Here is a 288,358-nt window from a genome sequence, read left to right as displayed (position 1 = left end):
TGCAGGAATTGTGACATCAATATTCATTCCACAGAACTGTAAATTACTTTTTTTAGAAAAAATGACTGAAAACTGAAGAATTTTGACAGGTTAGAAATCACCCTGGTCATAGACACCTCTTAAAGTCTCACCCTTATATTTCAGGAAACAGAGGGGGAGCATTAGGCCAGGTTAATACTTTCCTTCTTAAACGGAAAGAGAAGTAACATTTAAGAACCTATCATCGCGAAGCATGGTACTAGGCACTTTGTACTCGATGCTTCATATATTCTCTTTTACAACTCAGTGTGTCTGTGTTAACGTACTTTCCAGGTAATGAAATTAAACCTGAGCTGAAAAGGAACACAGCAGCCCAGTAGTGGAGGCGGGGTTTGAACCCCCATTCTTTCTCTTTATTTATTTATTTATTTTATTATCATTATTTTTTTAAGGGAGGTCCTCAGGATTGAACTTGGTCTCTCACATGCTAAGCACACACTCTACCAGTGAGCTATACCCTCCCCTCGAACTCCCAGTTCTTTCTTATGGTGGAGCCCACCTACTTATGCCAGCATGTTTTCTCCCTGATTCCTCCACAAATGTCACATTGGCTATCACTAGGCAGGTTAAATAACTTCTTCCCAGCATCGTATTCTTTGCCTTCAGATCCAGCTTCAAAATCCAACTTAGACTAGAAATCACTCAGAGCTATTATGACCGTCTTCCTTAAATTCTTGGGAGAAATCAGTTTGTCATTACCTGAGAACATAAAAGGTACACATACCACATGACAAGTAGCACCACTTTTGAGTGTATACTCTAAAGAAATGCATGCAAATGTTCACTAAGCTCCCTGTTTAAGAATGTTGATAACACCGCTGTTTGTCATAGCCCCACGCTGGAGATAACCCAAAAGTCTATCAATACTAGGATAGAGGAAATAAATCATAGTAATTCATACAATTCTGTTCATACAAAGCATATGTGCAAAAATAAAAATAAATTGATGACACACAGCATGAATTCATCTTTCAAACAATCTGTTTGAACCAAAGAAAAGAATTCTTACAGTAAGATTCATATGATACAAAGTTCAAAAATATGCAAAACCAAATTATATGATTTAGGAATGCTTGCATATATGGTAAGACAAACTTTTAAAAAACCACAAGAGGTTAAGTAGCATAAAATTAATGATGGGAGACACTCTGAAGGGAGAGGAAGTAGTGTGTTGGAGCAAGGCCTCACAGAGGTCTCTGAGTGTTGTAAATGGCTTATTTCTTCACTTGGGTTGTGTTTGCAAAGTATTCACTCTATAATTATTATGCATTTTTTTATTTCAAAAATTGTAAAATGTTTACAAAACTAAACATTAAAAAAAAAAAAAAACCCAGGGAGGTTATCTCATTTTATTCTACAATAAATTATGGCTTCTAAATTCCTCAACTTAATTTCTCATTTTAATTTTCAGGTGTCAAGAAGGTTGGAGTTGCAGACAAGAATAAGAAAGAAATGAGGAAAACCAACTGAAGCAGTTCCTGAAATTATTCAAAGAAAAAAATATAAATATTTATTTATAATAGTATGAAAGATTATTTACAATTTATTATATTTATTAAAATTGGTATAATTATTTATAATAATAGAAATATCTGTTCATTTATAGCTATTTGTAGATTGGACAGCAGAATTCACATTTATTCAGTGTCAACTATGTGCTAAGACACAAACACACACATATACACACAAACTTAGAACTAATGCAAGCTAACTATCAACCTTCTTTATATACACAGATCAAAATCAGTATTAAGGTGACTATATGTACGGATGTTTATATATAGACCTCCAAGAGGTAGGTTTTCATCTGAATTTTGAAGAAAGTGACATATATGGTTTACCAATAAAAAAATAAAAGAATATTTCAACATGGGGGGATATGTGACACATACGTCGCAGAAGTTAGCAAATGTTAGCCAACAGTGGTTAAATATAGAAGATTGACTAGGCTGCATAATAAGTGTCACTATAGTATAAAAAAGCATCAAATGAGAGGAATACATATATATGTGTGTATATATATATATAAAGAATTGTTGAAAAATCAATAAGAAAAAGAGACATCCTCAATTTAAAAATACACAAAAGATTTGAATAGATAATTCACAAGAGCAGATATCAAAATAGCCAATAAACATATGAAAAAGTGCTCACCTTAATTAGCAAAAAAAATACAAAATAAACCAAAATTAACTACCACATACACATGGAATTAACTAAAATGAAAAGATCAACAATGTCAAAATACTGTCAAGGGGATGGAACAATGGAACTTTCTTACCTTACTGGTAGGCATCTAAATTGGGACGAATTTGGAGAATGTCTGGTAACATTTACCCAAGCTAAACGTAAGTGTGCCCTATTCCCCAGCAGTGCCACTCCTGGATAGACACCCAACAGAAATGAGTGCTATATCCATCAAAACTAGTATTAGAATGTTAATAGAAGTTTTATTTCTAACAGCCCAAAACTGAAAATGACCCAGACAGATGTCCATCCACTGTACAATGAATAAAATTGTGGAATGGTCATACAATGACATTGTAGCGAAAAAGAGAAAGCTACTGATATAGGTAACCATATAGCTGAATCTCACAGACAAAATATTAAATGGAAGAGTTCAGATGCTAAAGATTACAATTTATATAATTCTACTTATTTGACATTAAAAAACTGGCAAATACTTGTCTATGATAGTAGAAGTCAGAATAGTGGTTAGACTCGGTGGGAAGAAAACCACCCAGGAAGGAGCAAAATTTATCCTTCTGGGACCCTGGACATGTTCTGTGATTTGATCTAGGTAGTGGTTACATGGGTTTATACATATGAAGAAATTCATTAATTTGTACAGTTAATATATGTATGCTGACTGTGGTTATATCTCAAGAAAATAATAAAGTAAAAACTGTAGGGACCAAAAATTAAAATAATCTAGGAAGGTAAAGAAGCACAGGTCTAACAAAAAGAGGGTAAATTATTTATTTTCCCATGAAGGATTAATGTCCCCAGGCCCAATTTTATGTTGGTCATAAGATTGTTAAAATTTAATTTAAAAAATTTTAAAGACAGAAATGTCACATATCTCTATTGATAACCTAACCTTAAAACATGAGCTGTTTTCATTTAGTCATATTTCCTTGTATATCCTTTTTTCATAGCTTTATATGCACTGTTACAAAAGGAGTCATTCTGGACACAGATCCTACACAGAAAGAAGTCAGGATTTAGAATCAGGGAATCTAATTTGAATCCTCGGTGGGCTACTTATTAGCTGTGTGAGTTTCGCCAAGTTACCTAATCTCCCTAAATCTTTGTCCACTTTTTAAAAGGGCACAAAAATGTTATCTTCCTCATAAAGTTTGTTATGAGAATTAAATTAGGAAATATGCATGTGTAAGCACTGCTCAAATCCTTGATAATTTACATTAATATAGGTGATCACAGTGTAGATACAATTCTTCACTCTGCTATTCTCATTTCCTTTATAATTAGCATTTCTACAGTTGAACTTTAATCTTCATAGTGGCCTGCCTGATTTCCATCCCCCTTCATTTCACCAGCAGAAACATTTTTTTTAAATGGAGGTACTGGGGATTGAACCCAGGACCTCATGCGTGTTAAGTATGTGCTCTGCCACTAAACTATACGCACCAATTTTGAGGTTGGCAAGGTAACCAGCCTAGCAATAAATCATGATTGATCTAAACCCGTCAAGACAAACCTACTTTCCCAGCCTTCCTCGCAACAGAGGGTGTGTTCATGAGACTAAGTTCTGGCAGTGAAACCGAAAGGAAAAGCCCTGGGGGAGGAAGGGGTGCTTTTGGGAAGGCATTCATTTTCTAGACAAAAGCAAGTAGACTCTGTTGGTCCTCCCCATCCCTCCTTTTCCTGCCTTGAATCCAGATGTGCTGCTGAGAACTTTGGAAGTCATTTTGTGCATGTGAGGAAAGGTCTAGGAATTTCAGAGATCAGCCATGAGATCACCAAGCCCTGTAATGATCCTGCCACCTCTGGACTTCTTGCGATAGAAAAAAAAATAAAATAAATTCAAGTTTCCAGAAGCCGTTAATAGTTGGAGTTTCTCTTATTGCAGTTAAAATGTACATCCCAAACTAATATGATCGTTTTAATGCCTTTGGAAAAATTCATCAAAATGATGTATGGCTGATCGAAGAACAGCACAAGTTGGAACTGTGCAGGTTCACCCCATGCGGATTTTTTCCAACAGTTGATTGAATCATCAGACTTAGAACCAAAGATACAGAGGAACCTCAGTGCAGAGGGGGCTGAGAAGTTACACACAGATTTTTGATTATGCAGAAGGTTGGCTCCCCTAAACCCTGTGTTGTTCATGAGTCAACTCTAATCAAATTAGTCATTTTTCTTTGCCAGAAATTTGGATTGTTTAGACCACGTTTGCCAATGGTCTCAGTTCTGTGTTGTTGAATAAATTAGATACATTCCTTCCAAGCTGAAAAATATTGTGCGTATATTTTTCTTTGAAATTATTTCCATAAAAAATAATTCTCTCTCTCTCCTTCTGCCTCTCCCTTCCTCCTTCTCTCACCCAAGGTGCCCCCACTGACCTTCTTTCAGTTCCCAGAACATATGAAGCTCATCCCAACTTAGTAAATCTGGAACAGCGGTGGTTCCTTCTGCCGTGTCTCTTAGTCTCACCTAAGTGCCACTTCCTTAGAGTGGTCTTTCACTGCAACCACACTAAAGTACTTACCCATTGTATCATAGCATCCTCCTCTAGTTCTCGGCAGAGAACTTACCACAATGCCATAGTTTTCTTGCTTATGATTTTCTTTCTCCCTTCCTCCCTCCCTCCCTCCCTCCCTCTCTTTCTTTCTTTCTTTCTTTCTTTCTTTCTTTCTTTCTTTCTTTCTTTCTTTCTTTCTTTCTTTCTTTCTTTCTTTCTTTCTTTCTTTCTTTCTTTTCTTTCTCTCTCTCTCTCTTTCTCTCTCTCTTTCTTTCTTTCTTTCTTCCTTCCTTCCTTTCTTCCTTTCTTCCTTTCTTCCTTTCTTCCTTTCTTTCTTTCGTCTGCTCTCCTACCCCTACCCTCATGCCAAAATGCAAGCTCCATATAAGATCCTCACTGGTTTTTGATGAATTCTGATCTAGCACGCAGTACCTAGAACGCAGTTTAGCAAATGACAGTCGGCAACCAAACCCAGCCAGCTGCCTGTTTTGTAAATAAAGTTTTATTAGAACACAGACTCCTGCATTTGTTTACAGATTGTGTCTGGTTTTTGTGTTACAAGGATGGGAGGGAGTAGTTTCAAAAGAGACCAGCTGGCCCACAAAGCCTAAAACACTTGCTCTCTGCCCTTAACAGAAAAAGTTTGCTGACCTCTAATGTAGAAGAATGCCTGGCACAGAGTCAGCATTTAACCAGCCCCCAAGAGGTATTAAAATTTTATCTCAAAGACTATTAAGAAACCTTATTGATTTTTCTCATTCTATAGACACAGTTCTTCCTAATGATATATTAGTCCTGTATCGACAGGATTACTCTTTATAAAACTACTTCATAGATGGTAATTCCACAAAAACTTTCCAGAAGGAACAACTCACCTTGGAAGAGAGGATTAAAGTTTGGCTCAACATACTCCAAATCATGGGGGCATCTCAAAGGCAGAATCTAATGTCTTTACCAGGTTAGCTGAATAAATCAAGTTGTACCTATATTTTTTCACAGAAGCAATCTAGATCTGCATTTGTCAAACTAAATTACACTAATGACCAGTGAATATCTAAAATTTGTATCACAACTGCCAGTTAAACTTGTGTTTCATATGTAATGTCTACATCAAGGTTTTCCAAAATACAGAGTACTTTTTAATTCAAATCTTTATCATGCATTTCTTTATCATTGAAATAAAACTGCTTTGAGCCTAAATTAGGGTACCTACTCTTATATCCATTAAGAGTCTTTTTTTGTTTCTTAAGAATATAGCTTTTAATAAGCTTTGACATTAAGTAATAAAAGCTTAATATCCAAAAGATTGATTTAGGCAATGCATTTCCCATATTTCTCTTTGCTACTGAGACCACAGTGTATTCCATCAAGTGTATCCAGGGCAGTTCCAGCCAAGTCTTATCTTTGTCAGGACAGAGGGGTAGACAGAGTTAGGAAAAAGTTGTATGCAGAGAAGTTGGGGTGTGAGCCCACTAACTGCTCCTCTTCAACCCCCACAAGACCTCTAAAAATTCCTTGGAATTATATCTCAGGGTCTCCTCCCACTGGGATCTATCATTTATATCCCAAGACAAACCCACCTGTTCTGCATTTCTTTTCACAGAAATTTGCCTTTTTAGCATCTACTTGACTTTTGCCTCCACTATATCCCTTCAGACTAAGATTTTGTTTGGTCTCTAAGCTTCATTACTAGACATTGTCACTGGGTCCATTTTAATTCCATGATCTGTGACCCACAAGTTTGACTCACTCCATCCCCACATTCAGCCAGGTTTCCAAATTCCCAGTCTATAGGATTTGGTAAGGAAATTTTAACAGGCAAACAAATACAAATATGTCGCATGTTGCTCTAGTCTCAAAGAACAATTTATTGCAGAAGTCCATTGTCCCATGTGGTAGTAGTCATAGACTCATTCTGCTATTTCCAGAGGTGTGAAGAAAGCCAATGGAGAAAAATAACCAGTGATTCACTTCAACCTTTATACCCACCTTAGCCATGTACGACTCCTGACTGCAGAAGGTGACATGCTCCAGGTACTTAGTGTCACTTAAAACAATCACCAAGGAACTTCGTTTCTCACTTCGTTTCTGATTATATTTCTCTTAAACAATTCATTCTTTACCAGATTCAGATCCTTAACCTGTCTCCCACTTACAGTTCTATTTCTGCCTTTTGGAACTAATGACTTTGGGGTTTCCAGAACCCAGCCCTCAGGATGCTCAGAACCATGGTTTTGATCCATTTCTTTGGTTCTTACTCTTCCTGATCATCTTAAGCAGCTTTACTACAAAGGCTTTGGCCTTCAGGACCAGAAAAACAGGCACTGTCTGTTTCACTGATACTCTGGATAAAGCCACCACTGACCCTGCCAAGGCAAAAATCAGAAGTTTGAAATGTGGAAAGTGCCAAAGGATGCTTCATGGAAGTATTGAAGCAGAGGCTTGGGTTTCTGGGGAGTTCCGTAGGAGAGATGCTTGCTGGATCACTGCCAAGTTATACCAAATGACTTCTAGGACTCTGTTGAATCTTAAGATGTTCAAAATAAAATTATTTAATAAGCTCTAGCTAGGATATGTCCCTGTATTGGAGCTATACTCTGGAGGTAAACAGTAACATCCCAGCTGTTCTGGAGCTACTATGTACATATATATATTCTTAAGAAAGGATAACAGTGAGGAAGGAATGAAAAAAGAAAAATGTTGGGAAAAGAATGGAAAAGGAAGAGGAATAAGAAAAAAAGAAGGAAAGGGAAAAAAGAAGGATGAAGAGAAAGGACGATAGAAGAGTCAAAAGATGAAAGCTCAGATATTTTCTTAGTTGCCAAGTATGGATCATCCAGTGAATTCACCTTGCCAATATTGTCTAAACAAATCCAGTATGGGTTCAGTCAGTGTCCTAATGACCAGAAAGTTCTATCCTTTGAAACACACACATTTGCCTGTACAATGATAATGATGCCCATGGTTATGACCCTGAAGCACTGAAAGATCAGCTGAGCTAAAAGGACTATCAAAAAAAAAAAAAAAAAAAAGACTAAATCATATTGAATGATCTGGGAGTAAAATTCATTTTACTGAAAATGAGTGCTCAATTAGAAGGTCACATATTCTCATCACACCCAATGACAACAGTTTCTACTTCCAGAATATCTGAATCACCAGAACCAGTGTTCACTGAGTTTTACCTGAAAGGAAACCAGTTAAACAGTCTTTTGTAGATGAATCTGTTATAATTATTGTACTCATCAAAATCAAAATGTAACAAATAAACTATGGGTTAAATCTTAATAAAATATTCTCAGTATAAAAAGATTTTCTGATTGACCACAGAAGTCCCTAGTTTTCTTTAACTTCACTGAATGTACTTAAAATTGTACTCAACCAGAATACAGATCACCAGGAGCATTCTAAATGCATAAAGTCAGGAAAAAATTCAAAAGGACAAGCTTCAAAATAATGGAATCTCTTGAAACTTCCTTTTAGCCCAGAATGAGCTGTATTTCAAGAAATGTCATGTTGAACTTCAAGCTCTCAAAATGTAACTAAATCAATTAGTTGGAAAGAGTATTGTCTCAAAAAGACTCTCCTTTTTTTCCTGAACTGATGCTGCATAAATGTGTAAGTTTTGAAACTATGAAATTGATGACGATTCTACTCCATATCATTGCTATGCAGTATGTCCAAGTGTTTGTGTGTTTCCTTTGTATTTTCTACAGATATTTCAGATAAACACTTATTTCAAATCCCTAGACCGAGTCATTTGGGAATAAGTTATCACTTGACAAAATCTTAGAACATGTGACATTTCCCAATATAGATTGTTGCATGGCTCACTAACCCTGTGAGATGCTCTAAATCTAAGATAGGAATCCTGCTATCAAATATATTTAGGAAATGCTGAATTCTGTATTACTCTCTTCATCAATACTTGTGAAGTTCAACAGCAAAGCCATCTGTTTGGCTGCCATTTCCCAAATATATTTATCTACAAATTTTATTTTAACAGTTTATTAACATTCCACAAATCACACGTTGGGATTGATGGTCTATTTCATCTGTGTGCTTTCAGTGTCCAGGTGCATAAAGTAAATGTGTGAAGCAGGCTGGTATCAGACAATAGGGAGGGATGTGGGCTATGGAACAAGATTCTTGCTCTCCTAAAAGCATTCAAGTTCAAAGTACTAAAGACAAATGATAGACTGACAGAGAGAAACAGAGACAGAGACGGAGACAGAGAGACAGAGGTTTGTTGATCAAACAAAGCACATTTGGGAGAAATTGTCAGCCTTTGGGCCACCAGTTTTCAATTCCTGACCTCAGCCACCCTGAAAGTCATTAACAAATAAGAGCAAGAGTCTCAGATGCCCGCTCCACCCTCGGACAGCAGATACTTTCTGATTTTAAACTGGGTATGATTTGAGGATTCATTTTGAGGTGGGAAGCCCCATGAAAAGACTGGCAGGACCCCCAGGCAGGGCCACTACATTCCCACCAGTGCCATCTGGTTCCCTGGCCCGGTGGTATTATCTCGCTTTTGTGCTTCTGTAAAACAGCTTGCTTCTAGAACTGTGGAACTTACCCCTAAAATTCTATTGGTTCCCAAAGCTCACTCCTGATTGGTCCATTTCTATCACTCCTGATTGGTCCGTTTCCAACACCTACTCTGCATATGATGTTGCAAAATGTTGCAAAGTCTTGACTGGTAGCCTATAAAAGCCTGTGTAAACCTGCAGACAGGGTCCAGAGCTTGGACCTTAACTCCTCTAGGCCTGCCATCATAATAAACCTGAGTTCTCCAACCCTCCGAGTGTCACCTGGTCTCTTGCCCAGATCCAAGTTTCTGTCACAACTGAGCCATAACACTGAGCTGTAACACACTTTGCTGTAACAACGTCTTTGAATGACATGTTATAATACATGCCGTACCTGTTATACACCAGCCATTTTGTTAGGCACTTTTCATAATCTTTAAAAAAGAAAAATCTCCACAAGCAGTCTTATTAGCTCCTATTTTATAGATAAGAAAACTGACAGAAGATTCTTTGACCTGCCCAAAGCATGAGTAACAGAGCTGGGCTTCTTCTCAGATGTCTCTGCTCTGACCTGTGCCCTTCTCACTAGGGCAAGCTTCCAGCCTGGCAGGAGGACTGGGCTGTGGCACCTCATGTGACAAGAGTAACCCACATAGGCAAGTAACAAAATCTTCAGCTGTTGTGTTAAACCTGAACAGAGTTATATAACCAGGTATTTTCCAAAAGAAATCAATTCACACTTTAAAAAAAAACAAAAAAACAAAAAAAAACTAGCCCTTGTAAAAATGGCAGAACTACCATTGCTAAATACTACTAACTAAGGTCTTCTATTTTATTCTTACATACTGTCTCTACAACAACCCAAGTACGTTTTTTAGATTAAAAATAGAATTGAGCCTGAAAAAGTTTGGTACATTTTTTGAATTCTTTTTTTTTTTTTTTTTAACCTTTTAATAGCTAGGATCTGATTGCCCTGATCTTTCTTGCACCAGGTTGCCTCTCATGTTTTAAACCTGTGGTTTTGGAATAGAAAAGTAATTCTTTAATCCCTTCATTAGGACATGTTAATATTAAAAACCATCCCTTCCATTCAAATAATCTCTGATAGTTTAAATATTGCTTTAAAATACATAATCTCATTTAATCCTACTAATGACTCTGTGAGTAGAGAAGGCAGGTTTTAAATCCCTCACATTAGAGATGAAAGATGTGTGACTCAGGGAGTTCGAGACTCGTGTGAAGCAGAGCCTAGACACAAAGCCAGGTTGTCTAATTTTTATGATTTTTTCATGATTTCCAAAACACTGCAAAGAAGGAAGTAGAAGTATGTTACTTCATCTCCCATTTTGCATATAGACAGAGGACCAGAGAAATCATAAGTCACGGGAAAAAAAAAAAAAAAAAACAGAGGCAGCTCTACCTTTGGCTATTATGGCTAAGAAGAGTCACTCAGTTCCTTCAAACATGTCATGTGTAATAATTATCCCTCAGAATCCAATGCAAAATCCCTTTAGCACTTAGCCACCATTACACTTTCTTTGGCTTCCCTAAAAAGATCTCTGTTTAAATTGTTGCCAAGAATTTATAGGAACAGAATAAACTTTTATGGACTTTTGAAATCCCCTGATTATTGATACACAAGACAATTTAGATAAATTTCAAGGGCATTATATCGAGTGGGAAGAAAACCATTTCTAAAGGTTACATACTGTATGATCCTGTTATATGACATTCTCAAAATGTCAACATTATAGATATGGAAAACAGATTAGTGTTTTCTAAGGGTTAGGAATGGAGGGTGGGGGATAGACTGGGATTTCAAAATTGTAGAATAGATAAAGATTACACTGTATAGCACAGGGAAATATACACAAAATGTTATGATAACTCACAGAGAAAAAAATGTGACAATGAGTGTGTATACGCCCATGAATGACTGAAAAATTGTGCTGAACACTGGAATTTGACACAACATTGTAAAATGATTATAAATCAATAAAAAATGTTAAAAATAAGTAAATAAATAAATAAATAAAAATAAAAATAAAGACTGTATGGTTATAAAAAAAGGAATGGAGGGTGGGGAGTGGTGGAGAGGGAGGGTGGGGAGTGGTGGAGAGGCAGGGTAGCAATGGGTGTGACTGTAAAGGAGGATCATGAAGTTTTGAGATGATGGAGCAGTTTTGTATCATGGTTGTGGTGACGGTAACAGAATCTACATGTGATGAAACTGCACAGAGCTGCATACACAAAACCATGCACACGAACTGACAAGCTCTGAATAAGCTCCATGGATTGTACCAATGCCCATTTTCTGAGTTTGATCATTGTACCATATAGTTCACAAGATGTTACTATTCAGCGCATGGGGTGAAAAGTACACAGAACATCTTTGCATGATTTTCACAATTCTATAAATCTATAATTATTTCAAAAAATGATTTAAAAAACAAGTTAAATCTCCTGATCTTATTGGGGACTGTTGAAAAAAAATCAACAAACAATCAATAATAAGAATAGTAAAGAGTTTTATCTGAGCCAAACTGAGAACTATAGCCCAGAAGCCAGCTTCCCAGATTACTCTGAGAAACTGCCCTGGAGAAGCATGGTTTTTGGTGCAGTTTTATATCTTGTCAGAACAAAGAACATTAAGCAAGTCAGGGATACATTGCTTCAAGGTTTCAAAAAAAAAAAAAAATCAGAGAGCACATACAGTGAGCCAGCATGGCCTTGGGACCTGGGAATGGAATCTTATCATCAAAGGAGTACCAGTATTGGCATTCCAGGAAGGGAGGCATTTAATCTTTATTTTTAACATGGAGACTCTTTATTTCTGATCATACTTTTCTTTACCTGTATCCCAAATCCTATCAGGTTGCTTCTCTTTTTAAAACACGTTCATAGAACAAAGTTCAAATTCCTCATTTAGCCTGACAAACAAGCTCCCTGTGGTTTGAATCCTGCTTTCTTTACTTTTCCAACTCTTCTGTCTCCCCCAAAATAAAGGCTTTCTTGCTTGTGGTTCTGATTATGCTCTTCCTTCTTTCTGGAATGACTTTCTTCAGTCATTCCAGAGGGACTCAGTCCTCAGCAGCCCAGCAGTCCTGCAGGCAGCTGGCAGTGGGAGTGTCTCAGGAGATCTCTTACCTCCCCCTACAGACTCACAGCATTTTTTGAGACAGCCCAGCTCTGCTCCCAGCAGGCCTTGCAGCTACGGAGCAGCATATGGCAGGTCAAAGCTGGACTCATCAACAGACCCAGTGAAGAGACCTCTCACAGCCTCTTTCCAGCCAGGATTCTCAAACATTTGCCTTTGCCGACTACTAAATCCATTCCCCCATATGTTATAGCTAACCTTCTGTGATCCAGAAGCAAAGCCTAGCCTAAGTTACCCCAGAAGGGAGGCATGTTGATTTTCTCTCCCACCACTGCAGGTGTTTGCTACCCACCAAGGTTTCAGGATTGACGCTAAAGCCTGGCAGTGACAAAAGGTAGAACTAAGACTAGACATTGAAATGATAAATCTGCTAGACTTTGCCTGTACAGGTTACCTCTGAGAGGCTGAGAACAAACAGCTTAATTTGCATCACACAACCCCAAGGTTTCATGGGCATCCGTTTTAGAGAAGAAAATAATACAGTAGAGCTGCACCTTAGCCCATGACTTCCGAGCCAAGCCAGTCGCATTCATTTGTTTATCCTGAGGATTTTGGACCACCTTTGGTTCTCTCTGTTCCTACCTTTGTATCCCTGGTGGCTAATCCATTGACAATCAGTAGCACCTGAAGGAGACGCAGTTCAAACAAAGTTATTTTGTGAGATGATTGAAGAGGAGTGGGACTATATCCGTGAGTTCGATTCTCATCCCACAGAGTACACATTTTTATCTAGCCCTGAGCTGGTTTTTAACAAAGAGGGACATTCTCATTAACCTTATCTTTAAAATCTCTTCTCATCATAACTGCACCAAGTTTGCTGGATCACCAAGCAATACATATGGATAAGATAAAGCACTGTCGATCCTCTTAAATAATTCAGCAGCATATTAATCTCTATGAACTTTGGGGGACTCTGTTAATGTCAGCTTTGTATTAGTTATTTGGGACCACAGAGTATTCAGGGCACGTTTCTCGCCTCAGCTAAAGAACTACAGAGGTTCCCATTCAGGATGGTGATGTAGATGATCCTGAACTTACCTCCCCCAGCAGACACGTCAAATCTATGGCTATGTGTGGAACAATTTCTCCTGAAAAACACCCCAAACTAGCTGAGTGATGACTACACATCAGGCAAATGAAGGAAACACAACAACCAAACGTGTAGCAGAGGCTGAGACACAATCCCATAAGCCCTACCACCAGCAGATGACTCAGAATTGGAGGGAACCCAGAACCTTGCTTGAGAAACAAAGAGTTTGAACCTCGCATTGGGCACCCCAGCTTTTAAGATTTGCACCTGAAAGACAAGCCCTCAAAACATCTAGCTTTGAAAGTCAACAGGGCTGGTGTCCATGAGACCCACAAGACTCTAATGAACTGAGAAACAGCTTCAAGAGCTTGTGGGCTCAGACTCACCTGCCTGTGTCCAGCACAGAGGTACCCAGTTGCAAAGTGCCCAGACTTCCTGTAAGAAGATGTTTATTTGCAGAAATACTCTCCTGGCCGGGGACTGGCAGCACCATGTTCCCGCTCCTCTCTGCCTCACTCCAGCTCACTATGTCTCCAGGAAGGAGCTTATACCTTTCTCTGATGCCCTGATTTTTATGGCTGCCACCGAGGACCACCTCTAGAGCATGTGGCTTTGGTGGGCATCAGGGCCCCCACTCAAGTGTCCCACAGGACTAATCTGAAGCATTTGGAACTGGACACATGTGAGCATTCTGTGAGTAGGGCCCCATTCTGAAGAACAAGGACTGATTCTCCATTTCTTCCCAACCACTCTTCCTTCCAGGGAGGTAATAACCTCAGAGCTTTACCCATAACACCTAATAGAAAAGGAGAAGATATGGAGGTTGAAGTAGAGGGTTTAGCCCAGTGGATAGAATGGCTCCTTCCTTCCAGTCACCCAGAACTATTTCAGCCAGTCTCAGACACTGAAGGCTACTCAGAGAGACATCAAAGCAATGCAGATGCCTAGAGGTTATCGAGCCAATTTGATGATCCAGGTTAATGTGTGCATTAATATAGTCTGTCTACACAGATCAAAATACCAAATATGGCAGAATCTGCTTAGAAACACAAAAGCATAGAGCACTTAGTGATTTCTAGTTCAAAAAAAATTACAAATATTTTTGAGTCCTAAATGGCCTACCTTTATAATCTTATAAGGTCAAAGGCATGTATGTAGAATTCAACCTCTACCTAATTGTGAAGTGCTAAATCCATTCATTATTGAGTATCTGATTAACCACTTTAAATTAAAGAATATTCCTAAAGAAAGTATTTTCAAATCCTTGCAAAACAATATCTAATTAATGGCTCAGGTATATGTCCCTTGGGAATGGATTCAACATACAATAAACCATAATTTTTACAAGAGCAGCCCTCTACTCATTGCCTTCATGAAAAATTGTCAGACCTTAGGTTCAACTGGTACACCACTGAATATTTGTACCCTCAAATTTTACCTGATGGAGAATGCTAATCAGAACTAACGACTTTCCAGAAGTAGGAATTGATTTATGTACAACTGTGTTCAAACACCCTCCTCATGAGGTAGGGTTGATCCACCCCAAGAGCAAAGACTCAGTGCTAGGGGGATTCCAAAAACCTTAAACTAGAGGGTAGCAACCAATCTAAGGCAGTATGAAAAGAAGCAGAAACCTGCACACAAGCCAAAAATCTACTGCGATGGCTGAAAGTAAGATGTCAAAGAAGCAATTAAAAAAAAAAAAAAAAAAAAGCAGGGGTTGAAGGGTCCAGAAATACCAGAAATAGATTTGAGGGAGGGAATCAAAAGTTTGAGGTCAGAGGGGGTTAGATCAGACAAAGATTACATCAGGAACAAGCAAGGAAGATCCAACATGCTAACTAAAAAGACCATTCAAGGGTCTGTGGCGTGCTTTTACAGCTGGGCGGCAAGGAAGGACATAACCAGCTGGGTTAACACATCAGAATTAGATCACACAGAAAGCTTTGATCACACAGATGGGAACAGTGTCTGGGTCAGTCATCTCAAAATAGGTCATGGACTCTAAATGATTCTTCCAAGGCTTTGTCAAATCACCCTTGTGAAAAATAGATCACACAGGAATGGGCTGTAGGCACTGCCAACTCAGAATTTAACCAATAGTTTGAATTTTTTAAAAGGCTGTGTTCTAAACCCTCTACTTTAAAATTTATACTGAGGGTAGAAATTCAAGTCAGGTTCCTTAGCTTCCCTGTCAAAATGTTAGCTCTTTTACTTGTGCATTTTTGACTAAGGGATATGTTACTTCAGTCAGTAACACAGAATATTTGTACTTAAGAAGGAGACACTGATCTTCATAACATATTCTATCCATCTAACCTACAAACTCTCCCTGAGACAACTGATATTCTACAGAGATAAGCTAAGAGACTTACTAAATATTCATTTCCCTCCATCCTCGAAGCTCTATTTCTGAATTAAATCAAGTAGCCAGAAAAGCTACATGCAAGGATTATTCTATTAGTTCCCTGTAGAAATGCCTTTCCAGACCAGTTTAGCATTACATCTTCTTATTGGAAGGACCAAAAACTTATCATCTCTTGCAAAATTGCTATTGAAAACCTAGTATATTGTGTGATGCCTTCTATATCAAACATATCAACAGCAAAGTCACAAATGAATTTATTTATAAAACAGAAACAGACTCACAGACATAGAAAGCAAACCTATGGTTACCAGGGGGAAAGGAGGTGGGGAGGGATAAATTGGAGACTTAAGATTTGCAGATACTAACTACTATATGTAAAATAGATAAACAACAAGGTCCTATTATATAGCACAGGGAAGTTCAAGCTTGGGAACACACCCTTTCTCATTGTTACTGCCATGACAGATACAAGGCTCCACCTTCTTCCTCTGGGACCCCATCCTGCTTTTCTTGGGATCTTGCAAGATGGGGGAAGGTAGAAGTTTTTCCAAACAGGATACATTGGACTGGGACAAAGCAGTCTCCAAGCACAAAAAGCATCTTCCTGCTGGGTGATCAGTAGACCATGTGCTAATAGCGGGTAAGGAGGAGATCTCGCTAGACATGAGGGGAACTAGCAGAGGCCCTGGGCATGGGTGATGCACCGTGGTCACTGGTGGGGAGAGACTGGGTGATCATCCACACCACTGATGAGCTCTGGTCACCGGGGGCAAACAGTACTTGCTCAAGTTCAGTCTGCAAAGTGTGAGGACACTGACTCACCAAGAAATAATCCCTTCAGATGGGCTCCCTTGACTTCAGCCCTAGCAAACATTTCCTCTTCTCTCTTCCCCTCTCTCCCTTTTCCCCCCACCCCAAGACCTGGAGAATTTTTTCTATACTGAGGAAAAGGATGACACTTGCCATACTTTTTCCCTAACAGTCTGAATATGATGCTTAGAACCTTAAACTTCAGAAACTCAAAAGCCGTGAAGATGCACATTTTCTCCCTATGCTCTCTGCTAATACACCCCTGCCTTGATAAAAAGAAAGCACAGAAAAGACCTGGGTGGTCAGCTGGTTTTATATCAGAAAGCTCAGCTGTCCATAGGCAATAATCACAAGCACTTCTGTATTCATATTTTAATCAACACTTGAAGTTTGGCTAATTAGCACAGGAAGTAGCAGAAATGGGTTTTTATGGCTGAAATGTGCAGCATGTTAAATAACGTAATGAGTGCTAGATATAAAATGCTCTTTGGGAAAATCTAAAGGACTTAAGATATGTGGATTGGCTAAAATATTTTAGAGAAATGCCTCACTCTTTCAAGACCTGGGTATAAGTATCTGAACAGGCTTCCATCTTTTTCCCTTAGGGGTGATCTTGCCACCTCTCTGAGATTCTATTCTGGAAGTAGTACACAGTCTTCAGACATTTCTGCCATTTTTTAGTGCTCTCCCCTGCTTAAATTATCCCAGAGGGTAAGCCAAGGCGGGGACACCCTCCCACCCCTGCTTTTTAAGGGATCTATAATATCTAAGCCCATATTGCATTATTTCTCCTCAAGCTTGTTTCCATCTCCCAGTCTATGGAGTCCTTATCTGGTCTCCTGGCCTGATCCCTGGCTCTGACTCATCTATATTTTTCCAACTCTACTGTTCCTTTGTAAAAAAATTCAAGATTTTCTTGGCTTTCTTTTTCACTCCCCGTAACTTGAGGCAGTCCAAATGGGGAATGGGAAATACAAAACAAAAACCAAAAAAAAACCTTTTTGGTAACTATTCCAAAAATATCATGAAGCCATAACTGTCACCCTAGCTGATTGCCCTTTTGTTTGATAGGAATTTTATTCATTCATTAAGAGGTGATATTCAACAGACACCCTCAGTTTGGAGACAGTAAATTTCTTCATCTGGCTCTTTTATTTCAGGAGCTGTAACAATATTTACCTAAGTAGATATCCCCATAATTTCATAGATCCTTCTTTTTTCATCTAGGAAGTGACCAGCACATCATTTCTGTCTTTCAGTGAGAAGAGTTAACCTTGCTACTTTCTGGATTTACCGTTGGAGGCCTCAGTGTCTGTCCCCTATGTTTCCAGATTTGCAAATGAGACAGAGCTGTGCACGCATTATCTCACAACTCATGCAAATTAGATGCCAGGAAGGCTATTGAAGAGGAAAGATGGTATCATCTGTCTTGCAAGGACATTGCTTCAGATTGACAGCCCCACATTTAACCTCCTCTTTTCCTTCCCGTGAATTAATAGCTCAGCTCGCCCTCCCTAAGAAGTCATCTGCTTTATTGAAATTAAATTCCAGCTCCAATGGCAAGAGTCACTAGGCAAAATCCATCACATTTCTTTTGTTCTCCTAGGCTGGAAAGGTCCCTACCCTGAAGAACAGAGTGTGTTGAAGAATGTTTATGCAAGGCTTTTGATATAAGTGATGAGGGTGGGGGGCGTGCAGGGATAGTAAACACTTTTCCCTGATTTCCAGATTTCTGGGCTTTAGTCAATGGCATCCCTGCTGGGCCCTGCCATCAGTCCTGCATTTCCTCTGATGTCCAAAATATGATGCTGCTCGACTTGCTCATCAATACACAGCCTAATACGGTGAATTAAGACTGCCTGGGCTTAAGATTAAATTTTCCATGAAAATATAAGCACCCAAGCAATGGCAGGCGTCATTTGTTTGGACATATTCAGATGAACCAGTAATTAGGATCAAACTCCACAATCAAGAGGCACACGTATACGTCTATGACTGGAATATAGTTAGGAAACATGCCCAGGTAACTAGTTATTCACTGAACAAACATTTATTAAACAACTACTATGTCCCAAAAACTATTCTAGCTGTTTAGGATACAGTAGCAAACTGGCCACACAAGCTCACTACCCTCTGAAGTTTATCATTGTATCAGGAAGCCAGAAAGAACATACCACAAAATCAAGTAAGCAAACTCACTGATTTCAGATTGAGGTAAAAGTCATGATGGAAATAAAACAGGGTGAGGTGAGAGCAGCCAGCACTGGGGTGGACACACTGTAGTCAGGGAAGGCCTCTCTGAACAGGTGACAGATGAGATGAGACATGAATGATGAGAAAGAGACAGGTGTAAAACAAACTGGGGTTCAAAACCCTAAGGTACATACAAGCTTGGGATGGTCCAAGAATTGAGAGGCAAGCATGGCTGGAGTTTTGTGACCGAGTCAGAGGGATAGGAGGACCCAGGGCCCACTGGAGCTGGTGGCCAGACTCAAGAGTTTTCAGCTAGAGTTGGCATTACCTAAGTTTTAAAAATACTGCTCTGATATTTTTATATCAAATCAGGTGAAAATTGGGTAGTGGTGGGACAAGAGTGAGGCAAAGACACTGGTTAGGTGGCAGTAGTGTAATCTAGGTGAGTAATGGCAGGGACACAGACTAGGGTGTTTGGGAAAAATCAACCACATTGGTTTTGAATCAAAAACAGCATTATCAATTCTTTATTCTAAAACTAATGGATGCTGGAAAAAAATAGAGATTGAACTACTTTCTCCCCACCCAGGAAATTTTGGAGATAACATATATGTTTAGGAAAAAAAAGAAAGGAAGCAAAAAGTGGAGGAAAAGTACATCGATGATGTTATTTGCAACATAAACAAGGAAAAGAAACATGCGTTTTAGGAATCAACACCATTTCAATAGTTTATGACTCCACCCACTTTTTTCAAGAAGGGATCAAACGTTACAACGCAAGTGCTTAAAGGCGAACTCAGAAAAAAAGAATTTGACAATAAAACTTGTCCTTTTAAGAGATGAAAGAAAATCTCAAATGAAGAAATCTCCCTCCTGGGACAGGGAGGAAAACAATTAAATGAAGTCTCATTAGGACCCACCTTCAGCTGGAATGGGTGGATAGTCAAAACTTCTGTTTTATTTCAGTTTCTTATCAGATCGGAGTAAAGCTTTTCATGAACAGCATCCCATCTGTGAAAACAAAATTTCCACAGCGCTTCCCTTCAGTGCAAATTCTTTGTTTCAGGTGTCCCCTTTTCAATCAAGTTGGACAAAAGGAAACAATTTTTATCACAGCTTGAAATCCACAGGGGTGAGCAGCGGTGAGATGAAGGAGGTAGATTCAGAACACATATACAAGGGATGAGATGAGACGAATAAGATTTTGCTACTGGATTAGATAGACAGGGTAAAGAAATGGGAGGAATCAAGATAAATTCCTCAACTTGGGGCTCAAGTAGTAACGTAGAACTTTAACAAAGTAAGAGGCTTTCAGAGCCTTAGAAACTCAGCACTAAACGTCTTAGAAACTACGGAGGCTTAAGAGTTGGTTCTTACTGGTTTAAGAAAGATTCCAAGCTTCTTGAGTCCAGAAGTCATCTTATATATACTTGCATATGTCCAGCAACCAAAGTACTGAGCATAGCTGAAGATTTATAGGTTACTACAGAGTCATGCTTGAAAAGAAAATTATATTAATGAGGGTGTGGGGTCAGTAAATCAAAGAGCTTTGAACAGACTACCCAGCATGGCTGGAAAGCCAATTCTTGTTAAGACTGAATAATTATTATTACAATCACTAGCATTTAATTACCTGGTATTAATTTTAGGGTACCTTATATGTATTGTTTCAGCTAATCTTCACAGAACTCTATGGAGTAGACCATGCTATTAGAGTCATTTTACAGATGATGAAATTAGGATAAAGGTGTCCAAACCTGTCCAGAGTCACATGGTTAAAAGTGGTGGAGCCAAAATTGGAACACACCCTTAACCGTCAAGCCTTGGCTCAGAACCAATGGTGAATGATGTTCCTGGCATTTTTGACCTTCACCACAAGTGAATCAAGAAATTCTGTGGATACTGTATGTCTTTCATAAAAGAAAGCAGAATTTCAAGGAAGGTGGATGACTCCATTTGAAGCTAAAGACCTGGAGAGCCCTTTGCAGAGCAACAGGTATATTCTGACTGCCATATTGTCCCCAGAACGGCCCAGGGTGTAGGATCATGGCCTCTAGAGTGACATTTGCTGCAGACCTATCCACTTATGGAAACAGCTCTCTCCTTTTTGGGATAGTCTGTGGTTGGAACCTTCAGCTCAAGAGAACATTTGTATGGTTTTCTTTTCCTCTCCGTATAACATTTCTGCAGAGAACCAATAAGTTTTGTATGTGTGTGTGTGTGTGCGTGCGTGTGTGCGTGCGTGTGTGTGTGATTTATTCTAAGGAATTGATTCCTGCAGTTATGGAAGCAGGTCCAAAATATGCAAAGTGGATTGGCAAGCTGGAGACCCAGCAAGAACTGATGTTGCATTTCAAATCCAAAGGCCATCCGTTGGCAGAATTTCTTACTGCTTGGGGCAGCTCAGTTTTCTGTTCTATTCGGGCCTTCACCTGATTGGATGAGATCCAAGAACATCTGCATTACTCAGAGTTCACCAACTTCAATGTTAATCTCCTCTAGAAACACCCTCCCAGAAGCACGACCAAATACCAGGGCACCGCAGCCCAGCCAAGTTGACACATAAAACTAACCATTAATAAAAAAGATTATACATCATGACCAAGTGGGGTTCATCCCAGGGACACAAGGCTGGTTCAACATACGCAAATCAATCAGTGTAATACATCACATCAGCAAGAGAAAGGGCAAAAACCACATGATCATCTCAATCGATGCAGAAAAAGCATTCGATAAAATTCAACACCCATTTATGATAAAAACTCTCACCAAAGTGGGTATAGAGGGAACATATCTCAACATAATAAAAGCTATATATGACAAACCTACAGCCAGCATAGTACTCAATGGTGAAAAACTCAAAAGCTTCCCACTAAAATCTGGGACAAGACAAGGATGCCCACTATCACCACTCCTATTCAACATAGTCCTGGAAGTCCTAGCCACAGCAGTCAGGCAAGAGAAAGAAATAAAAGGGATCCAAATTGGAAAAGAAGAGGTAAAAGTGTCATTATATGCTGATGACATGTTACTATATATAGAAAACCCTAAAAGGTCCACACAAAAGCTACTAGAGCTGATTGAAGAATTCAGCAAGGTAGCAGGTTACAAAATTAACGTTCAAAAATCAGTTGCATTTCTTTACACTAACGATAAATCAACAGAAGAAGAAAGTAAAGAAACAATCCCCTTTAAAATAGCACCCAAAGTAATAAAATATCTGGGAATAAATCTAACCAAGGAGGTGAAAGAATTATACACAGAAAACTATAAACCACTGATGAAGGAAATTAAAGAAGACTTTAAAAAATGGAAAGATATTCCATGCTCTTGGATTGGAAGAATCAATATTGTTAAAATGGTCACACTGCCCAAGGCAATCTACAGATTTAATGCAATCCCTATCCAATTACCCAGGACATATTTCACAGAACTAGAAAAAATCATAATAAAATTCATATGGAACCATCAAAGACCTAGAATTGCCAAAGAATTACTGAAGAGAAAGAAAGAGGCTGGAGGAATAACTCTCCCAGACTTCAGACAATACTATAGAGCTACAGTCATCAAGACAGCATGGTATTGGTACCAAAACAGACATATAGACCAATGGAACAGAATAGAGAGCCCAGAAATGAACCCACAAACTTTTGGTCAACTCATCTTCTTCAAAGGAGGCAAGAATATACATTGGAATAAAGACAGTCTCTTCAGCAAATGGTGTTGGGAAAACTGGACAGCAGCATGTAAAACAATGAAGCTAGAACACTCCCTTACACCATATACAAAAATCAACTCAAAATGGATTAAAGACTTAAACATAAGACAAGATACAATAAACCTCCTAGAGGAAAACATAGGCAAAACATTATTTGACATACATTTCAAAAATTTTCTCCTAGAAGAAATAAAAGCAAGAATAAACAAATGGGACCTAATGAAACTTACAAGCTTCTGCACAGCAAAGGAAACCAGAAATAAAACAAGAAGAAAACCTACGGAATGGGAGAACATTTTTGCAAGTGAAACCGACAAAGGCTTGATCTCCAGAATATATAAGCAGCTCATACGACTCAATAAGAAAAAAATAAACAACCCAATCCAAAAATGGGCAGAAGACCTAAACAAGCAATTCTCCAAGGAAGACATACAAATGATCAAAAAGCACATGAAAAAATGCTCAATATCACTAATTATCAGAGAAATGCAAATCAAAACTACAATGAGGTATCACCTCACACCAGTCAGAATGGCCGTCATTCAAAAATCCACAAATGACAAATGCTGGAGAGGCTGTGGAGAAAGGGGAACCCTCCTACACTGCTGGTGGGAATGTAGTTTGGTGCAGCCACTATGGAAAACAGTGTGGAGATTCCTCAAAAGACTAGGAATAGACTTACCATATGACCCAGGAATCCCACTCCTGGGCTTGTATCCAGAAGGAAATCTACTTCAGGATGACACCTGCACCCCAATGTTCATAGCAGCACTATTTACAATAGCCAAAACATGGAAACAGCCTAAATGTCCATCAACAGGTGACTGGATAAAGAAGAGGTGGTATATTTATACAATGGAATACTACTCAGCCATAAAAACCGACAACATAATGCCATTTGCAGCAACATGGATGCTCCTGGAGAATGTCATTCTAAGTGAAGTAAGCCAGAAAGAGAAAGAAAAATACCATATGAGATCGCTCATATGTGGAATCTAAAAACCAAGAACAAAAACAAACAAACAAACAAAAACAAAGTGTAAATAAAGGACAGAAATAGACTCACAGACAGAGAATACAGACTTGTGGTTACCAGGGGGGTGGAGGGTGGGAAGGGTTAGACTGGGATTTCAAAATTGTAGAATAGACTACACTGTATAGCACAGGGAAATATACACAAAATGTTATAACTCACAGAGAAAAAAATGTGACAATGAGTGTGTATATGTCCATGAATAACTGAAAAATTGTGCTGAACACTGGAATTTGACACAACATTGTAAAATGATTATAAATCAATAAAAAATGTTAAAAAAAAAAGTAGATCCTATACATTTACAATAAACTAGATTATATTTAAAAAAAAAAAAAAACTAGCCATGAAACTCACGTAAGCAAAAGAAGGAAATATCAGTGGCCCCTACACTTTTTCATGTTCTCCTTCCCTACGACAGTCCCAATCTTTGTGGGGAGGCAGCACAATACACAACTAAGGGCCAAATGCACAGGTTTCACATCAGACCTGATTTTGAGACCTGGCTCTGCTACTTAACTGTCTTCGAGACTACTGGAAGGTTACAGTCACTTTCTACCCTAAGTTTTCTCATTTGTGAACTAGAGATGATAATGGTCAATTCCCAGAGTCCCAGCGAAATGATGGAGACAGAACACGTGGCATGCTGTGTGGTGGGTCTCCACCACTGGCAGCGGAGAAGCCATCTAACCTTGCCCAAGTGTCGGTGACGGTGACAGTGAGACAGGAAGGAAGGGGCAGGGCACAGCCATTCAAGGAGTAACATGGCAATTAACACCGGGATGGTGAAGGATTCAACCCCCAGTAGGCCCTGAGGCTCAAGATGGTGGGAGATTTGACTTCTAGTAGACCTTGAGCTTCATTATACGCCCATTGTAATACATTAACATGCCGAATAACATGCCCACAGAAGCCACGACAGTCTCAAGACTAGCCACAAAAGGTCAAAGTGGGAAATGGCCAACTTCCTGGAAATTCCAGCCCCTTTCCCCAGGGCAGTTAGACTGGTCCTCCCACTTATTAGCATATGAAGCTACAAAGCCCAATAAAAACTAGCAACACTGTCCTTCACTGCCTTTTTGCTCCCTCCTCTTTGAAGATGGCCTGCACTCTGTGGAGTGTGTACCTACTTTTACTCTAATCTGAGCACCCAACTCCCACATGTGGCCTTTCTCTCGCCTTCTGAAACAGCCTGCACTCTATGCAGTATGTATCTCTCTGAATAAATCTACCTTTACTCAACTGTGGCCCGCTCTTGAATTCTTTCCTGCATGAAGCCAAGGACCCACACTTGGTGGGGCACGTCCCAGTGACTCAACGGAGACCTGGGACACAGCCCTCCTCACGCCCCACATCCATTTTTCCTGCATCAACGGAAACTATTTTCACTATGTGAAACAAAAAATAAAGGCAACATAAAGAATCCACATCCTAAAATATTCCTTAATTCTCCAAACTAGACTCATACTAGGATCTTTCCCTACCTCTTCAGACCCACAATGACGTCTCTTTCTTTGCACTACTTTGCACATAATTGTAGTTTAATGTAGTTTAACTCTTACTTCTATTCTTTAAATCAGTGTATTCCTGGGAAGCTCAGGATGTCAATCAGTGTTATCCACACACAAACGTCTCCTGGTCACATGAGCTCTGAAACGTACACAGGCTTCTTTATCACAAGATCTCTCAGAGCATTGAGGGTGCATAAGTACATTGAAATCTCTGAAGGAGGATATAATATGGGATATTTCAAATTTAATTGACCACAGAACCCTTTCTGATGTGGCTCTCCCACAATTAGCATTCCGCAGCACACCCTTTGGCTAACAATGTCTAATTGTTTCAGGTCTGCCAGACTTGTCTTTCAGGTTAAACAATAAAGTCCCCAAGAGTAGAGAAATAATTGTCTCTTTCATAGCCCCAATATTATTAGCACAGTGCAGAAAATAGGAAATTTCAATAAATAAAATTTACTTATTCTTGTCATTTGATAAAATTATTTTAATTCCTTAATCAGCATTATCTTCTACGTCAGAGTAACTACTGCACGCTATTATCCTAGGCACTAAGAAAACCAAAATTAATTCAATACAACCCCTGCCTTCAAGAAACATACAGTCCAGTAAAGAAGGAAAACAGGTATATAAGCACTTGCAAATTACTATGCCATGTTTAAAAGGTCTTGGGGTGATGCCAAGAGGAAAATAATAGCTTGATGGCAGGAGGCAAGGAATAGAGGGGGAGGGCTGAGAAGGCAACAACTGAACCAAAACTTGAGCATTGAGAAGGAATTCTCCAGACAGGCAAGGAGTTCAAGGGCATTCCAGGAAAAAGCAAGAGGTATGTCCAAAAGCACAGACATAAAAATAGCACGACTTGTTTACTGAGTCACAAGCATTCTGGGTGGCTTGTGCATAAAAATGCCCCTGAGGCAGCAGTAGGGGCCGGACAAGGGGAAGTGGGGGAGGCAGGGCATGGAATGCCTGGTAACCTGATGCCAGAATGATACGTTTTAGCTGTTCTAGAGGTAATGGGGAGCCAGGGATGGATTTGGGGGTCCTCAAAAGTGCTGAGAAAGTTATCAGAAGGAAAGAAAGGACAGAACCCACAAACTACATACTCCCAGCTTGAGAACACTGCTGATAATGACATAGCATGGTGTCTGCGTTTCTTCCTGTTTGAGGCAAATCCTTGTCATCTTAGTATCATATCAGTCTGATGAACATTTTCTCATTCCAGGTAGCCCCTGCTGGAATAATAGTGTCCATCCAGTATGAGAAATGACAAAGAATGAATATTTGACGATTTCAAAAAAGAACAAGTGAAAGCTTTGGGAAGCTGTGAATGTTGCCAGAGGTAAGCTCATGTGTGCACAGTGAGACTGAACAAATTGAAATGTCAGAGTTTGGAACAGGGAAGGGTTTATTGCAGGGCCCAGCCAGGAGAATGGGTGGCTTGTGCTCTACAAAACCCCAAACTCCCCAAGGGGTTTCAACAAAGCATATTTAAAGGCAAGGGGAGGGAGGGCCTCCCAGGATGTATGATCAGCTGAGCACAATTCTCTGACTGGTTGACGTTGAGGTAACAGGGCGGTCAACATTATCAATCCTGAGGTACCAGGAAGTCTGAGGACTCATGATCATCAGGGACTTAATTCCTTCCATCTGGTGGTGGTCTTGAGCATCTGAGAAACTCAAGAAATACACATGAGATACTGCGATCTGGGTACTTCAGAGAGGGGCTACAGCAGAGGGTATGAGGGCGGAGTCTGTGCCCGAAAGGCCCACAGGGTCCTGCTCGGTTACATGAATGATAACAATGTCATGAACAGAGCTCATTTAGAAACCCCAGGATATCTGAAGAGAATGATGTCAGCAGCATCCTCAGAGATATTTCTGGTTTATTATCTTTAAAAATTATTCCTTAATATGAGAGTATATACGGACGATACTTTGGTTGAAGCATGCTCTGTAATCTAAGAAAAATATTACGATTCTAGCTTGTTGTAACAACAGCAATTAATGAAATTGCTCTTTGGGGGAAACTCAACATATACTTTTAAACGTGTTAAAATTTTTACACAATCCTTTAAGGAGTCTTCTAGAATAAACCTTAGCGTTAAGCTGCTAACTAGAAATCATGTCTTGAAATAAGCCTCTGGGCTTTGAGATGCTGCTGCTAACTTCTTCCCTCTCTCCCTGAAGCCTGGGATAATTAGCCCTCCCTGCAATGAACCACTTCATGACCACATGTGCCATGAGTAACCGAAATCCACTGGACAAGTTATCAGAGTAACGTGATTCCACAGAGAACTTTCAATTCCCTGCATAATAGAATAGGAAATAAAGAAAGTCATCCCATGCCAGTTTCCGAGAGGCTGTGACCCTTTCTCTGTATTTGGTGGTGCTGGGACAGCAGCTGTCTGTCACGGGTGTCGTACAAGGAGAAAGGAGACCCACTCCTAGGAATGACAGGAGGAGATGAAGGAGGCATTAACTCCAGGAAATCCTCCTAAATGAAATAACTACACCAAACAGGAAAACAATAAAACTCAAAATGACTTGGTTACTCCCAAAGAAGATAACTGAATAAAGGACAAAGCCCCTGGTAATCCTTGGGGCTCTGGCTTGCAAACACAGTCAGGGACAACCCACAAGCAAGCAGGGGAGGCTGCTCACCTGGAAAAATACAAAGGCCGCCCGGTGTTAGGAGTCAGCTCCTCCCCAGGGCTCCAGAGGGTGGCGGTGGGACAGGGGGATCTGGGGTCTTCTTCTCAGTTCCGCAGTAAGAGCGCTCATCTTCATCAACCCTAGGTGATCAGGTTCAGAGGTTCCAGCACTCCATAACCATTTCAAGAAGTAGATTAAGAAATCAACATGTCATTTGCCTGTGGTTTTAGGGCAAATGATTGGAGACTTCGGGAACTGTAACCTGATAGCAATGACAGTCATTGGAACCACAGGAGATGAGGAGAGCCCAGACAGGCAGTTCAGCCGGGAACTAAGATACCCTCCACCTCAAAAATGGAAACGCTACTTGTAGGGCTAAGACAACATAGACGGAACTAGACAGAAGGAAGCAGCTCCAGGGAGGAACGCTCCGGTGCAAATGCTCGGGGCTCATTCTTCTCGTGGGGCTGAAAAGGCTTCTGTCTGTGCCTCAGACACCTGAATGCCTTTTTATTTCTTACTAAAGGTTATCAGTCTTCTACTATCCTGGTTCATTTTGCCTGGGAAAAACATCACCTCTGAACCAACATACTGTCCACGCCATGTGATGTCATTCCCTCACTTACCGGTCACACTGGCTAATTCGCATTATAGAAACTTGTATTGTAGGAGGGAAATTACCTGCCTTTCTGCTCTATGTCTCTCCTCTAGACCAGTGTAGCCCTGAGTGAATCAGGGAACGGAGATCTGGGCATAGCCACCAGCCACAGGACACAGAGACCCTAAAATGCATGGCCATCTCTTTCTGTGTGGCCGATAACGAGGTGCAGCCAGAGTTTGTGGGGAACAAGCCTGCAGGTGGCCGTGGGCAGATGTAGGCACAGCTGCATGAGGGGTTTATAACGCTAGAATGTCTCCCTTAGTCCAGCAGGCTTTTCTAGACCTCCATGAGGATGCAGGCTGGCACAGGGGCAGTCAGGTAAGAAGAAATGAGAACAGAGATCATGGAAACCAGCACGGAAAGATGTTGCAAGAAGAGAGATGCCAACGGTGTATCATCACTTCAAAGATCCAGTAGCAGGAAGTCCCTGGATCTGACCACATGGAAAATATGGTTTTGCTTGACAAGAGCAGTCACCGTAGAAGGATGGACAGGAGCATGATGAGAGTGAATGCGAGGAGAATGTGTTGTGAGGAAAGGCAGAAACTCTAGCCAGGGGTCTGCAAAAGGCCAGATGGTAAGTATTCCAGACTTGGTGGTCTTTACAGTCTCTGACGAGCTTCTCGGCTTTGCCCCTGGAGGGTGAAAGCAGCCCCAGATAATACACAAGCAAGTGTGCACGGCTGTGTTCCAAAAAAACTTCGTCTATGGACAATGAAAATTGAATGTCACGTAACTTTCACATATCACAAAACATTTTTCTTCTTTTGATTTTCCCCCAACCGTTGACAAGTGTGAAACCCATTCTTGGCTCTTAAGCTGTGCAAAGATGGTTGTCAGCCCTTGATTTGGACCACAGGCCACAGTGTGCAATAAACTGCTCTTGGGAGGTTTTCTGTGAATGGTGTTGCGTAGATGGCAAGGAATCTACAGATCAAAAGGGAATGCAAGCTCCATGCAAGGGGTACTTTTTTCCTCTTGTATTCCAGTCTATCCTCAGCTTCTGACACAGGGCTTAGCCCATAATAAGTGCTTAATAAAACTGTGCTAAATAAATGAATTAATTTTAACCTACATCTGACCCCCACTAAGTCCATCGACTGTCTGCTCTATCCCACTGCCATACAGGCACGTGGATGGCTTGAATTAGAGCCTATAAAATTCCCACCAGATAATAAAATAATAACCAGTCTGCATGCTCTGTGCTGTGACCCCTTCACTCCTTCTGTCCACCTGACCTGTCTGCCAAACTGGCTGCCTGCTTCCTTGGCCTTTCTTGGAACCCCTGACACAGACATCTGCTTATGTGCTCAGACCCTGACCCTGCAAATTCATCTGAGACTACATAGACTATTTTTGGAAAACAGCCCTGGTTGAGTCAGGAAATTCCCCACCTGAATCCTAATGTCAGTTTTCTTTTAGTGAAGAATCCCTTTCCTTCCTAGGTATCCCTTCCTTTTAAGGAAGAATTCTTAAAAGAGATGCCTAGCTAATGCGAAGGCCGGCCAAGAAGAAGAGATGGTAGGTGGGTAGGCAGATAGGTAGGTAGATAGATAGATGGATAGATGGATGGATGGATAGATAGATAGATAGATAGATAGATAGATAGATAGATAGACAGATGGATGGATGGATGGATGGATGGATGGATGGATGGATACATAGACACATAGATACACAGATAGAAAGAAAGAAATATATTTATATGCATATATGCACACATATATACACATATGTATATATACACTCATACATATACTTTAAAAATTTTTATTGTCATTTCCCTCTTTCTCTTTGGTGGTCTGCTATCTTGTCTCTCTCACAAACAGCCTCTGAGCTGCTTTGCTTGATAAGCCCATGAACAGGTACGCCTCTTCAGACTCCTCCAGCGTCTCTGGCAGCTCCACTGGTGAGGGAGCAGATAACCCTGGGTTTGAGGAATGACAGAATTTTCCTTGATCCACTAGCTGACTTGCTAAGTTCTCTGCTGCACACAGATCCAGGATCTGTGTTTTCAAAGATCACTCAGGGAGACAGAGCCAGGGAGAGGCACTGTCAGCACAGTTTCCATTACAAAAATGACTCAAGGAGCAAATGCTCACATTGCTTTTCCTTCCTCTGAACTCACATCACTTACAGTGTAAGCCACTTGGAAGGTAATCACACACTGGCTTGGGTTTTTAGCACCTCCAGCCACGTTTTTAGCCTTATCATTCCTTGCACACTCTTTTTGATCCCCCGCATCCTATATTTGAGTCACACTGAATTTTCTGAACAGCCCATTTTCCTTCACTTTATTTATTCACTCATTTTGAAGCCTACAACTTCCCCCTCCACTACCCCTTCCTTGCCCTCATCTCTTTTTCTCAAAGTCCTACCTGTCCTTCAAGCCTTTACTACAATTCTCTCTCTTTCAGGAAGTTTTCCCAGATGCCCACGTTGGCATTCATGCCTCTGGGTCCTGCCATCATTTCAGTTTATTTCCCCCTCTGTTACAACATCTGTGGCATACAGAGGATTTCAGCAGAGGGAACACGTGTCCAGTAAGACAGACGAGGTTCAAATCTTACCTCTGCCAATTCCTCACAAAGGGATCTTAAGCAAAATCAGTTAAGCTCTCTGACCTTCTGTCTCCTCATTGATAAAATCCCTAAATATTTCTGAGTTTGCTTAAGTAGCAAACAAGATACTGAATGGAAAGTGCCTGGCATAGACCATTAATGCTAGACTGGTTTGCTTTTTCATCCCATTCATTCTGTAAAGAATGACTTTTATCTACACAACTTCCATATTTCCTCCTGCCCGACTATTTTTCATAGGGGATTTTGTCTGTTGTGTTAAGAGGAAAGTGTTTAAACCCAAATGCCTATAACTCACATCTCAAGTTAAATAAATGTAGAATCAAAGAGTTACGGAAATCCTAAGAATCTGGTACCATTAGCTATCTTAAGACAAATCACTGTCTGTCACTTGATAGTCATGGGTGTTCACACATGGACCCAACCTAAAGAAATCATTGGCCATTTCTGGTGCTGCACTGCAGGCCCTCAAAACTACTTTACTAAAAGACCTTTCTCACTAGCTTACATCCCTTCAATATGCTGACTATTCCTAGAATCATGGCGACACTGCCTAGGTTTGTAAATAAAAAGGAATTCTTGAAAGATACAATTAAAAATGCATTTACCTTCAATGGCTGTCCTTACATTATTACATTACCAAATCTTTGATATTTCTGATCCCATCTTAATTCTCACACCTTTACACACCTCATTTCAAAGGGATGATGATATTGAAACAAGTGTAGCTTCTTCCATTTTACAAAATGGAAAAATTAGAGCCACAATGGTGAGGGCCATGTGGCAATGTTGCCACTGATCTGTCTACCATAGCCAAGATATCAAGCAGCCCCATCAGTGGGGTCCCTGGTCAAAAGGGACTCAAGCTTTGGCTTGGCCTGTGGTCATCATCCTTCGGGCATGTCTGGCCTCCACCAGGATGAGCTGGAATGACACTAGAAATGAAGTCCTTAAAGTCGGATAGTTTCCATTTGTAGTGAAAGAAAAACAAGGGCAGGAGTAGCAAGACAGGAGTTGAAAAAGTGTTGACAGACCCATGAGTAAAAAAAAAAAAAAAAAAAAAAAAAAAAAAACCAAAGCTTTCAAAAATGGAGGTTTACCCAAGAAGATGATCAGTTTGAAAAATCAAATCTCCTCAGGCAAAGCAAGCTGTGTGCTGGTAAAAGTCAGGTATTCCTCCTACATCAGAGTTGTTGCAACCAACTATTTGTGTTTAAAGTAAGTTCCTTCGTGTTTGTGTTTGCAGATCCTGGTCTCTGTCATGTAGGGAGCCTACTAAAGGAAAAAAAAATAGGACAAACATCATTTCCTATGATCTGTGCCTGGGAATATTAAATGGTGCCTGACTGTTTAAATATGCTGTTTATACTGAATTAAAAGTCCATTATCCTATATCTTAGTTGATGCTGAAACTCAGCCAAATGCTTAATGGCCAGAATAACTATGTTGGGGCTTAACAGCTGAGGTTTAAAAATAGGTAAAGTAGAATGTTTTCACTACCTCTTGAAAGTTAACTCTTGGTCATCCAGCACAATGTAAATACAGTCATCCCTTGATATCCATAGAGGATTGGTTCCAGGACCCCTCAGGGATACCAAAATCTGCAAATGCTCAAGTCTCTTATATAAAATTGGGTAGGATTTTTTGCAAAACCTATGCACACCCTTCTGGATACTTTAAATTACCTCTAGATTATGTATAATACCTAATAAATGTAAATGCTATATGAATAGTTGCCAGCATACAGCAAATTAAAGTTTTGCTCTTTGGAACTTTCTGGAATTTTTTTCAAATTTTTTTTATCCATGGTTGGTTGAATCCATAGATGTGGAACCCAGGGATATGCAGGCCTAAAAGGCTTAATGTCTAAGCCATAAAATATCCATGAACTGCAGAGGAATCATTGAGCAGTAGAGAGGAAAAACTAGGAATCTGCTTAAGTGGTATCCTGAAGGGAGTTTAGACCTTTTAATAATATTAACAAAAGGCTAAGAGACTAAGCATTCTGCAGCCAATTACACTGTGGAGTTGGAGAAGGGGTTTCCTCACATGAGCAAGCAATACTCTGACACCAAGTGAATGTCCTACACAATTCAACTCAACTCTGGGACCACCTACCTGGATTGAGTGTCAGATCCCACAGGTTAAGGGCTCAGTTCTCCAAGATTGCTTCCCCTGCCAACTAGAGATGTGAGTCACACAGCCAGGTTATCACCTGTGCTTCTGATCAACCAGCTATAGATCAGAGGTCCCAACACCCTTCTCCCTGAGTTTGATTAATTTGCCAGAGCGGCTCACGAGACTCACACAAACATTTTACTTACTAGATCACTGGATATACTCATCACTTTACTTACTAGATCACAGGGCAAGTTACAGGGAAAGGGCACAGAGCTTCCATGCCCTCTCCAGGCCCATCACTTTCCCTGTATCTCCATGTGTTCACCAACCTGGAAGCTTTCTTAACTCAGTCTTTTTGGGATTTTATGGAGGTTCCATTATAAGGCGCAATTGATTAAATTACTGGCCATTGGCAATTGCTTCAACCTTCAGCGAGGTTGAAGTGAGGGGGATTGAAAATTCCAACCCTCTGGCAACTGAATTGAAAGTTCTTGACATACCATGCTTAGGTGGGATCCAAAAGTCACCTGATCATTAACATAACAGAAGACATCTTTAAAGTGCTCATCACTTAGGAAATACCAAGGCTTTTAGGAGCTCTGTGCCAGAAACAGGGATGAAGAACAAATATGAATTTTTTATAAATCACAATAGGACAGGGGCAAACCAAAAGTTGGGGTGACTAAGACAACTAAAGGGCACTCCATGGTGGAACCTCTTAAATGCCAAATGATTCCAGGCTTGGAGAGTGCCAGGATGCTGCACTGGGAAACTGCCGGGGATGACCCTTCCTAAAAAGAAGCCAAAAAATTAATGGTCTCCTACAGGATACAAACCCACGTCAGGAGCTGTCATATTCTTGGTAAGAAGCCAGATGAATTACTGTAGCAAATTATTCACCATATCAGACCTTGAAATAGGGGTTTTATATACCACATACCTTTAGTCCTCATAACACTTCTGCATGATAGGAATTGTTTTTTTCTATTTTGTAGACAAAGGGGTTGCAGCCCCAAGGGGTGGATGAATTTGACTGAGGTAACAGAGATTGTTAAGTGGTAGAGGTGGGATTTGAACTCTGTACGTATGGTGCCTAAGCCTAAGTACTTACTACCAAATAGCCCAGACCCCCACAAGGTCAGAGACAGGGGAATTAAAGACATAAGAGGGGTCGTTGAAGCCAAAGTCAAGAGTAGAAGGAACGCATTGCCAGTTGAACTTTGAATATTCCATGCAAGGGCAGGAAGGTAAAAGGTGGGAGCTGACGATCTGCTCTGGATTGCCAATGCATTTAACTTTCACATGCTTCTTTCTTGCTCCCTTTAACTTCATCCCTATTCCCTGGTTTTCAGTATAAGTTTCTGTCTCTCTTTATTGGTCCACAGACCTTTCTATAGTCCCTTCTCTAAATGTTCATCTCCATCCTGCAAAGTCTTTTAGTCTCAGGGTACCTGGCAGTTTCTATAAGATATAACCACTCATCCAACCCTCACTGGAAACTTTACACAGTGATCAGCCCCTGACTCCTCTGATTTCCTTTTACTTGCTGCCTCTTAGCTCCATCCCTCCCATCCCACCATTGGGGTGGGGTTAACACCAAAGCAGGAGGTCACAGTGTCCTGGAAAGAGCAGTAAAGCTATGGGCTAAGCAAAACTTCCAGTTCTAAGGAGACATTCTAATTAGGCCAAGAGGGCAGGGGGCAAGGCACAGCCATTGAAAGAATGACACAGCCATTGAGGATAGGACAGATACTGGTTAGAACCGACTCGGCCCACGATGGCAGAAGGTTCGACTTCCAGTAGACCTTGAGCCCCATTGTATGCTCATTGTGCTACATTAGCATGCTAAAGGGCACCCCCACAGGTGCCATGACAGTTCTGACTGTCAAAGGTCGAAAAGTGGGCACAGGCTCAATTTCTGAAAATCTCTGCCCCTTCCCCAAAACAGTTGGAATAATCTTCCCACTTGTTAGCATATTAAATTACCCAGCCCATAAAAACAAACTAATCCCACACCCTGGAGCTCCTTTCACTTTCCTAGACACCCCCACCTCCCATGGCCTCTTGCCCTCTGAGGCAGCCCACACTCTGTCTGTGGAGTGTGTATCTCCCTGAATAAATCTACTTTTACTTTACTATGGCCCACTCTTGAATTCTTTCCTGTGCAAAGCCAAGTACCCTCACTTGGCGGGGTGCATCTCAGGGACTTGCCCAAGATCTGGGACAACCATCCCCTCTACCCCATTTTCCTGCAATGCAATGATGGTGAGTTCAAAAACCCTCATCCCTTTTTCTTTGGTTCCAAAAAAAAACGGCTGTAAATCAGTTTTGTCAAATACCCATACAGATTCTATCTGTTAAGTGGCAGATTTAAAAAAAAGCAAGGGCCCTTTCCAGATATTCAGGCTTGAGTGGAAATGTACGCTGCTGCCCTCCCGGCCATCACTGAGAAAGCACTTTCTGTCTTCCAGAAAACACTGGCGACACCTTCTTCTCGGGGTCTGTGTGTTGATTCAGTGGGTGCACCAATACTTTCCTTCTCAGGACCAGCCTGTCAGCTACCTAGCTCCTTCTGGTTTTCCCTGAATTCCACATTTTTCTCAGGAAGTACTTAATTGTGCTTTAATACCAGCTCAGTTCTTCCTCCATTAGTCCTGAACTCTGACAGCCCCCTCGCATTTCTCCCCTTTAATGTTTAATGCTATGATGACTGTTACTGATTAGGACTAAATTTTACCCCAGGATGCCCAGGGAATAAATGTTTTTATTAAGCATACAAGAGAGGGAAAGCCATTCTGAAAAACAGAAAAGATTCCTGTGATTTCCCTCTTGAGACTCATTGAGCAGAGAGCAGAGCCAGCTTGTGGTTATTATTTGATCAGCCAGAGCTAATCTGTGTTGATGCCTCCTGCCAAGTCCTGCCATTTGTGCATGATTTCTTGTCTACTGATACATAATGTGTGGATCTGGATATAGACAGATCAATTATCCTGCTTCAGGGAAGCAAAGCCAAACTAATGGAAACATTAGCCTAAGACTTCAGGAAAATTGGAGAACTGAAGACCCAGGTGTGTGTGTTTTCTAAGTGTGCAGGGGAGTTTTCAAAGGGGCGGGAGAGGCAGCGCAAAAAGGAGGGGAAATAAGGGGCAAACTTTAATCACTGGAGGCCAAAACAACCTGGCCGTTCTGTGTAGAGGATATCTGACGGCAACAACAAAGATTCGTATAAAACGAAACCCAGATGATTCCAGGAATCATGGTTTTCTTGTGTTAAATTATCAGATGCAACAAGATATGTATTTAGTTCTATTGAGCCAAGCTAAGAATCGGCATGAACACACACCGGAGAAATTACAAGTAACAGGCTGTTCTAGGGAAGACTGTCTCTGCCATGCTTGAATTCTTCAGTTCACAAGAAATCTGAAAATGGATGGCACAGACACAATGTCTTGATATCCGTGGGGGGTTAGAGGATATGAAATTGGAAGGGGTTGGGCGTATTCTGGAAGGCTGGCTGAATTTAACTACTCTGTGCTTGTGAAACTAGTTTAAATCCATCCCTCTCCAGGGATTAATTTTGTAAACTTTTGAAACATACACCTTTCAGTTATTTACATGCAAAAATGTTATTGGATATGTTCTTATTTTTCAGAAATACAGCTTTTCTGGGTGAATTTTATCCTGAATTTTATGATTTAAGACACTTGAAAAAAGAAATTTTGTATACCCCTAAAAATTCCCAAGACTGTGTTCAGTACCTAGCATGTAGTAGGGACCTAAGAAATGTTTAAATGGAAAAACAGATGAGTGAGTGAATGAATAAAAGGTATCACACGCATTCAGCTAGAGAATCCTACATACACGTGGATGTAGGCAGATAATAACTTGAATATTTTTAAATTATAAGAATATTTTTACAAACATTTTAGATGTTTCTGGACTGCTTTTCAGTATTTGGTAGTGAGTTCACCCTCTCTGAATTTGAATCTCAGAAATCAAATGAGACCCCTATATTTGTGAGTAGAATAAAGAAAAGATAGGCACCCACTATGTGAGCTTGTCAGTTAGTAAGTCATAATCCTTAGATTTGACATGAGACTCCAGCTGTAACATACCATTAAGAAAATCCAAGCTGAGTAAGACCAGTTAGGAGAGAGAACACTGCAGTCACTCAAGCTGGAAGTGATGGGCTAATGCGTTAGGGTCTAAGATACTGAGGGTGGAATTCCAGACAAGTGGGGGAAATTCTGGATGGTTCAGAGGCTACAAAAAGCCAAATTTACCCTAAAAAATTTTTTTCATAAGTTGCTGGTGGCCTGTAAAACTCAATATCTTAAATTACTATAAGACAGAATATCGTGATGGTCTGAACAAAGACATACAAACACATTTTGATGCTACCGTTATTAGCAACTGCCATGTACTGAATAGCCTTTGCTATACACTTTATACTACTCATTTCATTTAACTCTTAAAATGCCTGAAGCTGAGGGTTATTATCTCTATTTTATAAAAGAGAAAATTGATGTACACAGGTAAAGAATCCTTCCAAGGTGGCACAGTCAGGATGTAACAGAGCCGGAACTTAAACTCAAGTCTAACTGACTCCGAAAGCCAGCTTTTGATCTCCAAGAACCCCTGCATTCTGTTTTCAGACAAATGAATACAAAAAATTAATATTTTGTTAGTGTGCACTAATCTAGACATTAATTTAATACTCTTGTGCTTATGTGAAGGTCCTATGCTGGGTACTGGGGATGTGATGGTGAATAAAGCATAGTCCTTGCCCTCAAGGAACTTCTATCTAGCATGCGAAATGGACACAAACTGAAGAAATCAAAGTGAATGGAATTTTTTGTTTGTTTTGTTTTGTTTTGTCCAAGAACTGTGAATATTCTTAACTGGCATTATCAACAATAACATTAAGGTATGAGATGAGGACAACATGTTATGGCCAATGAATAAGTTTCTAATTCAACATTTGTGATTTGTTTTGGTGAAGAGCTCTATGTGAAATAAACATACCATGTAGAAAATGAAGCTGTAGGAAAAGACTCCTTGCAAAACTGAAGCAGAAAAGCAAGAATACATTCAATGACACAATAATAATGGTTACAGACAACGAAATTTCACCCTTTTACTTAACTAAGTCAGTGCTTCAGAAGGAACAACACACAGCATTCTCTGTGGTGGAGTTGATTCTGCCTTTGTACAAAGTAAAAAAAGAAAATGGCTGTGCTTTTCAATATGTCATTAAACCACAGGCTAATGTATTTACAGGTGAGTAATAAAAAAAAAAGCAGCATAAGTCAAAGAACATCAAGTAACTTATTGCAACAGACCAAAGAACCCTTAAGATACCCTAGTACCTAATGATGACTCATATGCACAGTAATAAAAATGTCTAAAGGTGGCTGTACCAACATAGATAAATTCTCATGAGGAAGAAGAGCTCTGTGAACTACAACAATTCAGTTAGAAAGATTTATTTTGTGTAAAAGAGAGACTCATTTTTAAGACATTTGCACAGATGTAAATTTTAGGAAAACTTTTGAAGAGATGGAAAACGTATCTCCAGGTTTTGTAAAGGACTGTTCTCCTTAGCAAATAAGGTTTGGTAAAGATTTCTTAGATAGGCACAAAAAGCATGCTGTCAAGGAAGAACCTGATAAACTGAAAATCTGATTTCATCCAAGTTAAAACTTCTCTTTGAAGAGCATGGCTAAGAAAATGAAAAGCAAAGTCACAAACTGAGAGAAAATATTTCCAAAACACATACCAGATAAAGGACAGACATCCAGAATATATAAAGAACTCTTACAACTCAACAATGAAAAACAAACAACACAATTAAAAACAGAAAAGATCTGAATAGACACTTTATCGAAGAAGATAATACAGATGGCCTATAAGTGCTTGAAAAAATGTTCAATATCTTGTGATTTGTTGAGTTACCAAAGCATAGTGGGGGGAATACTGACTACAAAGAGACAAGAAGGAAGTTTTGGCGCAAGAGTGATGGAAATACTATATATCTTGACACAGATGGTGGTTATATAACTGTATAGATCTGTCAAAATTCATAGAACTGTATGCCAAAACTGGATCAATTTTGCTTTATATGTTATACCTCAATCAACCTGACTTTAATAAAAGAATATATATGAAATACTTATTTCATTTACTTTTTTATTGAAGTACATTTACAATCTGCCAGTTTCTGGTGTTCAGCACAACATCCCAGTCATGCATATACATACATACATTCATTTTCATATTCTTTTTCATTAAAGGTTACTACAAGATATTGAATATAGTTCCCTGTGTTATACAGAAGAAACTTGGTTTTTTTAAATCTATTTTGATATATAGTAGCTAACATTTGCAAATCTCAAACACCCAAATTTATCCCTTCCTATCGTCTTTCCCAGGTAACCATAAGATTGTTTACTATGTTTGCAAGTCTATTTCTGTTTTGTAGATGAATTCATAGTGTCTTTTTTTTTTTTTTTTTGGATTCCAGCATATGAGTGATATCATATGGTATTTTTCTTTCTCTTTCTGGCTCACTTCACTTAAAATGATGATCTCCAGGTCCATCCATGTTGCTGCAAATGGCATTATTTTATTCTTTTTTAATGGCTGAGTAGTATTCCATTGTACAAATATACAACAACTTCTTTATCCAGTCATCTGTCACTGGACATTTAGGTTGCCTCCATGACTATTATAAATAGTGCAGCTGTGAACATTGGGGGGCATGTATCTTTTCGAATTAGAGTTCCCTCCAGGTATATACCCAAGTGGGATTGCTGGATCATATGGTAAGTCTATTTTTAGTTTTTTGAGGAATCTCCATACTGTTTTCCATAAGTTTAGTAATAGAAAAGTATTTTATACAACCTGGATTCGAAATAGAATTGTCACATGCAAGAAATCATAAACTATCCTTGATTCAACAGTAAAAACAAAATTGTTCCCGGAATTTACTAATGAATGTTTTTATATTTTTTTAACAAAATAATCAACTATGAACTACTGAACCTCAAAAACTCCTCACCTGTAAAAGAATGTATATTAAACCAACTGTAGGATTTTCTATTACTCACTTTGGAGTTAATCATTCTCAGCCAATCTTCTGTCATCTTCAAAAATCCCCAAGTTACAGACTTATCTTAAGGATTCTAAAATAGGTATCTGAACCAAATGGACTTCACTGTTTACGCATCTGTTTTCTCATAATGAACGAAATATAGCTATTAATAGGAGCACCCATTATGTAAGTTTAATTTTAAGGATTATTTCAACCTGAATGCATGACATGTTCCCTCTGGTGTGCAGCATACTCTCTAATGAGTAGCCTTGGAAGAAGAATCACGCTTTCAAGGTGAACTTGCTCAATGCCTGCTGCAAATGCAGGCTCATGAAGGCTGCCCTCCACAAGGTGATTTCAGCTCCCTGTGTGCAATCTGAAACCAGCAATTGCCCCTGACCGAGAAAGAGTGTAACTTCACATTATTGTTTCTAAGCTCTCTGAAACAGGATATTTGGCCTGGCATGTGATAGATAGACTTCTCTCTCAGTTTGTTTTCATCTCATTGTATGGGATACTTCCCATAGAAATCTCATGAGGGGGAAATGCAGAAAGCTGCTCCAGGCGCTGGTGGAATGGCCTGATCATTTAATTTTTCGCACAGAGCTTAAGGAAGGACTCCTATCAAGGGAAGAACTGCAGCTGCCTTCCAGAGCAGCTGGTGCTTAGCATGGCACTAGGGTGACACATCCATACATCTTAATAAAGCACCGTGCATTAATCTATTAGGAGCAACTCAAGGAAATACTCCAGTGGCCAGAGCAGAGTGGCTGTGTGGTGAAGACTAACAAAATGGATGAGAGAAAAGCATTACAAAGAGACTTGATGATAAGGTTTTCTCCCCCACTGCAAAATTGAGAAGAATGCTTCACAGCAAAGGAATTGCTGTTGGAAGAATCGGCTGGGTATGGTGGGAATCGAAGGACAGGCTCAAGCAAGCCAGATAGATATATTGAGGTTATTTGTCCCCACTGATACACAGGAATCAGTAGAAGCAGCAAGCAACTGCCAGCTCCCAGGATGTCATCAACAGGAAAAAAAAAAAAAAAAGAAACAATGGAAAGGCAATGACAAGAAATGTTACTTAACTTTAAAAAACAGAAAAGCATTACGCAAGCCAAAGTTTAGGGGAGGAAAATAGCAGCCAGTTGACTAGCTTCTTGGAGGTCGAGAGTCCAACCTGGTTGTTGCACGCAATGCCTGTGGTCAAGGTAAAAGCAAGCAATACAGTGGCAGGAACACTGGACTTAGATTTACATTTGACTCTCCATTCTTTCACTGGCTACCAAGGTGACCCTTAGCAAGTTACTAAACTTCTCTGGAATTAAGTGAAATAATGAATATGGAAGTACCTGGCACTAGCTAGCAGACACCGAGTAGAATTTTGCTTGATCTGTTTATCTATTGTAGAGACTTCAATACATGCAATTCAGCCTCATGTGACAAACATTTCTTTTTAAATGTTTTATTGTAAACAATTTGTTGGCATAGGACTCACCACTTAAGGATGTCAATATCTCTCTTGAGTAGGTCTACACAAGTGGGGTCACTCTCTCAGTTGACCCACCTAAATGCTTAATATACACAGCCTGCATTTGGGTGTACTTGCTGGTAAATTACTTTGTAAGCATTCTTATGTCTGTTCATGTGTGCATGCCCTGTCTACTCAATTAGGATTACTGACTTATTGAACCATAAGTTATTTTAGAGAAGAGTTTAGGATGAACTCTTCATTGTACAGGTGGGAATACAAAGGCCCAGGAACTCTGGGGACTTGTCTCAAAACATATATCGACTGGTGACAGAATTGGTATTAGGACCAAGTTCTCTTCACTCCCTGGCTTCTTTTTCCATATTCTCATCACAAACTATTCAAAAAATAAGCATCTGAAGACAAGAGCCAGTTTTACTTCTGCTGTCGTTTATCCCTGAAATTCGGTACTCATTCATATACAAAGAGTAATCAAAATGGAAAATGAATGCACAGTTAGGCAATTAAGGTAAAAGCCAGTGTGTGATAAATCTAGAGCAAAGATACAAAGTGCTCTGGGATCAAAGTGAAAAAAAGGGATTGATTTTTGCCTGAACTGTTGCTAACCTTCAAGAAAAACAGAGGATTGGGACTGGTTTGCTGAAGGATAGAAAAGGACTTCTAATATAGAGGGGCAAGTTTGCTAGAGACTAAGGGAACAGTAAGTGAAGCAGTAAAAATAGATACATTTAGCTCCAATTACATCCCAGAGAATAATTAATATCATGTAATATTTTACTTTTTAAGTATCTTTCTATTTTTGTTCTCAGCATTTACGCAAAATAGAAGAACTGGAAATCTAAGAGGAAGGAAATATACTTTTGAACATCTATTAAACTATTAATGTGCCAACCTTTGTCGTGATACTTTCACACCCACTGTCTCATCAGATCTTTGGCCAGCCTTCCTTGGCCACCTTTATTTCAGGGCTAACTGGGACACATTTAATTTTTGTATGATCCTTTTATGAATATGAACTAATCATAGATTATGTTCCTTCCATAGTTATTAATTAGGCAACAATTATCTGCAAGAATCTTAACTGGGGGGAAAAAAGAATATTTTTTTTTATCTGAAGGATTTATAAACATTGAGAGGCTATCAAAGGTAATCTCGTACAGTGGTTTCCAAACCCAGCTGTACTTCTGAATCCTGGGTGAAGTGTTTTGAAGAGGTAGATTCCCAGGTGTCACCCCGTCCACCCCTGCCACCCTGAGATTCTGATCCTGTTGCTCTGATGTTCAGGTTAAGAAGCTGCAGTGTGTAAAATACATCCTGGGGATTTTCATGTGGTGAGTGCAATGGATACAGGTAGTTCTCTTACACGTTGTGTTTTCATAACATAATTTGGCTCTAAGATTGAAAAGTTAGGGAACACTATTTGCATTGCAAGGACAAGTATCGGTTATAAAGGGCTAGCCAGGAACTTACAATGCCAGTAGGAATAAAAAAATCTGTCATCCATCTGATATCATAAAGCTGCTTGCACTGACCTATTGCAGCTACCTATTGTTTGAGAGACTCTGAGCTTTATTTTGCAATAACAATGGATACAACAAGTCAAAGAGGAAGGTAAAAGAAGTGCTCTACTAGCACTATTTACAACAGCCAAGATATGAAAACAGCCTAAATGTCCATCGACAGATGACTGGATAAAGAAGAAGTGATATATTTATACAATGGAATACTATTCAGCCATAAAAAATAACAACATACTGCCATTTGTAGCAACATGGATGTCCCTGGAGAATGTCATTCTAAGTGAATTAAGTCAGAAAAGAGAAAGAAAATACCATGTGAGATTGCTCATATGTGGAATCTAAAAAAAAAAGAAAAAAAAAGAACATAAATACAAAATCGAAGCAGATTCACAGACATAGAATACAAACTTGTGGGTGCCAGTGGGGAGGGGGGTGGGAAGGGACAGCCTGGGAGTTCAAAATTTGTAGATACTGACAGGCACATGTAGAATAGATAAACAAGATTATACTGTATAGCACAGGGAAATATATATAAGATCTTGTGGTAGCTCACAGCAAAAAAAAAATGCAACAATGAATACATGTATGTTCATGTATAACTGAAAAATTGTGCTCTACACTGGAATTTGACACAACATTGTAAACTGACTATAATTCAGTTTTAAAAAATGGGGTATTAACCTCAAAAAAAAAAAAAAAAGAAATGCTCTGCTAATGAGGATACTGGTGGTTAAAGGGAAAGAAGTCATTTCACTTGAGAAAACTGAATGCTGGATCTGCTCTGTGATCTTTGGGTTTATAATTACATACTTTTCCTACAGAAACAGCCTCATTATTGAAATTTTTCAGGAAACATAATCTGTTTTATACCATTTTAACAGTTGTTTTGGTAACAGTTTTTTAAAATAATACCACATTTCTTTAATTAATGCAGCTAATATTTAATAGCAGAATAAAGTACATTCTCTGCTCATGAATAGGTATAATAATACATATGCAAATATGCAAGTATCTGCTAGAAGCAAGCATAAGGGACACTTACTTCTGCCCAGGATTTGGGGGGGGGGTTGGAATCTTGAAAGACTGGTAAGAATTATGTTGAAAAAGTAGGGGGCATGTTAGAAAAACTGCTTACTGCATTTTTTATCTTTGCCTTTTAGAAGTTAAAGAGGTTTTTGGGTATCTTTGTTTATTCTACAATCTCACCACTCTACTAATAAGAAAGTTCTTCTTGAATGCTCTTAAATCCCTTGCTATGCAATTCCAATTCATTCCCAAGAGGATGCTTTTGTTGACAGAAATCCTGCCTTTATGGACCTAGCACTTGGATGGTTTGATTTCCTTATAGAGACAAGTATTGATCTCCATCTGCAGGCTCCTCCTCCACCCTCGTTCTGCCCCTTCCCAAGGATGAGGCAGGGTAAGGGGGAAGACACTTCAGTCTTTGGGGGCAGGGGCACGGATCGGGATGACATAGCTGAACTGAGGGCTGTGCTTTTATGGGCAGAGTTTTAAGAAGTGTTAAAATGTCACTTATTAGTCATCTTTCTCCACTTTCCATAGACCTCCCTCAGGTACTTGGCACAGCAAAGGCTGCTTTGGAATGGGAAGATGCTGACCAGGTAGTCACACCTAATGTCCCCTTTTCCTAGGGCCAGACCGGGCAAAGCCAGGGGAATGAACATTCTTGCAGCAGGGCAAAGGGGCTTTTTTGCACTCTCTCTTGGCATGGCTTTTTCTCTCGGCAATGGGACAGAGTTCCGAAATTGGAAGTGGACTTTGGTGAAAAAAAATTTGGCCATTTTCCAAGCTTTGTTTCTAGGCATTTAACTAAGGTGAAAAGGGAACTCTCCATAGTTTAGCTCTCTCTAGAGAGTTTTGTATTGAGGTTGGAGGACAGACGCTGCTAAAAAATCAAGTGTTTACTCTCCTTTGCCTCCATTGTGTTTCTGTCTTCCCAAGGGACTACAGGAGCCTTTCTGGGTGACCCAATCCAATACCATCCCCATTCCTTTTCTTTATAGCACTCCCAACTCATCCACCCCACGCCAAAAGAAAGCCCAAATCCAACCTGGGGTCTTTGTTTTCAGCCTCAATTTCTTCCCTTCTAAAAATGTTGCTCTGGGTAACTGAAGATGTTCCTGGTTGTGCTTCCTACTTCCAAGTAGCAACTTGTCTGTGAGTCAATTGCTGAAGAGTCTTCAGGATCTTCTACCGAGCACCTGCGTATTAATTTGCTATGACCAACCTACAAACATCTGTCAACTCTTCCCATGAATTAATAGGTCTGTAATTAAAGTCCAACAGAGAGCTCAAAAATTAATCAGGACAGGAAACAGCTCTGTGAGTAGCACACAACATGACTTTCTATAAAGAAAAGACCAGATTCATGTAAAACAAGGGTATACCACAGGTCTCTGTCCATCTCTGCACCAGCTGGTCCCTGAACTGCCTGTTTCTAACCTGTAACCTCATTGTCAGGGTGCCCATTGGAAGGCTGCCACACTGTGGTATCAATACATCGCACTAACTGTCTGACTTGTTACTTAAAACACAACCCAGAGGAGTCTGTTTCTGCTGCTTACAGAACAAAGAAAATTTAGAGGAATCAAATATCTGGTTGTTCACATCTGTGTTTTCTTCTTCAGATTTCCACACCCATGGAGAACTCTACGCTTTTTTGGAGCCTGTGCTCACGGGCATAATGCTGTGGCGACAGGATGGTATGTATGATGGTTACACTGGAATCAAATGTATCTGCTACGTAACTGTGAGACCCTGGTAAGTTACCAGTACTCTGTGCCTCGGAGTCTAGTACACGGCAAGTCTGCCAACCTTAGGCAAGTTATTAATGCAGTTTGGTCGCTAACAAAATGACGATCGTCGTGAAGTCTCTTTTCACCTGCTTTCAAGAGAGAATCTAAGGGGTTCATATTAATAACTTCAGTATGCTCCCAGATCTATAAGAAACAGGTTCCAAAAGCAAGCTACCATGTTTTATGCAATGTTTGCCAATTGGATGAAGTTTTTCAAATAATAAAAATGAATCAGAGAAATGAAGTATCCTTCAGCCGAGCTGTGAAAGGAGATTTATTAACAAGTCTAAAAACTCAGTCTTTCAAAAATGAAGTATCTTTCTACCCTGAATAGCTGAAAAATTGTGCTTCCTTTCCCATACTGGGAAGAAAAGGACAAAAATTTCTTCCAAAATCTGTTATTTTAAGATGGGCAGTCAGAGGAGGGGACCATAAACCACTGTTGGAAATGACAAGGCTTCAATTATATTCCAGGGACTGTTCAGAGTAATGTGAAGGACTCCTCTCTGGCCAGGGATAACTGGACATAAAAGTATCTTGATTAATAATGTCACCTTCCTTTAACTCTGTTCCCAGACTGCCCCAAACCCTTTGTCGCACTCAAGTGAGAAATATGAAAAGGTTTCCCCGAGATCCTTAGTAGCAGCCACAACTGGAATAAACTAGACTTGTCATAGAACAGTGTTCACCATATGGAGCCCTCATGCCTCACTGAGCAGCCCCGAAGGGCCCGAAGGGGATGCACAATCATGCTGGTTCTTCGTCAAGTGCCCCAGAGAAAATGTCTGTGCCTTTTCAAGGGAAGCTTTACTTAGATGCACCCAATCCATTCAAAGACTAGACACAAAGTATAAGGCGAATGATTAACAAAGAAATCTCCTAACATAGCCAATATTCGGTGATGAATATTTCATGGACAACTCTGGTTTCCAACTTACAGGCAGAGGAGAGTGTTAGGCTCTTTGGAATTATCAGAAATAGAGATTCTTTGAGGTTACCTCTAGCAACTGGCAGAATTATCAGACATAGAGATTCTCTGAAGTTACCTCTAGCAACAGGAAATCAGCTATGATGTTACATGTGGAATTAAGAACACTGGAAAATCTCCCAGGAACCCAGGGATGGCTGGACTGAAGCTAGAATACAGTTTAAAAACTGTAAGATTATTTTTTTTGGACATTAGATTTCTTTTAGGACATGTAGGACATACATGGTTTTTTAGGATATAGGCATCAAAAGATGGACAACCCTCACCAACGTTAATCCTCTCAGATTCTCTGCTGCTGACATTAACCAACTACCTCAGTCTCTGTTTGTATCTATCTAACCAGAGACGCTAATTGATACAAAATCTCATACCAGGTCCCTTCTAAGGCTGTTGACCACCTTGAGACTAGCTAATAGATCTGCTACCCTTACTCTAGGCACTCTCTCCTGCTCTAATCAACTAAAATGATGGAGTCCAATGATTTAAAACAGGGATCTTCAAAGCACAGCCCACAGCCCCGACCTGGCCTGCCAGCCATTTCTGTACTTTGATTCATTTGTGTTTTGTCTGTGGCTGCTGTTGCACCACAAGGGCAGGCAGAGTTGAGTAGCTGCCCACAAAGCCTGAAATACTTACTATCTGGCCTTTTATAGAAAGTGTTGGCTGATCCCTGATTTAGAACACAGCCAAGCGTTCAGAGCAAGGAAGTGCTCTGAAAAGGGAGCTGTCAGCGAGTTTTCTTAGGAAGGGCTCAGGAGTACAGCAGGTATGCTGAGGCTAAAAGCCTCAGGAGAAAGCTGCAGAGTTGTCTTGAGAAGTCCTTGGATCTGTATGCACATTACAGACTGAATACATAGAGATGCAAACTTTCAAAAATACATATAGATGATTTTGCTATGGGTAAAGTATAAATTAATTCACTTGACAGTGATATTGATCACATGCTACCTCTTTAATAACTCTCTTTTTTTCTCAGTGAATTGAAATGGATTTCCAATCATGTTGAGAACCCGTAATACAGAAATATCAAAACAGTACATGATCTGAGAAGCAATTCTATTTAACTCTGGAATGCAATTTGATGTCGTTTTGTAATATTTTTGTAAGGAACACGGTAGGACATTCACCGTATAAAACGGGGCTGAGACTACTATGAAATACTGTAATTCCTACCATTGTGGAGTTCATCGGATCCTTTTAGGCTAAGAAGCTAGTGAGGAAAAACTGTCATCACCAGATTCAAGGACTTGATGAAAAGCTAATTTTCTATCCAGTTGCACAAAGAAATTAACTTTGCCCGCTAAGCTATGAGTTCTTCCTTACTCGACTGTGAGCACTTGGGGTGCAGAGACTGGATTTTAATCTCCTTCATATACTGCTGACTCCTAGCAGAGTGACTGGCATATTTGGGTGCCCTAATATGTGTCTGTAGAATAAACGAGGGAATGTTCCCATGCGTTCTCATGGCTCAGTTGGCAAAGCTGACAGAGAGAGCCCTCTGAGTGTGAAGGAAACTGGCTACACCTTGGTACCAGCCAGCACCCCTACAGAGATGGAAAAGCACAAGTTCGCCCTGGAAAGGAGCCAGGAGCAGAGTTTCTGAGATCCAGACTTCACTAGAGCTTCCTCCCCACCCTGGTCACTGCAGTGTTTGTGCTCAGGCCCACACTAACAGGCCCGGCTCTAACCCCATGCTGCCTAGACCCTGAATCCACACCAGCACCCAATTTCCCTCGTTCCCACTAAGTGCTCAGCACTTAGACTGGATTGTGATTCTTTTTTACTAGACAGCTTCTCTCGATAGCCTGGAAGTTCACTGTATGATAAAATTCAATAATGAATGAGACACTGATCTAATAAGGATGTAAAGTACACAGTTGTATCCTCTCATCTTCCTGGCCAATGCCAGTTGATTAAGACATACATCCTTTGCTAGACCCATGTTCAACCTCACATCTTTCTTAACGGTGTAGCCCCTCCAGGCAGCCTCTGACTGCATTTCCCAGTTTGCACAACTGTAGGTGTATATTTGCCACCCAGAGGTTCAAATCCCACGCATGGCTTTTATTAAACCATCTCTTCCTGCAGCCACCTAATCCTAATACATGTCAGTCCTCAACCAGCCACCTCCCCAAGACCTCCTCCTCTGCCTGCTAACTAAAGAATACCAGATTTTACTAGTTTACCAGCGTTTACTACCAATGTGAGACCCTAGGTAGGAAAAGCAGTGAAGAGCATCCCTGTGTCTCCCTGTAGAACAGCGAGCCTTCAGCAGTAAAACACCCTGGAAAACACAGCTGCCGGCTGCCCGCCCCCCACCCCAACCCTTCTCCTGCTCCAAGGAATCATCCTGCCAGAACGTGGCTGCCTAGCAAGGCCTTTGGGAGAATTTGATAAGTTAGACAAGGCTGCCCTCTTGTGGTTAAGAAAATCATCTGTCTAAAATAAAATACTTCCTAGTCTTCATTTGCAGCAACAGGGATGGTACTGGAGAATGTCACTCTAATTGAAGTGAGCCAGAAAGAGAAACAAAACTACCATACGATATCACTCTTATGTGGTATCTTAAAAAAAAAAAAGACAAATGAACTTATATATAAAACAGAAACAGACTCACAGACATAGAATACAGACTTGTGGTTGCCAGGGGGTTGGGGGGGTGGGGAGAGATAAACTGGGAGTTCGAGATTTGCAGATACTGACAGGTATATATAAAATAGATAAACAAGTTTATACTGTATAGCACAGGGAACTACAGTCAATACCTTGTAGTAGCTCACAGCAAAAAAGAATATGAAAATGAATATATGTATATTCACATATGACTGAAGCATTGGGCTGTACACCAGAAATTGACACAACACTGTAAACTGACTATAACTCAATAATAAATAAATAAATAAATAAATAGGGCTGAGACTACCATGAAATATGGTAATTCCTACCATTGTGGAGTTCATCGGATCCTTTTAGGCTAAGAAGCTAGTGAGGAAAAACTGTCATCACCAGATTCAAGGACTTGATGAAAAGCTAATTTTCTATCCAGTTGCACAAAGAAATTAACTTTGCCCGCTAAGCTATGAGTTCTTCCTTACTCGACTGTGAGCACTTGGGGTGCAGAGACTGGATTTTAATCTCCTTCATATACTGCTGACTCCTAGCAGAGTGACTGGCATATTTGGGTGCCCTAACATGTGTCTGTAGAATAAACGAGGGAATGTTCCCATACGTTCTCATGGCTCAGTTGGCAAAGCTGACAGAGAGAGCCCTCTGAGTGTGAAGGAAACTGGCCACACCTTGGTACCAGCCAGCACCCCTACAGAGATGGAAAAGCACAAGTTCGCCCTGGAAAGGAGCCAGGAGCAGAGTTTCTGAGATCCAGACTTCACTAGAGCTTCCTCCCCGCCCTGGTCACTGCAGTGTTTGTGCTCAGGCTCACACTAACAGGATACCAGATTTTACTAGTTTACCAGCGTTTACAGGCTATGTGAGACCCTAGGAAGGAAAAGCAGTGAAGAGCATCCCTGTGTCTCCCCGTAGAGCAGCGAGACTTCAGCAGTAAAACACCCTAGAAAACACAGCTGCCGGCTGCCCCCCACTTCCCCAACCAGCCCTCCTCCCGCTCCAGGGAACCATTCTGCCAGAATGTGGCTGCCTAGCAAGGCCTTTTGAGAGAATTTGATAAGTTAAACAAGGCTTCCCTCTTGTGGTAAGAAAAAATCACCTGTCTAAAATAAAATGCTTTCTATTCTCAATAACAAAAACAAAGAACCCTATTGAACCTGTGAGCAATACTTATATCTTTTTAATAGCAGATAATTTAAAGTACACTGAAGTCAGCTTCTAGGACAAAATAAGTGATAAGTAAAATTGTAAGCAAAAAAGTAAATTATCAATTGAAAAGCCTGCTCTAGATTGAATTATAATCATCAAGAATTCATTACTGGTTTTAGAATTTAAAGGCTGATGAAATAATTCCTTAAAACATGGTATTTCTTTCATGGATGATATATTTTAGACTTTAGTTGCCTTACACAGCAGTAACACTGGTTTCTATTCATACATTTATTCACTGAGTAAATATCTGTGAAGCACCAGGGGATACCAACGATCCTAAGATATTCTTTTTTTCATGTTTTATCATTTACGATGCATTTGCCAATCCATGGAGTATTATAACTTGTTGCCAGGCGGCAGCAGAGATGTGGAGGGCATTGTCATTGCCGGGGAGTGTACAATCTGCTTGCTGTTGCTAGTGGCCCAGGAGACAACAGTAACCACTCGATGCTTCAGTCATCCCTCCCCAAGTCTATTTTAAAAACCATTTGGGAGGGAAAACCAGTCCTGCTTTGTTGCCTGAAAAACCTTTCATTGACACTTTCTGGCAAAATTAAGAAAGTACCACCACTAAAACTTGCAAGGTGGGTGTCAACAGCTAGACAGTATTGAGAGCAAACAGGGGAACAGTCTAAGGAATGCTGCATCACCAATGCGCTTGATGGCATAAAGGGTGACATGGTGTGGAAAAGCACAGACACCTCTGAGTCAAAAGTGAGTCAGGAGAGTTGGATTATGTATGGGGCAAAAAATCTTTGTTAATTTCTTTTGTTTCCATTTTCCTTCACATATACCTATAGGAGTAATATTAAAAACAAAACAAAACAAAACAAAAAAACCTAGGACTAAGATGTCTCAAAGGGTTTCTTAAACAAATATAAAATAAAAATTCTAGGTGATCGGGAAGCAGTATGCCACAGTTTTAATTGGAAACTTTTTATCTTCATGGTCCCTAAAATAATAGTGCATCTTACAACGGAAGGAATCAGAGTCAATGAACCTTGGAATGTACTAGCCGTGTCACGGTCACTGAATAATGTGATAAACAGAAAGACTTTCTCTGCCCTCACAGAGCCAAATGAGGGGGAGATAATTACAAACTCGCAAACAAATAAAGAAATGAGACCATTGCAAATAACGGTAAGTGCTATAAAGACAATAAAACAGTTAATACGGTAAAGACAAGGGCAAGAGAGAGGCTTAGATCAGCACTGCAGAGAGATGGAGAAGTCCAGGAGAGCTTACCATCCCATCCCAAGACGTGAGAGAAGACATGTGTTGAAGAAGCAGGCAGAGGTCAACTGGGACAAACGGTGTTAGGAAAGTAAGATGAGCTGAGGGACCTGTCCTTAGTATGGGCAAGGCCATATCTTCTAAAAGGGACCTTACAGCTGGACTAAAGTGAAGATGTTGAGGAGCAATCTCTTTGGGTATGCATCTCTTTGGGTAGATCTCTTTCAGGGGTTGTGGGAAACTGCAGGGTGGGTCTTCCCTGCAGGGCAATGTGGAATAACAAGAAAGTATGTTTTGCAATTTGAGGGGGACAATATTAACTTTTGTAAATAGACAACAAGTAAACAAGTAATTCCATAAAAGAATTTCAGATTAGAATCAGCATTGTAAAGGGCATAAAACAAGGTGATGTGGTAGAAAGAAGGGAATAGAAGCCTGCTTTAGGCTTCGGGCTTTAACAGTTTTGAGCACCAGTGATATGACAAGGCCTGTGTTAAAAGTGTTCAAATGTTGTGTTATTTAAATCTTGAGACACATTGGTTGAGAAATGTGGAATTAGCGCCATCATTATAAATAAGGAAACAGGTTCTGAAAGGATAATTTGCCTGTTGAAGGTCACAGTTAATGAATAGTAGCACTGTCATTTGAACCAAGTTTAGCATCTAAATTGAATGTCCTGTTTCCCTCTGCTGCCCACCCCTTCTTTCAAGGCTCTCCTGGTGAACAAACCTGCCCGGAGCATCCCTCTGGGCTGCCCTTCCCCTCCTCCAGCCTGATGTCTCAGTTCTGAGTCTCTTGGGTTTTTTGAACCCCATTCCCACAAGAACTTTTTTTCAAGTAAATTGATCAACAAATCACACATGATTCATAAGAGGCTAATAAAAACTAAATGTGTGACTGGTATAATGCCAGTAGGTGCTAATAGGACCTTCTTTTCCCAAACAGGTGACACCTGTATATTTAAATAGGGGCTTTCAGAGAGATCTTGTCAAACCTCAGAAGCTGTTTCCTAATAATAGGAATTTTAGGCCACCTGGTAGGTTAATAAACCAATTAGTATTTACTGGGCTTTATTATATCCTGAGCACGATTCTACATGCTAACCATACATCATCTCATTTTTCAACACAACCCTATGAAGTGGGAATTAGTGTTTATCACCGGTGAGCTGGGATTTGAAATCGGATCATCTGACTTGCAAATCTGAATTAGGTTTCCAAAAGAACACACAGGAGTTAAATTACAGACTCCAAACGAGTCAAGTGTGAATGGGTGAGGTCACGAAACCCACCAAAAGCTAGTTGGCTTAGATTATGATAAAGCTTTGATTTAAAACATCACCGGAATCCTTTGAGATGAGAAGTTCAGCCAACAATTTCCCTCTAGTATCAGATGTCAGTGGCACTCCTTAATTGTAAGTATGATGAGGGAAGCTAATGAAAGCATTTGCATTGTTTAAAGTTGACTATTGGCAGAAGGGTCAATGTTTAAATCATTTTATTGGCACTACCGACGAAGAGTGCTGGACTAGAGGCTGCAGTTGTTACCAAACCGAGCTTGGGTCCACTCACCCGACGTACAGCAAAGCCAATCTACTGACACTGGGTTGCAGTCAAGGAAAAGAATGGTGTTTATTGCAGGGCCCTAAGCAAGGAGAATGGGCAGTTCATGCTCAAAAGACCTGAACTCCTCCATGGCTTTCAGGGAAGGGCTTTTAAAGGCAACATTTGGGGATGAGGATGCATGATCAGCTGTGGTGGTGGGGTAACAGGGTGATGTTTTAGGAATCTTAATCATCGACCTTCTGGTTCCAATCATTCTGGGGTCTACATGCTTGTGGTCAGCTTTCTCTATCTGAGTGAGATAGAGGTGGGATGGGCATGGGATTTAGTTTCTGCAGAACAGCTTAAAGATATGGGTCAGATTGTTGTGTATGTCCTTTGAGGATGTTGACTGAAATAAATGCACAACCTAAAAGTTGAGAGTTATGTTTTACTCGGTGGACATTTCTGAAGACTCAAGCCCAAGATGACAGCCTCTCAGACCGCTCTGAGGGACTGCTCCAAAGAGGTAGGGGAGGAGCCAGGATATATAGGAGCTTTACAACAAAGACCAGGTAGTTGGAACATTAAAAGATTACTTATTAACTAAAGAAAGCCAGTCATCTGAAGTTAAAGAATTTAGTGCTTTTCTATGTTATGGGAGGGAGCAAATATTTGGGCTCATTGAATTCATTCCTTTGATGAACACCTAGCTATCTAGGGCCAGTATCCTGTCCTTTCTTCTTGTGAATCCCCTCAGAGTGCACCATTGTGAGTGGCTGCAGAGGCTGGGCTGCAGGCTTGTCTTCACTGGGGGGTGGCAGCAGCCACTGATGACTTGATGGCTTCAGCGTTCTTTGTCTACTGATACAGCTTGCAGTATTTTTCATTCACAAGAAGGAATTGTTGCCGATAGATGCAACCGGTGTTCCAGGTTCTTGTCCCGTCCCAGAAAGAATTCATAGACAAGACTTAGAGGTTAAAAAAGGTAAAGTGAGGACTTATTAAAGGATGGATAGTACACTCTCAGGGGAGAGCGGGCAGGCTCAGGTGAGCAGCTGCCCTGAGTTTCTTTGGCAAGTTAGTACATAGGGTGTAAAAATGAATGGGCGGAATATTCACTGGGGAGGGAAGGGTTTGGGGTCATACTCCCTGATTATCATCCCAACTCCACCTTCCCAAGGGGAGGAGGGATTTTTGTCCTTATTTAGTCTGGATTGGAAGTGTCATGGCATTGGTGCATGATGGGTACTTCTGATCTGCCAGGCTAATTTTATTGAAATGAGGGCATAATGAGCAAAAGATTACATTCGGACACTGGAGATTCCTGCCTTTTCCCGCCATTCTTTGTTCTTCTCCAGGCCACTTGTCATCCCAAAAGGCATGATCCCTTATCAGCCCCAAGGTTCCTGCTTTTCTTTCTCTGCCTAAGGATCCCTGCTGCTTACATGATGTGTGGTTTCCTGCATTTGGCCTGTGCCCCTCGTTTCTGCCTAATTCCTGCCATTTGGTCTGTGTCCCCCTTTCTCTGCTCATATCTAGCTATCTGCCTGCTCTAACAGAACTAGGGCTCTGTTATATTGCTGAGCTGTTGTTTAAGCTATCATTACTTCTCTTGATTGACTGCTTCTCCTTTGTTTCTGCACTCCCTCACTTCTCTAGTTGCTCACTTCTTGTGCCTGCTCTTTTGAACTCAAGGAAGACCTAGGAGACTAAAGCATTTTCTAAAAACAAGAAACGAGGGACACAGAGAGGCTTTTGTATCTGGGAAGGCTCCGTGGGGTCTTGCTGGGTTTCACAGGTACTCCCTGGGACCAATGAAAGGATCCTGGCCCCACGTGCAGGGTGATGAAATGGAAAGGGCTGGAGCTCTGGAACGAGACAAACCCAAATTCATCTCCTGATTCTGAGTGACTTTAGGCAAGTCATTTAGTAAAATGGGAATAATGACTCTTAGTTTATAAGATTATTATTGTCATTATCATTATTGTTATTATGAGAGATACCAAAGCATTTTGTAGAGAGGCTGGCACAGTAGGAAGTCAACCAGGGTTTGTTTCCATCACTCTCCTGTGCCTGTCCCCTCTCATCTTGGGTCTCTGAGTTCAGACGAAAGAGAAAGAAGAGAGAAAAGGCTGAGCTTTGAAGTTAATTTCCAGAACTGCGAGTTGCCAGAATCTAGTACGTTAAAAAACTGGGGAAATAAGGTCAACATATATTTTTGTACACATGGTTTTCAAAATTAATGGGCAAGAATTATTGTGTAAAACTCATTTTTAAAGATAATTAATACTAATATGTCTTTATATCCACAGGGACTTGGTTACATTTGAGAGAACACAAGTTTCAGTCCAATTTCATCCCTAAAGAGTATTGAGGCTTATAACATTTAAGAACTGCTAGACTGAGCAGTGTTCATAGAGAAAAAAAGAAAAAAGGTAAAGAGACAAACAAAGAACACAAGGGGATCTGGAACTGATTAAAAGGAAAGAGTCAGGGAGAACTTTAAGATTTTTCATTTGGGAAATTATGAAACAGTTGACTGAAATAAATGCACAGCCTAAAAGTTGAGAATTACATTTTATTCGGCAGACATTGCTGAGGACTCAAACCCCTTCAAGCCCAAGATGACAGCCTCCCAGATTGCTCTGCAGGACTGTTCAGAAGAGGTAGGGGAGGACTCAGGATATATAGGAGTTTTACAACAAAGACCAGGTAGTCGGAACATTAAAAGATCACTTGTTAAGTGAAGAAAACCAGGAATCTCTCATTAAAGAATTTAGCACCCTTCTATGTATGAGAGGGAGCAAACGTTTGGGCTCATTGAATTCATTCCTTTGACAAGTACCTAGCTATCTAGGTCCGGTATCCTGTCCTTCTTTATTCTGAGTCCCCTCAGGGTGCACCTCTGTGGGTGGCTGCAGAGGCCGGGCTGCAGGCTTGTCTTCAATGGGGGTCAGTGACAGCCACTGATGACCTGATGGCTTCAGCATCTTTTGTTTACTGATATGGTTCGCAGTATTTTTCATTCACAGTATCATTGCCTAATCTGGGACCTTTAAACAATTTTGATGCCTTTGCTGTATTCCAGGTTCGTTAAAAACGCAATCTCTGTGGGTGGGACCCAGGCATCTGTACATTTTACAGTGGCCCAGGTGATTCTGGTACACTGATAACTGCTTCCATCACAGCAGGAAGTCAAGTAGCATACTGAAATGATGGAGGAAGGGGGTGAGTATAGTTTCAGTTATATCGTGGTCAGAGTCCATCAAGGCATCCAGGAGGGAATTAAAGACTGGATCTCAGGAAGGATAGAGCAGCTCAAGATTTTAAAGAGCCATTCATGCATTCAATAAACCTTCCTTAAGGGCCTGTTAAGTGCCTGGATACGGAGTCCAACAAACAGGATCCTCTTCCCATGAGGAGCTTCTGTGGAGGGCAGAGGTGGGGGGCACATATTTCTAAACCGGGAAGCAGTATAGAGTGTTGTGAGCTCTAAGACAGAAATCTGTACACAGGACAGGAAAGGAGGACTCAGTTCTCTTGGGAGTGGTCAGAAAAGGCTTCATAGAGAAGGGACAAGAAGGCACCCCGAGGGAAATGGAGAAAGAGGAAAAGGCAGACTCCTGTGGGGAGGCTCACTGAAGTGTAGCAGGTAGGGAAGAAGACTGAGGAGTGGGGATCATGAAAAGTAGCAGCCAGAAAAAGGAACGCAGGATAGGGAAGTGCCCGGAAAGGTGGCGGGGCCAGGGGAGGGAGGGAGAAGGATAGCTGACGGGATGGCATCATGTAGTACAGAGAGGACAAGGAGGATGAAGCTGAGAAGTGGCTGTTAGATGTGATGATCAAATCACCATGGAAATTCGTTTCTACAGTAGGACAGCTAGGGAAGAGAGAGGAGGAGGTGTTTGGAACTGGACCTATTGGAAACGGAGAAGGCTAAAGAGAGGGCTTGAGAAAATACTAGGGGGAGGGCTGGGAGAACAGTTTAAAATATTAAAATAGAGGAGAGGTGACTGTAGTGGGAAGAATTTGGGACTCAGGGTTAAGCTATTGTGTGCATTCTCCTAGCTGGGGCTGCACAGCCTTGGGCCAGTCATCTCCCTTCTCTGGTTGTCAATTTTCTCATCACTGATAATGAGGATAGAGATTATGGGATTTCTATAGCTATGTCCAGATCTGACAATCTAACAAATTTAGTGGTAAGAACAGAATCAAATGAGAAAGTGAAAAAGACTCTTAGCTGCATCAAGCCTGATGATTGGGCAACTTTGTTTCCAGATGCGTATTTGCCACGTTCATTCACTTCATTCTCTAGGTACCATCCCCTAGAACCCACTTTTTAAAAAGCGTGAACTAGTAAAGAGTACCACCCACCATCTAGGTCCCTACCCATGAGAGCATGTAGGTTGCAGTCACAGCTTCTGGAATCTGTCCTTCACCAGCAAGGTGACTGTGTGACAAATTATTTGCTTTGGCTTTTCTCATTTGTAAAACAGGGTAATATAACAGCACTGGTTTCATAGAGTGATTACAAGATTCCACGAGAGGATGCATGTGATGTTTCACAGCATACCTAGCACTCAGCTCTAGTACGGGAAGTATTAGCAATGCTGAACAGTCATAGGAGGAACAGCGGGCCCTGTGCCAGCAAAGCACGTGAAGGCCCCCATTCCTATCTTCTTCAGGAAGCCTCCCTTTGAACCAAACAGATGCTTTGGAAAAAAACAAACAAACAAACAAACAAAAAACGAGGAGACATCGTGCTCAATGAGCAGATTCACCTAGTGGCAAAAATACAGGCTTTGGAATTGGGCAGCTATGATTCAAACTCTCACCAAGCTATTTATTAGCTTTATTTTTCTTAATCTCAGATTACATATTTGTAAAAATGAGGTGCATTCTACCTGCCTCCAGATGTAGGAAGCTCACATTAAGATAGATTTCCAGTTCCAGGCACTCAAGTGTATTTAAAATAAAGATTATTTTCTTTGCTTCTACCTAGCACTATGACTTATGTATAAATAAATAAATAAATTAATAAATAAATAAATAAATAAATAAGCAAGCTTAGTGAGTGTTCCTAGAATTGAAATTGTGAGATTTTGCTCCTGGTACCCAGAAATTTTACTCTTTCTTTCTTTCTTTCTTCCTTTCTTCTTTCTTTCTTCCTTTCTTTCTTTCCTTTCCTTCCTTCCTTCTTTTCTTTTTTCTTTTCTTTTTTTTTTTATGGGATTCTGCCCCTATTCTGACCCTTACAAAACTGAATTCTAACCTACTCCCAAACCATACTAACATTTACTGGGTTGATTTTCACCCCTGGAGAGCAGGGGGATCATGGAGAAAGCAGAGGAACACAGAGAGAGGAGGCTGCACCCACCACAACACCCTCGCGGCCACACAGGTATTTTTTTTCAGCCTGGTTCCGATTACCCAGCCATAACGTCCTGCACACGCACCCTGTGCATTCCTCCTGTTCTCAGTGCCTCAATCCTGTAACACAAGAAAATAAAAAATGAAAGCTCTCACATAAGAAGTAGCAGAGTTATGTTAAAATTCTATCTGGATGGCTGGTTTCTTCCTAATTCTCATTCCCTGGTGGAAGGCCACTGACACCAACAGCAGCCTAAGCTAAAGCTGACTTTCTCTTTAAGGTTGTTTGATTGTGGGGTCCAGAGAGTGCGATATTTTACTAGAGCCTATAATGAAATGGAGATTAGGTTGGTGATGTCACAAGAGGTTTCCAACAGTGTCAGCAGAGGCTGTGGTGATGACTAAGGAAGTTGATAAATGGCACCATCTGAAGTGGCATCCTGGGTAAGCCTGGTTGGAGAATATTAGTTACAGGTGGGAGAAATATTATTACAACAAAAAATGTTTCAATCTAGATTTCTGAATTCCAGGTATTAGTTCACATAGGTCAAGAAAAATTCGAAATAACAGAAATAGAGCAAAAGAGAAAAAAAAAAAAAAAAGCCCCTTGGCAGCATACTGCAATTGGTTTTGACTTCTATTTTCAAAACTATGATTAAGGACACACATCAACCTTGTCCCCTTTCATCTCTTGTCACCGTTTCTAGGGACAAAGAATGGTTTGTAGGACTGGGCCTATTGAGGGTGAGAGGTTCTTGTCTTGTCGCAGAAAGAATTCAGAGACAAGAAGCGGAGGTTATGAAAGCAAAGCAAGGATTTATTAAGGAATAGGTAGTAGGCTCTCAAGGAAAGAGCGGGCAGACCCAGATGGGTGGCTGCCCCGAGTTTCCTTGGCAGGATCCTTACGTGAGTGTTAAAATAAATGGACAGAATATTCATTGGTGGGGGGGGGGTTGGGGTCATTTTACCTGAACTTCCTCTCAGCTCCACCTTCCCAGGAGGGAAGGAGGAACTTTTCATCCTTATTTAGTCTTGATCGGGAAGTTGGATGAGGTCATAATGAACAAAAGGTTACATTCAGATGGGGGTATCATAAGCAAAAGGTTATATTTGGAAGGAGGTCATAATGATCGAAAAGTTACATTTGGATAGTGGGAATTCCTGTCCTGTCCCACCCTTCTGCCTTCAGGACACTTATCAACCCAGAAGATACAGTTTTTTGACAGTCTAGAGGATCCTGTTTTTCTTGGTCTGTCCCAGGACCCCTGCTGTTCACAAGATGTATGGTTTTCTGCCATTTGCCCATGTCCCCCTTTCTCTGCTCATATCTAGCTACCTGCCTGCTCTAACAGGCCCAAGTTGACCACAGGAAGCAAGATCTGGAGGCACAGGGAGGCTCTTATGCTAAGTGCCATCACCTGGGAGACATCCCACTCCTCCACAAGCTCCGGTATCCAGGGATATAATTACTAATGCTAATGAGACGTTAGTTAATCAGATAACACAAGAAAAGGAAATACATTCCTCTTCAGAAAGGGCGGCTGGAAAGAGGTTGAACTGCTCCAGCTCGGATTTACATTCCGAAGCGGGCAAGGCCAAACACTCCCTGCTGGAGCAGAAGGAAAGCCCCTCTCCCCTTCTCAGTTTAGCTGGAAGGCACAGCTCCCAGGAGGAACGGAGAGCTCGCTCGGCCAAGCCCTGTGGTCCCTCAGGAAATAGGGGTGAGACAAAGGACACCAGCTACTGCGAGGCCCCTAAGGTCAAAGCCAGGCTCTCCTCCTGCCCATCACCTGCGGCTTTAAAGGGCAAGGGACACAACTCCCCTCCTGGATCTCTGGGGCGGGGAAATAAGTGGGGGTGGGGTAAGTATTTCTAGCTACTGGATTCACTCAGTGGTTATTTATTTCGTGGGTACCAGGCACTGACCTAAGCGGTTCACGTGGGCAATGCTCACAGTAACCTGAGACAGGCGTTTAACCTCAGATTTCCTTCTCCACAAAGGGCAGCAGGAGGCGCAGAGAAGAACCCAGGGAGCTGCAGCACCCGCGCCCGGGTCGCTGGGCTCCAGGCTGTGGTCCCAGGGCCGCCTGGCGGGACCCCCGGGGGCACGCGTCCCCCTGGACCTCACCCAGGGCCCCACCCTGTGGGACTCCGCCCCCCTCTCCGGAGCCCACGCCACGTGGGTTCCCACCTGGTGTCTCCGCGCCCCCGGGACCCCGCCCCCGGGACCCCGCCCCCTGGCTCCCCTCTCCCCGGACCCCGCCCGGAGCCCAGCGCCCCGCAGCGGCGGGGGGAAACGCGGCCGTGAGGGAGGAGCCAGGGCCCAGGCGGGTGGAGTCGGGAGCGGCGACGGCGGAGGCGGAGGCTCGGCTGGTTCCCTGAGCTACCATGGCGTTCGGGAAGAGTCACCGGGACCCGTACGCGACCGCCGTGGGCCACCTCATAGGTAAGGGGTCCCTTTCCCGCTGACTCCCTTCTCGGGCGCGGAGGACCGCGTGGGTCCAAGTTGGAGGAAATCCTCCCCCACCGCCCGCCCCCGCAACTTTCCCAGCGCCCGGCGCGCCGCGCGGCCCCTGGAGGTACCTGTCCACCGCCGATGCCCCTAGAACCCCGCCTCCTCACTCCCTCCTTCCGGTGCCTGGGAGGGAGGGAGAGGGGAGCAGGGGGAGGGAACAGGTGGGCCCGCAGGAGACAGGTGCGGCGTGGGTGGGCCTCTACGGGAGCGCGTCAACTTCTGGGCAGCGGCAAGCTCTTCAGAAAGTGCGTCCCCCAGAGGGCCCAGGGTTGTCGTGGCCGCTTACAGGGAGAAGGTTCCTGGAGGATAAGTGCGATGACCTCGCTGTGACAGGTCTCGTCAAATCAGTTCTCTCTAGCTCCAGGCCCGTACAACCTAAGTTACTTTTTCGGGGTAAACGTTGAGAATGAACATGCTCAGCCCTGGAGTGGAGGAAGGGGGAGCCTGGCGCGCTCGGGGGTGTGGGGGTCACAAGAAGCCCCTCCAGGCCACTAGGGGCCACGCAGGTGCCTGCCTGTGACTCCCTTCCCTCCAGGCTGCGCTCTCATCCACGTACGCGGAAGCGGGAGCCAGGGCCTGGACTCTCACCAACACCGGCCCCCTTCTCCCTCTTCTCCCTGTGCCTCCCTTGGGAACCAGGTGTGGCGCCAGTGCGTGTAGATGCCAGGCAAAGCATGGTCATGTGGAACTTAGTGGGGTTGGGAAATCCTGAGAACCTGGAAGTTATAATAAGGAGGCTCAGATTTGGACAGTTTTGCCTACGGCTTCATTAACTGCTGTGTGACAGTAACACAGCACCCAACCTGAAGCTGAGTTCCCACACCTTTATAGGATGGTGGGTGTAGCTATCATGCAAGAGGAAATGCCTTCCCAGTACCTGTTGCTGGCTGAATCCCTTTGGGTACCAAAGTGAACCCTGAACAGAAATGGATGCAGACTGCATCTTCATAGGCTGATTTATTCCTTAATGCTGTAAGCATTTACTGATACTGCCAGCTATCTATCTGGACCTGGATGAGGCAAGACCTGGTCTCAACCATCAGGGAATTCACAGTCTTGTAGGAAAGACACACACAGTTTTGTAGTATCTGTAGTACAGTACCTTTGCAATAGAGAAATGTAAAACATTTAAAACGTATGGAAAAGGGAGAACTTAATTCTGCCATGGCTTTTGAAGGGTGAATAGGAGTTTTCTAGGAAAATGGAAAGGTGGGAGGAAGAGCAGGAAACGGGGAGCAAGGAATTTGGCAGGAAGAACAATGGTACGTGCCTGAACAACACAAGGTTGGTAAGCTTTGCACATTGAATGCCAAGTTCAAAAAAAGTGCTTCTTCTAGATGGGAAGCAGGCTAAGGTCTGGGGTTTCCCCAACCAATCCTTTATCCTCTTCTTTATCCTTTTACATTTTCTCTTCATTCCCTCTAGGACCTTGTGTTTTCGTGCTGAGGGATATTCTCCTTTGTTGTAGGAAAGGTCATTCAGGTTGAGTGTCCTATTATCCTTTCCAGGTGTCATTTCATATTCTTAAGGAGGATGTGGAGAAGGAAATGATATCTGATTGTTTACTGGTGGGGTTCCAGGTACAGGGACTTTAGGTCTGCCTGGTGTAGCTCTGGTTAGTGCAGGTGCTGGGAGTGACCTTGCTCTACGGCTAAAGGACATAGACAGTTTCAGTAGTTCCATTTTATTTCTCAACACCACCTCCCCAAGGATGGAATAAAAAGATTTTTAAAAAGCAAAAAAAAAAAAAAAAAAAAAAAAAATCTCGTATCAGACAACCTAGGTTTGAATGCTGGTTCTACCTTGTACTGGCTGTGTAGCCTTGGGTTATTTCCTTAACTTCTCTGAACTTTTATTTCTTCGTGTATAATAGTGGATTAAATGAAATTGCATAAGATGAAAGACTTAGCACTGTGCACTTCACCTTATAGGTGGCTGTCCTTCTCTGAAAGACAGGCAGGCAGATGGAGATTTAGCTGAGCTGGCCTGCAGTCTTTATTAATAGGTCACTCATTACTGTTGAAACAGCAGCACTCTGAACTTGAGTTTTGACTGATTCCTGAATTACTGGGAATAGCTCAGAGAAAAAAAAAATCTCTTTGCCCTTTGGTAATATAAACTTAATGGTACTTGCAACTCCAGGCAGATTATTTGAGGAAAACCAGACATTTTTTATTCAGTTGTAGCATCGGCTCAACATAACAGCTTTTTCTTTGCAGAAAAGGCTACATTTGCTGGAGCTCAGACTGAAGACTGGGGCCAGTTCATGCACATCTGTGACATAATTAACACTACCCAGGATGGGTGAGTACAGTATGTGGTTCATGCATTTGCCTCTGATAAGAAACATCATATAACTGAAAAATTGTGCTCTACACTGGAATTTGACACAACATTGCAAAATGACTCTTACTCAATAAAAAAAGTTAAGAAAAAACAAAAAGAAACATCAGAACTAACAGTACATTTTGTCCTGCAGTCTTTGGCTTTCTCGTTGAGTGTTTCCATCACCCTTTAAGCGACCACTGCCTTTTGAAGACATGTCAGGTTGAAATACTAGGACAGCTGCTTGTTTCAGCATGTGGAATATCTGAGAACCCATTATCATTTTTCTCCTCTTTGCGTTTTCCTTAATGGTTTCAAGTTTTATCTCTGTGAGGTTCAAATTCCTTGTTCTTGAGAGAGAGAGAGAGATTGTTTGTTCTTTAGGAATTCCCCCTCCGCTGATTGCCAGTATTTCATGTAACTGTAACTGAAAAATATTTTCAAGAAGCTAGTGGACTCCTGATGGTGACCTATCTCTGGGCTGTTTTCATTATCAGTCAGGAAGTAATGTAGCAGCTTTTTACTCTGCTTGTCACAAGACATTTTTTTTTTCCTTCCAAATGCCAACTCACTCATGTTCATGCTAAGCTCTTAAAAGCTGTTCTATCTTTTGTTACACTTTTTAAACTTTAGAGAATTGAAGTTTAAAAAACAAAATTGTTAAGAAGGCCAACTATTTTCAGACTTAGTCTAAATTACAAAGTCATTATAAGGAATACAATTCTCTGAATTTTCCTGTGCATATTAAAGTAATAATGAACAGCAAAAGAGATTGTCTTAGTTTTTGTTGATGGAGAAAACATTCCAGTTAATTATTGACTATATCAATGGAAAGTGCTTATGGTTAGTAATATAAAACATTTATGGTGTTTTCCCTATAATCTTATTTACTGTATTTGGTTCCTCTGAACCTTTTCTTCACTGGCAATACGAATTTCTTCATTGCTAATACAAAATGCAAATTTACAATCAGCATAAATTTTTTTTCTTTTAAAACAGTGTCTTTATTTCTTTAAACTTTTCCAAGGGTTTAATCCTAGATTTTATATAGGATTTTTAAGAAATATATCTCTATATACATCTATATATCATTATCTATATCTATATATATAGATTTTATAATATTTACAGTTCTATGTTGGTATATGTAATATCATGTAGTTACATTATCATATAATAGAAATTCTGCTCATGCAAACATAAACAAAATTGGAAGGTAATATGTAAACAGGATTTGTTTTGTTTTTTAAGTTGTGAGATATAATTGGCAAACAGCACTGTATAAATTTAAAGTGTATAGCGTAATGACTTAACTTACCTGTACTGGGAAACAACTTTCACAGTAAGTTTAGTTACAATCTATCACCTCATACAATTACAATAATTTTTTTTTTTGCCTTCTGATGGAAACTTTTAGGATCTACTCTCTTAAGAACTTTGAAATACACCATTCAGGGGGTATTAACTGTAGTCATTGTGTTGTACTTACGTATTACTTACCCATTACTTACGTATAACTGGAAGTCTGTACCTTTTGAACCTCTCAGAGTAAATTCGGACCCTCTACTTACACACAGTTCTTCCTTTTGTAACATAAAATTGTAGCCTATCAGAAGCTGACCTAGTTAGTCCTAGCACCTCCTATGTCCCACTGCCTACAGGATGCTTAGGAAATACTGGTAATCAAAATAGTAATATGTTTTGAAATTACATTTCCTGCAAACTGGTTCTGTGCATTGATGGAGGACTCTGGGTATGAGTACATTCCGCGTGTAGTGCTTTGTGGGTAATAGTCGTATAAATATTTTATTTGATTCTCACAAGGCGGTAGATGGTATTGTCTGCCTGGATGTATGAGGAAACGGGTGTGAAAAGGTAAGTGATCTGCCCAGGGTCACACAGCAGGCGGGACCAAGGCTTGCATATTGCATATGCACACTGTATATTGCTTTTCAGAGACTGCTTACTTTGAGCAGTGCCTACATTGATGATTTTACTGTATTTCTTGCTGTAGGCCAAAAGATGCAGTGAAAGCTTTGAAGAAAAGGATTTCCAAAAACTACAATCATAAAGAAATCCAACTCACCTTGTCAGTAAGTACTTTAACATTAATAATTAAGACTCTAGGATTTTCCAAGCTATGGTCACATTTCCAGTTTTGGGTAAAAAGGATACAAATATTCTGAGATAATTAATAGGTTAGCAAAAAGATATTTACAGTATGAATTAAAACTCTTCGTTCATTGAAAATTGCAGAATCCAGGGAGTTTCATTGATTGTAATAGCATTTAATTTTGTGGAGAGCGCATATTCCTGGAAAATCAGTTTTTTTCTGGTCAGAAGATGAGAACTGGTATTGCAAAGCTTGTAGGTACTGAGTGGATTGAGAAGTTTGTGTGTGCGTTACACATGGGGAGAGTTGGCGCTTGAAAAGCGCCTCGCCTCTCCGTCCACTTTCTCCCTCCTTTGAGCACCTCTGTGGAATCCTGAGGTGCTGGCAGCCAAGTTCCACTGCTTAGTATAGTTTGGAGAATGTTCTCTGTTGATTTAAACAATTCCCCTGCGTGTCTTGTTGTCTTGATTTGGGTGTTGACGTTGATTTGATGTGTTCCTGTTTCCCCCTCAACCTTGGCCGTGTGATTTCTTCATTGCTTGGTGAGTTGCCCGTTTTACTTCAGTGTGCTTTGCAAGCCCTGCCTGCTGCCTGAGAGTGAGCTGTGTGGCTTTCTAACTTCTTCTGAGTGCCTTTGCTGACCTCACCCCAGCCCCAGGCCATGCAGGGTCCTGGCACTCATCCTGCAGCACTGCCCTTAGGGGGTTCGGGAGTGTTGAAGAGAGCTGTGGGGCACAGGTGAGCACAGATCCCTGTTTCCACCCTCATGGGGAGAACTTCCCACATCTTGTTTTCTTGGGCAGTAGTTGAAAGAGAAGAAATGAATTCAACCGTCTTAATGAAACTGTCACTGCAGAAACCCTTCAAGTAGGGATCTGAATGTAGCTTCAGAAGGGACTTTCCTTCCTTCTGCCTTTTTTTTCCTACCTCTCACCTGTCTTTACCAAAGCAGCCTCCTCAGGGAGCTCACAGAATGGAGGGAACTAGAGAGAGGGGGGAGAGGCAACTCAGCAGACATAGCAGAATGCTGGGTTGATGACGGAAATAAACCTTTGCCTGGTACCTGGTTGATGCTCTCAGCAACCCTGTGAAGAAGTTGTCCTGTTGACTCCGTTTCACAGATGAAGAGACAGAGTTAGTGAGATTAAGTGATTTTTTTTTTTCCTCCAAGATTTAAGTAGCATGGGCAAGATTTCAACCCAGTTCTCAGACTCTAAATTCCATGTCCTGGCTGTGGACCACCTTGCTTTTCAGAATGAATTGGGCCCCTTGCAAGAATGGGCCACTGTATTTCATTTGTGTCTTCAACTCCTTTGTACGGAGTGCAGAACTAGCACATCGGTGTATCCGATGTTGGCTGATTCATGACTGAGTGTCTTTCAGCCCCTATCCCACTCCCCTAGTATGCAGGAAGACTCAGGGTGAATGGAATGTACTGTAGAATTGGGGTAGAAAGATACATAGATGTGCTCTAAAATGAAGTGGCTCTAGGGTATCTCAAGGTTGCTGATGATATGGAAAATTGACTGAGGAACCTAAGGGCAGAAGATGAATTTATGCCACTTTCTGTATTTCCACGTGTGGTGTTTCACCTTCTTAGAGTGGTTCATTCTGTATAATGGGTTTGTCTCTTTCTCTTTTGTAGCTAGCCCACCTGATGTTTCCATGGTTGCTTCTTATCCCTGTCTCCATATCTTCCTTCATCGTGGTTCCTTCCTTCTGGGGATGAACCAGGAATCTTCCCCAAGGAAGCTGGATTATTCCAGAGTGTCATCTTTCTCAGCCCTCCCTTTCCCCTTAGGTTCCCAGTCTTTCCTTTGAGTATTCTGACCTCTCGAGCCTCACTCCCAGCTAGCTGCCTGTTCCCTTTACCTGGTCCACCTCAGATAACTGCATGCTCCACCTCGTGATTTCCACAGCAGTACGTGAGAGCAAGAGAGTCTAAAACCTGTGCCAGAATAAGGGTGAGTCACAGGCTGGGGTCCGACTAGCCCTTCATAGTTAGGGGCACAGTTCAAGAAGGTGCCTGCTTCTTGGATTTTCTTTAAATTGGCCTTTGGCTCTTGATAGCTTCATGCAGATCTCCCCATGTTGTGTCTTTAATGGCCCAGTCAGCTCCCCGCAAGACTACTCACTGCATTGTAGTGGTGTGTTTAAGGCTTCAGAGCTGACTTTCATATTAACTTAAGCCAAACTTAATTCTGAGGGAAATTAGTCACAGAAAGAATCATCCAGTGTCTGTCAAAAGCAATTATATGTTTACCAATAAACTCTTTAAGAATGAATCCTCACATATTACATTTCCGTTTCATTACTGTGAGGTGATGAGAGCCTGTCAAGGTCAATTATAAGTGTCGTTTATATAATCTGTCCTTTGGATTCTCCACGGACTTGTTAGCTTTGATTAGGTCTTTGATGGGATCTGACTACACTGTGATTTCCTACCTCAGTTGGTGGTGCAGATCTGTCAAGAACCAGCAGTTTTGTTTTGTTTTTAAAAGCATTTTGTTAACAGGCTTTGTCTTCGCCAGAGGCTGGCTTTTCTTGAATCAGTCGATTGTGATAAGTCTCAGCAAGATACTATTATTGTGAAAAGGAAAGTGGTTGAACAGGTTCCTGGGACTCAGTTAATTAATAGGAGCCACCCCCAAGGTGATGAGCCATGGGGGCTTCAGAATTAGTGTGAGATGCGTTTATTCCTGCAGGAACCTATAAAATGAGTTCACCCCCTACTTTGGCCAGGGCTTCAGCTCTGGGTGGCCCCAAAGCCTAGTCTGCTGTGCTTGGTGTAGTGATTTACTGTGAGAAATTAAACTACCAAATAGCTCTTTTTTTTTCCCCCAAGCCTTTCTGAAAGGAATACTTACATCAGCTAATCAGTACATCCTCTCCTGATGAGACATTATCCATGGAATGATGGGTGATCACAGTGCTTACATTCCTTCAGGTTCTGCTACGGGTCAGCTCTTCACATACATTATATTTCACTTTAAGGTGTGCAGCAGGTCTCTGGAGGAAGGCGTGATGACCATTTTGCAGATGAGGACACTGAGGCTTAGTCAGGACAAGTGACTTGCCCAGCCAGGTGCTAAAGGAGATCTGTGAAGCCTGATGTTGGCATCCTCTTTTCATCTCTCAGTTCCTTGGCTCCCAGGTTGTCTACCCTGCCTCAGGATTATGGTATCTAGGTTGTCCTGTTTGCAAAAACAGGGTATGCAAACACACAAATTACACCAAGGCCCAATTTCAAAATGTGTAGAAACAAGGTATTTAATTTCTCCAATTTGCCACCTGTGGGTTCTGGCCGGCAGAAGCCCCACCGAGTCGGAATGCATTACTCGAGACTCTGTGGAAAAAGTCAAAAGAGAGCTAGAGGGAGTCAACTCCAGGAGCCTCTCAAATGCTCCCACATTTATTGTGTATAATCAAAGGAAAAATCATTAACAGTTGCGTGATGGTATGCAGGAATTTAGGGAAAGACAGGATGGGATGGAGATTGTAGAAGTCACAATGAGTGCAAAGGCTTTGTTTATCTTCAGGGATGTCACAGGGAGAGGGGAACAAGATACATTCTTACAGATTTGTTAAAGCAAAGCTCCAGACCAGCCAGTTCCTTGTTTTGGGGGATAACATACTATCTACCAGCAGGCACACCCAGCGTTTATAGCTGAGGGCCTGGGTCGCTGCTTTGCAAAGAGCAGAGTGCTATGTAAAACCTCAATTGTGCAAGCAAGGCTTTGTCTCTGCTTTTTAGTGCAAGGAGACCGGAGCGCGGATGCACAGGCTCCTGCTTGCAAAGCAGTTACTAAGCACATTTGTTCTTCTTAAAGAAGACAAGCGGCTGGGGTCTGTTACAATTTGTTAAACCAGTCATGGGCTCCCACAGCCACAAAAAGTTTTTATTGCTTAGCTCAGTGGGCTGGGGTGGGAAGGAGGTTCTGGTGACATAATGGCAGTGGTGATAGGGTTGGAGTAATTAGTCCTGACATTCTAGATTCCAGTGGGAAAATACAGAGGGCGTGATTGGTGATCTCCGGATGTTAATATTCTCTGCATTTCATGTTTGATTTTGTGTTGGTAACGTCCTGGGAATGTTGCCCATTATCATAAAATCTTGGTCCTCCAAACATAGAAAGTGGTTTGTGGAATATTTAGCATTCATTTCATCATTAGGGAAAATGAGACTTGGAGGCAAAGTATCTTGCCTAAGACTGCATAGCCGGTCCAATGAAATATTTCTATAAATCCCCATTGAACTAAAGGCACTTTTCCCATCAGCATTTCACCTAATAAAAGCTCGTCATAATCATGTGTCAAGCAAGAAAGGCATGTATTACTCAGCTTTTCAACTTGTCTGTCTCTAAACAACTTGCATTAAAATAGATTAATCTCAATATGTTTTGGATTCTTTTTTTATTTCCCTTTGCTGTAAAGGTTCTCCTTGTGTTTCTCAAAGCTGCGTGTACTCTACTTCTGTGTTTTACGGTTGTTTTCTTAGCACCATTGCCCTAAAAAGTACAGCTTTCATACCTTCTTTTCTATTGTCATTAAAGTGACACAACACGGAGCATGGTGTAGAGTCAATTTTCAGGGCTTCTTTTCTGCAGAGATGAGTCTGTCTATCTTGCTCATGTTACGATTTTTGTGACCTTTCCAGCCCGAGGTGGTAGTGAGCATGGGAACTAGAGATTAAATTTTGTTTTCAGATCACCTTTAGAAATCTGCTTTCTGCATGAAGTTCTTCAATACCAACTCCTTCTCTCCTCGCCTGACTTCTTCTCATGTTGACTTATTGAACATCTTTTATTCGAGGTGACTGATGACCCCCACTCTCTCAGTCCATTTTCTTAACTGTTTGACACTCCATCCTCCTGGAAACTCTGCCCTCTTGGGACTTTGCCAAATTACGTTCTCTTTCATTTTGTGCATCGGTTTCTGTTGGGTGCTCTTCAGTTGCCTTTGAGTGCCCGTCTGGTCTAACAGGTGAGCCCACTGTTCTAGCCCCTTCCTCTTCTCTGCTCATCCGAGGCAGCCTCGAGTCCTCCCTTTTGGCCTGACTCTCTCCTGAGCTGTAGCTGGGCATGCACAGCTCTCAGCTAAAAAACTCCACTTGAATGTCTCACCATCCATTTTTGTCTTTGTCATCTTGGGCTGCTGTAACAAAAAATGCCATATTAAACAACAGGCATTTATTTTTCACAGTCCTGGAGGTTATGAAGTCCAGGATCAAGGTGCTGTCAGGTCCATCGTGTGATGAGGGCCCACCCTCTGGCTTGTAGATGGCCACTTTCTCATGTATCCTCACATGGCTGAAAGAGAGGTCATCTCTCTTACCCCTTTTTATAAGGGCACTAATCACATAAACGAGAACTATACCCTCATGACCTAATTTGCTCCCAAAGGTCCCACCTCCAAGTACCGTCACATTAGGTATTGGGAACTTCAGCATGTAATCTGGGAGGGACACAAACATTCAGTTCATAGTACTTGGAAACTCAAAATATCTAAATTTCAACCCATCCTTTTGACCTTACACCAGTCAGACTACCCCATCCACTTCCAAGTTTCCATCCAGGGTGCCAACGATCTCGTGCAGAATAACAATCGCTTAATTTTTAGCCATCCTCTTTCAACGAACACCCAGTTGTTGAAAGTTCTCCCTTCCTAATTCTCATGTCTTTCCTTCCTTGCACCCAGATCATCCTTGTTCAGGCCGTTGTGTGCAGGCTGCCCTGGTGGGTCGCTACTGGGTCTCTCCATTGCCGGTTCTGTAGCCCTCCCGTTCCCTTTGTAGAGTGCTGCTGGAAAACCCTGTCAGAGTACTTTGCACACACTCACCTTTCTCTCAAGTTCAGGACAGAGATGTGATGGAGACAAACTAATAAGAGCCCTTCAGTAACTTCTCAGTGCCTTCAGGACAATGCCCACATTCTTTATATGGCCACGCGAATTTCTCTGCAGTCGGGATGAAACCCCTCCAGACTTCATCCACCCAGCTGTCCCTAGTTGGCCTATGTAAAGGAACCTGGACAAATGGGAGGACTTGTTTTCCTCCTCGCAGCTCATGACGCTTGTCACCTGTATGTGTATTTTTAATAGCGTTTCCCTGCCTAGAATATTGCTCTATCCTCATTTGTACTTTTCTTACTATTTCTCACAGCTCAGCTTAGGACCTCCCCCCCCACCTTTTCCAAAAGTCCTGAGACCACCTGGCCCTTAATTGTCACATCTGCCTGCAAAGGTCTGTAGCTAGGGTAACCATGTCATTTATCATTCAGACAAGGACTTTTTTGAGAAGGAGGGGAGATATTGCCATTAATAAAGCCAGGACAGCAGGCATTCAGCAGGACTTTCCTGGGAGCACTAGGACAGATGTCACCTTGTCCATCGTCCATGTGCTTTGTTTGCACCTCCCATTTGGCCCTTGGCATTTGCTACCTCGAATTGTTATCGGTTCTCGTACATGTGTGTCCTGACGCCCCTGCAGCATATCCGCTCAGCAGTCACACTGCGCCTCATACTTCCTCACATTCCCAGAACCTAAGGTTTTGAATGTATTTTCGTAGATACCAAATTATGCTTGTTGCAGAAAAGCGTGTTACAACTCAGTGTTACAGCTCAGTTGTGCCAGCAACCTGGGTGAGAGACCAAGCAGCACTTGGAGAGTTGGAGAACTCAGGTTTATTACGCTGGCAGGCCCAGAGGAGTAAACACTCCAAGCTCTGGGCCCTGTCTGTAGGTTTACACAGCCTTTTATAGGCTACACTTAGCAACATTTTGCAACATCATATGCAAATAAATCTAGACTTTGCAATATTTTGCAACATAAGGTACAACAAAGGTGACTAATTAGGAACAAGGTTTGTAGAAATGGACCCATCAGGAATGAGGGAAATGGGCCAATCAGGAATAGGGGAAATGAACCAATCCGGAGTGAGAGAAATGGACCAATCAGGAGTTAGCTCAGGGACCCAATAGAATCTTAGGGGTAAATTCCGCTAGCCGTTTCAGAGTTTAAAAAGTGAGATAATGCCTCTGGACCAAGGAACCTAATGGTTCTGGCAGGAGGGTAATGGCCCTGCCTGGGGGTCCTGCCATCTTTTTCATGGGGCTTCCCACCTCATGCTTAGTAGTTAGAATGCTGGTGGAAATTGTGGCTTAGCAATTTTTACCTTACACGTAGGTGGTGTTTTTGCCAAAGAGATAAAATGCTTAATTTTTCTCCTTAGCTTATTGACATGTGCGTGGAGAACTGTGGTCCGAGTTTCCAGTCTCTGATTGTGAAGAAGGAATTTGTTAAAGATAGTCTAGTTAAGCTGCTGAATCCCAGATACACCTTGCCAGTAGATATTCAGAATAGAATTTTGAATTTTATTAAGGTAAGTCTATTATATACCTTGTGGGATGGTAAACGTCTAAGATTAGAGATTTAACTACCTAACTCCCAGTTGGTTCAGTGATCCTTTCCAAACAAACCTGGGATTGAACCCCAAAGCATCTTTTACTATGTTATTTCCCATGTAATAATAATTTCTTGGCATTGGATTGTGGCCTTTTTCTTTTTTGGGGGGCGGGGGATTTTTTTTTTTTTTTATTGAATTATAGTCAGTTTACAATGTTGTGTCAATTGTGGCCTTTTTCTGAAGAATTTATAGTCTTGTCCGAACTTGGCTCTCATTTTTTGTTTTATCCATGTTAGGTAGGAAAGTTAATGATGTTTAGGGAACAGGGGGAAACTGTGTTCTGGATTAGATATTTTCAGAGTTATTTAGCAAAAAGTTGATGGTATTTTAGAATGTATTAATTCTGGGTTTAATATAGTAAAAACAATCAACAGTACCTGTTCCAGAGTGTCATTAAATTGTAGAGGCATGGGAATCTGATTAAAAATACTGTATATTACTCTGATCTCTAAAAGTGTGCGTTTTGTGTATGGCATTCAAAAGTAGGTTTTTCAAATTAACTATATACCTCAGTTAAAAAAAAGTAGTTTCTCTTTCTAAGGTACATAATTGTCAATCTTTCATTTTCTGTCACAAGCTTAAGAATTGTGTTTTTTTTTTTTTTTTTTTTTTGCTGCTGTTTTAACTCTGGAACGTTCCATCTCTTGAATTCAGACTTGGTCGCAGGGCTTCCCAGGAGGCGTGGATGTAAGTGAGGCGAAAGAAGTGTACCTGGATCTTCTTAAGAAAGGTGTTCAGTTTCCTCCATCAGATGCAGAGGCTGAAGCGGCCAGAGAAGAGGTACGAGGCATTTTTTTTGACCTGTGTAGAGTAAGACAGCGTAGTACATGGGTCTTTTCTCATCGAAAGGGGCAACCCTAGCTCCCCCTAGCCTAAGCTGAAAAATTCATTTATGAGAAGGAAACCGTGGTAGCCCACCAAGCCACAAGAAGGTTGTTAGCTGGATCTTTGGAATCACAGAGAACCAGGCCTTCCGATGCCTTGCTACTTGTCCATTTCCCATTGATCATCAGCTTCATTCCTCTCTGTCATTGCAGACTAGCTTTTTCCACATGGTAGACAACATAGCTCCCAGATTTTCATGTTACAGCGTTAGCTTTTTCAGAATCCAAGGTCAAAAACCTGGAGAAGGGACCCATTGAACCAACCTGGGTCAGTTTTCCATTTCTGCACAAATTTGAGGTTATAGAAGAACATGGTGGCTCCACATGGAAATCACTTGGGTAGAGCAGAGGAGGGGCAGTTTTCAAAAGAAAGGTTGGTGCTAGGCAGGTTAGGTAGTCATCTGATAAATTTATTTAATAATACTGTGCCCATGGAAGAGTTTCTCAAGTTTGCAGATAATCAAGGTTTTGAACTTAAAATACTTTGAGTGACTGATTACAGCTCAGTTTGTGACTTCCTGTAATTTCCATCATGCAGAAACAGTAGTTCTTTCCTTCTGTGGGTTGGTGAATCCCGCCTTGGTAGAAAAAGCAATTCAGGTGTATCCCAAAAGCCTGATCTTGGTGGAGGGTTTGTCCTGAGGGCTAACTCTCCCTAGTGATTGAGTTATATAAATGGAAAACCCGGGCTTGGGAGGCGGGGTGATCAAATTAATTCAAATAACAATATTCCTGTATTTCATATTGATAGACTGCTCAGATCTCACCAAATCCGTCAGCATCTGTTCCTACTGCACCGGCTCTTTATTCTATGGTTCCCAAGAGCTCCACTGTTACACTGGTCCCAGAACAGGTAACAGCGACAACTGTGTTTACTGATGACCAGGTTCTGAGCACTTTAAATATAGTTTGTTGATTCTTCATAACAGTGCGACGAGGCAGATGTCCATTCTAGCCTCATTTTACAGAGGAGGGGACTGAGACTTAGTGATATGTGCACGTTATCATGGTTCAGTTGTAAATGGAATTAATCCCATGGCTTCTGTCTGATTCTGAAGCCTGAGCTTTTAACGGTAGTGCTGTCTAGTAGCTTTAGCGGCTGTGTGGAGGTTTGTCTGTGGAATGGATCTAGTGGCAACCGTCTGATTCCTGTTGCTCCTGTTAGGACTGTCCATATGCCATCTCAGCGAGCTCACGAAGTGGTAGTCTTATTACTAACGTTAACTGTGTCGGCTGATGAATTACATTTACCTCTTTGTATGTATCTATTTACCAGAGGTTTAGATAAGCAATTATTGAGTGAAGCTCATGTCTGCCCTGCTACAAGGAACTATCATTTGAGACTTTGTATCATTATTATTCAGTATTATATTAAAAAATCCATGTGAATAGTCCCTCTTAGAATTTAATCCAGGAGAAAAAAAAGAAGTGTTTCTCTCTTGACTCTTCCTTTTCTAACACAATGGGACTATAGAACACTCATTTTTTTCTCCCCTACTGGTTTCCAGGAAACCCAGACTAACTTTGCCATTTTGTCCAGGTTCCTGATAATGGTCACCTTCTTCCTTCTCCGTATTGGTTCTAATCTGACTTTTCCGCCTTCATTCACTCTCCTAGAGCATATTTTAAAATTCATTACAAGAGATTTCAAGACCTTTTAGAAGGTGACAGGTTGTGCATTTGTAATTACAATGTACAGTATACAATTACAGTGTAATTTAATTATGTTGATATAAGATTGAAAATATTAAATTTTATCAAAATGTTTTCTCCTCCAGTGAATGTCCCCTGGGAGGAGGAAACTAGCTAGCCATTCTTGGTGTCACACTTACTGGTGATTGTGTTGCTCTCTGCAGATTGGAAAACTGCACAGCGAATTGGATATGGTGAAAATGAATGTGAGAGTGATGTCTGCCATACTGATGGAGAATATTCCTGGGTCTGAAAACTGGGAAGACATGGAGCTTCTGCAGGTGTAGTATGATTTCAGGGACAATCAGTCACAGTGCCTCTAACGTTATTCTCTAAGCTTAGAGCCTTGGCGATGGAGGACAGACACCTTAGCATTGTCTAGTCCATCCTCCTACAACTTTAGTTGACTCTTAAACTTAACAAGAAGATGCAAGGCTGACTTTGTCAGAGATGCGATGGGAACTTAGACATGGCATTTACCCCCCCCCCCCGCAATACGTAATTTAATCACGTATAGCCTTAGCCATATTCAATCTCTGTGTCTCTCACTATTTTAAATGTGTTAAAGTTGCCTCTGTATCCATCCATTCAACAAACATGATGAGTAACTGCGATGTGGTAAAGGATATGGAAATGAGGAAGCTGTCCTAATCCTTAAGGAACTTAGGTCCAGTGAGCAAGATGGTTTTGTAAACAACAAGTTTAAGAAAGTATCGTAGATGCCATGGTAGAAACGTATGTATCATACTGTGGGATCAGGGGGAGGGGCAAGAGTAAAGGTAAGGGCTTGGGGGAGGGTTTGGATGGAGGTAGTACCGAGGCTGTGGAGGAACAAGTGGACCTGTGTGAGCTCGTGAGGGACCATGAGCAGTTCGTTACGACGGGAGTATTGGCCCTTCGGGGACCGTTTTCCGTAACTGTACATCCATCGCATGCACTTTCCTTTTTCCCTCCAATGGTTTGTTCTAATTTCAATTTTAAATTTTATCTCACACTTTAACACATTAATTTTAGAAGCACTTAGAGGAAAAAAAGTCAATTTCTAAATCTTTTTCTTCCCGAACAAGTTAAGAACTTTACCATATTTTTACTTTTCTCTGATTCCCACTCCCCACTTCTCATGTTGATGTTGTCTTTCCTTCAACTTCTTAGATTGTTAGTAAATAACATTTGTCTTGATTATTGCCTATTTGGGAAACAATAGGTGGTAAAAATGTCCTTTTTTAACGTCACTGCTTGCATATTACTGCCACATTACTACCTGTATATTACTGCTGTCTCCTTAAATTTTTACGAGGGGTAAACTTTGAGTGTTTACATGTCCAGAGATGTCTTTTGGCTGCCATGTTAAAGGGCTAGCAGTTTGGCAGATACGGAATTCTAGGTGCAAAATTCTTTTCCTTACGTCCTTCGAAGATTCTGCTCTTCTGTTCTTGCACCCAGTGGTGCTAGTGAGAAGTACGATATTGTGGATTGTTGTATCTTTGTTTTATAATGTTTCTCTGCTTGTGCTTGTGATTTCTCTTTGCCTTAATATGTCTGAACGTTCACTGTACTGTGTCTAGGGCTATGTGTGCACGTGTGTGCATGGTGTATTCCCCTTGCTTACCCTGCTTGTACTCGAAAGGCCTCTTGCCGTGTCAGTTTATGTGTATTTTAGTTCTGGGAAATTCTCAGCTCCTACTGCAAATACTTCTTTTCTACTCTTCTTTCTTCTATTCTCTTTGTGTGGAACATTTTTTAGGTGATGAAACTTCCAGTTATATGTTTTTTAATCTCTTACCTTTTTTAAGTTTTCATTTCTTCATTCTTTTATGCTGTCGTTCTAGCAAAGCTGCTCCATTTCCCGTGTTATTTCTCTGAAACATGAACATTAGGCTCTCTCTTCAGCCCTCCTAATGAATGTTTTATTTCAGCAATTTTTTATTCTAAAAATGCATTTGGATTTTTGTAATAGTTATTTCATAGACATGCTTTCCCCTTTTATCTTTCTAAGGACAGTAATTATTTTTGAAGGTGCTTTTCCACTTGCTCTATGGATTCTCCTTCCTTGGGTGCTAGTTCTTTTGTTCCTCACCTTTTTCATTTGCGTTCCTCAAATAGAGGATAGGTTGGTGATCGTGAGCTCATTTTTGTGTGAGATGCCCTGACATCTGGTCTGCATTCTCGGTGACCCGGCTTGCCCATGCTGAGGGGAAGACACCGTGGTTGCATAGGATTGGCAGAGGCTGATGCTGGGGCGGTGTATTGGTAGCTGGTCCTCTGAGTTATATGCTTCCTGTCTTTCCTGGCTGCTGCCAGCAGTGGGAAGCATGTCTGTGTCTCTGTCCCAGGCGTTGCTCCCCCCCTGGAAACAGATGCTCTTGTCTCAGCCCTGGTCTCATGTGGGGAGAGAGGCACGAGCAGGGGCTGTCTTGCCCGGTGGTCTCACTGCCGTACCTCAGCTGCTAGTGAGCTGCCCCTCACGTGTCCTCTTCTGGCCTCCACGGCTCTCGTCATGCAGCAGCCTTCAGTTTCCTCCCGTGTCCCGTGGCCGTACTCACTGTGGGCAGTCTGGAGTGCCCTGGACGGTGCCTTCCTCTAACCCAGTGGGGCACAGCGTACTGTGGCCAGCTGGTCTGTTTTTGTGCTGTCTGTGAATTCAGAATGGGTTTTACATTTTTAAAAGGTTTTCAGAAAAAGCAGGTCATTTCTCAGGCTATATCTGTAGAAGCCTACCTCCAGAGACCACTAGGGAGTCAGATACACCCCTTAAGGAGCCCTTCACCGACCCCCTACCCACTCTCAGTTAACTTGAGTTTCTGGTATTTCTCAGATACACAGAGAGTTTAAAAGCGCAGCTTGGGAGCATCAAGGTTGTTGAGGACCTGACATGCCTTGTGCCTCAGTAGGCTTAATTAACCCAGATGGCAGAAGGGAGCCCTTAAAGGGTTGAAACTGAAGGACTGCATAACCAGGAGCAATTTTAGAAAGATTCCTCTGGTGAACATTGAGATGATAAATTCTGGGGGAAGCAAAGTAACTCTTGGAAACAAGTTAAGACGGCGTTTCCTGCTGTGTACTATGTAGAGATAATGTGACATCTGTGGTCCAATAAATTTCCAAAAGCGATTGCCTACTGTATTTCTCTTCTTAGCAGTTCATGCAGTCCATTCGTACAGTAAAGGCTCTAAGAGTCTTTGTTTAACCCAACATTTACAAACTTTTTGACCAAAGAACCCCCATTTGCTAAGTGTCTATTAATATCCTATAGAGTATCAGTCATATGCCTTGAGAAACAAGTCAGTATTTTGGATCAGTGGCTTTAGGTATATTATTTTTAGAGTATTCTTAGGAATGTTGAATCGTTTTGCTAATGATTTTTAGGGTCCTTGGCCTTGGGTAAGTCATTTGCTATCATTAGACTTGGTTTCTGTATGTATAAAGTGAAGAGCTAAGATGGCATTTAACTCTTCACTTACACATCCTATTTATGAGGAGGTTAAAAAGAAAATTACTCATGAGAACTCCTATGTAGTAACCCCTGTAAGAAATCCACAACTGAAGGCATTTGCAGTTACAAGTTTTGCGACTCATGATGTTAGCAAGCATATTAAACTATGTATCAAAGTAAAAGAATATGTAGCAAAGTAAAAGAGTATTTTTTTCTGTTGAGGGAATTTTTATTAAAGCAAGAATTTCATGATTCAAATTACATTTCCTTGCTCAGTTATCAATTCTGTTATTTAAAACAGAAGTGACATTCTGAGCTATTCCACAGTAAAGTTACAAAATGAAAGAAAGGCATGCTTTAAAATTTTGTACTTTGCTGAAAATTCTTTTTCCCAGGGTCTATAAAACATTAATTTGTTTTTATGTTTTACTATTTTTTTTTTCAGTTTTTTGTTTTTAAATCAACATGTAATCTAGGAGTAGCATTATGTTTGCTAGACCTGGCATTTGCTCGGTACATAAGGTTCAAAGTTTCCTTTCCTTTTTTAATTTACTTTATATTTTGCAATGTTAATATTTTTCAAATATGGGCACAGCAAACTGAAAAAAAAATGCGCAGAGCAGTATTTCGAGTTCCACGTGGTCTGAAATGAAATGGTATGACTATTCTCTCATGTCTTCATTCATCTGTGGTAAACAGTCCCTCAGGAAGAACGTGCACTGAGACATCCCATTTAAATATGGGAATCCAGTTTCCTTCCTGCCGTCCTGGAGCAACACTGAAATGCCTTTCTGTGCCAGGGTCTCTGGGGGCAGATGTTTGATTGAATTTTTCAGGGATAATGCTAATTTGTTGGTTACTGCTTTGATGCCAGAGCTTAAGGCTGTGTGTTGCCCTGGACGGTAAAGAGACTGTGGCTGTAAATCAGCGTTAGAGTGCTACTCCCGGCCAGTTCAGTTTAAGTGGTTCTGGCATCCGGTCAACGTGTTTCTAAGCCTATTCAACGTGTAGCTTTATTTTTCTTTCTGTGCTTTGTGTCAGTAACTCATAGAGACCTGGTGTGGGGAGTACTTTAATTTATTCTTAAATTCTTTTGACACCTATTTGAACTTTCTCTTGTAGTCTAATTAACTTCATAAAAGAACACTGTTTCTCTGCTCCCAGCACTTCTGACACCAGCTCTGAGGTTGTGCCCCTGCACATTAAACAATTCTGGCACTGACTACCCAGGGATAGCACAGACCCCACAGGGTTAAGAGCTTAGTCCCACAAGATTGCCCCCGCTTCAGACACCAGTCGCAGGTAGTGGGTCCCCAGTGTCGACTGGAAAAAATGCACAATGTGAGAGTTGTGAGTTAAGTGTTATTTGGGGCAAAATGAGGACGGTAGCCCTGGACACAGCATCTCAGATAGCTCTGAGGAACTGCTCCAAAGAGGTGGAGTGGGGGGCAGCAGATATGTGATTTTAGTGAAGGGTGTGCGTGCAGTCAGGCACACATTTAGGCAGAGGCCTGCTGATAGTCATGAGGAGCAGGTGTCACTGCTAATGATTTTAGTGCCTTTCTGGATATGAGAAGATGCAAGAATTTGGGCTCATAAAATCTTCTGAAAATATCTAGCTCTCAGAAAGCCTGTTCTGCCAGTTTTCCCAGAGCACAGAGGGCCTCGTTCCTGCTCTCCTTTCAGGGTGTGTTGAAGGTCAGCGCCTGCAGTGGCTGGTGACCTCACCCTTGTGGAGACCCCTGATCACCCACACTTCGGTTCCATCTTGGCTCCTGATCAGGGGTTTCCCACCATCCCCTCCCCAGGTTGAGTAATTTGCTAGAGTAGCTCACAGAATCCAGGGGAACACTTTACTTACTATTAACCAGTTCATCATAACGGAGACAAATGAGCAAATGAAGAAGTCCATGCCGTGAGGTCTGGAAGGGTCCCCAGCACAGGAGCTTCTGTCCCTGTGCAGTTGGAGTTCACCACCATCCCAGCACCTGGATGTGTTCCCACCCACAAGCTCTCTGAACCCTAGAGTTTAGGGTTTCCTAGAGATTCCATTACAAAGGCTTGATTTATTCATTGGCCATTGGTGAAAACTCAATCTCCAGCCCCTCTCCTTCCTGGAGGTTGGGGGATGGGATTGAGGTTTCCACCTTCTAATCACAGGGTTGGTTCCTCTGGCAGCCAGCCCCTAATCCTCCAAGACTCCCCTCACTGGCGTAAACACTGGCTGGTGGAAAGGGGCTTATTATGAATCACGAAAGATGCTCCTCTCATCCTTTACTTCTCAGGAAATTCCAAGGGTTTTTAGAAGCTCTGTGCTAGGAACTGGGGATGAAGACCAAATATATATTTCTTTTTATATCATAATATCCTACCCCAGTGCAGTCCATCTAAGATAATGTGATGAAATCTGTGGAAATAGAGGACAAGGAAACTACCTGTCTTTTTTTTTTTTTTTTTAACATTTTTGTATTGAGTTATAGTCATTTTACAAGGAAACTACCTGTCTTGATTCAAGGGTCTAAAAATGAAACCAGCAGAGAGACTATGGAGAAACAAAGTAATTCTCTAGTTTGCACTTTTTCAGATATTTTCTCACAACTGTCTAAACTATTCAGATTAGTGGAATCAGGATCCCCAGATAATGCCAGCTCCCTGCCTGGCTTCCCCCATGTGACCGGTCAGCAGGGGCTTTTGGAAGCTTCAGTATGAGCCCAGGGGGTCATCAGAGTTGGGGTAGGGGGCAAGGTGGGAGGCACTGAGGTCCCAGGAGCATCGCTGGGCACACTCCGAGGGGAGGAGTGCTAAAAGCATCTGAAATCCCTTGTGACAGTTGGGAGACAGACACTATTTTTTACCCAGACTAGCTAATAATGACTTTTTTTTTTAGCTTGTTAAAATAATTTACCTCTTCTTCCTCAAATCCCCTTGAAATGACACAAAATGTGAAAATAAGAGTAAATTCCAAGGATTACAGGAGAAACTAGACAGATCATCATGAGACCAGAATATGAGAATATTCAGTGTCCAGTAGTGTAAGTGGGATCAGACCAGCTGAGGTACACACGGCCCCACCCGGGAGAAAGAGACCCTTCCAGTGTGACTTTCCCCGTAAGCCGCCCGTGCTAGCCTCAAAATCAGAGGGAGATTGGATGGGTCTTGGGCATTCACAGGAAGGCGAAGACAGCCGTATCTGTCTTCTGCTGTCCCAGCACCTAACTCCAGGAGCGGGAGACTTCCAGTGTCACCGATGAGACTAGAGAAAAAGGATTTCATATTCTCACGGTTTCCAAGAGAACCTGGGACCTCAGCAGTCAGAGGAAAAAGGACCAGCACTCATGAGGGTTTTTAAACTTTGAAGGCAGGGGTCTTATCCTGAGAGATGAGGGTGCAGGAAGGCTGTTAGAGTTCTCAGGAAAAATATGGATGTTCCTTCTCTCCCTCCAAAGCTGAGGCTGAAGCTCTATTCTCCTTGCCATTTTCCTTTGTGGGGCTGAGCTGCCTTTTCTAGCTTATTGACTTATATAGTGAAAGGAAAACTTTGTATTTTTCCTAGTACTCACAACCAGCACTTCTGACACCAAGCACATAGGGCTTTTTGCCCACAGTAACCAGTTCTCCAAGGCCAGCTGGGTGTCCTACAATTCAGTTCAATTCTGACACTAACTACCCGGAGTTAGCACCAGATCTCACAGGTTAGCTGCCCCACTTAAGATGCCCATTGCAAGTCTGGGTCTCCCATACTTCTGACCAATAGGCTATAAACTGGGGATTCTAACATCCCCCTCCTCGGGTTTGATAATTTACATGAATGGCTCACAGAACTCAAAGAGACACAAACTTAAATTTACTGATTTACTGTAAAGGACATTACAAAGGATGCAGGTGAAAAGCCAGGTGAAAAGGTACAAAGGGTGAGGTCTGGAGGGGCCTCAAACGCAGAAGCTTCTGTCCCCATGGAGTTGAGGTGCACCACCCTCCTGATGCATGGGTGTGTTCACTAACCTGGAAGTTCTCCCAACCCGGCTTGTAGTTTATGGATTTTTATGGAGGCGTCATCAGTGGGCGTGACCAGTTAACTCTAATCTCCAGCCACCTCGCGTTGCTGGAGGATGGAGGGTGGAGCTAGACGCTCCAGGCTGCTAATCGTGTTTCTGTCTGTCTGGTGAACGGCTGCCAACTAGGAGCTTATCAGGAGTTGCCTCGTCAGAACAGAGGATGCTCCTGTCACCCAGGGAATTCCAGGAGATTTAGGGGCCCCGTCAGGAAGGGGGCGAAGACCAACATGTCTGTTTCTTGTTATTTCACGTGTGGGCTGTTCCGATGAGCCAGCTGCACGTGAGGTCTTTGACCCTTCTCGCCACCTTGTTCAGGCCCCAGGCTTCCTCTCCTGCCTCTCAGGGTCGTTAGGGTTGACAGAAAGGTGCCTTTCCGGCCCTTATGCCTTCATTTTCTTTCATATCTTCAGATCCTGTTTGGGTTTCAGCCTCAGACAACTTCCTATGCCTTTTTGAACATTTTAGGCATGCACATTAAAATATTTTGATAATGTGTCCAGCATTTTTGGGCATTTTGTTATCAGGCAGGTTCTCAGGATGCTTTTTTTTCCCCTTTAATTGAGGTAAAATTTACAGAACATAAAATTAACCATTTTAAAGTGTACAATTGAAAGTGTCCAGTTTAGTGGCATTTAGTACATTCATAGTATCACCATTTCCTCCCCTTAGTTCCAAGAATTTTTCATCATCCCCAGAGGAAGTCCTGTACCTCTGAGGCCATCTCTCCCGTTCCTGCCTTCGCTCAGTCCCAGGCAGCCACTCTTCCAGTTTCTGTTTCTGTGGATTTGCCTATTCCAGATATTTCATACAAATGGAATTACAAAATATGTGGCCTTTGTGTCTGCTTTCTTTCACTTACTGTCATATTTTCAAGGTTCACCCACGTTGTAACACCTTCTACGGCCCACTAGTCCATTGTCTGGATATACTGTATTTTGTTTATTCATTTATTAGTTGATAGACACTGGGTTGTTTCCACCTTTTGGCTATTGTGAGTAATACTGCTGTGAACATTCATGTATAAGCCTTTGTTTGAATACCTGTGTTCTTTTGAGTATGTGCCTAGGAGTGACATCACTGGGTCACATAGAAACTCTATGTTGAACTTTTTGAGGAGCTGCCAGAGTGTTCTGCACAGTGGCTGCACCATTTTACATTCCCACCGGCGATGCACAGGATTTCAGTTTCTCCATTTCCTCGTCAGCACTGGTTATCTTATGTTTTGTTTTTATAGCCACGTAGTATGTGTGAAGCGGTATCTCATTACAGTTTTGCTCTGCACGTCCCTGATGACTAATGATATTGAGCATCTCTATATAGCTTTTAAAAAAAAATCGTATTGAGTTATAGTCAGTTTACAATGTTGTGTCAATTTCTGGTGTACAGCACATTTTTTCAGTCGTACGTGAATATGCATATATTCATTTTCACATTCTTTTTCACCATGAGCTACTACGAGATCTTGTATATGTTTCCCTGTGCTCTATATAGCTTTTTAAGAAGTGAACCAGATCATGTTGTTCTTTGCTGGAAACCCTCCAGTGGAGTAAAACCCAGCCTTCTTACTCTGGCCTCCAAGCCCGTCTCCATCTGCTCCTGCCTACCTTTCCTTCCATAGCTCATGTGCTCTTCTGGGTCCAGCCACACCCGCCATGTTCCTGCTCCTCGGACGTGCAGAGTTCGTTCCTTCTTGCTGGGGAGCTGTTTCACCCTTGGCGCTCATGCTTTCCCTGTCTTCTAATGACCAGCTGTTTCTCATCATTCTGATCTTAGTGTGTTACCTCCTTCCAGGGGTCTTCTCTGGCCCCCCAGTCTTAAGTCAGCCACTTTCCTGTGACGCCCCCATTTCATTCTCCCCCCAGCACTCTGACACTTTTCCTGCTAGAACGGAAGTTTCACAGCCCTGTCTTGTTCACTGCTCAGGTTCTGCTCCCAGAGCGGTGCTGCAGGATGTAATCACTCAATGAAAATATCTTTAATACTTTAACAGATTTCCCTTGATTTTATGTGGTTTGAAGTTAAAATCTTTTCGCTTTAGTGTGAGTTAGAGATTTTTCCTCTATCTTTTTTCAACTAGATGGCTGGTTGTCCAAATAACATTTACTAACAGTTCATACCTTCTCCACTGATTTTAAGCACCTCTCCGTCACATTCTGTATTCTAATGCCAAGGACATCTTTCCAGAGGCTGTTCTCGTGGTTTAATCTGTTTGTCTATCCCTGTGTTGGTATCATACTGTTTTTCACAGGGCTTATCAGTCAAACCGCTGGCACGTTCTATTTGGGTAACTTGAAAAGAGTTTAATCAAGGTACTGTTTATTTAGTGAGATGTCACAGGGTTCAGAGAAACCCAGCTAGTTTGCTGTTAACTAATGTCCCTAGGAATGAATAAGCAAGAGGAAACTTGCCAAACCCGGTGGAAGGAATCACGTGAGGACGGCAGCCTGGAGAGTTAGTGGTGCCTTTGCTGGAAGGAATGAAGACAATAAATATCCAGGCCTCACTCTCCTCCTTTCTCCCATTTCCTGCCCGTGTGTCCTGTCAGCTGAGCCGTCAGAAGCGAGAGGGGTCCTAGTGGTGTGTTCCCCAGGGCACAGAGCAGGCCAGAGAGTGTGGAGGGTGGATCAGGAAGGCAAAAGGAAGGTGTCCAGCCCTTAGGGAAAGTCTCCACTCAAAAATTTCTTGACTCTTCTTGTACATGTACTTTAACCAGTGATCAGCGTCTCATATGCAAATTTGTTAACTTTAAAAGCAGCCCCTGTACTTGGAATTACTTCTTGTTTCATCTGTTGGCACGTATCTTCCAGCAGCTGTTCTGTTTCTTTGCAATGTTCTGTTTATTCCCCTGTCTGTTTCCTTCCGTCTGAAATCCAGGATCCATTCCTCCAGTCCATGCTGTACAGTTAGATTCTGAAGCCCTGCTAAATTCACGGGCTCCTGCTCTTTGTTAGACTCTCAGGCAGTAAAACAGTTTTGCTGAAGGACACCTTTCCCCACCACTGCTATTGCTCCTGGACTTTGAACTTCATTAAGGGCAGAGACCGGATTTCTTTTAGTTTGCCAGAGTGGAGTGCAAAGATTCTCAGGCTGCATCCAGTCTAATGAGCGTTGCAGTGAGTTGAAAGGATCTGCTCTGGTCACAGGAGTGGAATGTCGGCTGCATGTTCTCTCATTTGCTTGCTGGGCGTTGTGCGCTTGGCTCTCAACCACTGACTTTCCCTGGTACCTCCCACTTCAGTCTTGGCTTGTTTTTTGCCTAGACCCAGTGGGACCATGGGATAAGAGAATGTTTTAGTCTTACGTAGAATAAAGTGAGCTCGGATTTTGAAAGCACAACTAGAAAAAGCCTTACTCTTAATTTATTGGAGGAATTTGAAATCACGTGAATCTAAAATTTGATCCTGTGAGAATAATTGATAACCAGCTGAGAAAAAATCCTGAGGGTAAAATAGAAAGTCATCCTGCCCTGACCACTCTTACTATCTTTCCCGTTCAGAGACAGGTAAGGTGTTAGGAGTGGAAGGGACTTTCAGTGCCACTGAGACCATCTCCCTTCCTTTACGGATGAGGCTGCTGCTTCAGAAAGGGGATGATTTGTCCCCCCAGTGGCAAGCGATTGATGGGGCAGAGTGAAGCCTTGTCCTCCTGAGGCCATGTTCTAGCCAGTACAGCATTCATTTCTCATTTTGAACCCAGGACTGACTGACTGCCTAACGTAGGTGGCGAACCATCGTCTTTCCATGTGGGTGTGTATTAGCTCCCTATCTAGGCTGGAAGCTGGCTAAAGGCAGTAGCCAAGACCTCTGCTTGTAACTCCCCACAACTCTGCATATGTAGAGTAGATGGTTTATACACTGAGTGAGCTCATTAAATGTCTGTTAAATTGAATAGACCGATTCTCTTTTGAAGAATTTATGATTTAGCACAAAAGGAAGGACTAAGAAGTTATTGAAGATGTTGACAATATTTGGTTGGGAAAAAGAGTTGGAAAAGGTCTAATAAGTTAATGATTTTCTGGAGGATCGTGTTAACAGTTAATTTATCGTTCATTCAGCTGAGGCCTGTCAAAGGAATAAGACTGTAAGAGCATGTGATGCTGAGAAAAGTTCGGTTTTAGGGTGAGTGGGGGCAGTTTTGATTTTGAGTGGATAGGGATGTTCTCGGGGTCTCTTGCTGTCGGGATGGGAGGTCTTGGGGGAGAGGAAATGTGTAACGGGAGTAGTGCCAGACAGACAGCATTTCCAGAGAAGGCTGTCAAACACATAAACATTTCTTCTTTTTTTCCTTTTACAAGGCATATGTTCAGGTACTTTTTCTTTTTATTGGGTTGCCCTGTGTTGGGGAATGTCAGACAATTGCAGTTGGAGTTGAAATTGTGCAAGAATCTTCTTCCTTGATACCTGAGTGCTCTGGAGAGAGTGGGAGCCATCTGGATGTCAGAAGAGTAAGCTCTTAATGAGCTCTTTTGTGTTTTGCTCCAGAGAGTTTTGAATTGATTATTAAATTCACTTTAACCTCAAAGCCTCCCTTTGCTTTGATATAGTGCAAAGGGAGGCGATTCTGGGGGCTCCGTGATGGGCATGTGTGCCCACAGCTGTTCCTCCGTGTTCTGACTGCCCCCCCTGGCTCCCCACGTCCACAGTCCTGCAGGTGTCTGCTGTGGGGAACTTCTGACCCATCCTTTTGGTCCGTGGTGCTTAATCTGTGCTGTTTCCAGGTGGCTGGGCCCTCCTTGGAGACAGACATCATCTGCAGAGATCAGAGTGGGCTGGCTTTTGAAGAGGTTTTTCAGATTCTGCTTGGCAAACCTGCTGAGAAATATGGTCCTGCTTTCATGTTCCCTTTCCGTCTGTCTCTTGAGAGAGCAGAGCAGCGGTCTTCATGTGACTGGGAAACTGTTGGTGTTGGCTGCAAATTCATTTCAAATTAATTTCTACATTTTTGTCACAGACATCTAACAGCCATCGTATTTCCTTGATCTCAACGTTGTTCTCGCAGGGCAGCCAGTGAGCAAGAAGGAGGACAGTTCTGCACACTCAGGACGCAACAACAAAGGCAGAGTTCTCGTTCATCGTGGAGGTTTTAACAAATGCTGCTCCTAGTTTTTTCCTTTGGTTAATATCAGACCCTAGGTAATGGCGCAAATGTTATAGAAATATGTTACTTGGTCAGCTATGCTTCTGGTGATGCCTCCTTAGCACCCATAATACACCCGCTGACTGCCTGCTGGGGCTTCAGCTACATCATTTTCTGTTCTTACAACAGTCCTGCAAGGTGGTTGTTATCCTTGTTTTATAGATGAAGACATAAGCTGAAGCTAAAATTTCAACCAGATCCCGTATCAGGTACGTGTATGGGAGATGCCTTTCGTCTACGGAGTCTAAAGTCTGTTCTCTTTTTGTGCTGGACCAGGGGCCGTAAGTGAGCCAGAGTTAGTCACCCCCTGACTTTGTTTTATTAGGATATGGCCACACCCATTGGTTTACATACCGTCTGTGGTTGCTTTCCTGTTGCAGTGGCAGAGTTGGGTAGTTGCCACAGGGACCATTGCAGCCCACAAAGCAGAAAATATTTAACATCTGGACTTTTAAGAAAAAGTTTGTCAACCGCTGCTGACAGTGACCACATGTTAGGAACCAGGACAGGTTTTCTGGTTGCACAGCGCGAGTATAAAAACCCAGAGTCTCATCTGTCTGTCTCACTTTTTTTTTTTTTTTTTCCTTTTCCTTTGTTTCTGTCTTCTGAATATTTTTGTTAAGATTTTGTGGGGGTGTTCTGGCCTTTACCTCTGAGTGTAAATGCCAGTCTAGTGATGGTTAGATTTATTTATTTGGAGATTTCCTGTAGGAAGTCTTGCAGTAGATTGATTGTTTGAGATTCTTAACAGTTCTGTGAAGCATACGTTTTTCAGCAGGTCTGTCTTTCTTGAGGGGGAAGATCAGGTAATGTAATAGTGCTGTGAATTAGCAAGTTCTGCTGCTGTTATTTTGAAAGGGGAACTTCCTTGTGTTTTTGCCTGATGTCAGTGTACTATTGCATGGACAAATCCTAGCCAAGGGGGGTTTGAAGGAATATTGATACCAGTTTTATGCCCCTCAGGTTTATTGGAAGTTTGCCTAGGAGAAAGTAAGTTGTTAAGGTAGCCGTTTTCAAACGTCAGTGCACATAAGAAACACTCTGAGATGCTTGTTAGAAAATGTGAATTCCCAAACTCTCAGCCTTGGAGATTCTGAACGAGTAAGTCTGCTGTAGGCACCTCTGATGCTTACGAGAAAAAGATGTTTTTTTGTGGGGAGTGGAGTCTTCTGTAATACAGTGGTCTTAGGCAGTCCAAATAAGGAGGGTATTGATAACTGTTTTTTTAATGGTTCAGTTTACCTTGGAATGTGATGTTGTAACTATGAACTTTACATGTTTAAGTAAAACATAATAGGAAAATTATGCTGCTATAAATGCATTTTAACTACTATTTTCTTCCATTACCACAGATAACAACAATAGCATTTTATGTTTTATGTGGTGCTTTATAGAGTTCCTCATTACACACATCTCATTTGATTTTTATGTCACCCCTTGAGGTAGATGTGGTGAGTAGTATATTTTTCACTTATCAAGTGAGTAAGCTGAGAGTTGGAAAACCTTGATTTTTGTTTCCCCTAATGTGGCACAGCTAATAAGCAGTGTAGGACTCCTGCCCACCACTTTTAATTTCTAGTCCAGTGTTATGTGCAGTGTGCCTTATTGTCCTTATCATGCCTGCTTTGACTGTCAGAGGAACATATCAGTCTGATTTCCTCCTGATAGAGGCAGGAGGAGCTGTCTGATGCAGGAAAAACGGATGTGGGGCGTGAGGAGGGCCATGTCCCAGGTCTCGGCTGAGCCCTTGGGATGTGCCCCGCCAAGTGTGGGTCCTTGGCTTCGATCAGGAAAGAATTCAAGTGTGAGCCACGGTTGAGTAAAGGTAGATTTATTTAGAGAGATACATACTGCATAGGCTGTTATAAAAGGCAAGAGAAAGACCATGAGGTGTGGGGGTTGGGTGCTCAGGTTAAAGTAGAAGTAGGTACACGCTCCATAGACAGAGTATGGGCTGTCTCCAGGAGGAGGGAGCAAGAGAGGCGGCCGCGAGGTGGTGTTGCTTTTTTTTAATGGGCTCGGTAGCTTCATCTGCTAAAAAGTGAGAGGACCATTTCAGTTACCCTGGGGAAGAGGCTGGGATTCTTAGGAATTGGGCCACCGCCCACTCTTTGACCTTTTATGGTTACCTTGGAACTGTCATGGCGCCTGTGGGCATGTTATTTAACATGCTCATATATTACAGTGAGCGTATAATGAAGCTCAAGGTCTACTGGAAGTCAAGCCTTCCTCCATCTTAATCCTCAAGGTCTACTGGGAGTGGAATCTTCCACCATTTTGGTGTTAATTGCCGCATCATTCCTTGAATGGCTGTGCCCTGCCCCCTTCCCTCCTGTCTCATGTCCATAGTGAAACACTTCGGTAATTTCCCATAGGTGACTCAGTGTGGAGGTGGTCACAGTAGTAGTCACATTGGCAAATCAGTTACATTTCTAGCGTGGAAGAAGAAATGTCTCTCCTCTCTTTGACAGAAACTTTATAAGACTGGTCGGGAGATGCAGGAGAGGATCATGGACCTGCTGGTGGTGGTGGAGAATGAGGATGTCACTGTTGAGCTGATTCAAGTGAATGAGGATTTGAATAACGCCATCCTTGGGTGTGAGAGGTGAGCAGTGGTGCGTCCTGTCCGACCCTCCCCCGGTGCTGGTGCCACCACCAGGCACTGAGCAGTGTCCTAAGAATGCCTACAGGTGGACGTCAGAAAGGGCAAGAACAAGTTCTGGACATGGCCGCCTTCCTCCCAAGGCAGGGAATCCTGGCCCTGGCCTCCTGGGAGCCTGGGGTACGGCTTGCAGGAGTGAGCATGGGCCCGAGTGGTGCAAGGTGCATTCGTGGGCGGTGTAAGCAGTGCTCACCTGTGACAGGGCGGCCTGGGTCTCACTCACCTACTACTGTCTGCGCTGAGCACAGCATAGGCTCTCAGCAGAGTGGGTATAAACAAAGCATCTTAGTGAAAGTGAGGTTCCTCCTAAGTTTGAGGTAGAGGACAACATGGAAATGGTAAAGAGAAGAGGGGAGGGTGTTTACATGGAGAAAATAGTGTATACGAAACCGGAGTAACCAGTGAGGAAAACCTATATATAAACATAGAGTGTTTTAAAAAAAAAATTCTGCTCAGAAAAGTATGAAGGCAAAAATAAATACAGTTATCTGTCGGTATCTGCAGGGAATTGGTTGCAGGACCCCCCAAGGATACCAAAATCCATGGCTGCTCTAGTCCCATAGGTAAAAGGGCATAGTATTTGCATATAACTCTGCACATCCCCCCATATACTTTAAATCATCTCTAGAGTATTATAATACCAATAAACATAAATGCTATGTAAATAGTTGCCTTTTTAGAACTTTTCTGGATGTTTTTTTTCCTTTTTCGAATATTTTCAACTCAAGGTTGGTTGAATCCTCAGATGCAGAACCCACAGATACAGAATTTGTGGATACGGAGGGTTGACTACTTAAAATTGTGTTTCTAACATTTTAGTTTTTTTCTGAACTTTTTTATAGTTATGGTCATGTAAAGAACATATACTTTTGTTTCTCCACTGCATAACAAGCATTTGTATATCCTGTATGTTTAAATGCTTTGCTAAACCAATATTGTAGCTGCATAATGGCCCATGTTTCTCTCTCAGTTCCCTTATTAGGCATTTAAGTTGTTTCTAATTCATTTATTCATTTATCAGAGTAATAGTCTTATAATCTATTATGATCTATGATCGGGAAAACACCTTCAATCATACATATAAACGTACACACTTGGAAAGTGAAATACACAGTGACTCAAACGTAAGGGAGGTCTGTTTGGTGAGGATAATCACAGCCAGACCTAATCCAGGTCGGGAGGAGGAAGGGAAGGCGTCTATGGGGACATGCCAGCTAAGCCGAAACTGCAGGATGAGGAGGAGTTGGCTCAACAAGGAGCAGAGCAAGAGGACATAGAGTTTGTGAAGCTACGGGGATGTTTAGCAGACTGGAAGAGAGAGCCGGCACCCAGCACCCAGCCCCACGCAGCAGCGTCAAGCTTTGACTGACAGGTGGCCTTCTCCTCAGTCTTAATGTAAATTGCTTTATAATAATATAGCTGTAGGCCCGTCTCCTGGTCTCTTCCCAAACCTATCCCTAGGGCTTCCTGGCTTAGGTATTCTGGAACCTCTGAGATCCCCCAACTTTCTCTAGATCCTTGTTTTGAATAGGAGTAGTAGTACAATGTCCTATCATTGTGGGTAGGACAGTTTTCCCTTGTGTGACCCCTACTCACTAAATATCAGAGGTGTTCCTCCTAGTTAAGGTAGCATTTCCAGATACCCATAGGGGAACCATTTTTGTTTAGAAATACTGGGAATTAGTGTCCATGTTTACCACCAGCTGATGCATAATGGGACCAGTGTAATGCAGGGAAAGAGGTGAACAGACCCAGATTCAAATCTTGCTGATGATTTTGGACAAATTGCTTAACTCTTTTAAGACCTAGGTTTTCCTTCTGTTTATTAAAGAAGGTAATACTACCCATTTGGAAGGGGTGTGTTTATTTCATTTGTTTGCTTTTGAGAATTAAATATATATAAAAGCACCTATCTGAGTGCTGGCGCATCGTGACACTCGTTAATTTCTTGTCCTTCTCCCCATGAATGTCCCACTGAGCCTTTTAATTTATTGTTGAGACTTTTCTCCCCATTGATTGTGAATGAACCACAAGAATTGACTAAGTAAACCAATAGCTATGAAATAAATTATTTCCTTCACTGTCTCACTATCAGGGGTAGCAGCTGTCTGTGTAAAGAGATGATGGGGCACCAAGGGATGTGAACCCAGTGACCATGTTCTCTTAGCTCTGAGCAAGCTCTCACAAACCTTATCCTTCATTCTCTTTGGTATAGATCTCTGTAAGGGGAAAAAATACCTAAAGAAAACCACGTAGTTTTCAGTAGAGTGCTGACTTCTGGTTTTCATTATGAAGAATTCTATTACAAACCACAAGACCACTTTCTAAAAGCTTCCTCCCAGGGAGGGAAGTGTGTTTATTTGGCCTAGATACCAGGAGATTGGATTACCTCTGTGAACAGCTTTTTCTGATTCAGCCTAGACCAAGTGTGCCAAAAGCAACTGTCATAAATTGGGAGACAGAAACATATCCTAAGATTCGGAGAAAAATTCTCACTTCTAGATACTAGTCTGATGTATTAGTTTCCCACGGTTGCTGTAACAAATTACTACAAATTTTGTGGCCTTAAATAACAGATGTGTACCTCTCACAGTTCTGTAAGACTCCTAAATGGGTCTCACTGGGCCGTCATCGAGGTGCTGGCAGGGTTGTGCTCCTTTCTGGAGGCTGTAGAGGAGAATTGTTTCCTTAATTTGTGTGGCTTATGCCACTTTCCCAGGGTCCCTGCCCCCTTTCCTCCATCTTCAAAGCCGGCGTTGTCTGGTCGGGTCCTTCTCACCTCATATCCTTCTTGCTTCCTCTTCTGTCTCTCTCTTCCACATTTAAGGACCTTTGTGATTTCACTGGGCTCATCTTTATAGTCCAGGATAATCTCCCTATTAAAGTCCAGTCACTAGCAACCTTCACTGCATATGCCTTCTGACCCAACCCACTGTTCCACTGACTGGAATGTGGGTCTCTATGGGCGGGGGGTGGGCATCATTCTGCTTATCACAGTTGGCCCTCTGTTCCCCAGAGACGCACATCCATCCCACATTTCACCATCCCCCCAAAGTCTCCACTTGTCATATCCAGGAAATACCTGTGCAAGTGAGGAAACAGAAGTGTGTTACTCAAGGTGTGATTGTGAAGGTTGTTTATACCTTACATGTAACTAGCATGCAAGAAGCCAATGTTAGGAGTAGATGGAAGAAGTTAACGCATGTATTAGAAAGGGAAAAATCCTTAAACCTGAGTCCATGTTCTAATTCATTGTAAGCTTTTAGACTTCAAAGTGCCCAGGTTCATGGAGTCCGTGTGTCATAATAGTAATACTCTGTGTTCCTAAAGCAGCTGTTAGTTTGCAAAGCATTTCCACATTCAACCACCTGTATTATCTATCTGTATCTTGCCCCTGAGAATAACTTTCTGAGGAAATGGTTCAAATGTTGCCATTCTTTTTGAGCAGATGGAGAACTGAGAATCACATGAGTGGTCTTACAGCTACTCAGTAGTAATGCTGACACTTGAACCTTGGATTTCCACCTTCACTTCACTATTCTTTCAAACCTAACCTCTTATTTATTTATTTAAGTGCTCCTCCTCTTACCCACAGTGTATGAGCAATGTAAAAATTAAAACAAAGTTGTAGAAGGTCATTATTTTTAGGTGTCAAATGTCTCATAAAAATGCAGGTTAAACAGTGAAAATATGTTAAGTGTATTTGAATTTTATGGGAAATGATAATCTTTGATAGTTTTGGCAAAATGGGAAACAACTTAAATATTTGAGAATAAGGAGAATAGTTAAATATGTGATGCTTTCATAAGGTAAAATATGCAGCCACCAGAAGTTGTATTTCTGAGTAACTAGAAAAAATGCTCGCAACATAATAGAATTAGGTTACAGAATTATGTTAAGTATAATTTCAACTAAGTTTAAAATACATTAATTTACAGGAAAAAATACTGAAAGGAAATATGTCATATCATACATCACATGGTTAATGAGGACCATATCTAGGTGATAGATTTATTAATTTTAATATTTGTCTATTCTCTCAGTGTTTTCTCTAAAGGTGTTATTACCTTTGTAAACTGGGGGAAAGTTATTAAAGTACTTTATTGAGAATTGATTGGGAATGAGGCTGATTATTCCTAAATATTTGCGTATTAGTAATTTGTTAAATATTACAGCATTTTCATATCTGTTTTCTTCTATAAATACTTGCATTTTTTTCAATTCAAACAGGTTTACTCGAAACCAACAAAGGATTTTGGAGCAAAATAAGAACCAGAGGGAAGATGCCAATGTAAGTGAATAGAAATGTTATAAAATAAACGATTGAAAATTCTGTCAATTGTATGGTAAGGAGCAAGGCTTATCTAAAACAAGTCTTAAGAAAGAGGAGACATGCATTTATGATTTGGAGCAATTTTGGTAGTGTAGAATAGTTGTCTTAATAACTTGATGGTATTGAGTTAGTGATGAGAGGTCGTAATAAGATTCTCTAATTAAGCAGAAACCTGTGTCAGTGCTGAGATGTGATTAGTACTAGTGTTGCCCGTTGAGTGGAGAATTTTCCCTCACGATACCTCCAAGTAGGATCTTCTTTTCTCCAAAAGGAAGTTTCTGGGGAGAAAGGTGGTATGATAAACTGCCTGACACTTTTTTTCTAATTTTTTTTTTCTGTTTGCTTTGTTTTCAGACTACCAGTGAACCTTCTGCCCCGTCCTCTGATCTCCTTGACCTAAGTCCTAGCCCTCGGATGCATAGGGCCTCTCTGGGAGAACTCAACACCCTGAATGCTCAGCTTTCAGACTTAAGTAAATAAGCACATGGGCCTTTTCAGACCAGCAGAAGATCTTGATGTCAAACAGTTCTCCTTGGTTTCTTGATTAAATGCAACCTGAGAAGGACTGAAGTCAGTCTGACTATCAGAGAACTGTATCAGGAGATGTAATTACTTCTTGGCAAGTGGTTGGGTCATGCCTAGTACAGCAGTGGGATGTGTCTGGGGGAGGAGGTCCTTGAAACTCATCACGCTGGCTTAGAATCTCAGAGTTCACCTGGCCTGCTTATGGAGCTTGTTCAACTCCATGGCCAAGAGGTAGACCTACTGTGAACCCACACTGTTATCTTTGGGTTTCTCTGGCATACTACAGCTTCAGGTAAGGGAATATTTGATGCACACAGAGAGAATCAGGAACATGAGGTGGTGAAATGTAGAGGGCAAAACGCAGGTTTTTGAGTCAGAGATGTCCAAGTTGAAATCCCAGTTCAGCCACCTCTCAGCCACCCAGCCCCGAAGTGAGAGCGGTGGTTGCTTTAATGGGTTTCTGCGAAGGTGAATGAATGGTGCTGTACTACGTGGTCTTAGGTTACCTCCCTTATCTATCTTACTTGTTACCTCCTGCAACTCTTCCTAGAGCGTTTTGGTAAATTACAAAATAAGGATGATGAAAAATGCGGAAATCCAGATTTTTTGCCAAGTTAAAATCAATTTGTTCTCCTTTTATGTTAGCAGGTTTTTCCAAATCAAAATATTCAGTATCACTCAGTTTATGGTTTTCTGATGACTTCCCCCATTTCTAAAATGTTGACTGCTTGCTTAGACCAGTGGGAGTCCGTTACGTTGAAGAGTTTTCTTGAATTATCAGGCATTTTTCGGTGGAGGGGGGATAATTACCTAATTGATAGTGTCTTATGGGAAGGATGCCTTATGGGAAGTTAAGAGTTTGTGAGCTAAGAGTAGAGTTCTGTATGTAGCATAGCTTTTTACTTTTGGACTTGGCAGAACAAGACATAAAATCCTTTCCATTCTGAATCAGCTTAGGATTTTAGAAAACCCAATACAATAGCGTTTGCTACCTTTGCAACTTCCTCTTTTTGTGGCAGGGTATTTCTCCCTTTCCATTTGCCATAAATGATGTTTTTTTTAATTTCTGTTCGAGAAAATCTCATGATTTTGTAGTACAGAACTGCCTCTATCTCTTTAATTTGGTGCTGGTGGGTTTTTTTACCTGTAGAAAATCCAGCAGAACAGCTGACTGACAGCATGTTTTAAAGCCAAACAACAAGTACATTTTGTGTTCTAGATTTCAGCTCTCCAAGTCCTGTTGTAACAAACAACTTGAAACCCAGTCTTCACGCACAGGTGGATTTACTAGCCTTGGAAAATACAGAAACACCCCTGTAAGTATGTCAGTGATATTCCAGAACTGATACCTTCTCTGATTCCTCATATTTAAGAAAACATGATGTAATAGAAAAGGTAGAGACTTGGGACTCATATCTAACTGACTTGAAATTTCAGTGCTACTTCCTGTTAGCTGTGTGACCTTGGATGAGAAACTTAACCACCGTGAGCCTTCAGTTTTCTTCTGAAAATACACTCTTAAGATTCTTACAAAGCTTCTGTGAAATGCTGTATGTACCTCCTAGTATAGCACTTGATGCAGAGTAAGCCTTCAATAAATCTTCTGTTTCTCTTATTTTTTAGTAGTAATAGGGGGTAAGGAAAATAAATGACAAAATGGGGGGAACAGAAATGGCCATACAGATGGCAGGCACTTTGCTGACTTGTTTTTGTTTATTTCATTTAGTCTTTGCAAAAGTTCTTAGATCTGTGCTGTTATTATTATTCCCATTTTACAGGATAAAAGACTGAGACTCAGGGAATAGAACTTGCCCAGCTTCATATATTTATTAAGTAGCAGGTCTGATAAACTTACAGTTCAGAAAAGAATACAAATGACCTAAAAATGTATTTTTGCTCAGTGATGTAAGCCTTACTTAAAGTTACAGAAATATAATTTAAACTTCAATAAGACTCATAGATTGGCAAAAGTCTGCATGTTTGTTAACATGCTTTGTTGATGGTGGAGAAACAGATACCATCACAAAATTAATGCAGTTCTTACGAGGTACAGGTGGCAACATCTGTTAAAATTATCAGTGCATTTACCTTTGAACTTGCAATGTCATTTCGAGGAATTTATACTCACATATGCAAAATAAAGTCTTTATAAGATCATTCTTGGCAACATTTGGGCAATAGCTAATACTGGAAACAACTCAAACTTCCTTCAGCTGTGGAGTAGAATCACCAATATATTTATCATTAAGTGAAGTAGTGTGTGTATATTATCTTGCATTTGTTTAAGAAAGTGGAAATAATATAGGCTAATATTTTCCTCTCTTTATGTCTCATAGAGAAACGTAAGAAAGATGCAGAAGAAGCTAAAAAAAAAAAAAAGCATGGTTACATAAGGACAGAAGAGGCAGGATAGAGTAGTTAAATAGCGAAAAAACAGAAGTTGGATTTACCTTCCATCAAAGCCTATTATATTTTTTTCCTTTTAAATGTATGTATTTTAGGTAATAGGCATTACATTTCCATAATTCAGATATCAGAGAAATATAAAAAGATGTACAAGGACAATGCTTGATCTCATCCCCACCCCCATCCTGCCCTCCCATGTGTTACACCTGCTCCCACCCAGGTAACCCCTTTGTTAGTTTCTTATTTATCCTTCCAAAGTGTCTTTAGGTGAATATACGTATGAAAATTTCTCCTTTATTAAATAAAGCACAGCATACTGTACACACTGTTCTGAACCTTGGTTTTGTTTTTCACTCAACAGCGTATCTTGGCTGTGTTTTTACATCAGTGGATTTAGATATTTTTTAGCTATTTTCCTGTATTAAAAAGGAGGGGGTGGGGCACAGGGAGGGAAAGAGAAAGGAGAGTCAAACTGGGAAGGAAAAAAGCAAAAAAAAAAAAGTGTAAGGGAGGAGAAAATGGAAAGATTCACATGCTGGGACGTGATGGTGTGGCAGTGGCTGTCTCATGAACCACCCAGTTGGAACGGTACCTTAGCTTGGCTACCTCTGGTCTTGACTTCTATTATGCAAGTAAATGTTGAGATGTAGGCAGAAGTCCAGTCAAGTTGCTCAGTAAAAACAGTGTGGTCTCAAGTAGCTGATTCTGTTTTCCTTTATCCTGCAGTTCTTCTTGGGAAAGATTGAACATATGGATGAAATCCCATTACCAAAAAATGTCTGTGTAAAACTCACACAAAGATCAAATCCTAGCTAATAGCTGCTTACTTCAATTTGTAATCTCATGCAGCTCATTTTTAAAGTGCGTAAAAATCACTTGGATAACTATTAAAAAGTAAAACTCCTGGCTCTCAGAAACCGTGATTCAGGAGCAGGAATCTTTAGTTCTAAAAAGCATCTCCAGGGAATCATAAAGCAGTGATTGGCTGATCACTGGAAACCCTACTATATGCTTGTCTACCCAAGATGCAGATATCAAAATAATTGTACTAGTTCTCAGAATTCACTGGAATAAAAGATAATGTGTCAGAACGTCTATACCTTGTTTTCTAGACTGTGCTTTTTGTATTTTTTTTTTTTGGATTTTCAAAAAAAGCATATACATGAGTGAAACTATAATTAGTCATTTTTTAGTGTCAGAAATTGAAGCACTAAAGTTATGAACTCTAAGGTATGAATCTGGGTTAAATCATATGCCAGAGATCACACATAAGGGCAAAATCAGCCATCAAAATATCTCATGGTCTTGAGACTTTTCCACCCCTCTGTGTTTGCAGTTTAATTTATTTATTGTCTAAGAACAAATGAGTGAAAGAATTATAACAGAAGGGATCCTTGAAAAGCAACAATGATGATGAGAAAAGTCACAGGTCATATTTATAGCCCACTTATGATCAGGCAACAGGCTAAGAAGAACAAGAGATACTTACTCGTTACCTACTAGTGCTTCTCGTAGTCCTCTGAGGTCAGTACCCCCATCATTCTCATTCTACAAGCGAAGAAACCAAGGCTGAGGAAGATTAACTTGCCAAAGGTTGTCCAACTAGTGAGGAAGAGAATTCAAATTCAAGTGGGTCTGATTTCAGTACCTGATATCTTTTTTTTTTCTGCACTTTAATTTTGTTTTTTAAATTTCCAAGTGGTAAAATTGACCCTTTTTTTGTGTGTGTAACACATATATAGATTCATGAAACTACCACTACAGTTAGAATAGAGTTTATTACTGCAAAAAACTGTCTTAAGCTGATTCTTTATAGTCACACCCTCCCACCCTCAAATCCCAGCAACCACCAATCTGTTTTCTATTATTATAGTTTGTCTTTTTGACAATAGCATCTGAATAGAATCATAGAGTATGTGATACTTTTAGGAAGGGTTATGTAAAGTTATTTGTCTCATGTACTTTGAAGCTCTGTCATTAAGTGCATATGCATTCAGGATTGTTGTCTTGGTGAGCTGACCCTTTTATCATTATGTAATGTCCCTCTTTGTCCCTTGTAATTGTCTTTGCCCTGATGTTCTCTTTGATACTAATAGGGCCGCTCTGGCTTTCTGTTGATTAGTGTTTGCATGGTATATCTTTTTCTATCTTTTTACTTTTAACTTAAATATTTCTAGTGAGTTTCTTGTAGGTATTATATGGTTGGGGCATGCAGTTTTATGTGTTCTCATAATTTCTGTCTGTAATTGGTATGTTTAGGCCATTTACATTTAATGCAATTATATGTTTGAATTTAGGTGTATCTACCCTTAGTGTAATTTGCTTTTGATTTGTTCCTTTTGGTTTTGTTTGTCTGTTTGTTTCCTCTCACCTTCATACTGAGGATTATTTGACTGTTTTCAGTATTCCATTTTATCATGATTTTGTATCTTTGTGAAGTTTATATATGGGGAGGGCAGGACTGGTTGCTCTAGGAATTCCAGTTTTTTAGTCTACTTAAAATTAGTATTTTACCACTTGAAGTGAAATGTAGAAACCTTACTGTCATACAGTTTCCCCTTTATTATAGTTATCATACACATTTTATATATATATATCTGTATACATACAGATAAACACACACACACATACATACACACACATTAAAAATCACTGCTGGACAATGTATAATTACGCAGTTATTTTTTCACATTATTATAATTATTTTTCCATATTATAGTTTTTTGTTGCAACCCTCAAGTATATTTTAAAGAACTCAGGAAGAGTGGTTATATTTACTCAATATTCACCATTTCTATTTTTCTTCTTTTATTTTCTTCTGGTACAGTTTCTCTTTCTAAAAAATTTCCTTTAGCCATTATTTTAAAGCAGGTCTGTCAGCAGTGAAAGTCTCTTAGTTTTATTTTATGTGAGTATGTCATCTCATTTTTGTTACTAAAGGATAAGGGTATTCTCATTGGCTTAGGATTCTGGGTTGATGGTTCTCTTCTCTTTATTTTATTTTGTTTTGTTTTATTTTAATTTTTTATTGAAGTGTAGTTGATTTCCAGTGTTAGTTTCAGCTGTACAGCAGAGCGATTCAGTTACACACACACATACATATATATAATGATGGTTCTTTTCTTTCAGCAGTTTTTAAACATGGCTGCAGTCTGTTCTGGCCTAAACGGCTCCTAATGAGAAACCTACATTCATTCAAATTCTTGTTGCCCTTTTGATTCCGTGGTGTTCCTTCTGTCTGTGCTCTCAAGAACTCTTACTTTTTTCTGATTTTGAGCAGTTTGATCATGATGTGTCTCTGCATGGCTGTTGTTTGGTTTTGCTGAGTGTGTCGGTTTACTATGACTACCAGAAAAAAAAATGACCACAAACTGGGTGGTTTAAGACCACAGGAACGTATCTCTTTGGAGTTCTGGAGGCTGGAAGTCTGAAAGCCAGCAAGCCCCGTCTCCCTCCAGGGCTCTTAGGGGAGAAGCCATTCTCTGTGCCTTTCAGATTCCGGTGCGTGTGGCATTCCTTTGCTTCTTTGGCTTATGGCCACATTACTCTCCTTTCTGCCTCCACCTTCACATTGCCTTCTCCTCTGTGTGTCTCAGGTCTCCCCCTGCTTTTCTGTTTTAAGGTCACTTGTCATTGGATTCAGTGCCCACCCCAATGATACCGGCTGGTATCGTCATCCCAAGGTCCTTAATTATCTGCAAAGACTCTTTTTCCAAGTAACACCCATAGGTTCCAGGAATTAGGACAAAGACATAACTCTTTGGGAGCCACCACTCAACCTACTACACTGAACTTCTTGAATCTGTGGGTTTGTCTTTCACATTTGTGAACTTTCCAGCCTTTCTTTCTTCCAGTCCTTTTCAGCACATTCTCCACTGTCCTTCCAGGACCCTTGATGACACACATTAGACCTGTTGTCATTGGCTCTTAGACCCGTGGGTTTCTGTTCATTACTTTTCTCACTCTGTTTCCTCTTGTCATCCCCATTTTATAGTTTAGCTTATTCTGTAAATTTTTTTTTAAATTTCAGTTACTATGTTTTTCAATTCTAGAATCACCATTTGGTTGTTTATAACCTTGTTTCTTTGCTGAGACCTTCTTTGTTTCTGTGTTTTTCAGGAGTGTTCACAGTTGCTTGTTGAAGCATTTGTACAGTAGCTACTTTAAAACCTCCGTGGGACGGTTTCAGCATCTCTGTCCGCTAGATGTCAGCCTCTGCTGGTTGTCTTTTCTCTTGCAAGTTGAAATTTTCACAGTTCTTCATATGCATAGTAATTTGGGGTTGTATCTTGGACATTTTTAATGTTATGATACAATCGCTCTTATTTAAATTCTGTCAGGAATGTTGATATTTTGCTTTTAGTAGGCAAGCAACCTCTTGAGGTTTATGCTGCAGTTGCAACCTGCCTTCTGGGTGCTTTGGTTCCAATGGCAGTTAAGTTTTCAGAGTCCCTGCAGTGCTATTCAGATCTGTCCCATGTGTGTGCCACCCAGTAGCCAGTCTAAGGTCTGGACAGCAGGCTGTGTGTGTAATTCTCAACATCTTTGGCATCAGCCATGGATGCACAGATCAGGGTGTGAATCCAGGATTTCATAAACAACTTGGAGGTTGTTTTCCTGAATTCCTCCCTCGTCATGATTTCTCTGATTCTTGGCTTTCCTGGGACTCCCTTTATTTTGCTTCTTCAGTAAGAAAGCTGAAGATTTACTATGCCGTGCATTTCTCTGACTATGTTTTGGGGACCAGACGGCAGCACAGAAAGGATCAAAGAAACACCAGAGGTTTGCCCCATCCTCTTGGCATCACAGTTCCACCTGTTAGAGAGGAGGGTTCCCCTCACTCAAGAGTTTTAAGCCCCTGTGGGTCCCTGTTACCTCTGCTGTCACTGCAGCCACCTTGGGATTGCCTAGGGTTTGGAGTGAGAGAACAAAGAGGAGAAGAGAGCTGAGGGATTTCCTCACTGCCTCTGATCATCGGGATTTCCCTTTCCTGGTCCTTGAGAAAGAACGAGAGGCTTCTACTGGAGCTCTGCCTGTCCGCACTGCCACTTTCGGGTTTTAGGCTGCATTGCATCCTGGTTAGGGAACACCAGAGGGGCAAAATGTGGTTAAGTTCACCAACAATTCAGTGATACTCAAATTCTAGTCTTCTCTCCCAATCAGTCTGTAACTACTAGTATTTACTTTTCAGTCCTCAGATATTTATTTGTCTCATGCGTCCTGTCTAGGTTTATTGTAGTTGCATTTGGTGGGAGAGACAGGACAAAGTGTGTTTACTCCAACTTTACCCTCAACTGTCCCCACTTCGTAACCTCTACTCTGCATTGCCCCTCATTCTTCAGGAAGTGATGGGGTGGTAGCCACTCTGACACAAAGGCTGAAGGCTCTGCTGACAGACGCAGTGTGCACGCTCCAGGGTCTCAGGGCGACCACGGTCAAGGGACAGTGCTTTGCCTGCGCTCTTGGTGGGATTTGGGCGTCACGACCCGGTGGGCACTAAAACCAATGGCAGTTGTTCTAGAAAACTAATCCTTGTGTGCAGTCTGAAGGTACATTTTAGATTTTGTTTTTAGACGAGGAAAGTCATCTTCTTGCATTTGTGTCCTCACTGTAGGGTAATCATGCTGTGTTATCACACTATCCTAGGTTTGCCCAAAGGACCAGCCAAAACCTCGCCTCAAGTCATACATATGAGAGTGTAAGTAATGAAGGCCTTCCCTGGCCGAGCACCTAGTGAGCAGATTATCATGGCTAAAAAGGAACTCCTGGTCCTTAATTCTCATGTTCTGCTCAGTGTTTCTTTGTGTATGTAATTTGTTCAGGCAGCCTTTGTTGGGACTTTTCCTTGTATTTTTAATCTTTTAATATGGGCAAGTTGAGCCTCACTTGTATTAGAACGATGGTTAAGGACCCTAATTCCCTTACAGCTATTTATATTTGCTGTCTCCACTTCTTTCCTCCTGTCCACTAACAGACTTCAGACAAGTTCTCGTCCCTCCCACTTGACTGGCGGAGCTCTTGTCTCACCCCAAAACTCCAGATGCTAAATCTAGTCCTGCAGTTCTCAGTCCTCGTCTTACCCGATCAAAGCAGGTGACAGGGTCAGTCACGTCCTGCTTTCTGCACATCTGGCTTTCAGACACCACTCATTTTTGGTTCTTCTCTCCCCTCATTTCTTCTCCATCCCCTTTGCTGGTCCCTTCTCCTCTTCTGGCCTTTCAGTGTTGGGGACCCCAGGGATCAGGGTTCAGCCTTCTCTAGCTGTATTCATTCCTCCATGGTCTTTTGGTCTCATATCTTGAAATACATTCAGATTCTGACGACTTCCAAGTTGCTGTCTCCAGCCCATACCCCGCTCCTAAACTCAGGACTCACACCCATCTCCCACTCACATCTTGCTTTCTTCCCAGCCCCAGCTCCCGATTCGCTCTACCTGCCGGGAAATGACCACTATCTCAGTTGCTTAGGTCAAAACCCTTGCAAAAATGTTCTTGGCCTCTGCCTTTTAACCTTTACCTTCAAAATATATCCATTATCCAGCCAACTCTCTCCACCTCCACTTCCACACCCAGTCCAAGCGACCATCAGATGGACACTGCAGTGGCCTCCCAGAGGGCTGCCTGCCTCCGCCTTCGCCTCCCTCTCCACCCCCTCCCCTATCACAGTCTGGTCTCAAAACAGAAACCAGAGCAATCTTTTTTAAAAGTAAAGTTCGTGTTATGTTACCCATCTGCTCTAAACCCACCTCTGATCTTCTTCCTCATTCTAGTTTGCTCAATAAAAGCCTGAAATGCTGATCTGACCTGTCCCATTACCTCTCCAGCTCGCCTCTCTACTTGGGCTCACTCTGCTGCAGCTGCTCTGGCCTCCCCCACTTCAGAGCTGATGACCTTGTGCCCCCTCAGATAATCACGGGACCCCCATCAGAGTCAGGGCTCTGCTCAGTGTCCCCAGGGGTGAGACATTCCCTGACCACGACTGTCCGAGCAGCACCCCACCCTAGCCTCTCTGATCCCTGTTGCCCCGCCTTTTCCTGAGAGCACTTGCCATCTGACATCTGTCTACAATTGTTGGCTGTCTGCTCCTTGAAGGCAGAGATTTGGCCTGTTTTATTTATTGCTTTATTTATAGAGCCTGGCATACAGTAGGTGCCCAGGACATATTTGTGAAATGAATGAAGGAAATTACAAGAAGAAAGGGATGTTTCTTTTCTTTTTTTTTTTTTTTTTGAGTGAAGGTAGATTTATTCAGAGATACATTGAAAGGCAAGAGAAAGGCCACGAGGTGTGGGGGTTGGGTGCTCAGATTAAAAGTAGGTACACACTCCATAGACAGAATGTGGGCCGTCTCCGAAGAGGGAGAGAGAGGGCAGTGGCCAGAAAGAGGTATTTCTAATTAAAACTTTAATCTTTATCTGTAAGTCCTGATTTGATGTCGTCACTTTATGCTTTTTTTGTAGCTAATGTTTTTTGTCCTCTTTGAGGCCGGGGTTTTATATTCTGTGTGGAACAAGAGCCATTCATTCCTGCTTCTTTTTTTTTTTAAGCAACTTTTTAAATTTACATTTTATATGGGAAATGAGGTACAGTGGGCACGAAACCAGACAGAAAAGCAGTAAATTTTGTAAGGGATTATTACCTAAAAAACTAAAATAATAGTTAATAATGACTGATCCTTATCTGGTTGAGAGTATATGGTTCTTGGAATAGTGCCACTTGGAAGCCTAGGAACCTAAATAATAAAGAGAAGGTTAACGTAGAATGTTTATTTGAACACGCACTGTGCTTTCTTCAGATTCCGGAATATTCAAATTCAGTATTACTGCAGCCAGTTAGTCTCCAGAACATTCCAGCAACACCATCAAACCAGACACTGCCCTCCTTGCCCAGCAATCATCCAGGTATTTGAAACTTCGTATTTTGCATCGAATAAGGAAACTTGTGAGAATAGATAGGTCTGCCGGAGATTTATTGGTAATTGAAAATAGACACACGGAGAGGAAAAATTAAGAGTCCATTTGCATTTTGAAGCCGCATGAGATGAATGCAGGGCAGACGCCCTTACGGGTGACATCAGGTGATTGCAAAAATGCTTGCGTTGCACTGAATATTTTGAGTGCTGAGGTAAATGAACCTTCAGTGGAAATTTGGAAATCTTTTTGTCCTATATAGATTTGCTGTACTTGGAAGCAGCCTTGGACCACCAGTGTGCTTGTTTCTGGTTGTCAGTGTTTGTTAGTTTCTTATGTTTGAAGTCTTTAAGTCATAAAGAGGATAGTAATTGTGTGTATCTCCTTGAAAAGCACAGTGCGTGTTTACTGGTCTTTGTGTTGTCTCTACAGCGATGTCAAAGAACGATCTCCGGCCACCCAATTACTACGAGGTAATGGAATTTGATCCCTTAGCGCCTGCTGTCACTGCAGAGTAAGTCACTTACAAAATGATTATGTTTTGCCTTGGTTCCCTTTGGTAGCAGAGCTAACAGGGCTTGGTTATACATTTCAACTTTATTTAGGTCTTGGCAGAAATCAGTGACCTTATTTAAAAATGACTTACAGGTTTTGTGGAGGCTGTTGCTCTTAATGGTCTTGTCACTCTCGGCCTTGAGACTGAAAAATAAAAATGCTGTAGTTGCACATTTAAGAAATAACCAGAACCATCGTGTGCATTAATGCATTCCTGGTAGATGCCTTGGTGGAAAGTCAGGTTCTCTCCAGCTTAAAAGGGCACTGTCCACTGATGAGTGACATAAATACCACATCGATGGGATATTTCACTTGTTCTTTGACTAATGCCAAAAAAAAACTTATATAAGGCCTTGTTTTTCATCTTTACTACCTATGACAACAATGTGCTTAAAATGGATTAGTGTGAAAATTACTTTTTAACTTGAAATCCTTAAAGCAGCATAATTTTATGATTTTGTATTGGTCAAGTTAGAAAGTGGGATATTTCAAAAAAATATCTGGACCTCTGGATTCTTTTGGATATGACCACAGTGCCAGGCCTGCATTTTTACCTGCTAGCAGTAGCCTGGGGCTGCGTAGTAGCTGCCTGTTTGAGATGAGACAGGCTCTGCACCCCACCAGGCCCCCCCCCGGCCCCCTGCAACCCTTCATTTGACCTGCCTGGCACGTGTAGGCATTTGAGGTCTTGGCCCTGGTCTAAACCTTCAATGTGTAGTGATCCATTTTGGAATGATTTATGAATAAATGTTGATGGGCTTAGGAGTTCATTCAATATTTTTTCCTAACAGGCTTATGAAATTTTTCTAGGTCATTCTGCTTGGTAAAGCATTACTGAATACGTTAGTGGCTTAAGGAATTAGAAACTGGTTAATCTAGGTGTGCTATCTGGAAACTGAATATTTTTATCAGTTTCCAAATAAAATTTGGAGTTTATATCCAAATAAAAATTGGAAAAGTTTATTCTATTCTGGTTAATTAGGAGATTGTTGTAAGCAGATGAGGTAGTGCGATGGATATTAAAGGTAAGAGAGACAGTAAGGAGCTGGAGAGGTGTCTTTGGACTTCTCTTCCACTGTGGGTCTTACTTCCTAGGGGGTCGGGTGTCTCAGTTCCTTTGAAAGTTCCATGAAATCCAAAGAATGTCTTCCTAAGGAAAAGCACAAAATCTTACAGAAAAGTTCTGAGATTTTCCACATCACTGTTGTCCATGAACCCCAGGTTAAGAATTTCTACTCTAGCAGAACAAGAGTATAGTAGTTATGAATATACATATACGTACATACGATTCATTCACTTGACAAATGCACTGAACACTGTGCAAAGGACAAAGCTTGGTGCCTAATTGATCACGCTGAACCTCACGGGGGTTAAATCTAGTATGGAGGCAGAAATAAATCAGCAGGCAAACGTGTACTTACATGTTATATTAATAACGATAGAAAAGAATATGTTGACCGTGTGTAACGGGAGGAACTGATTTAAATGTGGGTTAGAGAAAGCTTGACAAAGTGACATTAAGGTTAAAACCTGCAATTTTCAGTCAGGTGAAAGTTTGGGAATCACTGTTGTAGACCCAGGGAACTACTTATGGAGAGACTCTCTGTAGAGGGAGAGTTTGGGCACATTCAAGGAAATGGAAAAGCCATGAGCAAAAAGAGCAACAGGGAACCTATTACCAGGTATGGAAATTGCAATTTGGAAACAAAAAGAAGGGAGTGCACAACTGTGATGGCTATCACTGAAGACAGACAAGGACAAAACTAGATAATGGATCGAGTTAACAGGGAATCATTGGTGATTTTAGTAAAAGCATTTTGGCAGATTGATGGGGACAGAGCCAAATTTCAGTGCGTTGAAAAGAAAGAGACGAAGTAGGCAGTGAGTGCGCAGGTAACAGTAGAAACTGAAACATGAAGGGATTGTGGAAGGTGGTCTGGCAGCTGGAGGCTTACTGAGGTGGTTATGTAGACATGGGATGAAGGACTGTACTGTTTCATAAAATGGGAGCTGCTGGAACGTCTTGGCTCCTGAGGGGTAGGACTTAGTAAAGAAAGAGAAGTTGAAGAGTCAGAAAGGGAGAAAACTAAACGAGTGAAGTGTTTGAGAAGCCAGGTGGAGACAGAATAGACAGGGTCACTGAAGTAGATGATGGGACAGATGAAAACAGACTTGAAGACTGGTGATGGGAACACAAGGAAATTTCCTTACGAAGGCATTTAATTTATGAAGATGTGAGGTTTCTGAGAGGGGACAGGATCAGAGATTTGAGGTGAGTGAAGGAGGTTGAAACGGTTTTGTGGAAAATGAGAGACAAGACTTACTAGAGAAACATTAAAATTTCTGGACAATGCTTGGGCCTCTTGTAGTTGGTGATCATGCCTTCATCGTGCCATGATTTTTATGAGTTTTTTTTTCCTTGTCCATGTTTTGTTGTATTATGTATATTAGTGTTGTATTTGGAGATGTAGGTATTTTTTAGCTACAGACATATGTAAGACAAATATAAAGAACTAAATGAAAGTTGTCATAGAAAAATTGCTATATACAAAGGACAGAGATGATAGTTATATACTAAAGGTAGCTCAGGAGTTTGGACTGTAATAATGTAAGTTAAATAAGCCAGAATATTAATATTTTTTAAATGTTTTGAAGTCAGGAGAAGCTGAACAATTTTTGCTTTTTTTTTTAAGCAGAAAGCAAACTGTCCAAATTTGAGCCATATTTCTCATTAAATTACAAGTAAAATGGTTATATAAAGATACACATTTATAAGCTACATGGGAATTGCAGCATTAGGTTTAAGAAGGCTATAATATAAGTTTGTTTTTATTCACTGATACAGCCTGAACACCTGAGACAGCACCATATTTTCAGTTAAGGTGTTGGCAGTTAAAAGCCAGAATAGTACACTGAAGTTGATATGTAACCCTTTTGCCATGATGGCTTGTTTGTTTCAGAGCTATTTATGAAGACATTGATGTCCATCACCATAAAGGAGCTCAAAGTCACAGTGACTGCTGAGGTAAAGACTTCCATTTACACACCTTACATTCCACATGACTTCAGTGTACGTATCACTTTCTACATTTAGTATTTACATTTTGTAAGGGCCATCTCAGTCTGACACTTTGGGTAAAATATCACACAGTTTCCTCTGAATCACTCAAATTGTAATGAACCGTTGTTCACTAATGAAGCACACTCTTTGTGACCATGTTAGCTAAAAATTACAAACCTTGGGAGTGCAGAAGCTATTCCTGGTCTAGAAATGTTCATGCTAATAAAAACAGATGATCAGTGAAAACTCCTTAGCACTAGAATCAGCTTTGTCTTTTAATGTGCAGTTAATACCTGCTAATTGGGACTGACAGAGCCCATTCATTGTTAGTCTAGATGGGTCTGGCTTCTACTACTTTATTGATCACTCCATTTTACTAACAAATGCATGGCCAACAGTAGCCCATTAACCTTATTTATTCCCTTTACACCCTCCCCTGTGGAAGAACATTCCCACTTTCCTCTACTAGACTGTGGGTCTCTAGTTATCAAGGAATGGAGAAAGAGAGGAAAGATGGAGATGCTTGACCCTTCTTTTTATTCCAGGGACGTGGATGACCGGCTCAGCAGCTGCATTACAGGTGCCAATTCTCTAAAAGGTAGACTGAGTCCAGCTTTCAGACCCAGAAGACAAGACCTGCCAACACATCAAAACCATGGTGGCACATTTCTCCTCTGCGGTAATGAAGTTTAAACAGAAGAGTAACAGTTCCAGAGTTAACATTTATGGTTCCTGACAGCAGCTCAAGCTTTATCTCAAGAGAACTTGGTTGTAACATACATTCATTTAAAATTTTAGAAGAAAAATGCATGGTATTGAGGCCAACCAGGTTAAGTGTAGCAAATTAGAACTCATCACAAGAGCTAGGTTAAGAGTTAAGAAACATATTTTATTACAAAATAATTGTTAATAGATGAAAGCATAAAATGTGAGAAACAATATTTAAGTCAGGAAGAACACTGAGTGCCTTCATTTAACTAAAGTTGAATGTAAAAGTCAATTTGCACTTCTTTATAAATACTACTCTTGTTTAGAATTATAACTGTAAAAGCCTTGATGATTGTGATTTCATTGTAGTTCAGGTACCCTGAAGAGGTCACTGAACTCTACATCAGGTTGCCTTTAAATATGATTCTTCCTAATACTAAATGTTCTCTTTTTTTTTCTTTTTGGAAGAAAGACTACTGGAAAACATTCAGTTATGTCATAAATTACAATGACAAATAAATTACAATTGAAACAATTTAATACATTTTTTTTTTTTCAGGGAAGAATTTCTGATGTCAGTAAACCTTCACAATCCGACACTTATATTTTAACATTCAGGGACTTGGAACTGTAGTAACAAGAAATGCTAGAAGCCTAGTGGATATATTTATGCATTTTATTTAACTTTCATGGTACCAAAATTTCAAAGTAATTATTCAGTACTCTGAATGTAAAATAGCCCTAAATCTTAAAGGAAAAATACAGTGAAATTTGAAATCAGAATGTAATCTTTGTCCATTTTGAGCTTTTAAAATAGTGAATATTCATAATGAAAGTAGTAACCCACTATTTTAGAAATAAAAAAAATTCATTGCTACAAATATGAAGTGCTACTAATTTGAAAGAGAACCAGTGAATCAAGCTGAATCATCAGTCCACACCAACGTATTTGACAAACAATGCAGTTTCTTTTAATACAGTAATACATTCTAAGTAGTGTAAATTAGTTGGGGAAAAAAACAGAACCATCAGTACATAATACTTAAAATAGAAGGCTTCAAGTTATTGTAACTATTTCTCCCTGAGAAGACAAGTTACATGATTTTTCAAAAATCACAAATTTGAAGCAGGACTTGCTGCTGACTTCAGTTATAGCCTGGGACCGGCAATTTATGCCCCTCCTTTGCCTCAAAAAAAGTATAAGAAAGAGTGATGAGATCAACATTCACCATTCTTGGATCTTCAGCAAATTCAGGATCAATGTAGAAAAACACTGGCATATCTACTTCCTCTTGTGGATTGAGCCTTTGTTCTTCAAAGCAGAAGCACTAGGATTCATAGAAGGAATCATTTATTAATTTCTCTACTCTAAAAACTACTAATTCATCTCATTTGCTTTAATAACCATACTATTAATTATCATCTAAGTTCTGTGATAGATAACAGTGTCTTTTCATCTCAGATTGAGTTTTGCTTTAAGGATTGAGACTCAGCAAATTCTTCTGATCTTAAAAGCAGATATCAAAGTTTGGCTCTCAACCTCTGCATAGCTATTATAAGCAATGAAAAAACAGTTTGAAGTTCAGAAGAAATGAACTTTTCAAAAATCAGTACCTACTAAAAAAACACTGCAGGAAATTTAGTAACAAACCATCCTATGTACTTTTATCACATTGTATCATCTGCATTAAGTTGTACCTGTATTTTATTGAAATACTGTCCAGCTTCAAATGGTACAATATTGTATGTAGAAATTCCGATTACTGGTTTGTCAGTAGGATTCTTAGCTTTATAAAACGCCAGTGCAGTCTCTCCTGGCACTACCTGTATTAAGGAAAATAGACATTATCAACACTTTGTATCTCACACACAGCTCTTCATTTCCCTCCTAAATTAGTCATATTACTTTACCTTCAGACCATAACACCTAATCTAATGTTAAGGGTCAGCAAAATAAATTGTGAAAACTACCCAAGAACATCTGATTTTCAGATGTTACTTGCATATGTCAATGAAGAACCGATGCCCTATTATGCATACTTAGTTACAGATTGTCCTCTTGTATGTCTGAAGTCTTCAAGTAATAGTCTGCAAATGAAGTTATTTATATTATGCATACTTAGTTACAGATTGTCCTCCTGTATGTCTGAAGTCTTCAAGTAATAGTCTGCAAATGAAGTTATTTAAAATGTGTCCAAGAACAAGCCAAGCCTAACTTCTTAATACTTATCCCTGAATATCATACAATTAACTAAAGATTCTTTTTAGAAAAGATTACCAACCTTCAACTTAGGTTACAACCAGAGTAAATTAAATGTGTAACGAGACTCAAACTCTGATTGAATAGAATTTTTATTTAACCAAAAAAACACTAATTTTTTTTTTTTGAGAGAATAGCAGATGAAATAAATTGCAAGGCTTTAAAATAGTCAATTTCCAAAGGATGCTCTGTCACATGTACCAATTTAGCCACTAATTCCTTGTACACTACTATGTGATTGGAACTATTATTCAGAACCATAATCTATAAAACTCTCCATCACTTAAGAGATTCAGATCCAGTCAGGATTACTAAACTGGGGAAGCACTAATATAAGAGTTTTCCAATAAGAGTTATAGTTAAGCTTTTCTGGCTATTCCTTGGTTTATGAGATTACTTCAGTTAAACCCTCTGGGAGTCCATTAGTCAAGATTTTAGGAAACTTTCAAGGTGTATAGTCTTTCTGAAGTAGAACATGAGTAGTATGATTACTTCAAAGATCCTCAAAAATTACAATTTTTTTAAGGGACAGGGATACTTTTGATGTCAAGTAGTAAAGTAGTTTTCACTGTAGCTAATGATTTTCAGTATCTTTCCTATATCATCTATTCCTGAGATTAAAGTCAATTACAAAACATGACAGCTTGCTCCCACTCTCAAGATTAGTGACCAGAGACTTCTTAGTGAACTCTTTATATAATTCTAATAAAAACATGCCATTTTTTTCCATTGTTCCAAACTATGGAACAATGACTTTTACTATAATGCCATGTAACTTAAAAGTTAAATTCTCTTCTGTTACATTAGGTGTAAAAGCACTGTCAAAGAGCAGCCTGTTGGAATAAAAAAATTACAGTAATGGAATCTGTATTTTGACATTAAGTTTAAATGAGTGTTTCCTAAATTGTGAAAACAGTTAAGTGATGAAAGAAATTATACACTGAAAAAAGTAATCTTCTAAAAAGTGCTTTAATCACTTACGTATATTTCTGTTTGCTGAGGTCTGAAGTTCCACTGGAGACTTGCGTGCACATCTGCATTAAAGGTGACTTTAATGATGCGATCCTTAACAGGTACCATGTGTTCAATCTGGTCTGATGCATGACCTGCTACTGCTGACCCTCCAAGTCCAGTAGTCTAGGAAAAGATGTTAAAACGTAATAGGCTGAACAATAGTACAACAGTTTTAGTTTATCGAAGGAAACAAAACTTTTAAAACAATTTTACTTTAACAATCCAGTAGGAGCCAAGTTTATATACTATCACGGACCATTTCCTATGAATGTGTCAATGGTTTGACCACTTTTTGGGTGTCAAGGGCCTATCTTTGTAATCACTTGCTTATCGGGCATGGTCGAAATGAATCCTTTGGAAGAGAGAGTGGACTCTCCACTAATAATAGAGCTCAGAATTTTTAGATGAACTTTTCATTAAACATACTAATAATATCAACTACTATTAATAGAAATAAAATTTACCCACAACCCTGTCATTTCAATAAAACTATTTTATTCCATTTTCCACGTTCCTGTCCTGGTCCTTTTCCACATCACAACTTTTAGAGCACAGATTAGTTTCTAGCTTCACTTCTACAGTCTGCTTTCCTCAAGCATCGTAAGTACTTTTCCATGTTGGTAAATGTTTTCGTAAATTTTTTTTTTCTGTATGTTTTTGTATAGTACAGCTTTTGTACAGATATCACCAGTCACTCAGAAAACCTGACCTCTTTGGACACTGAATCAACTAATCATGAGGCGTCAGGATAATCTGTGTCTGACACTTCTTGCCTATCTTCATTGCCATTAATTATTTCCTTATCAGAGACGCTTAAAAAAAATCCTTACTTCAAGGGTCATCATTCTTCTGATACTTGAGGTTGCCAGAATTCTGGTCTCCGGATAATTAATCTGTTACTATACTAGGAAAAAAATACCAAATTTAAGTCTAGGGAAGACTCCCAGCAAAAATAGCATTCCTATCTTAGCTTGTTACACAAGTCAACTAGCTTCACTCAACTGCAATGCGATATTATCAAATTACATTATAGCCCTAGAAGATGCATCAGACAGCAAGCCTTCATTTATCCTTTTTAATAGATAATTATTTTATGCTCAATAGAGCTGAGTTTTAAGATACAGTGCTCAAGTTTTAAGATACAACTTTTTCCTGAAGACTCTGAGTCACTTGAATAAAGATTCCTTAATGTTTTCTTTCTGACAGGCAGTCTTGGAATATAGATTCGTCAAATTTGTTGTGTGTTGATTTTGAGAAATTAAACAAGAATAGAAAAGGGCATTGAAAAGAAAATGTCCTGTGCTCCAGCCTAGTTCTGTCACTAGCTCCAAAAACTAAATAAATCATACTTTCTTTGGGCTACACTTTCCATGCTTGTAAAATGAGCTCAGTGTATTAAGTGGTTTATATAATCCCTTATTTTGGGCTCTAAAGTTCTGTGATCCCAAAAGTGAAAGGGATGCTCTTTTGGAAATGTCACTATTGAACATCCAACTGTGATTTCAGTTTAGGATTACAAATTACAATTGTTTTTACTTTCCTGCCCTGCACTTTCATACACAGGCACAAAATACTGTCATTCACTTCAGTTTGGGGCAGGGTTTCTCAATCTTGGCACTCATGACATTTTGGTTAGGATAATTCTGTTTTTTGGGAGGGCGTGGGGGGTGGGCCTGTCCTCTGCACTGTTGGATATTCAGCAGACTCCCTAGCCTCTACCCAGGTTATGACAACATAAAATGTCTTCATACATCATTAAATATTCTCTGAAGAATAAAATCAACCACCTGCCTCCCCAGCCCCTCAGTGGTTTGGGGAGATCTACACTTGCTGTTTTAGATTCAGTTCTGCTTATAACTGGTGGTTTGGGGATTCATGTTTGGTCCAGGTTGGCCCTTGATGAAAATTCACTCACATTCTATGCTCATCCTCCAGAAATCAAGCTTCTGCACATTCCCACATAAATGCTGATATTAAGAGACGGAAAAGAAAAAAAGTCCTCTAGCTTTCTGCTGTTTTCAGACATTATTGAAAATAAAGGCAAAAGTTAATATCCATAAGAACAGGGGAAGTAAGTCAGGCCTTACCAATAGTGGCAGGAAAAAGCAGTTAACCAGTGATTCCCAAATTCTTCTGCTCACTGGGATTTTCAAAAATTATTAATGCCTGACTCCCACTCCAAGACCTTCCAATTTAATTGGTTAGGGATGTGACCTGAGTGTCAGAATTTTGAAAAGCTTTCCAGGTGACTCCCATTTACAACAAAGTTTGGAAATCACTCTCACTCACTCACTGAATGAACCCAATGTGTAGCTCTCATTTGTATTTAAACAGAAATTCCTGGTCTCCACCCAGGTCTCCTAATCAGAATCTCTGGGGTAAGGGAGCACTGACATATTTATTTAAGAAGCTCCATCAGTGATATTAATGCCCAGACAAAGCAGCAAACCACTGCTTAAGAACTTAGGAGAATACACATGAAATAGATGAAGTGTGCCTGTGTCCGTGGTTCTCCAACATTAGTCTGCATCAAAATCTGCTGGAGGACTTATTAAAATGCAGATTGCTGGGCCCTACCCCCACAGTTTTTGATTCAATAGTTGCGGAGTTGGACCCAACAATTTGCACTCAAGTTCGCCTCCCAGGTAATGGTGCCACTGCTCGTCTGGGGGGACTGCACTGGGAACACCTGATCTAAAAGGAAGCCCAAGCTAAGCACATTACAGCTCCGTATTAACGAGGAAGTTCTAATTCATGCTAGTTTGTACAGATAAAAAGCTACTCCTAGTTTAAATACAAGGAGTAAGTAAGCATACTCCCCTTTCCAGAGTTAACCTTTGCACTGAAACCATATGTGGTTCAAAGGATGAATGTACTAACATATATTACACTTTAACAAGCAGGACGTGTGCGGGCAGCAGGAGGGTAAGGCAGATTGCTGGATGTGGAGTACAGGCTGCAGACCTTCTCCCGCGACGTAGCTGAGATTAGGAACTTCACTCGACAGAACGGTATAAGCACGACCACTACCACGGCTCGGGTTCTACTGGCAGCTTTGTCACTAACTTCTCTGGTGACCTTGGGCGAGTAAGTCACCTATTAAGGCCTGTTTCCTATTTGGTGGGTAATCTCGGACATCCCTCCGACACGACACCGGGGAGCACCGCTGTCCAGGGATCTGCCTGCCCTGCACCTCCGCCCCTCCCAGTGGACAGCGCCGGCCCTACCTGGCAGTAGAGCCGATAAAGGGGCACGGCGGCGTAGGACGCCCCCAGCATGCCCACGGCGGCCGCGGCCACGTACGTGAGAACTGTCCTGTTCCGCCGCCGCCAGTCCTCCTCCTGCGAGCGAGTGAAGGGGTTCGTGCTCTTCGGCCGCCGCGGCGGCTGCACGGCCGGGCTCGGGCGCCTCCACGTCCCGAGCCGCCTCAGACCGCTCTCAGCACCGCCCGTCCCGCTGCCTCGCGGCCTGAGGCACGGCTCTACCCTCTCCGCAGGCCTGGCCGGGGACCCCAGGTGCCGCCAGCGCCAGCCACACAAAGCGACCCGCCTCCATCCCGAACACCAGAGCCCTTCCATAGCGCCCGGAAAGAACGCCCGCCTGTCAGGGGCGAGAGGCCAGATCTCGCGAGGCCTGCTCTGTCTCGCGATCTCTGGGTTGAGCCCGCCGCTGCCTTGGCTACCAAGCTCCTCAGGTGGCGGCATCTGCAGTCGGGCTACGGAGGCCGGGTGGCCGGGTCGCGGGTAAGTTCGCGTTTTGCCTTATGACTGTTCCTCCCACTTTCCTTCCCTGCAGTCCCTGTCTAACTTACTTTCCGGGAAACGCCTCGCTCTCCTCCGCGTGCAGGCCCATCATCACATGGGATTGTGTCCTCGTTCCCAACCTCCAGCAGCCTTTGTCTCGCCCTAGCGGCCCCCCGCGGCCGCTGTCCCGCGGACTGGGGCGCTCTGGCCGCAGTGCCGCTATGACTGCTCAGGGATCACCTCTCCCAGGAAGCCCTCCTGTGTTAACGGCGGCCCCCTCGAACACTCACACATCCACAATTTCTCAGTCCCTGGGAATCGGCTTCTACCGCTCTGACGTCCCTTAGCCGCATACCCAGAGAAACTTAACCAGTTCTGGGGTGGGAGAGACGTTGTCAGATTTTTTGAGAGAGTAGTGACCAGGACATGAGGATCAACTTGGGACGGATGGAAGGAAATGGAGATGTTCATCTTGGAATAGAAACGCATGGGGAATATAATAGCTTTCTTCAGTTCCCCCGCAGGACGAACCAGAACCTGAGTTGGGGGAAGGGCTTTGCCGATTTTTGCCATAATTTAAGGAAGTTCTTTCTAGGAGCTGGAAAGTAGTAGTGAAGAGCTCCGATTCTGAGGCCACGCGGGTTGTATTCATACCCCGGGTCCTCTCTATGGCCTTGTGTCCTTAGGCCAGTTTTTTGACCTCTTTAAGACTCAGCGGCCTTACTCAGAAAATGGGAGTCATAACAGTAAATGAGAATATGCATGTAAAGTGATTTTCAGTGTAAAAATTTGGTGAACATTAGGTTTTTATTTCTGATGTCCAGAGCAGGTATAATTGTCCCCACTTTATGGATGAGGGAACTGAAATCCTGAGAAGTTAAATGACTTCAAGTCATTGAACATTTATGTATCGAACCGTCCTGTGGGCCCGACATTGTTCAACCTACTGGGACTGCAGCACAGAGAAAGTCAAGCAAGATCACTTCTGTGATGGAGTGTGTCTTTTCTATTGAGGGACTCAGGAGCTAATCAAGTAACAGATACATAAATAAGGGGGTTTCAGATAGCAGTCCGTACAGTGTGAGTGAAAATCCGTGAGGAGGGGAAGTAAAATAAGGTCTTTCTGAGGATGTGACATTTGAGCCTGGTCCTGAGTGACGATAGGGAGCAGCCTACACTGTGCCAGTTCCAAGTTGTGCAAAGACCTATAGGCAAGAAAGAACTACATACCATCGAAGGACAAAAAGGAGGCCAGTATGTTCCTAGCATTGTGAGCAGGGAGGAAGGTGGTAGGAGGTGGGTCAGAGCAGGTACACGGGGGCCAGATAATACAGAGCCTTTTAAGCCATGTCCAAGAGTTTGTAGTTTATTCTAAAAGTAATAGGAAGCTTTTAGAGAGTTTGAAGCATACCAGTGATACCTGATTCACATTTTTTTAAAGTATTGGTTATGGTGTAGAGAATGGATTAGAGGGAAGGGAGCAAAAAAGAAAACAGAACAGTTAGGAGGCACTTGGAGTAGACGAGGTGAGTGATGATGGTCACCTTGAGTGAGTAATTGATTAACTTGTGGTCACTGGGCCAGAAAATTACAAAGCCAAAAAATCGAAGTATCTTCTGACTCTTCTACTTGGGCACAAAAATTCCGAGATTCTGTGGTTCTACAAATTTACTCCTGTTTTATGAGAATGTTTGAAAATCTTTTTCATCTATATCTACCTTAGTTCTTATACCAGGTTGTCATCCCTTTCAGGGTAAGATATGTCATATTTAAAATTTCTTATAGCATAGACTCAAACCCCATGTAAATGTTAATATTGCAAAACATTCCCTTTGACCATTCTTTTCTTCCACACAACCCTTTCATGTAGCAACAGGTAGCAGTATAAATATGTCAATAATAGTGTCTTTGTCTTGGACTCTGTCGTTCTGTTTTGTTTTGTAATTGCAAATGAAACTACACCTTTCCAAGGTACGGTCATCTCAAGAGCAGTAAAGCAGCGTTGGCTGCCATTCTTGTGAGCCTGAGTGTGTTTGTGGTGTTGCATAAGTCACTACGATAACTAATGCTAAATAATGGGTTCCACCATGAATGGAATGGGAGCACCTCAGGCAAGGCTAGTACAACCCTGTTCTGCAGGTAGAGGTGTTGATTACAAACTGAAAACATCAGGGCTGGACTGACTTTTCAGACTTGACACCTTTAATTTGTAATAGCATTTTTTAGCATTAAACAATTAAACCTTGTGAACCCTTTCTAGTTAGCTATGATCATGCCCAATTTTACCTAATAGGTGAAATAGGTTTTTTTTTAATATATATAAGCCAGTTTGAGGGGTGATGGGTGAGTAAAACGGGTGAAGATGGGAAAAGAAGGAAAAAATGAAAAAAAAAACCAAAACAGTTTGGTTGTCACACAATGTTTTCTTATCTGATTATTGGTTTCCAGGCTTTCTGAAGACTTAAGGATTATAAAGATGTATTGCTTTTAAAATTTGACTTGTAATTACATTTTTTAGTATTTTTAATGCATAATATAAGTTAAGGACCTTGCATCGTAAATCTTGATATGTTAGGCACTGGGCTGTATTTCTTCGCTGGCTGCCTAATAAAGCTGTTAAATCCACTTGGCAATATGATGTACTTAGTTATTCCAGCAGCACTAACAGTACTAAAACCTGTTTATTTGGAGGTATTTATTACAATACTTCCTTGTACCTAAAAGAGGAAGAGTAATGCATCTGAGCAAATAGTAAGGACAAATGAATTGTAGTTTGCATGAGAATAGACTGGATAGTCACTGTTTTCCAATTAGTGCAAAAGAGTGGCATGAAGTTGCCTCAGTAGGTCTTGATATCCTAGTTTTTTTATTTCCTAGCAGCTTCCTTTAAACCACACGTTTGAGAGGCTTGTCTGTTTAAAAGATCTTGAATAAGTTTATATGATTGACAGATAAGGTGAAATGAAAACAGAAATCATTCATCAGTAGAAGGCATTTATTTTTTTCAACTAACATTTATCAAGATCAGGGCCAGCTTCATGGGTATGTGGCCTGTGCAGTCAGTCACACAAGGCCCTGCTCTTAAAAGGGCCCCTCACTTAGTTGGACCCTGTACTTGGTTTAATATTCACTGTCACTATCTTGAAATTCTTAATAATTTTTTTAACAGGGAGCCTTGCATTTTTCATTTTGTACTGCTCACCTCCCAACACATACCCATATATTATATCCCAAATGAACTGATTGACATTCTGACACAATTCAGGCTGAGGCACAGTCAGCCTGCCTAGAATAAGCAGAAATTAAAGGTAAGAGAAAAGGCAAAAGGCAAATTCATGTCTCCTGAGAATAGTCAGGTTGTATGAAATAAGATCAAGGGAAAATTCATACTCCTTACCATGAGCCCTAAGACTAGATAATCTGGACCCTGCCTACTGCTCTAATTTCATCTCCTCTCCCCAGCCACACTTTTTTTTTTGTTGTTGTTCTGTAAACATCCCAAATTTTTTTGCTGCCTTGAGACCTGTTCTCTGCCAGGAACACTTGGCCCCCTCAGTTTTTCTCCTGGCTGACCTGTTACTCGGATCTTAGCTGGAACTCCACTGCCTAGTCTAAGTTAGCTCTCCTCTGTCCAGTACCATATGATCATATGACCTTTAAGGATCTGAACTCTAGTTCACGTTGTTTCCTTTTTTCTTCTTGTTCTCCCAACACTAGTATGTAAATGCTATAAACAAAGAGGCCTTGGCTTGTTTGGCATAATAGCATAAGCACTTAACACAGTGTGAGCACACGGTTGTACTGAGTCAAGGACCAGCGAGCAGGAGGCAGTCAGGTAATCTAGGGAAACTTGTGAGAGCAGTGAGCTGCTGCTCTGATGATCTGGTTTCAAGAAGCCTAGGACTCCTTCTTTGAAGCAGTTTACTGTTATTTCCTATGGGGCTGGGCTCTGGGTTACAAGTCTATGCTATTCTTCCGCCTCCAAGACAAACGAGTAGCATTCCTAAACTTGAATTCTTGAAAGAAAACAATGCACCACCCAGGGGAATATTGCCTTTGGGTACATGATAAAGGAGATAGTAAAATAACTCTCCGACTGATCTTTTACATCTTGATTTCTTGAAACTTACATGTCATTGTGAAAAAGATCAATTAAAGTCTAGCCCAGGGAAGGAGTCATTCCTGATTTTTTACCAATGTTCTTAAACAACCCTAGGATAATATAAATAATGCTATCTCAAAGAATTTCTGCTGTCATAAGGTGTACAAGTTGTCACAGTTTCTAAAAGCTACTATTTGTGTGTGTGTTTCTTCAATTATATTACTGAAGCTATAGGTCTAAGTTTACAACAAGCAATATTTACATTTTTAATATTAGTTCCAGTGAATTTATAAGTAGCAGAATTTCTAATTTGTCAGTCACAGAATCCAGGCAGATAATTTATTGAGTAGCCAGCACCATCATGCCCTCCTCCCTTGAAACTGACATAGGAAAAAAACAAATAGGGGGCGAGAGGTGGGCCACGTCCCAGGTCTCTGTTGAGTCCCTGGGATGTGCCCTGCCAAGTGTGGGTCCTTGGCTTCGCAAAGGAAAGAATTCAAGAGCAAGCCACAGTTGAGTGAAGTTAGATTTACTTAGATACATACTACACAGGGTGTAGGCTGTTTCAGAAGGTGAGAGAAAGGCCACAAGATGTGGGAGTTAAGTGCGCAGGTTAAAGTAAAAGTAGATACACACTCCATAGACAGAGTGCGAGCTGTCTCCAAAGACATGGGAGCAAGAGGCAGCAAGGCACGGTGTTGCCAGTTTTTATGGGCTTGGTATCTTCACATGCCAGTAAGTGGGAGGATCATTCCAGCTACCCTGGGGAAAGGGGCTGGGATTCCCAGGAATTGGGCCACAGCCCACTCTGACCTTTTATGGTTAGCCTTGAACCGGTCATGGCACCAGTGAGCATGTTATTTATCATGTTAATATATTACAATAAGTGTATAATGAAGCTCAAGGTCTACTGGAAGTCAGATCTCCTGCCATCATGATCCTCAAGGCCTACTGGGAGTTGAATCTTCCACCATTTTGGTATTAATTCGTGTGTCATTCTCTGAATGGCTGTGCCCTGCCTCCTTTCCTGTCTCAAAATGACCTTAATATAAAATTTCACTACATAAGCACTTTCTTCCCCTTCCTCTAATTCCTCCCAAATGACCCCACTGCAGACTACCCCATCTCATTTATGGACCAGACTGAAATGTGTTCATGCACATTTTATAAAGGAACTCCTCCCCTCAAAAACACTGGGGAAGCTTGTAATTTAGGAAGCCTGGAATAGAAATTTTTGATGCATAGGGCCAAAAAAGAACTTTTAAAGGTCATTTTGTGAAGGATCTTGTCATTCTATATAGGAAGAAACTGAGAAGCAGAATAGTTAAGTGGCTGCTCAAAGTCACATGGCTTCTGGATAGCAGAAATGGAACTTAAACTTGGTTGTCGTAACTTTTAGATCACTCTTTTCCCAATGCGTTGCACTCCTAAACATAAAACCAGTGGCAAAGAGAATTCCAAAGTTTCTTTTTAAACAGACTGCATGGTTAATTTCAGAAGAAATTAACATTAAATACTGTTGGTATGAGTTTCTTTGAAGAGTCATTTCTTTTTAAATATTATTTATTTTTTGCTCGCCAATTTGCTTACAAAGGAGTAGTCATAAGACATTATTTAAAGGGGATAGCCAGTTTTCTGTGGCAAACACCAGGTCTATGTTTTCTCTTTCATCTTGATACCTTAGCAAATGAAGATAGAATAACATAAAGGAAAAACGACTTTAAAGGAGAGATAACTAGAAGGAACCAATCTTAAATGCTAGCTGCTGAGAAGGGATACTCAAACCTAATAACTGTTTTAAATATGTTTTAAATATTTTTCTTTTATTATCAAAATAATGTATCAAAGTATATATCCTCATTGTGAAGCATTCAGAAAATAAAGAATAAAGAAGAAAATTTAAAATAACATTAAATAAAAGATAACTAATTCTGTCTTAATGCTTACATTTTAGTGTATATTTTTCCATAAATGTGATTTCAAAAGATGAAATTATTCTATATATTTTGTTTTAACCCAGCTACTGTTTTTTACCTAGTAATATATTGGGAACTTCTTTCCAAATCAGCTAACATGAAGGAACAGATCTGCATGATCATTTTTGATGACCGTGTAGTTTCATTATACGTGAGTATACTGTTAGGTATCTCACCAGCTACCACTTTTTACATGTTTAGGTGGTTTCTGAAGTTTCGTCATCATTAACTAATCTGTGATGATGTCCGTGAACTGTTGTTGGATCACCGCTTGCCACCCATAGCGTTGTGAAGGGACATGGTGTCCTGCTTCTATAGACCAACTGGATTGGATTTCCCACCTTTCCTGATGTCCTGTCTCCCCAAGTGCCCTCAGTAGGATGTTTTTGCTCTCTCACTTTTCCTAATCCACTTTTCTTACTGTTCATAATTGTTTATTAAGTGTGCCAAAGTTTTACTTTCGGGGGAAGGATATTTTACAGGTACTAAAAGCCATACCTACCTAACTTCCTTAGATAATTTCTGACCTCAGCCAAATCCTCCTGTTTGAACGTAAAATCAAGGAAAGCCCTACATGTCCTAATTGCTCTATCTGGATCCTGGTTACTTTATGTAGTGTGTGAACCTGAAAAAACAGATCTCTACTTCATGCCCTTGGAGGGGCTAACAGTGAGTTCTCTCTCCTAAGAAAAAGCCTCCTTTGAGTGCCTTTTTTTTTTTTTCCTTTTTTTCCCCTCTCTAATAACAAGCTCTCATACTCAATAGTGAACTAAAGATCCCCAATCACTTGACTGAAAATATCTGATGAGTCCTCAAAGACAGTTAGATGTATGTGATGTCATTAGCTTCTGACAAAGTACCTTTCTCGTGAGCTTTTTAAAATGGTGATGATGATAATAATGGAGTAGAAGGAGGAAGATAGGAGAGGAGGAGGGCAGAGGGGAGAGACCAGTATTAGCCAGAAAATATCTCCTCCGCTGTTACCACACCTTGTCCTTTGTCCCCTTCCTTCTGGTAATCTTTTCACTTTAGAGGAACAAATAAAAGACATTAGTGTTACTTGGCAACATAACTTGTTAACAGCTTTGAAGTAGGGTGGGAGGGTATAGCTCAACTGTAGAGTGCATGCTTGGCAGGCACAAGGTCCTGGGTTCAATCTGCAGTATCTCCAATAAATAAATAAATAAGCCTAATTACCTCCCCCCTCAAAAAAAAAAAAAAGAACTTTGAAGTAAGAATAAAAACATCTTGTCAAGGGAGGATGGGAAGTAGGCTTTGCTTATACAGCTTTTATGAGTCTATTCCAGAAGTATTATTTTAATCTTTGTTCTTTGTAATAATAGCTCAATAAGTATTCTAATTAATTGTCTATAAGCCCTGCATATGTACCAAAGTGTTAAATAAGATGCACTTGGATATAAACCAACATATTGTTACAGAATTTTCAGCCCAAATCTAACATGAATTGTGCCTATTTATCCTTCACCTAGTTTATTAGTAACATTAAAAAATAAAGACATTAAGTGATATGGTAGAATTTGGGGTGAAAGAAATTGTTTTCTAGAAGATACTACTGGGCTTTCCAAAAACAGTTTTTATTCTTTACAAAATAACAGGAGTTTTAAAAGGCATTAAATTAATAGCAAAAAAAAAAAAAGTGTTAAAATGCCTAGGAATTAAATAAATAAGAAATGTGTAAAACCTGTATGGAAAACTTGAACAAATGGAAAACTGTACCAACTCCTTTGACAGGAAAACTCAACATCAAAAAGATAAATACTAGTACTTGCTCAGTCAATTTGTAAATTTAACATGGTTCTCCAACCTTTAGCTTTTCTTTTAAAACAAGATAAGGAGATTTAGATATTAATGTATAAAAATAAGCCAAAATAGCCGAGGAAACTTGGCTGAATAAGAGCAATGAGGGGGGATTAGTCTTACCAGATATAAAAACGTATTATGAAGCCTCCATCATTAAAATAGAATAGTGTTGCTATGTATAAAAATAGATTTTTAAAAAGTTTCTTCTGTATAGCACAAGGGACAATGTTCAATATCTTGTAATAACCTTTAATGAAAAAGAATATGAAAATGAATATACATATGTATATGCATGACTGAGACATTGTGCAGTACACCAGAAATTGACACATTGCCACTGACTGTACTTCAATTAAATAAAAGAAAAGAATAGTGTTGATACATGAATACATAGACTAACAAATGGGTCAGAATAAAAAGTACAGTGTGGCGGTGGGAAGGTATATAGCTCAGTGGAAGAGTGCATGCCTAGTATGCACAAGGTCCTGTGTTCAATCCCCAGTACCTCCTTTAAAATAAACAAACCTAATTACCTCCCCCACTCCCCAAAAAAGAAAAAAAAAAAAAAAACTACAGTGGTAGACCCAAATACCCACGAGATTTGGTGTATGATAAAGTTTACATTTCAAATCATGGGGAAAGGAGGTTTATTTAATAAATGTGATTGAGAGAACCGAGTGATCTTGGGGGGAATAAATAAAAGAGATCTGTACCTCGTACCATAAACTAAGTGGATTCAAAATGGATCAAAGATTTTAGAATAAAACTGTAAAATTGCTACAAGAAAATATGAAAGTTCTTTGTAACTTTGGAGTGGGCAACAACTTTCATTTGACTTATATCAAAAATCATAAAAGAAAAGATAAATTTAGCCACAAACTTTTTCATAACCAAAAACTCTGTAGCTAAAAACAAAAGGAGGAATATATATTTACAATTCTTAGTGCAAACAGAGGAATAATCTCCCTAGGACTTAATAACTAGAACCTAGACAGAAAAAAGTCAACAATTGAAAAACTGTTAAAAGATTTGAAAACACAGTTCACATAAAATGTTCTGAAAACATTAAAAAAAATGCTCAGCCTCACTCAGACTACACTGATATCATTTTCATCAATAAAACTGTCAAAAATCTAAGTGATGTAGTATATTATGTTGGTGAAACTTAGAGTAACAAACACTATTATTGATGGGATGGTAAATAATACAACCCCAACTGAGGGCAGTTTGGCATTTTCTGTGAAAATAGCAAGTGTACACAAACTCTGATTTTTGTAAATTTATCTTACAGATACATTTGTACATGTGTAATGTGACCTATGCATATAAAGATTCATTATAGCAAAAAAAAAAAGGAAGCAACTTACATATCTATCAATAAAGGAGTAAATAAATATGGTCCACCCATAAAATGGAATATCATACAGCTGTGAAAAATGTAAAGAATTAGTATGCTATGTAAAAATACGAAAGGAATTCCAAGTTAATTTAAAAAAAACACAGGTTGCACAGTAGTGCATGTAGAATGCAGGGTTACCACACACACACACACATCAGAGTGACCTGTTCACATCAGAGTCTGTATGACCCAAACCCTTAGGGGTTGTCTAGACCACAGCCTGAACAGCTGGATGCTTTGTGCCTAATTGTAGCTACTTTCCATGTTAAAAGTCAAGGAATCAGAATATTTCTTCATATTTGTTTATTTGTATGTAAACTAATTAAAAGGAATCACAAGAAACTAAAAGAGTGAGTACCTAAATGTGTAGAAATGGTGTGGAGGGTAGATAAGATGGATATATATTGTGATTATATATATCCCCATTGGAATGTATTAGCTATTTTTTAAAATTAAAAGATAATAATATTTCATAGGGCATTATGGTAATTTCATCCAGTTAGCATTTACCAACATTTGTCAGGTGTTTTTATCCCTTTACCTTTTATTTTCTCTATTTTTGGTCTAGTAAAAAGAACAAATTTTAGAGAGTAATGTTACGTCTCAGAATATAAATTATTAAGTCTGTTATTCAAACATCAGATGCATGATAGGCAGGTTTTTGTCTGATGAAACTTTTAATTATATGGCATGAAAACTTTTAATGTGATCATCAGAGTTATGTATCAAAATAAAGTTCGAAAGTTTTTTGGAATAAATTCATCTCGTAAAACAAGATTTTTTCCCCCAGTGATCCACTCTCTCTGTTTTTGCTGACCTAACTTTTCCCCCTTATGAGTCACCAAACTAGAAAAAGTATTTTTTCTGAATGGGCATGTTTTTAGGAAAAGAATAGGATGTTTTCTTTCTGAATCATTCATTAACACTTTGAGGTTTCGGGGGTGGGGTGGATGAACCCCTATTGGTTAAGGGCCCTGCTTGCTTGTGCAAAGGAAGGAGTAGGAATCAAGCAAAGGACAGGGAAGGAAAAGGCATTTTTTGATTTTTAAGGATATGACCATGGATACTTTGTTCATTTGGAGGAAAAAAAAAAAAACAAACCCTGCTATTTGGATGGATAGGATTAGGCCTATTTCTGCTATTGTAAAAAAGTTCAATCAATAGTATTTTCATAGGAGAGAGACAGCATATCACTCCTGTTAACACTCTCTCATTCTACTTTTTTGGAGAATGACATTTTTCCACATAAATTAATTTCCCAGCATGCTGTACTGGAAAACGCTTGCATTTGAAACCAGGCAGAACTGGATTCAAATTCCACTTTATAACTATTTAGCGTGGTGGCCATGGACAAATCACATAGCTTCTCCATTAACTGATTTTCTTTTACATGAAATGAGTTAATAATACCTGCCTTTGGGGGCTTTTCTGGGCATAAAATTCTCTCCTGGGGTGCCTGGCTCTATTGGTGAGGACTCCTGGGCTAGGCGGCCTTTCCCTACGCCCCCAGCGCCCTGGGCTTACTACTGGCAGAGCACCCGCTGAGGCCTGTTTGACTGTCTCTGAGGATAGACTCTTTGCTATTTATCCTAGCACTTAGGACACTGTCAGGCATGTTAGTTAGGTGAATGGAATAATTTTAAAACTTAAGTTTCATTTTAATATTTTAGAACAGAAAAAAATTTAAATGCCTTATTAAGTATGACATGTATATGGAGTCTCCTGTGGAATTTGACAGTGACACACCCTTTAGATTTTGATGTGTTCCATGACCTGGGGACCCCATGCCCAGTTAAATCACAACTAAATGGGGATCTTACTCACTTTGGTAACACTGTGAAGACTGCTCAATTTCTTACATGTCCCTCAGTCCTCACTGCAGCCCTTTGAGCTAAGTGTTACTATTCCTACCTTAATACGAAGAGATGCCAAGAGGTTAGGTATCTTTTCTAAGGCTTTGTGGCCAGCCTATAGCAGTATTGCCATTTTGAACTCAGCTTTTTTTTTTTTTTTAACTTATGTCCAATGCATTTTCCATGATGTTAAATAAAATAAGTATGTTTGATTTTTCTTTTGATTTCATTTTTTCACAATAATAGCAACTATCATTTATCGGCACCATGTATTTCTAATTAGCACAGTGTGTGAGATGTGGTGCCAATAAATGGCACTTGCTATTATTATTGTTACATCCAAACTTCCTCCTTGAGGCTTGGTAATCTGCTGCATGCATGTATTATTCAAACAGTCTATAATGAACTTATGAAAACTTTTAGGATTGAACTCTCTTTCATGGCTGAATTAGTCTCATGGACCACTGCAGCCACTGTTGACTCTGAGTCATTATTCTGTCAAAGCCCTGGGATTTTAAGCTCTTCCCTCAGTCGCCTCTCTGTTCTCCACAGGGCACTGATCACCTTCCTGCTTCCTGGCCGTTGGAATTTTCCTGCTGGCAGTGGTGTTGTTAGCAGCCTCGCTTCCCTGCTCCCGCTGATCCGTGTGCCCCCACTGCTTCCATTGCTTGTTACCACAGGAGCTGTGAAAGTTGAAGCTGGGTTTTAACACCCAGGCAGGTGAAACAATCCTGTATTAGGCACCCAGAAGGTAGTTGGCTTTTTCTTCAGGGTCCATTCAGTTTATTTACAAAAGAGTCGATGGTTTCTTTCACATACAGTGGTTGGAGAAGAAATGGGTTATTCCCCTTGATTTTAGTTGTCTGCCTCATTTTTTCTCTCCCTAGAACTTAGAGTTTCTGAATCCTCAACCCCTCTGGGATTCTGCAAGATCGATTCCTCCACCACTCCAGCTGTTTTGGAGGGCGGAATTTTGGTGAATCGGTTACAGTGTGCTGAGTTAGTGACTTCTCCTTGGCTTCTTAGAGGTGGAGCATGCCACCTCTGTTTACCCTGCTACTCCATACAGATGTTACCAATTTCTGTATGTGTGCTCAAACTTAAAAATGTTCACGAAGCTCTCAGCTTCTTCAGCCCTCTTTTATCAGTTACCACCCTACCATCTACTTTTTGTCTTCCAGAAATTTGTTGAAAATTTTCATCTTAGGGCTCTTCTTCCACTTTTTTCTTCAACATTATGAGTTTATACTGTTTGTAACCCTTTTATATTAGTGGGCGCTTTGGAAGAAAAGTAGATACATGCCAAAGTCAAGCTGCCATGTTTAACTGAAATTTGGATTTTTTTTTTAAAAAATTAACTTTACTAGGGTATAATTGATTTATAACAAACAGCACATATTTATAGTGAGGCAGTTTGGTAAGTTTTGACATGTGTTTCCATTTGTAAAACCAACTACTACCAACTGAACCTGTGAAGAAACAGGCTTGGAGAAGCCTAGAAGCTCAAGTTGGAGTGTGGGTCTGTCTGATGTCCGGGTGCGTGCTGTGGGCCCTGAAGCCTGAGTTTTAGCTGGGAAAGCACTGCTGACCGTCTCTCATTTGTGTGGGGTTAATACACAATCTTTCTGGGTCTGGCCACTCATTTCTTTAGGAAGACGGTTGTTGTGCCAAATGACCCTAATCTCTTTTTCAACTCCAAATTCTGTGCTTCGTTCATTTTTCTTATGCAGAGGTGATAAATCTCTGTTCAAATATAGTTTTTTTTTTTAATTAAATGAAACTGCACTAGTCTCTGTAATTTTCACAGTGAAGCTGTATGAGATATTAAAATAATATTTTTTTTCTTTTTATAGGAAAGAATTTAAGAAGCTTGTGGAATAATATGGCCAGAGTAATTTAGGATCTGCAGGAAGTCCCTCAAGATAATTGGTGAGACAATAGGAATTTGTTTTCTTTGAGAGTGTATTGTATGATTATTTTGCAGACATTCTGACTATAAACTTCCTAGCCTTGTGCTCACAAGAGATGTTTTCCTTAGTCTTTTATTACTGTGTGGTTTTTAAGCTTACTAATGGTAGAAGCTGTAATAGTGACCTAGAGCTTAATTGTATGCCTCACTTCTGCTAGAAATGCAGATTTTTTTATAGCTATAGATATCCATCATAGAGATACAGTCCTATAGTTCTGTCTAGCTATCTACCGACAGAACTGTCTTTACATTTCTCAGATATTATCAGCAATGCCTAAATTCCATAGCCCAAAATATATAAAATATATCCGTCATCTACAAACAGACACATATTGTTTACATGCCAAGCATATGCAAAATTGAAATCAAATTTGACTGTCCTAAGACATGACAATTTATTTTCTCCTCCAATCCTAGGAAGAGAAGAATTTATAGATCCTTCATCAAGAGCTTCATTTACACAGCTGTTAGATCCAAGACGACAGTGGTGGTGAAAAGCATGAATAAATATACATCTGCTGTAGTATCATCCGGTCTGCTTGAAAAGTAATTGTGAAATTAAATTTAATATGTTTTGAACTATCATAGTTTAAAATATGTAGACTGTTAGTGAGCATTTCGTGGAAAGTTTTATACGGTTAAAACTACCTGTGGTCTAAGATAGTGGTAACGAGAAAGTTTATCAGTAGTTACCTTTCACTATAAATCATTGTATAGGTAAAATTTTGCATTCTCTTCTAGAATTATTTATAGAGATTCCTTTTAAAAATTTGATCTATTCTTTCTCATGATTCTGTGGGCATTTTTTCTGGTCCACACCGGATGATGTAGGCTGGCCTTGTTCCATGTTCCCTCGTCTGGGAAGGCTGGATGGCTGAGGTCTCTGTGGACCTCATCCTCCGGGCAGCCAGCTCAGGCTTTTTGACTTGGTGGCTGAGTGCTTCCCAGCGACAAGCACAAACGTTTTATGAGTCTCTGTCTCCCTGACATTTGTTGATGCATCATTGCCTGAAGCAATTCAGATAACCAAGTCCAAATTCAAGTTCTTGAGGTAGAGACTTTACATTTTAAGGGAAGAAGTAGTGAAGTCACATTCCAACGGGCATGTGGACAGAGATGGGAAGAGCTGGTGGCTGTTTTGCAAAAAGTAACACATATATCAAGGTGTGTTCAGAGAAGTCTTGTTTTCATTCTTGTCCTTCACTCTATGCCCTCATTCCTCCTGAGCATAACCATCTTTATCCCTTGCTCTTTTTCAGTGCTTCTTTTTGCATAAGCAAATACATATACATATAAATATACATGTATGTTATATGTATGTGTGTTGGTATTTATATATGTGTGTGTATATATGTATAAATATAATTACTTTTTTCTCAAAGCTACTATTTATGCTGTATAAAGTTCCACTATACATTAGACAGTCTTCTACTCTTGCTTACATAGTAAACAGCCCATTGGCTCAGTTTTAAAGATCTTCCCTGGAGAAGGGTGTCAGTTCTGTTATACTCAAGGTATCTTTCTCTGACGCCTTCTCCTGGGAGCACTGGAAAGCTCCAGCCTCCCAGGGGCACAAGCCAGGGCCAGCCGTGTGATAGGTAAAGAGCTCCATCCACAGGGCTCCATGCATTGAGGCTGAGCAGCATTACTTTGTGTTTTTATCCAATCACTTAGGGCAAAACCAAGCCCATGAGAAATAAGCATATGACTGAGGCAGGATGTCCCAAAACACCCAGGATCCAGCTCCCAGGCTCCGCTTGCCAGTGCATTCTTAACAAAAAGGTAGCATATTAAAATTATATCTTAGTGATCATTTCATATCAGTTTATAAAGATCTTCCTTGTGCCTTGTTGTAACTGTAGAGTGTTCTGTTCTTAAGGTACCATAATTTATTCAGCCAGTGCCTTATTGATGAGCATTTGAATTGTTTGCAGTTTTTGGTGATTATAAATTATGCCAAATGAATAACCTAGTATACAAGTCATTTTGTATTTTTTGCCAGAGTACCTCTGAGATAGATTCCTAGAAATGGAACTGTTGGATCAGAGGGTGAAGTTAGAGATTACCAAATTCCCTCTTTAGGGGTTATGCTGTTTTGCATTCCCAACAATGTACAAAAGTACCTCTTTCCTATAGTCCTGCCATTTATTGTCAAAGTTTTAAATTAATTTGTATCAGATAGGTGAAGAGCAGTATCTCTGCCTGATTTTAACTTCTAATTCTCTTGTTATGATTACAGTTGAGCAGCAGAACTATTTTTAATAGCAAAAAAAAAAAAAAAGAAAGAAAGTGGTATAAATTCTTAACAATAAGGGAATTTTAAAGTAAGGTCCTAGCAAGTAAATATGCTATTGTGTTAATAATAGATACTCATTGGGATTAGAAAAGGAGGGGTCCTTTGCTGAAACCATAATGTATGCTGGAGGTCATGTGTGTCCCCATTGAAGGCAACTCACATTTAGAGGGTTTAAGAGGCTATTGGGGGTACCTTATGGTATAATGAGGACCTCAGTCTCCTCTCTCCTTCATCTCTGCCATCTCTAGGGCTTCACTTCTTTATGTCCGTGCAGCTTAATCTCCATCAAGAATGGGCTGCAATCTGTCAGTAGAACATTTTCTGCCTTTTCCCCTAATTAGCTATTGCCCTAGTAACCAGATAGGCCATCCAACCTTAGAGCTGAATTCAATATAATGCAACTCTAAAGGACGTCTTATCTAAAGAGCAAAATATTCAAGAACAGAAGAGTTTTGTAAGTTTTTCTTTTATCATTTAACTTTTGAATACAAGTTTTTTTTTTTTAAAGATAGAGTTGAATTTCTGTGGCAGAAGCTAAGAAAGCTTTTTCTAAAAGCTGTAGTCATATGTAAGATATGAAGTGACTTTTTTGACTGCGGTTTCCATTTTTTAGCATGTTTGAAGACAGCTGGAAGTCCTGTTTTCAACAATGGCTGTAAGACACTGTTGAGGCAGATCTTAGACCACATTTTGCCTCTGGAGTAAGCCAGACTCGCCTTGCATAGCTGTTCTCTAGTTCTGTACCCTTGGGTCACCAAGTTAACCTTCCCGGATTTTGGTTCTTTTAGAAAAATGAGGACACAATACCCAATACATCATAAGTAAGCAGATAACCCTGAGCTTTATTTCAAACTTTGTTCACGTTTTCTTGGACCAGTAAAAGTCTCTGCTCTGACCAGTGTGCAGAAACACAACTAGGGTAGGGAGGATATCCTCTGCAGAATTCTTTTAAACAGTTCCGTCTTTCCTAATGGTATCACTTTTATGTTTGGCAGAAACTACAGCTGAAACAAGTGTTCTGTGCCAGGAAAATACTCTTTCTAAATTAAGGAATAAACTGAGTTTTTTTGTTCGTTTGAGATTCAAATGACGATCATATTTATTTTGCTTTAAATGGCCACAAACATGTCTTTAAAAGTCACTTGACTAATTCATTGAAGTATTTAGTTTTGGAATCCTTCAGTGTAGTCAAAAAATCAGCTAAACGCAGATCTCTTCAGTCACCTTTAATAAATCGTTAAATTTGTTTAAATAATATTTTTAAGAGTATTTTTCTTCTACTCCAAAGAAGTAAGCATTATTGCAGTAATTTCTTTTATTGTTTGGTTGTTTTATAGAGAAATTAAAAATATAAGTAGGAATATTCATTTGATTGCTTTTGTAGCTCCATACTTTTTAAAAGATGTAGTTGCTAGTGTGTGCTGAGTATTCTGAGTTGTCAAGATCTAAGCGTTTGATTTAACAAGTAAAGAAAAAGTAGTTTCCCATCTCTAGGCTAACCTGTGCATGCTAATTTACTTTATCTTAGGGACCCTGCCTTTCAGATGATTACAGTCACCAAGGAAACAGGCCTTGGTCTGAAGATCCTAGGAGGAATTAACCGGAATGAAGGTCCCTTGGTATATATCCAGGAAATCATTCCTGGAGGAGACTGTTATAAGGTAAAAATGAAAATAAAAATAACCTTTCATCCAAAAAGACAAAACCACTAGTGACGAAGTTTGTTTTCCTACTTCATCAGTAAATTTTTTGATATTAACTGAATGTCTACTGTGACCATTTCTCAGTGAAAAATACAAAGGGACTGGAAGATCTTTACTGTCAAGGAACTTTAACCTAGCAAATGAATAGGAAGTAAATATGAAATAAATATGGAAATAGAAGACTTCAAGCTCTAACTAAAGGTTATATATTTTGAATTATATGCTGTTCAACTTTTATCCTAAGCCTGGTTGAGAGAAATTATATTTGAAGACATGGTAACCATCCACTGCTCAAAGTTAGGGTTAAGTTAGATCACTTAAACTTAAACTACATTCATTTAGCCTCTCCCAAATGTGAAACAGAACAAAACAAACAAACCAAGCAAATAAAATACTTGTTTCTGAATTTGCAGTAATTCTTGTCGCGTTTGTTATGTCACTCACTAGTTGCCCAAATGAGAAATTAGATTTAGAATTACAATTGGAAAATACCTTTTTTAGGAATTAGGAAGCCTTACTCTCCCCTTCACTGTGAGAAATTTATAAATCATGAGTTCCTTTTTGCTCTGGTTGCTAGGAAGCTCAGATCCATACTTGAAGCACAATACCAGCAACTTAGTTAGCAAATTGGTTACTATATTTTCATGCTCATTTATTTCTCTTGAATTTTATTTGGTATTTCTGTTTTACTAATGTGATTTTATACGTCTGTTGTTGAAAATCGCCTCTAGTCCTTTTTGGAGATACAGGGTATAAAGAATTTAATAAAATATTCTGTTAATATCAAGCTGTATAACATGAGAAAGGATCCTCCTATAAAGTTTGTTCATAGTTTTGTTCTTCTTATTCTCGTTGTTTTGGTTGAATACATAGTGCTACCCTTACTCCCCAGCCCCACCCCGAACATCATTTAACAAGCAGTTTAGTTATTCAGTTGGATTTACTTCCCCCCTGGTAGAAGAAGAATCAGTTTAACCAAATAACTTCCAAAACAATAGACTTAAATTGTTTTGAAATGTTGAGGAGTAAGGTATCTTCCAAATAGACTTACCAATTTGTAAGTATTATACAGTAAATTTAGGATATTATAATCATACAAATTTTTGGCTATTGAATTTAACTTAACCAAATAAGAGCATACTTAAATGCTAAATGTAAACAAATTCAAACAAAAAAAATGAAATTTTTCTTGTAAGAATTGAGATATCTAGTACTGCTTTGAAACTAAACTAAAACCTTTAGTTTTAAAGGTGAGATATGTGTGCATGTGTGTGTATTTATGTGTGTGTATTCAGTATAGCTAAAGTATGTCTTAGATTATACTTGATGTAATGTAATAGATCATGGTACTTAACAAGTGATAAGAGTTTACTTTTCAGACAAGCATCAATTTGTGCTTTTTTATACCCATGAAAAATATTTGTAGTTAAAGTAATAAATTTATAACAGTGGTAGTGGGTGTCTCATCTGCTGTCAGTGATCACAGACTAAGAAATTATACCCATAATATATATTTTCTCTTGTTGAATTTTCTGAGAATTTCATTGTTTGAAAGGATATTAAAAAGCAAAACCATGTAATAGACTTTATTTTATATGTACCACTAGAGGGCAGCACAGAATTATTAATGTTCTCTGACAGTATTGGTCATGTCCAAGAGAAGAAAACTGCCAAAATAGAGAAGAGTAAGTAGGTTTGACATGCTTACATTTATTTTTGTATTCTTCCTCAAGCTGGAGAATGATATACATATTTACTCTGCAAATACAAATTAATGCAATTCTATTTAAAAATATTTTTCTTAATAATATTTACTGTGTTCTAAATACTGTGTTAGGCTTGTTAATAAACTTACAGTCTGCACAAAATTTCTGCATTGTAGGTATATTCCTAGAATAGGAAACTCACAGGCTCGTAGGTTATCCTTATTAAGTTGCTGAACTGAGCAACTGTTAATATTTTTTAATGCATATGCACACTTTCTCTAATTCTATTTTAACATTATATTGTTTCAGAACTAACAATATAGGCAATCTTAAGCTTGTAGATATATTATATTCCATTTATATTTGCAAACTTCATAGACGGGGGTTATTGGAACTCAGAAGGAATCTTCTTTAATTAATCATGGTTAGCTGCCCCTTCTCCCTCCCACCCTCATACACACACAAAAATGTTTTTCCTCCTGGAAAATATGAAATACAATATTGGTTCAGTCATCAAAATGTCATGTTTCTTTGAAAAACATATTCAAGTCCAAATTTGGGGCATCTTGATATGTTTTTCTGGTTCAGGTAGGAAAGAAGATTCTCCCGGCGCTAAGAGCTAGAGATAGCCTATGGATTGAGAACAAATGTATACTAGGTACTGAGTTAAGGAAATATGGGAACTCCAAGGCCCTTTTCATCCCACCACCTAATCACATGTCTGTCTGGAGTCCTCAGTGTTCAATTTTAGAGCTTTTTTTGGCTGGGACACTCCTTTGACCTTCACGCCCACATATCCAATTGCTTGATTTCCACTTGGATCTCTTAAAGGCATTTCAGACTCAGCAAGTCTGAGGCAGGACTCGTGGCAGTCACACTACACCCTTATCTGTCCATCTCTTCCCACACAGACCTTCTTCTAGTGTTCCTAGTCTTGGTGAATGACACCTTCCAGTTTCACAAATTCAGAAGACCTAACAGCATCAGCCTTCCTGATCTCCACTGCCGTCTCCATCGCTTAAACTACCATCAGTTTTTATCAGACCTCACAATAGCTTAGCCTGCTCTTTGCACCATGCCTGTTTCCCTCCTGAACCGTCTTACTGATACCTGCTTACCTGAAGTTCTCTGTGTAGTGTGACTTCTGCCCTCTGTTTCTCTGGCTGTACATCTCTGCCTCCCAGAGTAACATTCTTCTAATCCCTGGAAAGGACCAAGTTCTTTCTTCTCTTACATGCTGTTCCCTCTGACTGAGAATAGCTCCTCCCATTACTTCCAAGTGTCAATTCAAAGTCCACTTCCAAAGAGATATATTCCCTGTGCATCCCCCCAATTCTAGGTGAGTTTTTTTTTTTTTTTTTAGCTATATGTGCTCCTAGAGCCTGCTCCTTTCCTTTATATCACTGATCTCAGTTTGTAATCATACATTGATAACCTGTGATTTCTTAAGTGCAAGCACTCTGATTTTATTCACAATAATATCCTTAGTCTCCAGTGTGGTACTTGCCACATATTAGTTGCTCAATTAATATGAATGAATGAATGATCCTTTAGTCATTCTGTCATGTTTCTGAGAATGGCTGATCTGCCTGTTTACCATTCCACTGCCACCATCTGGGCTCCACACCAAAGTACCCCTCCTTCTTAGCCCTTTGTTTTGGATTCTGAACAATAGTTTGAAGTTTTCAAATGTTTGTTTGTTTCTTTATTTCTCTGCAATGATGTAAGGAGTGCAAGGGGGAGTCAAACTTTTTTTCTTCAAACCTGGTGTGTTTCATGTTACTGATGCTAGAAAACACACACACACACACACACACACACACACACACACACACACACACAGTCGGCCCTCCAAATCCTTGGGTTCTAGTTCTGTGAATTCAACTAACTTCTGATTGAAAATATTCAGAAAAAAAAATCCAGAAAGTTCCAAAAAGCAAAACTTGAATTTGCCACACAGGCAACTATTTACATAGCATTTGCATTGCATTAGGTATTATGAGTAATCTAGTGATGATTTAAAGTATACGGAGGATGGACATAGGTTACATGCAAGTACTGTACCATTTTCTGTAAGGGACTTCAGCATCTGTGGATTTTGGTATCCACAGGGATACTGGAACCACCTCCTTCGGACACTGAGAAATGACTATACACACACACATTTACACACACACAAAACAAATATATAGATTGGAAATTACCTGTATGTGTGCATGTATATTTTTTGTCTCTCTAGCATCTCTGAAATTGAGATGGGTCTTATAATAAATGTCATAGTGTAATAAGCAGCATTTTTTTCTCTTAGCATTACATAAAAATTATGTCATATCTTATAATCAATGTCACCTTAGATAGCATAAATTCAGAACTTAAAAAAAATCTTTTTTATTGAAGTATAGTTGATTTACAAAGTTGTATTAGGTTTGGGTGTGCAGCAAAGTAATTGTTATATATATATGTGTGTGTGTGTGTATATATATATATTTCAGATTCTTTTCCATTATAGATTATTACAAGATATTGAATATAGTTCCCTGTACTATAAGTAGGTCCTTGTTGTTTATTATATATATATATAAGTATATGTATCTGCATGTATCTGTTAATCCCAAGTCCCTAATTTATCCCTTCCCTCCTCTTTCCCTTTGGTAACCATAAGTTTTTTTCCTATGTCTGTGAGTCTATTTCTGTGTTGTAAATAGTTTCTTTGTATCATTTTTTTAGATTTCCCCATACAAGTCATATCATATGATATTTGTCTTTCTATGTCTGACTTACTTCACTTAGTATGATAATTTCTAAATCCATCCACGTTGCCATAAATAGTATTTCACTCTTTTTTGAGGCTGAGTAAAATTCCATATATATATAGATTTATATATATATCTATATATACCTCTCTCACATCTTCTTTATCCATTCATCTGTCAATGGACATTTAAGTTGCCTCCATGTCTTGGCTATTGTGAATAGTGCTCCTATGAGCATTGGGGTGCATGTATCTTTACAAATTACAGTTTTTGTCTTTTCTGGATGTATGTCCAGGAGTGGGATTGCTAGATCAGAAGGTAACTCTATTTTTAATTTTTAAAGGAACTTCCATATTGTTCTCCATAGTGGCTGCACTAATTTACATTCCCACCAACAGTGTAAGAGGATTCCCTTTCCTCTACACTCTCTCCAGCATTTATTATTTGTAGACCTTTTAATGATAGCCACTGTGACCAGTTTGAGGTGACACCTCATTGTAGTTTTGATTTCCATTTCTCTATTAATTAGTGATATTGAGCATCTTTTCATGTACTTATTGGCCATCTGTATGTCTTTGGAGAAATGTCTATTTAGGTTTTCTGCCCATTTTTTGATTGGATTATTTGTGTTTTTTTTTTTATATTAAACTGAATGAGCTATTTGTATATTTTGGAAATTAATCCCTTGTTGCATTGTTTGCAAGTATTTTCTCCCATTCCGTAGGTTGTCTTTTTGTTTTGTTTATGGTTTCCTTTGCTGTGCAAAAGCTTTTAAGTTTGATTAGGTCCCATTTGTTTATTTTTGCTTTTATTTCCATTAACCTAAGAAAGGGATCTGATTTATGTCAAAGAGTGTTCTGCTTCTGTTTTCCTCTAGGAGTTTTATGGTTTCTGTTCTTACATTTAGGTCTTTAATCCATTTTGAGTTAATTTTTGTATATGGTGTTGGAGAATATCCTAATTTCATTCTTTTACAGATAGCTGTCCAGTTTTCTCAGCACCAGTTATTGAAGAAACTGTCTTTTCCTCATTGTATAGATACAACCTTGTAGATTAAGACAAAGATTAGACACATAGATACTCACGATAGTCACTGTTCACAAAGGATTACGTTAGAACATATTTAACTTTCAGAAGAAGTCTATTTTCAGGATGTGCTGAGCATACCACTGGAACTGGAACCACGGCTTTTTGGATAGATGGCAAAGGGTAGAGAAACCAGTCTCACTGGTGGGTTCTAAAGCAGTAGCAGCCAAGAGGGTTCACTTTAAGATGTCACTTTCTTTTCTCCTTTGCCATTATTTGTGTTAGAGCCACCTTAATTTCCTCGGACTGTTTCCTGGCCTTATTCGTTTGTTGCAGACTTAGTTTATACCTGGTACTATGCTCAGGGAAATAAGCATGAAAAGGACATGGTTCTGGCCAACTGAAAAATCAGTACTGCTAATTGGGGAGCTGCTGAATTAATACGCTCTAGTGGAAGAAAAGAGATAAGTGAACAAATAAGGACAGTACAGAGTAAACGCAATAACGTAGGTAAGTACAAGTGTTCTTGCAGCAAAGAGGAGGGAACAATTAAGTAAATCTAGGGAGCTGGGGAGAGCATACAGCAGAGAGAATGTCTGAATTTGGCTGTGAAGTTTGAGAGTTCATCAGACAGAGATGTGGCAAGGTGGGTGGTGGCATTCTAGACAGGAATTGGTATGTGTTAGCACATTAAGGTTTGAAAGACTGTTGCTGGTTTAAAGAACATTTTCTGAGGATAGAATGCAGAACGTATATGCTGAGGAGAGAAGGTGGATGATGAGGATAGAAAAAGTAGGTGGCAGCTAGTTGTGCTGGGGTTTGGGAATTTAAGGAGTTTCAACTTTTCCTGTCAGTGGGCAGTCATCAAAGTTTCTTAATTTGAGGAGTAGCAGGATTAAATTTGCTGACAGTATGAAAATTGCCCATGACAGAGAATGGGGTTCTGATTCAGCTCACCTTTATTTAACACCTACAATGTGCTAGGATTTTATATATGTTATTTAATTATCCCAGCAACCTAATGTGATAGGTATTTATCCCCACCTTATAGCTAAGAAAGAGAGTCTCGTAGAGATTAAACAAATTGACTGTATCTCATTAATAAGTGGTATTTAAAGAGGAATACCTCCAGTTGACAGTTTATGAAAGTATGGGAAAGGAATACAGAGGCTCATAGGAGCATTTCCTTAGTATTTAAGAATAGTGAGTTAGAGTCAGCCTGTATAGATGGTTTCTGATGATATGGTAATGTGTTATTTAGGAAACTGTATAATGGTCATCATAGTCTGAAATGAACAGTGTTGGTAGTTCTTAACAAAAATATTTAAATGGTCAAGAATACATTATTACTTCAACATCTTTATAAATGTCAACATGAAAGAATCCAGGCTGAAGCTGGGCACGTGGAAGTGCTTGGCACGTCGCCTGTCACGTTGTACAGTTGCTCAGTAAGTGCTGAATCAGAATCCAGACGGTGTGGAAGGGGCCTCGGCATATCCCTGAAGTTACTATCTTCACATACACGTTAATCCAGCTGGGGCAGAATTCAGCGGCTTTGAATGCCAGACTTTTAACAGAAATAGCTTTGTTTTAGTTTGCAGGTTCTGACTTTTAAGCAGGTTTAGAAATTCACATGATCAGCTAAGATCTTATTCTAGGAGGCAAAGAAAGAAGAAAAAAAAAAAAACTACCATGAGTACTTTTTAGAAAGAAAAATATATGTAAACACCAGAAGCCACAGTTAGAGGCATCCTTCTCTTCTCTGACTCTTGTCTTGCTGAAAAATGCTACACAGTGTACTTTAATACAAGATATGTTCAGTTGCCTTGCTGAGAGCGTTTTCCTTTGTATGGCTAATACGGTGTAGCCTGAAAGGAGAACGTGGGAGGTAGTAGGTCAGCCTACTGTTTTCTGAAAGCTTCTTCTCTGTAACACTGACCACCAACTGTTGTTTCTATAAGATAAACGGATAACAGGGGCTGCCTCGGACAGTTCAGAATTTGGTTCTGTGTTCCTTGTGGATGACGTTGGGCACCTCCCCCACCCCCTTCCTTGCCTCTCTCTCGTAGTTTATGAACATCTACCTAGCAGGTTGTAGAGCTCAAGTGCGAATGTAGATCTGTCAGAGCCGGGTCTTGCCACACCTTGTGCTCTTTTTCCCCACGTCAGTCCCCTGCCCAAATAGAAGACACAGTCATCATTGTAGAATATTCCCTTTTCAAGGAAATTTGATAAAAGGACGTAACTCTTAATACCAAGAATATTTAGAGTCAAACAAAATAACCTAATATTTACTGTCCACCATCCCAATTCTAAAAGAACCTTTTTGTTCCTTGTCAGAGTCCTTTAAATGCTTTGCTCCAATGCTGTAGGGCTTTCTTCATTTTTTCCCTTTCTTTCCCTAAACTGTGTTGCCAAGCTTTAGGACGTAAGTCAATAGTAGTAGAGTCATTAAATTTCAGTTATAACCTACCTTATTAAGCTGATTCTAATGAGAATTTTTTTTTGCAGATTCCAAATGGTCTAGAGCTAGATTTAACAATGACAGTTATTTAATTTTATTTATTTATTTATTTTTAAATTAGATTTAAAAAAACTCTACATAATATTTCCAAAGCCAGCTTTGGAATATAGAACCAAAATGTAATTCATCTAGTTCGGTACATTGTAGAGGCAAACATCATGACCTTTCTTTATATTTTGAGGGGATGGAAATTTTCTTTCTTTCTTTTTTATGATGTAATATTTGACACATACAGAAGGATATTGGAACATATATCTAACTTATGAAGCATCATAATAAAATGAATGCCTATGAATCCACTTAGAGTTCACCATTTGACTTAAGAAGTCGAAAATTTTACTACTGAGGCTTCCTCTGTGCTTTACCCTGATTACACTCCCCCCTCTCCCTCCCAGAAATAAGCACTCTCCAGAATTTTATTTATACTTCCCTGACTTTTATTAGCCTTATCTTTTTGCCTGTGGCAGAAAGGTTTTTTTTTCTTTGCTTTTCTTTTTTTTTGGTTACCATTTCACTTTAACCTAGAGGGAATAACTTATCCTCAGACTGACATTAACATAGTAAATTGCAAGCTATTGTACATAAGTATCTAAGGGTAGTGTGAGTGTAGTTGATTGAAATGCACATGTAACCAAAGTCTGTAATAAGTCTTGGGCCTGGGCAGTACAGCATTGTGTTTATAAAATCTTTCAAAATCAGCTCTTCCATTTTACTGAACCATGTAGGATCCATATGGTAGATACTCTCTCCATATTGCTTAGCCTTTTCCAGCATTACTGCTGTGTTTTACTCCCCATACATTTATCAGATGGAAGGAGAGAAAAAAATCATTTGTGCATATAACAATTGTGTGTTTTCTGACTTTGCTAGTCATATTTAATCACATATTTATAAAATCCAAATTAGTTTTCAAATTTTATATATTTTAAAATCAAATTGCCTTTTGGCTTAATTTTTTTTTAATGTTTGTATTTCAGAAGAGTCATAGGGTCATTATGCATTTAGTTATAGTATCTTTCATTGTACAATATTTGAGATAATATGTTCCCATAGAAGTTTTTCATAAATATTTTATATTTATTTGCTTTCCTGCATACTCAGTATTTGGTGTAAGAGATAATAGTAAATGTCTTTAAAAAATAACTATTGTTACTTAGCAGTAAAGTAACCATAAATCACCATTATTATATATTATGCAGTTCAGATAAAAGATCACTTATCCAGGGATTTATCTTAGTAGATAAGACTTTTAAAAAGCTGTTTCCTTGAATTTGTGGAATTAGCTTATGTACCATCAAGGGTGAAAATGCTTTTTAACCATAGCTGCTTCTTCCTTAGTTATAGAAATAATGCTTTCTGTATTTGTACAAGTGATGAATAGAGAAGCATCTTAGGAACTGAAAATGAAGAGAGCTCTTTCTTCTTTTGCAGTTTGAATTGAGAAAAAAGACAGATGAAGACTGAGAAACTCGCCTAACATATACATTAAATCTTACAACTTTTGTGCTTTTCTCATTCGGTTAAGCCAGTTATAGGCAGAGCTGGAGCTTGTCAAAGACAAAGCCAGTCAGTTAGAATTGGTTGTTGTTAGCAGGTTGTGTGCCTAAAGCTACCTGTATAGCCAGCTGGGCCTGTGTCACAGGACAGACAGCAGGTCCGGAAAAGAAGACGTTTGACCATGAACAGAAATGTCAGTATAATTAAGAATCAATATAATTAAGATCCTTGACTGAATTTTTAAAAATTCTGACTGTGGAATATTCTTAATGTTTGGTGGGATAAAAAACTTTATCACAGTCAGAGATGTATTTATCTCATAGTACCAACCTTTTCAAACAGGTCTCTTTCCCTGGTTACCAGACTGTCTTCATATAGTCAGGATTCCTTAGCGTGAGAGTTTATTCAAGGAACACGTGAATGTTTTCATTTCATTCATGTATATTACCAAAGCAGGTTTTAGTCAAACTTTTTGCTATTGAGATTCTTTGTCTAAAATTTCCTTTTTACTGTTTTATTTAAGTCATTCTTTACTAAAACTTTGCTTTGCTTTAATTGCATGAAGTAATTTTTTTAAGAAACACCTTAATCAGTTTCTTTTAAAATGTTATTATTTTTGTTAGGATGGACGTTTGAAACCAGGAGATCAACTTGTCTCAATAAACAAGGAGTCTATGATTGGTGTATCATTTGAAGAAGCGAAAAGCATAATTACCAGAGCCAAATTGAGGTAACTATTCTATCTGTAACATAGGATGAGTCATTTAGCATGTCTCCTAAAAATAGCAATTGAAGTTGTCTTAGTACTCTAGACTCTAAAAGAAGTATTTTTTGATAATATTTGAAACATTTTCTCAGAATTCAATTTTGCTATATCCGTAAAGTGATTTCTTTTTAATGGTAGATCAGAATCTGCCTGGGAGATAGCATTCATCAGACAAAAATCTGACAGCAGTCATTTAGAAAATCCATCGTGTACATCCCTCTTAAAAGCTACAGGAGAATATGGAAGTCTTCTTTCTTCTCCCTCTGAATTACTGGTTCCAAAGACATCATCCACTCCCAAATCTACAGATGCCATTTTGCCTTCCTTCCAGATAAATCAGGTAATCTTCAATTTTTGTTTATGTAGTTCACAAATCCCCTGTGTGTCTTTATGTTTATTACATACCTATAGCATTATAATTTTGGTCATATAGTTTGTTAACAATTTGGTATTTCATTGAAAGTTCTTTTTCTGTTTAAGATTTTCATGCCGTGCTGTCAGTAAATGTAATTTTTCAAGTCAGTTTATCCTCTGTCTAGAAAACCATGATCAGGAATGGCATCACAAAGGTACATCTATATCACTCAAAGCTACGACATGGAATGTTATATATCTATTTTCAGGTAGTCTCTGATATGTCTCCATTCATTATTATTTCTGTTTTCTGCTTGACTGAAGACAGGCAGTCTTCCTTTCTGTTCCTCTGCTTCTTTCCTACACAGTGAGGCTAATCCTGATCATCCAGGGTAGGTGGGTGTTACTCCCTCACGTATGCATGCTGGAGTTCAGTTCACCCTAGAATCACACAGTAGGGAGTGTTTCTACATCAAAATCGGTACATTTACAATCATCCCTTGATATCTGTGGAGGGACTGGTTCAGGGACGACCTCCCCACATCCCCCACAGCAGATACCAAAATCCAAGGATGCTCAAGTCCCTTGTATAAAATGGTGTAGTATTTGCATATAACCCACAAACACCCTCTTGTATACTTTTAAGTCATCACTAGATTATTTATAATACCTAATACAGTGTAAATGCTATGTAAATGGTTGTAAATACCTTGTAAATGCTATGTAAATAGTTGCCTGTGCAGCAAAGTTCTGTTTTTTGGAACTTCTCTGGAATTTTTTTTTTAAACACTTTCAATCTGCTGTCGATTGAATCTGCAAATGCAGAACTGGCAGATATGGAGGGATGACTGTACTTACTAACTGCTGCAATGCCCTAACAAATCAAAATTATAAAGTAGAGCATTTACTCTTCAAATCTGTGTTAGCTATAAAACAAAATAGGAAACTCAGACAGGCTTTTACTCAGTGCAATTAAAATTCATCAAAGGTAACTTCAGTTTCAGGTTCGTGCTAGTCAGACACAGTTTAAGATTTTCTCTCAGCCCCTTATATTTTTTCAGTTGGGATTCTAATACCTTTTCAAAGACAAGGTACATAGCCTTATATTTTGTTATCTTTGGACATGGTAGAGCTGAAAGCAGTTGTTACCTGTAATTCCGAGTTTGCTTTGTTTGAAGTTGAATATACCAAAATTTTAAAGGTTTCATATTTGGGGGACCAGTGCTTTAATCTCTTTAATCATTCTTTTTATGTTAACATAAGCTTCTAGTCTGGTCTTTGACCTACTTTGGAAAATGACATTTCATGTTCCTCATTTTCTTTCATAGATAAAAACTGGTTGTAAGAAAACAGAACAGATTCCAGTTACTTCTTCAGACAACAGCCCTACAGATAAGTCTGACACAGGTAAATGCACATTTAATTCCCCTTTCCGGTTATTTTTTTTCAATTACTCTCTCAATGAGGAGTACATAGTGCGACTTAATAGACTTTAAATGAGCGTGCATTATGCCTTTTTTTCTTCATTGAATAAACGAGCAAAATGAATGTATTGTGCAGTGGTCCCTGTTAGATTATGACTTTTACTGGAAATTTTCCTGAACAAAGGGTTGAAATTTTAAAAGACACATTATCATAACAGTATCAATGAAGCTGTAATAATCAATGAACTGTTGAGACCAAATAATGAAAACTCTTCTATAAATCAAGATTAGGTTGCCTTGCCCTTTTAGTGAAATTCTGGTGAGGCATATTAAATGCACCTTTCAGAGAAATTATAGAAGGCAGCGTAGTTTAAGAAAAGAAATATATTTTGTTTTTCTTGGAAGAGATTATATAGCTATAAATTGGAAAGAATATCTGTATTGTGAATTCAACATTATTGGTCCTTAATTACCATGAAATAATTTACTAACTTTTTAAAACAATGAAGGATTAATTGCGTAAGCTACCCATAAGAAAAGGATTTTTATCAATCTGTAAAGTGTTTTTTGACTCTCAAATATCGAGAAAAATTTACTCCCCTTAAATTAACTCCAAAAGTTAAACAGAACAATTAAAAAAAACTATACTTATAGAAAGGAAAAGTTGATTACATATATCTAAATTATAAAGCAAAGCTTTTACTCATGTATTTTGATTTTTAATAGCATTATCTAGATCAAAACTGCAAAATAAGGAAGAGTTAGTATAAATCATACAGTGTCTTAGTCTGTTTGGGCTACTGTAACAAAATGCCACAGACTGAGTAGCTTACCAACAACAAACATTTCTTTCTCCCACTTCTGGAGGCTGGCAGTCCAGGATCATGGTGCCAGCACGATCCGAGTGACAACCTTCTTGTGGTTGCAGACTTCCCACTGTGTCCTCGTGTACTGGAAGGATTAGGGAGCACTGTAGGGTCTCTTTTAAAAGAACTTGAACCCCATTTGTCTAAGTATCATGGTCTAAGCGTCTCCCAAAGGCCCCCAACTCCTAATACCGTGACCTTTGAGGGTTAGGACTTCACCATATGAATTTTGGGTGGACGGAAGCATTCAGACCATAGCATACAGCTTCTGTACTTACCAGGAATTTATCATGGAATCCAAGTAGTTTCTCTGATTTGGAATGGTATTTACCAGTGGGTTAGGAGCAATCTTTAGCCATAAATATATGCCTTTTTACTTAGTGGGTTTTGTTGACTCTTAGAGACTTTATTAGTATTATTTCCTTTACATAATTGATGTCTATTCTCTTGATAAATTGTTTTTATTTTAAACTAGGAACCTATGTGAGAAAAAAAAATACATGAAAGAAGCAAACAATGGTGAGGAGGCATTTATGTAGCTTGTTTTTAATTTTTAAAGTAACTGAGCTTTAATGCCTCTTTTAGCCATTTGTTTATTCACTAAGTATTTACTGAGTATGTCACGTGTGTCAGTTCAAATGAAGGAATTAGGATATTTTCCATGAGGTACTTAACAGCATATTTTGAAATAAAATATGGGGTTAAAAAAAACCTTCATTATTCAGATCAGAAAACACATATACGTGTGTGTTTGTTCATGTGTGTGTGATTATTTTATTGAGTAACTAACTACTCTTCTGTTTGCAGTGTTCCTTGTTGACTAAAGCAGGGTATGGGTAGTTTTAGTGCTCTAAGAAGTATACTGTCTTATGGATGAATAACACATTTGCACAAATCAGTTAAAGACACAAAGTGGACTAAGAGAAGAAATGTTAAGCGGCCTGAGTGTGGTACAGGGAAGGCACAGTGAGTGGTTAATCACCAGGCTCTGAATGCAGACTTAGAGGTTCAGATCTTTGCTGCAACTTATTAGCTATGTTACCTTGAAATAGTTGCCTTTTGGGTTTGGTGCAAGATTTTGCATGCCAGGCACTTTGTAACAGGTGCATTGTGTATGCTCGGTGCATTTTGCTGTTATTATTATTAATCTTACAGAACCTGCAGATTAGAGTATAGCTCAGATAATATTCCATGGCATGGTTTTTAGAGCAGAAGTGAAAGCTTCTGTCCTTTAATTCAATTTTGCTTTCTCCTTCCTACTCCCAAAGCTAGTACATAGTAAAAGATTTGTCATGAAATACGCAGAAATCAATAGAGGAAAATTTCTTGGCAGATGTCAGACATCATCCAGATCTTGAAAGGAATGGTAAACATCACCATGATCAAAAGCAAAGAAGTAAGGACAAGCTACGTGTCAGGTGACCCTAGGAGGCAAATCTGATTAGAGCAAGGAGATCCCGTAGTAATGAACAAACAGGTAATTTACATCAGTGACTATAATACTTCTAGACTTTGTAATAGAAAAATAAATTAGTAAAAAATATATTTGAGTGAGTAAGCTATATATAAAGTAGGTATTAAAATGAAATTAAAGTGGAATTTTGATTTTTCTACAGTAGAAATAGAATTGACTCAGTACCATTTTCTTCCACATAAATATAGTGGGCTAGATGTTTCTGGGTGGAAAAGAAAGTCAACTCTGAATTTTATCTAGGTAACTTATATACATTGTGGTTTGTTTGATAGAAGTACTTAACTATAGACTGTCCTCAAATTAGGTCCTGAACCATCACATCTAGACTCCTTCAGCCAGCTGAAGGAGTATTTATTAAAAAAATATAAACAAATTTTAATGTCAACCTCAACAAAAATAAACTTAATGAGGCAAATCTACCCCTGTTCCCATCTCAAAATCATTCCAAAGTGTAAAACTGTCCAGAACATTTAAAATCCACTTGTACTTGAGTATGTTTTTGGCAACTATTCTATTATATAAATTTCTTATTTCAGAGCCCAGAGTTATTTACTACTGCCGTAAGCTGAGTAACGCGTGCGTTTGTGAGTGAGCTAGAAGCCTGAGAAAGGCATTCCTAAGGAAATCAGCAAAGAGTTATTGCATGAAGAAATACGATCATGACTTTACCACAGCACAAGCCCTAATTCTTCTGCAGTCAGGCTTCCGTAACTGAAAGCAAACTAGTGATGAGGAAGAATATCCATGGAGAGGGTTCATGGTATTAACCAAATACTTCTGATCCTGCCCTGATAAAGCATTTCCTTTCCTCTGCCCCTGAAAAGAGGCACAGGAAGAGAAGAGCCAAGGAAATAGTAAGCCATGCTTTGGAAAGTCTCCTTTGCCCAGAGAGGAGCAAATAAAGAGTTTGAGGCTGGAATGGAGAGATGACCCTCGCAAATGAGGAAAGCCGTCCGTGGTAGGGGCTTTTCAGGGCATGCTACCTTGAGTTACCAGAGCACGCTGGATTTATGCCCACATCCTCCTGAGGTTTTGGCTCAAAGGTGAAGGTTTAGGGGAAGTTTGGCTAGAAGAAAGTGAGGTTTCGTTAAAGCCATGATTACATATTGTTGAATTGCAGGGTTAGAATAATTTTACAACAAATTTTTATCTCTGTCTCTGCGTTAATATTAACAGTACTTTATAGTTTTCATACTAGTTTTCTAAGATTTTTTTTTTACCCTTATAATTCCTATGGGGTAGTCTGTTTTATTCTTCCTACTTTACGGATGAGAAAACTGGTGATAAAAGATACTGACACATTCAAGAAACAGGCTTCAGGGGTCACGAGAGATAAGAATCCTAACATGGTCACCTACTAGCTATATGATCTTGGGCTAGTTTCTTTATCTTTTGGTGCCTTGGTCTCTTCATCCTTGGGCTGGAAATAATAGCACCTACGCCTCTGTGGTTATTGTAAAGATTAATAAGCTTATATACATGAAGTACTTAAGTGTACTGCCTGGCTGAAAAGTAAGCACAAATAAGAGCTAATTTTCTGTTATTTCCGCTGTTGCATATAGCAAATTTTTATGCTTAGATGTAGGAAAACATAACTGAGAACGCATGCGTTGGTGTGTATCCCTTTCTCTCCCTCTCTCTTTCACCTCCTGTCCAACCCTTCTGCACACTTACACTTGAATTGAGTAATTCACGCCCAGGGTTAGTCTTGGTCTGAAATTAACCATAATTAGGTTAGCTTGGGTCCACCTGGTGTTAGTGTGCCTTAACGGTAGGTCAGGCACCAGGCTGAAAGTCATTGTCAAGCCTCACACAGCCAGATCTTAAAAGTGAAAAGTGAAGTGTGACTTGTCTGCTGTTTGGTCTTCCTACCACTTCACTCATGCTGATCTTTGATGCCACACTGTCCGTTTGGCACAAAATTTCTCTTAAGAGGAAAAAAATATATGTGTAGTATATTTTTATCCTGTGGCAAACAATTAGGCATGACAATAACAAAGGAGTCTTTGCTGCCTTCACCAAAACTGTAATAATTCTGTTATACTAGAATCACTTTTTCTCAAGGTTTGAATTCCATTTAAAGCTAAAAGTCAGTAACCACTTTTTTCCTATGATCTTGACACCTATAAGCTATATTCAAGGTTTTACATAGAATGTTAGGGAAGTGTTAAAGGTTTAGAGGAAGACTATTTTCATATGCACTTCTTATGTTCTTAAGAAAGAGAATGCAAATCATTTTGTACTTAGAGACAGATGCTCTGAGAAATTAAAAAAAAATTAAAACACTGCATAAAAATGTGACATTTTAAAAAGTTTTTTCTCTTCCTCTTGTTTCTATGTAGAACTAAGTAAAATATCATTTAAAAGTGTATTTAGGAGAGTGGCAATTTAGAGAGAAGGATTGACATGAATTACAGGAATTGGACAAATTTTGGCATATTAAAACAAGTAGTGTTTCATGTTCTAGTCCCTTGTGACACCTGGTGTCTATTCAGGCAACACGGACAAAGCTCATCTAGGTAATCGGGGTATAGTAAGAAGATGTTAGAGAATGGGTGAGAGGTGTATGAAACTCAATTCTTGAGAATCCATTTTTGCTACTTGAAATACAACTCTTCTGTAGAAGAAGAAATAGGATTTTTAGTTCAAGAAGTTTTGGGTCTGTATCATACTTCATGTACAAACTTGAAACAGTTTGCATTTATGAGCTTTTCCATAGTACCTCCAGAACTCACATAGCAAAACCATTTTTTGCCAAAGAAAAATCATGACCTTTTTAATTTCTAATATGATTTTACTTATTTTGGAAGAAAACAAAGACTTTTCACTTTACAATTTGTAAGGCACTATCATGACAAGGTAAGTAGTGGAATGGATGTTTGTCTTCTAAATTAGTATTTCATTAGGACTTAATGCACAATTGTCCACTCTTTTTATATCGCATCTTTTAGGGCTCAAGTGAAGCTGGTTTATATGATAGATTTTAGGTTTAAAGATGAAAAAAATCATGAAAACAGAAGTGAAAACTGCCAACTGATTAGCCAGAATTATTTCTGAACAGCAGGAGCCCAGAAGACATCCTGTCAAATGAAAAGTTTTATTCCAATTAAATCTCTAATTAATGTGCACCCTGTTGTCTCTTAGATATTGCCCCTGCCTGGACTGATAATTATGGACCACAGGGAAAGAAGATTTCCCTAAATCCCTCTGTTCGACTTAAGGTAGAGAAACTAGAAATGGTAAATATTTTAAATTTTCATTTTCCTTCCATACAACAAGAGCAAGGAGGTGTTTCATTCTTTGAGAAGATAAAGGACTAGAGCCATTAGTTTCTTGGAAAGATATCTATTTGCAATTAAATGAATGGCAGTTTGGGTTTAAATTATTTAATTCATGTTTAAGTTGGACAGTTCATGGTGGTTCATTAATACAAAATAGAAATAAAATCTTTTGTAACTAAATTGACATTCAAATTAATCAGTTCCTTTCTGTGTAGGAATGAGATAAATGTGTTTTAGAATGTAGACTCAAAAGAAACATGGAATAAACTATGACAAAAGATAGTAGACTTCATGTATATAATGGCAATAAGTGCAAGGAAGTAATATTACATTACTCAGTTTTTTAAAAAAAAGTAAAGGGAAACTAATTTTCAACAAAAGATGCAAGAATATACAATGGAGAAAAGACAGTCTCTTTAGCAAGTGGTGTTGGGAAAACTGGATAGCAGCATGTAAATCATTGAAGTTAGAACAGTCCCTCACACCATACACAAAAATAAACTCAAAATGGCTTAAAGACTTAAATATAAGGCAAGACACTATAAACCTCCTAGATGAAAACATAGGCAAAACATTCTCTGACATAAATCTTAGCAGTGTTCTCCTAAGACAGTCTATTCAGGCAATGGAAATAAAAGCAAAGATAAAGAAATGGAACCTAATTAAACTTACAAGCTTTTGCACAGTAAAGGAAACCATAAGCAAAAAAAAAAAAAAAAAAAAACAACAACCTACAGACTGGGAGAAAATATTTGCAAATGATGTGACTGATAGAGGTTTGATTTCCAGAATATATAAACAGCTCATACAACTTAATAACAAAAAAACAAACAACCCAATCCAAAAAATGGGCAGAAGATCTAAACTAGCAATTCTCCAATGAAGACATACAAATGGCCAATAGGCACCTGAAAAAATACTCAGTATCACTAATTATCAGAGAAATGCAAATCAAAACTACAGTGAGGTGTCACCTCACACCAATCAGAATGGCCATCATTCAAAAGTCCACAATGATAAATGCTGGAGAGGCTGTGGAGAAAAGGGAACCCTCCTACACTGTTGGTAGGAATGTAGTTTGGTACAACTATTACGGAAAACAGTATGGAGATTCCTCAAAAGACTAAAAAATAGACTTACCATATAATCCAGAAATCCCACTCCTGGGCATATATTCAGAGGGACCTCTAATTTGAAAAGATACATGCACCCCAATGTTCGTAGCAGGACTGTATGTAATAGCCAATACATGGAAGCAACAGATCCATTGATAGATGACTGGATAAAGAAGAAGTGGTATATTTATACAATGGAATACTACTATCAGTAAAAAAAGAATAAAATAATGCCATTTGCAGCAACATGGATGGGCCTGGAGATCATTCTAAGTGAAGTAAGCCAGAAAGAGAAAGAAAAATACCATATGATATTATTCATATGTGGAATCTAAAAAAGAGAAAAAAGAAGACACTAATGAACTCATCTACAAAACAGAAACAGATTCACAGACATAGTTAACAATGTGGTTGCCAGAGGGAAAGGGAGTGGGAAGGGATAAATTTGGGAGTTTGAGATTTGCAAATATTAACTACTATGTATATAAAAATAGATAAAAAACAAATTTCTCCTATATAGCACAGGGAACTATGCTCAGTATCTACCAAAAATTTGTCCTGGAAAGAGTAATATATTGAGAATTTCTACATATAAAAGAAACTTGATGATTAATAAAGAAAAATTACAAATAGAAAAGCATTTTAAAACTTTTCCTCTCAGGTTACCTGGGAGCTCACAGCAAAAATGTGCGAAGTCATTTTTTTTTTAATAAGAAATGGATATTGTGCTGAAGGTTCACAGCCTCTACTTTCCTGTCAATTTTTGTAACAGTTTTTCTGTCAGATAATGATTTTTTACATTTTAGGAAGAGTGTGAAAATGCATAACTAGAATAAATATACGTTACATCCATTCACATATTCAGACCTTTGCATAGTCCTATAATAATACCCTTTTCAATGCCAATTTGGATCTAATTCATTGTTCACATTCTGACTCAATTCCAACTCCATCCTTCAGCACCTTGCCAACTTTTAGAGTTCAGGCCAGTATTGCCATATTCTGCACATCTGTAGCATTAACATCACTTTCTAGTACCCTGTCATCTTTTATGTATTTTATCAGTGGGACAAGCCTTTACAATCCATGTGTACCTACCACTGTTTAAACACCTGGTTTGTGCCCAATAAAATTTTCTGATTAATTAGATACTTGAGATGTCTCCTTTGTATTTTTCAAAATCCTGACTATCTTTTACTAACTTGTACTCTTTTCATTTGTGGCTAAAATGTAAGTTCTGACTAATGACAAGTTTTTCAATCAGTTAATATTACTATTTTCAAAAAATAGAATATTTGAGGTTTAAAAACATAACTATTAACATCTAAAAGTGAATAATTATTATTTTTTAATGGTACAGCTGTAACAGTTGTTTCTGAACTACCAAGATTTAATACCAACTCTTCCTCTGGATGAGGAGGTTATTATCCAGCTAATGACTACCTGGTAGCCTTTTTTTTTTTTTTTTTCAACTCAGTTTAAATTTTCCTAGCACGTGATATTTAAAAAATCTGATTAATTCTCTTAGAGATGTGAAAATCATCTAAATTTGCATTGATTCTGAGAAATACGTGTTACTTACCCATTAAATCAGAATTCTGCTTTTGGTCCTCCTTTTTATCCTAAGCAAATTGATTATTTTTTAATTTATCAAATTCATTTTTTATTATAGATATTGTTATAGCAGAATATAAAAATTAAGTGATAAAATTTTCTTATAAGAGTAGAATTTAACTTCATCTTAAGAAAAGTTCACCAATTTTTTTTTAAACTATACATACTCAGGTAAAAAAAGGCTGTTTGACTTAACTTATGACTGAAGAATTAAACTCTAGAAATAAATGTTATGGCCATCTAAAAGTTTATATTGGCAAACTGCAGACATTCTTAAATTGTAATGCAATATTTGTACACAGAATAACTATATATACACTTCACTTACATTGCTGATATATAATAGTCACCCAAACTGTCTTGAGAAATGAGGCTTAATATAGATTCAAACTAAGTAGAAGATCAATCTCAATTACAGCATTTCTTTCACAACTAATAAGAGATAATCCAAACATTTGCTGAATATAAAAAAGTCCCATGCTTCGTGGTGTGCTCTGGGAATTCCAGTATATTTTAGATGAGAGATGTTGACCACGCAGGAGTTCACTGCTGCACTCACTTATAAAGTTGGAGAAAGTTTGGTCCAGAGAAGGGGACTGCTCTCCAACCACTGGCCTCAGTGCAGCCCAGGTGGGGATCTGAGTGAGTGCAGCCTGGCCGTTTTGGATGCCTGAGTGGAGGAGAAGAAACAGTACAGCCTTAATATGAGGGCCCACTCCTGAGAAAGGGACCATCAGGGCTTGGTGCTTGGTGCCTTGGCTGGTTTGTAAAAGCCCTTGTGATGTGCTGGTTCTCATGACCTCTTCCAGGAACTTGAGCTCTTTTAGCATCTCCACCATCTCTTCTTAGATAGACTGCAGGGATCTCCCATTCTTCAGTTCTTGGATAAGAAAATCGATTTCCTTCCTCGAACTCAGGTTAACTGTCATCAACTTTCTGTAAGTGTCAGCGAGGCTGGGTATGCTTACTGGCTCCTCTAGCCTGGCATTCTTTGAAGTTGTCTCCATCTTGCCATACTCCTGTTTAGCCACAGAAAGCTTGTCGATGAGGTGGCATTTGTCCTCGATCTGTGCAGCCACCGTTTTTGCCAGTTGCTTTTCATGGCTTCCATTAACTTGACTTCTAACAGACAGAATAAGTCTGAAAGTAAATAAAACACCCAGCAATATGGTTAGGACAGGCAGACTCAACACTGCCTCCCAGTGGAGACTCTGGAACATGGACTGAGAACACAGGCCATTGGGTAGCAGCAAAACCAGGACTGCACTCAGCTTCCTAAGGATCAGCCCAAAGCTAAGCTCCACAGAGGACAGCAGCCCCTCATGGCACTGACCCACGACAGGGCTCTTCCCAGTTACCATGGATCCACCAGCCACAACAAGCCCCAGGGAGCACCCCAACATTCCACCTGGAACCCAACCAGCAACTGATATCCTGGATTGGCCAGTTATCTGGTCAGTGTCAGGGGGGTTGTCAGAGGAGAGGGTTGTAACCAAAATGTCATTTTCCCCATTATTGTCTAATGGTTATTTTTTCTTACCTCTTTCTTTTTGTGTTTATATCTGTATACAATAAAAATATAGTGAAATGTGTCAATGTAAAGTTTATGATTTCACAAATCTTTCAAATTCCTAACCCACGACAGTATTGGAAAAGTCAGTGTATGAACCATATGTTTGAATCACATCCATTAACACAGAATAAATACCCTCTGTCACATTTCAGTTGAAATACACTCTTACAACATGCATTCATCAGTTTGATGGTGGCTGAACTTGATAAAAGTGAAAAAAACCACAACGTATATTTTGATGTCTTTCTCTTTTGCTCTAAGTAATGTTTTTAGAGGTACATGTTTTTATTTGAATATGCTATTCATTCTGTTTGTAGGGCTAAACAATTTGACCTTGTAAGATTATATCACAAAATACTAATCCATTCTCTTAATAATGGACATTTGAGCTAGTTCAAGTGTGGGTTATTATGAATAAATATTTTTGCATATATACGTATGCATCTTTTTTCTAAATATCTGTTTTCATTTACCCTGTGAGATGAATACCTGGGAGCAGCTCTGTTCGGTAGGTATGTGCTAAATACTCCTTCATTTTGAAAGAGATTTCTTGAGGTATAATTTACATGCCACAAATTCACTCATTTAAATACAGAATTCTTTGGTTTGTGTGTGTGTAAATGTGCAGAGTTGTGTCTCCCTCACAATCTCATTTTAGAACAATCCTATCACAAGAAAAAAAGATTTCTCAATCCACACTTTTCTTTATCGGCTTCATTTGACACAGTCAGTCTCTCTTCCTCTTTGAAATGCTTCCATGTTATAGATTCCAGTTCAATACATTTTACCATCTTTATAATTTTTTTTTGTTGGTTTCTATTTTTCTAATGAACTCACTGGCCTTTCCTTCAGTGACTCCACTGATGGTTTCTACTTTCCTTCCAAATCCTTTAGCATCAGTTTGACTCAAGAATTAGTTCTTTTTTTTTTTCCCCATAGTTTACATTACGGTTTACTCTAGATCTAGTACATTCCATGGGTTTTGATGAATGCATAATGACGTATAGCCACTATAGTATTATACAAAATAATTTAATTGCCCTAAAACCCGCTTGTGCTCCATCTATTCATTCCTCCCTCCCTCCTTCTCGCCAAACCCCTGGAAACCACAATCTTTTTATTGTTTCTGCAGCTGTGCCTTTTCCAGAATGTCATTTGGTTGGAATTGTACAGTTTGTAACCTTTTCAAACTGGCTTCTTTCATTTAGTAATATGTCTTTTGAGTTTCTCCTATGTCTTTCATGGCTTGATAGATCTATTTTTTATTTTTACTGCACATATATCTTTTAATTTACATATATATACTGTTACATTGTTTCTAAGAACATTTAGAGATTTAGCTTTTTAAACTTACATAGTTATCAAAGGAATAAAGACAACCACAAAATAAGAATTACCTCAAAAAGACACATACACCCTGCTATTGACAGCAACATTATTTATAACTGCCAAGATATGGAGGCATCCTAAGTGCACATCAATAGTTGAACAGATAATGGAGATGCAATGTGTGTGTGTGTGTGTGTGTGTGTGTGTGTGTGTGTGTGTGTGTATGTAATGGAATACAACTCACCCATAAAAAAGGATATTTTGCCATTTGCAGCCCTTCATTCACTTTTTTTTTTTCACTTCAAAAACCAGAATATTCTAACAGGCAGAGACATTTCCATTACATTAAAAACAACAAAATACCTAGAAATAAACTTAACCAAGGAGGTTACCTATATTCTGAAAATGAAAATGACACAAAGAAATGGAAAGATTTCTTGTGCTCTTGGATTGGAAGAATCAACACTATCAAAATGGCCACACTACCCAAAGCAATACACAGATCCAATGCAACCCCATCAAAATGCAGCCACTGTGGAAAACAGTATGGAGATTCCTCAAAAGACTAGGAATAGACTTATTGTATGACCCAGGAATCCCACTCCTGGGCATATATCCAGAAGGAACCCTACCTTAGGATGACACCTGCACCCCAGTGTTCATAGCAGCACTATTTACAATAGCCAAGACATGGAGACAGCTTAAATGTCCATCAATGGATGACTGGATAAAGAAGAAGTGGTATATTTATACAACGGAATACTACTCAGCCATAAAAACCGACAATATAACGCCATTTGCAGCAACATGGATGCTCCTGGAGAATGTCATTCTAAGTGAATTAAGCCAGAAAGAGAAAGAAAAATACCATATGAGATCGCTCATATGTGGAATCTAAGAAAAACCAAAACAAAACAAAAACAAACAAAGCATAAATACAAAACAGAAACAGACTCATAGACATAGAATACAAACTCATGGTTGCCATTGGGATGGAGGGTGGGAAGGGATAGACGGGATTTCAAAATTGTAGAATAGATAAACAAGATTATACTGTATAGCACAGGGAAATATACACAAGATCTTATGGTAGCTCACAGAGAAAAAAATGTGACAATGAATATATATATGTTCATGTATGACTGAAAAATTGTGCTCTACACTGGAATTTGACACAGCATTGTAAAATGATTATAAATCAACAAAAAAAATGTTTAAAAAAAAGAAAATTTTGGAAAGCGATAGATATGTTCACTATCTTGACTGAAATATGTATACATATGTCAAAACATCAAATTTTATACTTTAAATATAAGCAGTTTATCAAATATCACTTTTACCTCAATAAAACTACAAAATGTAAAAACAAACAAACAAAAAAACTTGTGACGTTCCTCACAGAACTAGAACAAACAATTTCACAATTTATAAGGAAACACAAAAGACCACAGACAGCCAAAGCAATCTTTTGTAGGTCTCTCTCTTTTTCTTTCTTCTTTTTGTTCTCTTTTCATATGGTTTGATGACTACAGAAGGCCCTTTAACATTTGTTGTAAAGCTGGTTTGGTGGTGCTGAAATCTTTTAACTTTTGTTTATCTGTTAAGCTTTTGATTTCTCCATCAAGTCTGAACAAGAGCCTTGCTGGATACAGTATTCTTGGTTGTAAGTTTCCCCCTTGCATCACTTTAAATATATCCTGCCACTCCCTTCGTGCCTGTAGAGCTTCTGCTGAGAAATCGGCTGATAACCTTATGGGAGTTCCCTTGTTTGTTATTTATTGCTTTTCTCTTGCTAATTTTAATATTTTCTCCTTATCCTTAATTGTTGTCAATTTGATGACTATGTGCCTTTGTGTGTCCCTCTTCGAGTTGATTCTGTGTGCTACTCTCTGCGCTTCCAGGACTTGGATGACTGTTTCCTTTCCCAAGTTGGGGAAGTTTTTGGTTATTATCTCTCCAAAATTGTTCTCAGCTCCTTTCTCTCTCTCTCCTCTTTCTGGGACCCATATAATGTGAATATTAGAGTGCTTCATGTTGTCCCAGAGTTCTCTTAAACTATCCTCATTCCTTTTTATTCTTTTTTCTGTTCTGAAGTAGTGATTTCCACTAATCTGTCTTCTAGCTCACTGATCTGTTTTTCTGCCTCATTTAGTCTATTCTTGGTTTCTCCTAGAGTATTGTTCATTTTAGTGATTTTATTCAACTCTGTTTGGGGATTCTTTATATTTTCCAACTCTTTGCTAAAAACATCACTCTGATGGCCTTAATATCTTGGCCATCGTTACTTCAAACTCTTTCTCGGATAAATTACCTATCTCCTCATCACCTATTTCTTTTTCTGGGATTTTATCTTGTGCCTTGGCCTGGGAGATATTCCTTTGCCGCCTCATATCGTCTGTCTTTTATGTGTTTGTGGATTCCTTCCACAGGCTTTGGGATTATTGTTTTCTTATTTCTAGTTTCTGCCCCTGGTGAATGAGGCTGGACTAGAGGCTTGTGCAGGTTTCCTGGCAGGAGGAGCCAGTGCCTGCCCACTGCTGGGTGAAGCTTGGTCCTGGACCTCTGGTCCGGGTGGGTAGGGCTGTGTCTAGAGGCCTTTGTGGCTTAGGAAGTCTGCTGATGGGTGTGGCTGTGTTCCCACCCTGTATGTTGTTTGGCCTGAGGCTTCCCTGCAGGCTGTTGGGTGGGGCTGGGTCTTGGTGCTAATGATCCAATCAAGATGTCAGCCTCCAGGAAAGCTCATGTAGGTGAACACTCCCAGAATGTCTGCCACCAGCTTTTATGCCCCCAGGGTGAGCTACAGCTCTCCCCTACGTCACCAGGAGACCCTCCAAGTCCAGCAGGCCAGTCTGGCCCAGGTTCCTATGAAATCACTGCCTCTGCCCTTGGACCTGGTGCACGTGAGTTTCTGTGTACGCTTCTCAAGCGAATGGAGTCTCCATTTCCCCCAGTCCCATGAGACTTCCAGAGCCCAGCCCCAGTGGCCTTCAAAACCCAATGTCCTGGGGTCTCCTTCTCTTCCCAATGTCTGTATGCGAGCTGGGGAGCCTGATGTGGGGCTTAGAGCTCTCCCTCCTGTGGGAGGGCCTCTGCAACTTAACAAATCTTTAGCCTGTGGGTCGCCCACCCAGGGGGTATGGGGCCCAATTATATCATGAGCACACCCCTCCTACCATCCTGCTATGGTTCCCTTTTTATGTTTCCAACTGCAGAAGCTCTTTCTTGCCAGGTTCCTGTCTTTTTTCGATGGTTGTTTACCATTCACTTGTGGTTTTGTTGCAGTCATGAGGAGAGGCAAACTTATGGTCCTATCACTCTGCCATCTTGACTGGAAATCGCAAATTGATTATTTTTATTTTTGAAAAATAAAATGACTGTTTTACAGCAAAGGAAAGTTATATTCTGTGTAAATTCAGCTTCCCTGCTTTTATTCCAAATATTCTTGGTGCCTATATTTCACTTAATAAAAATTTTTTTTTCTAAAATCCAAATCAAATACCCACTCAAATATTTCCTAAGGTACTCTTAATTAATGTAATAATATCTATATCACTTTAGTTTGAAATAGATCCTTCTATTTTAGTTGCTACTTTGTAGACAGATTCAACTTTATTATCCATTACATTTTTAACATATTGCCTATTTGGTAACAGATAAGGCCAATGTGTTCAGGTATTTAAAATGTAATAAAATTAAATCTTTTTATTCTATCTTCTATAAGTGTATTGCATATGGTATTTAGGAAATTAATGATAGAAAAGATTTCTCAAGGAAAAGTTGTTGACTGACTGTGTGGTTATTAAGTCATTAGCCAACACAGTACAATGTTTAAGAAAGACAGAGAGGTTAGAATTTGATGAAGGGAATTACCTGTCAAGATGTATGTTTGCGGGGCATTATCTTCATGCAATCCTCCATGTTTTAGTAGTCTAGGTAGACAATCTTGTATCAGGATATACTGGAAAGTAATTTCTAACACTAAACTAGCTGTGTGTCTCATTTGATTCCAATGTTAAACTTATAAGTAGATATGGTAAACACAGAAAACAGGGAGATAATTTATTAGTGGCTTGAAGATGAAGAAATACTGCACCTCCTCACTATTTATATTTTTGTACCTGAGAAAGATGGTTTGGGATATAGATGCCATTTTACTGATACTTGCTTTACCTCTTGCCATTTTTGTAACATTTGAAGAAAGCTGTAGTGAGCAATGTCTGATTATAGTCAATGAGATGTTCTTTGTCTTAGGCTGGGAAGGATATGGCTAAAAATGTAAAGAAGTGAAATTTTTAGATTTATCATTTAGATACCAGAAAAAAGTTAAGGATATTTATTTGTCCAATTAACAAATTTGCATTTTTGTTTAAGGTTAATGATGACATTAGTTATTTAAGAAATTATTGGTCCCTACTTTTGATCAAAAATAAATTACTTCCAAGTTTCTTTTTGAAGTATAGTTGACTTACAGTATTATATTAGATTCAGGTGTACAGCATAGTGATTTCAGTTATTTTTGCAGTTTGTACTCCATTATAGGTTACTACAAGATAATGGCTGTAGTTCATTGTACTGTATAGTAAATCCTTGTTACTTACCTATTTTATACATAGTAGTTTGTATCTATTAATTCTATACCTGTAATTTGTCCCTCTCTACCTTTCCTCTCCTCTTTGGTAACCATACAGTTGTCTATACCTGTTAGTCTGTTTCTCAAATACGTCCATTTGTACTGTTTTTTATTTTTTTAAGATTCCACATATAAAAAATATCATACAGTATTTGTCTTTATCTGACTTATTTTACTAAGCATATTCTCTAGGCCTATATCCATGTTGTTGCAAATGGCAGAATTTCATTCTTTTCTATGGCTGAATAGTATTCCATTGTATACACACCACACACACACACACATCTTGTTAATCCAACCATCTGTTGATGGGCACTTGGGTTGCCTCCATGTCATAGCTACTATAAATAGTGCTGCTAAGAACTTTGGGGTGCATGTATCTTTTTGAATTATTGTTTTCATTTTTTCCAGATTTATACCCAGGAGTGGAATTGCTGGATCATATGGTAGTTCTATTTTTAGTTTTTTGAGGAACCTCCTTACTGTTTTCCATAGTGGCTGCATCAATTTACCTTCCCGCAGCAGTGTAAAAGGGTTCCTTTATCTCTTCATCCTTACCAGCATTTATTTGTAGACTTTTTGATGATAGTGATCTGACAGGAGTAAGGTGATAATCTTATTGTTTTGATTTGCATTTCTCTACTAGTTATAATTGTTGAGCATCTTTTCATGTGCCTCTTCACCATCTGTCTGTCTTCTTTGGAGAAAAGTCTATTCAGGTGTTCTGCTCATTTTTTGATTGTGTTGGGTTTTTGTTTTTGTTTTTTTTTTTTTGATATTGAGTTTATGAACTGTTTGTATATTTTGAATATTAAACGATTGTTGGTCACATCATTTGCAAATATTTTCTCCCATTCCATAAGTTATCTTTTTGTTTTGTTGATGGTTTCCTTTGCTGTACAAAAGCTTTTAAGTTTAATTAGATTGCTTTTATTTATTTTTGTTTTTATTTCTTTTGCCTTAGGAAACTGAGCCAAAAAAAATATTGTTACAATTTATGTCAAAGAGTGTTCTGCCTGTATTCTCTTCTAGGAGTTTTATGGTTTCTGTTTTTATATTTAGGTCTTTAAACTATTTTGAGTTTATATGGTGTGAGGGACTGTTAATCTCATTGTTTTACATGTGGCTGTCCAGTTTTAACAGCATCACTTGTTGAAGAGTCAGTCTTTTCTCCATTATATATTCTTGCTTCCTTTGTTGTAGATTAATTGACTGTGGGGGCATGGGCTTAACGTCTGAGCTGTCTGTTCTATATCAATGATGTATGTACCTGTTTTTGTGTCAGTACCACACTGTTTTGATTACTGTGGCTTTGCAGTATAGACTGATGTCTGGAAGGCTTATACCTTCAGCTTTGTTCTTTTTTTCTCAAGATTGTTTTGGCAATTCAAGATCTTCTGTGGTTTCATATGAATTTTAGGATTATTTGTTCTTGTTCTTGAAAAATGTCCTGGGTATTTTGATAGGGATTGCATTAAACCTATAAATTGCTTTGAGTAGTATGGCCATTTTAACAATATTAATTCTCCCAACCCAAGAACAGGGAATATCTTTATACTTCAACTTCCTTCATCAGTGTTTTATATTTCAAGGTTTATCTTTCACCTCCTTGGTTGAGTTTATTCCTAGATATTTTATTCTTTTTGATGTGATTTTAAACAGGATTGCTTTTTACTTTCTCTTTCTGATTATTAGTATATACAGATTTCTGTATATTAATCTTGTATCCTGCTACCTTGTTGATATCATTTATTAGTTCTAACAGTTCTGTGTGGAGACCTTAGGAGTATATATAGAGTATCATGTTATCTGCTAACAGTGACTGTTTTACGTCTTCATTTCCAATTTAGATAACTTTTAAATTGGTAGAGTGGATTTGATGTGGATGTCAGTCACGTTTTTCCTTAGGGTGTGCTGGCAGCTGTCACCTTGGTAGGGGGTGTGGTTGGTGATGGAGGAGCCTAGAGCATGTGCAGAGTGCGAGGGGGGATATCCTCTCTACTTGGTGGCTATCACCACCCTCTCAGGGGTGGGATCTGCTCCCAAGTTGCTGGAGCAGAAGCCTTGAAGGTTGGGGTCAAACCATCTCTGTTCCATCTAAATCTGTGTCTTTCCTTCTCCCTGCACCGGGACCTTTGCCTAAAAGGAGAGGAGTGCTGAAGCAAGTGGGGCTCGTGCACTTAGAGAGGTCTGAAACTCTGCCTGTGTCAGCGTCTGCAGCTCTGCTCATGTGCAGCCCATGACCACATATTTTCCCTGGTCATGGTCACCCCAGATCTGGTGCTGCACTGTGGCATGAAGTGAGTAGGGCTAGAGCACTTGCTCAGCTTGGGCTGGCTCACGCAGCAAGCTGATTGCAGGAAATATGGTTGCCACACTGCTGTCAGAAATCTGGGCTGCTTTTGGGGTGGCTCTTGAGTAAGCACCAACAGTGGCTACCACTGCCCTACCTAGGCTGTACCCCACACCCCTAGGTCACCTATGTGTCCTGAGGTCAAGTCTTTTCCCAGGTCCTGGCTTCCCTAGATTCAGTGCCACACTGATGTGGAATGAGTAGGGGTGGGGCGATCTCTTTTCTTGGGCTGGGGAGTGTGGCAAGAGGGTGCAGCTGCAAGGGCAGACCTCTCTCCACCCCACCTGGGCGCAGGCCAGCACCTGCTCACTCCTCCTGAGTGGAGTCTAGGCTTTTCCAGCCTGCTGTCTGTCCCAGCAGCTCTCCAAGCAGCCGAGGAGGCTTATCTCCTATGTGTAGGACCCCAGGACTAGGACTCCCAGGCTGTGGCTCAACCTGCTCACTCTTGGGGCGAATGTTCACCCATGCAGTCTCCCTTTCCTCTGAGTCCCCTCCCAGGGACACAAGTCTCAACCAGATCACTTTTCTTCGTGTCCTACCCAGTTACAATGTATCTTCCCTTCAGCTTTGGTTGTACAGGAGTCCTGCCAGTTTCCAGCTAGTTTTCCGTGAGCATTGTTGCACATGTAGATGTGTTTTTGATGTGTTTGGGGGGAAAGTGTGCCTCGGGCTGGCTGGATAGGGAAATAGCCTGTGACTGCTAATGAGGATGGGGTTTCTTTTGCAGGTGATGAAAATTTTCTGGAATTAGATGGTTGAGGTACAACTTTGTGAATATACTAAAAGCCACTTAACTGTGCTCTGAAACAGTGAACTTTTTGTGCATTATATCTCAATAAATCTGTTACTAATAAAAAGTCACTATCGAAATATACACACACACATACACATATATATATGCACACACATACCTACACAGAATGGTACCATTTATACAAAAATCAAAACCTAAAAATATTTTTAAAACTATTCATCATATATATTTATAAAAATATGAACTAATGGTATAAAAAACATACTGGGAACTGTCTATAAGAATCTCCATTAAAAAGAGAATGTAAGAAAGTGAAAAGTTACACCAAAAACTGAAAGAAAATATTTGTAACACACATAACACATACAATGCTGGTATCCAAGACAGCTGAAGAACTCCTAGAAATAAATCAGAAAAAGACCCACCAATACAGTTCCCAGGTGTATACCCTGAAGAAATTTTTACCCATGTGCTGTAATAGGTATGTACAAGAATGTTCATTGCTGGTAAACAGAAACCCCCAATGTTCATCTACAGGAGGATGGATAAATAAATTGTGGCATATTAATCTAATCAAATACTACATTAGTGAAAGTGAAGGTATTAATGTTTCAGTGCCATATAACCACATGGATGAATGATAAAGCCATCCTGTAGGGTAGAAGACCCCTAGGGTAGAAGGGTAGAAGTTTCAGAAGACCGTCACATGTTAATGAAGCTAAAAAAACAGCCAAAAAACCCCCAAACAAACAAAAAACTTATTAGGGATACATAGTGACAAACCATTTTAAAATGAATAACATGGAATAATAATGACATATTTCCTTAGTTGTGGTCACCTCTAGTGTAGCAGGACAGGAGTAAGTGACATAAATTCAACAGTATTGGCGGTTTTGTAATTCTTAAATGGATTCATGGATGTGTCATTTTATTGTCCTGCTTTAAAACTTATATATTTGTTATATGGATGTTTTTAGTACATTTCAAATATGTAATAAAATGCTTGGAAATATTAAAATGCTTGGGGAGAAGTTCAGAAAGGACTTTTGCAATGTTTTGTTACAGTGAAAGTCGGAAGTAAATATACTTAAATGCTAAGCTTTAATTATTATTATAATAATTTTAAGAAGCATACAAAAGAACTAAAATGCACAGAATAGAAAGCTGTGATATACTGATGTTTTTTTAAAAAACATGCAACACTGTATATGGTGTATTTAATTTTTGCAAAAATACAGTTTTTTAATATATGTGTATATTATATTCATAGCAAAAAGTGGGAAAATTACACAGCAAACTATCAACAGTGTTTGTCTCTGGAGCAGTGGTTCTCAAGGGCAAGGATACAGGTTTTTTGCCTCAGGGGACATCTGGCAATGTCTGGGACATTTTCAGTTTTCACAATTGGGAGAATGCCGCTAAATTAGGAATCACTAACAGAAAAATACTTTCTAAAACTTTCTGTCTGAAAATTTAAAACGTATTGCTAAATAATTTGTAAGTCAGAGACATTGATAATAAATGTGTAAAAGAAGTTAAATCTCACTTGTAGTTAGGAAAATTCAAATTAATAAACATACTACTTCATATCTAATATTGTGACAAAAATGAAGGTGTGAAAACAGAAAATGCTGTTAAGAAAGTAGAAAAATAGAAGTGCTTATATACTAGTGCTGTGCATAAATTGATACGACCAGTTTGGAGAGCAATTTTACATAATCTAATAAGGTTAACAATATATATACCCTATGACTCAACGTTTCCTCTTCTAGGGATGTACTGTAGAGAAATTTTCACACATCTATACAAGGAGACATGTATAATATCTTGGAATAAAAAACAGACTGTAGTAATTATAAAAGCCTATCAATTAGGGAATGGATAATAAGTTATAATACATTTACACAGTTGGACACCATTTAAAGCTAAAATAAGTGAACTAGTTATGCAGTTAACAATATTCAGCAACTGTGAAATCATAGCACTGAGGTAAAAAAATAATGTGTAAGTTTATTCTCTTGTTTTATACTATTCATGTAAAATCTTAAATGCACGAGAGTACATATTATTAAGGGATAAATGTAATAATGGCATCAAATCATGGACAGGAAGGGCACACCAACCTTAGGATAATGGTTCCTGCTGAAGAACAACAGGGAAAGCTTTCAACCAAGCCTGTAATGTTCATTTCTTAAAAAGAAAAACATATATATATACATATAGCAAATGAAACTGAGTATATATTTGATGATAGTGAGTAAATGGGTGTTCTCTGTATTATTCTCCTGTTTTCTGTTGGTCTATTTGGAATATTTTTTATGATGGAAGGAAAAGAATATCAAAAGTCAAGAATCATTGTTCCATGTTATGCAAGGCAAGTATTTATAACTTGTAGACAGGGTAGGCAGATGATGCTAGAGTAAGCTCCAGAATCACTTTTGAAGGCATCTTTCCTGATGTTTTTCCCTTCCTCCGGTCTCTCTCTCTCACTGTGCCCAGCCACCTATACATTGACCAGTTTGTTTTTGCCATAACATATCCTGTACACACTTGTATTAAATTACGTACTGCACTAATTACAGTTATTTACGTGTTATTCTCACCCTAGATGCCATAGCTCTTTGAGGGTAGCGTTTATATCTTGTTTGTGTATCCTTTTGCATAGTTTAGCGCCTGACAAATAGTCAGCACTAAATAAATACTTGGTAAATAAAATGATAGATAATGGGACAGATTTCAAAGGAGGAAGAAATATGCAAAGGACAATGACCAATATTAACCTTTACCTACATTTTAGTTTTGATATTCTTGCCAGAATCCAATAATAGGGCATCTAGTCAGGTCCTATGCATCAGTTAAGGCTAATTTGCTCTGTGTGACCTGAGAACCTAAAATAACAGTGGTTTCCATTAGAAATGTATTTCTCTCACACCAAGAAGAAGCCTGAAGGAAGGTAACTGAGGGCAGGGACCAAGGTTCTACATGCTTTGACTATGTTTCTCTTCCACTATATTTATTGAGGTAGCTCACGAACCAAGATGACTACTTAAATTCCAGCCATCTTTTCTTTTTTCTATCCTTTTCTTTCCTTTCTTCTTTCATCTTTCTTTTTCTTCTTTTAATTAAGCTCAAAGACAAAGGGAAAAGAGGTACCTACATCTGCTTTTGAAAGGCTTCCCAGAAGTTCCCTACAAGTTCACCTTATTATATACATAGTCTTATGACCTCACCAAGCTGCAGAAGGGACTGGGAAATATCTTTTAGGTGGATGACAATGCTTCTAGCTAAAAATTATGGTTCTGTTGCTAAAGAACAAGAAGAGAATGGACATTGAAATAACAGGTAGCAGTCTCTGAAATTCTGATCAGCTACAGGTACTGAAAGAGAAGTAGAAAGAAGTGGATTCCAGAGAAAGCTTTTGAGTTTTCCATTTCTGTTAAGCCTGCCCATAAACAAACCAATAATTAGAATATTTTGTACTTAACCCAGTTCCTGTCAACCTCAGTTTTGGTCTCAAATACAAAATACTGACAAAATATCCATGTTTTAGGGTGCTGCTTACAGAAATTAATGTTAAATTGGATTTTGTAGGATTTCCTTGCTATTTTTCTTCTGCCATGTCTCATATTTTAAACTAAGGAATAGCTTGAATTTTGGTTTTAGGTATATGCTTATCAATTCAGCTTCAGCCAAAGTGCTAGCCTTGAAGGAAAAAATAAATGAGGTGGTGGTAGATCAAGAAGCTAATATTTTACAGAAAATTAATCCATAAATAGTCAGCAGACTTTCTTTGGGCATGGTTGCTGTTCCTGATACTGATTCTCCTCACTGGGTTGTAAAATAGAGAAGTAGTGAAAAGTTTTGTTCTTTGGAGATTTGAAAAATTGCTTAGTACAGGTCCTTTTCCTTCCAGGCTCTAAATTATCTTGGCATTCAGCCCACAAAGGAACAGCAGCAAACCCTGAGACAGCAGGTGCAAGCAGACCCAAAGGGGACCGTGTCTTTTGGAGGTAATATTAGCTTCTTCATGTTGTATCATCATAGAAACTTAGTCAAAGAGTTATTGTCACCCATTTTCATTAAGAGTGTCTCTTCTTTAGGAGGGAAGGAAAAATAAAGCCACATCTATTTCAGGTTCCTTAATCAGTACTCTAAAAACTCAGCTAGAATTTCTGGCCCGACTGGGTCAGCAGAAAGGAGAACTTTCTTAGAATCTTTCAACTTTAAAATATCATCATTCTATCATATGCTTTTTTATTTTTAATTTATTACATAAACGTTGCTTTAGTAATAACAAAAGAAAGAGTACCAAATGTAGAAGCCCAGTTCTGCTCCTGTGAAATTCGAACCTTTTTTCAGCCAATATGGTATAATAAATATTTTTATGATGCTGTGTATTTATTCTCATTCTCACTATGTAATTATTACTAAAGATAGCGTAATGTCGACATACTCAGTTGACATATTGTAAAGCCTTTCGACTATTGGGAACTTGGGTGGTTTTTTCCATTAACTGATAACATAAATAAATCTAAATTTAATAGTTTTTTCCTTCTTTCTCTGATTCCCGGACAGGCTTAGGAATTGAAAGCATCGGGTACATAAGGCTGTGTGTAGGCAGGGCATTTAAACCAGAATCGCTGGAAATCTGGGAAGGAGCAATTATGTATACTGTTCCCTGCCCCCTCTCAAGCAGTCCAGCAACTACCACTCCCTTACCCTTGGAGAGGAAAACAAGTACCTAAACGCTATATCTGTCGTTGCCAGCAACTAGGGAATTTGAGGGCACGTGCGGTGAATTATCACTCACAACACACACCCAGATTGCTCAGTGATATTTGCAATCATGTTCACACTCTGTAGGCAAGAAGTTGTAGGATGCTCTCTGAAGAAGCTGAACAAAAGATCAAAATAGCTGGCTCCCGATTACTCTGTAGTAAAACCCACTAGTTAACAAAGCAAGTTATACACACTAAATTTCTAATCAATGATTTAGTACCTGATTTCTTCTCAAATATGAACTCAGAGCCAAAGGCCACCAGATAGTTGGAGAAATTCTCCAACATAAAATATAGAGCCCAGAAGTATCAGACAAATAGAAAAAGAGGAACTCAGAAAAAAGAAAAAAAAGGAAATATTGCAAGAGCAGAAGAGAACTTCAGGTAAACCATAATTAGCATCTTAGAAAATATAAGCAAAGCTAAGAGTAGGATATTGTAAAATAGGAGCAATTAAAAGGATCCTTGGAAATTAAAAATATAATAGCTAAAATGTTAAAAAAAAATTGAAGATAGATGAACAGGTCACACGCCATATCCGAAGAAGCTTACAGTTTGCTAGGACGGCATCAGGCAGTGCTCTACAATAGTCAAGAGAACATGCCTTTGAGTCAGATCTCAAGTGGAATCCTGCTCCACTGCTTATCTGCCAAGTAGTCTTGGGAACTTGAAGACAGTTAACTTATCTTAGCCCCAGACTGCTGTGAAATGGAGAGGATAAGAGGACCTACGTCAGATAATTTTGAAGATGAATTGTGAAGTGCCGTGCATGGCATACACAAGCTGTAACAGAAACATTAGCTGTTGCAATTATTATTACTATTATTATTATTATTGTTATTATGCCTTGAGTTCTTTCAGTTAGATCATAATCGCAAATCATAATATTGTCATATGTTTCAGAAAAAAGTTCTACTCATGATAAAAGAGTTGGAGAGATAGTTATGCCTGTGATGTGAATCTGCTCTTTTATTATCATGACTGATTTATTAACTTCAGCAAGGTTAAGCAAAGTGAGTGAAGACCAGTTTATTTCTTACTTCTTATATGTATTTAAATGTATCTGTCATTTCAATTAGTACTATTTTAAGGTAATTTATTCAACTTAAATTTTAAGCATTAGTTAGAACATATAGCTTCAAATTCATATAGAAAAAAGGTACGATTTACTTAAGTGAAGTTAAATGCTGTGTTCTTACTGAAATGTGTTCCATTTTAGATTTTGTCCAGGTTGCCAGAAACTTGTTTTGCTTGCAGTTGGATGAAGTAAATGTCGGCGCACGTGAAATTTCCAACATATTAGATTCACAGGTAGAGTACGCCCTATGCAATTGTCTTCTTTGTGTTTAAATCATAAATCTTGAATGTTATGTTGTCATACAGGTAGGCTTTCTTTTATATTTTACTTTTTAAACATAAATTATGCAACTAAGACATGCTTCTTGGATAAATATATGAAATACAGATTAATTTAAAATCAAGAAACGTATTAAAGAAATTACTAGGAACCTGATGCTCTGTTACCCCCGTGTGCCTTTCCAGTTACCAGTGCTCGCCCTCCTCCCTGACCCCAGTCGAGGTAACTAACTACTCTTTTGTCTTCTAACAAGATGGATTGGTTTTGCCTCTTTGTGCTTTATGTAAAATGGAATTGTGTGAAGTCGATTAACTTCATAACTCGTTTGTCGTACTCATTTATATTGTCAAATCTTTCCATCCTTTTCTCTATGGATTTTTGATATTGTTATATTATTAAGGACAGTCTTCCCAATGTATATTAAACATAATGTATTATATATAAATAACTTATTTTTGTCTGTGCATGAAGTTGGGCCCCAGATGGATAACCAAGTCCTCTTATTCCACCATCATTTATTCGGTAACCGTCCTTCTCCATTTTTGCCCCTAATTTGAAATACAAACTTATCATCTACTAAATTTCATCTGGATACACAGATCTGTTTCTAGACAACCACTCTGTCCCATTGATCCATTTCCCTCTTCTAGTACATTATTATTTTAATTACTCTAGCTTTATAGTTCTAGGTGTTAAGGCCTTAATTTTTTTTTTTTTTTATTTCTTGGTTTTGATCATCTACATGACCTTTAGAATCATTTTGCCATGGTAAATTCAATTGGGCCTTTCTTTTTTTAATTGGAATTGAAGTTAGAGGATGGTTTGGAAGAGGTGAACATGGTTAATTTTTCCATTCATTTAGGTCTTTGTTGATGTTTTGGAAAGAGAAAATTTCTTCCTATACATTTTGAATATTTTTTGTTAGGTTGAAATAGATCTGCTACAGTTTTTGATACTATTGGAAATGGGAATTTTTTTTACAATTGTATTTTCTAATTGATGATTAGTAAAGTTACTAATTTTTGAATGGTCATTTTAAATGATACATTTTATTGAAATTCCTTATTCCAGTTATTTCTCTTGGGTTGTATAGGTAGACACTAGAAATTGATTATGCTTTTGTCTCTTTCACAAATTTTTACTTTTTTCTGAATATTATTGAATAGGAGCTACCAAAGTGAGCAAGAAATTAATTTCCGTGATATTTGAGCCATTTAAAAAAAGCTAGCATTATCTCATCTAATAAATAAGTTTTACAGTTGACCCTTGAAGAACATGGGTTTGAACTGCACATGTCCACTGATATACGGATTATTTTTTCAATAGTAAATACTGCAGTACTGTGCAATCCAAGGTTTGCTGCATTCTTGTATGCAAAACCACAGATATGGAGGGCCTACCGTAAAGTCATACTCGGATCTTCAACTTTGTGGAGGATTGCTGTCCCTTACTGCCATATTGTTCAAGGATTGTTCCAATATTTCTAGAACAATTTAAATAATAGAAACTTTCTTTGTTCCTTTAAGGTTTGAAAATGTTTCCATTTGCCAAATTGTTTGGGCCTACATCTTCAGGAGAGGAGACACTTACTACTTATTTTAATGTCATTTGAGGTTATTCTGTTCAAGTTTTTATCCTTTTCTTGAATAATTTTGTTAATGTACATCTTCCTCAAAAATATTTTCCTTTCATCAAGATATTAAAACTTATTAAACATTCACGTGGGTTTTTCTTGGGTTTTTAATCCTTATTTTTGATGATACTACTTTTTATTTTACAGATGTGCTACACAATTTTTACAAAGTAATCACATCCGCAGGTTTTTATAGGTCTTATTTTAATTATCAATCAACAGAATGTAAATAGTTTCCGTGGTGATTGCTTATTTGACCCTTATTTTGAACTATTTTAAACATTTTCTAGTTATATAGTTTCCTTTCAGATACTGATGTCTAATTTAATTCCACTGAGGTTAGACACATATTCTATACGGTATTGATCCTTTGACCATACACACAGCATATAGTCAACTTTATGGCATGTTTCCCATCTTTTAAAAAGCATGTGTATTCTGGACTTAGTGAGTGCATTGCTCTATATCAGTAGGCCAGTGTTATTAATCACGTGGTTCAATTTTTCTATTTTTTTTAATTTTCTATTTCCATACTCCTTTTTTGCTCATCTTTTACTGCATTGCCAGTTACTGAGAGAAAGGTGTTCTAAAATTTCCCCTACTTAGTTCTGATAATTTTTGCTTTACATATCATAAGGCTGTATTATTAGATGCATACAATTTTAGAATTGTTGTGTTCTGATAGGATATTGAATCTCTTCACCTCTAGAATGTTTCTTGCCTTAAATGAACTTAGTCTATTGTGTAGCCATACCACCTTTCTTGTGGTTGGTGTTTTGGTTTAGTTTCCAATGATTATAAATATAGTTTTTTAAGTTATAATTAACATGCAATATTACATTAGTTTCAGGTATATAACAGAGAACAATACTTTTATACATTCTGAAATGATCACAGCATTAAAACCAGCTACCATCCATCACCTTACAAAGTTGTTACAATATTATTGACTATATTCCTGATGTATATACATTACATCCCTGTGACTTATTTATTTGATAGGTGGAAGTTTGCACCTCTTAATACCCTTCATCAACTTCACATCCACTTCCACCTACGTCCCCTCTAGCAAACACCTGTTTGTTTTCTGTATCTGTGAGTCTGTTTCTGTTTTGTTTTGTTTGTTCATTTGTTTTGTTTTTTAGATTCTGCATGTAAGTGAGATCATACAATATCTGTTTTTTTTCTGTCTAAGTTATTTCACTTAGCATAGTATCCTCCAGGTCCATCCATATTGCTGCAAATGGCAAGATATATTCTTTTTCAGCTGACTAATGTTCACACACAACACATCTTGTTTATGTATTCATCTGTCAGTGGACACTTAGGTCCCCTTCGTATCTTGGGTATTGTAAATGGTGCTCAGTGAAAGAGGAGTACATGTATATCTCTGAATTAGTGTTTTATTTTTCTTTGGATAAATACCCAGAAATGGAAGTGCTGGATTGTGTGGTACTTCTGTTTTTAGATTTTTTAGGAACTTCCAGATTGTTTTCCATAGTGGCTGCAACAATTTACAATCCCACCAGCAGTTTATGAGGGTTCCTTTTCATGACATCCTCGCAAACGCTTGTTTGTTGTCTTTAGATGATTGTCATTTTGACAGATGTGAGGTGGTATCTCACTGTAGTTTTGATTCACATTTCCCTGATGATTAGTGTTGTTGAGCACCTTTTCATGTCCCTGTTGGCCATCTATATGTCTTCTTTGGAAAATGTCTATTCAGTTCCTTTGCCCGTTTTTTAATCAGGTTGCTTTTTTGATTATGAGTTGTACAACTTTTCATATTTTGGATATCAACCCATTATTGAATGTATCATTTGCAAATATCTTCTCCCATTCAGTAGATAGCCTTTTCATTTTATTGGGAGTTTTGCTGTGCAAAAGATTTTTAGTTTGATGTAGTCCTATGTGTTTATTTTTGCTTTTCTTGCCCTTGTCTGAGAACTATTCTAGTTCTATGAAAAATCTCATTGATATTTTGATAAGGATTGCACCGAATCTGTAGATTGCTTTGGGTAGTATGGACAGTTTAATGGTATTGATTCCTCCAGTCCATGAGGACAGTGTATCTTCCCATTCATTAATTTGTTTTCAATTTCTTTCCTTGGTGTCTTATACTTTTTAGAGTACAGATCTGTCACCTCCTTGGCTATAATCATTCCTAGATATTCTATGATTTTTGATACAATCATCAATGAGATTGTTTTCTTGATTTCTTTTTCTGATAGTTCATTATTAGTGTATAGAAATGCAACAAATTTCTGTATATTAATTTTGTATCCCACAACTTTCCTGAATTCATTTACTGGTTCTAATAGCTTTTTGGTGGACTCTTTGAGGCTTCTATATATGGTATCATGTCATCTGCATATAGTGACAGTTTACTTCTGCCTTTCCAATATAGATGCCTTTTATTTCTTTTTCTTGTCTGATTGATATGGTTGGAACCTCCATTACTGTATTAAATAAAAGTGAATGCAAGAGTGGGCATCCTTGTCCTGTTCATGATCTTAGAGGAAATGCTTTCAGCTTTTCACCATGGGATATGATGTCGGCTATGGGTTTGTCATACATGGCCTTTATTTTGTTGAGCTATCCCTCTATACCCACTTTGTTGAGAGTTTTTATCATAAATGGATGTTGAATTTTGTCAAATGCTTTTTCTGCATCCATTGAGATGATCATATGATTTTTATCCTTTTTTTGTTAATGTGGTGTGTCACATTAGTTGATTTACATATGTTAAACCATCCTTGCATCCCTGGGATAAATCCGACTTGGTCATGGTATATGATCATTTTCATCTGTTGTTGAATTCAGTTTGCTAATATTTTTTCAGGATTTTTTCATCTGTATTCATCAAGGATATTGGCCTATATTTTTTTCTTTTTTTGTGATGTCTTTGATTTTGGTCTCAGGGTAATCCTGGCCTCGTAAAATGAATTTATAAGTGTTCCTTCCTCTTCAGTTTTTTGGAATAATTTGAGAAGGATAGGTATTAATCTTTTTTAAATTTTTGGTAGAATTCACCTGTGAAGCCATCTGGACCTGGACTTTTGTTTTAGGGAGTTTTTTGATTACTGTTTAAATTTCCTCACTAGTAATCAATCTATTCAGATTCTCTATTTCTTCATGATTCATTCTTGGAAGATTGTATGTTTCTAGAAATGTATCCATTTCCTCTAGATTGTCTAATTTGTTGACATATAATTGTTCACAATATTCTCTTATGATCCTTTGTATTTCTGTGGGTTGGTTATAATTCCACATTTTTCATTTCATATTTAGTTATTGAGACTTTCTTTCTTTTTTCTTTGGTCTGACTAAAGGTTTGTCAGTTTTATCTTTTCAAAGAACTAACTCTTATTTTCATCGATTCTTTTCTGTTTTTTTAAATCTCTATTTCATTTATTTTTGGTCTGATTTTTGTTATTTTCTTTCATATACTAACTTGTTCTTTTTTTTAGTTCTTCTAAATCTACACTTAGATTTTTTTATTTAAGATTTTTCTTGTTTCTTATAGGCCTATATCACTATAAAATTACCTCTTAGAACTACTTTTGCTACAACACATAGATTTTCGACAGTTGTGTTTCCATTTTCATTTATCTCAAGGTATCTTTTGCTTTCCTCTTTGAATTTCTTCATTGACCCATTGGTTGTTTCATAGTATGGTATTTAGTTTCCATATATTTGTATTTTTTCCAATTTTCTTCTTGTAGTTGATTTCTAGTTTCACACTATTGTAGGTGGAAAAGATGCTTGATATGATTTCAGACTTATTAAATTTACTGAATTTGTTTTATGGCCTAACATGTGATCTATCCTAGAGAATATTTCATGTACAATTGAAAAGAATGTTTATTCTGCTGCTTTTGAATAGAATGTTCTCTATATATCTGTTAAGTTCATGTGATATAATGTGTCATCTAAGACCATGGTTTCTTTATTGATTTTCTCTCTGGATGATCTGTCCAATGATGTAAGTGGGGCATTAAAGTCTCCTACTATTATTGTTTTGCTGTCTATTTCTCCCTTTATGTCTGTTAACATTTGCCTTGTATATTTAGGTGTTCCTGCTTTAGGAGCATAAATGTTTACAAAGGTTATATTTTCTTGTTGGATTGATCTCTTTATCATTATATAATGCATTTCCTTGTCTTTTGTTATCGTCTTTTTTTTTAAATCTGTTTTGTCTGACATGAATATGAATACCCCAGCTTTCTTTTTGTTTTCCATTATATGGAATATTTTTCCATCTCTTCATTTTCAGTCTATGTGTGTCTTTACATTTAAGGTGAGTTTCTTGTAGACAGCATATAGATAGATCTTGGCTTTTTATCCATACATAAAAAATGGACTAAATGGAGTATTTAGTCCATTTACATTTAAAGTAATTATTCATGGGTATGTACATACTGCCATTGTTTTACATTGTTTTCTGGTTATTTTTGTAATTCTTCTCTGTTCTATCTTCTCTCCATTCATTCCTTTGTGATTTTATGGATTCCTTTATTGTTATGTTTGTATTCTTTTTTTTTTTTTTTGTATCTATTGTAAGTTTTTGGTTTGTGGTTATCATGAGATTCATATAGTTAGCATGTATGTCTAACTGTCTATTTTAAACTGATAGTCACTAAAATTCAAAGGCATTCTAAAAGCACTGTGTTTTTACTCCCCCAGCCCATGTTTTACATTTTTGATGTCTTATTTTATATCTTTTTGTTTTGTATGTCCCTTAACTACTTATTGTAGTTACAGCTGTTTGTACCACTTTTGCCTTTTAACCTTCATACTAGCTTTCTAAGTGGGTGACCCCCTGCAATTGCTATACATTTGCCTTTATCAGTGAGATTTTTCCTTTCATGTATTGTATTTTTTCTAGTTGTAGCCTTTTCTTTTCTGCTTAAAGAAGACCCTTTAATTTCTTGTCAGGCTGCTTTACTCTCAGTCTTGCCAGTCTTGTCAGGCTGGTTACTACTCAGTCTAAGAAACTCTATTTCTCCTTCAATTCTAATTGTTAGCCTTACCAGATAGAGTGTTCTAGATTGTAAGGGTTTTTTTTTTTTTCTCTTTCTGCATTTTGAATATATCATGCCACCTCCTCTGCCCTGTAAAGAAAAAAAAGAAAAATCAGCTGATGGTCATATGGGGTTTCCCTTTTACGTAATTAGTTATTTTTCTCTTAATGCCTTTACGATACTCTTTTTATCTTTAACTTTTGCCATTTTAATTATAATATGCCTTAGTGGAAATCTCTTTGGGTTCATCTTGTTTGGGACTCTCTGTACTTCCTTTACCTGGATAATCAGGTAGCACAGAGAGTTCCTGTTTATCACAGAAGTACCTGTTCCTGCAGGCCGAGCTTTATCCCTGGGGAGATCTGCGCTCAAGGCTGCCTTGGTGGGGCAGCTGGAGCCAGAGTGGGCATGCACTAGAGGGAGGCCTAGGGGAACTCAAATGATGGCACTGACTGGCTCCCCTAACCCCAGAGAGGGTTCCAGCAGTTCCATGCCCATTTAGCTGAAGCTGTAGGTTTAGCAAATGGATTTTCTTCCTGTATCGTCTAGGTGCTCTTTACACTCCTGTTTTTCAGTTGTGTCCCAGGGCAGGCAAGTCTGCACTCAGGCCCCTCAGCATCATCCCTCCCTATTGCAGGCTGCCACATTGGTGGTGGGGTCCCCATGGATACCATGTCTCATCTTTCCTACCCATTTCTGTATAATCCTATGTACAGTAGCTGTTCAGTCAGCCCTTGGGTCTTCTTCAAAAGGAATTTCTCTATATGTAGGTGTAGACTGGGTATGTCAGTGGAAAAAGGTGAGCTCAGGGTCTTCCTATGCCACCATCTTGGGTCCCTCTTAAATATTTTTCTTTTTTAATGAAAACTCTTGTGTAACTCTTTTAAATATATCTATTGAAATTTAAATATTCAGTTTGTGATACTCATAATCAACTATTTAGAGGAAAATTTATGCACCAGTTCTTATTCTCAGAAATTTATCATCTTTCCTTTTCCTCTGTTAACTCTTCTGTTCCATATTGCACTAGAATGTTATCCTGATATGTTTTAATTTCAAGTATACACTGTGCTTAAAAATCTTTCATTAATCACCTGTTATTTTGCTGCCAAATAATTTAGATAAATTGAAATATATTTATTTTAATTAAAAATGTTCATAAGTTCTTACATATTAAAGTTTTCTGAATTGAGTAGTAATCATACTATTGATACACAATTAGTCAAGAATATAAATATGTAAGTTTTGATAAATGATTTTTATAAAAGTAATTTTTTTAACATAAATTAATATTTCAGTGGGATGGAAGGATTATTTGGAATCCAGCTCTGTCATTCATAAGATTTCCATATTTGCACGGGCATTTCTGGACTCTATCCTGCTGGTTTATTTGGCTTCATAGGTCTTGGTATCTGATTAGACATACTTTCTTACCCTGTTATTATTTTTAAATATTGCTTTGGCTAATCTTTGCTCTTATCTTGTCTGAATAAATTCTAGCAAAAATCTTGCTATATTGAGTTTGTAGATTATTATGGGAAGAATCAACATAAATTTAAATCTTTTTATTGCTGAACTTGTTTTGGCTTCTTATTTATTTATGTGTTCTTGAATGGCATATAATCCTTTTGATGTATTTTTATTCCAAAGCAAGCATTATTAATTTTGTTAAATTTATTTCTAGCTACCTTATACTTTTTTTTGCCATTATAATAAATAGTGGGGTTTTTTTTTTTTAAGACTTTATTTTAGAGCAGTTTCAGGTTCACAGCAAAATTATGGGGAAGGTACAGAGATTTCCTAAAAACCCTCTGCCTCTACACACGCATAGCCTTCTCTGTCATCAACATCCTCCAGCAGAGCGGTACCTCTGTTAAAACTGATGAATCTACGTCGACACATCATAATCTTCCAAAGCCCATGGTTCACTCTTGGTATTGTACGTTCTGTCTGGGTTTGAACAACCATAATGATGTGTATCGATCATTATGGTCTCATACAGAGTATTTTTACTACACTAAAAATCCTCGGTGTTCTGCCTGTTTCTCCCTCCACAGCTTTGTCCCCTACCCTGGGAACTACTGATCCTCTTATTGTCTCCGTGGTTTTGCACTTTCCAGAGTGTCGTACCCTTGGACTCATACTATATGTAGCCTTTTCAGATTGGCTTCTTTCACTTAGTAGTATGCATTTAAGGCTTCTCTTTTCATGTGTTTTTAGTGCTGATTAATATTCCATTATCGGTATATTTGCTTATCCATTTACTCCTGAAGGACATCTTGGTTGCTTCCAAGTGTATTATGAATGAAGTTGCTGTAAACATCCATGAGTGCCAGGTGCAGGTTTTTCTGTGGAGATAAGTTTTCAAATCCTTTGGGTAAATACCAAGGAATGCATTTGCTGGCTCATGTAGTAAAAGGATGTTTTGTTTTGTAAGAAACTGCCAAACTATCTTCCAAAGTAGCTGTACCATTTTGCATTTCCACCAGCAATGAGTGAGCATTCCCATTGCTGAGAAGAGTTCCCAAGGACCCAGTTGTTTGGAAACTCTCAGGAGATCACCTAGTTCTCCCAGAATGGAGGCACTAATTTAGTAGAACTGATTCTGAGGCATTTAGGATAGGAAACTGAAGCTGTAAGAGCATGGTTTTCTTCACTGATTCAGGTGTTATGTATTTATCTACCTAATGTTTACAGCAGAGCATTAAAAGTGCCAAACAGTTTTGAAAGCTATACCCATTTTTGGTGAGGAAAGGCAAGGGTGGCTGGGTGGTTTACAACATAAATGAAGTGGGGACTTTAGAGTACTTCGTATGAGCATGCAGAACTTTCTTAACAGCTGCAAAGAAATACTCGTGCTCCAAATTAGCAGTTTTCTTCCTTTTTACCAGTATGATTTTAGGGCAGATAAGAATGTATTCAGTCTGTGACATTTTGATAGCAAAAGCAAAATGCTGATGGTAATTGTGCAAGGTCTGCATGCCAGTAACTTCCTGTTTGTGACTTCAGATCAAATGTGCAACAGTCACTGTATCAGTTTATAAGAATTCTTTTGTTGTATTCTGCTTATCAACACACAGAAGAATCTCTGTACAATGTTGGCTTTCTTTTTTTTTTTTTTTTCACTTGAATCCACAAATCCACAAATTCACAGAATAAGAATACATGTTACTTCACCACACTCGCATATGTAACTGAAGCAAGTCTCAAAGCATTACTTACCTTGTCTACGTCATTGCATTCTTACTTAATCTGCAATTCTATTTACTTAAATATTTATATTTAGTTTTATAATTTATTAGTGAGTCATGCACCACAGTTTGAAAAATACTGTAAAAAGCTCTACTTGTCAAGCAACTCACCAGAAACAAATAAAAAAAATTATTTTGTAGTATTAGCCCCAATTTTTTTTTAGTTAAAAAGCAGTATCGTGCCCTATATACAGTAGGCCATCAATTGATCTGAGGTCAGGGTGCTGACAGTCTGTGAAGAAGGCGGGGAAATTCCACTGTGGACACCCACTCAACCATCTCAAACAAGAGTCATTCTTTATAACCCATCTGTTAGGGGTGCTTGGTTTTTACTCATATGTTTCCCCTGTTTTGGCTTGTATTTTCCTTAATTTTTTTAAAATATTTTTACTGAAGCATAATGGGCACACACAGTAAAATACAAAAATCTGAGATGTACAATTTCATGAATTTATATTAGTATCTCATGTGTAATCATCACTCAAAAGGCTCCTTCGTGCCACCTTCCTAGTCAGCCACCACTCCTACCTGTACAGCGGAGCCACTATTCTGACTCATACCAGCACAGATTACTTTTTCCTGTTCTTAAACTTTATAATAAATAGACTGATACAATATGTACCCTTTGGTAATGTGCTTCATTTACCGATCATTCTCTCTGACTCTTAAGATTTCTTGGGATGCTGTCTTTTAAGAAGGAAGAATTGCTGAGTCAGTGTAAGCCAGTTCTACTTTAGTTAACAAAAAAACTCTTGGTTTGGAAATCATGTGGCATTTGGAACCAAAAATATAATTATCTTGCTGTGATTCTAATTATTATTGCTATATTAAAAAATTCACACAGTGCCACACCTGCTACTGGCACAAGATTACATACAGAAGAGGCAAAGTTGGAGCCCACATTTAGCAGTATTCTAAACTTAGCAACAGTAGACTGTAGTCCATGATAATATGATGGGTTTATCACACAAATCAAGTATCATAAATAGGTTATATTAAACTCACAGAGAGGACGCCATAAATGTCCCAGTGTAGACATTTCACGATTTGGGTTCCTGCTAATTTTGCAACCACCATTTTAACAAGTGAGATAGAATAGAATGAAAAATGTCAAAATGAACTGTATATGATAAGAGTGAGTAATGTTTCAGTTATATTGGGTTGTGATATAAATGGTATTTCTATGTGCAGCAGTAAATACTTTATAGCCACCTCATTATATACTCATCTGAAAATCACTAACTATATATTGAACAGCTACAATGTGTGTGGCATTGTGTTAGGTCCTCTGGCACATGTTATTAAGATAAATAATTTTCGAGCCTGTCCCTCAAGGAATTTAGGGGAATATACAAAGTATTTGTAAGGATATAAATAAAGTTTAAAAATGTATTGTGTGATAAGGCCATAGTAAAAATAGAGCTTAGAACATTCAGAGAAGATTCATAACAGAGTTGGCATTTGAATGAGTTGTTACTGATGATGGTTGAAGCACGGCCATGAATGTGATCACTCAGGGAGAGCTTAAAGAGAAGGTGGTGGAAAGGGACAAACATTGGGGATCCTCTCCTTCCTCCCATCTAAGGAGTAGAAAATGAAATTAAGTCATTAGAAGCAGCCTACATATTCAGAGTGTAGATGAGATAGTAGGGTAGCAAAAACTTAGGGGAAGAGAAAGTTTCAAGAATGAATCACTTGAACAACGTTATGTTACAGGGAGGTTCAGAAAGCTGATGGGGGCATTTATTTTGTCAAATAGTGAATTAGTTGGTTACACTGCAAGTAATTATTTTTGAAATGTAGGGGTGGAAGGAAAGATATATAAAGCAAATTGTAAGAAGTAAAAGGAATAAGCGGGAGAAATAGAAGGGGAAAATAAGGGAATATACAGAAATTTTAAGGAAAGGGGTAACTGAATGGGTTCATATTGGAAGGCTTTATCAATATGATTACACTGAATTGTTCTTTTTAAGATGAACTGAGGTTGGGAATGTGGCCAGTGGAGTAGTGGCTATCCAGAACTGACACAAGTCAAATAACTTGAAAATTTTGATGATAGAGAGAGTTGAGGTAAAGAGAGAGTTGAGGTCAGGCCCAGTCAGTCCAGTGACTTTCTGCAGTATCTCTTGGCATCTCCAAAGGAGACTTGATAAAGCAGACTGGAAGTGATTTCCAGTGTAATCTGTTGCAGAGGTTGGGAGACCCGATAACCAAAAATGGTATCATAAGACCCAGGCAGGGAAGGAGTGTAAGAAGGAAAGGAGGATCAAGTCCAAGAGCTGGAGGTGGATTAAAAAAACTGGTGTCTGTCCGGAATAATTGATGTTAAATAGCAACAATTTATTTCATTTACTTGCTTAGTTGAAGCATATTTGGAGAGTCACTGAGCACAAAGGGTCTTTTCAGAGAATTCACAAGTAGTATCTATGGCCAGTTCTTTGGCTATAAGTTTTTGCTGCTTATCCCTAAAACAGCAGTAGAATTATAAAACTTTTTTTTTTAAGGTCATGGTTTGTTTTATGACCTTCCAGTCTAGTATTTTGCCTCCTGAAATGGTACCATGGATTCTTTTCTGAATGATTTATCTCCATTTTTTAAACTCATAGGTTTATGATTACATCCCTAAAATCCCAATCCATAATTTATCTTAGTAGATGGATATAGCTCTGTTATCTAGATTCTTATTTGAACTTTTGAATTCTGTTTATTTTTACTTCTTAAGATAAGAATAAACCTATCTGAATGTTGAGTAGCATTGTTTCCCAGAATGTGCTTTGCATACATAAGTCCCATGAGATCCCGTAAAATAAATGAAGGAGGGGAGGAGATAGACTTTGGTCAGAAAACTTGAGGAAATGCAAGTCATTGTATTACCTTTTGGGATATTCAGAATGCTTATTAGCCTATCAAGGCTATTGGAAGCCTTGAAGGAAAGAAAGTTAATTTTTTTCTAAATCCTACATTTCTCTAACTTACCTGACCACAAGGACCGCTACCACCATCACCGCCACACAGTTTTGCTTTTGTACAAAACTAATTAATATTCTTTGGAACATACTTTGGGAAATCTTGTTTCATTTGAAAATGTATTCAAAATTCATCTAAAACAGTATGAGAATGAATTTTATTAGCATGTGTGTTGCATACTTATGAAATAGAATAACAGAGACAGATGAAGAATATGAGACGATGTATGTTATGGACAATGGTCAGAGATACATGAAAGCAAATCAGGACAAAAGGAACCAGTAACATTTAGGAAAAATATTTCGGCCAAAACTTGAGAAAACACTCCTACTTTTGTTACTCTAGGATTTGGGAAGCAAATCTGAGCTTATCACATACATTCCACCGTGACTTTTGCTGAGCAGTTAGTAAAAATCACTGACTAGTGTCAGACTTCTGTGGGAATCTTAGAATGGCCATCTGTTAGGTGTGAAACCTTAGGCGTTTTACTAACCTTTTGAGACTGTTTCCTCATCTGTAAAAATGGAGACAAGGTTTTAGTGAAGGTTTAATATTATATATACCTTAGTGATGTATGTGCACAAAGTTCCCAATAAATGGTTGACACTGTTAATTATTTGTATTATCTTTTCCTACTCTGCATTCACCTCTCCTATCTAAAGGGCCCTGCTTTAAGGCCACACTTACATAGCAGTCGCTTTCTCTACTCAGTCCTTTAAATTATGTTTTCTACACTTTATTCTTAATTCCACCTTCCACATAAAGGATGGCTCCAGTTAGACTTGGATTTTTATCTCTCATAAGATTGTCATTGTTTTTTTTACCTTGTAATTAACTGTCAGAGATCAAGCTAGAATGAGAGAAATTGTCATCTCTGCTATTTTTTGTTATTATTCACTTGGGCATGAATTATTAATATTATCTTCAAGCCACAGTTTCTGTGTGGGAATCTTTTTAAGCCACTTTGGCTGTTACATTACATTTCACTGAGTTAAAACAAGACACACAATCAATTAATGTGCTTTACTGGGTTCACGTAAACTCTTGGTTGATAATGTCCAGTATTTTGTTAGCCTTAGATACCATGTGCTTGGCATGTATGTCTTTAGGGGATAGTTTACATTGATAACTCATAACGTCTTTCTTTTTAATTGAAGTGCAGTTGATTTACAATATTGTATTAGTTTCAAATATACAGCATAGTGATTCAGTATTTTTCCAGATTATACTCATTATAAGAATCTGAGTATTATTCCCTGTGCTATACAAAACATCCTTGTTGCTTATCTATTCTATGTATAGTAGTTTGTATCTGTTAATCCCATACCCCTAATTTGTCTCTCCCACCTTCCCTCTCCCCTTTGGTAACCACAAGTTTTTCAATGTCTGTGAGTCTATTTCTGTTTCACATATACATTTATTTGTATTATTTTTTAGAGTCCACATATAAGTGATAAAATACAGTATTTTTCTTCCATCTGATGTATTTCACTAAGCATAATATTTTCTAGGTCCATCCACATTGCTGCAAATGGCATTATTTCATTCTTTCTTATAGCTGAGTAATATTTCATTGTGTGTGTATGTAAACACGTATTATATACACATATACATTATAAACACAGTCTTGGAATTTGGACTTTTAAGGAAAGTTATATTGTTAAAATAAGAATCATAAAGATGACAATAGACTATGTATACCTTGGAATTTGGACTTTTAAGGAAAGTTGTTAAAATAAGAATCATAAAGATGACAATAGACTATGTGTACCTTATAATCATATAAATTCTGTTATAAGTAACAAAAATATAAGATTAAGCTTAAATGAATTAATACCCCAGACTATTTTAATATAATATTCTCTTTTATCTAATCAAATGACTCCAAAGAAAGAAACTGAATCTTGTTATTGGAATGCAAAAGCCTCAGACTCATCAAAAAAGACTTTTATGTTAGTTCTCATAATTAGTATCTAATGTATAACTTTTCTCTTATATTTTAATGTTGACAGCTTCTTCCCTGTGGTTCCTTAGAAGCAGATGAAATGGAAAGGCTTAAGCGTGAAAGAAATGATGCCTTAGAAGAAGTGAATACACTTAAGGTAATCTCCAATTTAGCTTCCTCGCATTTTCTTTAGGAAAAAGAGAAGAAATAAAATTATCTTGTGTTGAATTCTGAAGTATTGGGGTTTAGTTTTATTTTTAAAGAATATTAATATCAAACAGCTTAGTATTGAATATTAATATCAGATAATTTGATATTTATTTCTTCAACTGACCTTTAGAGAGTTTTAGTTCACATACTTATTGTATATATTTCACAATATCCATCCAAGATTCTGTGTGAACAGCAGTTTTTAGTCATACCTTCTGATATGGTTACTTCTCACGGCTTTTTATTCTCACATTGGTGGCAAGATGAAGAGCCAACAAAGCAAGCCATGACAATTTTGGATCCTCAGATGCTCACTGGGAAATACATTTTTTCCCATATTCATGCTTCAGGGACATCTTGTTTTGCTAACATATTTTGGGATTAAGGCAGTATGATTTAAGGGAAGAAAAACACACAGTATATCCCAAATATAATTGAAGATTTTGATTTTCTTTATAGATTCTTTATAAATTTACATTGTATCCTAATTTTTACAGAAAGTCATTTTTTTCAAACCTTCAAGAAAAGCAATGTAACTACTTGATTTACCATTAATTCACCATAAGAACATGTTTTTATTTTTAATTATTTTCTTAAATGAGTGAAATTCTATTGTTAATTTTTATTAAAGCAAAACCTTTACACCAAAAGAGAAAAGTAAGAAATTTCCTTGCTGCCTTAGTTTTTAAATTCCAGCCTCTAGAGGAAGCCATTGTCTAACAGACCTTATTTATCCTTCCAGAGACTTTATACAGCCAATCATATGTCTAAAAATATGTGTATATGTTTGTATATTTTAACTTTTACAAAGTTGCTTCATACATTACACATTTTTTTTTATCTTGCCTTCTTTTTATCCTCTTGGTTAGCATTTTATCTTGGGCTACTTTTCAGGTGAATATACACAGTTCTATCTAATTCTTTTTAATGCTTCTCCTGTCATCAAAAAGTTCTGTCCTGGGTTATGTAGCCAGTTCCTTACTGATGGATATTTAGGATATTTCTAGTTTTCCATTATTAAAAAAAAAAAAGTCTATCATAAATAGATTTGTAGATGTATCTTTGGGCAATTGTGCAGTTTTAAAAGTATATATTGAAGGGGGAGGGTATAGCTCAGTTGTAGAACACGTGCTTAGCATGCATGAGGTCCTGGGTTCAAGCCCCAGCTCCTCTGTTAAAAAAAAAAAATACAATAAAATAAAAAATCAAAGTCATCTTAAAAAAAAAGGTACAAATTGAATAAATTTCTGAAAATAAAATTATTCTATCAAAGGTTATGGACATGTAAAATTTTATGTTACCAAATTCCCTTTTAAACAATATAACCAATTCATGTTCCTTCCAAGTGTATATGAGTACTTTATACTAAAGGAATATTTTATACGTTTCTTTTTACATCTTTGAAACTGTCAACTTGCCACATTTTTCAGTATAACAATAGTTGAGAAAAATATAAATTTAGTTTTAAAAATAAATTGACAGTTGTTTTCTCATACTCTCTTAGAAAAGTCTCCAGTGTTGTTTACCTTCATAAAATAGTATTTTTATATAATTTACTCTGCATAAACCATTAAATCTTATGGTTTATCAGAATTTTCAGGGGCTCTCATACCTACTTCTTTAATGTTTATCATTGTTAAATTCAATGATACATTTCAGTTTGTATTGGAATATAAGTAGTACTTATTAGAACTTTAATTTAAAACTGTAATCATTTAACATTTAAACAAGGCTTTCCTGAGAAGCTATTTAGTAAATCAGGTTTCACATTTAAAAATGTATGAGATGTAACTGAACATATCCTAATGTGACAAAACCTGAAATTCCAGGTAAAACAAATTCTGTATTTTATAATTTCCTTTACCTGAAAAAATATCTGTTGGCTCAGAACCACTTGTTTAGCTATAGACAAGTTGTATAAAGCAATAAATATTTCATTTGAGATAATGTTTGCACTTTCAGTCTCTCTGTTATACACACACACACAAATAACGCAGTGGTTAAATGAAATTCATGGAGTGTGTTAGATAATCTCTCATCAGTTCCCTTTATCCTGTGACATCTCTATTCTTCATGTATGATTTGAGGTACAAATAAAAATGAAGTCAAGAGAAGTTGATGCCAATGGTTAATTTTTATTTTGCAAGAATGATTTTTCAAAGTGCTGTTGGGTTTATTGAACTTAAAGCCTTTCTGCAGAGTTTACATTGCTGCTGCTTTGCAAAGCTGAATGAAAATAGATATATTTTCCATTTTCAGATGCAAAAAACTAGGACACAGAGTGAAGGTGACTTGCCAGAGAATAAAAGCACAGGACCCAGCAGTTTCTTGGCTCCTGGTCTTTGGCAGATTCATTAGATTGCTGTATTTTATTCCTCTTCATATACCTTCATTTCATCTCTTAGACAAGAATGAGCTGAAGTATAACAGAAAGCAGATTGCTTCTTATAAACATTGCAGTGTTGCCTTGAATGTGTACCACTCAATTTAATCTTCAAGCAGTTCCGCTGCTCAGGCTTATAGTAAAATGGTTCTTCAGTTATTCTTAATATTTCTGATTTGATCAATAAAATGTAGATTTACTTATGACATATGTAACAAAATTCAACATTTTAGGGTATATGCTTAACTTAATTTTAAGTTCAAAGATGATGCATAATAGTTTTCTACCATTGTAACATTAGCTCGTATGTTGGTTATATCAGTTGTATATTCATTTTCATGGATAATCTTCCAAAACTAAGCTCAATTAGGAAAATAATAGTCAACCCCATTTCATACTTCCTCTAGTTATAATAAGAGAGACTTCTAATTTGCAATAATAATGTGCTTCAGTTTGCAAGCTCTTTGGAATGATAGCTGTTTCTCAGTACTTAGTTAATATTTATACATTTTGATCCTGATTGACTTATTTTGGACTTCAGATTTTGAGGTTTTAAAAAAAATCGTTAATTATAGTAACAAAATGCATTTATATCACAGTTATACTGTAAATAACTAATTACTTGTAAATGGTATGTACAAAGCCAGAAGAGTGACTGGGAACTGCATCTTTAGATTGTAGCAATTGGAGGTTTGGGGCATTTGTAAGCTTTGAAACAAAGCCCTAAAAATATTACCCACTGATACCTTCATTATAAGTTATTAATTCAGTGATCTTTAAATATAGGAAAAGTTATTTGAATCAGAAATACAAAGGAAACAATTGGCAGAAGAACTCCAGAATGTGAAACAAGTAAGTGCATGTATTGTGTATACGTGTTTTGTATATGTGTGTTTAAACATATGAGGTATAATTACAAAGCGTTCACGCTGTATAAGATCCCAGAGTTTACAGATGTGAGCAATATAGTATAGATCGTAAAGCAATCACGTGCAGGGTCTATACCTGTGCTGAATTCCTGCTACTGATACCAAAAGAAATGTTAAAACTCCTCTTTGAAATTGCTCAAAACCAGATATCCATGGACTGAAATGATAAATCTCATTCCTGTTCTATTCTTTGTTTTCTTTCTCTTTTGATTTTCCTTTTTATTTTTCCCCCTTTTCTCTGTTACTCATCCTCATTAACGATAAAATCAAAATAAGCACAGAAAAACCCCTCCAAGGCGGAGAATTTTTTTTTAATTTTATTTTTTAATAATAAAAAGTAAGAATTTATTTTCACTCTGTATCGTTCTTCAAAGGATTTTAGGTAGCTTACAGAAAAACAAGTACAGTGACATTATCATGAAGTAGATAAACAAATAAATAAAATACTAATAAGAGTATAAAGTTAAGACAACATTGTTCAATATCAATGGCAGTTGCCTGATTTTGAATCTCCCCAACATTATCCTCCCAGAAAACATAAAATCAGCAGAGCAAATACAACCATACAGGACCCATGCCTTCAATGGCTATGTGACAGAGAACACCAGATCCTTCAACATACATATAGAGTAAAAAAATTATGACAAATTTCTGCAGCTTGCCTGCCACTGAAACCTGAGCTACAAAGAACAGGAGGTAAAGTTTAAAAACTCTGCAGGAGAATATGGAGAAACAGAGCCATTAGATGAAGTGCTACAAAGAAAATCACCCACAGAAAGAGAAAATGCAACTATTAATGTCCAAATACTGAACACAGGCCAGGTTTTGGTGGTTTTCAGGACTCGAGAAAGTGTGTGCAACCAGAAGTAGCAGCCTTGCAGATTCATTGCTCCTGGAGAAGAATCAAGTAAACAGAGAAGGGGTGGTATCTCTTGAGACTAGGAAATGAAGGGAAAGAAGGAAATTAGGGGGGGAAGCTAAGGATCTTGCAGAAATGAGCGAGAAGCAAGACGTACCGAACCTCTCCCATCTATCCCCCACCACAACCATTAGCAACATGATCCATAAAAGAAATTGCACAGAAGAGGGTGCTGTTGAACTAAGAAGTCTTTTCTGTGAAAGGAAAAGGAATAGGAAAAAAAAAAAAAAAAAAAAAAAAAAAAAGAACCTGTCTCCATTATTACAAGACAGCTGTAAAAATCAGACTATTAATTCAGTCTTTCCTCCTGACGAAGACTCTCCAAAACAGTTCAACCACAAAGCTGATCAAAACTGTAACACAGAACTCCAAACTCAATTTAATATCCTCAAACAAGATTTGGCATTAAAAAAGAAAAGGAAAAAAAAACCTCCAATCAGAAATCAAAACTGACTAAAATGACAAAAAACAGGAAGAAATAAAATGAGAGTTGATAAGACCTAGGAAGGAAAGAGAAGAAAAAGAAAAAAATGATGTCAGAGATGAAAACTAAATTACAAGTTGCCCAAGGAGGAATATAAACAATGAAAAGACATTGAAGAAAGCCAGAAAAATAAGAATAAGATAAAGAAGTAAAAGATTTTCTTGAATAAGTAAATCAAAACAGCTAAATAGCATTAATATTTAGAACTATAAACCGAGAATAACTTTTCAGAAATAAAAGATGACCTGAAGCTATTATTTGCAGTAGGGAAATTTGAAGTGGAAAGATCAACCCTAGGACATGTTCTAGTAAAACTATTAGTCTGTAAAGACAGAGGGAAAAAACGGACAATGCCTCCAAATGGAAAGGTCAAGTAACTTACTAGGGCAATAGAATTAGGCCAGCATCAGCCTTCTCAACATAAAATTCGAAGTGAGGCATTAGTGGAGCAATATCGTCAAGAGACTAAGGGAAAGAATGTGTAAACCAAGAATATTGTATACCACCAAGCTGACTTTCAGATCTCAAGGCCGTGAAAAAACAAGAATGTGCCGGTATTCAGGGAATGATGTCCACATGTAACGTTCCTGAGGAATCTGGGAGAGAGAGTGTTTCATCCAGCCAAAAAAAATGACTGGAATAACTTTGGCGAGAATTTCCAGTGAGCATTTTATATATGTTACTGTGGAGCTGAGACTAAAATGAGAGAGTTCACAGGTAAAAGAATAATGTGTAATCATTATATGTCTGACAAAAATCAAAGATGCATTATTTTTTTTTTCAATGAGAGGATAGGGGGAAAAAAGGAGAGAACAGAATATAATCATTCTGTTGTATAAGCAAAGCATAATAGTCAATGAATATCATTTCAAACTGACACCAAATAATAAAGAGATTGGATAGAGAGGATTTCAGGCACTACCAAAAGTAATAATATAAAGGTAACCTGTAGGACAAAAATACAAACCTTCCTAATAACAAAAAGAAACAAATTTTTAAAAGCAAAGGGACACATGAATAAAGAAATGCCTTAAATATAACATACACAATAGTTTCAACAAAAGACAATATGGCAGAATTGAGACTGAAAACAATAGTCATCTTAATTAACATAAATGGGAGTAACTCACCTATTAAAAGGTTTTCATAAGAAAATAAAGTTTGCTAAAACTGACCTCAGTTGAGATACAAAGCTTAACAGACCAATTTTCATTGAAGAAATGAAGTTATCAAGAAACTACCCTACAGAAAAGGACCAGGCCAAACAGTGTCACAGGAGAACTTAACTAAACGTTTGGCAATTTTTCCCAAAACTACATAAATGGCTTCAGAGTTCAGAGTATGAAAGAAAGAGAGAGAGAGAGAGGGAGGGAGGGAGGAAGGAAGGAAAGAAGATAGATTTCCAAATTCTTTTCTTGAAGCAAGTATATAACATTTGATGCCTAAACTTGATAAAAGCACAAAAAAAGAAAATGCGGTTAGACTAGAAAAATGACTAAGGACATTTGAATTAGCAAAGAAAAAACTATCTATTTGCAGATGACATTAATAGTAATCTAGAAGACCCTCGAGAATGGTAAAACTAACTCAATGAAAAATTCACAAGTTAGCAAGCTATAAAATTAATATGCAAAACTCAATTGCATCCATGTGTATAAATTATAACCAGTTAGAAGATTTAACAGTTGAGATGAAAGCAAAAATTATGTAGAAAAATGAGCAAAAGACATGAACAGACCATTCACCAAAAAGTTATTAAAAGGTCATATGAAACCTTAAAAAATATGAACCATATGAAAAGATATTCAGCCTTTCTCACAATAAGAGAAATACAAATTAAATCTACACTGAGATAGGACTTCCAGTGCCTAGAACTGAGTAAGACACTAGCAGAGGACATTCTGCAACAGAAAATGACTCTAGAACCTGGACAGTACACGAGAGGTAACCACCAGGGGCATTGCAGCATCAACATAGACAAGCTGTTTCCCTTGGGAGGGGGAAGGACAGGAACTAAATTTCTTGTTTCTCTGGTTTTACGCCTGGAGCTGAAAGCAATCTGATACCACTGACCCCCACTTACGGTCACTTGATATTTAAAAAGGTTCACAGACAGTTTCAATGAGGAAAAGATGTTCATTACAACACAAGGGGCCAGAACAAGGACATATTTGTGTGTGAAAAACTTGAATCTCAGCCCCTACCTCATATCATAGTCAAAAACTAACTCTAATGGATTATAGATCTAAACATAAGAACTGAAACTATTAAATTCCAGAGGAAACTTCTGTGACGTTGGGTTAAGCAAAGTTATCAAACTGTATACCTAAAGTTAGTAAACTTTACTATACGTAAATTCTACCTCAACAAAGCCAATTTTTGAAAAAATATGCAAATACAATTTCTCATCCGTCAGATTAACAAAAATTGAAAAGCTTGACAGTACGCTGTTGGTGAGGCTGTTTCGAAACAGGCATTTTCATACACTGCTGGTGGTAATAGAAAATGGTATGCAGCTATGAAGGAGAATTTGGCATTTCCAACAAATCTATGCATTTACCCTTTAACCTGGCAACCTCACTTTTAGGGATTTAGCCTGAAGATGTACCTCTAATAATATTAAAATATATATGCATACAGGATCTTGTGGTGGCTCACAATGAAAGAGAATGTGACAACGAATGTATGTATATTCACATATAACTGAAAAATTGTGCTCTACACTGGAATTTGACACAACATTGTAGAATGACTATAACTCAATAAAAAATGTTTAAAAAAAAGTGGGATCATAAAAAAATACATATGCACAATATTTATTGTTGTATTATTTGTAACTAGGAAATATTGGAAACTACCTTAATTTCTAAGCACAAGTGATTGAATGAACTATGGTCCATATCTGCAATTGCACACTATGCCACTGCAGGAAAGATAAGGAAGGTCTCTCCAAAGATACAGAGTGATTTCCAGGAGATACTATCCAGCAAAAAGAGCAGAGTATATATAGTATGCTATCCTCTATTAACAAGAGAAATTATCATGTGTTTCTGTTTATCTTTACAAAAGAAACGAGAAGAAGAATAAATTATGCAGCAGTGAAATTGGTTATCGACAATGTGGGTAGACACAGAGTGGCCAAGATGCAGGCAGGAGTGACCTTTTTATAGTTTTTACTTTTGGGTGCATGTTAATATTCTGTGCATTCAGAAGATATATAAAGAAATCAATAAAGATAGGAAAGAGAAATGATCTTAAAGCTACAAGCAAACTGAAATAAATGAATTCATTTGCATTTCAAGTGAATACCATAAACATTCTAAAGAAAAAAAAAAACTCAGGTAACTTATGAACACAGTATTTGTGTTCAGTGTTTGACAGGTTGGGGTTGAGTTAGAAAAGAATTGCAAACAAATCCCAAACCATTTTTAGTATGTTTTGTTGTTTCAGAGGTGTAATCAAAGCTATTCTAAAATTTTAAGATGTAATATAAGTCTCAGAAAATGTACTCACTGTTGTTGAAAGCCAGGATCTCAATGAAAAAACAAAGACATACAAAATAGAATGAAGGAAGTCAGGAAAGAATACTGTGGATAGACTGGAACTGAGGGTATCATTGGGAATGCATAATTACTAAAATATATATGTATGTATGTGAATATGAATATTCACATGTGCCCATGTATATATGTGTGTGTGCACGTGTGTGTGAGTGTGTGTGTTCTAAGAAGCAGGCACCCCAGTAGCAATGAGCACATAGTATATCTAACTGCCCAGAGACCATTCCCCACTGATAGGATCCCAGGCTCCTTGGAGAAATGACTGATTTCAGGGCGGGGGGGGTGGGGGTGGAGGTAAGTACAAAATGAGCCTGAAACATCTTATGCCAGAAAATAAGGAAATGCCCAAAATGATGGGAGCGTCACAAGGAACCAGCTGAGAGGGGTCCCCACTGGCCAATGTGGAAGTACTTGAGCACCAAAATAATTAAGTTTAGTAATGAATTACAAACCATTGAAAAAATACTGTTTGATGAGTCCATACCATTAGTGAAGAGATGAGTTAGTTAATGGGAAGAACAGAGGGCTCTTGCTTATTACAGACTACTGAGTGCTGACTGGTAACTAAAGAGAGGCTGCCAGATTTGGGAAGTCAGCATTTTGCACCTGTTTTAGTAACGTCTGGATCAGACTGGAATCATAAAATGCTAAATCTAGGGGGAATTTTTTTATGAAGAGCAGAACATTGACATATTTACATGGTTTTAAAGTAGCTCTCTATAAACTGCTTATTAATTGCAAGGGGAAAAACATTAATTATATAGTACTGAAATCAAGCGACTCCCAGACTGGTGCTAAAAATTGACAGCACCAGTGAGGAACAGACGACATATATGACTTTCAAATGTGATACCTTGGAAAGGACACAACATCACCTGTGTAGTATTATGGCTGAGGATGTATGAACCTGAACCTGGCCACGAGGAAGCGCCAGACAAACCCCAAGTAAAGGACAGTTTTATTTTTTTAAGGGGGGTGTGTGTGTGAGTAAGAGATGGGAGAGGTAGGGAGGGGGTTATATTCTTTACAACCATCAGTGACAGAAAGCAATAGAAGAAAAGAAAGAGGAAAGAAGAAAGGAGGGAAGGAAGGGAAGAAGGAAGGAAGGAAGGAAAGACAGATTGAAGGAAGGAAAGACAGATTAAAGAAAGGATGGGAGAAAGGAAGAAAGGACAAAAGAAGGAGGGAGCAAGGGAGACAGAGAAAGGAAGGACGAGAGACAGGAAGGAAGAGAGAAAGGAAGGGAAGACAGGATGAAGGGAGAGGAGGGAAGATTCTAGATTAAAAGGGGCTAAAGAGATATGAAAACTGAACACAATACCTGACCCTAGACTGAATCCTGTATTGGAATGGGGGGATGCTGTAAAGGATATTACTGGGTCAATTGGCAAAACTGGAGTACAGATCGTAGGTTAAAAGAATTGGCTCTATGTTAAACGTCTTAAATTTGATGGCTGTTCTGTGCTTGTGTAAGAGAACATCCTTATACGTAGAAAATACTGAAGTTTGTAGGCGTAAAGAGCCATGATGTATGTAACTCAGATTCAAATGGTTAAGAAAAAAATTGTGTACACACACACACACACACACACACACACACACATATGTGAGAGAGATTGAGAACATGCAAAATCTCAGCGGCAACAGCCTTGAAATATCAGTGGTTTGCAAGAATACTTTGTTTCCCACTCATGAACATACTGGCAAAGGGGTAAATCTGTGAATTAGTAAATCTGGGCAAAGAGTGTAAGAATTACTAGTCCTATTCTTGCAACTTTTCTGTACATTTGAAGTTATTTTCAAATAAAAAGTGTTTAAAAGTCCTCTATTTTTTGGCCAGGTTTTAGACCCCCATTTTATTAACTTTTTTTATACTTTAATTGGTATGCCTTTTTAATTCTGTATCTTCAACGCCTGCGCCAGTTTCCGTGGCCAGACCTTTTTACATTTTAGTGTTTCTTTGCGTCCTGAAAGTGGACATTTATAAATCTTTTGTTAATTTTTCCATGTAGAATAAGGTGGGGAGGGGTTCTACATTTAATTCCAATTTCCTTTTCTCCTAAATGCTTAGAGCGTAAAAGCTTTATAATATTAAGCATACTTAATAAAATATGGTAATACGCATAGTATAAATGTGTATAGCACATTGTTAAGCACTCAACAAATATTATTATGGTCATTATTAGTAGTAATAGGAGGAGAAGGTGGGCACATGAGCTGTACCAGACATAGAAAGGAAAGCACATTCCAGGCAAAGGATGCAGGATGAAAATTATATGGTGTGAAAGGGAAAGTCCTGTCTTTAGAGTCAGGACTTTATATGCTAATTTTACTATTATTTGGTAATATGTTTGTGTTCATGTCTAAAAATGTGATGATAATGTCTGTCTTATCATTTGTTCATAGCACTTGAGAGTTTAAGAGCATAAAACTGTCAGAAATATAGTTAAGTTCCTAAATAATAAGTTTTGATTTATATTCTTTTATCATCATTACCATTATCTAATCATTATTAAAGGCCCGGGAACATAAGGGAAACATGGACAAGTGAAGGTGTTAGGAAATAAACGTGTGGAGGAGTTGGTATACTGGGGCCAGAGCATACAGGCACCTGAATACCAGTCTGAGGCTTTGGACGGTGCACTGCCATTGAAGACATTTGACAAGGGGAGAAACAAGATCTACATGCTCTACCTGCAATCCGACCTCTCTTTCCTTTGTACTCCACGTCCAACTTTTTGGCCCTACTTTAAAAAAAAATGCAGAATTTTGCCACTTTTCACCACTTCCATCTCTGGTCTGAGCCGTCATCATCTCCTGCCTGTGTTGTAATTATAGCTTCCTGCCAGATCACGCAGCTTTTACCCTTGCCTACCCCCATACAGGCTAATCTGAACACAGCAGCCAGAAATATTCTTTTAAAACTGAAGTTAGCACTCTCCAGAGCTTTCCATCTCACTCAGAGCTAAAGCCAGAATCCTACAAGTAGAGGTCTACAAGCAAATGTCAAAGCCTGTAACAGCCTCCTTGATCTCAGTCCTATCCCCCTTCCCCACACTCCTCTCGCCTCGGTGACCTCATCTTTTACCACTTTTTCTTCTCATCTCCCCTACTAGTTCTCCAGCCCCTCTGACGTACCTGCTCCAACTCTCACTGTTTGTGGATAAGTTTTTTGGTATTCCTGATTGCTGTCTCATGTATTATATACTTTTATGGATTTGTTCTTTCTATCCACCAATTAGAGGTTAAGCTTCATGAGGAGGTGAGCTATCTTTCATTTGTTCTCCAATTTATCTTATATCAATCACTGACATAGAGTAGCAGGTGCTCAATAAATATTAGTGAATGGATGAAGAGATGAATAAAGAAAATTTACTTTAAGAAAATTAACCTACAGCAATTTTGGAAGTAACCAGGTATCAGATAAGAAGCTTCTATAATAGTCTAGCCCTGCACTGTTCAATAGAAATCATTAATGAGATATTTTTACATTCTTTTTCATAATGTATCTTTGAAGTCCATTACTATTTTTATGATTATAGCATATCTTAATTTGTACACTAAATTTTTATTAGAAATACTGCTGTGTTTAGATTTAACAAGATTTGTAGTTGAAAAAGTAGATTCGTATACCCAAATATGCCAAATAGAGTTAAAAAGTTTCCAGTAACTGAAATGAATGCTGAAAATCTTTTACTTTTAATATTTAAGTCCATATTGGCAAAACTTTTTCATATTTTTAGAAGACTGTATCTTTGAATTAAAATCATTTCAAAGCTACATCTTTTCTATCACTGATTCTAGTCAACTCAGTATAAATAACATCAAATTCAAAGGAGTATTGCATATATTAAAAGCAACAGTAAATTTATCAATATCAACTAAACATAGTTCAAAATTTTTCAAGTGTTTGGAACTAATTTATGTAATGTATCAATAAGTGAAATCTACATATAGATTTATGGTAGACATACATAAATCATTATTATGATTTACAATATGAAGAGTTACAATGTTAGTATAACTTCTTATACTTGTCTAGTTTCACAGATAAGCTTTCTCTTTCCCTAAAGCTTCAAATTTAGCTCATTCATGTGCAGTGTGATATTGATAATAAAATGTAAATCACATTGCCATTTTTTGCCTTTGATTACTGAATATCAGGCAGTCATTCCTTTTGTTTTAAGAAAATCTTCCATTGGAGTTAAAAGTACAGTAAATCTTTATAAAGCTCTTCCAAAACTTAGCCAAAGAGCACTGGCAAGGAATGCAGGATCATTAAATTCATTGTCTTTTAAGCTAGTGAAGATTCATAGAATTTGCACATATATATTAAACAAGGTGAGCAACTGTATCCATGATGTTTTCATACAATCAACTTCAGGAACTGAGCAGAAAAATTTTTTCAAAATGTATCATACACTGGCATGAAACAATAAAGAAAACAACTTCTTGTTTGGAAATGTCAGTAAATCTGAATTTTTGATCCAACATAACTACAGTATCATCTATCATGATTTAAAAAAACTTCTCTCCATTATCCAGTTGAAACTCTTGTTTGACAGATGTAAAAGTTAAAGTAGCTACACCATAAGTCTATTTTTTTTTTTTAAAAAAAAGCTGCAGACTGACAACTTTTTGTTGTAAATTTAGGAGTCCTTTAAGACAACACCTGACTAAAGTATGAATTTGATAGTGTCTCCTCTATCACATGACTCACTGAAATTAAAGTTACTTGTAGCTTCTCAAATTTTGAATCAATTGATCATTGATATTGTTAAAGAGTTCTTATATTCTGTGGGCATTTGTTTTGTGACTTAATTGAAGAACTTCCTTTTTTTATAACATATTTCTTCTAATCTTCTATCATAACTGAAATTATCATGTTGATCTAAAAATGGTTTATTCTTTTATGCAAAAAATCCAAGCCATTTTATAACTGGCCAAAGTTAACAAATGTTGAATGTTTGCCTCTGATTTCAGGTGACTAATTTCATTGGTTCTTATTTGACTATTTGCAAAAATCTCTTAGTTGTTCACTTTTCATATGCTAAAAAAATTTATACAACAAACAGCTTGGTAAATTGCAGTTGCATTCATTATGAAATTTGCAACATTTCTTCCAGTCTCTTTTTTTAAATCCTGGTTATATCACTAGTTAATTCATCTGTATGTTATTCTGCATTACTAATATATCTTCATTTTAAATTAAAATTTTTTCCATACCTACTTTTTTAAATACAAAAATAATTTAACTACATTCTAATAAAAATAAGTACTTCAGTTTAGTTACCTATCATGATTTGCACAGGTGTTACTGTAACTGATGCTTCCTGCATGAAATATGTAGATAAACATACTATTGTATAAAAATTTTTTTAAATTGATTCATTGAGAGTAACCAGATCAGTTATGTGTCTATGTATACAACATACATAACTCACATGCCTGACACAAACACTACAATTCAACACTAATGTCTTAAATAATGCAATGATTAAAGTGAAATATAATTCTACCAAAACAATAAAATCTTGTGTAATGGAAAAATATTTTACACTTATTAATTTTTTAATTTAAATGCAAACTAATGAAAATTAAGTTAAGAAATCAATTCTTCAGTCAACTCGGCTATATTTCAAGTGCTCAATAGCCACATATAGCTAGTGGCTGCCACACTGGACAGTGCATGTCTAGAACTCTGCATCCTTACTAATAAAGAGTGGTCCAGGACCAGCAGTGTCAGCACCACCAGGAACTTAGAAATGCAGAGTCTCAGGTCTTACCTCAGACCTACTGAAACAGAATCTGCATTTAACAAGTCCTTGAGTAATCTATATGTACCTTAAAATTTGGAAAGTGCTTGTCCAAATAACAGACAGTGGAGGATTTAACTGGGTAGTGGCAAGGGGATTATACCAAGTACCCCAGAGCAGTCTATGTGAAAGATGCCACGAGGGTAAAGTCAGCCAGACTTAACAGTGACAGCACGTGCAAAAGTAAACAGAGAAGGTGGTGAAGGCCTTGTAATTTGGTGACTGAGAGGCTGTAATAATACAATTAACAAAATAGGAGAAATGAGATTGAGAGTAAAGATGTTTTAATTCATAGTGTTATTTGATGCATATTTTCCAGTTTTAGCAAAAATCATTTGAAAGATATGTATATGTCTATGTGTACAAACCTGAGTGCCTGCATCCTGACACAACTCTTCATTTCAGAAACACACACTTGCAGTAAAAACATACTGCCCAAAATCAACCTAAAATGTCCATTTTTCTAGTATATTGATCATGCATACCATTCACCTTCTCTTATGTACGTAGAATGTTAATATTCTGTTTAAAGGCGATTTCAGTGATACGGACTTATTGTCAATGAAAGAGTTCCTATGCTTTAGAGAAAACACTGGCTCTCCATTTTTCCAAGGATAGATTCCTTTTTCACAATGAGCAAAAAAGCCTTTAAAAATTGCAAATAGAAAGTAAGGTGATTAATTCTTCTCTTAAAAGCCTTTAGCAGGGAGGATGTGGCTCAGGTGGTAGAGTGCGTGCTAGGCATGCATGAGGTCCTGGGTTCGATCCCCAGCACCTCCTCCCAAAATAAACAAACATAACTGCCTCCCCTACCCCCGCCAAAAATAAAATAATTAAATAGTGCAGTAATAAATAAATTAATTTTTTTTTTTAATTTTAAAAACCAGACATTTGAGATTTGTGAAATTTGGCAAAGTTTCTTCCACCTTTTTTAGTATCCTTGTGAAGATCTTGACATGAAATCAGTGCAGTACTCATAATTACACCATATAAATTCTTTAAGTACATAGATAACGTAATTATTAAAACACCACTAGATTGATTTTCAATTTATTTTACAATGATGGTTACCAGTTGCTCCCAAAGGGAGAAGAGAACACAATTTGGTATCTTCTGTTCACTTAAAACTTTTCATTGAATTATTGTGAGACAGTGACCTGATCCTAAAAATAGAATAACCTCCCCTTTTGAAGGTACATTAGCTATTTTAAATTATGGAAATTAATTTACTTTTGCTTAGTGTAATGACCAAAATGAAAGCAATGAAGAACTAAAAGAAAGGGAGATAAGGAGAATGGGGAAAAGGAAGGGAGAGTGAAGGAAGAAAGAAATTAATAAAACGAGAGAGCAAGCTGAGAAGGGGCCCTTTTTCACGGGAAGGGTCAGGTACATTGGTATTCTTTCCAAACAGGGATGGCTACCAGAATACTCTGCTGTCTTGTAAAGAATGGTGGTACTGTTCTCTAAAATCTAAGTATTCTTGATGAGTTTTTATGCCTTATGGAATAATCCAACCTTACTGCTTAAAACCATGAGCACAGTTTCCCATGAAATTATATACACTTCTTGGGTTTTTTTTTTTTTTCCATCAAGTTCTAACAACTTTTAACAGGCATGGGCCATTTTTCTAACAACTTCCTTTGATCAACTTTCTAAAACCTACTCTCACACTTAAGTTGTTTTTAAAGTTCCTTTCAGCATAGTGTTATGACCTAAGGCAGCAATGAATTGGTGAACAGTCCAAAGCCAAAATATTTAGCTTGTCTGAACCAGTCTTTGCCCTGAAGAAACAGGGGAAATTGTTCATTTGGCAACTTCTCTAAGTTCAGATAAGCCCCGATGTAGTTGGCCTCATCTGTGCAGAGGTTGGGTTGAACGCTTGAGGAGGATGTGAGGTTCTGAGGCAGAAATGTGAGGTCAAATCAGCAGCACAGGATTCTCTGTGGACAGTTGAGGTTGGGCATGAGCTTAGATACAGCTGGTACAGCCGGCATGTGAGCTCTCTTGGTTTATGGGTTAAGCAACAGAGGAAACTAAGAACAGATTAGCTATATCTCTAAAACAAATGACAGTATGCGATTACTAAAGAAGTATCCGTATTTTCACACTTTGAGAGACTGTGTTCCTTTCTGCATTTATTGAAGAAACAGTGAAGTCTCAACTTTTTAGAATTGGTATGTGATCTGAACTTTTTATAATAGTTCAGTGTGGAACTAGTAGATATTCCAAGATGCCAATCTCATTTTTAGAGGAAAAAAAGAAGAAAAATGCATGTATTTGATTTGTCAGTTTTTTTCTGTTCTAAAAGGGGACTGTAGTAAAATGTCCCTGTGTTCCCATTTCAGATGGTCACTTGTAACCTCAGGATGTCAACTTGTATTTTCTATTAAAAACCCTCTTTGCAAAGATCCCTCCTGCTATTCTTTTTGCTGTCCCAGCCACCTCCTTCCATCCGCCATCCCCTAACACCTGGCAACCACTAATCTGTTCTCTATGTCTATAATGTTGTCTTTCCAAACATGTTATATAAATGTTATCATATAGTATGTCACTTTTGGGGATTGGCTTTTTTTCACTCAACATCATTTCCCTGGGACCCATCCAGGTTGTTTTGTATATTCATAGGTTGTTCTTTTCATTGCTGAGTGCCTATCAAACTGGTGAAATCCTATTAAGGTTGATGAATGATACCAGTGAAATTTCCTGGTTGTGATATTCTGCTGTACTAACGCAAGGCACAACCATTGGAGGAGACCGGGTAGAGAGTACAGGAAACCTTTCTGTATTATTTCCTACAACTGTGTATAATCTGCAGTGGTCTTAAAATGATTTTCTAAAAAAGCAAAACCAAACCAACAAACAAAACACCCTCTTTGAGGAAAGAAATTGTAAAACTCTTAAAATCATAGCCATCTGAGTGGAGGATCTTATTAAACAAACCTGGTTGGGTTTATGTTTTAACTTTATGAGAATTCCCTTTATGAGAATCAGAGACATGACCCTTGTAGTCTCCCATGTTAGACTCTGCCCAAGAAGCTGCCAAAGTTAAAGACAGCCTGTTTGGAAAAGGAGGCGAAGACAGCCCCGTTGGCATTCCTGTTTGCCCCGACAGCAGCCATTTCTGGTGACTCACTGGAGGAGAATTCAGCGTTCTAAGCAAGCTCTGGCAAACAAAGATGTATATTTCAGAAGACCCATTTCCAAATAATCGCCTCCTTTTAAGCTAGTTCTTACGATGATAAGAATTCTGAGAGAAATATTATTGTCCTATTGATACTGTAAGAACCCATTTTAACTATGTGAGAATAACTAGAATCACAGAATTTTCAGGGTTGGAGAAATTTGGAAGGGAAGTGATCTTACTCTTCATAGAAACCTTTTAGTTCAATTTGATTACAGTATTTTCAGTAATTGATTGGCTTAGGGTTTTAGGGTTCTGGGGTCCGTGTTGTGAGCAACTTATTTTTTGGCTGCTCAGGGACCACATTCAGCATTCTTTCATCAGTTGCTTCACTCATGCCTGCAGTAACTTATGAGGGAGATTTGGCAAGGCTTCACATATTTAATGCTCATTTATATGAATGTTCTATGAAAGCTAGACATACTCCCTAAAAGGAGCTCTCAATCGAGTAAGAAAAATGAAAAAGAAAAAAAGAAAAATAGAGCAAAACCATCACTTCCTAGAAAGTAATTCATAATAGGTGCCTTACAGCTGGTGAGTTGCCAGAGGCTTGACTATATACCAAAATAGATGTTATCCCTATAATTTTCCTTATTTTAACTAAAAACAAACAAATACAGATCTCTAAAATTCCACCAGTCAGTTACTAAGAGAGCACCTTTCAGGGTGTATCTCAAACGTCTATCTAGGTGCCAAACATTTTGTTGTTTCTTAATGTTAGAGCAATATATATTACCTTGGGTGACAAACTAGTAAATTTTACCCAAGGAGGAAGTAGTGATAAGGCAGTTAATACTATAAAACTCCTATCTTGGCAGTTGAACATGTGAGAAACATTTTCAGTACTCTTATTTTGCTGTGGGACTCAGGACCTTGTGTTAAATGATTTATTCACAAACTATTTTAGAATGAAAAACAAGACTTCTCTAGTCGCACCTAACCCTACTTAAATAAATTACCCTATGTGAAAATAAGGTACATACCTTGATTCATGGCCATCCAACATTGTCCACAACCAGAGATTTCAAATTAAATTGTGAATTCCGTCACATTCCCTCATACTGAAGGCAGCTGATTTCCTGACATGGTGACTTTCTGTCACTCCAGACCATATATGCTCCTTATGTCATCTGCAGCCCCCTCCTACTATACTTTTCTTCTTCACTTCTCTTGTATTCGTAATCAATAACTTTTCCCCCTTTTCCCACATCATTTTATAAGATCTCTTTGCACTGTAGTTATTAACACTATTTCTATCAAATCTGTTGCAAATATTTCCCCCATATGCAAACTGCGTTTTTAATTTTTAACACTTTTAAACACTGGTGTTTTTGTGTTGTCAAATCTATCTTTTTTGTGTGATTTCACCTTTTTTTTTTTAACTTTTTAAAATTTCATCACTATCAGACACATATTTACCTACTTTTCCTCCCATGCCTCTCTTTATTTAACCCGTCTAAGAAATTGTTCTGTTTGGTATATGGTATGAGATGAGGGTCTACACTTTATACTTTTTCTTTTCTAAGTAGTTTGTTGTTACAACCACTCATTGTTTTGTGGTATTTCCATTACCGCTAATTAAATTCTCATGTAATCTAGGGCTGTTTGGGGCTATCTGATCTTTCCAGTTGCTTTGTCAATAAATATATCTTGGGTGAATGAATGTTTTATCTAACTTTTCTTTGGCCAATACCAACTTTTGTAGCTCCAGACAGGCCTGAAATCCTTGGGCCATGTCCCACCCTGTTTGCTTGTTTATTTGTTTCTTTCTTTCTGTCCTTCTTCTTCTTGTTTTTCAGCGTTTGCTTACCAGTTCTCGCTGACTTTTTTCTTTCAAATCAACTTTAAGAATCATGCTTATTATTTAAATCTTACTCTATCTAGATTCAAATTTGAAATTCTTGGGTAGGTTTCTCTAACACAAACAAAATTTGACAAAGCTTTGATTCCAATTGAATTAGAACCCTAAAGTTTAATTTGGAAGGAGTATGTTTCTGTTTTTAAGCCAGAACTCCCTTAAACGCTAAACTTCAGATGAATTCTAACTATTTAATAGCTGGAAAAGTAACTTGGGAGCAGTACTAGGTTTCAGTGAACAGGGTTTAAATTTCGATTACAAAAGGAAATTTCAAATACTGTAAATGTTTCCTTTCAGTACTTTTGTAACTAGAATTGGGGAAATAGAAAAATAGTTTTTTCTTTTATATCAGCCTTCAGTAAACCAGAAAATACATGTGTAGGATTAAATATATTGTCAAAACAGAGTGTTAACTAATTAATATTTATATTGTGAACGAGTTCACGTGGTAAAATTTATCAGATAGGTGTACTTGTGTGCCTGTCTTTGATTAGGGACTTCTGTTTATAAACGGAGATTGAACATTGTTTCTTTGATTTTCTTTGATGTTCAGAGGCAGAACTTGATTTTACACCTTTTGGAGAATGAGGCAGCTGCAGATAAAGAAGATGACAGCTCTTAGGAGGGTTAATTAGAGCTAATTATAATTTGATTGACCTGTTTTTCCTCCAGAAAGCTTAACGAAGTCTTCCTTTGCAAAGTGAGGATTTTGCTTTCTCATACAAATGAAAGAAAATCTTTGTTTCTTGGATCTACAAATAATCTATTACTTGTGCACACTTTACAAAAAACTGTCACCATGTAGATCACAGAATCAGGGATATGGGGTGGGGTTGGAAAGAACCTTAAAGATTACATAGTCCTTGAGAGTATGTATTTATTATATTAACTTATGATGGAAAATTGTAAATGTTAGGGAAATATAAACTAGTGTGCATAATTTTTAAATCTCTACATTTTAAATCTATTTAACAAAAAACCAAGAAATAAAATTGTCAAACACCATAAAGTATAGTTGTCCTTTTTTGACCTTGATATTTTCTTTATTCCATGTGGTTTAGATGTAATCTCATTTGCTTGATGAATACTGTAAAAGGATTTTGTTTAACTTATATATGAAAAGAGCATAATGAAATGATTTGCTTCCTGTTCTGTGATGTCTTACAGAGCATGGTTTATAATTATAAGTATTTAAATGAAATACAGTTCTACTTGTATTCCCGTAAAATTGAAACCTTTTAGGAAGAACTTTCCCATGAAAGCTTCTTACCTCATAAAGTTCTCTAAGGCAATTATTATATGTGAAAAACAAAACAGTTACTTTCATTGTCTGTCAACACAGTTATATCTCATGTTTATGTTTAATGGAGCACCTGTTAATATTAAATAGGGTTTTACTCTCAGACAGCTTGTGTTCTAATTTGGGCAGTCAAGATGTTTTGACTTTAGAAAACTAGGTAGTAAAATATTTAATATTTTAATGACAGTTCAACACAGCAGTAGGAGGCACAAAGTAGTATGTGATTAATTACAGACAACAGATATTATTAAGAATAAAAGGAAGGGAAAATCATTGTAAGCTGAAGTGGTCTGGAAAGATTGGAGAAGTTAAAATCAGGAATAGATTTTGCAGGCTAGAGGAGGACTGGATGAAGGAAAGAGAGGAAAAGTCTATCCATCTAGTGGAAGGAATAATGTGCTTCAAAGCGTTTTCGAGGTGGGAGAGTTTAGTCTGGTAAACTTGGGACATGAATGTACTTGGATAGGGTGATCCTGTAGGAGAGTTGAATATGCTAAAACCAGAAAGACTGATTAGGAGCAAATAGTGGAGAACCTTGAAGTATGGAGGTTGAGGGTGTGTTTATCATGTACCATGTAAGCAATATTTTCCCTGGTTACCTTAGCTTCAGTACCTAAGCAATATTTTAGGAAAATTGATCATTCCAAAGTATGCAGAATACATTATAGTGAAGAACACAGTAGGCAGTATGATTACTTATATGATTTTCATAGTACCTAAGCATGGGGGATGAACACATGAACAGTGGTGGTAAGAATGGATATTAAGGAATGTTGCAAATAAATCATGGAAGAAGACTTCACAGTGCTTAGTAACTGGTGAGGTATGGTGGTGGAATAATGGGCTTGATGTATGCATCGAGGAGGAGTAAGAAAAAGGAAAGGAGAGAGCACGTATCAGAGTCATATATAAAGTTCTGTGAATTCATCTTCTCCCCCAAGTGTGTCCATGGTTAAGGGATGGGTAGTAGATTCATTTTGTGAATATCTAACAAATTACTTTCAGATCATCCATTTGGAGGAATATTAAACATATTTAATAAATTCAAAACATAAGTTCAGGAAACTGGATATAACTTGCTTTTAAATACTTTTCCTTCAACAGCCCTCTTCCTGCAGTAACCCTTAATATTTTTCACAAGCTGTAATGGGATCGAGACCAAGAAGGGTTTTCCAGTGAGTGAATGTAGGAAGCTGATAAGAGAAGTGTTCTTTGGGGCTCTGGTAGCATAAGTTACATTATACTAAAACATATTATCTCTTTGCAGCCTCCCTTTTCTCCTGTCAGCCATTGACATTTTGAAAGATTTACTGATTAGCTTAAAAATTACAGAACTTCTAAGTTTAGTGATGTGGGTGTGCTGCCTAATTACCCATGTGAGACTGCAGTTAGAGCTTTTTCCTTCTACCTTCGGGAGCCGTTACGACTCACCGCTAGAGAAGGAGCAGTTTTACATAATTGTTGCTAATGTTAAAATAGACATGTGCATATGATATTTGCAAACAACTTCTCTAAAGTTCAATAACTGGTATTACTATTTGAGTACCTCAAGGAAGCCCTCAATTATTTGATCTAGTCTAGGCCTCTAGTCACACAGGTGATTATGTGTGTGTTTCAAAAGCAGTAAAGAGGAATGGGGGAAAACTGTACTGAGAACCTTCATGGTTTCTTTAACCCTCTTGTGAGAGTCATTTGATCTTATAAAGTAGGTGTTATTATTTACCATTGTACAAATGGACAAACTGAATCTTAGAGAATTATACTGCCAAAAAATGAAAAAAAAATCACAGGTCTAAGATTCTAACCTTATATCCATGTATCTCGTCTAATACCCATGTTTTTTATTCTGTGTCATTTTAGTGTCTTAAGGAGGGGGATGTGCTGTACGTGGAAAAACAGCATATTGTCTTTTGTCCAAGCTTATGCTGTTTGAGTTTATACTGCCCTTTGTCTCAATACAATCACATAGCTAAATTCAAAGTATTTGTAGCCTACAAAGATGTTCGTTAGTTTGAATTACACTTTCAAAGAAGAATTTGTTCTGCTGGTCCCTGAAGACTCATTGTGAAATCGTGAGGTGGAAAATCCTCATTTTGCAGTGGGACAGTGTGAGTGGAGGGCGCTTCCTCAGTGTCACTAAAAAAATGTTAGGTCAGAGATTTGACCTCATGACTCAGGATTCTCTTCGAGTACATTTGCTCATATTGCTTAGTATTAAAAAGCATAACGCTTATGTTGATTTTTCTGATTTAATATTACCTCTTAGTTTCTCATTTATTTTCTAAACTTTCTAAACTGAATTAATCTCTACGTAATACAAAGTAAATCAGTAAACTGGCTGCCACACTTACCCTGATGGGATTTCAGGCTTGTGGTGAGGTACTGGGGAAATTCTGACTCAATTGTTACTGACACAGGAGGCTTTGCAGTTATTAGAAGACAGCCCAGGAGGAAAAGAAAAAAACGGATTTATGTGATCGTGTATTGCTAAGAACGGCGCACTGCTACTCTCTTTTCTTTACTGCTTCCTCTAAGAGTCGTCATTTCAATGCACTAATCTTTTAAACAGCCATTCAGTGGGAATTGGGCTAGAACTTTGCTAAGGGGTCACATTTACCAACCTGACAGTTATACATTTACAAAAGAAATAGCATGAATTTATTCAGCATCAAAACCTCTGCATCTTTTTACCACCCAACTGCATTTCACACCATATTACCATCAGTGCACTATAATGGCTATATAAATTCCATCCAGACTCTTCATTTAATTAACTAGCATTCTTTGAACAAAAATAAAAGTGCTGTTTTTATAGAGGAATAAAAGCTGCATGGAGTGAGTGTGAAGGAGACAAATCATCAAATTAGTTATTCTTCATTGCAGCTATGAAGAATTCTCTGCCCCTCCTCTTTCTCTTCAGTGGCAGGTTTTTTTTTTTTTTTTTTTCCAAGCTTGATTGAATGGAAAATGGGGAACAGTGTAACAGGCTCAGCGGTGTTTGAATATATTGTAATGGCCACATTCTAAGCACACACGGGGCTGGGCACTGATGAGAAGCTCACCTACAAGTGATTTTTTTTTTTTTTTAACATTTTCTGTAGTTGGTAGCCAAGACCATGAACTTTGTAGTTTGACTGTCTGGATTCAAATCCTAGCTCAGCCACTTACTAGCTTTGTGATTCTGAGCAAGTTACTTAACCTTTCAGTTGCCTATTAAAAAGGATACTAATAGACATACCTCACACAGCTTGGGGTGGATTATCTAAGTTGATCCACGTGGAACATTTAGAGCCGCGTCCACACATCCTAACCCATTACCTCCTGTGTGCACAGCAGCAGTCTAATGTCAGGTCAGTCAGCGGTGGCACTGGTGACCCTTGATCACCTGGGCTGGACTGGCTGATGGGGTAGCTAGGTAGATGTCCTTTATTTCCTTAGGTATTTCTTTCTAAAGATACCTTTTATTATTACTTTAAAAAAAATAAGGAAATAAAGTTACTTGAATCAAGGGTATAGCAGGCAGTTGGGTGGCCACATCTCTCCATCCTGCACCTCCTGCCGAATTTAGCTTTCTAAAGCACTGTGTCCTCATCAGTTTCTGCCCGGGCTTCAAGACTTCCCCAGATCCAAGCACCTTTGCCTGTCATGCGATTTCTAACAGAGCCCAGCCCTCTCCCTCCCTCTCTCCAATCTTTTTTTACCCATTGCTCCCCTATTGGAAGCATCTACTCCAGTCAAAAGTGATCAGTTGTCATCTCTCAGATGCACCACATTCAGATTCCTTCTTGTCCCTCTTCCTTTGCCCACATTGTCTGTTTTGTGGAACGTGTCCTGCCCTCTTCCTCCACTTATCTAAGTCATACTGAATATTCCAAGCTGAACCAAAAAAGGGAAACGACTTTTTGCCTTTTCCCCTTTGTATTTTTTAAACACATAGCATGATTGTCTGGATGCAGTAGGTGCTAAGTAAAGTTCTTCTTGAAGATGAACTCTTCTGTTTGTTCTCCCTTCAAACTACATTTAGAATCTAACCACTTCACACCATTTCCACCACTGCCACCCTTGTCCAAGCCAAATCCCTTTTTGCCTGTCCCCTTCCTCTTCTCCCTGTCCCACGCTTGTCCATCCCTGTGATGAGTTGTCTACTGTCAACACGGCAGCAAAAGTAATCCACTTAAAATTGAAGTCAGATCATATCACTTCTCTTCTCAGACTCTCCAGTCACTTCCCATCTCACTCTGAGTAAAATCAAAGTTCTTACAATGGCCTACAAAGCCTCTTAAGGTCTGCCCCACCACTGCAACGTGATCCCTGCCCAAAGTCCCGTGACCACTTTGCCCTCATGTCCTTCTTTCTGTCCCCTACTGCTCTCTACTTCTGCCACACTGGCTTCCTTGCTGAAGATGCAAGGTACTGCCTCAGGGCCTTTGCACAAACTGTTCCCTCAGCCCCCTTTGCCCAGAAAATACCTCCTCTGATTAAACATCTTCTCAATGAGATCTTCATTGACAATCCCTAATTTACTGTCTGTCTTCCCAAACTAGATTGTAAATTCTGCGGGGGGGGGGGGGCAAAAGGACTTTTTTGTCTGTTTTGTTAGGCGTTCTATCCTCAGTACTTGAAAAAGACCCTGACACATAATAAATACTTAATAGTTATTGAATGTATGGATGAAAAATTGACTCTTAAAAATATGTTCATATTCCTAACCCTCCCTTAGGCTCCAACAAAAGCAAGTGTCCTATAATAGTTCCGAGAAAATTAAAATAGCTGTAGTTGAATGTTAGCCATGGCAATTGGAGCAGAAAGTTCCATTGCAGAGAAAAGAGATTTCTGCATCAAGTAAAGAAAAAGAAGTGGTTTACAGTATAATAACCACCATTTTAAATTATGTTGGTGTCCTGGGGGACTCTTACTGACCAGCACCAAGGCACATTTTTGAGAGAGCAAGTGATTTTGGCCACCCCATCCCCTTCCTAAGGTGGAGAATGTAGCTAGGATGCAGTTTTGTTTTGTTTTCATTTGTCATCTAGCAGCAAAGTAAAATGGTGAAACGGACAATAAGGTTGGAGTTGGGTAGACCTGAGTTTTAACCCCAGCACTAGTACGCGTCCTTGGATAGGTTATGTAACCTCTCTGTGCCTCTGCTTGATTATGTATAAAATGGTTTATAACAATGCCTTTCTCTCAGTGTTGTTATAAAGTTTAAATGGGAAAAGATGTATAAATTACCTGAGAAGTAACATGTGTTTAATAAATGTCTTGTGAGCATTGCATCCTATAGAAATAGCTATATATTTTGGTGCTGAATTTTACCTTTTGGTTTAAACCAAAATGGAGAAGTAGCAGTTAGACTGACATCTCGAAGTAAACTTTGACTCCTGGGGCTTGGACCATGGAGAAGTCCTCAACGCTGTAAATCTCTTAGCAGTATCTGCTGAAGCTGCAAGAACCTTCCTAGAACATGAGCTCTGTCACCTACTTGACTTTTGTGGAAGGCTATTCTTCTGGTCTTTTGAACCAATTCTTATTCTTTTATTCTCCACTTTCATTTCTCTTCTACTTCTCCTATTTTCAAAATGCTATGCTAGGTGTGTAATGTTGGAGGTTCCATACTGAAAATTACCTGAGAAATCAAAAACAGAAAAGAAAGATCAGGGAGCTCCTATAGATTATTAAGGAACATGAACGTTAGTTTTCAAATTGAGATGTGAGAAACATACGTATATTGATTACTTTTGGGAATTCTGACTTCCAGGAGGAGAAAGATACTTTGTTTAAACCACTGCACTATTTTTAGGTGTTACTTTTTCCAATAGTATTAATTTTGAAATCTTTAGGAAGCCAAAGCTGTAGTCGAAGAAACAAGAGCCCTGCGCAGTCGGATTCATCTCGCCGAAGCTGCACAGAGACAGGCACACGGAATGGAAATGGACTATGAAGAAGTGATCCGTCTGCTGGAGACTGAGATTACAGAGCTAAAGGCTCAGCTTGCTGATTATTCTGACCAAAATAAAGTAAGCAAAACAGTTCTGTCTGCTAGTTACCATGGTTTCCTTGCCGTTGTCATGTATCCTGTTTTCATTTTCTTTTCATCTGCACTTCTAAACTAGGTCAGCGTTTGTCTTCTATTATTCAGTGATAGGATGGTGTGTCGTGATGCGGGTGATGTGGAGGTTATGAGCCTCCCTTTATGCAGATAGCTTTGGGATGGAAAAGTGTGTGTCCCAAATTTATTTGGGTCATTGGTCAACGGCTCAGGCATTGAGTCCTGGAACTGTTAAACGTTTAATTGATTACATTGGTTTTCTCCTTTTTTCCTAAACTTGCTCATTTGTCTTGTGGGCATGAGAGGAGGAGAGTCTAGAGATGGGTTTTGCTCTTTGATTAGAGCATTCAAGGAAGTGTGAAAGTTAAATAATTTTTTGCCCAAGGCCCAAGGTAATTAATAGAATGAAGCTGAGTTTGAATTTAGCAGGCTCCAATTTTAATAGCAAGATACTGAATGCTTTTCAGAAGACAATGTGAACTGTTTTCCATGTGAATTTTTTAATTATGTGTTTTTTAACATAATCTATACTATATTTATGGACCAGTCTTCAGGAACAGTAAGAGATATATACATTTTTACTTCACTGAAGAAAGGTAGAAAACTAAATAAATTGAAGTGATGTTTCATAACTTTTTGGAGTTCGTTTATAACTGTAATAGTTGTTTATGTCTCTAATCCAGTCATTCAAGAGAGCATAAAGCAAATTTGGATAGTTTATGCATATTTATTTAAGTGCAAAAGAGTTAAAATACTTTAAATATACCCAGTGGAAATGGATCCAGTTTTAGAGGGAAAGACATATTACTTGAGAAAGCAGAAATACTTAGGAATATTACATATTCCTTGACCCAGTGTTCTCAAATCAGACATATGTGCTTATTGCATGTCCATAGCTTTAACCTGGTCCTAAAAATATTTGGGGAATTATCAAAATATTTTAAGTACTTTTTAATAATAACTATATTTACTTTCAAAGGGATAATCAACAGTCTTTAAAAATACTTGATTTTTGAATAATATGGCGTTCAAGGAGTTCACATGGATTTATTCTTTTTTTTAAAGCATAAGTTACTTGCAGTTTTCTCTTCCAGCCCCTAACTGAGAAACATTTCTGTCCTAAGTTGTGTCGTAATGTAATTAATTCAGTTCTCCTCTTTTTTAGCATACTGAGGTCTCATGCCATTCCTCTTAATAAAATCCTAAGCTAAGCCATTAAGCTGTCTCTGAAAATAATCTTTTTTTTCCCCCCAAAGAAGAGATGTTAGACATGGGCATCTCAACATTTTCCAAACCCAACACCAGTGGAGAAAGAGAGGGAACTTTTTTTTAATTGTTTGGGATTGCTTGAAGAGACATTGACCATAGATATAAGTTTTCCCTTATATTATCTCTGTATTTACTTATTTACCTTTTTTATTTTTTTGTATTCACCTCCAGCTTAAGAATAAAACATTTCTAGTACCTTTAAGACCACAATATCCCTCTCCATTTGCGTCCCCCTCCCTTGCCTTCAGAGGTAAACCACTTTTCCTGGATTTAGTGTTAACCATTTTATTGATAATTTAGTTCTCGTGAGTTCATATCTTAGAGTGGAATTGCTAGGTTGAATGATAATTGTATGATCAACTTTACTAACTGCAATTAGGCAATGCCTAACTGTGTTTGAAAGTGTTTGAACTGATTTTTACTCCCACCAGTAGTGAATGAGAATTACCTTTTACTCCAAATTATTGCTGATGCTGTGTTGTCTTCTACTTTTAGTTTTTTATCAATCTGTTAGGTGTGATAAGTGGGTCTCTGTGGTTTAATTTTAATTTCTCTAGTTACTAATAATTTTGAGCTACTAATGTGCCGGGGCCAGCTGGCACTAGCTCAGGAGAGCTGGTTGTGCACATTCCTTCTTAACTCCATTTTCAGAGACATCAGGATGGTTGCTTGAAATCAGCCATCATGGGGTTATTTATACCCCCAAACTCTATAAAACCGCGGCTTTGCCCCTCACCCCAGGTAATACTTATGAGCTAATATTTATGCATTTATTAGGCATTTGTGCTTCTATGTGAAATGCTTCTTCATATCTTTTAACCATTTTTCTACTACATAATTTATCTTTTTATTTTTTTGTATTCATATGTAGTGATCATTTGTATGTTCTGGTTTCTAATCCTCTATTACATTCTATGTTATAAAAAATCTTCTGAATTTATTGCTTGCCTTTTCATCCGATGGTGAAATGAACAGTTGTTATTAATATTCATGTGCTTAAACTTACCAATATTTTCATTCGTGTGCTTTTTTAGAAGTCCTTCCGTTCCCAAAGATATGAAGATTATTTTTCTGTTTTCTTCTAAAAGTTTAAAACTTTTGATCCTTCTCTATGGTTTTATATTATTGTTTGAGATGGAGATTCTTTTCTTTTTTCCTTTTTTTTTTCTTTTTTTGGTTCTAAGTGAAGGGAATGACCAACTATCCCAGCACTATTTATTCAAAAACCTCTTTTTTCCTAATTGATCTACAAAATCAGCTCTGTCATATATCAAGAATTCACGTGTATGGATCTTTTTGAGGATTCTCTATTCTCTTTCATTGGTCAATTTGTATATTCCTATGCAAATAACACACTGTGTTGATTACTATATGTGTTACTATAAATCTTGATCTGATCACTCTGTCCAATTATTTTTCTTTAAAAGTATGTTGGCTACATAACCCTTTGATCTTTTATATGTATTTTAGACTCGTCTTATAAATTCCATCAAAAGAAAAATATGATTGGAATTTTTACTGAAAATGCATTAAATATATAGATTAATTTGGGAAGAATTTACATATTTATGACTGAGTCTTAATTCATAAACACCACTGAGGAACAGAAAGGTTAACTGCATGTGGCCAGAGAAGATAGTCTATAGGATGACAGCTCGAAAATTTGGTGATGGTTGGTTCATGACTTGCTGTATGGCCAGTGTTTACTGTTGTTCACGGCGAAAAGAATCATTTGATATATTGTTTTCTATAGCCCAGTAGATCAGGGCTTCAGTTCTTCTCTAGTTACAGTAATTTCTTTGTCAGGGAATAGGTTAAAATCTCCCTTGTGGTCTTTTTTTTTTTTTTTTAATTTTCTTTATATATTTTGAAATAAAATTTTTAGCTGCACACAAGCTAGGAATTATGTTATCATCCTTTTATGAAAATGTTGTGACTCTTTAATCTGGCAGACTTCTCTTCCCCTTAATCCTTTTTTTTTAATTGATATTAAAATAGTTATACCAGCTTTCATGTGATGTTTACCTATGTATTTTTCCCGCCCTTTTACTTTCAGCTTTTCAGTGTCCTTATATTTTGATTGTGTCTCTGGTAAGCAACACGTAATTGGATTTTTTTCCCCCATCTTACAAATTTTTGACCTTTAATTGGAAAGGTCTTTCCATTTACATTCTTTTATTCACTAGTGCACTTGGCTTCATTTCCACCCTTTTATTTGGTGCGTTTTATTTGTCCCAGGTTTTCTGGTTGGTTGTCATTTCTTGCGTCCCTTTTTTTTTTTCTTTTTTGGATTGGATCAGATTTCTCCTGCGTCACCCCACTCCCATTCCATTCATTTTCCTTTGCTGGTTTAGAAGTTATACACTGTTTCTAATTTTTAATGATTACCTTAAAAATATTTAACATCCTATTTTAACTTGAATTATAAAACTAATCACTAGCTTTCTCTTCTTCTAAATATTGTGAGGACTTTAGAACATAGGCCCAGTCATCCCTTTCTATTTAATTTCTATTTTTGCCGGTATTTTAGTTCTTTCTTGACTTTTAACGTTATAAATTACTCTATTACAATTTATTTTGTGCAGTCAAATTCTGTTTAGATAGACCCTCATATCTACCATTTTCTTTGTTCAGTGTCCTGTCTTGCATTTCACACCTTCTTGCTAGAATTATTTTCTTTCCTTCTGAAGTATATCTTTTAGAAATAATGAGGATCTATTGGTAATATACTATTTTTGTTTGTCTGGAAACATGTTTATTGAACTCTTGTTCTTGAAATGTATTTTTGCTACATTTAGAATGTTAAATTGGCACTGGATTTCTCTCAGTGTTTTTATTCTGCGGTTGTGATATCATATGTCAGTTTGTCATTCGTTTGCTCTCTCTTGCTCCTTTATAGATGGCTTTAAGATCACTTTATCTTCAGTGTTCGGCAAGTTGACTATAATCAGTCATGTATTGACTTATTTTTCTTTACGTTGCTTGAGATTTATGGAATGAGTCTCCTGGTCTAAGGAACAGTGTCTTTCACCATTTCTGAAAAACCCTAAGCTGTTATCCTGAGCTATTTGTTTCTCTGTTGTTATTTCTGGTCTCTCTTGTGTAATTCAGATTGGATGTATGCTACATCTTCTTCTGATTATTTCCCCCTTATCTCTTCTCCTCTTTTCATATTTTCCATTTTTATTTTTCTGCTCCTCTATGAGGACTGTCTTAACTCTGCCTTCCAGATTACCCATTCTCTTTTCACCTGTATCTAATTAGACTATAAACCTATAAACTGAGTTTCTAATTATTGACTACATCTTTATTTTTAAGATTTTTTTATGTCATTCAGATCTATTTTGATGGTTTCTTATTCCTTTGTTATGCTTTTACTTCTTTCTTAATTCTTAAAACATATTAAGCATGCCTTTATGTTCTGTATCTGATCACTGTGGTATGTGCTGTCTCTGTGGGTCTGATCCTATCACTTGCTTCCTTCAGCTGACGTTCATCCATCGTAGCTTATTTGCTGTGGTCATGTCCTTTTGACACATTCAAGGTAGGAATTCTGTCAGATCTCAGTTTAGACAATATCCCCCTAGAAATACCCGAGAAATTTTGTGTTTGCTTCTACCAGCCGAGAATCAATGTAAACTAAAATTGCAGCTTATGAAAGAATAAGCCACACGATTAATAAGTTCTGACCTCAAGCCTGCATGAGTTGGGGCTAGTGGTTGGCAAGTAAGTTTTCAGGGGACACTTTCTTTAACCCATTCATCAGAGCCAAAATCAAAACCTTTACTCCTTGAGGTTTGTTTCTTTCTAATTCACCCATTAAAGATCTCCTGTTTACCGTCTGTGCCTGATGAAATCCCAGACTGTAGGCCCCTGGGGATCAGCAAATGTCCTCAGACCAAATTGTGCTACAGTGTACTCTGACTCCAGTGGTTCCCTCAGCATTACTGTTGCTTGTCTTCGTGGAGTTCCTTTACTTCTCTGGAGCTCAGCTTCACGCTGGGTTGTATTATATTAAATATGCACGTCTGTCTTCCTCATGTTAGGTTGTGCCACACTAATAGGGGTTTCTGTCAGCATCTGCTAAACCATGTTGTCAAAAAACACCAGAAACTAATTAAAATGTATCTTACTGTAAGAATCAATAGTCATATGTAGCTTATTTCATAACGTTTGCAGCATCCCTGTGCAGTTTAACTTTAAAATATGTAATTAGTTAAGTGCCCACCCCCCCTCAATCAGAAGATATGCACAATAAGAGAGAAAATAAATGATGTATAAATGATACGGTAATGTTGGATATTAGTTAGTAGAAAGGTGAAAATAGGAGCCACTAATGTAAACTGGAAGGAATCTGCTAGATGTTCCTTTTGATGTGTCTGACCAGGAAAGTGTTCAGGAGCTAAGAAAGAGAATCACAGTACTTGACTGCCAGTTGAGAAAATCGGAAACGGCTCGGAAAACTTTTGAGGCATCCACTGAAAAGCTTCTTCACTTTGTAGAGGTAAATTTTCTTATTCCATCGCTTTATGTCCATTTTTAAGAATCGTATGGACGACTGAACAATATAGAGAAACGTCAAGGTGTTTGGTGGTTTGTGTAACATTCTCTGGGCTCAAACAGTTATGCTGACCTCCAGTCAGGATTTTAAATTGCTTAGATAATGGAAAGACTAGCTATCATACAGATTGTTAACAGAAATAACTGAGACAGGATAATACGATCCCAAGTGTGTACTATGTTTTAATGCACACTTTCTTAAAACTCTTGATAGTAAATAAACATTAGTTGATAAATATTTACCCTATAAATAAGTATTTTATCTCTATATTGTATTTCTGAGTATAATTGCACATTAATGTAATTGATTTTTTTTCCCTATGTAACAGAAACACCTTTTTAATCAATTTGGGGGGAAGGAGTTATAAATATTATTTAAGCAAAAAAAAAAAATTTGAAAAACTATCAAAGTTACATATTGCCTTCACTATCTTGTTTGCCTCTAGGCTATTCAAGAAGTATTTTCTGATAATTCTTCTCCTCTGTCAAATTTAAGGTAAGAAAATTTAAGTGCTTTCTGCAGATTATGGCCACTGATTTCATTTTCATCTAGTAATTGTGGCTAACATTAAAATCTCTTAAATAGTCTTAATATGCTACATGACTCCAACTGCGATGCTATTCTGTAATGTCTTGTGAAAATAAATAAAAGGACACATTTGTTTTTGACCCCATCTCTGTAAAAGAAGTTCCAGGAAGTATTTAGTCAATCCACAATAACCTAAAACTTTAAAACTGAGATTAGAATTTCCTTATCTTAGAATTTTGTAAAGATGAACTGAACTTGAAGTTCGTTAAGCATCCTATATATGAATAAAAGTTACTATATACTAGTCATAGGTTGCCTGGTAAGTCAATCTCAACCCAGCAGAATTATGGCAAACAGAATTTTGCAAAACATGCTCATGCAATCAATGTCTTTCATTTTCAACATTTAGTAGATATAGAGAAAGAAATAAATTTGGAAATTTGATTTGTTATTATTTGCAGTTTGTTTCCGATTTAAAGTTTCTTACTAGGAACTACAAACATACTAATAAGATTTATTTATTTCAAACTGCAAGCTTATGATCATTTTGATAAATGATGAAAGATGCATATGAAAGAAAGATTCCTGTTTATATACTTTCTTTTTTTTTTCTTTTCTTTAAATAGACTTTATTCTTGTAGAACAGTTTTCAGGTTCACAACAGGATTGAGCAGAAAATACACAGTTTGCACATAGCCCTCCCCACCCACAAATGTATACTCCTCTACCCTCAACATCCCTCATCAGTGTGGCATATTTGGTACAATTGATGAACCAACATGGGCACATTATTATCAACCAAAGTCCATAGTTTACATCAGGGTTCATTCTTGATGTTGTGCCTTCTATGAGCTTTGACAAATGCATAATTTGTAGCCACCACTATAGTATCATACAGAATAATTTCATTGCCCTAGAAATCCCTTGTGCATCATCTATTCATTCCTCCCTCCCTCCCTCTCCCCAAACCCCTGGAAACCATGATCTTTTTATTGTTTCTATAGCTTCGCCTTTTCCAGAATGTCATTTGGTTGGAATCGTACAGTTTGTAGCCTTTTCAGACTGGCTTCTTTCATTTAATAATATGTCTTTTAAGTTTCTTCCATGTCTTTCATGGCTTGATAGATTTTTTTTTTACTGCACATGTATTCTTTAATTTATATATATGTACCGTTCATTGTTTCTAAGAAGTTTAGAGCTTTAGCTTTCTAAACTTACATAGTTATCAAAGGAATAAAGCCAACCACAAAATAAGAATTACCTCAAAAAGATACATACACCCTGCTATTAACAGTAATATTATTTATAATTGCCAAGATATGGAAGCATCCTAAGTGCACATCAATAGTTGAATAGATAATGGAGATGCAGCATATATATATTTATATGTAATGGAATACAACTCACCCATAAAAAAGGATATTTTGCCATTTGTGGCCCTTCATTCACTTTTTTTTTTCACTTCAAAAACCAGAATTTCATAACTGGCAGAGATATTACAATTACATAAAAAACAATAAAATACATAGAAATAAACTTAACCAAGGAGATTACGTATATTCTGAAAACCAAAATGACACAAAGAAATGGAAAGATTTCTTGCACTCTTGGATTGGAAGAATCAACACTATCATAATGGCCACACTACCCAAAGCATTCCACAGATCCAGTGCAACCCCCATCAAAATGCTTGTGACATTCCTCACAGAGCTAGAACAAACAATTCCACAATTTATAAGGAAACACAAAAGACCACAGACAGCCAAAGCAATCTTTTGTAGGTCTCTCTTTTTTTTTTTTTTTCTTTCTTCTTTTTGTTCTCTTTTCTTATGGTTTGATGACTACAGAAGGCCCTTTAACATTTGTTGTAAAGCTGGTTTGGTGGTAAAATCTTTTAGCTTTTGTTTATCTGTTAAGCTTTTGATTTCTCCATCAAGTCTGAACAAGAGCCTTGCTGGATATAGTATTCTTGGTTGTAAGTTTCCCCCTTGCATCACTTTAAATATATCTTGCCACTCCCTTCATGCCTGTAGAGCTTCTGCTGAGAAATCAGCTGATAACCTTATGGGAGTTCCCTTGTTTGTTATTTATTGCTTTTCTCTTGCTAATTTTAATATTTTCTCCTTATCCTTAATTGTTGTCAATTTGATGACTATGTGCCTTTGTGTGTTCCTCTTTGGGTTGATTCTGTGTGCTACTCTCTGCGCTTCCAGGACTTGGATGACTGTTTCCTTTCCCAAGTTGGGGAAGTTTTTGGTTATTATCTCTCCAAAAATTTTCTCAGCTCCTTTCTCTCTCTCTTCTCTTTCTGGGACCCCTATAATGCAAATATTAGAGCACTTCATGTTGTCCCAGAATTCTCTTAAACTATCCTCATTCCTTTTTATTCTTTTTTCTTTTTTCTGTTCTGAAGTAGTGATTTCCACTAATCTGTCTTCTAGCGCACTGATCTGTTCTTCTGCCTCATTTAGTCTATTCTTTGTTCCTTCTAGTGTATTGTTCATTTCAGTGATTTTATTCTTCAACTCTGTTTGGGTATTCTTTATATTTTCCGACTCTTTGCTAAAAACTTCACTCTGTGCATCTATACTCCTCTTGAATTCTCTGAACATCTTGGCCATCGTTACTTTAAACTCTTTCTCAGATAAATTACCTATCTCCTCATCACCTATTTCTTCTTCTGGGATTTTATCTTGTGCCTTGGCCTGGGAGATATTCCTTTGCCACCTCATATCATCTATCCTTCTATGTGTTTGTGGATTCCTTCCACAGGCTTTGGGATTATTGTTTTCTTATTTCTAGTATCTGCCCCTGGTGGATGAGGCTGGACTAGAGGCTTGTGCAGGTTTCCTGGCAGGAGGAGCCGGTGCCTGCCCACTGCTGGATGAAGCTTGGTCCTGGACCTCTGGTCCAGGTGGGTAGGGCTGTGTCTAGAGGCCTTTGTGGCTTAGGAAGTCTGCTGATGGGTGTGGCTGTGTTCCCACCCTGTATGTTGTTTGGCCTGAGGCCTCCCTACAGGCTGTTGGGTGGGGCTGGGTCTTGGTGCTAATGATCCAATCAAGATGTCAGCCTCCAGGAAAGCTCATGTAGATGAACACTCCCGGAATGTCTGCCACCAGCTTTTATGTCCCCTGGGTTAGCTACTGCCATACCCCACGTCTCCAGGAGACCCTCCAAGTCCAGCAGGCCAGTCTGGCCCAGGTTCCTATGAAATCACTGCCTCTGCCCTTGGACCTGGTGCATGAGAGTTTCCGTGTACACTTCTCAAGTGAATGGAGTCTCCTTTTCCCCCAGTTCCATGAGGCTCCCAGAACCAAGCCCCTCTGGCGTTCAAAACCAGATGTCCTGGGGTCTCCTTCTCTTCCCAATGCCTGGAAGTGAGCTGGGGAGCCTGATGTGGGGCTCAGAGCTCTCACCCCTGTGTGAGGGCCTCTATGACTTAACAAATCTTCAGCTTGTGGGTTGCCCACTGGGGGGGCATGGTCCCAATTATATTGCGAGCACACCCTCCTACCATCCTGCTGTGGTTCCCTCTTTATGTGTCCAGTTGCAGAAGATCTTTTTTGCTTGGTTCCAGTCTTTTTATGATGGTTGTTTAGCATTCAGTTGTGGTTTCGTTGTAGTCGCGAGGAGAGGCAAGCTCGTGGTCCTACCGCTCCACCATCTTGACCAGAACTCCTATTCTGACTTGCTGTTTGTACATTTTCAAAGCAATTTTTTCCTCTTATAATGGCTGCCACTAGCAAGGTACTTCTAGCAACATGTGCTTGCAGAAACATAAAAAAAACTCTAGCCTTTACTATAAAAACAGCAGTTTAATAAAGGAATTTGGGTCATTGTATTCTTATTATATTTTAGGTTTCCACATAGCATTCTTGGATTTAGAAGAATATCTATCGTAGTACACTTTTAAACTCATTTTAATGTAATGTTTTATTTCTTCAAATGAAGGAATCTGACATTTTTTACTGTTATCTGTGCTGCTTATGACGTAAGATAACTATGTGAATTTGAACGATGATTGTTTTCAGTAAAGATGTTAAAAATACTCAGCACTCAGATTCCTCTTGTGTGATCTAGGCATGTCCCTGCTGCCACCACCCAAGGTGTCATTGTGACCTTGGATAATAATTCAAAAGTTTTGGTATTAAGAATGACTATTTAAAAGCCACAGTTTGCATTTGCAGGTTCATGGAACAAAGGTAAGTTTTAAAGGTAACATTAATATATATGACTGAATCACTTTGCTGTGCACCTGAAATTAACAAAATATTGTAAATCAACTGTACTTAATTTATTTTTTTAAAGAAAAGCAGCATTAAGCAACTTTTCTCCACATTTTGGAAAATTAAACACTAGTAAAATTTGGTTCAGTCTTTTTAATATTCTGAATCTTCTATAGTGGATATTGGCCTTGGTATTCTACACAGAATAAATGCTCTGTTTTTAAATTTGAGAATTGATGCTCTAGTTTCTCCTTGTGAATTAATACTATCATCTTGGGAAGATGGATGGTAAGTAATGATGGTTTTTGTGATGGTTTAACATTGTCTCGTTTCAAGTAGAAGTTTTAGCATCGTGGGTTTTTGCAGTAAAACTTTGCATTTTAATTATATCAAAATGCATTCATTTCAGGTGATGTTTGCACTTTTAAAAAATGATGTAAATGCTCTAGGCCGTTTTAGATTTAGGGACAGAAAATGGAAGAGTTTAAGAGAAAATTTCAAGAGCAAATATACATATGGAATTTATATTTAATATTACTAGAAGTTATAGTAAATGTCTGTTTAATACATTTATGTTTAAGTGCTTACTTTAAATTTTTGCAAAACTAAATAGAAGGCCACTTCATGTTAGTATAACACAAGCACTCACAAAATTAGCCAAGAACTGATTTAGGAGAGTGCTGTCCTTCTGTTCCTTCCTCCTTATGTATGAGGTCAACCTGATTTTTTAAATATGCCTCTTTATTATATAAGAAAGAACTAAAAACAAATACTGTTTTGTGTGAATCATTTCAGTTATGGCTATGAGAATACAATGTTTCCAGCATCAAAATTTTGTGTACAATTTTATAGCTAGTAAGAGTTAAGATTTAGCAAAGGTAGATGCTATTTATGGTATAATAAGTTCAGCTTTATTTTATTGCCCTCGTAGTGAAAGAAGAGCTATGTTAGCTTCCCAGATGTCCCTCACACCGCTGGGAAGGAATACACGGAATATCCCAGCAACACTGGCCCTTGAGTCTAAGGAACTTGTTAAATCTGTCCGTGCCATCCTCGATATGGATTGTAAGTTTTCTGCTTTTTTTTTCACTCTTTCAAAAATGATTCATTTAACAAAGCAAAAGAAGAAAATGTCAAATTTGATAGTTTCATCTTATTAAGTGTATTGGTTTTCCTACAGTAAAATTGATTGCTTATCTATAAAAATCTTAACGCAGCTCTTTGTATCAGGAGAATACTTGCTTTATTTAAAGTGCTCAAAGTGGCTTCCAGCAGAAGATAGCTGATTAAGACATCTCTTTACCTCTACTTCCATCTAAAGTCTCTTTGAAATGGAAGAATAAATATGAAAATAAATCCACAACAGCACTGGAAACTGGAAGGGGGGAATCAATTTTGAGGAGTTTTTAAAATAATATACAACAGATGGAAAAAGATTAAAGGTACAGCCCAGCTGAGCAAAAGACCCCAGAACACAATAAAGATGAAAGACAAGACTGCCGCAACAGTTAGTTAAGTAGAACCATGGAAACCTCCCCCAGGATCACAAGCACGGAAAACTAGAAACAGACATTGGAGCAGTCAGCAGGGTAATTAGTTGAAGGGCTATGGAATAGCTGAACCAGTTCCCTGCTCTTCAGAGCTGCTGGCTCAGGCACTGACCCCTAAACTAGAGCCAAGAGAACCCCTCTCTTAAAGAACTGCATGATCTGTCACTGGAAGCCTCCAGAGTCAGCAAGCATTGGGCTAGAAAGAGAAGCAGTGTGATGCTCTAGGTTACTTCCAACATCCCAACAGACAGGGAGATCCTTGGGGAAAGCTTGAATAATTGGATATTTCCATCCTTCCCTCTTCCTGTCTCTAGGCACTTTTTTCCCCTTCATGGGTTTGGACTCCCTTTTATTTGTTTGTTTTCTGTCTCTTCCCTTGATGTCAGTCTGTCTGCTGCTTGTCTTTGTGCTGGCTTCTAACATTCCACTATTCCTCTAGTTTGCACTCTTAATATTGTCTATGCTGGGGACCAGATACCAAATATATATATATATTTATATATATAAATCTAGAGATACAGATAAAAGTCTGTGTTGATCAAGTATCAAAATAATAAGTTTTGAGTGAAGTCCTGGGTAAGTAAATAGCTTGGCTAGGTAATAGAGTAATATTCAAAGATGCTTCAAGGTAACTTTTAACTTTAAAACAGTGTTGTGGAAGGCTGGAAACCATGCCTCTAATAGTATCTGCTCAATTTCTGCAAAGAGTGTTTTTCTGTAATTTTGTATAACCTATTACATTTTTATATCAAATTATATTTTAGAAATCCTGTAAGAACTCTTTATGTAAAGAAATTCTGTGGGTTTTTTAGGAGGGATGAAAATAATCACGATGAATGTATTATGTGTAAGCTCGGAATTTTATATATCAGACATTTTAAGTTAGTGTCGGAACAGTGGAGGGAAACACCTGCACACATAACCCAGTGGACACTGCGATCATTAATTTTACTTATTTTGCTAACATCAACCTTTACGTTTGTCAAACATGATTATTCAAAGAAAATATTTGAAATTCAGCAGAACTTATTTGGAAGAAAAGTGAAAAGTTAACATCTGCACTTTTTATCTGTTACAAGGTTATACCTACTCTGCTGTTTAAAACTAGCAAATAGTTTCTACGTTGTCTTTTTATTTAGAAATGCAATTGCTAATGTTTGCATATTTCTCAGAACTTTGATAATTTTGTGTGAGATATCTTTGTAAGTGTGATAATTCAGATAAACTTAGCCCATTTTTCTTTTTCTTTAGGCAGTAGCCTTTCCCATCACAATGAAAAGCAGAAAATTACAATCATGAGGTAGACAACTGAGCCGCAGTCTCCACCTCATTTCCTTTGCTGTGGCTATCTGGTTATTTCAAGTTACCATTTGAAATTTTTACCTGAGTAATGACCTCTACTTTCTTCTTAATTTAAGTACACTCTAGCATATTATACTATGAAATTTTGTCAGAAATGAGGATAAGATTTCTTAGGTCTTATAGCTTAAAACCAGTCTCTAAGTAATATCTGGACAACAATTCTCAACCATTTTTGGATCATGGACTCCACTGAAATCTAGTGAAAACCCTCTTCCCAGAAATGTGCAATTGTACACATTTTGCATCTGTTTTCAGAGTGCTGATGAGCCCCAACCTAAGGACCCCGATGTAGAATCACAGGGAACACCAATGCTTTCCACAGCGTTGGAAACGTGGCCATTCACATCCCATAAGAATACCTCCAACAGTGGGGAGTATGTGAATCACAGAGGCAGCTTGGAGGCAAGCAGCACTTTGAATCCATGGAAACAGTGCACCTCAGAATCTCTGATGGTCCTCAGAGGTGCCCCAGCTGATCATCCATCTTCACTAGGCAAAGTATTAACCCCTGGGCCTGTTTCCTCATATAAAAGGTAGAGGTCATAATATCTGAAGTGGTAGGACTGGAGGAGTAAATGAGAGAGCATGTAAAGTAGCTAACAGAGTGCCTGACCGTGTAAGAGTCTCCATAAATGAGCATGGCTGCTGCTGCTGCGAGTGCTGGTGCCCCATTGTTGCTGTTTAAAGGAATTCATTTCAGTAGTTACTACTTTTTCTCTATGGTATTAAATCATTATTTTCTAAAGCTTCATTCATCTTGGGTACGTTTGCAAATGTGATAGATGAGAGCTTTTCTTAAAATATAACATTTAACGTTGGTATCGATTTTGAGTTAGAACGTAATCATCACAGGAAGCTGCGGTTAAATGTCTGAGTCAGTGTCTTATCTTTCAGTTGTTTATTGCTAACCATAAGGAGACTTAGGTCTGCTCTGTCACACTGCTTGCAGTGAAACAGTACGTAGACAAAATAGGCATTTTCGATCAGGACCGGAACCCCTGGATGTGCTTATGTTGATCTCCATCAGTATTTACATGGTCATTCTTGTCATGCTTTAGTGTGATCTTTATTTGAAATAACTACATGTTCTGAAGTGTAATGTTTGTTTGATTGACTTCTAGACTAACAAAATTCTGTAATGAAAGCAGGAAGAGGGAGTTCTATTTAAGAAAAGTGTATATTAAAACAATACCTGGTCAGATATTCAATAGGAGGTCTTTAATAAAAGAACTTACTGACTTCCTGGTAAATTGGCAGTGGAAACACAGGCATCTACTTTCCTTCCCCTGGAAAAGACAAATGGAATATAAAAATAGGGTAGAAATCTGCAAAAGCACTAGCAGTTACAGGCAAATCCCCAGATCTCTTCAACTTAGGTAGGACCACATAGAAGAAAAGACCAAAGTCCAACTTGTTACTCCCTCTACTAAACAACAGTAGCAATTATGGGAGTAACTGGAGGGAACCCCGGCAGGAGGGCACCCCTAGTGCATTCTAATTTGAAGGGGTAATGAATGAAGTCAAAGACTGGCTGGTGGGGAGACGGACTCTTCTTACTCTGTTATCTTGGTGAGTCTGTGCCATTTGTTGAATCTCAAGGTCCACACAGACCTTTTGTCAAGCAGAAGGCCAGCTGGGGCTTGGTCCCTTGAACTGCCTAGATGCACTTTCTACCTGACATGCACTGGGGCATCCAGGTGACTAAATGTAAAGGGGACCCAGCATAGCGGCTTCTGCACCACCAGCCACATTGCTCCGCACAGCCACCTGTGGTCCCGGCTCCCTTCTCACCCTGCTCAGACTGCTGCATGATCCTTATACATGCAGTGCAGGGGCTCATGGGCCAGCCTCCCACCTGAGCTTTGAGAATGTAACTCCAACAGCATGGTCAAATGTCAGGGCATCCAGGGGGTTCACACATTCTTTCAAGGGTCAAAAATGAATTCTGAGTAGAGAGCTCTTTACATTCAAGCTTGTATAAAGAGAAATATCACACACATACACACACAGTCCATTTCAAGCCCTTATAAATAAATATATAATTTACATACAAATATATGATTATGAAAAAGTCTACAGTATTAATTCAAGAAAATAGAGATAGCTGTCAAGATTCAGAATAGACTTCAGGATCAAGATGGTAGCATGATCTCTTGCCAAAACCACCCCATTCTGCTCCTACACTTAGAAATGACATATAAAATTGTGTATGTGTGTTTGAAAGATAAAGACCAAGAAAGGAACACCTTCCTGCATCAAAGACAGAGGGTAAAACTATAATGATAGCTGGAGTCTTAAGCTTCTGAGATTCACAGGATTGAGATGAGCAGCTGGAGCAAAGGCTTCTGCACCCACGAGGGCCCAAATGATGCCTGAGCAAAGGAAGTAGGGAGCAGCAACCTCCCCGCAGAAAATACGCTTTCTTTTCTTAAATTACTCACATATTAGGCATTAAAAAAAATTCTTCCAATTTAGGAGCCATCTGGGCCTGCCACTAATTAAAGTTGAAAGTAAATATTCTCATCCACCACAGGTGGGGATATAACTTGGCACAACATTTGTGGGAATCAGTTTTGCAAGAGCTTTTAAAAGGTCTTTTTGAAAAGTTTTTTTGAGAGTTTAAAAAAAAAAAGTTTTAATGGTCATGTATTTTAACCCAATAGTCCCACCTGTTGGTATTTTTGCAAAGAAAATAATGAGCAATGTGCTTAAAAATGTATATATAAGTATTTTCATCATGGCATTTCTTATGGTTGTTCAACTGTTACAAATTGGTTGAATAATTATATAGCCTTTACTCAACCCATTGAAAATAAGAATAAACTTTTCCCCTGCTAAGCGATAACCGTCTGATTACACATGTCTGTCTGTGTGAGAACCCTACCTCAATTCAGGTATTCCTATCTGAAATTAGCAATATTTTAACTTTTAAAGTTAGAATGTCAGTCATAGCTTTGTCTTTACATTCTGAAGCTAATTGGAAGTTATTTAGGCAGATGGGAAAACATTTTCGTGAGAAAAAGTGGAAATGCAGTACTGCCGTGTTTGAAAGCCTTCATAATTTTTCTTTTAGACCCAAAACGCAGCCTTGTTATAGCATCTTCTCATTGTATTTATTCTAGGTCTCAAATCTTTGCTCTCCTTATTTCTTTCAGAGCATATATTTATTAACTAACATGAGTTTATCAAAGGAAAAGCCATGTATATATGTTTGGTGAAATTCAGCTATGCTATTCAGAACGGACATTACGGTATTTACTTCCATGTAAAGCAATCATACTATTTATATATCTTTCCCCTTCTAGAATTGGGGAAAATATTCCAAGCAGAAGGGAACTGCTTATGTGATTCTGATGCCATCTGAGAGACAGTTTCACCTGTTTTTGTAAGGCAGACCTGTTTTCTAGTGACTTGATTATTCAGAGCCAGATAATACCCACTGTAAATATTCGTGGTGTCTAACCATTCAAGAAAAACGGTAAACTTACATATTCTCTTGTACTGTTGCAAACTGAAAGTAGGTCACTGGTGTAATGTTGCATTAAGAAAATATATCAAATTTAATCTTGGGTGATTTCTGGAAAATAAACTATGCTTGAGTTATTTAATTTTGTGTTAATGGACAAATTATTATGAGCGTCAAGAAAAATTAGTAATTTCTTTCCTGGTACAGTTTTATTTCCAAGAAAAAAAATGTGAGAGGAAAAAAAGATATCACTTAAGGAAAGGTTAATCATTTAGATTCACTTAGATTCATTACTTCATTCTTTCATGAACTGTTTATTGAGTATCTACAGTGGGCCAGACCCTGACGTGGGCCCTCTGAAAACAGCATACACCGCGTCCTTGCTGTCAAGCTGCTTGAGTAAATTGTAAGGGCAGAGATGGACAAATAAGTTAGCAAGCAAGCACATGACGACTCCAGACAGTGACAACTACTGTGCCCATAATGAACCAGATGATGCGTAAGGGAATGTGAGTAAGTGGGGATGCTGCTTCTCTTTGAGGAGGTGACATTTGAGCGGAGATCCAGCCAGGAGAAAACCAATGGGGGAAGAGCTAGCTTTTGAAGCCAAGTTCCAAAGCCCTGAGGTAGGGGCAGTCCTTGACATGTTTGAGGGACAATTTTAAAAAGCTTGGGTATGTGATGCATACGAGCAAGCAGGAGAGTAGCATGAGATGAGGGTAGAAGTGTAGAAAGGAACCAGATCGTACAGGGCTTTGAACATCATACTGAGGAGTTTGGGTTTCAGAAGGAATGACATGATCTGATCTACGTTTTAAAAGCTCATCCAGGCAGGAAGTCTAGTCAGCTATGACATGACTGACTTAGGAGATGGTATGGCTTAGGCTAGGTTTGGGGTAGCAAGAAACAAATATTCATTTTTAAAAAGAGAGATTAGTAATTATATATAATTTTTTGAACACTGGAAGTTCAGTATTGGTGTTTAAACTTGATATTCACGTGCGTATTGGGTCAGTGAGTAGCCAAAAGTCCAGGAGCACAAAGCAGTTACCTGTCATCCTCTTGGATATTTTTCTACCTCATGTTTCCCTATTGTTCCTTCTGCACTTTAGTTAACTGTTGGGTATTTGCCTTTTTCATTAAGCAAGTTTCTGAGAATCGAAGTGCTGAAATGATATAATAATACCAAATCTTATAGCAACCATCTACTTTTCTCTACTGGTACACAGGAGGCAAATATAATAGTTTGTCAGTCATAAAACTCAGGAAGCCACCATGTTTCCAGTATTTAATACACAAACAGATATCCAGGGTGAATCAATCGCAGAGCTGTGTGGTATGCGTTTTCATGGAAGATCATTTCCAGGACAGTGTTTCAGATACATACTTTCATCGCATAGACTGCCAGCAGCCATAAGGTATGAAGGCATGGCAAGACTTAATTTCTCCCACAAGGTAGGAAATTAGTCATCAGGGGCATCGCAGGATGTACAATATCTAGGATTTAATTAAGTAAAAGGCTGTATACCTTAGTAATAACATGGTGAACAGACTATAACGTAAAATGATTTCCAGCACAAGGGCAGAAAAAAATACAAGGACTACTTCAGAAATTACAGAAGGCGTAGATGGCAAAGTGTAGTGAATCATTTGTCTTCCAAAAAATGAAACTCTAATTCCTTTCACAATTAGCACTGACTATAATAATAGAATGTCTAAAATGTAGTTCATGTTGCAGTCCTATCACTGGACAAGCAAAATGTCAATGATGGCAAAAAGAAAGATTTTTCCCTCAAGGACAGAAAACGTCCTCATTCAAGCCAAATGCATTCTTTTAGGTTAATGGAATAGGTGTTCTCCAGAGTTCATAAGAGGACAGAGTATTAACAGTTCGTCTCAGAGAAGACAGCAGCAGCAGTGGTGTGCAGTACCAGCTTTAATAATTACTTGATATGATAAAAATAGTTCAGTTCAGATCCAGAAGTTCCCCCCTTCAACAACAGAATATTCATATAACTATTACAGGTAATTTATTTTAAAATAATAAAAATGGAAGAAGGTTCTTAAAAATTTTATCAGTTTTACAGTTTTAAAGTACTACTGTACATTAATACGTCCTTCAACCCTGTGTGATAGGCATTTTTACTTCTAATTTAAAAGATATGAAAAGATGAAGGCTCAGAGAACTTAAAAGATGTACTTAAGTTACATGCTTGGAAAGGACAATGCCAAAACCCCACCTTAGGCCTTCTAATATTAAGTCCTACGAGTCTCACAGGGGTATAGTTAAGTCATTATATCACAATTGATGCAATATTTTTTTTCCTCTTGGGAGCATATAAAATGGTGAGGTGTCTTACATTCAGCGTTATCTTAGGTTTGATAAGATTTGATGAACTCTCCGAGTCTTAGCTTCCTGTCTCTAAACTGGGGATACAGCCTTCATAAGGTTGTTTCATGTTTTAAGTGCACTAGTATGAAAGTACTTTGTAAAACATGAAGTGCTGTATAAATACAAGATTATGTTTTAGAGTTCATTTCTTATTTTAGTTAGAATCATTGACCCAAATTTCCCTCACCTTAACTAATTTTATTCAGAATAAAGAAACAGATCATGTTGGTTCAGGAAGCTTTAATAATTTTCAATCAGTTATAGAAGGATACCTAACTCATTGGTAAAGTTTTCTCAGGAGGTTGGATTTGGAGAGTATCTGTTTTCCTATTAGAACCTCAGTATTATTTGATTTTTTTTAGAGTGAGTATTCACTATCTATGAAATGTAAAGCATCCTTTAAAAGTGAAATAATTTTTTAAGCATCATGGAAACCTTACAGTAAAAAATTAAAGTTCTCTTTGGAATCATTTGTAGAACATTGTATGAAGAGGGAATAATAAATGTTACTAAGGTTAAAACTTTAAAACTGAGGATATAGGCTCACAAACTAAATCTTTAATAATACTTTTCACAAATTTATGACCTTCTGAACTCATCCAACCAACATTACCAATTAGATTAGAATGATTAGATCTTGGGACTATACAATACTATTGGTGTTTCTCATTTCTTTGATAACAACCCCCAAATGCTAATGAAAGTTAAAATCAAAGTAGATAGAACATTGCGAGTAAGAAAACCTACTTCTCAGAGAAGATCTTTTAAACCTTAGATAAGTTTGATAAGATAAAGAAGTCTGTGTCCAACTGGCAATCTTGAGAGCTCTCCATGTTTCATACAGTCTTGTATACGGAGGGGGAGGCCTTGCTGAACTTGAACGGAAGATGGAAATATTGAAATCGCCCATGGATGGGCATAACTGGGCGGCAGTTCTCTGCAAGACTTTGACAAGCATTTCACCCCTATGAGGGAGGAGCAGGCCATATAGATACCTGGTGGAAGAATGTTCCAGGCAACAGGTGCAAAGGCCAGAAGCAGGAGAGCACCTCATGTTTGAGAAGAACAAAGAGGACAGTCTGGATGGAGAGGTCCAGTTCACTGAATCATTCAGTCCTCAGCCTAACTGTCTGCTTCTCAGAAAGCCCTTTCCTAACTACCTCTTTAATTTTGGCCTTCTCTCTACCTCCAAATATTCTATTTCACTCCCCTATTTTAGTCTCTTCTTAGGACTCCACACTGTTTTTTGTTTACTTTCTTGTCAATTCTGTCTCCTCTATTAAAATTGGAGCTCCTTGAGACCCGGGATCTTGAATGTCTTGTTCATTACAATTTAGGTAACACCTAAAACAGTACCTGGCACATAGAAGGTGTTCATGAACTATTCATATTCCATAATTATTATTAATATCTATTTAATAAACATAATATATATGAATGTTTAACATATATGTTTTAATATCATTTAATTAAGGAGTGAATTTAAACTAGTGAGGCACCATTTTTATTCCTCAGAGGGCCCTCTGTTAACAATGACCATCAGTCTGTAGCATTCGGGAGCACATCAGGAAACCAGCACACACACCCACACTGTTGGGAGATGCTACTCAGTTCAGCTCTTTTGGAGAGTGGTCTGTCTGTGTCTCCAGGAATCTAAAAATATCCATTTTCTTTGACCCTTCAGTTTGACTTCCAGGAACCTATTACAGAAATAAATACCCATCCATATGCGTGAATCTAATAAACAGAAATACCCACGTGTATATACAAATAGATGTCAAGTAGTTCTTTCCACAAATATTGCTGAGCATCTACACATCAGCCACTCAGAAGAGAGGCTGGCTCTGCTAACGCTGAGGATGCCCCTGTGGTAGAAAGCAAGAGGCTGAGGCTCAGTTATGACGCAGGCGAGACGTGAGGAGGGACAGAATCACCTCTTCTGTCTTGTACTTGTAGACCTAGGTGGGCTACCACAAACCAGCAGCTGGGACTTTCTGACCGAAATATTTCCGTGAATGGCCACGTGGTTTTTTTTTCAAAGCAGTCGATCTGATAGAAAGGAAATAAGACTATTGAAAGCGATAAATTGTGAGTGAGAGTGATGCACCATAAAGAGCATTAGAGATGAAAAAAGAAGGAAACCGAAGTAAATCTGTAAGAGTGGGCCTCAAACAGCCCAGCCAGAAAAGAGTATGTATGGTACTTTCTCAAGGTAGATCATTAACCGGCGTGTGCCAGGCTGAAGAGTGAAGAAGCACGTCAACCATTTTGTGTAAGATCTGCTGGAATTGTAGTTCTTCCAGAAGAATCTGAAGAGGATGTGATGGCTTAAGTATGTACACATCTAGGCATATACCACAGAGTCCATGAAAACAGTTTTGTTTTGTTTTGTTTTAAATTTGGGTAAAATGGGTTTGTTCTCATGTTTAGAAGCCATTGATGGGAATGTGGCTTGTGGGGTTAAGAGATCCTGAAAGAAAAACTATACTGTATACAATTACTTACAGTCTCAGTAGGAAAGAAAAGGTCTAGCTGTACAAATAAATCAAGGGAAGCTTCACACAGCTCTTTGAAGAGCTTAGATGTTTAAACAAACATACAAACATGTTGGGCAAAGAAACAACCTAGGACTAACTAGAACTCTCTAAGAATAGTGGCAGGAATGTCAAAGCTAAGATTAACATAAGGTTTTTAAAAAATTAAGGATGAGACAAGCTGTGTTTGAAGCAGTAATGAAGAGAAAGAAGACTCGGTATGTTAAATTAATGTAGAGGTGAGAAGTCGAAGTAACGTGATAGGCAGCCTCTTTGGTGGTCACCATGATCCCTGCTTCCCAGTGGTCATGCCCTTATGTGACCCCCTCCCCCAGAGTACGTACAGGACCTATGGTTTACTTGTAACTAACAGAACTTAGCAAAGATGACAGAAGTGCATGATAACATTGCATAAGATTTTAGGGTTCTGCTGGAGTCTCTCAGCCCTTTGACGCTCTCCCTGGCATCAGAGAAGTGACTACTGTGTTGAGAGACCCACGTGGCAAGGAGCTGAGGGTAGCCTCAGGCCAACAGCCAGGAAACTGGAGCCTTCCATCCTATAACCACAAGGAACTGAATTCTGTTAACACCAAAATCGTCCCCAGTCGAGCCCCAGATGAGACCACAGCCTTGCCAGACCCTAAGAAAGGATCTAGCTAAGCCCTGCCCAGACTCTTGGCTCACAGAAACTGTGAGGTAAAAAATATATCTATATTTTAATCTGCCAAGTGTGCAGTAGTTTGTTACACAGCAGGAGAAGATTATAATATCATAAAATACTGCTGTTTGCTTCCATCTTCCGACTTGAGAATGTGACCTTCAAAATAATGTTTTTGCAAAGCTAGAATTTTCCCTGGAATAAAGAAAACTCCCTTCTATGAGAGTAAGAGATACAAATTACATTTTTACAACTTCAAGTCAGCTTTCAGACTTCCCATGAGATGACTCTTCTTTCTCCCCCACCCCTTTGACTCTTTTCCATCCAATCAAAGGAAGTCTAGGGGAAATAGAAGGAGACTCCTTTCCGAGCATAATTAAGGCACCATGTGATGTCTCATTCACATGGAACAGCCCCAGTACCTTTCACAGGCTGGTCACACACAGCTGATGCTCAGTGACAGTGTGATGAAGGAATTCCTTGATAAGTTACCTCACCTGTAAGTCCAATGAGAAGGAAAGAAAGTCACCCCTCCCAACTGTGCTCCTTTTCCTTCTTAGACTTTCAGGGATGAAAATACAATCATGACACTTCAACTTGTGCACAGGAAAGCAAATGAATAAACCCTGAGGATACAGAGATGAGTAGATTGCTTTTTGTTTATAAAAGCAACTTCTAAAACCTAATATGAATAGTGATAATTTTATAATTCTCTTTTTTCCTTCTCAGTCTACAGAGTTGTGTTTAGTTTTTTTTTAAACTGAGATATAATTGACATGTTTAGTTTTATATGAGTCTTATTCAGTATTGGCAAATGCCAAAAGCTTAATTGTCTGATTCCAAATGATATTGACATAATGGACTCATTTGTTATGTCTCCATTTTCTATCTTCATATCACATAAAAGTACAAACCTTTTATAACCTGACAATAATTGGAATGTCTTTATCTTTTATTCATTTTATTGTCAGCTTCCTTTTTTGTAGATCTCTAGTGGAAACATAATTTTAACATTATTCATTCCTGTTTGGTACATTGAATGCCTGCTACATTGTACCTCATTATTAACAATTTCTGAATTCTTTACAAATGCTTTCATTAATTAATCCCTAATTGCCATGCTGGACATTACTGAATACAAAATGCCCAAAAGATTTGGTTTCATTTACATAACATATAAGTATAAAATGGGTAAAAATATATATTCCATTGCTTTTACTGTCCATTTCAGGAGCATGGTATTTTTTAATCTAAACTAAGGAAATGAAAATATTTCAACTCCTAATGTCATTATTTATGGATTAGGAAATCACATACCTGTTGAATTGAAACCTTCATTTTAAAAGAATGAATTGATAAGTGCTCAGTAGCAATGTGTACTTTAAAAATTTAACAAGCACTATGTTACTTCTCCCCTGTAGTCTGTTCTCTAATGGTCCTTGATACATAAATCGTGCTACATCACCCTTCAAGTCAAAGCTCTTCAGTCACTCCCATCACACTCAGAATAAGATCCAAATTCTTTACCATGGCTTACAAGGTCCTTCATTTCTGGTCCTGTCTAGATGTCTGATTTCATGACTACTTCTCTTCCCTTGCTTATGCTACACCAGCCACATTGGTCTTTTTATAGCTCTTCAAACATGTTGAATTCATTTCCACCCCAGTGCCTTTGCACTTGCTGTTTCACCTCTCTCAAATGGTTTGTTTCTTCAGATCTTCACAAGACTCACTCTTTCATTTCATTCAAGTTCATGCTTTAATGTCTTCTTTTGAAAGAAGCTTTTCCTGGCCACTCTGTCTCTCCCTCTACTCTTATTGTTCTAATAGCACTGACTGCCACCTGCAACTGGGTTTGCCCCCACCCCCAGAATATCAACTTCAGGAAGGCAGGCCCTCACTTGTTCACCACTGTAGCCTCAGAGTCTCCTGCAGCAGTTTAATGCAATATGTGTTAAGTTAATATCTAGAGGAATAAGGTCATAGAGGCAGACTGTGTGGGACTAAACATTAATTGAAGAGAGAAACGAGGAAAAGAAGTAAAAATAACACTGAATTTTTAAGCCTGGATTATTGGAGGGTGGTAGAACCATCCAAAGTCACAAGGAACTCAGAAGGAAAGACAGACTTGGGAGAGAGGATCAGTTCTCTATTAGACATTAGAAACGCTGACAGACATGGAGGGGGAGACTGGAGACTGGTCAGGACTGGAGATGTTCTTTAGGGGATTATTTACATAGTTCTGATCATTGACGATCTAATGTGGTAGAAGAAGGGTGTAATAGGAGACAGAGAAAAAGTCCTTCGGGGACAGCTTAGAAGAAGAGGGACCAGGTAAGGAGCAGTCAGGATGATGGGAGCAGAAATGAAGAGATTATAGGGCGCTTAAAAAAAAATAAAAATAAATTAAAATATTTTTTGAAATGCGCAAGAAGAGGACTTCAAGGAGGGAGCGTTAAATAGTACTAAATGCTGATAACAAGAGGACAACGTGTGAAGAGTGGACTGGCTGTGAGTGTAAGCATTTGTGACCTTTAAGAGAGAAGCTTCAGTAGACTAGTGAGGGCAGAAATCATTTTACACCAACACTGTCTTGAATGTCAATTTAATCTTTCTTCTGTGATTCGTAAATCATTTCAGTATCTCTAAGGACCTCTTGGTCATTTTATAAATATCAGTTATATAACTCCATAGTCTAAAAGGTGTTTGATTAAGGTAAAAAAAAGTATAGGAAATTGAGCTGAATCTACACTGATCCTACAACATATGATAGAAGTTACTTAATTCAAACAAACCCCTGCCTGTGCCCAGGTTTCTGTGACTTTCTAGTGAGGGATCCAGTGTGCTCTGATAGCTGTCAACAGAATGTCATTTGAGTGTGTGCATAGTTTTTAAATTGAGAAATGTTAAGATAAAAGGGAAAAAAGTTAGGCAGCAATATTTTTTATTTTATTGTTGCTGACATAAAAATGTGTTAAACTTTACTTTCATTATTTTGAGAAGATCCGGAAAAAGAATGAATAATCAGAGAAAGTTGCTCATAATCTACCATCAAGAGGCAGTCATTTTACATTGTGACCTGACTACTTTCTGTCCTTTATTTCATCTTTTTAAAACTTCTAACACTTTGGGGTTATTTTTTTATGTAATGGGAGGAGGAGTCTAGTGGCCAACAGCATGAGCTCAAGAGTCGGATTGCCTGGATTCAAATCGCATCTCTGGGTCTTAACAGCAACATGATCTTGGTGAGTGTCACAACCACTCTGTGCCTCAGTTTCCTCACGTATAAAATATAGGAACGAATGGCAAATGGTTCTTTTGTAAGCTTAATTGTCTTGCTATCTGGCATACAGAACACCTTTCCAATCTTACTTGTTCTGTTTTCCCCTCCACTGGCACTCATTTGCAAGACTTCTCATCACTTCGGTTATTTGAGTTATCATTTTCCTGATGTTACGTACTTTTGTCACTGATTTTAACATGCAGATATTGTTTACATATACAAGCTAGGTTGAGAGCCACCTCTGCTCCTGGATACTGAGCTCATATGAGAAGCTGAGGAACCCAGCTGAGGGTGATACTTGTCTATAATGGCCTTAAAGTTGCACTGCAATGTGCCCCCACAGTAAAGTCGCATATGGCCTGCCTCTGTTGTGAAATAAAAAAGGCTAATAAACTAATTAAAGCATTTGATTATCTGTATTAAAGTTATTATCCTGAAGCCATTAACCATACAATGATAATCAAATGACTGGATGGGCCGTTAGCCGTAACGGGTCCCTTAGGGCATCACATCACAGCTGTGTGTGCTATGTGCACACTGTTGTGACAGAAATGTTTCTAATACTAGGCTAAATGTGAGCTATTTAACAGAGAAATGAAGGGAAAACAGTTTCTTCTTTTGTTTACTTCGAGAAAGGATTCGAATTTATTTTAAGTATCTTTAAAGCAAGAGGAAATTTATCTTTAAAGCAAGAGGAAATTAAGAAAAATGGCCTTGTTAGCCTCGTGGTTAAAGTAATTGGTCGAATACCACCAAGGCAGAGGAAGATGGCCATAAAAGATGCAGCGCCTCTCTCCTGGCTCATGACTGAAAACAGAATTAAGCCTCAAGTTCTCCCAATTATACTCAATGGGTCATTTGAGAATGACAATTATAGCTATATTTCCCAGAGCCAACCTTGATTTTGAGGGTTTGGGCACTCTTTCAATTACTCTCCTGTTTAGGAGCTTAGAAAAAAAAAAGTATTTATAATATTCTTTCTTTGTAAGGTTTTTGTCAACCTTAGCTTTTTCTGAAAACATCTTTGCTCTGTTCTAGTACTGTAAGGTAGGTTGTTACCCAAAGGTGAGTCTGTCCTTATTGGTAAGATACCAACAAAGTTCTGTGCCACACATTTCTATGCTTTGGGTTAGAGAGTTTTTATGAACAGCAAAATGCTATTATTTTGTTGCTTGAGAAGGTGGTGAATTGACATTAACTTAAGGAAACAGACTGCTGGAGGTTTTTCTAAGTATCTTGCAGTAAATCAGCCTTCAAAGACTTCCTTAGGAAGCACATGGGCGCTTTTTAAAAATATAAATGCAATATATTAAGCATAGTTCTTAAATCATCTAGCACTTTTTTTTTTCTAATCCAAAGATAAAAAAAATATATATATCCATGTGTAATATGACTTCCTAGAGATGTGAATAACAAAAAGCTTCGATGTTCTTAATCCAACAGAGATGTCAGTTTCCTAGTTGTTTGTGTGTTTTCGTTTGTTAGTTGACTAAGAGGGAGGTCACATTTGTGTGGCAACTTGGGTTGCCTCAGTTCATCGTCTTGAAGTTTTCTTTTAAAGAGGGACTTACTATGTACTTCTTCCCAAATAAAAGAGCAAATTTTTGTCTATGTATTTTCTGAATTTTTAACTACACCTTTTTTTTTTAATTCTTTGGCGTAGAAGCCATTGTTTGTTTGTTTCATCTCAAGTTTTTAATGCAGAAAAAAGAGGATGGAAACTAACACTTATTGAAAGCTTATTATGTGCCAAGCATTGTGCTAGATGTTCCACATGCCATTCAGTCCTCATTACAACCCTGCAGGATGCTGCGTTATGTTCACTGAATGGACGTTTGGAAACCTTAGTAACTTGCCCAAGATCCCATAGCCTGTAATGGACGGAAGCTGTATTAGACTCTAACACCAGTGCTGTGGAGTTTTCGCCCGTGGCCTTGCCAGCAAGTCGTAAGTCTGACGGTGCCACCGTTCAGGAATCACAGACACTACCACTGTGAGCTGTTGGGACTGACATCTGCCACGTGCTCTGGATGTAGACAGGGTCAAGCCTATCATTTTCACTGAGTACATAGAAGCCATTGTTTATTTGTTTTCTCTTTAATGAAATGCAGCAACACGATTATTTTAAAATAAGCTGTTCCTTAGAATATTTGGATCTCTAGCCCAACCCCAGTTACAGTAGTAACTCATGAGCAGAGTTCTGCCCTTGGTGAATCTGAGGCTCAGGGCTCCAAAGCCATTGCCAAGGGAAGCAGCCCTAAGTAATGAGAGTATTAGGGTGGAGAGATGTCATCTTGCAGCATCTGGAGTCCTTTTTAAATTTACCATTCGGGAGTCAAATCTGAGCTAATCAAAAGTGGTTCATGTGCTAGGTTTAACCATGATGGGAAACTACAGAGTTAAGATTTCTTCCATTCTTTTCTAAATTGTTAACGAATGGTTCAGTTTAGGTTTTCTACCTTAGTCTTGCTAGTGCAGTATACAACTAAGGACAAATCCAGGAAATAATGCCTTGTTTGATTGTTTATATTTAAACTAAAACATCTGAGCTACTTTCTCATGTCTCAAGAACTAAAAAGTTTAAAGAAACATACACATTTATAAACATTTTTTTTAATGCTCAAAGGAGATATTGCTATTTCCCAAAGACCTGGTAAATGCACTCAAAAAAAGTTGTTGTGGAGTGCATTTGCATTTGAGAATATAGCTTTAATATTTTATTGTCAAAGAATCTTGTGGTATTTTTTAATTTTTCCAAAGACCATTTAGTGCCTAAATCCCAGCACACAGAGGTTTACCGAAATATCACGTTCAGAGAACCAGGAAGGCAAGCAAACCTGTTGGAACGCACAGGGCAGCACATATGCTCAGTTGCTGACCTGCCATGTGACCAGTCCAGTTTCCCCATCTTAACTCTACGGCGTGATGATGCTACAGAAACCTAACTGGTATTTAAAACAGTTTTGAGATTTACAGATAAAAAAATTTCACAGAAGCACAAATCTTATTATCGGGCTTTCTGTCTAGTGGTTGCTCTTAGTACACAGTGAATATAAACTTCCTTGAATATGAAAGTAACCTGTTAAGACTGTGATGAGGTCAAAAAGGATAATTATGGTGATAACTAGTTATCATGTAAGTTAACCAAGTGTAATTACAAGGCAGTTAATTGTTAACTTTTGTTTAAACATGACTTTCTTATGTGAGTGGAAGACAGAGAAACATCAGGCCTGTGTGATCTTCGGTTATAGTGGCGCTCTGTTACGTGACCTAGATTTCAAGTCTCTGTAGTATTTCCTGTACAAAACTAGTGTATTCCCTCTGCTCACCTACCACTGACAATAACCTGTGAGTCAGCTACATAGAAGCACTGTTGCTGTAAAGTTTTTAATCAAGACCTTTTATGAATAAAAAACAAGTGCAGATGAGCTAATAAGTTAAGTATAATCAAGAATCTTTCTAGAGATAAATTTCTCAGGAGGTAAATATTTAAAGATTCACTCTTAAGTTTTTTTTTTTTTAAATGATATGCTTTTTTGTATACATAAAGAAACTTCTTATTTCTATGTCTAATGTAATCTTGGAATTCTTGGTAGGCAGAAACTGACTCTTTAATATTGTACTAAACAAATTTTTTAATTTATTCAAAGAATCTTTCCTGTGATTATAATCTATTATAATCGCATTCTTTTTTTTCCTTGATGAGTATTTATACTCTGGAAAACAAACACCTGTCCAGTTCTGCAATCTATCAGGTGACGCGGCAGACTTCAGCCATACTGCAGCCTTTCTTCTTGGCTCAGCCCTTAGCATAGAAGAGACCAGTTGTGAACTTTTCTCTTTGTAGCCCATTCAGATTTTGTTGCTGAACAAAGGTCTTAGATGACCATTATGCTATAACGTTACTGGAAATTGGACAAAATCCAAGTTATTTCAGTTAACGTGCACCACACGGTCAAGGCGTTCCAACGCTCTGGCCTTGACTGAATCGCACAACACTCTTAAGAATTATGTATCTTAAAGAACCAGAGATCTATCCAAATTGGCTGCACTGAGAGAAAATAAAATGGTAGTTTCAGCCATATCTAAATAACATCAAACATCTGTATGATGAATGAAATACTCACTCGTTGAGCTGTTCCCGAAGGTACAAATGTGTACCCTATGTGGGCAAAACCACAGGATTGATGGAATGTTTTTAGCTTGTGTTTGAGCATTTACCTGAGACTCGGAGAATTACTGTAAAGCATTCTCCTTTGGGCTCTGTTCCCTCCCTCAATTAGATCATCATTTCTATTCCTTCCTTCCCTCTTTCTTTTCTTCAACAAGTACTGATTGGAAACCCACTGTATGTCAAACACAGTGTTTTAAGTCAGGGAGCAAAACAGACACAGCCTTCCTGGAGCATACACTTGGTAGAGAGTAACTGGATTTTTAAAATTAAGTTTAACTACACTTCCGAATTATGGTAAGCATTGTAAAGAACAAGAAGAAAGCATAGTTTATTCAGGAAACATTTTTGAGGACCTACAGAGGAAAGGAGGCCAGATTCTTTTAATGAGATGGGGAGGATTTCAGGGAGGGTTGGCTTTGTGAAATAAATCCAAACTTCATTTTAGAAAAGCTCCGTGTAATCTGCCTGCGAAGCGTCTAAGTGGAGGTGTCACTGGGAAGTTGCTTGTACGAGTCTGGAGTCAGAAGAAAGGCTGGGCTGGAGAAGGAGAGGTGGGAGGCATCAGCAAAGATCACCTGGGGCGAGAGTATGAGGGGAGAATTTTTCCTTCCATGTAGAAGGAGAATTAGGCATGTATAGTATTGTGAAAATCATAGAGAAACTAAATGCTTTTAAAAGCAAATGTTTTTGAATAGTCAAGTAATTCACCTGGTAGATAAAGTGTTTAAAAATTATTCTTAGTAAATTACAAGAGAGTCTTTAGTCACTAATATTTCACTTATATATGTGTGTGTGTATATATATGTATGTATTTTAGAACTGCTTTCTTCAAAAAGTGGAAACTATCTTAACCAATCTTTTCTTTAACACTTTTTATTGAGTTACAGTCATTTTACAATGTTGTGTCAAATTCCACTGTAGAGCACAATTTTTCAGTTATACATGAATATACATACATTCATTGTCACTTTTTTTTTGCTGTGAGCTACCACAAGATCTTGTATATATTTCCCTGTGCTATACAGTATAATCTTGTTTATCTATTCTGCATATGCCTGTCAGTATCTACGAATTTTGAAATCTCAGTCTGTCTCTTCCCACCCCCCGCCCCCTTGGCAACCACAAGTTTGTGTTCTATGTCTATGAGTCTGTTTCTATATTGTATTTATGTTCTTTCTTTTTTTTTTTTTTTAAGATTCCACATATGACCAATCTCATATGGCATTTTTCTTTCTCTTTCTGGCTTACTTCACTTAGAATGACATTCTCCAGGAGCATCCATGTTGCTGCAAATGGCGTTATGTTGTCATTTTTATGGCTGAATAGTATTCCATTGTATAAATATATCACTTCTTCTTTATCCAGTCATCTGTTGTTGGACATTTAGACTGTTTCCATGTCTTGGCTAATGTAAATAGTGCTGCTAGGAACACTGGGGTGCAGGTGTCTTTTTGAAGTAGGGTTCCTTCTGGATATATGCCCAGGAGCAGGATTAGTGGGTCATATGGTAAGTCTATTCTTAGTCTTTTGAGGAATCTCCATACTGTTTTCCACAGTGGCTGCACCAAATTGCATTCCCACCAGCAGTGTAGGAGAGTTCCCTTTTCTCCACAGCCTCTCCAGCATTTGTCATTTCTGGACTTTTGAATGATAGCCATTCTGACTGGTGTGAGGTGATACCTCATTGTAGTTAACCAATCTTAACAGGCCTCTCCCTAGTACTACCAGGAACTTAAGCTTCTTCCATTTAAAATGTATCTCAGAGTTGGTTCTGTTTATTTCCAAAATGATTATTGTCAGTTGTACTTGTCACTATAAATTAATTGTAATTTTTATAATTTGTTGAAGTATGAATATGGAAAGAAAAGTTGATTTTACAAAAACTAAGTTGAATGCTTTAGAGAGATTTCAGAAAGGTTAGTTAACAGTGTTGTTGATTAGCTGTAACAGAGAGTCATCTGTAAAAGACTGGAGGGAGATTATAAAAGTCTTGAAGGAGTCTGCTCTTGGGTTGTTTCCTAACCATTCATAATTCTCCATCCACATTGAAGAAACCGAAACTAGAATTGATAGCTGATGCTTGTGGAGTGTGGTTTCTGCAGAACAACACAGACCCCTAATCAGAGGACTGATCAACAAAGAAAAGACTTTAGCCCAATAAAATTGGCAAATGAATATATATTTATACGTTTTGATTTAAAATAAAATATATAAATATAAAATTAAGATATATCCACATATATATGATACCTTCACTGACAGTTAATCCTCTACTGTAACCAGTACAGAGGTCAACTTTGCCTCAGCTTACATTCATTACCAAAATGCATTAGTAAGTTATCATTGAATAAATGGAATTTCACAATAAAAGTATATTCCTTTTCTTTCATAGTTTTCATATTTAAATACCTCAAACAAGGAAAATGAGTCTTTGCTTATTTTCAATTTTCTAAGCATATGTGTATTGTGTCTCTGCACCTAGCCTTTGTATTTCTTTTATTTAGTCATACTGATTACTTTTAAGAATATATTTGATCATCAATTCAAGCCAATGTTATTATCTCACTTTTATTCTTAACATATAACCACAGTTAGTTAGTTAGTTACTAAAGAATACTTCTCAAGTAGAAAATATTATAAATTAAAAGGGGTGTAAAAAGTTTATCTTATTTTCTGAAATTCTCTTTATAATTAATTTCAGACCTTACCCAAGATGCTTAGAAGACATGAGAAATAATAATTTTAAAGCCATCTATATTTTTAATGTCATTTCTTACTGTTCTATAAATTTAGCTGTAAGCATTTAATTATCAATAATAATATTTTCAAATTCAGATTCCACATTTAATAGTCAGATGTTGGTGAACAATGCAGGATGGCAAGCGACTAAAGTAAGTAGGTAGCAGAGTATAATAGAAGTCAGTGACCCGGTGGTGGAAAACCAGAAATGAAGTTGAAGATTCTCAAGATTTATAAATTAGATTTGATTTGCTGGATTTTAAATATAGGTTTTTGTACATAAGCACAAATGTCTAATAACCAAAACCTGTGTCTACGGTCCCTACCTGTAAATAGCTACACACCATTCTATTACCTGTGGGTTACTGAGGATGTAGCTTCCTACTGGAGTCACGGACACTGCTTTGAGGCATGGTTACGATATATAGCATCAGAAGTTAAGTCTTTAGACCATCAGATAGAAGCAACGGGAGACAAATTTTAGCTCAATTATTACCAAGAACCTTGGACAATTAGACCTATCCAAAAATGTAGAGTCTTGTGTTTCCCATCACTGTCGAGCCTGAAAAAGTCATAAAACACTTGTGGATACACAGGGTGAAAGTGGAACTTCTGAAATTCCTCTGTGGCTGCCGCAGAGCACTGTGCGTTTCGCACAGTCAGCAAAGGTCCAGGGGGCGCCTGGGGGCTGAAATAGCACCCTGGCTGTGTTCACACCCCTGGATGCTGTGGCACAGCGCTGCATCTCCTTGAGGACGGAGCGCCATTTTCTAATTTCCACAGGATGACCGCCAGCCTTCCAAGCTCTGTACCTCAGAGTTGTTCCAGCTCAGAGGAGGTGCTGTTTTCTAGCACTCACACATTTTAAACCCATAATAGAACCCTTTTTTCCCCTTAGTTTTTACAACCTTACTATAGGCTAGCAGTGACCCTGTTCTTAAACATGTTAGTCTTCTCTTCCATTTCCTTCCTTCCAACCCTACAGGTATGACTACTCAAATGAAAGGAAATGAATCAAATATTCTATTCAGAAAATAAATTTCTTGGAACCAAGTATGTCTAAGTAAGACTCAGTACCCTCAAGGAGCTAGCAGTTTGTGGAAGGAGAGGAATAAAATAATTGCAAATTATCTTAATGCTAAATTAAAGATATTGATTATTTTATAAATGGTACAAAGTGCTAATAGCTCAAAAGAATAATGAGGGAAATTGTTTTAAAATCAGGAAAGCATAGAGAATGAAACATTTAAGATTTGGCTCTGAGAAAATTTGAATGGAAGAGATGGAACCAAAAGGAAATTGGAGTGAATGGAAGATAAAGAAAAACTGTCATAATTTAAAAGCACGGAAAGAATTATGAGGTGGAAGTTTGAAACAGATATCTCATCATTTATGCCATTATAAGCAGCACAATCTCAAGAAGAATATTGCAACATGAATAGTAATTATATGCACATCTGCACTGATACCCTAGGGTCCCCCAAACCACAGGCACACTCTTTCTGACAAACCAGGTACCTTAATATCTTAACTAACCTTAATCCACTCACCTGTTGTCTGTCTTCATTTTTGTTTTCTCCGTCTATGGAAGACTCAAAATGTTTGCCCTACCAGGTGTGTCTCATTAGAAACTGTAAAGACAGACACTTGCTTTCTCAGGCTCCTGCGTCCAGGGGTAGCCACACAACCCATTCCTGGCCAGCGAGATATGAAAGAAAATCTGCTTAGGAACGTCTGTAAAGCTATTCATTAATGGGTAAGGACAGATGGAGCTGGGATCCCCTCCTTTTCCTTTCTTCTGCCTTCAATACAGATACGATGTCCAGCTTTGGAGACCTTCTTGCAACTATGAGGTTGCACTGAAGATGCTGGAGTAGAAAGAAAGAACCTAGAACCTTGTTACTGTTGATCAAACTCCAGTCTCTTTAAAAGTAAAAAAAAAAAAAAAAACAATTAAAATATTAAAATTAGATGGAGATCACCTAAAGTAAGAGAAGAAACATTTAAGTACTTTTGAAGCACGTACTTAGCTATAAATACTTAGCATTTTAGTTGAAAGTATTTTATATAATCATTAAAATATATTCTTAAAGTTCGTTATCTCATATCAACATGAACTTGGAAGCAGGAAACGAAATTTTTTTTTAATTAGAGAATCTCTTTCAGAGATTTCACTAATGCCTCCTTTTTTTATTCATACTTGAAAGTTTATATTCGTTGTATTTATTTGTTATCCCTCTTCTTTTCTGTTGTTAATTAAAACAGACACACAGTTTTGGAAAGATTTGCTCAAACTCTAGCCCTAAAACTTGCATTGTCCAGAAGATCCCAAATTCCACAGTAGTAGTTGGATAATCTCCTGCTTAAGTACTTTTGTTCTCAGGATCCTCAAATAGAGCAGTTTTGTTGTTGTTCTTGTTGTTCAGTAATTCAAGATAATTAAATGAAGGGGAAAGAAATACTTTGGGGCCTTACTAAAGCTAGAGATAATGGTATAAAATTAAGAGAAGAGTTGGGAGAGTTGGCATTTGATTTACTTTGAATGGTTTTCTCCATCAGTCAAATCAAATTAATATACAGAAATAAAAATTGACTATTTATAATGGCATGTAAGTGTTTTTATTCTGAATTATCAGAAGTCATCATCATCACTGGCCAAATGAGAGGTAACTGTCATACTTCTTAGGTTCTTATGATATAGATGATCTTTACTAAGTGCTGCTGGATGGAAAAATACAAATAAAGGGGTAAGTGTTCAGGACTTACTTTTACATGGTGCCTGCTTACATGCTGTTTTGGAATGTATGACTCTATGAGGCATTTGCAGAATAGACTGATACCTTTTAATAGTTTTACATATATAGGCATTTAAAATATATGCATTTAGTTGGGGAGGGTATAGCTCTGTGGTAGAGTACATGCCTAGCATGCACAAGGTCCTGGATTCAATCCCCAGTACCTCTGTTAAAAATAAATAAATTAAATAAATAAATAAATAAATAAATACCTAATTATCTACTCCCCCCCAAAAAAAAAACCAAACAAGCAAATAAATAAAAATAAAAAATAAAATGTATGCTTTTGAAAAAGATAGGAAAAACAGTTGGCTGAAATTGTATTAGAAACACTTTTTGCCCTCCAACCTCACAGCAGATTTACCTAAAGGATAAGGTTTAGCACTCAAAAGAAGTTTATCTTTATTGTACTGATTGGCAGATTTACCTTTAAATGAGTTCAAGCTCTTTTGAAGAAGAGTATGAATTTACTTCTGTGATTAAGCTGAAGAAATTCTGATGGTCTCTTCTTTGTACACACGTGAGAGAGTGATCAGGAATCTCTTCTTACAAGGATAGTAATCCTATCAGATCAAAGCCCCACTCTTGTGACCTCATTTTACCTTAATTACTTTCTTAGATGCCCCATCTGTAAATAGAGCCACACCATTCTCCCAAAGACTACCATAGTTCTATAACATTCATAATTTCCATAATATAAACCAAAATTATTCAGTGTAAAAAGAAACAGGAAAAGGTGACCATTCTTAAGTGAAAAGATAACGAGCAGAGACCAACTCCCAAAAGATGCAGATGTTGGAACAAGGACTTTGAAGTGCTTATTTAAACTGTGTGCAATGAAATAAAGAAAAATATATTCATAACGAATGCAAAGATAGGATATCTAAGCAGAGAAATAAAAATCATTTTTAAACTAAATAGAATTTCTAGAAGTAAAAAACAGAATATGGTCACCTCTGGGGGAATGGTGGTAGGAATCAACTGGAATGGTATCTTTCTGGGATGATGGTTATGTTTTATATCTTGATGGAGTTTTGGATTACACACGTGTATACATTTGTCAAAATTCACTTAAGATTTGTGCATTTTATTGTATGTAAATTGTACATCAAGGAAAAAAATCTAGATATGCTTCCCAACTTAAGAAGTGTCTAAATCAGAGATCTGCCTACAGCTGAACAAAGAGACTCTGGTGCATGTCTACTGTCATTCGATTGTTTAAAAATAGTTATTGAGTGAATATATTCCACAGTGATGAGCATTCCAGGTAGAAAGGACAATTTCTGAAAAACTATAAAGGGAAAAAAGTTAATACTTCTAGGAAATAGCTCGGTGACTTCACACTAAGTGAGATTAATAGGACATGAAGATGAAAAGAAAGATTGAAGCCATCTTTCAAAGTGTCTTTCTCTTTAATGAAATTGTTTATACTGCTGCTGTGAGAGATTTCCCTTTGCTTTTTAAAAATTTTAAAGTAAAAGGTATAATTTACATACAATAAAATGTAAGTATACAATTCACTGAGTTTTGACACATGTATACAGCTGTGTAATGCCAACACAATCATGTTATAGAACATTTCCATTACTCCAGAACTTTCTCGTGTGCCCCTGTATAATCAGTTCCCTCCATCACCTCTGGTCCCAGACAGCCACTCATCTGCTTTCTGTTGCTATAGTTTGCCTTTTCTAAAATTTCACATAAATATATTCTAAGTATGTAGCATCTTCCACTTAGTATAGAGGTTTTGAAATCCAAACTTCATACTGTGTGTGTCAGTTGTATCAGTGTTGTTCAGCAGTATTTTGTTGATTGATATTCCACAATTTATTTATCCAGTCACCAAACTGGTGGACATCTGAATTGCTTTCAGTTTGGGGCTATAAAATGTACGTGTCCTGCTGCGGATACGTGTTTTGAAAGGATTTTAAATGCCACACTATAAAATTTTTTAGTTTTTTTAAAAATTTTTTTAACTATGATATGGGCACTAATATTCTTTCCATAGGAGGAAGAGCAAAGTTCTTTAATGTAGTCGATATTGAGTTTATCTGACTGCGTGAAAGCTATTATTTGAAAATTTTATCTGTTCTACTGAAGTGTTTTTATTGCTTTTCTTTAAAACTTTTTAAAATGAACTTAATACAAATTTAAACAAATATTCTCAAAGGCAAACATCCAAAAGTTTTGTTTTAATTTTTTTTAAACTTTATCTGAAAGTAATGTGAGATTCTTAGTAGACTTTTAGATAGTCACGTTTTTTAAAATTTAAAGACAAGGATGTTAATGACAAAATGCTACATGATTAGGGACTAGTGATGCTCAGAGTTGCATTATTTGTCCTCAGAGTGGAAACATAAATGATCTTGACTTAATTTCATCTGGTCCGTGACAGCGTTTCTAAAATTGCATATCTGTTGATCTTCCACTATCCTGTTGTCAAAATCCACAAGTAACAGTTGTGCAAATATTTGTGAGAAAGTTTCCCTGGTGAGTACAAAGACCTTATAACAACAATAAAATTTCAAATATGTGCAGGATTCACTGAACCATCTGCCTTCATGGGAGGCAGATTTCCTCAGTCAGTCAACAAATATTTCTTGAGTGTCCAGGATCTGGTCACCATTCTACCAAGCGTTGGGTAGAAGTCACTCAACAAATGTGAGTAGAAAAAGTGTTAAGTGAAGTTTTCGAGAGGTCTAGGGTCTAGGTAGATAAGGAGCCAGAGGAACTGCTGAGAATGTTGAGATTACCCTGCTGGACAAGCATGAGGGAGATTTTGACCAATTGTACCAGGGAAAGCTTAGATGGGATTCCAAATCAGACTGAGAGATGAGATCTATAAATCTGAGTCCAACATCTCCAAACCCACTTTTTCTGCCCAACTTTACTGTGCCTAAACTTAACTTGCTGGTCTTTTTGTTAGTATGTGGCCTTTGACATATTTTGATCAATGATATTTCTTGTCCTAGGAGCAAAAAAATTAAACGCTCCATCTGATTTAGACATTATCTGAAATTAATAATGTGAGCATTAGTATAGTGGTAGGCAGAATTCTAAGATGGCAGATTTCAAAATTCAATTTTAAAATTCCAATTTTAAATCTGAGTCTAGGAATTAAAGACAGAGAAATCATGTCAGAAGCATGAAAAAGATTCTATAGGTCATTGCTGACTTGAAGATGGTCACATGGCAAGGACTGCCAGCTACTTCTAAGAGCTGAGAGCAGCTCCCACCTGACACCCAGCAAGAAAACAGGGACTTCAGTCCTCCATTCAGCTTCAAGGAACTGAATTATGGTAACAACAAAAATGAGTTTGGGAGCAAATTTTTCCCCAGAATGCCAAGATGAAAACTCATCCCAGCTGACACCTTGATTTCAGCCTTGATACCTTGGGCAGAAAACACAGTCACATAAGACTTCCAGCCGACAGAACTGTGAGCTAATCAATGGGTGTTGTCTTAAGCTGCTAAGTGTGTGATAATACATTATGCAAGAGTAGAAAACTAACATTTAAACCATGAACAGTAATATGTTTCCTCAAAAGCTTATTTCCAAAATATTTAATTTTTCAAATTCTGATATTCTGGTATGGGATACTTTTATAAATATGTTATGGTAGTAGGAAGCTAATGACATTTCATGGAAATATTCATGAAAGCACTTTAAGAGGTTTACTAAATAATTTCTCTGTCCGTCTGAATCTAACATTTTGACCTACTTAACAAGCGGTTGTTCCTGTTTTCTTAGATCAAGTCTGTCCACCTGTAACCATCAAGCAGCTGTTAGTTGCAGGCAAATAGTAGTGTCCATTTTGGACTACCTAACAGATTGCTGATTCTGTTAACCAGAGGAAGTCAAGCTTGCTTGACAACTATTCTAATTACCAAAATCAGTCTTCCTGAATGGAGAAGAAAGGAGAAGATGTAATTCATTTTTTTCCCCTTCTAATAGATCCATCTATTCATTTTCAGCAGCAGCCACTGACCCCTTAATGTCTTTATTGTAACAACAGCAATTCTTAAAAAAATAATCCTGTTTCCCTTTTACACTAAAAGGAATTAGGATCCCATACACACATCATCATCATCACCATCACCACCAACATCTCTTTAGGCTGATTATGCAGAGAGATCTCATACCCTACTGAAGAAAAGCCTCAGCAAGTTTTATGCTAAGTTTTACACGTGCACAAAATGAAGTCTGTTGTATGTTACTGATTTTAAGCCAAACAAACCTAAACCAGATCATTCCTCCAGCACTGTCTAAAAGCCCAGAGACAACTGCCAGTGAAATGCTGCTTTCTTATCCTCAGTCTGGATCATGGGATGAGAGTGAGCAGTGTAAGAAAGAGCATTTCAGCTGGCTTCTCGAATGTCTGCACATCAGAGTTCAAGGAAGTCACTCTATGCTTGGGAGTACAAGAATTTTGACTTTTGCACCTATTGGGAGGAGAAATGTAGAAAATGAATGCTAGCTTGCTCCTTCCTCTTAAGTGGGTATTGGTGTAATATTTGCCCCAAAAGAGTGACAAGATGAAGAGGACTGTGAGCTACTAAATAACCTCTAGGAATATTTTTACCGTTTTGTCCCTTCAATATAGTACAGCTTTTAACCTGTCCCATGAGTGACTTCTAACTCGAAATAACATATCTAATGATGTTAACATCTTAAATTCTCAATTTGAGCCATGCAAATATAAAAACATATAAAATCTTCCTACAGTGTATGCTTCATTTGCCTTTTTGTTTGTTCAAATGATGATGTATGTAACCATGTGGTAAGAAATCAACTCACAGTTCCAAAATTGTCTGTTACAATGCAGAGTTTATGCAAGTCTAATTTTAAGGAGTGTTTAAAGCACAATTCAGGAAATTTCTATGGTTTTTTAATAAATTATTTCCCTTAGAAAATTTTTATACTTAAAATACTGCATTATTTGGTTATTTATAGGTTACAACTCTCTCTCAGTATAACAGATTCATTTTTCATAGGGAAATTAGCTAGCAGTTCTTTTAAAATTGGCACCGAAGTTCACATTACAAATTTACTTGTACAGTCGCAAATCCAACATAAAATGTCTCTAAAATAGATTGCTTTGTGTTCAAGCCTAAAAATTATTTTGACTTTCTTTCGAAAGAGCATTTCTCTGGGTAATAATGCAGAAATTGAGATGTTGAGAGCTTTGTTTTTCTTTTTTTTTTTTTTCCTTCAAAAAGTTAGGCAAAAGTTTTTTGGGACCATTTAAGAATGTTGAATTAGGGAAATGGAAGCAGCATGCTAATAGTTAAAGCATCAGAACCCACGCTATTGCTTGGGTTCAAGTTGTGACTGCACCGTCTATTACCAGAGTGACACTGGGCAAGTTACTTAAATCTCTTTCTCCCTCAGTTCCTTCTCTGTAAGATGAGGTTAATAATGGCACCTGCCTCATATGGTTCTTAGGATAAAATAACTTAATATTTATAAAATACCTAGAAGAATGCCAGGCACAGAGGAAACTCTAGGCAAACATTTGATAAATACATAGTTTATTGTTAGGCCAGTGATTCTCCACATCATTATAGACTGATTCAGCTTTCATGGAATCACCTTTTGGCCAGAACAGTATTTTTGTCCTTTGATTTTTGAAATCAAAGGACCAGGGAGGTGAGAGATGGGTTCTACCATGGTTGTGCTGGAGCTGGCCAGGACTGGCTTACAAGAATTTTGTGAGCTACTTGGGAAACACAGTCGGTATTAAAAATTAAAATGTTTAAACAGAAAATTACATTATATTAAAAGAAAAAGGAATAAATACTCAAAACTTAAAATTTCCTGATTATTTTCCTTGTCTTTGCTTTTGAGGTTGTTTATGTCCCTTATGTCTGGGAATGATACTGTGGGCATGGTGTACGGCTACACATTTCTTCCCAACTCTGTGGTCATTGACATCACATTAGAAGCTTGAAATCAGTCATGAGAGGAGTATTTACACCACAGAAATCAGTAAATGCTACAAATGAGGGCTTCCCCCAGCCCCAAAAGCTGGTTGTTAAACCTGTATCGTCACATCACTCAATGAGGGTCAGAGTGTCCCACTGGTTTCTGTTATTCTTTTATTGGATGTTACCATGAGTGCACTAGAGCGGATTACAAAAAATATATATACCTGTATATTCATGGAGATATCCCCCATAGATAATTTAAAGACTTCTCTTATATTAAGCATTCAAATTACTCTGTGTCTCCAGAACCATAAACAATGGAGAAGGAGCTGTCATTTTCATTGCTCTGAATAATAATGGTCTCTTTTTGTGAATATCATTATATAGTTATATGTTATCTGATTAAAGCCCCATGGTAACCTGACAAGTGAGGCAAGACGACTACTATGAGCGCTACCATATAAAGGAGAAAGTTTACACTCCACGAAGATTGTTACTTCCCATGGTTTTTCAACTTATCATTGAGGAACATGACCTGTAGACTCAGATTTCTGACTGCAAATCAAATGAAGATTTCACTATACGACGCATGTCATGCTCTCTAATGAAGCTTTGTTAATTGAGTTAGCGACCCCTCTCTCACCCCGACCCTCCCCACCACAGCCTCTTTCTCTTTTTCTCAAGACATCAGATGCTAAATGTTAAATATATTTGCGTTTTTATAACAATTACACTAGCAGGTATTTTTCAAGTAAATTTGGCTCTTGGAGCTCTCTCTGAGATTGATGGGGTTGTCTTTATCCATTGTATTTTTAGAATTCTTATTCTCCAGATTTCTCCCCAAAACGACTCCTGCCATCATCCACGTAAATCACTACCTTTACTTTTCAGTTCTTTTTGTCCAGTGCGCATTTTTCTCCACTTTGCTGCGATCTTCCACACCCACCAGGAACCTCAGCATCAACAGACTTCAGACTCCATACCCTCCCACTCAGGCCTGCCCACTTTCCAGCTCACTACTTGGTTTATTGTCCTCAATAAGATCTTCTATTTCCTCTATTCTTCAGCCTCCGTGGTTATTTTTACTTCTTATTCAGCTTAAAGTCTGGGGTCCATTCGTCTAATCATCCTTACACATCCCTTAGCTCACTGGGCGCTATCTCCTTCCATCTCACCATTTAACAAGACTCTGGGCCTCAGGACGCTCGGTCATTACCTTCAGCAGAATATACCCAGGTCACAAGCATTGCTGCAATTACACAAGCATAATTCACTAGGTTCCACTAGGACTTTTAATGTGTGATCATAATTATTTTAAAGTTCAACGTTTTCTCTATCTCTGGATCTGGTTATATTGGTGGTTTTATCTTTTGGCAATAGGTCTGTCTCTCTCTCTCTCCCTCTCTCTCTTTCTTGCTTTTCTGTGTCTCATAATTTTGATTGATGTCGATGTCAGTCTTTGAAAGTACAGAAATGTAAATCCTGAGATAAATATTATTTAAGCCCAGAAGTGGGTCTGTCTCTTCTCTGTGAGGCCATTAGTGGAGGTGGTGGGGTGGTATTCACTCTCCTTTGTAGGCAAGCTGTCTTTGCATTTTGTTTGTAGAGTTAGGTTGAGTTTACCAGAGACTTGAGATTCCTCCAGTGCTTGTCTGCTGTTCCCTTGTGCTTCTGTGAGGTCTGGGGCTCTGGGGATTGGGGGTTCTCAGTATTCCTGCTACATCCTCCGCTGGCAGCAGGCTCAACACACCTGCATGCCAGTGGACATTTATGGTCTGCTCTCTTGCCCTCCCCTAGAATAGACAGCTCAGTGCAAGGTTAGTGGTGGACGTGAGGAGCATGGGGTATGGGAGAGGCGCTTGGTTTTCCTACTCCAGTCCCCAGTTTTTAATCAGTCCCTGTGGCCCGAATCTCAGAGGGAGGACTTCCTCAGCCTTCCTGTCCCTCCTTAGTGGCAAGCAACCTACCTCCTACTAAGTCCTCAAGTGGCTTCCTGCCCCTCTCCCTGTGGAAGTCGGAATCTGCTTCACATCAGTGCGGTATTCTGGATTTGAAAGGTTTCACACCCTCACCTCTCCAGTGACTTAGTGTCAGTGCAGGGTGAAGACATCAGGTTTTTCCCAGAGCCTGGGAGGGCCTGGGAGAGTGCGGTGTGTGTGACAGTTTCTTGCCCCTCCCCCAGGAATAGATGATTTGCCTTATGTCACTCAGAGCCCTGTCCAGAGTGTGGGAGTGTCCTTGCTTCTCCCTTCATCTCAGAGGAGGGTCCAGGGCATCTGCAGGTTGCATGCCTGGCCCTTGTTGCAGTTGATGTGTCCCCTTGCCGGATCCAGGGCAGGGTGTTACACCTGCTCCCCCCTCGAGCCTTTGCAGGTCCTGCATGCGCCTGCATCACCCAGGGGCTCTGTCTAGTCTCCAGTCCACCCCCAATCTTTCTCATGAGCAAAGGGCTGTTCAGGGAGAGGAGGCTCTCCTTGTGTCTAGGGCTCCCAGGGACACGAAACTGTCGTGCTAGCCCGTAATCAGGCTTTACAGCCTTTTAGATATTTTCTTACCCACCTTTGTGGCAACACTTCTTCCTGTGCTCTGCCAAGAGAGAAAGAGTTCATGTACCCCATCTTTCCTCCAAGGGACTTGTCATCCTTTGGAACGCAACTGTAGTTCAGCTGAATTCAACTGAAGGTCAGCTCGTGTGAGGAACTCAGTCCCTGAGGAACTAAAAAATAATAATAATATATTTTTCTAGGTTGTGCAGCTTTCCCCACACATGGTGGGAACAATATTCTCTTGCAGCTTCCTTCATCTTAAACAGAGGCAGATCTCCAGCTTCCATTTTAAGAAACTTTCAAACCATTTTAACATGGCCCGCAGCCTCTGTCTCCAGCCAGTCTTGTACCCTCTCCTCCTCCCTCCCTCACGATGCTCCAGTAACAGTGATCTCTCCAGTCCTCAAGAGTGCACGCTCATCCCCATCCACAGCCCTTGCCGTTCACTCCACCTGGAGGGCTCTCCCCCACGTCTGTACCTGGATAACTCCAGTAATTCCAGACATCCTTCATCCTACATCCCTTTATCCAAATTGTACATAAATTGCTTCTTCATCTTTTCTCACAGCTGGACATAGCCTGTTATCTTGATATAGTGTCTTTAATCAGTCCCCATGGGTGGTTATTTAGATTATTTTCAATTCTTTATTTTGACAGTTAATAATTGTACATAAAGGTTATCTAGAAGATAAATCCCTAGAAGAAATGCTGGATCACAAGGTATATGGATACAGTTCAGAATAGCGGTTAAGAGCCTGGGCGCTCCTCCTGGCCAGCTGGATAACTCTAGGCTAGTGATTTAACCTTCCCGTGCCTCAGTCTCCTCATTTGTAAAATGGGGATATAAGAGTACCTCTGTTGGAATTGTTGTGATGCTTAAGAGAGTTGGTGCATGTACAGTGCAGTGTCTAGCACCCAGCCACTCCGTTACTGTTAACTGTTACTATTAGCATTTAAAATTTTAGATAGATCTTGACAAGTTTCTCCCCATGAATATGTTACCATCATATTTATACTTCTATCAGTGTGAGAATAGCTGCCTCTTCATACCCTCAACACAATGTCTTATTAAAATGTCGGTCTTAGCTAACATGATGAACACGGCATCTTGTAAGAGTTTAACTTGTATTTCTCTTATTAAGAGTGAACTTAAGCCTATTGTCATATGTTTAAGTGCATTTGTGTCCTGAATGTTCCGCAAGTTCGTCACTTACCTCTCTCGTACTGATCTGTAAGAGTTATTTACGTATTAAGGAGTTTAGCCTTTGTCTGTGCAATGAGTAACTCTTTCAGAATATTCCGTACTTTTCTTTCCTAGCACTTATTCCTGTTTTTAATGATGTCTTTACTTATGGTTATTTTTTTTAACATTCCATAAGATCAAAGTCTGTGTTGAGTGGTAGGTGACAGCCAGCATTTTAGCTGAATATACACGAGAGTCCTACTTTGGCAAAATACTTGTGAAGATTTTGCAGCCATCACCAGGAAGCTGTTGACTGGAACAGATGATCTCTGATGGCAAGAATGTTGTGTGAGGTTTCATAAACAAATACTTCCCATCAGAAGCAGTTTCAGGTGACTATAGTTATCGTAACAGCTTTAAAACAGATATCAAAAGGAAAGGGAAAATAGAAGCATTATATGTTTGCAAGCATAAAGATATGGGACATGTAGAAAAATTGTAGTGCCTTGAAAAAATAACATTTAGTGAGAAGTATTTAGATAATGTTACAATTACATCCCACTCACTTATTGTGAAGAGATAAAAACCTTTACTAATGGAAAATTGAGTCCATCATAATTATCTAAGCTTGTAGAAACCGTTAAGTGCCCTTTTTGTATAAAGTAGGTCATTTGGTTTATCAATATACTGTGGTTTTCAATTTATAATTGGACAAAGATTGTGTTTTCTATTACTGAACTAGCACTGAAAGATAGTTACTATCAATTTAATCTCCAGGTCTGTTTTTCACAGATTATATTAACTGCATGAAAAAGAAGAAACCGTTCAGTGTTCTAAAAAGAAATGCTTGTTTTTCCCATAACAGAATTTCTCCTAAAATAAGGTACACATGTTATTCAATACACAGGAATATCTTGATGACCACAGTCATTGAATAACCATTTTCACTTATATGGATGTGAATTGGTACCTTTAATAAGTCTGCTGTGAACCTGTAGTTCTTCTTTGATAATTGTAAGAAAATAATCAGGGCAGGAACTCTGCTCTGATGGCATAGTGTCAGTCTCGATTTTCAGATGATCCTATGGATTAGAAAGATACTACCGTTAAAGTATACATGGTTTGTTTTTTTTTTTTGTCCTTCTCATTAAAAAAAACTAAAACCTATGAATGAAGAGATTAGAAGTATTGCTATAATTGCACCAGACAGATAAGTCATGTAAGCAAAAATCTTAGGCATGTGAGAATGACGTTCTATGTAACTTTTAGCTGTCTTTCCCTATTGATCAGAAATCCTTGCATTTCTGAACATTTTTGTCATGAAAGCAAGGTTTTTGTGTACAGTCATCAGATTCTTCCCTTCCAGTGAGAGACTTGTCAGTGAAGAATGAGGTGATCAGCAACAAAGATGCAGAAAGTATAAAGAAAGAAAATAAATCTGCGTGAACTGGGTCGGTGGCAGCCGCGGTTGATGACAGGCCGTCTGGCTGAGCGGTGCTGGCCGTGGATACCAGCGGAGATGTATAGAGCGTCACTTCAGGGGCTTTTAAGAAGCCAGTCAGTTGCTTATGCTGAGTCCCCAGAAGTGCTTATTTCCTACTTACAATAGGAACGCTTTTTCATTAAGAGAGAGAAGAAACTCCTAGGTGGCCTGTGTCCATCTACGAAGGAAATAGCTACAGAATTTTGGGCCAAGGTCTTGTTTTAGACAACTGGGTTAAAAGACTGGAGATAAACACAGAATAAAGCTTGTTTTGTTCTTAATTATGAAAACAGCATCCTTAGAGCTGTTCTCAAAGAATCCTAAGTGAATGGTGATGGAGTAAGGCTGTTTCATTCACGTCGTTGTGGTTCCTGCAGTTTTGCTCTGCCTCTTGCTGAGACTTGGGGAAATGGAAATCACTGGTCTGTTGTTATACCTCAGTTGCTTTCTGAAGAAGTAGGCTACCTGAGCCACGGAGACTGTTCTTTGGTGTGTTTGTGTATCTTATCCCCTTCAAAGGATCCTTGATAAGCCATTATCAAAGGACTGATCAGTTCAAGTCCTTGGCGGTGCTCAGGGGTGGAGCCAAGGGATGGAAACCACTGTGTTCACCCATCACTGGAATATAAGAGAATAGGTTGCCTCAACCTGGGCCTGTTCTGTTGGTATGATAAGGACAAAAAAGTACTCATATTTACAGAAATATGGCCAAATAATTGCCTGCTTACTTCAGTCTGCATCTTTTTATAGCTAATTATTCTCAATCCCAGTATAGAAATGGAAGCTAAGTTTAGCAGATTGTTCGGCCATTTATGTTTAGTGCACAAAATTCTTAATTAACAAAATAAAAATACTGCAATCCATTGTAAATCATTTTGCTAAACTTTCAGACTTCATATGGAATCTTGTCTTGTCCAAAAGCTACTTTCAAACCCCTGCTGATCTGGCACTCATATGTCGATTCCCTGTGGAGCTGAGTAAAAGAATGTACAGGGAGCCAATTAAGGAAACTTTGAGCCGGAATAGACAGGCAGAGGCCATCTTGGCCATCCTTCTGCCTCCAGGCAAAAGCCATCCCCTGCACCAAAAATTTTTGCTTGAATCCTGCTGACAAAAATGCTCACCACGTGTAAATGACAAGTCATAATCCATTTAATGCAACTAAAGCAGATTGTTAACTGTTCAAGACTTATTTATTGTGTTCTAAGATGCTGAGTGTGAAAGCTCATCTGAATTATTTTAATTCTTCCTTTCTGGACAGTTATTTTGTACAAGAAACATACTCAAATAATTGTGAAGCTGTGGGAAATTTGTGTCCAGGAAATGAAGTTATCTTCATCATCTTATTAAATGTATTTTTGGTTTCCTTTCACTCTAGGTCTACCTTACGGGTGGGAGGAAGCTTACACAGCAGATGGAATCAAGTACTTCATCAAGTAAGTGCAAGCATATCAACCAAGTAAGCAATTTTCTTCACATCTGGAGAGAACCTGGAAGTTGCAGAATAATCAGTAAAATAAAGAAACCCTCTTGGAGGTTACAAAAATTAGTAACAAGAAATGAAACTTCACCATTTCCATTTCATGCAATTTAAATGCTAATATAAGATATCATTTAGGGAAAAAAAATCTAGCAATTATTTCAAGGGAAACATCAAAAAATTGGAACAAGATCATCATTTAAACCTAAATGTTAGCTGCCTGAATTCACTTCAGGCTACAAGTATTAATATTTATGCAAAGTTAATATCTAATGAAAAAGCTACTTTGTATGTCTGAAAACTCATTAACAATAATATTAATAATAGTCGACAGTTTTTGAATACCTTACAGTGGACACAGTTCATTCATTTTGCAATTTTTTTGAGCGCTTGCTGTGTGCCAGGCACTGTTCCATACCCTGGAGATACAGTAGTGAAATGTACAGATGAGTTCTCTGATATTAGGAATTTACATAATAGTGAGGAAAAAAGTACAACATATAACTGAAGAGTTAAATGAGATGGTACGTGAACAGTATACTCATCTCAGTGGATTCTCAGAACACCCTCCATTTATAGATGAAGAAAATAAGAGCCTAGAGTAGTTGCCAAAAAATCCATAGCTACTCAGTCACCAAGCCAGAAGAGAAGCCAAGTCTTCCGTCTCCAGAATTCTTTCTGCTATACTACAGAATTTTACTAACACAGACCTCTCTTTGAAAGCCTCAACAGCAGGGAGGGTATGGCTCAAGTGGTAGAGCTGTATGCTTAACAAACACAAGGTCCTGGGTTCAATCCCCAGTACCTCCTCTAAAAATAAATAAACAAGTAAACCTAATTACCTCCTCCAAAAATTAAAAAAAAATTTTTTTAATTTAAAAAATAATTTAAAAAAAAGAAAGCCTCAACAGAAATACATATTCTAGCTTCTGGACTGATTGGTTTGACACTGGACACAGGATCTGGTATACTTCCACTGAGTTCTAGATAAAAAGCAATCTCCACATACAGGATTCTCAAGCTCTGTGCTGTTACACAGGTTCCTATATCTTTCTGCACCTCAGTTTTCTCATCATAAAATTAGGGGGATGTTACCTGCCTTATAGAGTGGTTAAATATTAAGCACCTGGCTTAAAATTTTAAACACAGGAGATGCCTAGTGGTCATCATTAATTTACAAGATGGAGAAGTCATCATGGTGGGAAAAAAGAACAAGAAAAATCATATGACCATTAACATTGAAAATACAAAAACTTAGGGGAGGGTATAGCTCAAGTGGTAGAGCACATGCTTAGCATGCAGGAGGTCCTGAGTTCAATCCCCAGTACCTCCTCTAAAAAGAAAGAAAGAAATTTAAGTACCTCCCAACCCTAAAAAAAAAAGAGAGAGAGAGTTCAAAACTTCATATTTTGAAAAGATTTAAGGAAAAATCAGGGGTAAACCTGGCAAAGTATTTTTATGATGTTTTTTTTTTTCTTGTAGTCTCTAGCAAAAAGTAATTAATAAAGCAAAGGTATAGCTTATAACACATGAAGGACAAGGGGACCTTTGGAGCAGAAGACCCAGGAATTCATTACATTTAACACCATTACATTACATTTAACACCATACTACTGACTTCACAAATCATAACTCCTCTGGAAGGAACGTTTCACTCCATAGGCTGTGTTAACTGTTAGGTTCCTGGAAGATCTGAATCACTCTACTGCAGGGGTGGCAGGAAAATGTAAAACCACACTGAAATCTGAATCGTGTTTCTTTCTTATGTTCACTTTGTAATGGATAAGGGAAAGGATGTGGGGGTGGGGGGTGAGCATTTACTGAGCTCAGTAGCCAGGCATGTTAGGTGTATTTTTCTACACATGGTATCGTTTAATCTTCTTAACAGTGTGGGAAAGTGAGCATCACTCAGCTCTTACTACGCTGGTATTACGCAGTAAGGAGCCGCATCCTGCCCTCAGCTGTGCCTATCTCCTAGAAGGTCCTCAAAAGAAACGCTCAGTCAGAGGAATGCAAACTAGCATTCTTTATTGACCAGGGTTCTGAATTCAGATACCTTTGGAAGCTGTCAGTAAATGAGTCTGGACCCTGTGGGGAACTCCTTTACCTCAGCACAGCCTTAACCATCTGTCAGAGCCTAACCAGTGCCCTGTGAGGGAAGGATCTTAAGGGCGCAGTCACCAACTACCAAGGAAAAGGAGGGAGCTAGAGACGTGTGTGTGAGTGAGCCAAAGAGTGAGTGTGCTCCATTGCCTGCTACCCAGCCGGTTTAAGGCATTGCCCCTTGCAGAATGACCAGTGGCCTTGGGCTGGGCTCCTAGTGCAAGAGAAGAATCACATCCAAGGAAAGAGAGAAAAGAAGCAGTAAGCAAGCCCTTGACTGCCCTGAGATCCAGCTCAGTCCCTGTGGGAGGAATCGAAAGAGACTGCATTTGGAAGTCCATCAGTTCTCTTCCTTAATCTTGACTCATAAGGAAAGCAGAAAAGAGACAAGATAGACTTGTTAAAGGACAATGGGGCGGGGGTAGGGGGGTGTCCTTGTCTCACCATGACAGTTGGAGAAAGTATGTGAAAAAGGGGCTAAACTCGTCCAGATCATGCAGTAATAAAATTGCAGAGCCAAGATACAGACCCAGGGTTGTCTGACTCCAGAGCCATCCCCCGAAACACACACACACCAGTGATGCACCATCTCCACCTCCTTACTTTAATGGAGTGTGTTTACGTGTCACCACAAAGATATTTTAAACAGATTCCGATTTAGGTAGAACTCTGTGTTGTATCCATTTCTAAACAGCAGGATAGAAACTTAGTTCTAAGAATAAGTAGTTATCTGCTGGAGATTAGAAAGGTCAAATCTAAAGGGGAAAAAAAATCTAATAGTATATCAGTTCTTTATCCTGTGTCGGGGTGGAATGGTGTGCTTACGATGAGTTGTTGGGGTTTTTTGTTGTTTTTTTTAGTAGAAGTGAACCCCATTCAAGCATCAACACTTAGTTATTCTTGATGAAAGTCTTATTTGAAAAGCATTGCATGCCTCCCTGCCTTCTTGTACCAAGGCAGGCCACTGAACAAAATCATCACGAACATCAATCTTATGCATAATACAGTGAGTTCTGCAGGGAGATATTAAGCTGTCTAAGCTAGACTAGAGACACAGCTGTCATCTCTTTCTGCCCTCAGCATGCCTGGCCATCTCCTCAACCCCATTTCCCTTCTCATACTCGGCACACTTTACCCTGTTACCCAGGACTTTCTTACCTGAGGCGGACAGGATGTCTGATAATCAGACTTATGTGGATTGCTTGTAAATAGTCCTTTTTTTAAATTTTTTTTTATGTTTTATTTTTGAAGTGCTTGTTTACAATGTGCTTGTTTCTGGTACACAGCAGAGTGATTCAGTTATATATGTCTATTTCTTTTCATATTCTTTTTCACTGTAGGTTACTACGAGATCTTAAATATAGTTCCCTGTGCTACACAAAAGAAACTTGTTATTTATTTTATATATACTAGTTAGTATCTGCAAATCTCGAACTCCCAATTTATCCCTTCCCACCCCCTTGCCCCGCTGGTAACCCTAAGTTTGTTTTCTGTGTCTGTGAGTCTGTTCCTGCTTTGTAAATAAGTTCATTTGAGTCCTTTTTTTTTAGATTCCACGTATAAATGATATCATGTGCTATTTGTCTTTCTCTTTCTGACTCACTTCACTTAGTACGATCATCTCTAGGTCCATCCATGTTGCTCTCACTGTAACATCTTGATGAGGGTTTCTTCTCAGCTCTCAGCTGCGTCCAGATAGGTTGCCTGGTAAGTGATGTCTGCTTTAGCAAGCATCTGCTATGTGTCTTTCTTGGAACTATTTAGATTTTTGTTTTTTCGTCCTCTCATTACCCCAACCCAAATTTTGAGCCTGGATAGCCTGTGGTAGCTTTTGAGGTAGGAGCAGTTCATTTACCAGGTGAATGGTACTTTGAAGGCAAGAAACAGCAAGTAATGAACTCAGGTCATTGCCTCCATCTCACCTTTACTGAAAAGAACAGTGACTGAAATCACCCTTCCAGAACACTGGAGGAGATGATGGTCTGTGAACATATACTCTCCTCCCTGAGATTGACACCTGTCACTGTCTTCCCAGAAACTGAATTGTTACACTGACGGAAGCCCAGCCTCAGGCAAAAGAATAGCTGTCAGTGCTGTCCCGAGGATGCCCAGACGTAGACAGTCCTCCCTGAACAGAGTCCTGTCCGTCCACGTGTACAGCGCACACCCATTAGTGCTTTGCGGTCACCTCCTTTCCTTCCGACACAATGTTTAGAGCATTTCACCTGCTGTAGACAAATGTAATTAAAATACTGGCATTGCTAGAGCCAGCGTTTTGTAGAACTAACAAACGTGTACGTCTGTACGTGTGTGTGCGTATTTTCCAATATATGTGTGCACATGTGTGGACAGGCAGGGCTTGCTCACTTCCTATATACATATTATGTAATATATATGTATATATCAGTGCATTCAGGGGGAAACTTTCTTATTTTCTCCTTAGAGACGGAGTTGCAGCATTCGTAAGCTCGATGACAAAATGCCAGTCATCTTGATGGTGCTGTCATGGGTTATCTGATTAACCTGACCATTGTACTGTCTATCTTTCCTTCACAGCTATATACAGATTTATATACAGTTATATACAGATCTATATACAGTTATATATAGATTGCAAACTATTACAAATTTATAATAGTCTTTTGACATGATTTCACTTTTAAAAAGTTCAAATATTTTATATGTGTGTTATACAGTTTAACAAAATTATAGTAAGAGTTGTGTTTGATACTAAAAATACACTTAAATATATATCGCACATTAGACGTAGCTGCTACATTGCTTGCATCATACTGGTTTTCTGTTGAAAGGTTCAGATTCATTGTGATCAGTGATGATGATGGTATTAATTCCCTATTGCTGCTTAACATATTTCCAAAATTTTGCAGCTTAAGACAATAAACTTTTTTTTAACTGAGATAGAGTCAGTTTACAATGTTGTGTCAGTTCAGTGTACAGAACAATGCTTCAGTCACACATGAATATACATGTATTCATTTTCATATTCTTTTTCACTGTGAGCTACTACAAGATCTTGAATATATTTCCCTGTGCTATATAGTATAAACTTGCTTACCTATTTTATATATACCAGTCAGTATCTACAAATCTCAAACTCCCAGTTTATCCCTTCCCACCCACCTCCCCCCTGGCAACCACAAGTCTGTATACTAAAGACAATAAAATTTATTTTCTCACCCAAGTTTCAGAGGGTCAGTAACCCAAGTGTGGTTTCTCTGGTTCACTCTGGCTCTGTCTCTATCTGGGTTTCTCATGGAGTTGCAAGCAAGTTGGTAGCCAGGTCTGGGGGTTGAGGAGTAGCCTGGGCTGGAATATTTGTTCCAAAGCTCACGTGTGAGGCTTCAGTTCCTCACCACACGTGGACCTCTATCCATCCATAGGGCCATCGAGCTGCACACATTGTGGCAGCTGGCTTCCCCCAGAGCAAGGGCCAGGAGAGGGTGGGAGCAAGAGAAATACCAAGACAAAAGCTGCAGTGTCTTTTGTAACCAATCTCAGAAGTGAGTCACATACCGTCTCCCGTATGCTGCTGGTCTCACAGACCCACCCTGGTTCAGTGTAGGCGGAAGCTATGCAAGAGGATGGATACAGGAAGGTGGGCATTACTGGAGCTAGAGGATGCCTATTACAACAACACCGTTCACAATGTAACATGTGTAATATAGTATATGAATTAATAATTAAACATAGTATATATGTAAACTATACATATGTATAATCAATACAAAATTTCAATAGTCTCTACTTGCTTCAAACATTAAATTGCACTGTTGGTGGTTTTCCAAGGAGGTATAATCCCTTGTTTTTACAAGTTACTTACACGTGACTTACAATTCCTTTGTGTTGATACACCTTTATATCAGCTCCTGAAATCTGAGCTAGAACTCCTCATATTCTGCAACCTGTTCTCCATTACACAGAAAGTATTATACTTACAGTATTACAAATGCATATCCGTAAAAACTCAGGAGTCTGATTTCTGAATAAAGCAAAACTTTCTGCCTAGAGCAGGGAAAGCAAGTAGATTTCAGCTCACGTTCTCCAGTGTAGTCGGTGAAGAATCCTGAGTCCATATTCAATCTCACTGATGGGTCTCTTGATCCATCAGAGATGTCTGCTAAGGATGCCGGGGGAGGGGCATGAGGGACACATGCCACATCTTTGCAGTCTTTGGTCTTGGAGCATATTGCTAATACAGAACTCTGCCAAGATGAATAGTAATAATGCAGATCGTACATTGGAATGATAAAATAAACAGTGGCAACCCCCCCAAAGTTCTTATGCAAGAGTTAGTATTTAAGAATATTCTAAAGGAAAACTGATTTCCAATAGGCAAGTTTCTTCCTTTTTTTTTTTTTTATTCATTTCTTTCCGGTCAGAGTTTCTTAATGACCCTAAATGATTGCCTGAACTTGGTGTAGGACATCCTATTAGGTTTTTCCAGGTAGGAGAGAATATAGATCATAACCTATGTATGAATACAATTTGTCATGTTCAACTTACCTTATTAATTGAAGGCTCAAGTTAAGTTGTGTCATCTCATTGGTAAAATAAGTGAAAAATAGAAAACACAAAAGAGAAAAATTTGAGGTTATTTTTTCTTACCTGCAATTTTATTTTGCAAGTAGAGTCTATGTTATATGACCCCAATGTAATTAGAAACTAGCAAGACTGAGGAAGGGAGCGCGGGGAGGGAGGGGTGGTTCCTGGATTGGAAATAAAAAGCTACTGCTTTTAACTTTTCCTAAACCCTTGGTAGAGTATTTTAGCTTCACTTTAGTAGATACTGTCAGGAGCCCTTCCTCTGAAGACCTCATTAATTTGGCTGCTTTGATTAATTTTGAATGAGTTAAGAAATGCCCACTGACAGACCGCTGAAGTCTGAAGCTCCCTTGCTGAGGTGTCAGGGCAATTTCCGTGCACCTAACTCCAGCTGGGAGAAGAAGGCAGGTAGGCTTCTCCCCGGCTTTGCGTTTATGAGAATCCTGAGCTTTTCATTCTTTTTTAAATTTTATTTTATTTTTTATTTTTAAATCAGTCTTTTTTTTTTCCTCCTTCCAGTTTTACTGATATGTAATTGACATAAAGCCCTGTATACTATTTTTGTGTTGGGGGTGGGGAGTAATTAGGTTTTATTTTTTTTAATGGAGGTATTGGGGCTTAAACACAGGACCTCGTGCTTGCTGTATCCTACCCCCCACTCCCCGGAGCATTTCATTCTTAACGAGACTATAACAAAGAGACCAACAGAGGACTTGAAGGAGGAAATATGAAGCTTTTTTAATATTTTGTCCCTAAACAGTTCTTAGCTATGAATAAATTGTAAGGGTATTGAAACCACTGGTTTGTATGTATGTGATACTATGTGATAACTGGTTTAGAATATCTGATAACTAGTACGGTGCCTGGTATGTACTGAATAAATATTTATCCAATGTGTGAATACTGTCATTGAGCAAGCAATTGGTGGGGGGAAAAAATACAGGCTTTCGTGTCAGACAGACCAGAGTTTTAATGCTTACGCCACACATTTTTGAGTGTGACCTCGATATAATCGATATTATTCCAATTGTCGGTACCCCCTTTCCTCAGCCAAAAACAAGGATAGTAGTTTACCTCTCCCAGGATTGTTTTGAGGATTGAATAAAATAACTCACCTAGCATAAAGTGAGTGCTTAACAGATGTTCCCCCCACTTCCCTGATTTTATTCTACTGCTGTTTGCCAGTGGAGAAGTTTTAAATGACAACATTTGCACAGCTGCAAATAGAAACCTGTAGCCCAAACCTCCACTTACGCCTGTCCCCAGCCAGCCCAAAGCCCTGTGACAGGAGCACAGAGGTGGCATTGCTCAGGAGCCTGCGACAGCTTGCTCTGGATTTTCTATAAATATCTACAAAGGGAAGGGGTGAAGTGATATGAAACACTGTATGAGCAGCTGTCAGTTAAACAAAAGGCCAGCCGGTTGGCGGAGGTTACTCTGAATGGCAGAGCCCACTGGACTGAATAAAATGTACAGATATGGACAGCAGACGTCCAACTCTTTTCTTCCCCCATTTAACCAATGACAGGTAGAACTGAGGCAGGGAGCATTTTTTCAGCATTTTGTTGGGATGATACAAGAAGATCCTCTGGGCTTGGGTGAAGTTCTTTGAAAATCCATTCCCTTTCTAGGGTTATACTTTTCTTTAGCCAGATGGGGAATTCTCTCTGCCTCCACGAAACTTTATTTAAATTTGTCAACAAATACTTTTTCTAACACTTTTCCTTCCAAATTTGGTTGCAGTATTAGTCTGCTAGGACTTCCAAAATATCGCAGACTGGGTGCGCATGAACAGTAGAAATTAGTTTTTCTCACAGTTTTGGAAGCGAAAGGCCACGATCAAGACGCCATCAGGACTGGTTTCTTGTGAGGCCTCTCTTCCTCAGAGGTGGACAGCTACCTCCTCCCTGTGTTCTCACGCGGCCTCTTCTCTGTGCACACAAAGGCAGAAAGATCTGGCGTGTCTTCCCTTCTTCCAAGGACACCAGTCCCATTGGACCAGGGCCTCACCTCTGTGATCTCCTCTAACCCCAGTTACCTCCACAAAGTTCCTCTCTCCAAACACTGACACATTAGGGTCTGGGGCTTCAATGTAGACTTGAAGGGGATAAAGGCACAATTCAGTCCATAACAGTTGCTTCTCCCTTGAATTACTTTCCATAAGATCTCTAGCATCTTCTTTTTCTTCATCCAGTAATCTCCATTACAATGTAGCGTATACTCTTTCTTCTTACACGTTTGCCAAGTTTTAGGCAAATTGCGAGAATTAACACAAACCAGTGCCTTTTCATTTAGGCCCTAGTCTTTAGTGGAAGAAGTGGCTAAGAGGCAAGGGCCTGGTGAGCAGAATAATGGCTTCCCGAGGATGTCCGTATCCTAGTGCCCAGAACCTTTGAACATGTTAGCTTCCATGGCAAAGGGGCATTAAGGTTGCAGGTGGAATTAAGGTTGCAAATCAGCTGACTTTAAAATAAGGAGATGATCCTGTATTATTCATATGGGTCCAATCTAATCACATGAGTCCTCAGCAGTGGAAGAGGGAGGCAGAAGGAGAGAGTCAGAGGAAGAGAGAGAAGACAATGGAAGCAGGGTCAAAGATTTGCTGTGTTGCTGGGCTTTGAAGTTGGAGGCCACAAGTCGTGGAATGTCGGTGGCCTTAAAAGCTGGAAAAGCAAGGAAACAGATTCTCCCCCGGAGCCTCCAGAAAGGAAGGTGGACTTGCCAACACCTTGATTTAGCCCAGGGAGAACCATGATGGACTTCTGGGCTACAGAACCTTAAGCCAGGAAATTAGCTTTGTTTAGAGCTACTATATTGGTGGTAATTTGTTACTGCACCAACAGAAAAGAAACATAGGGAGTTAGAAGTGGAGGGGAGGGGAGTTATGATGGGCCTAGAATGTGTCAGGTAATAAACTAACGGATTTATAAAGAAGGGAGGGCATAGCTCAGCAGTAGAGTGCACGAGGTCCTGGGTTCAATCCCCAATACCTCCATTAAAAAAAAAAACCAACAAAACAAATATTTTTAAAAAAGAAACCAGAGGATTTATATAGTTATCTCTTAACACTGTTGAGGCAGGTATATACGTTTTCTAGATTGGGAAACAGACTCGGGCTTTGGGTACCTTCCCAGAGACATACAGGCAACCCAGGTAACCCATGAGCACCATGGATTTCAGACCAGGTCTGCATAGTCTATAAAAAGAATAGTGACCCTGGTCTGCCTCTGAGCCCAGCCTCTGCTACCGTGTGACCTTGGACAGGGCACTGGGACGCTCTTCGCCTCAGTTTCTTCAATTGCCACACGATGTGAAAAGTACAAGACCGCAGGGGAGGCAGGCTTCACACACAAAAATTGTATTCATGCTAACTGAATAAAATGTTAATGAATTTTGTGGCGAATGTTTTAAAAATGCTTTAGACATACAATCTATGATTGTTGATTTAATCAGTCAACACATCTTTCATTATTTCATCTTGTAAAACTGAAGAAGCCCTTTTCAGGTGGTCATTTAATCCATCCCAGAGTCTCCATTATATCTTGTTGTTGAAATCATCCCAGATAACAAAGCTCCAGAGAGGAGTTTAACACAGTAAAATTCTCAGAGGTCCGATCTGGATCCAGATCTTGGCTCTAACACTCGTTTTATGACCTGGAGTAAGTTACTACATCTCTCTCAGTATTAGCTTTCTCATATATAAAGTGAGGGTGATCAACATAACAACTTTTTCTACTTTAAATTATAAACATATAATATAAATACGTAAATCAGAGTATAAATTTATAAAATATAATTATATATAAGACATAAATATAAAACAAGGTTCTAAACAACAGTTAAGCCCGTGTATTCACAAGGCCAAAGCAGCATCCAGTACACACATACCACACCTAATACTTACATATAACCGGTGTGTAAAGTTCGTGAGAGAAGTGTAAAGGTTGATGGCATATTTGGTTTTTATCCCATAATTTTTTTACTGGAGTGAAGGTCTCTATGTTAGAGCACTCACTCTCCAGTGGTTCCTGTCATTAGCATTATGGAGTCAATAATACCGATAAAACACTGCAAGATTTATTAGAGATGATCTTATAAGGAACTCCTCAGTGTTCCTTCTGGCTTTGTGATTTTAAGATGTTCAGTTCTCTAATGATAATATATATATTTATATCTTTATATTTTTAGTGTAGTCAGTTTAACTTTGATAGAAAAATATTAGGATAAGCTTGAAATCACGTTTCGAATAATTTTAGTTTTTTTTAAGTCTTCAAATTTGGTTAAGTAAGAAAAATACATTTAGTCAGATGTTTATTAAACTTATTTTATTGGATAAATTAAGTGAAAGCCTTAAAACGTGTATTATAATTCTTACCATTTTAATAAGAATATTAAAAATTAAAGTAGATTCTATATTTCATGCACTTCCACTCTTAAGTGGGAATTTAATATGGAAATTTTGGCAATGGTCTTGCAGATGTGTTTCTAATTAAACTTAATTTCCATTCATCTATATTCTGACAGAGACTTTTGATTACTGACGTATTTAAAGTAGCCTGAAAATATACGTTTATTGCCTGTTTTTTGTATTTTAGAAAGACAAGCTCTTTGGTTTGTAAAAGTTGTACGTATATTTACTGGGAAAGAAATAGTCATGGCTTCGTCTTGACACACTCTCTTCAAGTATGTTAGAGTGACACTAGCTGCCGTAGCAAATGCTGCCTCTCAGTGGCTTAACACTTACGTGCCAATCAATGCCGGAATCCTTGCTTGATGGGTGGCTTTTCTTTCTTCGGGTGGTGATTTTGAGACCCCAGCTCCTTCCAGCTCATGGCTCTGCATTCAACTATGAATGAGGAGAAGGAATAGAGAGGGAACTTCAGCTTCTTAAAAAACCCAGCCCGCAAGACACAAATGTCAGCTCTGTCCGCTTCCACTGGCAGGAGCTGGTCATGTGCTCCCATGAGGGTGAAGGGGAGCTGAGAACTGTTGTCTCTGCCTGGGAGCTGCCTCCTGGTCGCACCTCTACAGTGTGAAATGGACAACGCAGATTTCAGTGGACACCGCCAAAGCGAATATGAGAATATATAAACACACGAGCTATAAAATTCTATGAAATTGCTTATTAGTACCTAAAAGCCCAGTGTATAGGTACCAGTGTCAGTAGGACATGTTCTTAGAGGTCTTCTGCAAGTTTTTTATCCTCACCATCAAAAACAGCATCAGTATATTTAGTTATTTATTTTTATTGACGTATAATTGATTTACAATGTTGTGTTAGTTTCTGGTGTCCAGCACAGTATCAGTTTTTAAAAGTTACCCAAAGCTGTAGTCTGAAACTTGTAGAACAGTTTCTTTCTTTGAAAAAGTTACTGTATACCAGCTTTAGACTTGGAATGTTTGGGGCTCTGTACAATAATTGACAGCAGTCTAAGCCTGTGTATGTTATTTCAAAGAATGTATTTTTCATATTTTCCTATTTCTTTCAGGACTTTTCAGTGTTCATTTTTCACAAGTCTAGTGACATAGTAATTTTTTCTAATATTACACATAAGTAGTACAGTACTGTAGCTTTAAGTTCTTAAAATATATCTAGGCCTAAAGCTTTTTTTATTAATTGGATTTTTTTATTTCAAAAATATATCTGATGTATTTTTTATAGACAGTGCCATAAATACAGAATAAAAATTAAATTTGTCTTCAAGACTGTAAAGATTTGAGTAAGATCCTGCTAATATTTGATCAGAGCCCTAATGGATTTCCAAATGCCTGTTTACAAAATGCTCAAGTGTCCTGTGGCATTTACAAAGTTCATTAATGAGAAGTGCTCATTTTGATTTTAGGGGCATATTTCCAGAATCATGTAAGAGGGAACTTTTTACAAATTGCTTGCAATTTTCTCTTACACATGTCTTGGAACGTATACTTTCTATTGTTAATCTATAGTCATTGTCATAACCAGTGTCTGACAAGATTACATGCTGCCTCACCAAGGTTTGGTGACTTTTTTTTGTAATTTTATTGACATGGTTCACTTTCTATTCTTGCCTTCTGATTTTTTTAACATTTTTTTATTGAGTTATAGTCATTTTACAATGTTGTGTCAAATTCCCGTGTAGAGCACAATTTTTCAGTTATACATGAACATACATACGTTCATTGTCACTGTTTTTTTTTTTTGCTGTGAGCTACCACAAGATCTTGTATATATTTCCCTGTGCTATACAGTATAATATTGTTTATCTATTCTACATTTTGAAATCCCAGTCTGTCCCTTCCCACCCCCAGCCCCCTTGGCAACAACAAGTTCATATTCTATGTCTATGAGTCTGTTTCTGTTTTGTATTTATGTGTTTTTTGTTTTGTTTTTTTAGATTCCACATATGAGTGATCTCATATGGTATTTTTCTTTCTCTTTCTGGCTTACTTCGCTTAGAATGACATTCTCCAGGGACATCCATGTTGCTGCAAATGGCATTATGTTGTCAGGTTTTATGGCTGAATAGTATTCCATTGTATAAATATACCACTTCTTCTTTATCCAGTCATCTGTCGATGGAAATTTACATGTCTTTGATATTGTAAATAGGGCTGCTATGAACATTGGGGTGCAGGTGTCATCCTGAAGTAGGGTTCCTTCTGGATAGATGCCCAGGAGCGGGATTCCTGGGTCATATGGTAAGTCTATTCCTAGTCTTTTGAGGAATCTCCACAGTTTTCCACAGTGGCTGTACCAAACTGCATTCCCACCAGCAGTGTAGGAGGGTTCCCTTTTCTCCACAGCCTCTCCAGAATTTGTCATTTGTGGACTTTTGAATGATGGCCATTCTGACTGTTGTGAGGTGATACCTCATTGTAGTTTTGGTTTGCATTTCTCTGATAATTAGTGATACTGAGCATTTTTTCATGTGCCTATTGATCATTTGTATTTCTTCCTTGGAGAATTGCTTGTTTAGGTCTTCTACCCATTTTTGGATTGGGTTGTTTATTTTTTTCTTATTATGTCGTATGAGCTGCTTATACATTCTGGAGATCAAGCCTTTGTCAGTTTCCTTGTTTGCAAAAATTTTCTCCCATTCCATAGGTTGTCTTTTTGTTTTAGTTATGGTTTCCTTTGCTGTGCAGAAGCTTGTAAGTTTAATTAGGTCCCATTTATTTATTCTTGCTTTTATTTCTATTGCTTGGGTAGACTGCCCTAGGACAGCATTTTTGAGATGTATGTCAGATAATGTTTTGCCTATATTTTCTTCTAGGAGGTTTATTGTATCTTGTCTTATGTTTAAGCCTTTGATCCATTTTGAGTTTATTTTTTGTGTATGGTGTAAGGGAGTCTTCTAGCTTCACTGATTTACATGCTGCTGTCCAGTTTTCCCAACATCATTTGCTGAAGAGATTGTCTTTATTCCATTGTATATTCTTGCCTCCTTTGTCTAAGATTAGTTGACCAAAAGTTTGTGGGTTCATTTCTGGACTGTCTATTCTGTTCCATTGATCTATATGTCTGTTTTTGTACCAATACCATGCTGTCTTGATGACTGTAGCTCTGTAGTATTGTCTGAAGTCTGGGAGAATTATTCCTCCAGCCTCTTTCTTTCTCTTCAGTAATGCTTTGGCAATTCTAGGTCTTTGATGGTTTTTATTATGATTTGTTCTAGTTCTGTGAAATATGTCCTGGGTAATTTGATAGGGATTGCATTAAATTTTAGATTGCCTTGGGCATTGTGACCATTTTAACAATATTGATTCTTCCAATCCAGGAGCATGGGATATCTTTCCATTTTTTAAAGTTTTCTTTAATTTCCTTCATCAATAGTTTATAGTTTTCTGTGTATAATTCTTTCACCTCTTTGATTAGATTTATTCCTAGGTATTTTATTACTTTAGGTGCTATTTTAAAGGGGATTGTTTCTTTACTTTCTTTTTCTGTTGATTCATTGTTAGTATAAAGAAATGCATTTTTGAACATTAATCTTGTAACCTACTACCTTGCTGAATTCTTCAATCAGCTCTAGTAGTTTTTGTGTGGACCTTTTAGGGTTTTCTATATATAGTAACATGTTGTCGCTTGCCTTCTGATTTTTTTCAACTGGTAATTTTTTAATTAAATCTTTATTTTCATTGCTACTTGCAGTTTATGGCCAGCTGTAAAATTTTCCAGTGATTCCAGGATACTGGTGGCAGAAACAGTTTGGATTAACATATTTACTTATTTGTCTTTATTTTCTGATTCATATGAATACATGTACATAAGATTATTCAGCACCCTCCCCCAAAAAAGGAAAAGTGTGAGTTAATTACTTTGACTTCTTATTCTTCAGCTTTATCCTAAATGGATAAAATAATACATGCAACCTTGCTAAATTCACAATGACATATAAATTGTAACATCTACAGTGGAAGATTAACAAAAGAACTTTCACCATCACAGACTGTTACAAGAATGAATTTCTACAAAACTGGTGTACTTTTTCTCTTTAAACCACTCTTCTCTTAACAGGCTGTCCTAAATTTTTATTTTGAAAGAAAGCATTTTGCATGTTAGGAGGTAAGAAACATAAGGAGGGTAATTATAATGGGACTTAAATAATTCACTTACATTTCTTTGCCAGTAAAATAAAGCATGTTCTGTTAGGGTTTTTTATAAGCTCTAAACTATGTCTTTCAAATTACTAATATTATAAAAGAAAAAAAAAACACACCACTGTCATCTCCTCTGCTCCAGTGTTACTGTTTTCCAGCAGCAGATTTGGCAATCATTCAGAAGCAAGTAGTATTAGGTCTGTTAGATTTTCAAACATACCTGAACTGCTGTCGATTGCTCCCCAAATCAGGTCAGATGCATTCTCTGCAGGAACATTTGCCAGAGGTACTGTATGTTCAAATGGAAGATTTGCATGTTTCGTAGTCAGTCTCATTTATTTTCCAGACTTCTAAATTTTTCATGCTAAGTAGCAGCATTTCACTTTATGAACCACGGGGTCTTTATTAATTAAACAGAATCAACAGGGCTGATTTATTCTCTCTCTTCTCAGTTGAATTACCAAGCACACAAAATCAGAGAGGAAATATTTCTAATACTAGAATGTTCTCCAAGCCAGTAAATCTGTGATTATCTCATCATACTGATTATGTCAAAGCTCTTTAGTCACAATGCTCACTGGGACATAAAATTGAATGGTCCACACACACATGGCCCCATTCCAGCATCATAGGAAGAGTTCCAAGTTTTTATTACAATATTCAGAAAGCCCTAATTATAAAAAAAAAAAAAAAAACTAGCCATGATCATTTATTGAATATACGTGCTCTTTGCCAGGCACTTCACACACATTACCTGAGTTTTAGAAGCATGGGTTCTGAATGTTTCTACAGAAGACCCAGGTGTGAACTGTGTACTGGAAGCCTAGAACATTATCCCTCTGTTGCTAGTGAACGTATTTGCATGTTTGGTGCTAAGGTGTGTATTTTTGAAACATGTACAGGAAAATGTACTATGAGCAAAAGATTAATCAATTAATATTTTATGGTATTCTTTTGTATTTGAAGATAGATCAGATGTTGATTTTTTTTTTATTAAAAAGTGTTTAATGAAGGTTCCTGTCAAGGATGACTTTCTGGTGGAACTTTCTAATATTCCTTGTTCAGCACCTGTAACTACATTTTTTTTCTGAAACATGGTTCTTTTGCTTATTTTATGTCATCAATTCAGTGGAATGTCCATATATGGGCAGTTATAATATTTGAAGTATTAGAATATTTTTTAAGTCAAATAAGAAGAATGCACCCAAACTTATCCCCCAGTTCAGTGTTTCTGTTTTTCTTCCTTTCCACCCTCCCAAATTAAGACACAATACTTACAACAATTTAAATTAAAGTCTCTTCTTTGGGCTAACACATTATAAATGTGCTGATAAACATTAAAGTAAATATGCCAAAATGTTAAAATTAGCCAAATTGTCCCATCAAACTTTTTCCTTTTAAAACAGGTACTTGGTACAGGATGGCGTGTCCTCATTTCCCCTTGCAGTGGTATTCTGGCCCTCTCACGTTACACTCACTGGTGATTCTTTAAAACCACTTTCAATTTAGGCAGCTTTCCAGTTTTAAAAAGGGCCTGGAAATGAAGCTAACCTGTGCAGAATCAAATGCTTTAGTCAGTTTAGCCTCCATAATAAGAAATTCCATTAAACCATTTTAAAGAGATAATAGTAACGTGGATTACTGTCAAGGGAATAATGATTCTCTGTGTCACTTCACTGCACTATGAGGCTTTGAAACAATAAAGATATCTGGATCTTGCCACCTCCACCTAGATTCTTAAACAGCTTAAGCGCTTTTACCCTATCGTGAAACTCTTAAGTGATCTTCCTTGATGGAAAGCTGCATTTTTTCACATTTAAACAAAGGAATTGAACAATTTGTTTTGGAGGCTATGGATAGAATTTAGACTACAGGACTGAAAACAGACCAAATCCAGCAATGACAGGGAAACTGACCGTTTGTACTAAATCCAACCTTTTCCGTTATTGTCATCAACAACCGATAAAGTAAGTGCCTTTTTTGTGGTAGACCCCAAATTGTGCTCTGTGGAGCACTAGCCCTGTGTGTGCTAACCGGGGCGTGTTAGTCTGAGTAATGTTGCAAACTCTTGGAGAGTTGTAAAGCACATTAGTATGTTTAAGGTTCTGGGAAATCCTACAATAAAGGAACCTACTTAACTCTGTTTAAACTAGTGCATCTCAAACCTATTTGACCATAGAATTCTCTTCGTTACATAATATGTATTAAAAACCCTTGTAACACACTTTGGAAATGTTATCCTGTAAGGTGGGAGGTACTTTCAGATCCACAATCTTATTTGAGCCTCGTAAGTCCAGCCCTCAGATAGACTTGATCTAAGACACCATGCTGCTACGAGGTTGAGTTTGGGTAGGATGGAGGCAAGGGAAACTGATCTAGGATGGATAGGGCTGTGGGGTGGACCAGGGCTAGAAAGAGGATCCAAGAAGAGGAAACAAGTCATCTTATTCCAGAAGCTGTCTGTCCAACACTCAGGACCTGGGCAGGTGGTAGTGGGTTTACGAGATTCATCCAGCTGAAGGCTGGCAGTTGGATACTAGGTCTAAGAACCAGCCTCCCATCCACCAGGTAGGGGCACATTTTGTGACATTTCACCATGCCCTGACTTGCCCTGTATCTTTGTACATCCGTCCTTACCTCTGCTTGGGTGCATCTGCTTTTCCCTGAGATGCCTCGTCATTTGTTCTGAGTACATGTTAGGCACTGTAAATTCAGACATAAGAACATAGTTCCTGTCCTTAAGGAGCTTCATATGCAGTAAGAAGGCCTAAAACTAAGCAGGTATTTACAATACAGTCTGGTGATGTGCACAGGGTGGAGGAATCTTAAAGGAGATTTGGTTCTTTAGAATTAGTATGAGTTAGCTGGATAAACAAGACGGGAAGGAGGAAGACTGTAGCAGAAAAGAAAGTACTGTTGAGGCAGGGGGAAAAAAACGGTATTTCACACTATAGATTTTGTATTTGATCCAGAAGGCATTGGCTGGCGCTGAATTTTTAGCAGGTGAGCAGCAGTGTACGATCTGTCATTTGGAAGGATCTCTCAGCTGGAGTGGAGAATTCATTAGAAGACTAGAACAGAGGCAGAGAGACAAGCAGTTTCAGTGGCCCAGGCATTGGGAAGGGAGAGGGAGGAAAAGATCCCAGAGCTGATGCAGTGGGGCAGCCACAGGACTTGCCGACAGGTCAGGAAGAGCAAGGGGTCCAAGGTGACGCATCCTCCTACATTCTTTTTCACCGAAGAAGAAAGAAAGAAACGGGTTTTCCTGAACCTTAAAACACACCTAAGAGTTTGAAAAAGTATCGGACCCAGTTCCAGCTGCTTCCTACTTCAAGGGACGGCAGTAGGGTGGCAGCAGAGTCGCTGGGATCATGACTTGCACGGTGGGTAGGACAGTCTTCCAGATCGTAACTGCCTTCCTTCTTCTTCTCAAGTCACGTCACACAGACCACTTCCTGGATGCATCCCGTGATGAGCACGCTGAACCTGTCCTGCTCGGAGGAGCATGAAGAGGACTGCTCTGGAGAGCTTCCTGACCAGAAGAGCTGATGGTTTTCCGTGGGGAGCGGAGGCTCCGTGGTCCCCTGGTGTCCCCGTCTGCGTAGATGACCCTGGGACACAGCATCTAAGTAGGAATAAAACACACACAACCAAACGAAGTTGCAAAATGGAAACTCTGGACTTAGGCTGTTTTTGTAAAACATTTTGATATAACTATGCATTTACAAAACTGACTTCCAGTATAGAAGTTCTTTAAGAATAATCTCATGTTTTTTGAAATCATATGTAGATTTTATAATATGTATAGTTTTTTCATGTGTAATTAGATCTTTGTAATTTTATATATAATTCTGTGTAGAATATCAGATATGATGGTTTTTGTCATTGAGACATAAGGAAAAATTATGTGAACATAGTGAAACATTTCATTTACTTGATAATTTGCTAACCTTTTATATGCGTATCTTAGGAAAGTGATTTATAAATGCAGGCTTTTTGGGGGGTGGTTCTTAAGGATCACATTTAGACAACTATCTCACAGGCCACTGAACATTGCTTACATCTCGATGGGGCTTTCTAATTTACGAAATGCTTTTCAGACCCTGTTTTATTTAAACCAAACGGCATGCCTGTGAAGCAGGGCCAGTGGGTGTTTCTCAGTTAGGGAAATAGCGGTTCAGAGGAATGAAGCACCCTATCCCGGAGCTGAAGCTGACACCCACGTCTTCCGACTGATTCCGTGTCCTGGTCCAGTTCCCTTTGCCCGGCACCCTGCTGCCCCTGCAGAGTCAGGTCACCCGACAGGCAGCGCCCTGTGGCTCTGTTGATGCAGCTGAGCTCTGCAGCTGTGCGCTCAGGGGACTACAGAGGCCCGGGGGACCCCCCTTCAGTCAGACGTGGCCCCCACCTAACCCCACGATTCTCCTCTAAACCCTTCCCCCTACTTCACTCCCCAAACACTCACCAAGCAGGGGCACGGCTTTGTGATACCATTTCAACAGGCTTCTTTCAGCAGCTTACGTTTTTCTAAAGCGAAGGGACTGCCTCCCATCAGGGATTTGTCCTTGCCAGAGGGAGCATTTGAGGAGAGGAGAGGAGGGGCATCTCTGCTATCAAAAGACACATCCTTGAACTCCTCTGCCGTGCATTCAAGACTGACCTCCTCATTGCTAATGTCACCCTCCAGACTGATTATGCTTTTGACCTTATTTTATTGTATCATAAGGATGCTTCAGGACAGTTTCTGGAAGGGGTGAGCCATTAACCTGGAGTGCTAAAGATATTCTCCCAGTTTAATGATTTAAACCTGGGGCTGGGAAATGGGTGGGTGGAGTGGGGAGGAAGTCATTTTAAATGCCCTGAGCATTAAGTACAAGTGAATACTAAAAAGGAACTTATTTATATCCACTATTATATTGTTAGGTAATATACTTAGGAAGAAAGTGAGCAAAAATCATTAATTAATCAGAATGCTCTGTTGCCATACCATGCCTGGTAGCACAGAGAAGCTACTGTCTGTCATTCTGGCCTCTTCCAGTCTCTTGTCCCTTCTCCCCACCACCACAGCCATCACTCTTCCCCCTCCCCTCTCTCCTCCCCCTTCCCCCATCTCCTTCTCTCTGCCTCTCTCCCTCCCCATCTCTGAAATACAGGTAGGAAAAAGGAAGTCAGAGCCTTGAGGATTGCCCAATTCCATGATTTTCAAACCTCCTTTGGTGAAAAAGACTCATTTTTCAAATGAATTCTTAGGGCAGAATCTCAAAATATGTAGCAGATTTTCTTTTTAATATCACTGTTCTGCTTAAAGCAAGATGGAGGCCTGGAGCCTAATTAAAGCAGCCCCCAGCACTGCTGTGCAAACCTGGGGCTCCTTGGAACAGAATGTCAGAATCGTCAGTTGTAACCATTTTATAGATGCATAAACTGAGATCCTAAGAGTTCACGTAGTGAGTTAGTGACCAGGTCAAAATTAGACCCAGATTCTAAGTCTCCCAGTCTGCTAAATTTCATATGGTATATTATATAGGTCTATAGTGTAAGTATATGTATACATTGTACCACACATTCCTGAATACATGCAGAATTTGTAATTTATGTCTTGAATAATAACATAAAGTCAAATCCAGGATGACAGGTAGTCATTAGCCCTGAGAACAGTCTCAGACTGTCTGGAGAAGACTTGTGTCTCACCTGACAGCTATTTGGATATGAGGAAGCTTCAGGGAGACACGTTTTGAGAGAACACCCTGGGGGACCTCTTCCCTTGTGACCCCCAGAGGTAAGGCAGATTCTCAAACACCTGAGGTTACTTTTATAAGTTAGTATCTGTAATTGTGAAAGTACAGACCTTTTTGTTTCCAGTGAGGAAAGCCCAGGAGATGCTAGAGTCGCTTGGCCTCAGGGACCTCAGGACGCACTTCATGGCCAGACACCTCGTGTGTTAACTTTGCTCTTTTGTGCCCCTTTCCTCCCTGCTTCCTGATGGAAGAGGCCTATAAAAATTGTAATGGTAATATTTATTGGGCATTTTGTGCCGTCCATTGTGAGGGGCAATTTGCATGTATTATCTCATTATCTTCTCAAAAACAACCCCACAAGGTAGAAACTATGATCATCCCCATTTTGTAAAGAAGTTTCGGATTGAAGAGAGTTACTAGCCTTTGCCTCGGGATCGCACAGCACCTACATGTGGTAGCTGGGGCTCAAGGCAGGTCTCAGAGCCCGTTTCTTCGACACCACTGTGCAGAGCCACGTAGAACCAGGGTGTGTGACCCCGGCAGCAGAGCTGGATCCTGGGGTCTCAATTTTACAAAAAAGGCAATTCCAGCTCGGTGCAATAAGGCATCTTCCAGTAGCTGAACACATCGGGAAAGAATTCCCCGGGAAGCAGGGGAGGCACTGTCCCAGGAAGTGTTCAGGCAGCCTGAACTCATGACAGGAATGTCACTGGGGAGGTTCAGGGTCTGAACTGGCCGGACCATTTGAGCACTGTCTGAAATTTCTTCCTCTTTATGCGTCCGAGACCCCTGAACCAACAGATAAATGCCCCAAGAGACACTCAAAGAAAATATGGTGGGGACTCATTAAGAATCCTTATTAATGCAAGTAGAACCCCCAAATTATTTTAGGGTGAGATAGCATTTAGATAGCCTATCTTTCTTGAAGTCAGCCCTTTGATGTGGTCATTGTAAACTCGTCTCCATTGACCCACTGACTCTGATTTTAGAGTTAGAAACTGTCAATGTTCTTAGGTGCTTGCTTCCATCTTGATATGCTTTACCAAAGTGACCGGGGGCAGCCTTCCTTACTTCTTTATTCTCAGAATATTGACTGGGCACCAACTATGTGCCAAGCACGGCGCTAGGCCCGGTGGTGAAGCAGGGCATTAGCTAACCATTCCCTGGGGTCTGCTTACTGCTGGTTAGAAAGTTAAAAGCTTCCCAGATGGCCAGAATTGAATAGCTTCTCTTTAATTTTTGAATTTTAGAAATAATCCATTTCCGTTAAAAAAATCAAGTAGTACAGAACTGAACATAAAGCTAAAACATAGCCCATCTCACTTTCCAGAGGTAGCCATCACTAATATTTTGATGAGTGTTTTTACTCAAAGGAAATCACACTGTGAAGCATCTTTCGTTTGACTTACTATGGTCATTTTTTTTTTCATGGCAATAGATAATATTGTATTTCAAATGTCAGTATAAAATATCCGTTCCAGATAACTCATAATTCCTGTAGCCAGCAAGCTATCAATGAAGAGGCTGTTTTAAGTTATCTTCTGTTACTAACAATGCCACAGTGAACATTCTCATAGTCATTCAATGCTTTTCCTCACATATCTATGCACTCTTGTGTCAGTAGGTCTGTAACGGAAATCTATTCCTAAAAGTAAATCATGACACCGAAGTTATGTTCTTTTTAATTTTGGTAGATGTTCATAAATCCTCCTCCATAAAAATAAGACTGATTTACACTACCACCAGTAGTGTAAGAGAGCTTTTTTTCCCCTATGTATTATAGGACTTGTTTTAGTCCAAAGATTGCCAATAACTTTTCTGAATTTTTTTTGTCCTTAGAAGAATAATTCTTTCCATCCCTGTATCCGTTCATCATTAGTTATTAGTTGTCCTTAGCAGGGACTAGTTCACGGTGTGTCAAACACATCAGGACCGTCATCTTTTTATTTGAAAGTATTGACCTTTCCTACTCTGTATATAATGGTGGTGAGGACTGACTTTTAAATGAGCTAACTTGGGTGAGAGGCCTTGCTGAAGTGCAAAGCACAATACAAAAGCACTCTGAGCCTTGGCTTTCCCATCTGAACGGAGAGGATAGTAACCCCCTGACTCTTCCCAGATCAGTTCAGCTCAGCAGCCATGCTGGAGCACCTGCCTGATGCCAGACAACACGCAGGGTCTGGAAGACACCCCTCCGAATAGCTCTGAGTCCCAAATAGGAAGCTCACAATCTAAAAGCTTTTTTCCTTTCTTTTCTTTTTTCTCAAAAACCTTTTATTTTTTCCTTAAAGGAGTAAGAAGCTAGGATTTTGTTTAATAAAAAAAAAAAAAAAACCCTAAAGAGAAGCCCTTTCTCACTCTCTTAAATTTGAATAATTCCAAAATAATAACAGCACCCCTTGACTAGAAATGAAAGGAGAGGCACATACTGCGTGAAGGGCCTCTCCAATAATAAATGCTAAGCAGCTGGAAAAATACGGAGTCAAATGATACTTTCACAAAGTGTTTGCAAAATTAGAAAATATTGTCCTTTTTCGAGGGGAAAATGGACATTTTTATTTTCTCTGTTAAGTAAAACGCAGCTATTTCAAAGGTCAACAAACTTGAATTTTGCAATATACCGAACAAAAAGAACTAAGCTAACATTAAAACCACTTGTATACTCTGTCACATAGAAATTTTGAGAGGATGAGAAGAACTTGAAATAGAATACGCCTGTGGAACTTCACTTTGGAAATAAAAAACCCAAGATGTTTTAACCAAAGCTCACATGTAATATCATTGTGCCTGCGTGACGATTATGTAAACATTAAATGCAATTTTGTACGTATTTTCTTCATATGACTTTTTTTACATCTAACTAATACTATTTTTAAGTGTGAATTGCATTCTCAGGGTACAAGGGGTGGTTGGAAGGAAAAGGCAGCAGATGAATAGCTCTGACCCCTGCCCATTCCTGTTCCCCCATCACCAACTTATGGCTGTGTTTATTTCTTTTATATTGTTTATCAGCTTGTAACGATCTGTTTGTTTATTGTCTTAAGAAAGGGAGTCAGCTCCATGATGGTGGGAATTTGTCTGTTCACCCCTGTAGGAAGGACCTAGCACCATGGAGGAGGGTCTAACCCAGTGCCTGTCACCTAGTAGGTGTTCAGTATATCCTTGCCAAATTGAATGTGTAATACGCTGTCCCTGACTTAGGTCCCAGTTTAACTCTCATGCCCTTCTATTCCCTTATTCCCTTAAAGACATACTGAGTGCTACCAGATGGCAGACACTTCACAAAGTCCTAGGGATACAATGCAGAGCAGCTGTGGTCCTGTGTGATTTGTGTCTCATGCAAAGGACATTCAGCTGAAATTAAAGCTTTTTTCTGTTCATTTTCTTCCTCCGCCTTCTCTATCCTGTATCTGAACTTCTAGACCATTTCATGTTCATTGCCTCAAGAAAGGTGTGTGACATCAGAAAGCAGAGGAACGCATGCTCTTTTGAGTTCCAAAAGTCTGGCTCCTTAGGGAACTAGAAAAGGATTCATGATTTAGATGAGAGATTTGAGAGCACAGATGAAGAAGAGCAGGGCTTCCCTCCTCCCTGTGTAGGAAATCATTCCCCTGGCTGTGGGAGGGGAGGAGAAGCAAAAACATTGGTGCAGCTCAGAGAAAGGGGCCAGACCCCACCTCCTGGGCTAGCTTCCTGGGAGCAGCAAAACCCCAATTTTATGTTTTAGTTTTGAGAGCAGAGGCCCCTGCCTCTCTGTACCCTAGGATTGAAATGATTGCACGGTATGTATAGGCAGACGGGGCCTTGGACAATGTCGGTGAGCATCCTCTGGCACAGTGTGGTCCAGACTGGAAGATAAGATTGAATTCCATGGACCTAAAAGGATCACAGGAGTAACAGGAAGACCCACTGGACCTAAGGGGGGATTTTTTTCCACTCAATCCACATGGCCTCTCCATAAGACCCAGTTTGGGACAATGACATCAGACCATCCAAACCCAGAGTGCCCTGGCACTAGATAAGCCTCCCAGGGTTTACCAATGACTCCAAAGAATGGAGGGAACCCCAAGGTTCTGGTTAGTACTGGTCGTGATCATTTACTCCCTAACCCTGGTGTTTCCCTCATGGAGGGAGCTCCTTCCGAGTAACAGTTCTGGCCCGTCTTTGCCTCTGCACTCTCAGGTAGTGACTTACACGCTTGGTGGCTGTGGGATAAAGAACAAGGCATTTTTCTAGAAGTTTCTAGAACATTTAATAATATAGTCCCCTTTATCGGATCCATGCAAACACTGCCTATTTGTTTTTTAGGTCTTTCTCGTTTATTGCCAGGATAATGGCAATGAGTAAATATACACCTTTCTGCCTGCCTCCCACACCTGTCCCCGTCAATGTCCCCACCGCACCTCAGTCAGAATTATCTTTCTGACACACAAACTTGATTCTGTTGCCCCCCTTGCTGCTCTTCAGTATCCAGCACCTGCCATTGTCGGACCCCTTCCACTTTCCCTCCAGCCTCATTTATCAAACCCCAACAGTCACTCAACTAGATGGTTCCATCTGCCTAGGGACCTTCTCCTGCCTCATTCCCTCATCAGATTCCTTCTAATCCTTCAAGACACCAGTCTCAGCTCACCTCTCCTGTGGAGATCCTGGCCCTGCCACCTTCCCCACACCCGGCACTGGCCCTCTCCAGAGGCCACCTCTGTATCTTTTTCATTCGTGTCCAGTCCCTCCTCCCTCCTTGGGGTGGTGGAGAAAGAACTTCCACCCCAAGACCCCAAGAGGAGTCGCAAGCCTGTTTGTCCAGACACGCACTGGGGGACTACACTTATCTACTAACTTACTTGTTAGGAAGTTAGTAAGTGCACTGGGTCACTGAGTCTTAAAGGCTTGAAATCTGGTCCTACCCTCTCTTTTTGTGCGTCCTCTCTGCATGGCAACAAGAATCAGAACCCGGGTTAAAGCCAACTGGTCTCTCTCACTGCGGCTGTCCCACCCAACATCAGCAGCTAGGTGAGTAAACCAGGTGGCGCTGGGAGGGAAATGGGAAGATAGAAAATTGGCTCAGGTAGTCTGTTGTTTTTTATCTGTCTGTTGTTGCATTGGGGTGTTTTTAATCTAAACCCTGGAGGGTGAGAAGTTTAACTGGGAGGAGTTATGCTCTAAAACACTCCCCCATTCCCCCATGACCTTAAACCTTTTAATAAACCCTCTAACACACTATCTTTGCAATTATTTTGGGTGGGAAAAGGAGGCTTATGTCTCTCCTAGTAGATTTGAGTCCTTTAACTCAGAGTTTATACACTATGTTTTATCCCTCCCATAGGATGTGGTACGGTAACGTTCAATACATGTTTACAGAATAAATTTTGAAAGTTTCTTGCTTTCAAAAACTTTTAGCTCTTTCCTGCTTCTGGAAGAAAAAAACAAAGTGAATTTTTTTTTAAATGAGATAGGAGTTTAACTAAGCACATCCACACTAATTAGTTCTATTAAAGTTGGAACAATACAATGGGTTTTTCTGAAGAAGGAAATATATGCTGCATAAGTTTGACCATAAAACTCACAGTGTGATTGTGGTGGAAGGATTATAAAGCACATACATAAACGTTGTT

At 38.6% G+C, this 288,358-nt stretch overlaps 3 protein-coding genes across 12 annotated transcripts; 2 read left to right on the top strand and 1 right to left on the bottom strand.

The window, feature by feature from the left end:
- The first annotated feature begins 61,007 nt into the window (after positions 1-61,007).
- TOM1L1 (target of myb1 like 1 membrane trafficking protein) lies at positions 61,008-111,323 on the top strand. Of its 5 annotated transcripts, XM_074342770.1 has the most exons (17): positions 61,008-61,454; positions 63,743-63,827; positions 65,863-65,941; positions 73,191-73,340; positions 74,079-74,204; positions 75,060-75,161; positions 76,165-76,281; positions 91,096-91,229; positions 95,517-95,577; positions 95,974-96,091; positions 97,364-97,460; positions 102,670-102,786; positions 104,197-104,248; positions 106,345-106,450; positions 106,892-106,973; positions 109,975-110,039; positions 110,621-111,323. In XM_074342770.1, exons 1-16 carry the CDS (start codon positions 61,397-61,399, stop codon positions 110,036-110,038), a joined length of 1,548 nt encoding a protein of 515 aa, XP_074198871.1. In that variant the 5' UTR covers positions 61,008-61,396; the 3' UTR covers position 110,039; positions 110,621-111,323. The 5 variants fall into 5 exon arrangements, 3 of the variants coding, with proteins under 3 accessions (XP_074198871.1, XP_010949403.1, XP_074198872.1); XM_010951101.3 differs by lacking the exon at positions 102,670-102,786 and having other exon boundaries at positions 61,011-61,454; XR_006723349.2 differs by lacking the exons at positions 102,670-102,786; positions 104,197-104,248 and having other exon boundaries at positions 61,009-61,454.
- Positions 111,324-111,731: 408 nt separating this feature from the next.
- On the bottom strand, positions 111,732-117,635 carry COX11 (cytochrome c oxidase copper chaperone COX11). The gene is made up of 4 exons (XM_010951098.3): positions 117,285-117,635; positions 114,025-114,180; positions 112,482-112,607; positions 111,732-112,111 (listed from the first exon to the last, which is right to left on the bottom strand). The coding sequence occupies exons 1-4, from the start codon at positions 117,633-117,635 to the stop codon at positions 111,929-111,931; spliced, it is 816 nt and encodes a 271-aa protein (XP_010949400.2). The 3' UTR covers positions 111,732-111,928.
- A 22-nt stretch (positions 117,636-117,657) lies between these two features.
- STXBP4 (syntaxin binding protein 4) lies at positions 117,658-285,573 on the top strand. Of its 6 annotated transcripts, none has more exons than XM_045513798.2 (19): positions 117,658-117,800; positions 129,504-129,702; positions 130,805-130,880; positions 131,338-131,466; positions 134,745-134,877; positions 145,049-145,155; positions 145,330-145,531; positions 146,874-146,952; positions 152,454-152,530; positions 169,872-169,968; positions 171,956-172,047; positions 186,981-187,070; positions 190,293-190,358; positions 213,394-213,570; positions 219,259-219,375; positions 219,878-219,927; positions 225,118-225,251; positions 261,658-261,715; positions 280,440-285,573. In XM_045513798.2, exons 4-19 carry the CDS (start codon positions 131,420-131,422, stop codon positions 280,552-280,554), a joined length of 1,641 nt encoding a protein of 546 aa, XP_045369754.1. In that variant the 5' UTR covers positions 117,658-117,800; positions 129,504-129,702; positions 130,805-130,880; positions 131,338-131,419; the 3' UTR covers positions 280,555-285,573. The 6 variants fall into 6 exon arrangements, with proteins under 6 accessions (XP_045369754.1, XP_074198868.1, XP_074198867.1 ...); XM_074342766.1 differs by having other exon boundaries at positions 117,659-117,800; positions 129,504-129,667; positions 152,454-152,548; XM_010951099.3 differs by having other exon boundaries at positions 117,659-117,800; positions 152,454-152,548.
- Positions 285,574-288,358: the final 2,785 nt, after the last annotated feature.

Source organism: Camelus bactrianus, chromosome 16, assembly GCF_048773025.1.
Source record: "Camelus bactrianus isolate YW-2024 breed Bactrian camel chromosome 16, ASM4877302v1, whole genome shotgun sequence".
NCBI classification, from domain to species: domain Eukaryota; kingdom Metazoa; phylum Chordata; class Mammalia; order Artiodactyla; family Camelidae; genus Camelus; species Camelus bactrianus.
Note: the sequence above shows the minus strand (reverse complement) of the source record. Positions and strands in the feature narration are given on the sequence as shown.

Excerpts from the sequence above, each read along its gene's own strand:
- TOM1L1 (XM_074342770.1), top strand. The coding sequence starts at position 61,397 with ATGGCGTTCGGGAAGAGTCACCGGGACCCGTACGCGACCGCCGTGGGC. Across the intron at positions 76,282-91,095 it reads AAGACATGGAGCTTCTGCAG|AAACTTTATAAGACTGGTCG; the intron begins GTGTAGTATGAT and ends TCTCTTTGACAG. Across the intron at positions 96,092-97,363 it reads TGCTCAGCTTTCAGACTTAA|ATTTCAGCTCTCCAAGTCCT; the intron begins GTAAATAAGCAC and ends TTTGTGTTCTAG.
- COX11 (XM_010951098.3), bottom strand. The coding sequence starts at position 117,635 with ATGGAAGGGCTCTGGTGTTCGGGATGGAGGCGGGTCGCTTTGTGTGGC. Across the intron at positions 114,181-117,284 it reads TTTATCGGCTCTACTGCCAG|ACTACTGGACTTGGAGGGTC; the intron begins GTAGGGCCGGCG and ends ATCTTTTCCTAG. Across the intron at positions 112,608-114,024 it reads CTCAGCAAACAGAAATATAC|GTAGTGCCAGGAGAGACTGC; the intron begins GTAAGTGATTAA and ends TCCTTAATACAG.
- STXBP4 (XM_074342766.1), top strand. The coding sequence starts at position 131,420 with ATGAATAAATATACATCTGCTGTAGTATCATCCGGTCTGCTTGAAAA. Across the intron at positions 145,532-146,873 it reads CTTCCTTCCAGATAAATCAG|ATAAAAACTGGTTGTAAGAA; the intron begins GTAATCTTCAAT and ends TTTCTTTCATAG. Across the intron at positions 213,571-219,258 it reads ATTATTCTGACCAAAATAAA|GAAAGTGTTCAGGAGCTAAG; the intron begins GTAAGCAAAACA and ends GTGTCTGACCAG.